The sequence below is a fragment of the Pelodiscus sinensis genome, chromosome 7 (genome assembly GCF_049634645.1).
Source record: "Pelodiscus sinensis isolate JC-2024 chromosome 7, ASM4963464v1, whole genome shotgun sequence".
Lineage (NCBI taxonomy): Eukaryota > Metazoa > Chordata > Testudines > Trionychidae > Pelodiscus > Pelodiscus sinensis.
In genome coordinates, this window is record NC_134717.1 from 76,011,751 (window position 1) to 76,268,112 (window position 256,362).

At 47.6% G+C, this 256,362-nt stretch overlaps 6 protein-coding genes across 17 annotated transcripts; 1 reads left to right on the forward strand and 5 right to left on the reverse strand.

Annotated features, from left to right (window-relative positions):
• Nucleotides 1–4,209: 4,209 nt before the first annotated feature.
• FZD5 (frizzled class receptor 5) lies at nucleotides 4,210–10,067 on the reverse strand. Its single transcript, XM_025187730.2, has one exon. The coding sequence runs from the start codon at nucleotides 8,897–8,899 to the stop codon at nucleotides 7,223–7,225; it is 1,677 nt and encodes a 558-aa protein (XP_025043515.2). The 5' UTR covers nucleotides 8,900–10,067; the 3' UTR covers nucleotides 4,210–7,222.
• A 32,278-nt stretch (nucleotides 10,068–42,345) lies between these two features.
• On the forward strand, nucleotides 42,346–191,210 carry PLEKHM3 (pleckstrin homology domain containing M3). Of its 12 annotated transcripts, XM_025187732.2 has the most exons (11): nucleotides 42,352–42,551; nucleotides 44,547–44,686; nucleotides 47,721–47,810; nucleotides 49,341–49,368; nucleotides 53,530–54,421; nucleotides 73,617–74,537; nucleotides 83,786–83,931; nucleotides 95,668–95,861; nucleotides 117,652–117,715; nucleotides 140,332–140,489; nucleotides 158,941–187,994. In XM_025187732.2, exons 5-11 carry the CDS (start codon nucleotides 53,818–53,820, stop codon nucleotides 159,116–159,118), a joined length of 2,265 nt encoding a protein of 754 aa, XP_025043517.1. In that variant the 5' UTR covers nucleotides 42,352–42,551; nucleotides 44,547–44,686; nucleotides 47,721–47,810; nucleotides 49,341–49,368; nucleotides 53,530–53,817; the 3' UTR covers nucleotides 159,119–187,994. The 12 variants fall into 12 exon arrangements, 11 of the variants coding, with proteins under 11 accessions (XP_075790488.1, XP_075790489.1, XP_075790490.1 ...); XR_012905414.1 differs by lacking the exons at nucleotides 44,547–44,686; nucleotides 49,341–49,368 and having other exon boundaries at nucleotides 158,941–160,098; nucleotides 162,439–191,201; XM_025187731.2 differs by lacking the exon at nucleotides 49,341–49,368.
• LOC142830262 (gamma-crystallin B-like) lies at nucleotides 185,678–187,543 on the reverse strand. The gene is made up of 3 exons (XM_075934378.1): nucleotides 187,485–187,543; nucleotides 186,729–186,968; nucleotides 185,678–185,953 (listed from the first exon to the last, which is right to left on the reverse strand). Exons 1-3 carry the CDS (start codon nucleotides 187,518–187,520, stop codon nucleotides 185,678–185,680), a joined length of 552 nt encoding a protein of 183 aa, XP_075790493.1. The 5' UTR covers nucleotides 187,521–187,543.
• Nucleotides 191,211–200,869: 9,659 nt separating the features above from the next.
• On the reverse strand, nucleotides 200,870–202,578 carry LOC102454371 (gamma-crystallin B-like). Its single transcript, XM_006121080.4, has 3 exons — nucleotides 202,501–202,578; nucleotides 201,476–201,715; nucleotides 200,870–201,199 (listed from the first exon to the last, which is right to left on the reverse strand). Exons 1-3 carry the CDS (start codon nucleotides 202,534–202,536, stop codon nucleotides 200,924–200,926), a joined length of 552 nt encoding a protein of 183 aa, XP_006121142.2. The 5' UTR covers nucleotides 202,537–202,578; the 3' UTR covers nucleotides 200,870–200,923.
• A 17,796-nt stretch (nucleotides 202,579–220,374) lies between these two features.
• LOC142830261 (gamma-crystallin B-like) lies at nucleotides 220,375–226,914 on the reverse strand. The gene is made up of 3 exons (XM_075934370.1): nucleotides 226,837–226,914; nucleotides 222,413–222,652; nucleotides 220,375–220,722 (listed from the first exon to the last, which is right to left on the reverse strand). Exons 1-3 carry the CDS (start codon nucleotides 226,870–226,872, stop codon nucleotides 220,447–220,449), a joined length of 552 nt encoding a protein of 183 aa, XP_075790485.1. The 5' UTR covers nucleotides 226,873–226,914; the 3' UTR covers nucleotides 220,375–220,446.
• A 16,478-nt stretch (nucleotides 226,915–243,392) lies between these two features.
• Nucleotides 243,393–245,316, reverse strand: LOC102452327 (gamma-crystallin B-like). The gene is made up of 3 exons (XM_006129039.4): nucleotides 245,238–245,316; nucleotides 244,444–244,683; nucleotides 243,393–243,668 (listed from the first exon to the last, which is right to left on the reverse strand). Exons 1-3 carry the CDS (start codon nucleotides 245,271–245,273, stop codon nucleotides 243,393–243,395), a joined length of 552 nt encoding a protein of 183 aa, XP_006129101.1. The 5' UTR covers nucleotides 245,274–245,316.
• Nucleotides 245,317–256,362: the final 11,046 nt, after the last annotated feature.

The window sequence follows — 256,362 nt, forward strand, 5'->3', positions numbered from 1 at the left end:
GGTAAAAAAGCATTCTTTCCTTTCCATCTTCCCTATATGGAAATCTGCTCTGATTCAGCAAGCTTTTGGTGACCAATCTCTATTGGTGTTGTGTGCAGTGTAGTTATAGCTGTATCAATACCAGGGTATTAGAGATTAAGTGGGTGAGTTATCTTTTAATGGACCTTTGCCAGACCTGAAGAAGAGATCTGTTTTGGCTCAAGCTAGTCTCTCATCAATAGAGGTTGGTCCAAAAACTACTTCACCCACTTTGTCACTCCAAGCTGTGGGGAAAAAAATTGGGTGCAACCTTAATATAGCAAAATACCATATATAATTTGTGCAAAATCATCTTACTATGTTCTCTGCATTTATACAGATGCTTCAGTGGTTTTTGTTTTAGATTTAGGTGATCATAGTTGAACATTATAGATGCTTTGTCTCCTTACACTTTGCATTAAAAGCTATGGAATAAAGATTAGTTTTTTGCTGCTTCATGATGTATAAAGGCTTGAATATTTCTTAAACGCTTTCTTTACAAAGCAAGTGTTTACTACCCTGTTCTTGCAGGAAGAGTTAGTACAGCTGGCCCCGAATTACGAACGAGTCACGGACCAAACACTTGACCATAACTTGAAGTGTTCATAACTCAGATCCCATTGAGTTACATGGCGGTTGCGCTGTTCGTAAGCGCGGATCGTATTCGTAACTCGGGGACCGCATTTACAACCGCAACAGTCATAAGTGGAGGTGGTCGTACGTCTGAGACTGGCTGTAGTTGACTAGAGAACTAGTGAAATTTTTACTATTAACAAACTGAAACCTGAGCTACTGAATAGGGGAAAGTATTGTTAATCTGTTTAAAACAGTTGAATAGGAGCTGAGAAACTAGCAACATCCATTCCCCTATGAGAACTGAACTTCCACTCCATGAAGCAAAGAGGTTGGGTTTTGCATTGTGGTGTTCAGATGCCTTCCAGAGAGACTGCATTAGTGTGTTTCAAAGCGAGTCCCATTCAGTTTTCCCTCAGCCTGGTGTTAAGACTGGTGGTAGCAGTCTGCTTTTGAGAAATGTACCTTTTCAAAATGGGATTCTAATGCAGAGGATAAGTTAATTCTTTTCTGTCTCTGCGTATGAGGTAGGCTGTCAGGATAGATAGTTGTATGCATTGGGCTATGTGCACTGGGTATAGATTTTTATTAAGATGCAACCCTGTCACTTTCTAGTTGTAGCTGTGACACTCAATAGCTGCCAGCTATTTGCCCACTGCAGGCTAGTTAAAATAAGCTGAGTTCCCATCCACAAGTACTGTTAGGTGGCGTGCTTGCTCTGAGAATCCCAGCTAAAGAATGCAAACTTGCTTCAGCACAACCTTTTCCCTTTGCATACAAAAACTGTGTATTTTGTTACTATGGAAATTTGCTATGTGGACCACTTACCCATCAAATCCACTGTAAGAGGACAAGTATTTCTGCAACAGAATAAATGTCAAGGACACCCTTTCTTCTTACAAAGAAAAGGTAGCTGGCATAATGTGGGCAAGTGGAGGAGCAGAAGAGGGATTGAGGCAAGTATCATAAACTCTACCTCTCCTTCAGCAGAGGTGTGTTCCAAGCACCTGAATAGGCTTGGGTTAACTTCAAAAGTGAAGTTGACCTGGTTTATCAGAAAAGGTCCTATTCTGAGAGTTGCTGCAGGCTTTGCTCAATGGGTGAAGTGTAGATCTGAGTATTGGGGAAAACTTCACTAGAAAGGAAGTGGTAGTATCTGTTCAGACCTAATTTCCATGTAGCTCTTGTATGAAATATCCATCTTCGTGTTGCACATTCTTCCAAGTGGCATGCCATGGATCCCAAAAGGGTTTATAGAGTAGATCAGATTACACCTCCCTTTCCTTAGCATTGTCATTCTTGTCTTAAAACAGGTTTCCTTTCCTTTCTCTGCCTTAGAATAGTCATTGTACTGTATCTTCCTGTCAAAGACCATTGTGGCTCCATTGCATTACTGATGGTTTGCTTTACAGTGAGTGGCCAGTTAGGCTAATTTGTCAGTCAGCAAAGGCTACACTCGAGTTCTACGGCAGCTTCATTTTTATTATGTATTTTTGGAGGGATGCAGGAGGAGTTTAATCCAAGGTACATGAAGCTACCCTCAGCCTAAACTTAGGAACAGCTTTTTTAGCTCACAAAATTAAGACTTTGAAAGCACCAGTTCCCTGCCAGCTCTTAAATGGTGCTGTCCAGGAGGAAGAGGTAGCAGCTTCCCTGAGATAAGGATTGAATGCACCTTGAGAGACCTAGATTAGTGATGAGATGCCTAATCATGACACTGCCAGTCCCTTGATAATGGTATTAGATTAGTTTATGTCCCTGACAATTTGCTGTCTACAGTAGCCTGCTTTATTCCCTCTTGTAGGGATGAACTCTGAGCTGGGGCAGTGCTGAATATCTGCACATCTTTTATTCACTTACATGTTCTAACTCCCCATGTAGGTCCATGTAAATCCTAGAACATGCCAGACTCTGTAAGAGGGGAAGACTGGAATAATGTAAGATGCAGTGTGCGTATTAAAGTGTGTAATTAAAAGGTAGAAAGTGAAGTTGCCCTGATTATCAGAAAAGCTCCTGTTCTGAGAGGTGCTGCAGGGTTTGTGCTCAGTGGAAGTTGTGGATCTTGACACAGGGCAAGATCAGTCCCTGTGACAGTCTTATTTACACTGATGGAGGCTGGCCAGACAGCCTTGTAATTAAAAGCTTCAGCGGGGTAGCCGAGTAAGTCTGTACAGGATAAACTTTAAAAACAACAAATAGTCTAGTAGCACTTTAAAGACTAACAAAACATGTAGATGGTATCACGAGCTTTTGTGGGCACAGCCCACTTTTTTCAGATGACGTTAGAAAAGGTTCAGAGAAGGGCAACTAAAATGATTAGGGGTTTGGAACAGGTCCCATATGAGGAGAGATAAAAGAGACTAGGACTTTTCATCTTGGAAAAGAGGAGACTGAGGGGAAGTATGATAGAGATATATGACTGGTGTGGAGGAAGTAAATTAAAAAAAGTTATTGACTTGTTCCCATAATATAAGAACTATAATATATGGAGATACACCATCTCACAGAACCGGAAGGGACCTTGAGAGATCAAGTCCAGTCTCCTGCCCTCACAGCAGGACCAAGTACCATCCCTGACAGATTTGCCCTGGATCCCTAAATGGGCTCTCCCCCCCGACTGAGCTCACAACCCTGGGTTTAGCAGGCCAATGCGCAAACCAGTGAGCTATCCCTACTGCCCTAGGAGAAGCCACCAGATGAAATTAATGGGCAGCAGGTTTAAAAGAAATAAAAGGAAGTTCTTCACACAGTGCAGTGTCAACCTGTGGAACTCCTTGCCTGAGGCGGTTATGAAGGCTAGGACTATAACAGGGTTTAAAAGAGAACTAGATAAATTCATGGAGGTTAAGTCCATTAATGGCTTTTAGCCAGGATGGGTAAGGAATGGTGGCTAGGGTGGTAAAACCCTAGCCTCTGATTGTCAGAGGGTGAAGATGGATGGCAGGAGAGAGATTGCCTGATCACTTCCTGTTCGGTTCACTCCCTCTGGGCACTGTCGGCAGACAAGATACTGATCTGGATGGACCTTTGGTCTGACCCAGTATGGTCATTCTTATGTTATGTTCTCTTCCTGCAACATCTGTGAATATTTAGACTGAATCCTTGCAAAATGAGATGCTTTCTCTTGTAAAGGAAGATTGCTATGGTCTGTCTTTTGGATGACGTGAGTCTGCACCAAATATGAACATAGCATTGAGACTGGCATGCATACCCAGTTGACTGACACTTGCTAGACTGTTAATTGGTAAGTACCAAAGGACAGGTGTACAGTGCTTGTTTATTGCTGGGCAAGGACCTGGCATTATTCCAAGTCAAAAGACCAGTACATTTTATAGTAAGAGCTACACTCAACTATAGGATGTAACCTTGAACAGTCAGGGCAATGTATTTTACAGGAGCTGCTATGGATACAAGCCAACAGCAGCGGTTGCCTTTAAACCAACTCTTGCTCTATCAGTATGTGTTTTTAAAAAAGTCACAGATCAGACCTAAGCTTTTCCTTCAGCCCTCCTCTGTAACATTTCCTTACAAGGCTTTGTTTACAACCTGAGAGAGGACTTCTGGTGGGATTTCACTAGCTGCATTCCTATTTCCTGCTGGGAAATGTGACATGTTTATTATTTGCATAATAATGCCTAGAGTCCCTAACCTGGGAATAAGGCTTATTGAACTAAAGTCTGTAGGAGCAGGACTTATTTCATTGCCGCATGGCTGTACTCATCACATCTTTCAGTGCCTCCTGCTGGTAAGAAAGGGGAAACACCTTCCTCCAGAACACTTATTTCTCTCCCTCAACCATTATTTAATGTTTTACTTTGTTCTAGGAATAAAAACAAAAGTAGACATTTTCTCATAAATAGCTACCTTCCATACATTTTTCTTCAAATAAAATCTCAACTTATCTTCAACTTTACACAAAATAGAATACATACAAAGATACTTTTTTAAAGGAAAAAAGGCATCCACATTCAGCAACTGCAGTAGGTGAAATATAACGTGTGCAACTGTCGGCCACACCAGTCTGGGCACAAAATAACATTTCTTTACCAATCACCTGATTTTAATTGCTACTGGTTACAGTGCTGTTGATGAAAATTTGGAGCCTGAAAGCTGGGGGTAAGTAATGTTTGAACAGTTACAATTTTCTGTAGCAAGGATTTGTCACTAGGCCAAAAGCTATCTTCACCTCTGCTTCAACTATGCTCACGTTTTTCAATAGTCTGCTGTTTGCAGCTGATTTAAAGTCTACACCAAAGCAGTTACACTTGAAGAAAGTGTTCATGGTATTGCATGAAGCATGTCTAGCCACTACAGCAAGACACAAATAACACTGGCCATGAATTTGACCAATGTAAAATGAGTTATGGAACAGTTCTATACCCCACAATTTGCCCTGATGTAACAGGACTAAAGCTGCCTTGTAATGAGAACAAACCCGTGTCAAAACTCACTATAACCCTAGTATATACAAACCAGATTCAATAGTACAATTATTTACAAAGTGTAAAAACAGGCTGCAAGTGTGGTCCTAGGTGAAGTACTGTATACTCGTTACATTGCAGGACCTGGTCCCACTGTTGCTGCTAATCTGTGCTGGAGGAGTTTATTGCCAAGTAGAGGGCTGGAAAATCAGGGCTTTAGAGCTTTTCCCCCTCCCTTCCTCTGCTGCCCACAGAACAAGAGGCTGCTGCATGCATGGTTGCAGGTTACTTAAAATACCTTGCTGCTGCACACAGGGGCTGTGTCCAATTCTGTGCCTGGGGCTGTTTTGTTGTGAAAATTGATGATCCAGCTCTGAGCAGTGAGGGTCTTGCTGAGTGCTCACTGATCAGTGCCACTACTTTACAGTCCAAAAGCAAGTGCTGGGCTACTGCCACAGTTGTGGGTGCAAACGCCAGGTGGACTTGGAGAAGTTATTAGGTGTTGGCTGGCCAAAAAGAGAAGAGAACCCCTGTAGCTTTGTTCCCAAACTTATTCTCTGGGAGTGGCAGTAATTCCTTAGCTGTAGAGGGAAAGGAGGAGGGGTACATTGCTCCTTTGATAAAGTTGGCAGTTCCTGTTTCTTGCCAGCCAGGAGCTTGAAATCCATTTCCCTGGCCTGAATAAAGCTGAGTGCCTTGTTTGGCAATAGTTGCTTCCTTCAACCTCGAAGGCCTGTGAATAAAAGCACACTGCACCCACCTGGCCAGCTTAGTGAGATGCAAGTTACTGCATTAGTCAGTCTAGCAGTTGTGTGGGGAGGGGAAGCAACCCATCAACCCCACTGCTGTACAATGCTCACTTAGCAGGGAGAAACTGCTGCCAGGTTTCAGTGTGTGAGAGTATTTCTCCCTCTTACAGGTGTAACAAACAACACTGGCCAACTGCTGCATCACAGCTCTGGGAGGGGGTTGCAGGAGCCTGGTCTGTGATACAGCTGTGAGCTTAGGTAGTCTGCACTTGCTGCTTCTTGGCCCTCTCTGTTTCCAAGGGGAGCTAAAGGCCTGGCCCAGCCCTAGGTTACTTTTAGTCCCATTCAGGTGCAGGCATTACCTTATTATTGGTGGTAAATCACCCAGGCAGCTGATACCTGTGGTTTGTACACTGCTCCTGGCTATCCCCTGCTACAGGTACTGGAGAGCTGGGTGCCTGCAAGTTGCCCTGTTTAAAGGCAGCATGAGAGTAGGGAGACTGGTCAAGGAGTCCCTGCTTCTGTGTGTTTCTATGAGGCCAGGCTCCCCAGCCTGTTGTTGCTGTCTGGTTGCTCCTCATGGTGGGCAAGTACTTGAGCTTCCTAAGAGGACTAGGACTCAAACCTAGGCCTCTATACTCGCGAGGTAAATGCTCTATCCCCATAGCCACTCCAGACCCCTAGCCCACCTCCAGGGCATCCCTAACCCTGCCTCCCTAATGCAGGAGCCAGCTCTCTATGTGGGGCAACTGGTCTTGGCAGCAGACTATGAGCCTGCTGCTTTTCCTCCTTTCTGGCTCAGGCATGGCCTGGCAATGCTGGCAGCAGCTGCGGTGGCCTGGGACTGCAGCGGGAGCACCATGCCGAAAGCGCCGGGGGTAAGGCAAGAGCAAAGCCACATACCCTCGGGAGGGAAGCCAGGCCAGCGCCCCTGATGCGGGCGGGCTCTAGGCTAAGGGGAGCTTTGCAGCCCTCGGGAGGGCCTGTCCCCTCTCGAGCTTTGCCTGCCTCGCGGGGCACCCGAGCTGGCGGCAGAGCAGCGCGCTGGAGCTAAAGCGGCCCCGGGGAGGCTGCGGGGGGCACAGACCTTCGTCCTGCTCGCTGGAAATGGGGCGCCACGGCCGGCCGGGCCCTACGCGCAGCCTGAGCAGCCTCCAGCAGCGGGGCCGCCTCCCGCGCCCGTGAGGACGCTTCGTTTGCTGACGGCCACGTGCGCTCCGGGGGGCGCTACCCCCGGCGGGGGGCTCCACCAGCGACAGGCTCTTCCGTCCCGCCCCGGCAGCCCGGGGAGGGGCCCGGCGGGTCCCTCGAGCCCCTTCTCTCGCCGCCCCGGCCGCAGCGCTCGGGAGGGGCAGGCAGCCGCGGGGCGGGGGTTTGCTCCCCTGTGGCCCCGGGCCCGCATCAGGCGGGAGCCGCCAGGCCGGGCTCGGGCTGAACGAGCCGCGGGGCCGGGCCGGGGCCTCACACCTGCGAGAGCGGGGCCGGCTTGTGGCCGGGAGCCGCGGCCCCCGCCCGGCCGGTGAGCGCGGAGCCGGCCTCGCCCCTGCGGCACCAGCGCCCCGTGAAGCGCCTCCAGGAGTCCAGCGTCTTCCCCGACCAGACCCACACCCCCGAGGTGATGCCCACGGCCAGGCTCATGAAGTACTTGAGCATGAAGACGGCGTAGTCGGGCCGGGCCCGGCCGGGCTCCCCGGGGCAGGCGCAGGTGTGGGCGCGCTCCCAGCTCTCCCGGTAGTGCTGCTCGTACGCGTAGCACGCCACCACCAGCGAGGCCGGCACCGTGGAGAGCACCGTGAAGACGCCGATGCGGATCATCAGCTTCTCCAGCTTGTCCGTCTTGGTGCCCCCCTGCTTGATCACGCTGCGGATGCGGAAGAGGGAGACGAAGCCGGCCAGCAGGAAGAGGGTCCCGGTGAAGAGATACACCACCAGGGGGGCCAGCACGAAGCCCCGCAGGCTGCCCAGGCTCTGGTTCCCCACGTAGCACACCCCGGCCACCGGGTCCCCGTCCACCGAGCTCAGCGCCAGCACGGCGATGGACTTGACGCTGGGGACGAGCCAGGCGGCCAGGTGGAAGTACTGCGAGTAGCCGGCGATGGCCTCGTTGCCCCACTTCATGCCGGCGGCCAGGAACCAGGTGAGGGACAGGATCACCCACCAGATGGAGCTGGCCATGCCGAAGAAGTAGAGGAGCAGGAAGACCGCGGTGCAGAGCGCCGGGCCCGTGGTCTCGTAGTGCACGTGCCGGTGCTCCTGGTTGCAAGCCACGCTGGCGTGACCCGCCACCAGCCGCACGATGTAGCCCAGCGACACGAAGAGGTAGCAGGCGGAGAGGAAGATGATGGGGCGCTCCGGGTACCTGAAGCGCTCCATGTCGATCAGGAAGGTGGCCACGGTGGCGGCGGTGGAGAGGAAGCACAGGATGGACCACAGCCCGATCCAGAAGCTGGCGAAGGTCTTCTCGTCCTGGGTGAAGTAGGGCTGGAAGCAGGGCACCGCGCAGTTGGGCACCTGGCCCGTCTGGATCTTGCTGTAGAGCGGGTGGGACTCGCGGGCGATGGGCACGAAGGGCTCGGTGCACCGGCACACTCGGCCGCAGTCCGCGCCGCTGCCCGGGCTCAGGCTTCGCTGGGGCCCGCGGGAGGAGCGCGTGGGCTTGGCCAGGGCGGGCGGCGCGGCGGTGGTGCTGGGCTCGCTGCGGTTGTAATCCATGCACAGCGTGTCCGGGTCGCCCAGCGCCGGCAGCCGGTCGCAGCTCATCCTCTCGGGCCAGGCGAAGCCGTACTGGCGCATGAGGGGCGAGCAGCCGGCCTTGGCCCGCTCACACACGGCGCGGCAGGGCGGCAGGGGCTTGGCGTAGTCCAGCAGGCAGATGGGGGTGTAGACGCTGCACAGGAAGAAGCGCAGGTCCGGCGAGCACTGGATCTCCACCAGCGGCCAGAACTGGTGCACCTCCAAGCCGGCCTCGTCCTGCGTGTCGTGGTTGAACTGGTTGGGCATGTAGGTCAGGTTGTAGCCGATGCCCCTGCACATGGGCACAGTGATCTCCTGGCACACGGGCGCCTTGGAGGCGGCGGCCACTAGCAGCGGGAGCCGGAGGAGCAGCAGGCTCAAGAGCGCCCGGCCAGGGCCGACCATCCTGGGCAGTGCGCGCCCTGCGCCGATCGCGGCTGTCCCGGGGCAGCAGGCGAGCTCGGGCAGGCTCGCCAGGAGCTGCGAAGTCTCCCCCCAGCGGGGTCCTGCGGGCCCGGGCGCGCCCTCCGCTCCGGCCGCTCCCTCGGCAGGGCGGCACTCGGCTCCCGGAGAAGTTTGGCAGCGGCACGCCCGGCCCGGAGGGCACAGCCCGCCCTCGGGGGGCGGCTCGGCGCTCAGCCCCGGCCAGGCTCCATGGCCGCGGGCAGCCACCTGCAGCGGAAGGGGAAGAGGAGCGCGGTCCGGAGGGGCGTGCAGGGCATCAGGCTGCCCCGGGCGCCCAGCACCGCGTGGCCCCCAAGCGGCCGCCGCCGCTGCCCGGCTGCGCTCTGTTGGCTCCGGCCCGGGCTCTCGCTGCAGCCGGCCGGGCAGAGTGGAGTTGGGGACTCGGCCACCTGTGCTCAAATGCACAGGCTGCAGCCCCGCCCCCCGTCGGAGAGCCACGCCCCTCTGCCTTGAGCCCAGCCTACTCCCACGGTGAGTCCCTGGGGGGTTCAGCCCCTTTTCCCGCTAGGGCCCCACCTCTAAATCCGTTGAAACAGTCGGGAACCCTCCGCTTCCAAAGGCACAGCCGCTGCCCTGCAGCCCTTCCTCAGGCACAGCACCCCCGGCACACTGCTCCCTGGTCCCTTGCGCTGGCTGCACAACGCCACAGCGCCGTGGCTGTGCATGAGACTTGCAATGAGTCTCTGCAGCTACCACAAAGCTCAATAGTAAACAAAGCCTAGACACCGGTAAATCTGCACCATCACAGCAGCTGTCACAGTCAAGACTGTCGGTTAATTAAAAACAATTCTAGGCTGTGCAAGCTGATAGTGCTTTTTACAGGATTTTAGGTGTCCTAATAATTTTATTTGATAATATTTCAACATCTATAGAAGGATGTTTGAGCTATAGTTCACTTCCTGCCTCTACACCAGCTTGGTGATAAATGGACTGGGAAATGGAGCTCATTGAAACAAACCATTTCCCACCACACCGATAAGTTAAATTGAAGAATGGGAACAACATAGAAATAGGTGTTCAAAGCACAAAACTTAAGAAGTGCATCAATAACCTACTCAAGCGTACTCTGGAGGGCCCAATTGCTCACTAATTTATACATTTCATTAAAAATAACTACCAAAACCTCACAGTTTCTCCAGCTTCCACTATAAACAGTAGTTCTCACTAAAAGGATAAGAAAATGTACCAGGGACATATTTATAAACACCTTGTCCTAGCTCCTTTGTGTCTACTTGTTAATTTTTTTCTGTGTCCCTCTTCCTTGACTTGCTGATCTCTGGGACTCTCAGCTAGCTCCTTCTGGTCCTGCAGAAGCCCTGCTGCTCTTTCAGCTGCAGTGCATGGCCCTAACAGACAGGCCAGCTCACTTTCTTTGGTTTAAAAGATGCCTGAATAGCTCCCAGTTTTGCTTAGACACCAGACCATGGTTTATGAACGTCTAACACAGGGACACAGATAATTACTGAATGGGGAGAGGCTATGTCTATACTGCACCGGTTTTGTGCAAGAAATATGCAAATGAGGCTAAGCGTGGAATATCGCTGAGTCTCATTTGCATAATTAATGAGCACCTGCTTTTTGCGCAAGAGGCTTTTGCGCAAAAAGAAGACATCTATACGGCTCCTTTTTGCGCAAAACACCCTCTTGCTCAAGAGCTGTTCTTCCAGGAAAAAAAATGCAGAAGAACGGCTCTTGCGCAAGAAGGATTTTTTTGTACAAAAAGGAGCTGTCTACACGGCTCCTTTTTGCACAAAAGCCTCTTGCGCAAAAAGCGGGCGCTCGTTAATTACACAAATGAGGCTCTGCGATATTCCACACTTAGCCTCATTTGCATATTTCTTACGCAAAATGGGTGCAGTATAGACATAGCCCCAGGGAAGAAGCAGATATTGAGACTTACTATCCCCCCTCATCTCCTCATTTCCCACCCTTGAAAGGTGCAATGTATTTGTCCACTCCTTCCATTAACTTTTCCCCCTTCACCCACTGAGCACAAGAGATGTAGGATTTTGGCATGTAAGAGGAAGCAGTGGGAATTGGTGTGCAGCCATGGCTCTCAAAAGTATTATCTGTGAACCACTAGTAGTCCATCGTGGGCTGCGGGGTCGGGAGGCACCCCCCTGCAGCAGGGAGCCTGCCTTGGCACTCCAGCCCTGCTCACTAGGGCAGGAGGTCCTCATGCGCTGGACTCAGCTTACGTAGGTAGGTAGCTGGTAGACTGTGGAAAGGTCTGCACTGAACAGGGTGGACCACAGGCCAAAAAGTTTTAGAACCACGGGTGAACAGCAATGATATCATAAAAAGGCCTAACTAGCTAATCAGAAGGTGGGTTTGGACACACCGTGCAAGCACAGAACAAGCTATACATTCTCCACTCTCCTCTCCAGGCCTCCAGTTAATAATCTGACTGTTCGCCACCTATTTTCCCTAGCAGTCTGCTACTCAGCCCACTCTACACTGAAGCAGAAAGAACCAGAGCAGGAAACAAATAGACGGCATGTAGGATGCAAAGGCTGCTCTGTGTAACTGTGTCAAAAAGAGAGGATGATGCATGTAAACAGCCCTTCCTTAGTTAAGGGGTAGGGGACGGTACTTATGTCAAAGATGCAGTAATGACAGTTTGGCTGGAGACTGAGTCACTGCAGCTAGGGATGTCTTGGGAGTGAATCCCTGTTGAACTGGAAGCCTGTCTCAGGAAGAGATCTCCTCTTGTTACAGTCTGAGTACAGTACATCCGATTTCACTCTCACTTCTTCATCAACAGACACAAGCTCTGATCTGGGACCTGTTGGAGACCATGACAGAACTCCCCCTGACTTCAATGGTACATGGATCAGCCCATATTTTTTCCCTTCTTGGTGAGATTTTAATAGTAAGAATCCTGCCTGTTATCACCATTGACTTGGTGATTTTGTAAAGAAAACGTGTAGAAAGAAAGCTAAACTGAATTTTGTTTTCAAATTGAATAAGTTTCTTCAAAGGAAGTTAACTTTTATTTTTCCACTCATGCGTCATCTATGCATTTTATTTGTACACATTTTTCATGTTGGCTTAATGCAAATACAAGCGTTCATCTAGACCAGAAGTTCTCAAACTGTGCTCCGAGAATTCCATTCAGGGGGCCTGAGGAAAGGTTGTTTCAGGGTTTTTTTAGGAAACACTTTTATCCAAAGCCCTTTACAATAGTTAGCTAATGGTACAAACAATATTTGGAAAGATCATTAAGTGGGCCACTGAGACTCTCTGCAATTTTCAATTGGTCCATGAAAAAAAAAGTCAGATTACCAAAATAATCAAGGTACATCACTTTATTTTCATTTACTTCTTATTGCTTATAATAGAGGAGGAAGAAAAAAAAATGGGAGAGGCAGGAAGAGTGAATGTTCTTTTTCTTGTCTGGTTCCCGGGGGGTCCCCCCAAAATGAAGCTGAGCACAGGGCCCCACGAACTCTAAATATGCCACTAAATAGACAGAATGCACATCCTTGTCTTGGCACCTGATCACCTTAGAGCATAAACCACAAAGGGTGCTTCTCAATAGTGGTGCAGGCGCTGTGGATCACAAGGGCCATTTCATTGACATTAATGTGGGATGGCTGGGAAAGGTGCATGACGTGTGTATCTTTAGGAACTCCTGCCAGGGTATGGGCTCGTATTCTGAAAGCTTGAATATGAAGCTTCCTTCCTAGACTAGAAAAATTACCATCAAAGCCATTGAAATGCTAACAGTGATCCTTGGAGACCCAGCCTACCTGTTGCTCCCATGGCTCATGAAGCCGTACACAGGCAGCCTAGACCGCAGTAAGGAGCAGTTCAACTACAGGCTGAGCAAGTGCAGAATGGTGGTAGAATGTGCGTTTGGACATTTAAAAGGAAGGTTTCACAGTTTACGGACAAGAGCAGACCTCAACAAAAGCAACATTCCCATTGTTGTGGCAACCTGATGTGTCCTCCATAGTATCTGTGAAAATAAACACAGAAGCTAATCTCTTAGCATGAAAGAATGTCTGCCCAACACAATATACATGTGTTATGTATAAGGCCAAAATTATGCTTTTAAGCACCCACTATTCAGCAATACAGCACTGTAACAGGGCAGCTGCCCTGTACTGGCCCCTTAAGAGCCAAACCCCAGCCTGGAGCAGGCCCGGGGAGTTCAGCCCAGCTGGGCGGCGTTGGCCAATTAAGGCCCAGCTGGGGGCTATAAAAGGGCAGGGCTGCTTCAGCCAAGGCAGTGTGAGCCTGGCTGCTGAGGGAGCAGGACGCTCTCTGGAGCTAGGGCAGGGCTAGAGAGTTAGGCTGGGCCAGGGCGCTCGGACAGCCACCCGGCCAGCCTGCTAGGCCTGCGGACAGGCCTGCTGGAGAGACACCAATCCCCCGGAAGGGGGGCTCAGAGCGAGTGACTTGGGCACTGCCGGAGGGCAGTGTGGCGAAGAGAGCAACGCGACTAGAAGATTCCAGAGGGGAAACGCCACGTGAGCGGAGGCCTGTGCGGGCGGAACGGACTGATTCCGGGGACAGATGACGGACCCCCGCTACGGTGGTGAGTGACCCCCTCACAAGCACAGAGATCTTAAGGAGGCAGCTAAACTCAAATTAGTGGCAGGCATGGTAAGGAACAGGCTGGGACTTGCTCTTTTGCTTCTGCTTTGAAAGCATGTGCAACGCAATGGCTGCAAGTAGCAGCTCTCAGCTGTGCAAGCATCTGCATTTGCAAAGGAGGGCCATAGTGGCATGATGTCAGGGCAGGGTATGGGCTCATGTGATCCTCGTGTGTTGAGCACCTCCCACTTGCTGGAAGAGGGCGACTTTCCCTTCCCATAGGAGCCTGCAGTGGGGAAAGGGGGGAAGCAGCATGGTGGCAAGGCAGGGGTTTTAACCATGCTTTGCTTGGAATGAGCAAATGGAGTTGTACTGCATTAGTGGTATCAGTCACATAGCTTCCCTTGTTTCAGCCAGGTTGCCATGCACGATGTCAGTCTTGTCCGCATCACACAGAATGACAGGACGTGGATGCTGACTGTGGCCAAAAGCCTAGAACTTCAGCATGGAAAGGTCAGAATAAGGCAGCCTCCTCCGAAACCTTGTGCAGAGTATGTCTCTGAGAGCTTTATGGAGATGTGCTCAGAGGTGTCCCACTCCATCTCCAGACATGTTAAACTGTTCTGGGGAGCCCCAACTGTATAGGCAGAGTGGCCACCACACTTCACACCCAATTGCTTATGCCCGTATACGTGGTATGTAGCTGCTCATAGAAACAGCATGTTTGCAGCAATAACCCAGACTTGTCTTCTGGGATGACTGCCTCAGCTCCTTTATTTTCACTGCTGGGTATCTTTGATGCACCCTTTCCCCACCATTCCCTAGGTGACCTTGGCATAGATATCAGCATTTCTTTCGCTGCTTCGTAGTTCTGCTTGAAGAGATTCCTCTCCCCGTACAGTAATGAGGTCCATGATCTCCTGCATGCTCCATACTGGAATTTTTTTGCAACCATGGACATTTATGGTTGTACTGCTGAGGTGTGTGGCTTGCTCTTAGACCTATTCACCATGCTGGCCACACAGGAAATGAAATTCAAACTTTCCCAGGGCCTTTTCTGTGCACCTGGAGAGCAGCCAAGTTGAAAGTGTTGGCCAGAGCGGTCATGTTGGGGCGCTGGAAAACACCTCCCAGAGGTCAAGAATGTTGACTTTCCTAGTCTGCACTCCCCTGAAGTTGACCATGCAAGGTGGAATTTACTGTTGCTCCTTAGGAAGTGGGCCTGTTGAATCCCAGTTTTTCAATTTCAATATGAATCTGATCCTTGTGGAAACCTCCTATAGAATGTAACCAGAATGAAACCAGTCCAGTGCTAGACACTGACCAGCCTAAGGTCTGAGAGAATTCCATTCCTCTAGAAACGGGTAACATGGTTATGGAATTCAGAGCTCTGTAGTTAGCAGTTATAGAAAGGAGATTCTCTGTTCATTTTGACAGGGCAATCCTCTGAGCTGGTGCTATGGTTCCTTCATGTTGCAGCCACTTGCATTTAAAAACTGAATGCATTTTTCATCATTATTGTAATACTGTTGGCAGTTTGGGTTTACGCAGGGCTCAACACGCAGCCCACGGGTGGGAGCCAAAACAAAAAAGTCGTCAATATAACGGTTTTCTGTTGCTATGCGTTTTAGTAGTTAAATTCCTGGACTGTCATTGCTCATGAAAAGTGCTGTCACATGGGTAGAAATCAGGTAAATGTTGCACTTTATTAATATCAGCAGAACTGACTTAAATGGGGCTTGTGTGTTGTGTAGTCTTGCCTGAATCTTTATATTCATGCCTGTCAGTGTGAATGAAACTATTTGCATATATTTGCATATATATTTGCATGTATATGCAACCACACTTAAGTTGCAGCCCTCAGCATGTGCTGAGAGTATTATTGTGGGCCCCAGGGCTTCCAAAGTTGAGTAGCCCTGGTGTAAATGGCAATTTGCAGCTATTGTAGCTGGTTGAAAAAAAGGAGGAAAATGCAAAAATTGGTCCCTTTTTTGGTTATTTTAATTTTTCAAAAACAATGCTAGTAGGGATTTAAAGCAAAGGGGGCCTGTCTTCAAAGAGCTTACAACCTCATTAATGGCTCATACTTTCCTTTTAGTTTCCTCATCTGTCTATTGCATCTCATTGAATGCCATCTGTGTGCTCTTTGGGACAGGGACCTTTGCTATGGGTTGGTTCGGTGTCTAACACAATTGGTCATAATTGTAATCTAAATCATCTGGCGCCCTGATTCTGCAAAACTTTAGCTGCATGTGTGAGTGAGGGATCAACTACACTGGATCAACTAAATAACAAAACTACAACAGGTATGTAAATACCAAGTCAGGCGTTGAGATAAGGGGAAGGATGGGGTGAAACACTAGAAAATGAAAGCGTATTGTTGCTTCTAGGAAAATTGATTCATGAATGCGTTCAGAGTTTAAAGGTAGGAGGGGCTGTGCACTCTGATCTGTATATCACAGACTATTGCATTTCATCCAGTTGTCCCTGGACTGAGGCCAATAACTTGTCTGACTTGAGCCAAGTGTCCCTGACAGGCTCGCAGCTTTGCCATCGCTAGATGGAGAATCTACCACTTCTATTGGTAGCCTATTTGTATCGTAAAGTATCTTACTTTGTATTTCCTCCGAGCATGGCGGTGAAAGCAGCTGCCTGACGGAACATGGGCTGGAGGCGGCGGGCGGGTGAAACGCTGCCCGGGGGCGGAATGACAACGGGCGCCTGGCCAGTGGGCAGCGCGTCGCGCCTCGGGGGCAGGTGCGAAGCGCTGTCAGTGAGCAGGGGCTTTGCTGAGGGTTAGCGGCGGGGGCGGAGGAGTCCAACGACAGGCTCTGCAGCAAGCGGGGAAACTCGTCTGCCCCCCTCCCGGCCCCGGAGCCCTTAAAGGGGCACGGTCTGGCTACGGTGCCCGTGCCAGGTGCAAGCCTGCCAGCACCCAGCCAGCAGACCCTGCACCTGGCATGGCTCGAGCCAGCCACCCGCTGCCCCCCAGCCCTCCGCCTCTTCCCGGGACCTGGCTCGTGGCTCCCGGGAGCCTGCCCGGGTCTGCAAGAGGCTGGTCTAGTGCGGAGATCGTGGACCTCATCCACGACCTCCGCACTAGGCACAGGAAAGTGGCCGTCTAGGGCAGGAGAGCTGCCAGCCTGGCCACCCAGGAGCAGGTGTGCATGAAAATCAAGGGGGTCCACTGAGACCCCCGACCCCAAGCCCTGAGCTTACAATGGCCGTACTGGGTCAGACCAAAGGTCCATCTAGCCCAGTATCCTGTCTGCCGACAGTGGCCAACACTAGATACCCTGGAGGGGATGGACTGAAGACAATGACCAAGCCATTTGTCTCGTGCCATCCATCTCCAGCCTTCCACAAACAGAGGCCAGGGACACCATTTCTACCCCCTGGCTAATAGCACTCCATGAACCTAACCTCCATGACTTTATCTCACTTCTCTTTAAACTCTGTTCTAGTTCTAGCCTTCACAGCCTCCTGCAGCAAGGAGTTCCACAGGTTGACTATTTGCTTTGTGAAGAAGAACTTTCTGTTATTAGTTTGAAGCCTGTTACCCATTCATTTCATTTGGTGTCCTCTAGTCCTTCTATTATGGGAACTAATGAAGAACTTTTCTTTATGCACCCTCTCCACACCATTCATGCTTTTATAGACCTCTATCATATCCCCCCTCAGTCTCCTCTTTTCTAAGCTGAAAAGTCCCAGTCTCTTTAGCCTCTCTTCATATGGGATCTGTTCCAAACCCTTCATCATTTAGTTGCCCTCCCATCTCCCACGCTCTCTCTTCCCCTCTCCCACCTCCTTTTCCCAGTCTCCCCTAGTTTTGTTCAATAAAGAGTTTCTATTTCTGAACACACGTGTCCTTTATTTTGTACATCAGGAAGGGGGGCTAGAGAGGGGTAAGTGGAAGGAGGTGAGGGAAAAATGGGGTACGAGCCCCCGATGGGGAGGACTGGGCTGGCTCTGCGGGCTCCTCGGGGTGGAAGCTCTCCTGAAGCCCCTTGATTGATCCCGACCCGGATGGTAGCCTGCGGCAAGTGCAGCCGGGCTGATGGCCGAGTGCTGTGATGTGCCGAGTGTGGGCACTCAGGGCACTCCAAGCCAGGACTGCTTTGCAAGCGGGGAACCCTGAGAACTGTCTGTCCGGAGTGGGGGTCGGGTCCCTTTAAGCACAGCCCTCGGCTAGCCTGAGATAGCAGCTCCACGCTCTAAGTCCTAATCTGATGCCCTGCCGGCACTGCTTCCAGCCAGCCTTAACCCCGGTTCAGGGTCCACTCAGTGTGGACATGCTAGTTCGAATTAGCAAAACACTAATTCAAACTAGTTTTTAGGTCTAGATGCGCTAATTCGAACTAAGTTAGTTCAAATTAGCGCAGTAGTGTAGACATACCCTCGGTGCCTTTCTCTCCTCCCCCCCCCCCTCCGCACAAGCCCCTTCCTCCCTCCCTTCCCCCTCCGCACAAGCCCCTTCCTCTCCCACCCCTCCCGTTCCCCCTAGTTTCCCCCTCCACTACGTTCTGCCTTCCACTTTGCAGGGCCTGAGTCTGCACTCGGGCCCTGGACTCCAAATCTGGAGCTTCTAGGCCACACCAGGCTGAGCACTTTTAAATTCCCGGGTCATGACATCATGTCACGCCCGGGCGTCCTCCCTGCCCACCTGCGAATGCTGCACAGGGCAGCGGCTGCACCTGCACCGAGAGCCGTGCACAGCAGGGCCAGGCCGGGGCTGAGGGGGATGCTCTGGGGGCAGGGTGGGAGGATGCGCGGGGGGGCAGGGGCCGTCAGGTGGGGGCCGGGGCCCGCTCCAAGCAGAGCTGGAGGAAAGACCCAACGCCACATATTGCTGGAGCAGGGCCCCGGCTCTGAATAGTAACTCGCCGCCCATGGCACCTGACACGCTTCCGGGTTCAGGGAGCGGGGCCCCTTTAGGCGCAGGGCCCGATTCGGGGGAATCGGCCTAAGGCCGGCCCTGCCCCCTCCCCGGTGTGAGGTTCCTATGGGGCCTAGTGCTTTCCGCCTGTACCCTGCCACTTCACCTGGGGCATGGGGATTCCCTTAACCACACTCCCATGCTCCTTACAGGCCTGGGGTTTCCCTCCCCCCACACATACACATGCTGCTTCACCAAGGTCTAGGGATTCCTTCCCTCCCCATAGGGCTCCTCACAGATCTAGGGATGCCCCCCTCCCTCCCCCCATGCTGCTTCTCTCAGGGCCAGAGATTCCATCCCTCCCCCTCATGCAGCTCCCACAGGACCTGAGGGTGCCCCCTCCCCACAGTGGCTCCTCATGGGGCTTCGGGATGTGCTCCTCTCAGGGCCTGGGTATTACCTCCCCCCATGGTGCCTCATGGAACCGGACCATGCCCCCCCCCCCCCATGTCACTTCTCTCAGGCCTAGGGATGTCCTCCTTCCTCCCTCCCTCCCATCTTCTGGCCTAGAGATTCCCTCCTTCCTCCACCCACCAACCATTGAGTGACACACTTGAGCAGCACGCTGGGTAAACGCGCTCGTAACACCTGTAGCAGCATTGCGCCCTCCCGGACAGGTGGGGACCGAGTGCCTGAACACTGAACGCTAACACCTTTCTGCTGAGGCTCAGCGGTTCATGAAACCTGTTAACTGGCTGCTCCGGCTTTTTGACTGCCCGGCACTGTGGCCACGGAGCTAGTGGCTCCTATGGGCTCTGTTTAGCGCCAAGGGGAGCCACGGGAAGAGGCAGCCCAGCCCATGCTGCTCCCCTTGGCTGCGAATGGCGACACAGAGCCCAAGGGAGCAGCAGCGCTGGGAAGCAAACAAACTGGAGCGGCCAGGGAGCAGATTTTTCCAAGTAGTTTTGTGGCCCACTTGAGAATCACTGTGAGGAGGCAACACCTGGCTTTAGGAGCAGCATTGCAAACAGGAACTACACGCACAGCCCTACGTCAGCGAAAGCACTTCCAACGTAGGCCTTGTCTGTGCTAACCGGACGTGCGCAGCTGCCATGACCAATCGTCCAGAGTTTGATTTAGTGAGGCTCCTTCAAACTCACTACATTGAATTCAGAGGGTGCCCCCGGTGGCCGGAGATACGCCTGCTTTTGCAAGGAGTAAGGGAAACCGATGGGAGTGTTTGCTCCAATCAGCCGCCTGTTCTGGGGACACCACCAAGTGTGGCGTCATGTAAGCTGACTTCAGCTACGTATTCCACATCGCTGAGTTGTGTACCTTAAGCCGAGCTGGCAGGCCTGGCCTAACTAAACGGTAACCCGGCTTTCACCTTGCCCCACGGAGCCGTTCAGAGACATTACCCTCACTAAGCATTCCAGCCCACCGGTCTGCTGATAATCCCCGTGGCAAGCTGATGTCTCTGCTAACATAGCCTACAAAATTCAATGCTTAAATGAGGCAGACTTGATCTTTCTTGGGTCCTCCTTACATATCACAGGCGCGGCTTGACTAAGTTGCCTCAACTAATCCCTGCACTGTTCAGTGCATGGGGAGCACAGCTCGGTGGCGTATGTTAGGTTTCAAAACACAATCAATGGCATGGTCTGTCACCCTGCTTCGGCGCTGCGCCGTGTACAGTCAGAGATGCAAAGGCCAGACAGGACACCGTGCACCATGATGACATATGGCCAGAGAGTTCCATCCAGCTACTCCTGTGTTGAGACGTGTTGCTGTGCTCTATGCTCAAAAGTTAGGTCAACCCATCTGTGGCAAATCCACACTCCTGAGCAGTGTAGTGAACCCAGCTAATCCCTGGTGCAGACAGCACTAGGTTGGTAGATGATTTCTTCTGTCGCTTTAGCTACAGGCTTTTGGGGAGGTGGGTTAATGACAGTGATGGATGCATTCGCCTGCCCGTGGCTGAAGTGAGGCAGTTGAAATGTTGACAAGCCCTGACTCTTTAAGACAGGTGGCCAGTGTTTGGGAGATGCACGTTACTTGTGCTGCTCCATGCTGCAAGGGGAGGATGTGACTGTGTCTCCTCTGCCCAGGGACTCCCCCTGCTCTGTGCTGAGGAGCCACAGCCAGGCTCTGGTAAGAGCTGCCTGGACAGCTATGGGGCGATGCAGACCCTCCACCTGCCCTGCACAAGGAGCTGGGGGAGGCAAGAACACTGGCCAGAGGCTGCTTGTGGGCTGGGGTCCGTGTCTCAGTGCTTCACAGCTGCCTGGCTTCTTGGGCCACCTCCAGCTTCTAGTCTGGTTGGGGGAGAGAGGGATTTCCGGGGGCAGGGGCCAGGCCCATTCACTTTCAAAAGTGGGAGGGACATGATCTCTTGTCCTGCCCCACTTCCTCCTGTTCCAGGGCCCCTGCCCAATACTAACAGTGCCCACTTCCGCTAAACCCGATGAACAACCAATCCAGCTAGCCTGCAAAAAGGAAGGGGAGGGGCAAACGAAACTGTCTTGCTGAATTTGTCAATAACTTCAGGCTCGCAGGCAGGCATTTGTGCGTGTGCGCGCGTGCGCTTTCTTTGTAAATGTGGCCCACGGTGTGTGACTGGGGGGAGACAGGAGTGTCCTGCTGCCTGGGCCTTCCTCCCCCATGCTCCGGCCAGCTGGGGCTGATTTCTCCCTTCTCGCCGAGAAGCAAGCGTGGGGGGATCAGCCCCATCCTTCCCCCGGCCAGCTGGAGCACGCTTACTTGGGGGACCATGTGGGGTTGCACCCCCGCTGCGTATGGGCCTGGACTTGTTATTCGCTCCCCAAACAAAACGACCCCCCACACTGTGCATGATGCAAAGGTAAAAAGCCCCTCCACTGCCGTGTAGTGTATCACATGCTGCTTATTTAAACCCTCTCTGCCGAGTCACCCCAGGCTCCCAGCTCGGAAAGGGCGCAGTGCTCGTCAGTCGACTGTTCAGAAGCCCACCAGCAGGAATGCTTGTTTACAGCCGCCGGACTGAGCGCGAAGGGCCAGCAGAACGCAGCAAAGTGCAAAGGTTACGGGGCTGTATAACCTTCTGCCCTTGCAGGATGTGCCTTTGTCCTCCTTGCCTGTGCTTGGAATTTGAACTCACCCCGCCACTCGCACTGCTTGCTCTGAGAAAGCCCTTGCAGTCGCTTGGCTCCCTGGCATCTCGGGTGTCGCTTGTCCCCGTTTCAAATGTTTTGGTGCTTCACTTGCAGATTGGTCTGTTTGGATTTCCTGTGGGAAGTGGGCAGAGACTAGCCCAGAAACAGAGCCATGCACTTGAAAAGGGGACAAAGCTGTCCTGTGAGATGGATGAACTGGGAGGTGGGCATTTAGAGTATTTTCTAGTCTAGTTCTTTGCTCTCTCCTTCTGGCTTGTCTGGAGGATTTGCCATGTAAGTGAAAAAGGTTTAATGGAATTCAGGTTCTCATGCCTTGTAATATGGACTTCTCCAGCCTGGCCTCTCCCCTGCCCCTGTTGTTTTTCATGCCCACTTAGCACCTTTAGATGAAGTCTTGCTACCCCACCCCTGCCTAGGGCCTTAGGCATGTTTCATGGCCCCCAAATTAGCTCTTCTCCTGGGGGAGCGTCAGGACGTAGTGCTGAGGGAAAGGGGCTAGAATGAAGGTGAATCAGCAGCAACCGCTGTTTGCTTTGTGAGGGCACTCACAGCACAGCCTTGGTGCAAAGGTCGGGTAACGCCTCAGCTCCCCTCCTGCTGCTGGGCTCTTCTCCACATGTGCTGTGGCAGGGGGCTGAGTGGGACTGGCTTTCTCCTTTGTCAGCCATCACATTACTGCCAAATGCCCCGTGCAGCTTTCAGCGCCTAAGTGTTTAATTTCCTGCGCCTGTTGGAAGCGGTGCATATAGTCACTGCTGACACCAGTCAATTGTACATCATCAGCTGACATAGTGCTTGAACGTGCCATGTCCCCGTTGTTAAACACACCGTGCACACAGCTATGGGCAGATCTTCTGCTGCTAGCTAATGGGAGCCCCTCCGCTGCACCACTGGAAATCTTCTCCGACTGCGTGGATTAGTGCTAAGGCAGGGCCTTGAGCAGCAAGGCTCCTGATGGCAATTCTGGGCAGGGAGAGGGACTCACAGCACTGACCCTTTAAAGATGGCACCAGGCAGGTGTGGGTGAGCCGGGCTCCTCCCCTCCAGCTTCTCCTCCTTTGCTTAAGCAGGGGCAGCTATCTTCACTCCCTCAGGCCACTGTAACCACTGCTGCCTCCCATGCACACCCCCAGGAGAGTCTAAACAGCAACCAGCCAAACAGACGTGCCCTCCTGAAATAAAACTCAAACTAAGATCCAGCTTCTCGTTTCTTCTGGAGGTAAAACAGGCAGCTCTTGGGCTACTGTTCACAGTGCCACAGCCAAGCAGTGTGTGCTATGTGCTATGGGCCATTCAAAGGGGTGCACGTCACCCTGGCCCATTTTACTCAGATGCGCAAGTGACTCGTGGTAGCACCCAAGAGATGTGCTGCACCCGCTGTGCATCTGCCAAATTTTGTATTGATAACTGGGGTGCTCTCTTGTGCCCCCCCTTCATCCATACCTTGCAGGCATCAGTTGTCTATGCTCAGATGGACGCATCATCCTCCATGATCAGCCTGTATTCATCAAGTTTTTCTTATCTTGACACTTTCCTGATGGGGAAAATGTTAATTATCTATCTAATCTATACACTGATTGTTGGTATTTGTATGGTGCCCTAAGTGCTGATAGTGTCAACAGTGGTCACTGTTGTCAAAATGTTCACAGATTCAGAGATATTTCAGGGCCCCATAATGATCAGGTTGCCTAAAGTCTCAAATAACATCAGCCATAGATTTCACCCAGTGACTCCTGCAGCAAATCTAATAACTTGTAGCTGCCATCCAGTATTGATTGAAATGTTTAGACCCAGGCAGAGCAAGTTTTGTAGTAATTATAGCAGAGTTGTTCTTTCTAAACCCTACCCACAACTCATCATGGTTTTGGCTGGTGTAGCACTTTCTGGGGTCTCTACCTGACACAATGACAAAGTACAGCCACAGAGCTCTTGTTTAGCTACATTTTGCCTATGCTGAAGCTAATACAGAAGATGACTGTGGCTACTTACAAGCCACCCTTCTCGTTAATAGCATACTCTGTGCAGGAATCACAACTGTGCATTAGGAGACTGGCAGTAAACAATCTTTGGAATTTCATTATGGCCTTGGGTTCTTTACCCAAATGATGGCAGAGGGCATTCTTCTGTGGTGCCTGCTGTGGAATTAGAAATTGCTGGTAAATCCACCGCAGCAGGAATTCCCTTCTTTTTTGTTAGTGTTTTTCATTTTTAGGAGTGTTTGTTGCAATACATTATGGAGCGTGTATCTGTGTGAGTTGGCAGGGGAAACAGAGAAGCACTAGCATTCCAGTTGTTCTATCAGCTGTTAGTTTGTTGTAGGTTTTTGCTACTGATCCAGATGCATCTAATTCTTAAAACCAGGCTGTAAATAATGCTTTTCTATGCCAGGGATACATGAAATCCAGTAAGCATCTGTTGGCTTGATCTATGCTTCTGGGGTTTTTTACGACTACATAGCAGAATATCCATAATAGGATTACATATTGTATCAATCCAAGCACATCTGACAGGATTACCATTTATTGCTACAGTAACACAGGTGAACATAATGCATTACAAATAATACAAAGACCTTGTATTATGGTAGCACGTCAGCGTCCCTGTCCCAGTTTAGGCCCTGTAGAAGCACACAACAAAAAGACAGGCTCTGCCCCAAAGAGTGTCACAAGCTAAAGGACTATATTGTTGTTAAATATTGTGAATCCATAAAGTAGCTCTTTCCCTGTAGTTCATATGCTGGTGTATTTCTAGCCCACCAACAGTTTCTGTGTGGAAGTCATAGCTTTCCTTCTAGGGTTCCCAGGAGACAGCTGGCCTCGGCAGACACTAGCTGAGTGCCTAGATATAGACCTTGTAACTATAGATCAGTGATACTCAGACTGATGCTCAAGAGAAGAGGCTCTTTAACAAGAACAAGATTGGTTATAACTCCCTGATTAAAGCCAGCTTTTTGCAGCACATGATGTTAAAACACTGTGCAATTTAATTATTAACCAACCTAAGTTATTAACCAATCAAAATGCTTTTACTATGTTATTAAACCAATTGTAGAATATTTCATAGGTTTTGTTGCTGTGAGAATTAGATGGATGGATGAACTCTTTTGGGTAATGCTGATCACTACACTAATTAGGTTCCTGGATCACTGAGGTTTGTGTAGCACTGTTGTAGATCATTTCTTCTCACTGAGAGGGAAGCTGTTCCTGGTAAGAATGAGACACACCAATGGGCAAGCATTTCTGTGTTTGATTCCGTTATTGATTTTTTTTGTTAGTCTCCAAGCAAGAACTTGAATAACTATCTTGGTGAGTGTATACTGGGATTTTTGTACATAGCAGTTGGGAATGGCTAATTAGCTTCATTTTCTTTGAAGATATCAGCCATTACCCTTGGCTACATTAAGGGAGTTTTATAGATACTCCCCATATTTGTCAGCTCCACTGACTGGCATTGGCATTAACATTGGAAGCCCCAGTATAAATTGTTTGCTGTTTGCAAGTACCATGACAGTTAGACCTGCTCCAAACAGGGTTAGTTGAAATGGTGCTAAAATGTGAGTGGCACCAATCCCGAGCTTGCTGAACTGATGTTAGCAGGACTGGTGCTAGCAGTGGGGGAATGTTTCCAATGACACAAGGCTGCTGAGGCTGACTCTCCAGTCATGGGCTTGGGAGTGCATTGCACCCTCTTTGTCCAAGTAAAGGTAGCACCTGACGTGCTGAACCTGGACAATAAAATCCTTTGGGGAGTGCCTCCCCTCCCTCCTGCTATGTTGCTTTGGGGCAAACCTGCAGAGAGGCTCTAACCAGCAAATCTAGCAGGTCAGAGCAGAAGCCAACACAGCAGGTGGGAGGGAGCCGTGGACATTCTGCGAATTTCTGACTGTTTTGACTGGTCTCTCTCTTGTCTTGTCGATTGGCCCCACCACAATGTCTTCACTTCACATTTGCCCTTATTACCCTCTTCTCCCCAGCTCTGTCCTCCTCCCTTTTCTAAATGTGTCATTAGCCGCCCACTTCCCCCCCAGTTCAGTTTATGTGCCACTGACTGTTGGCCCAGCGCATTGGTCCCTCGGCCTGTGTGTTCTAGCTCTTCCCTCATCCGGTGTCTGCCTTGCCTTAATACATTGTAAACTCTAAGGCTATGTCTATACTGCCAGTTTTTTTTGGCAGAAAATATGCTAATGAGGGACCCATTAGCATAAATCACAATCTCATTAGCATATTTTCTGCTGTTTCTTTTTGCGCAAGGGGTTTTTACACAAAAAAACCCCATGCACACTGCGGCTACGTCTACATTGGCATGATGATGCAAGAGTTCTTGCATTAAAGTATTTGCTCAAGAGAGCATTTACATTGGCATGTACCTTTGCGCAAAAGCATCCGTGCCAGTGTAGACGCTCTCTTGTGCAAGAAAGCTCCGATGACCATTTTAAACATCAGGCTTTCTTGTGCAAGAATTTCAGGTTGCCTGTCTACACTTGCCTCTTGCACAAGAACAGTTGCGCAAGAGGGATTATCCCTGAGTGGGAGCATCATAGTTCTTGTGCAAGAAGCACTGATTTCACACATTAGAACATCAGTGTTCTTGCACAAGAACGCCCTGCCAGTGTAGACAGGCAGCAAGATTTTGCACAAAAGCGGCCACTTTAGCGCAAGATTGTGCCAATGTAGACACTGCCTGCTTCCTTTTGCGCAAAAAGAAACAGCAAGAAATATGCTAATGAGATCATGGCTTATGCTAATGAGTCACTCATTAGCATATTTTCTGCTAGAAAAAATTGGCAGTGTAGATGAAGCCTAAAGCGGGGACTGTCCCCTACTGTGTATGCACAGTGCTTTGCACACCAGTTCTTGCTGGGCCCTTAGGCACTGCCATATTAGACCCAGTTTGATTGTTACATAACACATACATGTACATCAGCTATATATATAGGAAGACACATTTTCCTATATCTAAACACGGGATGTTAACTACTGTGTAATTGAATAATTGTGGAACGCATGAAATCTTAGTGGTTATAGTCACCGGGGCCGGCAGGCAGTGCGCTCTGGCCTATCATAGGCAGCAGCAAGGGGTGGCAGGTGAGAGCCTGTCCATGAGCGGAGCCAGTTTAAAAACCATCTCTCCATGCTGACTGGCTACCTGCCATCCTGCTCTGCTGCTTCTGATATAGCTCCATGGGATGCAGAGCAGCAGGGACAGACACACTACCAGGACAACAACATGGCCACTAAGGATGGCATATAAGCGTTACCTTTCATCTTCTTGGTTACCCTGTTGTGGTGCATCAGAGCCTGACATTATTCATGTGTGTACTTTTTGGAATATCAAGTTGTGATTTAAGAAAACACAGTGGCTCTTGAAAAAGAGAAAAGGCTCCAGGCTGAATTTGACATGATAAATTATTGTGGCTCTTGCAAAGCCCTCAGCATTCATTGTGTAAATACATATTTATGGACTTTAAAATTGTGGCTTATGTAACTTGGTGGTGAGTGACGTTAACCCCCTCCCCCAGTCTATTGACTTGAGAGAATCTAATGGCTCCTTTAAAGCAATTAGGGTCCATTGGGTTAGGACCTATTGTGTATTTAGAACATTTTAAAAATGTGCTATTTACCCAAAAGACTGTAACAACTGTTTAAATACAGAGTCGGATGGGTCTGAAATGGATATTGCTAAATATAGTGAAATGTGAAAGGAGGTTGCTTGGGGCTTTGCACTGTGAAATAACTTGCTTGTTTGGGATTTTTAAACAGCAAGGGGGGGATGTGTTGGGTAGGATTTGTATATTGAAAAATCTAGTTGTAATGCATTTTGGTTCTCACAAAAGTTACCAAACTGAAGCATGAAATCCAATAGCTTTTTCTGAGCCCTGGCCCTGTACTGTCTCATCAATGTGTGAACAGCAAGGGCAGCTTTTTTCTGAGGCAGAGGAATTGTGGAGGGGAGGGGGAAGGAGATTTGCTCAGTTCCCATGGCTCACTCAAAAGTTTGTCCTGCTGAGGTGACATGACAGTCCTGCAGAGGCAACAATGAATGACAAAACGGTGGAGGTTTTCTTTGGAAATGGACTGGGTCCATCGGGGGTGGGGGTGGGGATGACAAGTAGTTATTGTCAGCACAGACGTGCTGGATTTGAATTGCTGACCTATGGCCAGATGCTCACCTGGTTTTAAACAGCACAGCTCCACTGACTACACCAGCTGAAGCTCAAAAAACTCGTCTCATGTCTTGATGCTATCCAGTCCCACTATGAAAGGGTAATAATATCAGCCAGTTATTACTTGGCACGATATTAGGCCAAAGCTGATTTTGACCAACAAACAGCCTAAAATAGCCATTTTATTTTTATTCCTCTACCTTATAAATTAGCACCAATTGAGTCAAATATGCAAAGCCATTCCATTGTGGCACAAGAGTTTACATACCATGTTTCAGACCAGAATATTTGGAAATGTATTTATGTTCATATGCTTTATGTTCAGTTTTAAATAAACTCAGTTTCAGGCACGGTATATAAACAGTAGTGGGACCAGATGTCCCGATTTTATACAAGCAGTCCCAATATCTGGGCTTTTTCTTATATAGGCGTCTATTACACTTCCACCCCGTCCCAATTTATCACACTTGCTATCTGGTCACGCTACTTCACAGGCAGAAAATACTGGGTGCTAAAGGGCTCTTGTCTAGCAAAGAAAGGATCAATAGCTGAAATTTAAAGCCAGACAAATTCAAATTAGAAATAAGAAACACATTTTTAATCCAGAGGGCGATTAACCTTTGGAACACGCAATCAAGAGAAATGACAGATTCCTCATGTCCTGATGTCACCAAATGCTTTTCTGAAGGATACACTTGAGCCAAATGTAGGTTATTGGGCTCACCACAGGAGTACAGGTGACCCCAACCTGCGACCCCCCCGCATTTACGGCCACCCTGCTCCAGGAGCTGAGGGGCTGCCTACCACCTGGCGCAGCCCCCAGCTAGCCGGCTCAGGGTGCTGTTCGCGCTGCGCCTCCTACTGCCCAGTGTAGCCCCCTGGCTCCAGGAGGCAAAGCGGGCCAGGAACGGAACTCCCATTTTTAACATTGCCCCTATGGGCAATAAGATTTCCAGTGATGACGGCCCGACTTATGATGGTTCTCCAGGAACCAATTAGTGTGTAATTGTGGGGGTCGCCTGTAACTGCCTGAAATTCTATGGCCTGTGATATACAGGAGGTGCCAGATTAATCCCTTTTGGCCATAAGCATCTAAGACACTGGCGGTAATAACTGTCATAGCTGAGCCTGGATGTCAGCTGTGTTACAACCCACGCGTTCATAAGAAGGCCACTCTGGAATAAGCCCAGTGGGACTAAACGAAGGCCTGTGCTGGCCCCATTTATCCAGCTCTTCCAAGAGGCTGTGACCAAGATGCTCAGAAGAGTGATTTGGCATGCCTGTTTTGCTCCACCTTCTGGAGGCCTGAGTCTTGGAAAGTGGAGGACATCCACCTTCTGAAAACCAGGCTCCTTGAAATACCTCACATCGACCATCCAAACACAGAGGCAGTTGACGTCACCAGTCACTGCTGAAATCTAGCCCCGTGTGTTTTCCTGCGTCTACAGAAGGGGAATCCCCCACCCACCCACCCACCCACCCATTAGCAGTATTTGCAACTTCTGGTTTAGATGAGCCAGCTTATGAACATCAGGCGCAGGTTGCTCCCAAACCAGTTTCCTAGAACCTTTTCTACATTTTTGTTAGAGCAGACACTTCAGATTCTCACTATGAGCTTTTAACATCCTTGAAATGCTGAAGTGGGTCAGAGGAATGTTTGGAGCTGAGACCTAGTGTGTCACAATGTTTATCTCGAAGGACACAGGTACTGCTGAGCTTGAGATCCAATTTATTGGACACAAGGAAAGGAAGTTGGATGAAAAGGGGCGGCCGTTTGTTGGAACACAGATGTTCTTACAGCCATTTGCTATGCCTGTCTGCAGATTGCGTCTGGGCTTAGGTCACATGTAAATCAAATATGGTTTTGAAACCGAACATCTCCTGTAACCGCAACATTTTGCTAAGACCCACTGCCCGATGGGGTCAGATGCAGCCCCCAGCTGCTGCCTTCCCTCTGAGGCCTCACCCTCACCCCCCCTTCTCCCTGAGTCCTTGTCCTGCCTCTTCCTCAAGACTCTGCCCTCTGCTCACTCCTCTCCACCTGCCCCCCCACCCTGTTGCTCACCCTCACGGCTTGTAACAAGTGATTGGGCCCTGCTCTCCCATTCCAGTGCCCCTGCATGGGGTCGTACAGCCCAGGCTCTAGCTTCGACTCAGGCAGTATGGCCACCCTGCTATTTGAGCGCTGTGAACCTGAGCCAGTGGCCCAGGGCTCTGAGCTGGGGGTATTGCAGTGTAGGTGTGCAATGAGGTCCTGTCTACATTTGGCCGAGAACCGAGTTTGGAAATCCCAGCATAGACTTTAAGCAGGCTTTGGCCGGCCTCCTGCCTAGCAAACTAAAGCAGGTTCAGGCAAAATGCAGTTTAGTGGTTCAGTGACCACAGACGGGGAATGAGCCCACTGCAATTAGTCACCCCCATTGGCCTGTTCCATTAGGTGTGGGTGCGTGGGACTAGAGCTATGGGGGGCTGGTTCATTTCTGGGTAGATGTGTGGGCTCAGGCTAGAGCCCAAATTCTGGGACTCTCCCATAGACGGAGCCTTGCAAGTCTCAGTAGCTGACAGGGGCCAGCTGCAGGTGCGTGCTTGCAGTGTAGCCCACCGGGCACTGGTGTAAATGAGAATTGACTTGGCAAGGGATGGAGAAAAGGGGGGTATGGGGCTGTGACACTGCACCTAAATGAATATAAAACAGAGAGGCTTTAAAGTGCTGCAAACTAACAAACATGGAGCTGGGATCATGAGCTTTTGTGGGCACAGCCCACTTCTCCAGCTGGTCATCTGAAGCAGGGGCTGTGCCCACGAAAGCTCATGATCCCAGCTCCATGTTTTGTTAGTCTTTAAAGTGCCACCAGACTAGTTGTTGTTTTTAAGTTTATCCCGTACAGCAGGGGTCTCCAACCTTTTTGCACCCAAGATCACTTTTTAAATGTCAGGACAAACCGAGATCTACCCCCATCACTTCTCCAAGACCCCGCCCCTTCTTTGAGGCCCCGCTCTCTCTGTTCCCCTTCTCTCCATCACTTGCTATCCCCGCCCTTACACGCTCTCAGAGTACGGCTACATTGCTGCTTTTTTCAATCCTTCTGTGGGAAGAGATTTTCCTGACATTTGGCCTGTCTACACTGGGCCAAATGTTGGAAAAAAACCCTTTTTTCGGAAGCCCCTTTATTCCTCATGGAAAGATGAATACAGGGACTGCCAAAAGAGCATGTTTCCCGGAAAAACTCCTGTAGTCTAGCCGTACTCTCCCTGGGCTGAGACAGGAGGTGTGGGCTCTGGGGTGGGAGTGAGGGATTTGGGTGTGGGAAAGGGTCAGAGGTGCAACCTCTGGGAGGGAATTTGGAGGATGTGGAGAAGGGGATGCTGGCTCAGGGAGGGGGCACCAGGCTAGGGAGGGTTGGGGTGCTGAGCAAGCCACAGGCTTGTGGATGTGAGGGTGCAGGAGTTTGGGTTGGAGGGAGTGAGGGGCAGGGAGGTTGGGAGTATGATGGTTGATGATGCCAGAAGACTGAGGATGTGGGGATGCAGGAGTTTGGGGATGTGAGAGGCTCAGGACAGGGGGTTTCAGTGTATGGGTACATCTAGACTACAGGGTTTTGTCAACAGAAGTTTTGTCGACAGATACTGTTGACAAAGCTTCTGTCGACAAAGAGCGTCCAGACTACATCCAGTTCTGTTGACAAAGCAAGCCGTTTTGTTGACATGAGAACTCTGTCGACAAAAGGCGTTATTCCTCGCAGAATGAGGTTTACTGCCGTCGACAAAACTGCCGAGTTCTGTCGATGTTATGTTGACAGAGCTCAGTGGTAGTGTAGACGCAGGTATAGTTTTGTTGACAAAAGTTCAGTTTTGTCGACAAAACCCTGTAGTCTAGACACACCCTATGATAGGCTCAGATTTGGGGTCGGAGTGTGGGGTACAGGACTGTGTCTACATTGGCAAGATTTAGCGCAAAAGCAGTTGCTTTTACACAAAATCTTGCCGCCTGTCTACACTGGCCACGAGTATTTGTGCAAGAACATTGACGTTCTACTGTATGAAATCAGTGCTTCTTGCACAAATACTCTGACGCTCCCGCTCAGGGATAAGTCCTCTTGTGCAAGTGTTCTTGCGCAAGAGGCCAGTGTAGACAGGTAACATCAATTTCTTGCACAAGAAAGCCTGATGGCTAAAATGGCCATCGGCGCTTTCTTGCGCAAGAGAGTGTCTACACTGGCACGGATGCTTTTGCGCAAAAGCACATGCCAGTGCAGATGCTCTCTTGTGCAAATACTTTAACGCAAAAACTCTTGAATTAAAAGTATTTTCACAAAATCTTGCCAATGTAGCCGTAGCCCAGGAGTTTTAGGATCCTGTGGCCAGATGAGGTCTTGACCCCAATTGGGGGCTTGTTGGCCAGGCTTCATTTTTAAATAAAATATTACGTCAAACACAAAAGGTTTCAGCATTGTCTTTATTTATGAGAGGGGTGGGGAATCTGTTTTTGAGTCAGGGGTCACTGACCCACAGAAAAGTAATTCGGGACCAAACAAGTGAGATACAAAACCACAACCCCTCAAAAACCCCTCAGGCGTCATGAATGTGGCTCCATCTGTGCTGGTGGGGGCAGGGTGCTGAGGGAGGGGACAGGGTGCTGGGGTAGGAGACAGGGTGCCAGGGCAGGAGACTGGGTGCTGGGGCAGAGGACAGGGTGCCAGTGGGTGCCGGGGGCTGGGGTAGGGGACATGGTGCCAATGGGTGCCAGGAAAGGGGTCTGGGGTAGAGGACAGAATGCCAGTGGGTGATGGGGCAGGGGACAGGGTGCTGGGGTAAGGAACAGGGTCCTGGAGCAGGATGCCAGGGCAGGTAACAGGGTGCCACTGGGTGCCGGGGCAGAGGATCGGGTGCCAGTGGGTGCTGGGGCAGGGGACAGGGTACTTGTGGGGGTTTGGGCGGGGAGAGGGGACAGGGACTGGTACCTGGGGATCCTGCAGCTGCGTGCCAAGGCCCAGGAAGTGCACGGCTGCTCCCCTGTCCCCCAAACAGCCGGCACGGTACCTGAAACGCTGGTCCATTGCACACCAGGGACTTTCTTCTCCTGCTGCCTTCCTGAGCGGGAGTCCCAGGCCACACCAGCTTCAACTGCTCAGGCAGCGTGCTGCCGTAGGGAGCTGAGGAACAAGGTGTGCACTGCCTGAGCAGTTGGAGCTGGTGCAGTCCCAGACTCCCACTCTCTGCCCCACTTGTAGGAAGGCAGCAGGAAAAGAAAGTCCCTAGCGCACAATGGACCGGCATTTTAGCTACTGCGCTGGCTGTTTGTGGGGGGAGGGGGGGAAGCAGCCCCACACACTTCCAGGACCTGGCGCACAGCTGCAGAACTCCCCCCCCAACCTGCAGGAAGTCTGCACTACCTCTGTTGTTGCTGTAGGTAACATCAGCACGGGGTTCTTCTTGGGGGTGAAGGGCAGTGAGGGAGGCCCCCAAAAGCCTTGTGATTGACTGGTCAAGCCCCCTGGGATTAACCTGTCGATTGCGATTGACGGGTTGGTGACCACGGCTGTACAGACTAGCTTGGTTACACCCTGAAGCTTCTAAATGAATATATCTAAGTTGAATTTGCTTTATGCAAATGTGGCATGTAACCAGTCTTTGAATACCTTGTGATCCTCTGAATGTGTATATTCTATTTGTGCATGTATCATTCCAGTATTTGAAGTTAGAATTATGAAGGATAAACCTGTTTATATAGTTAGATGTACTAGTGAAGGCCACTTTTGAAGGCTAGTCTTTTCTTTGGGGATGTGGGAGTTGAAACTGAGTACAAAGGATTCCTGCATTGGGTAAAATCTGGTTTTGGGCAGGGAACCAAACTATTTAGGAGTTGGCAGTCGTGAAGACACCAAGACATCATCTGCTTTCCACCCAGATGACTGCTGGAAACATGTAAGATTGAACAGGGGGAAGGATTGAGCCCAAGCTAGGAGGCTTCTAGTTTTTGAGAGAGAATGATTAGAACTACTGGTAGGGTAAGATATAGCATGTAACCAGTTTCTTAGAGTATTAAGCGTAGTATCAGTAGTTGGCATGTTTTGTTCTGTTTAGCTTAGTAACATACTTTGATTTGTGTGCTATCAAATCTTACATTATATTTAATACAATCACTTTTGTTTCTATTAATATTCAGTATAAATAACTTTTACAGGAAGGGAAACAACACCTGTGCATAATTTCCCTTTTATTGATAAAGGGAGTGAAAAACTTTTGAGCTTGTTCTATGTAAAACTTTTATACAGAGTAAGATGGATTTAATCTGGCGTTCTGGTCCTGCTGGGACTGTGCACTTGGATGCTGTGTCAAGTCCCTGTGACTGAACCTTCCCAGAACTGAGCTGCTCTCAGTGTCTGTGTTACTTTGCTGTGGATTGGAACCCCAACTCTGTGCCTTTGCTGGGGGAGACCAGCAGTTCTGGCTCAGCAGGACAGGCTGGTGGGGTGCCCCCAGAGGGCAGGTAGGCGGGCTCAGCCGTACATCAAGTGACAGCCTCAAGGGGATCTCTGTGACCAAACCCACCACAGTGTCATCTCAGAAGAGTCTGTCAGGGCAAAACAAAGATAGCTAGCTTCCATGCTGAGCCAATTTATACAATGCTCTAGCAGGAGATGGGATTGGGTTTGTTTGGTTTTAACCAAAGTGAATCCTTTTTAGCCACTAAATTGATGGTCTTGCTGGCACCTCTGATCCCAGCTGAATTCCTTAAAACCCGCAAGTGAAATTTAGAATCTGTTTATTTTACAAGTAAAGAAAAAAATCCCCCAGAAGTACGTCATGCTGATTAAAAGCACAAGAATGTGCCCTGGTTAAAAGTGGCAGAGGCTTGGTCTCCGTGCACATCTCCCTAGACTGCAAAAAGGGACAGGGCTGCTCTAAAAGTACTTGAAACAAGCAAAATGTTGACTCCCAATCTGTACCCATATGTTACATTCCAACTGCAAAATACCTTGTGTAATCGGCTTCAAGCTTCAGAGAATAAAATCCAATTTACCTGTCAAAAAGAAGCACTGAATGGCCCTCTCCAGAATGTGGTGGGGAATGAAGTGCTGCCGACTCTCAGCCCCACAGTCCCCCCCCCATGTTTAAGGGGGGGCGGGAAGAAGTAAAAGTTGGAACAATCCTCTAAAAAGGCCTAGTGTTCTTTGCACAGTTAGCCCTCTAATTACTATTAAACCCTAGTTCCTTTTTGTGTTCCAGGGGGTGTCTTCAATGTGATGCTGGCTCCTGGGTCTTTCATGAGTTTGTCCTAAACTCTGAATAGCTGATTCTCCTCCCTGCTCCCTTTTTCGATGTTTGTTCCCCTCCCCCTTCTTCTGCTTCTCTCTTTTCCCTTTGCTTTTCTGATAGTATTTTCTGTCCATGTTGTGTAGGGTCCTAAATGAATCTTGACTGCCCCCACGGCCGACTGGAGAAGCACAAAAGCAGCCCGTTCCACTGGCTACAGCACCATTGTGTGCCCTAACAATGCACTAATTGGTGGTGACAATTGTGCGGTTGGAGAGGCAGAGGAGGGGAGCAGGCGGTCTTTTCCACTCAGCGCACCCCCTCAATAACAAGAAGATGACAAGACCTGGAAAGAGAGAGAGAGAGAGAGACACACAAGCTACGCCGGCCAGCTTGTTTGTGCTGAGCTGCCACAAAATTAATAATGATCCGAGTAGAAATAATGATTTTTAGTGGGTGTGAGGGAGTGGAATAAAGGGACTGTCCCAATCTGCCAAGCGCTCTCAAGATCTTAGCGGCTGAAGAGTGTATGTGACGGGGCACCACTTAAATACTCATGGGAAAAGACCACAAACAAAACCCAGTGGAGTCGGATGCCCTGGTGCTCTGCTGTGTTTAAAAGAGCCCTGAATGAACTGGACTTTCAAACTCTCCTTTCTTCCTAGGACTGATGTGAAACAAGGAGTGACTGAGAACTACAGAGCTCTACTGTGTGTGCAGGCGAGGATGAGTGGCTGGTTGGTGGCGTAGCAATGCCTGGGATGGTACAACCGTAGGGCACAAAGTTGAGCACACCTGGGTGTCGTCTTCAACTGCGATACAAGCCCTCCCCCCCCCCAGCAAATGAAATAAGACAAGAAGGGTCAGAGGCCAAGGGAGCAAGGCTGCTCCCATGCTGTTGCATAAAGACCAGCATCTCATGTCACATGCATTGTGATATTTTTGGAGTAATTCCATTCATTTCTTGACACTGATCTGGCACAAGATCAGAATCTACCCCTGCATTTGCAGCAGCAGTTCTGTTTGGACAAGTGAGAGGCAGGTTCAAGAGCACACCCCAACCCCTCCAAACCAATATGCCGAAGACAGGAGAGTAGCAGTAGTAGTGTGGAAGGAGAAAGAAAAAAGGCTGATGGGGTTGGAGAGGTTAGACCATCTAGTCTTAAGACTGTCAGGCTACGTCTACACTGCAGGCTTTTTGCACAAGAACGGCTGTTCTGGCGCAAAACCTTGCAGAGCGTCTACACTGCAGGCGCGTTCTTGCACAAGTAAATTCACAGTACATCGTCGGAAACAGTCTAAGAACAGGGCCACCAGACACTGCTACCATGGAGACAAACCCTCCCCTCCCCCACCCATCCCTCAGGGTGCAGAGCTGCAAGATGGCTCATGCAGTGGCAGCCCGTCCATAGGCAGTCACCTAGGGTGCCAAATTAAAAGGCCGTTGAGGGATTTGGAGACGAGGGCGCCAATCGCACGTGTCGCCTAGAGCGCCAGTTGCTGTCAGCTCGTCTAGGGCCGCTCCTGGGCTCATGCATGGGACATTTTTGGTAAATGCTTTGATGTAAAGTGACCCTAGTTATCTGGAGCAAGAAGCAAAACCTCTTACTAGTAACAGCAGCCTACGGGAGACCAGTAATTCTCCCAAACTAGACAAGACTAGAAGGCTCCAATTCTGGCTTGAAGAAATTGAGGAATAAATTTGGGAGACTCATACAAAGGGATAGAAAAATGTCTGGTCAAGATGGACACATTGAGCTTGGATCCAGACTTCCCCCAAGTCAGGGTTTTGGCCCAGAGGCTTTAATCTGGCCCACTGTAAAAATTGGATTCAGCTGTAAAGTTTGGAGCTGAGCCTAAGGTTCTGTGGATACTCATGTCCACAATGCTGTGCTTGAGGCAAAAAGAAGGCAGCACAAGCCTGCCAGCCGTGGCTGCTCTGGAGTATGGAGTACGGCCCTGAAACTCTGCGCCCAAACAGCGTGTGCCGTTTACAGAGGTGGTGTCATAAACCTAGCCTGCTCCCATGGGCTTTTTCTTTGCAGCACTGGGTGAGTGAAGATCTTGCTCAGGGTACGTCTAGACTGTGGCGCTATTTTGGGATGCTGGAAGTATCCCACAAGAGCAATGCCACATCTTTAAATGCTTCCGCTATTTCCCGAAAAATGAGGGTTAAAGGATTTGTCGGAATAGTGCCTTAGTTTGAAATCTGGTGCTGTCTACACGGCGTCAAATTTCAAAATAAGCGCTTTCAACCTGTCGCACAAATTGCGGAGCTTATTCCAACAGAAGGGTGCTGTCTAGACGCACCCTCAAAGCCGCACACCCTGGGAGACAGTGCCCGGAACTCCATTCTGGCCTCACCCAAGGTGGTGCTGCCTATGGCCAAGGGGAAGGGGGGTAGATCCCCAACCCCTACTGCACTTCCATGCGCTCTGACACCTGCTAACATCTAAGCTTGTGGTCCATGAGATGGAAGAAAAGGGGAAGGTGATGAGCCCTAGTAGTACTCACAAAAATTGCATGTGGGGTGCGTTCCAGTGGCCCTTCACATCCCACCCCCCCACATGTGCAAGGCAGTGACAGCCTGGCCTCCAGCATGGCATGCTTTCTCCTCCTCCACCCACAGCCCCTACCGTGCCCCTAGAGCCAGCCAGCATTGTCTGACAGATTGTGGTCAGTCTCTCTCCCCCAATGCCCTGACCGGGAGGCAAGGCCACCCTCCCAGCACCCTGATAACATTAGAACTGCTGATAGTCAGTTACATGCTGCCAATGTAACAAGCCTTTTGGGCTTCCCTTCGCCTTGTAGGGTCCAATCTACCACCTACGGAAATCTTCTGTGAGTTCAGTGGGATCAGAGCTTTACGGAGTGAGACTCGTCTCTGCCCTGAAAGAAGGGCTTTGTTGCTTTATGGCTGTGCAGCAGCACGTGACATAAATCTCTAGGTACAGTTAACAGTGTCACTACTGGGTACATACTGATGGCATGGAAGTGTCTATTTCACCCTCCTTATTTTTCCTGGGCTCCTCTAGAGTTAACTTGGTACCAAACACACATACAGCTGCTTCATTCACTGGGAATAGGTCATGCTTGCAAACTGACAGTTCAGAATTACACTGTGGGTTTGCATTGAAGTGAATGGGATCTGTCCCTGTTTATGGGGCCAGTCCTGCTGCCAGTGAAGCCAGAGACCATGCCCAGAGGAAGGGCCCCAGCAGCCTGTTGTGCACTGCTGTGCATGTGCCCTTTGAGTTCAGTAGCAGGTGCAGGGCTCAGTGCATCCAGCATTCAGGGCAAGGTTCTGTGCCCATGGACTCGGAGACAAAATTCCCCTCCAGGCAATGCAGCAGGTGATATTATTCCCCGTGAGTGGGGCAGAACCAGGCACTGGATTAAGTGCACTTTGGCTTAGCAATTGCGCATTATGTACCTGCCTATGGCATTAGTCACAAGCCAGTGAGGTTAGTTTGTAAACAAAACGTGCTTAATACAAGGACACCTCGGCTTCAGTTTTTACATACATAGGCCTGATTGCTCCCCGCTGCTGGTTTACTTGAGCCTAGCAACTACACGCCCTTATGCAGGGATTGTATTTACACAGTACATACAAGTGTTAGTAGGGCTCTTACTATTAACTTGCTACGAGATTGTCTGTATGAGAATGGCTGAGTTCGCTATGAATGGGAAGTGCAACTCTTGAAACAAGCCCTGGCCTTTCTTTTTCCCGACGACCCTCCAAACTCGTTTTTAGTGTCTGATTGATTGAACTGCAGGAACTCATGAGTCACTTACTAGGGGCAATGCAGCAGCTCTTCAGCATGAGCACCATCCCCACGCCAAGGTTTGTGTTGGTCTCTCTTGCACATGGCTGGAATTCGTTCCTGCTGGCTCTGCAGTCTGTGTCTGGATTGACGGTGATTGACGAGAGGCCTGGGCAGTTGATGAGGGAGGTTAGTTTCTCAGACTGGGGTCTGGGTGGGGATCCAGGCCACACATATATTATTGTTAGTTTAGAAATGTTGCCGTAGACCACTGAACCTGGCCCTTGCTGTGGTCACGCCCACCTAATAGAAATGTTACATTCTACTTCTGCCATTTGGGCTGCCTGTTAAAAAATGAGTAATTGAAGGATTATCAAAGTCCATAGCCTCCAAGGCCTGAAGGGACCATTTTGGTCACCTGTCTGACCTGTATGACACAGGCAAGTTGGGCATTGTAAATTCACACTGTATGGAAGCTTTCAATTCTTCCATGCAACTAATGGCGACAGAGTCAGGCCGAGGAACTGTAAGGGTGACTTTTTAATGGCATGTCCTTGAAGAAAAGTATTTCCATGTAGACTGGAAGGCCCAGGTGATGTGAGTGACTCCTCTACTGTGTTTTCTGAGAAAAGGGCTGGGGCTTCAAAGAACTTTGAGTTTTCCGAGCTGAATCTTGGGTAGTACACAGTGTGCAAATAGGACAGGAAAGGGGCAAAAATTCCCATAACAGCTGGTTTCCCCCAGCACGTTGGATGTCAGAGGTATGGGAGGGACGGTTGTTCTCCCTGTGAGACAGTGCTCCCAGAGCAGTGAGAGGGGTGTCTAGAAATGGGTATGCCCTCAGGCTGGGGGATATAAGCGAACCCATCAGGAGGAAAACAATGCAGAAGGGTGGTTGGGTTAGAGGCTCATTCAGCATTACCCTCATGAAGTCTTTTCAGGGGAAGAACAGATTCATGCAGTTGGATCACAACACACTCACTGGCCCCACATGTGGAGGGGACAGGTACACTGCCCGCCTTGCTGATCTTAACTAGCACCAGCACCTGTTCTCCCCCAGAGCCCACAGTGCCAATCCCCCCAGCAGGGCATTTCTTCTTCCTTCAATGCCTCTGTTGAAGCAGGTAAGCTGACCAGTTAACAGAGTGGGCTAGCAGAAGTGGCAGTTAAGTACATTCTCACTCTATCTTGCAAGGCAAACAAGGGCCACCAAGGCAAGATTTTATTGCAGTCGTTACACTTTACTGCCAGGAGGCCGTTCCAAAGTGTTTACAACAGGGTAAGTGGGGGCAGGAAAAATCACAGCTACAAGGTTATTGACCAAACTGAAATAAAGGTCCCTCATGACTCCTACCCCAACTTGCCCATGATAGTGGATGGAACACATTGTTTGAAATCTTGGTTCAAACACTCATCAAATGAAATGGAGTACAATGGAAAAAGCTGCTGCAGTGCAGTCATGTGAGCCTAAAGCTATAGCGTCCCAGCCACCAAGATCTCCGCTTCCCATGAGAATCACAGAACACTAGAACTGGAAGGGACCTCAAGAACTCATTCAAGTCCCCTGCCCTCACAGCAGAACCTAGCACCATCTAGACTAGTGGTCTCCAGCGTGGTGCCCGTGGGCGCCATGGCACCCGCCAGGCCATTTATGTGCGCCCGCAGAGCAATCTGGGCTGGCCCCGTCCCCGGGCATGTGGCAGGTGCCAGCCCTGGGCGCATGGGTGGCCCCTGCCCAGGGTCGCAGCACATGCTGGCCCCGGCCCCGGGCGTGCGGCACATGCTTGGCCCCGCCCCCAGGCACGTGGTCTGTGAGCGGCCTTGTCCCCGTACACGCAGTGCATGAGCGGCCCCGCCCCCGGGCACCCGGCAGCCCCAAGACGTTGGGGACCACTTGTCTAGACCATCCCTGATAGACATCTATCTTCAATATCTCCAGAGATGGAGATTCCACAACCTCCCTGGGCAATTTATTCCAGTGTTTAACCACCCTGACAGTTAGGAAGCTTTTCCTATTGTCCAACCTAAACCTCCCTTGCTGCAGTTTAAGCCCATTGCTTCTTGTCCTGTCCTCAGAGGCCAAGGAGAACAATTATTCTCCCTTCTCCTTTAACAACCTTTTAGATACTTGAAGATCATGTCCCCTCAGTTTTCTCTTTTCTTAAATAAACAAGCCCAATTCTTTCACTCATCCCTCGAGCTCATGTTCTCTAGACCTTTAATCATTCTTGTTGCTCTCCTCTGGACCTTCTCCAATTTCTCCACATCTTTCTTGAACTGTGGTGCCTAGAACTGGACACAATATTCCAATTGAGGCCTAATCAACACAGAGTAGAGCGGAACAATGACTTCTCGTGTCTCGCTCACAATACTCCTGTTAATGCAGCCCAGAATCATACTTGTTTTGCAACTTTGTCACACTGTTGACTCATGTTTAACTTGTGGTCCACTATGTCCCTTAGATCCCTTTCAGCAGTGCTCCTTCCTAGACAATCACTTCCCATTCTGTTTGTGTGAAACTGATTGTTCCTTCCCACGTGGAGTACTTTGCGTTTGTCCTTTACCTCAGACTATTTTTCTAGTTTGACCAGATCATTTTGAATTATGACCATATCTTCCAATGCACTTGCAACCCCTTCCAGCTTGGTGTGACCTGCAGATATAATAAGCATACTCTCTATGCATTATCTAAATAGTTGATGAAGATATTGAACAGAACTAGCCCCAAAACAGACCCCTGCGGAATCCCAAATGTTATGCCCTTCCAGCATAACTCTGAACCATTGATAACTACTCTCTGAGAATAGTTATCCAGCCAGTTATGCACCCACCTTAAAGTAGCCTAATGATGAGCCAAAACTTCCTGCTATGTGTCATCCTATTGACTGAAAAGGTGTGGGGGGAGAGGGGAGGGGAAAAGATGTAGAAATGAACTTACTCACCTTGTAAGTCAAATAAGGAGGTAAGAGGAGGTCTTATCAGGAACGTGGTTACATCATGTGGCTCATTTGGCTTCAGTCAAACATTAACTCGCTGCTCTTTATCATAGCTGGTTTCTTCATATGGATGAAGTCCAAAGGCACCTGAGTAGATTTGTCATGGACCAGCAGCCTGCTCAATGTGATGCTGTATAAACACAGATCAAAGAAGGAAGTCTCTCCCCAAAGAACTTTCAATGTAAGTCCAGGACAGGAGAAAACAAATGGATACAACTTCTGTATATCAATAAAGATATTAGTTCTTTTTATCAGTAGAGCTCAGCATTATTGCTGCCTTGTATAAATGGAGAAACCAGGCACAGAGAGGTTAAATGGCATGCTTTCAGCCGCCATGCGGTAGGGCTGGGAGTAGAACTCGGCTCCAGTCCCTCTTCAGTGCACTAGCCACTAGGTCACACTCTCATGTGCATTATACCAGGTGCACAGAATTAACCTGCAGGGAAGAGAGGGCTCGGACTGGAAACACACAGGCACAATGAAGGGTTAATTTTCACTTGCTAATCTCCATATGAGCTGCCTGGTAAGAGCCGTAGGGATTGAACAGACCGAGCACAGGACAAGGGGAGCAGCGCGCGGGAACGCCCGCGAGCGGGAACCCTGCTGGCCGAGGCTCTGTTTCCCTCGCTGCGGGAGGGACGGGTTTGAGCGGGGACCGCAGCGTGTAAACAGAGCCGAGGGCGGAAACGCCTGTCCTCGCGCCGTGAGGAGTCATTGTGCAGCCCGGGCCACTGGCCCAGTGGCGCTGTGACGCGCCAAGCGCGAGGCGAAGGTTCCCGTTGGCGGGCTGCTGGCTGGGTCGGGAGCGCTCTGTGCAGAGCAGAGCAGAGCACGCGCCACAGGTTGGTCAGTCTGCGCTGTCTCTGTTTACACACACACACACACACGTCTGTCTGTCTGTGTTTACACACACACACACACACCCCTACACACACACACCCCTACACACACACACACACCCATCTACACACACACACACACCTACACATACACACACACACCTACACACACCACACACACACATCTACACACACACACACACCCATCTACACACCTACACACACACACACACACACACACACACGTCTGTCTGTCTGTGTTTACACACACACACCTACACACACACCTACACACACACACACACACCCCTACACACACACACCCCTACACACACACACACACCCATCTACACACACACACATCTACACACCTACACATACACACACACACCTACACACACCACACACACACATCTACACACACACACACACCCATCTACACACACACACACACACACACACACGTCTGTCTGTCTGTGTTTACACACACACACACACACACCCCTACACACACACACACACCCCTACACACACACACCCCTACACACACACACACACCCATCTACACACACACACATCTACACACCTACACACACACATCTACACACACACACACACCCATCTACACACCTACACACACACACACACACACACGTCTGTCTGTCTGTGTTTACACACACACACCTACACACACACACACACACGTCTGTCTGTCTGTGTTTACACACACACACACACACACGTCTGTCTGTCTGTCTGTGTTTACACACACACACACACACCTGTCTGTCTCTGTTTACACACACACACACACACACACACACCTGTCTGTCTGTGTTTACACACACACACACACACACACACACACCTGTCTGTCTGTGTTTACACACACACACACACACACACACACACCTGTCTGTCTGTGTTTGCCTGCGGTGCCCATCAACTTGCTGATGTGTTTGTATTTCTTTCTATATTGTATGCATACACACACACACATATGTACGCATATCTCAGTGTATACAATGTTTTTTATTTATAACACAAAGGGGTGTGTGTCTGTGTGTATATAGCTAGATATGAGAAACTGACACACACACACGTCTGTCTGTCTGTTTGCCTGTGGTGCCCATCAACTTGCTGGTGTGTTTGTATTTCTTTCTATATTGTATGCATACACACACACACATATGTACGCATATCTCAGTGTATACAATGTTTTTTATTTATAACACAAAGGGGTGTGTGTCTGTGTGTATATAGCTAGATATGAGAAACTGACACACACACACACCTGTCTGTCTGTGTTTGCCTGTGGTGCCCATCAACTTGCTGGTGTGTTTGTATTTCTTTCTATATTGTATGCACACACACACATGTAGGCATACCTCAGTATATACAATGTTTTTTATTTATAACACAAAGGGGTGTGTGTGTGTGTGTATAGCTAGATATGAGAAACTGACACACACACACACATGTATGCATACCTCAGTGTATACAATGTTTTTTATTTATAACACAAAGGGGTGTGTGTCTGTGTGTATGTAGCTAGATATGAGAAACTGACACACACACACACACACACATACAAAGATTTTTATAAAGGTCCAGTCTTTGTAATTCTGGCAACACCCCAAACTCTTAATGACCTCAGCTGGAATTCTGATTGCCCTAAGTAGGCAGAATCCAATTTCATTGTGTAGGTATGTCAATATCTGCAACACAATACAAATACATTACTCTCTGCTAGGGGAAAGTGCATTGAAATGTTTTGTTTTATTTTATGCAGTAGAATTTTTGCTTTCTCGTGGGACAAGTACCTGAGCAATAGTAATTGAATTATTGGTAATGGGATTATTTAATCCTACAAAACATATGCCTACCTTGTGGGACTATATAATACTAATAGTATTAGTTTAGATTTTATGGTCAGTGGCACCATTTACTAGGATAGAGTGATATGACAGGAAAAAAATTCTTTGATTTATTTCTCAGAAAACAAATATTAAAGGACCCAAGCTTGCAAAGACTTGCTCAGACATGTAATTTTACTCACAGAAGTGAATAAGGCTACTTGCAGTGCATAAAGATAAACGTGGAAAATCTTTGAAGAAGCACAATACAAGTCATTTCAGGTAACTGTAGCCCCAATAGACAGTTTGGGAGGGTTTGGGGTTAGTGATGTTTTTACTGAATCTGAAGTTTACAGGTTTATAATTCCAGATTTAAAAAAATCACAAACTCAATGTAGTGGAATAAGGAACTGTATAATGTATCTGAAGCTACACATACAGAGACTTACATAGCCCCCCTCACCACATTTTCTGGCCTCCTGGGATCTGACTGATTTTGGCAGCTTAAAAATAATATAGTATGTTTCATTTAAGGTAATCAGCTGTGGTCAGGTTTCTGCTGAACTTTTGCAAAGATCGCTTAAGATAAAGTTTATAATATTTTGTTCATAAACTGAGAGCCAATTCTGTGTTGTGACTGTGTTAGAGGCTAATATGCTATTATAACAATAATGTGATGTAACCATCTTCCAGAGTTGGCTGATTTTCACAAGGTTGACATGATCTTAGTGGGTTGGGTTGCTGTGCTGTGTTTCAGTCTCTGTTGGGTGGTTATTCTTTCAGGTGATAATAAAGGTGTAAAATTGCCAGGGCTGACCAGCTGGGAAATCAGAAAATATTTTTTAAATTATTTTATGCCAGTTATTAAATCGTGTTTTTTTTTTTTTTTTTTTTTTTTTTTTAAATAATCAAAGTTCAGGTGAACTACAAGGTGTGACTAGCTTTGCATTTCCAAGACAGTTTCCCCAATTATCACCTCTAATACCATTAACTCACAAACATCCCACTCTCCCCACCTCTAATATCATCAATTCACAGACACTTACCTTCCTCCCCCCCCCCCCCCCCGCATCCCCTTCCTGTTCTGCAATGTGATTTGTCCTTTTCATATTTGTTCTTTTTTTTAATTGTATCCTTTGGTATATATGGTTGTGACTATTTTCTTCCACTATTTGATCTGAGGAAGTGGGTCTGGCCCACGAAAGCTCATCATCTAATAAACCATCTTGTTAGTCTTTAAAGTGCTACATAGTCCTGCATTCTGTCCATTAGAGTCCTTCACCTGGTTTGCATGGGTCCCTATTAGTTTCTTTGTGGGAAACCAATGCCCCCAAGAATCAGTAGTACTTTAGTGTGAGAGTGGGTCTCTAGTGTAACCAAAGCAGATTATTCATTTGTTTTAAATCTTCTATTTATTTGTAGTGCCTCCCCTCTCCCCCCACCCCCCCAATCCCAGGCTCTGCCTGTATTGCTGATTGGAGACAAACTGATAGCACAGCAATTCTAGTTGTAAAAAGCATCAGCCTGAGTAATACATTTACTACTTCAGTCACTTACACAATCCCTCTGTGCTTGCAGCCTGGTGTGTCCTCCCAATGACATCACCTATAACAGCACCTGACTGCTACAGCAGGATTCAGTCTTCTTTGTGCTTATCTTGGAAGCTATTAGGGCCAGTTTTCTTCTTCAATCTCTGAATTGTCTAACTGGAAAAAGATGCAGGGTTTTTAACCAGCTCAGTGTGACAAAATGTGAATTAAATAAACACACATGAAACAAAGAACAGAAGTGGGCACCATGTATGATTTCCCAGAATGCCATCTGCTTACAACAAGAGTGGGTAGAATTCCAGTGAGACATGTGGGCTGGTCTCTGTAGAAACATAGGCCTGCCCTGTTTGCAGCATAGTGTAGGCTTGTCAGATGGTAATGTACAGTAAATGTCCATTAGGGCCCTGATTCGGCAAAGTATGCAAGTAAATCTGATGAGGTTCAACAAGGACAAGTGTAGAGTCCTGCACTTGGGATAGAAGAATCCCAAACATTGTTACAGGCTGGGGACCAACCAGCTAAGTAGTAGTTCTGCAGAAAAGGACCTGGGGATTACAATGGATGAGAGGCTGGATATGAGTCAACAGTGTGCCCTTGTAGCTGAGAAGGCTAATGGCATATTAGGTTGCATTAAAGGGAGCATTGCCAGTAGATCCAGAGATGTGATTATTTCTCTTTATTTGGCTCTGGTGAGGTCATATCTGGAATATTGTGTCCAGTTCTGGGCCCCCAGTTACAGGAAGGATGTGGATGCATTGGAGAGGCAACCAAAATGATTAGGGGGCTGGAGCATATGACCTACGAGGAGAGGCTGAGGTAGTTGGGTCTATTTAGTCTGCAGAAGAGAAGAGTGAGGGGGGATTTGATAGCAGCCTTCAACTTCCTGAAGGGAGGTTTCAAACAGGCTGGAGAAAGGCTGTTCTCAGTAGTGATGGATGGCAGAACAAGCAAGAATGAGGTCCAGGTTGGATATTAGGAAAAAACTATTTCATTAGGAGGGTAGTGAAGCACTGGAATGGGTTACCTAGGGAAGTATTGGAGTTTCCATCCCTAGAGGTGTTTAAGTCTGGGCTTGACAAAGCCCTGGCTGGGTTGATTTAGTTGGGATTGGTCCTGCCTTGGGCAGGGGGCTGGATTTGATGGCCTTCTCTTCCAGCTCTAGGGTTCTATGATTCTCTGACTCTTGTAAGCTTCTCCTTCAATTGTTGGATGCATTGTCACAGAATATATATGATAACGAAAAGTGCTTTTTAGGGCCGTGGTGTAGCCTGATCTTTGGGGAATTCTTGGATTGGGTCTGTTTTTTTCCTGGACAGTTACACTTTCACTTGACCCTGGAGAAGGGCCCTCCCGTCCCTAAGAAGCAGGACTCCTGTCTTCCCTGGGGAGCATGGAAAGGAGGGGGCCTCTGAATTCACCACAGGAACCGGGTTATATTTGATTGGGAGGGCAGAGACCCACTGCGCTCTGCTCCTGCCACACAGAATAGTCTCCTGCTGGGAGGATCATTTGTCCAATGTGTTTTAGGCTTTCAGCAGAGGCTTCTGCGTCCGTTAAACCGTGGTGACTTTTTCATGCTTTTCTGTGAGACCAGAAGGACTAAACACTTCCTCCTTTTTATTTGTAAATGAAAGCTGACAGTCTGGTGTGGTCATGTGACCCAAGGAGCTGGGACCTAAGGCTCAGACCTGTAACCACTGTGCCCTAATCTGGCTTTGACTGGCTCAGTTCCAGTAACTGCATTTGTCCTTCCTCCTTGCTTTCAGCTGAAGAAGTTGGTCTTTAGTTCCCCTTCGAAAAGCTGTTCCTGATATGGCAAGCAGTTGACTTCTAAAGGGTCTCTCTTTAAGCACTGGGTAAGTGATACCTATATGCCAAGGGTGGGAAATCTAAGGCCCGGGGGCTGAATACAGCCTCCTGCTTGCCTGAATCCGGCCCCTGAGGCTCAGGGTCCCCCTCCCTGCATTGGAGAGCCCTCATTGGCACTCCAGCCCCTCCACGGTCCTTCTCCCCCATGGGGCTGGAGCACACGCTAACCTGGGGCCCCCTAGGCTCTGGTGTGCAAGGGAAATGGAGGAAGAGTCTTCCTCCTTCTTAGTTGTAGGGTTGCCAGGTGTCCAGTTTTGAACCAGACAGTCCAGTATTTGAGCTTTCTGTTCAGGAAACAAATTGAGAAAATGTCAATGAGAAAATATAAATGTCCGGCATTTTCTAAATAAGATGTAATGTCAAGTGTGTCTGGTATTTTTGTTGAAACCATCTGGCAACCCTATATGGGGACCACATCAATGAGGATTTGGGGTTTTTTTTGTTTCTCACTTGTGTGTGGCCCCCGACTGATTTCTCTGTGCCTGCTCTATGGAGTTGGTAAAATGCCTTGGAACCATTCAGGGTGAAAGGAGCTATGTAAATACAAGGATTCGTGAGACACCATTGCACTTTTCTAGATCTCTAGTGCCTAAGGGATCCACTTGCAATGTAAGGATTTGTCTGTTATCATTTTGGGCTGTCAAATCCTTGTCCCTCATCCTGAAATATTTGCCCTGAGGAGAAAAGGAAATCAGCGGCCTTGATAGAGAAATGCTTCTACTCCGGATTTTACAGTTGGACTGTCAAGTTATGAAAGTGTATTAAAAAAACACCCCTTAAAATCAAATTAGTCAGTGGATACCCAGTTATGTCTTATTATAATAGTAGGAAAATACTGCAACCTACTCATCCCCTCTGCTTATTTACCCATTTCCTTTAGGTCCATTCCAAATGTTCCAGCTTCCATCATCAGCCATAAAGAAATGAACAGTCTGCCAGAAAAAAAATATGTCCTTCCTTTTCCTATAACTGTAGAATTTATCTCCAAAATTTGCCTGGTGGGAGGTGGAGCACTCAGCACTTCCTTGCAGCCAAGTTATCAAAATTCCCTCCTAATGTTTTAGTGTAACATTTTTGAAAGCTCACTACTTTCAGTGATGCTTAGACTCCTAACCCACGTAGGCACTTTTGAAAAATGTACCCTTAGCCATCAGTGTTGTAACATAGTGCTTTCCAGGTTAGGTACTTCCTGTCATTGGTCAGTCTTAAATGTGTTCTTCTGAATTTAATTGAATGTTCCATTGTTCATATATTATGCAATGGTAAATGGGAACACCTGATTTACTCTGTGTATAGCGTTCATTATTTTATATGCCTTGATCTTTTATTAATCTCTTCCCTAAACAAAACAGTGCTATTCTCTTCCTGTTTTTCTTTGTATGGACTCTGTGTCACCCATCTCTGGAACCCTTCTATTGCTGAGCTCTCTTTCTCTTTCTCTTTCTCTTTCTCTTTCTCTTTCTCTCTTTTTTTTTTTTAACTTTGCTATGTTATATTTTTGTTGTTGTTGTTGTCAGGTGACCAGACTGGAATTCAATTTTCAAGGTGAGCGCAGACCATTGATGGATAGAACATCATGCTAATGTTTGCAGGATAGTTTCTGTCCCCACATCCTGGCATGTTGTACACTCTTGGTACATTGCTTTGTGTTAAGTTTCACTGTTGAACTGGCAATAGGCATGAACTGGCAGGCAATAGGCATGCCCACAGACTTTCCTTGTGTGATTAGAATCCTAGGGCTGGAAGAGACCTCAGGTGGTCATCAAGTCCAGCCCCCTGCCCAAGGCAGGACCAATCCCAATTAAATCATCCCAGCCAGGGCTTTGTCAAGCTGGGATTTAAAAACCTCTAAGGATGGAGATGCTACCATCTCCCTAAGAAACCCATTCCAGTGCTTCACCACCCTCCTAGTGAAATAGTTTTTCCTAATATCCAGCCTAGACCTCCCCCACTGTAACTTGAGACCATCGCTCCTTGTTCTGCCATCTCTCACTACTGAGAACAGCCTCTCTCCATCCTCTTTGGAACCTCCCTTCAGGAAGTTGAAGGCTGCTATCAAATCCTTCCTCACTCTTCTCTTCTGCAGACGACATATAGTTTAGTAAATAAGATTAGTTACTTTAGAACCCAGAAAGATGCGTGAGTGGGTAGCTTGAATGATCCCTTCCAATTTTTGTTACCCACTGTTTTATAAAATTGAATTTCCTTTGCTGTTGTGTTACCCAAAGCTAGGTTCCTGAGAAAGTGCCACAAGCTCCTCACAATATCCTAGTCTTGACTGAATTAAATAACTTTGTTTCATCTGTGTCCCTCATTTGGAAAGACCTGCAGGTCTCACTCTAGTTTCACCTCATGAGAGTATAAGGTGATAGCAAACTCATGCGGATAAAACCTCTATGGTGCCGCACACACATCTATCTCTGTGTGTATATCATATAGAGATAAACACAGAGAAGCATGTGCTTGTTTTCAGCTACTCAAAATCCAGTTTTAAGACTTTTTTTCCCAGCAATTCACCTAAAGTAAGTAGGTCACATCCCTTTCAATGCTGTCTCTGAGTTATAATAAAACAACACTACTTTATAATTATTTAAATTATTTATTTTTAATTATGGAAAATGGGGAGTGGGGGTTCATTCCAATGTAGGAACCAAATTCAACAGCCGTCACGTTGGCATCTGACATGACAATCCAATCGAGTTGTTTATCTGGATACCAGAATCCAGTTTCACTGGATCCTAGTTAGATGAAAAAGGCCGAGTGGAGCTCTTAGAGCTTGTCATTGACAGATGCAGTCTACTTGAGGTATTCTTGTAGAGCAGTGGTCTCCAACCTTTTTAAGCATGAGATCACTTTTTGATCCAGAATCTACTTTAAACCCAAACAACCTTCCCCTGCCTCCTTTCTGCCCCTTCTCTGAGACCCCCGCCCCTGCTCACTCCATCCTCCCTCCCCCCGTCCTCGCTCATTTTTATCAGGCTAGGGACAGAGGTTTTGGGTGTGGGAGAGAGGATGCAGACACTTATCTTGGGCTAACGGTTTTGGAGTGTGGGAGGGGTTCTGAGTTAAGTCTGGGGTAGGGAATTGAGGTGTAGGAGGGAGTTCAGAGTGCAGGCTCTGGGAAAGGGTTGGGTGCAGGGGGACTCAGGGATAGGGCAGGAGTTTGGGTTCAGGACTGGAGCCGGGGTTTGGAATGTGGGCTCCAACTGGGCCCCGCTTACCACAGATGGGTCCTTGGTGATGTTGCAGGGGGGCTAAGGCAGGCTCACCCCTACCTTGGCCCTGCACCACTTCCAAAAGCAGCCAGCAAACTCTCTCCATCCCTGCTATCTGCTCTGAGGAGACGGGGTACAGGGTGGGGGTGAGGCACCCTGACATCAGCACCCCCTCCTCTTCTTCCTGTGCCCTGCACAGGAAGTTGGAGGCTCCCGGGGGGGGAGGGGACACACCTCCAGTGTAGAGGGCAGGAGCAGCATGGCAGTGCTGAGAGGAGCAGATGAAGTGCCGGCATTGTATAGCTTCCCAGCCAAACCTGTCAGGATCACCTGTCAAAGGTTCCCAGATCTACCAGTCAATTCTGATCATCTGGTTGGTAACCACTGCTGTAGAGGAAGTCTCAGTGTAGTATCTCAGCACTCATGATAACTCATTGTGCATTTATGTAGGGTCTCTCATTTTGTAAGGGAGCATTTCCCATGCTGCATGGAAACAGAGAACCGCCCCCACTCAAATTACCTTTTATAAGTTTGTGCAGGGTATATTGCATCACAATATGGTGGTGATGGGGCAAAGCCACGTCATGATGTAGCACTGTGCCACCCTTCATACAATCCCTCGTACAGAATGATACACAAACTTAATGCAACAACATAACCCACAGATATTTTAGGCAATCATCACATCTGTCACAAATGGTTAAACTCCCATTGACTTAAGTGGAGCCAGAATTTTCCTCCAGCTGTAGAGATGGACCACAGAGTGATGTCCAGATCTGGCTTAGGGTTATGCTAGGATTTGGTGTTTGGTTTGATAAGCACCAAGAGAATATTATTTAAAACTTCTGTATGAAGCATGATTTGAGGACCTACCATATTCACAAGTGAGGAAAAACAGGAGAAAGTTTGAAGTGTCTGTGGTTATGCATATTTTTGTTTTTAAAGAACATCTTGGAAAGCATTTTAAAAAGACCATCATTTCTGAATTGCAACAGTTAAAATCCAGTTAGCAAAGATGATGGAAGGCTGTATGTTATTAAACAGTAAAAATAAGTAATTTGCCACAATACAGCAAACTGTGGGTGGAAATTGAATTATTGGGGAATATAGACCATCCCCTCGATAAGACTTTTTGTTCCCCGCTGTTCCAAACAAATTAAATTGTCTTCTCTTTGAAAAAATGGAGCAGCTGCAAGAATTGCTACATTAAAAGTAGAGCTAAAGTTAGAGTTTGGCTAAAGGAGTAACTGCTCTAGCTGGCAGCAGTAGTGGATTTTTATCCACCTATGGGGCCAGCCTCTGAAATGGCAAATTCACACTATACTGAAGGGGTTTTTCCATATAAAAGAGAGATTTAAATATTTTGTGTTTTGTATTAAGTTCAATGTCAACAGTGACTTCCTCCAGCACTAGTGAAGTTTGTCTAAATACAGGATAACTAGACTAACAGAAATACCCCCACAGGTGTGGACAGGAATCCAAAGAGGTGTGCTACTGATTGATTTGGATTCCTTATAGATGCACCTGCTCACAACAGTGGCACCTCAGTTGAAGAGAAGTGGGAGGAGACTGGGATCGCCTCCCCGGTGATGGAGCAGCCCCTCACTGTATTGGGATGAGTACTGAGAGCCTGCTCCTGGGAGGAGCTGAGTTCCCTCTAGTCCCATCTCACTGCTTCACAGGTTTAGGCTTCAAAACTCATTTCAGCCTCTGCTCTTTGCAGAGACATCAGTATGCCAGCTGCTGGGAGGTGATGATCTGTAGGATAACAGCACCTCTGGACAATGCTGGCTTTTGTTTAGCCTTATGTTGCTATGCTCTTACATGCCACAATATTAGAGAGACAAGGTAGGCGAGGTAATATCTTTTATTTGACCAACTTCTGTTAACAGAGAAAAGATATTACATCACGCACTTTGTCTCTCAAATGCCCTGTGGCTGTCCAAAAGGTAAGAAAGGAATTCAGGGTCCAGGTCAGTGTTAGCCTCTCAGCCCTGATTCTTTAGCCAGGTAATCACTGTATTATTTATAATAAAGTTCAGACAGCAAAGTATTCACAAGCAAAGTAAGCACAACTAAGTTCAGCCTTAATGTTTCCAGAATGACTCACATTCTAAAGTCTCCCAATTAATTTCAATATTTTTTTAGGTTCCCTTATATTCATATAGAAGCCTTCACTGAGTGTTCCATAGGTCACAGTATCACAGAAAGCTAATTAAGAGGACCTTTCACTATAGCTCTGAAAAGCTTATCTTGGCTAATAAATGGTATCACCTCCGCTTCCACTTATCTGGTGCCCCACCCTGCTCTGTACAGGTTCCAGTTCAAAAAGTGATAACATGTAATCTCCCACTCAGTGGAAACCAGAAGCCCTGTAAGGAGACTTTATTTACAATAAATTGGGGGGACCACGATGGGAAAAATCAAAGTTAAATAGCTTCACTTGAGAGAAAGAGGGTTTATTAAAATGATGCTGTGCTCTGTTTTACAGGAACTCCAGATTGCCATGAACAACTTAATCACATTCCCAGTACCTGCATAAATAACTTCATGTGTGGTGGAACATTCTCCACATGGAAGTTAAGTAACACGTCCGAAGTTAAACTCTCATGCCAACGGCTTCCAAAGGAATTGGAGGCAGTTGTCTTTATCCTGCAATATCTAGGCCTGTGTGGTGCTACAAGCATTCCTAAAGCATCTTTATCCTCTGTCTTTGGGCATTTATGCAGCATCTTCTGAAACTGGCACTGACAACTCAGGTCTTCCAGCAACACAAGAAATGGAAGCACTAGAAGTTGATGACATCAGTCCGGCCTTGGAAGTGACTGAAGATTTCTTCAGTAGTTTTGATGCTAAGCTGGAAAAGATTGTGCAGCCCTCTGAGGTGTATGGCGTGCAGGAGGTTCCTGAGCTGGTAGGACATGAAGTATTCAGTCAGATAACGAAGGGCGGAGACCTGAGGAACATCACTTCCTTAGCCAAAAGCAGTCTGATTTGGGAACGCTGCAGAAATGGCCTCTTGGAAGCCCACACTCCAAAAGTGTTCCCTGCCAAAGATCAGTTTACAGGGCAAAGGGAGTCAGCCCCTGAAAATGTCTCCTGGGGGGAACAAGGGGAAGCCTTGACTTTTGATATTTTTAATCTCTGTCAGCGGAGAAGAGACAGACCACGCTCTGTGAATGATATCCTAGTACAGAACGAGGAAGCCTCCACTTTCAAGCCTGGACATAAACGGTCACACTCAGATGCAAGTCGCATAGACTGGGGGCTTGTCTTCACAGGTGCATCTGTGCAGCAGTCATCGAGTCAGGACACCAATGGCACCAGGCTTTCATGCCTATCAACCACACTAAATAAGGGAGAAGACGTTCAAGGGAACACTGGTATGTACTGGTGCTTCACTGCTTTTGCTAATGCTTTCTTTTTAACATTGATCTTGTCTTGGAGAGGAAACTACTAGGTTAAAAATTCTGAGAATGCTCCCCAGCTGGTGGAAATTAGCATAGTTCTATTGACTTCAGTGGATGGACATAATTTTAAATCAGATGAGGATCCGGCCCATATTTTAAAAATATTCCCTCATTGCTGTTACTTGGTCTCAGTTGTACAATACACTTATTTCATTCAGGCTGGCTATGAAAGGTATGCGTCTAGTTCTTTCTGATTAGTTTCATTTGTTGGTTCTTCTGTTCAAGGCAGTTTGGATTGCTAGCTTATTGGGAGACTAGTTAAACTTTAAAAAAGTGATTTTCACTTCAGTGTTAGAAATAAATAATGTAAAACAGTTTTGCTTTTCTTTAAAAAAAGACACACAACCTGATTTTTTTTAAATGTAATCCTGACCTATTTTGCACTATCTCTTTGAGAAGGGTTGAATACTCAATTCAGAAACAACAGAAACTCCAACAAGCAGTCTGTAGCCCAGTCAGTATTAATGCGTCTCAGCCAGCTTTGTATGGGATGCAGGAAGTCTTGTTATCAGGTGGACACAGACTTTCTCAGTGAAGCACAAAAGTGAAACAATATTGCAATGAACTATTCATTTCCCTTTCCCTCTGGAGCAGGACGTTGGAAGAGATTTGGCAGGAGGCCTCAGAAAACCTGAACCGCTGTCTCCTGCTTCATGGTTATTTATTTTGCAGCTACTAAAAGTGAATTGAGCACTAATAGCAGACACAGAATGGGCCACAAAGATCATGAAATCTAAATAAAAACATGACTTAATAAATGGATACAAGAAAAACAATTGGGAAAGGGAAATGCGTGCATGCGCGCGTGTGTGTAAAGGAGAACAATGATTATAATAGACAGAGTGTGTGGTTCCTAATGTCTCAATCTCTGGTCCATGGACTGGCTCTGGTCCCTGACAGTTTAGGAAGGGAGCAAGCTTGTCCCTTCCTTTATCAAAAAGGTTGAGAAACACTGGCTTTGGGATTAACACATGCCTTTAAATCCAGATTTTTCAAAGAGGTTGGCTCCTCCTTAGTCACTCAAATTAAGTGCCTAAATGGGAACTGAGCTTTTTTAGAAACTCTGCCCCTTAAGTTCTACCTGCAAGAGGGAAAACCAGCCCCCTAAGGGAACCTCATGGTTCTGTCTCCTGCAACCTCTCAGCTCACAAGGGGAACATGCTGATGCTCCATCCCTTTAGGGAGTGCATCCTTCTTCCCATTGCTTGCTGTTCTTGTTCTCACCTCCTCCTGATCCATACTGAGCAGTGCACCCCTGAGAGAGTCTGCAGAGTGCTGTCTCTTTGTTCCCTGAGTGTCAGATCATTATCTGCACTAATACAGGCAGGGGAAAAGTTCTGTACGCCCATAGAAAACCAGGCATTGCAGTTCTCTGTAGAGTACTCTGTAGAGTCCTGCATGTATCTTAATGGGGTTGTAAATTGTGGTGCTCACCTTGTGTGTATGTGCGTGAATTACAACATTTTTTTGGGGTATTCTTGATTGAGCTTGTGAAGACTTTACACTCAACTTGATGACATTTCTCTTTTTGTAATGTGATAACTCTTCAATGCCACATTGGATCAATTCCAAAATTCCAGGAAATATTCTAGGCATCAAAGGCCAGAAGGCTGCTGATCTGGGGGGGAAAAAATCAAACAAAAGGCAGAAAGTGGGAGATTCATAAGTTCTTTTGCACTGCCACTGCTGGATGGCATCTATCTCATCTATGGCCATCCTCCCGATAGAGTTTAATTAACACATTGACAGCCTGAATGACTTCTCTTTCAGACGGAAAAAGGAATAATGGGGGCAAAGGGAATGGAGCAAATAGAGCCCTAGCAGTGGGAGGAAAATTAGGGGTACCTTCGTATAGGGAAGGAAGGAAATGGGGCAGACACAGCTCCTAGCATTGTTTGTAGGTGAGAATCGGAGGAAGGCAGAACAGCTGGCATAGAGGAAAAATGGGGGATAGACAGTAATGAGGGTACAGCACCCCGTTGGATGTATATTGGGGGAAGGGGAAATTGTGACACACAGAAATCCCTGCTGTGGAGTGAAAATGGGGGAGGCCGCAGAACCTCCTGGTGGGGATAACTGGGGAATCTTACTATCTGGGGTAGAAGGGATGGAAGCAGGCTGACCCCTGGTAGGTGGGGATGGGCTGAGTTGCAGGGAGTCCTTGAAATTGAAGGGTATGGGGAGTTGCCCAGAGAGCTTTTGGGGGATGGGTGGGATGCAGGAAGCCTCTCAGGTATGCCATGAGCTCAGCCTACACAAGATGTGTGACTGTCTTCATTTTATTTCATACTGTAAAAACATTACCTGGGGGAAGGGGTTGAGCCTTTTGTTTCCCCTTTATTTGTACCATCTTACATTCACACAGAAAGTCCCAAAAGATCCCCACCCCAACTCTGCTCTGTGTGGGATATCTCCATCTCCCCCAGAGAGCTCCGGGCCCAAGGTGATAAAGCCACTGAGGTGAAGTGTGCTATGGCACACAGCACTCCACAACTGTTTAGGAAAGGATGCCAAGAGAAATCCTGAAACTGCAGAGGGAACTTACGTGGATATAAGGGAGTGATCCAAAATTCTAGTGACTTTTAGGGTCTTTTTACACTTGTAAGAAAATCTAACACAGTGAAGAACAGGGATGTTAAAGCAGCTGTGGTTGAGATTACGGTTAGTAAGTGCCAAGCTCTCTCCTCCTCTTCCTGTACAGCAGGCTTGGACTGGGTGCAAGGACCTCTTCGGCCTGTGTAGCTGCTCCCCGAGTTACGAACAAGTTAGGGACCAACACTTGGTCCGTAACTCGAAGTGTTCGTAACTTGGATCCCATAGAGTTACAGGGCGACCACGCTGTTCGTAAGCCCGGATCGCTGCTTGTAACTCGGATCCGCATTTGCAGCCACTTTGGTTGTAAGGGAGGATGGTGGTAAGTGGAGGTGGTCGTAACTCGGGGAGCGGCTGTAGAAGCAAGACTTGCTGCTGCTTTCCTGTTCCAGCTGTTTCCCTCCAGGAGCAGGTGTCACTTCAGCTCAGAGCTAATAGTAGAGACCAGCCATCTGTATGTCCTGGAGGGAGCTGCTTCATGAAGAAGCATGCCCATACTAGGTCTGCAGAGACTTCCCCACAATCCACTGAAACCAGAACAAACTCTGACTGCAGCAAATTGGCTCTGACTGAAAAAAGCCAGCATGTGTCTGGTCAACTGACACATCTGGTCATGGGTGGCGGGTGAAGGCCCATCTGGGGAAGGCAGCCAAAGCCCCTCCCCTTCCGCCCAAAGCGGAAGGGGCATGGTCCCTTTCCTAAGACCATGCCCCTTCACAACCTTTTCCGCAGCCAAGCCCAGCCCAACCCCAGCTGAGGGCTGGGGCTGCTGTGTGGCTTGGCCCTTGCCTTCCCCAGCTGCCAGGGATCCAGGCTGCTGCATGGCGTGACCCCAGCCTTTCCCGGCTGCTACATGGCACAGCCCCAACCTTCTCCAGCCGCTGGGCATCCAGGCTGCCACAAAACATTCTTTGTTGCTCACATAGATTTTTTTTCCCTTCAAATACTTTCTGAGCAGTGCATCCCTAATGCTTCTTATCCATTGGGGGATGAGAAGCCCCCAACAAAAAGTGGTATAACTTCTTTGTGATAGGGTCTGTACTAATGAGAAACAATCCCTGCACCAAAAAGCCTTACTCTAATGCTCCTACCTTGCACACCTTTACACCTGTGTTTAACTAGTTACATTTGGGTCTGGAAGTATTCATGGGGGTAAAGATAAGCAAAGGTATAAATAATAGCAGGAGTGAGGTCTCCATAGAGAGAACAAGGGTGAAAAAAGGACAAGTGCACAGAGTTGAAATGACTCACCCAAAGACACCCAACAGGCTAGTATCAGAGCCAGGGAAATGACTATGGTTCTCCTAACAAGGCAAAATCCTGACTCCAGTAAAATCAGACGAAAACCTCTCACTGATTTCAGTGAGGCCAGGATTTCACCCCATGTATTTTTAAAAAAATCCTCATCTGTGCAGTAAAATTGGAAACTTAAAGAATATCTTTCACCTTTTCTCCTCATTTGAATTTTATTTTGCAGTAAAGACGTTAAATTGTGCTTCATCAGCTAATTGAGTAGTCGATGGAATTTCCATCATCTTCTTGATTAGTCAATAAGGGGGGAAACTGCAGAGCTGCAGTGCAGTTAGCTCCTGACCCCAGAAGCGAACCCCGTTATTGCTCTGCCTTTTAAATGTAGTTAGAACCGCCTGGCTCTTATTCCATTGTAAAAGAGGAGGTGCAACGGGGGACTGGATGTGAGCCGGAATTCAGATGTCCTGGCTCGCGCCTGGTCCCTCACTGTGCCTCTGCCTCCCCTGCACGCCAGTGGAGACCAACTTTTAAGCCAGCTCTTCCCAGCACTGGCTCCTGCTCCCCCTCTTGCTGCCTCTTATAGAATCATAGAACTGGAAGAGCCCTCAGAAGGCCATCAAGTCCAGCCCCCTGCTCTAGGCAGGACCAATTCCAACTAAATCAACCCGGCCAGGGCTTTGTCAAGCCGAGACTTAAACACCTCTAGGGATGGAGACTCCACTACTTCCCTAGGTAACCCATTCCAGTGCTTCACCACCCTCCTAGGGAAATAGTTTTTCCTAATATCCAACCTGGACCTCTCCCACCACAACTTGAGACCATTGCTCCTTGTTCTGCCATCCATCACTACTGAGAAGAGCCTCTCGCCAGCCTCTTTGGAACCTCCCTTCAGGAAGTTGAAGGCTGCTATCAAATCCCCCCTCACTCTTCGCTTCTGCAGACTAAACAGACCCAAGTCCCTCAGCCTCTCCTCATAAATCATATGCTCCAGCCCCCTAATCATTTTGGTTGCCATCCGCTGGACCCTCTCCAGTGCGTCCACATCCTTTTTGTAGTGGGGGCCCAGAACTGGACACAATACTCCAGATGCGGCCTCACCAAAGCCGAATAAAGGGGAACGATGACATCTCTGGATCTGCTGACAATGCTCCTCTTAATGCAACCTAATATGTCATTAGCCTTCTTGGCTACAAGGGCACCCTGTTGACTCATATCTAGCTTCTCATCCACTGTAACTCCCAGGTCCTTTTCTGCAGAACTGCTACTTAACCTGTTGGTCCCCAGCTTGTAACTATGCTTGGGATTCTTCCGTCCCAAGTGAAGGACTCTACACTTGTCCTTGTTGAACCTCATCAGATTTCTTGTGGCCCAATCCTCCAATTTGTCTAAGTCATTCTGTACCCTATCTCTGCCCTTAAGCGTATCTACCTCTCCCCCCAGCTTAGTGTCATCTGCAAACTTGCTGAGGGTGCAATCCATCCCCATATCCAGATCATTGATAAAGATATTGAACAAAACCGGTCCTAGAACCGAACCTTGGGGCACTCTGCTAGAAACCGACCGCCATCCTGACATAGAGCCATTGTTCACTACCCTTCTAGCCAGCTTTCTATCCATCTTACCGTCCATTTATCCAATCCACAATCCCTTAATTTGCTGGCAAGAATATTGTGGGAGACCGTATCAAAAGCCTTGCTAAAGTCAAGGTCTATCACATCCACTGACTTCCCCATGTCCACAGAGCCAGTTACCTCATCATAGAAGCTAATCAGATTGGTCAGGCACGACTTGCCCTTTGTGAATCCATGTTGACTAGTCCTAATCACTTTCCTCTCATCCAAGTGCCTCAATATGAATTCCTTAAGGATCCCGTCCATGATTTTTCCAGGAACCGAGGTGAGACTGACCGGCCTATAGTTCCCTGGATCATCCTTCTTCCCTTTTTTGAAGATGGGCACTACGTTTGCCTTTTTCCAGTCATCCGGGATTTCTCCCGATCTCCACGACTTTTCAAAGATAATAGCCAAAGGCTCCACAATGACATTTGCCAACTCCCTCAGTACCCTCGGATGCACTAAGTCCGGACCCATGGATTTATGTACGTTTAGCTTTTCTAAATAGTTCCTAACCTGTTCTTTACCCACCACGGGTTGTCCATCTTCATCCCATCTTGCGTCACTTGGCGCAGAAGTCCGTGAGCTGAACTTGTCCGTGAATATAGAGGCAAAGAAAGCATTGAGTACTTCAGCTTTCCCCACATCATCTGTCACTAGGTTACCTCCTTCATCCAGTAGGGGCCGCACACCCTCTCTGATCACCTTCTTCTTGTTAACATGCCTGTAGAAACCTTTCTTGTTACCCTTCACATCCTTAGCCAGTCGCAATTCCATCTGCGCTTTCGCCTTCCTGATAACCCCCCGGCATTCTCGAGCTAGACATTTAAACTCCTCCCTGGTCATTTGTCCAAGTTTCCACTCTTTGTAAGCTTCCTTTTTGTGCTTAAGTTCACCAAGGATTTCCCCTGTAAGCCAGTCCGGTCTCCTACCATGTTTGCCTCTCTTGCTACGCGTCGGGATGGTTTCTTTCTGTGCCTTCAATAAGGCTTCTTTAAAATACCGCCAGCTGTCCTGGACTCCTTTCTCCTTCATGTTAGCATCCCAGGGGATTCTGCCCATCAGATCTCGGAGGGAGTCAAAATCTGCTTTTCTGAAGTCCGAGGTGTGTATTTTACTGCTCTCTTTTCTTCCTTTGGTCAGGATCCTGAAATCTACCATCTCATGATCACTGCTTCCCAGGTTGTCACCCACCTCCACTTCCCCTATTAGTTCCTCCCTGTTTGTGAGCAGAAGGTCAAGCTGCGCACGGCCCCTGGTCAGATCCTTCAGCACCTGTTTCAAGAAGTTATCCCCAACATTCTCCAAAAACTTCCTGGATTGCCTGTGTACTGCCGTATAGGTTTCCCAGCAGATGTCAGGGTGATTAAAGTCCCCCACGAGAACCAGGGCCTGCAATCTGGAAGCTTCTCTCAGTTGTCCGAAGAAAGCCTCATCTACCTCATCCACCTGATTCGGTGGCCTGTAGCAAACACCAACCACAACATCGATGCTGTTGTTTGCACCTCTAAACTTAACCCATAAACTCTCAACATGTTTTTCTCCCTCTTTATACTGGAGTTCAGAGCAATCGTAGTGCTCTCTTACATATAGTGCAACTCCTCCTCCTTTTCTCCCCTGACTGTTCTTCCTGAACAGTCTATACCCTTCCATGACAGCGCTCCAGTCATGCGAGTCATCCCACCAAGTCTCTGTTATCCCAATTAAATCATATTTCTTGGACTGGGCCAGGGCCTCCAGTTCTTCCTGTTTGTTGCCCAGGCTTCTCGCATTAGTGTACAAACACTTCAGGTAACCAGTTGATCGTCCTATCTTCTCCATTCGAAACATGGGTCCTCCTTTCTTTCCCTTCCTCTCTGCATTTCTTCCCGGTATCCGACTTTCCCACTCCCCTCAGGGTTTTGGTCACCGTCCCCCGACGAACCTAGTTTAAAGCCTCCTCACTAGGTTTGCAAGCCTGCCCGCGAAGATGCTCCTTTCTCTCTTCGTTAGGTGGATCCCATCTCTTCCTAACAATCCTTGCGCCCGGAACAGAGTCCCATGGTCGAAGAAACCAAAGCCCTCTCTGCGACATCATCTGCGCAACCACGCATTTACGTCCTCAATTCGACGATCCCTGCCCAGTCCTTTCCCTTCAACAGGGAGGATGGAGGAGAATACCACTTGCGCTCCAAATTCTTGGATCCTTCTTTTTAGCGCTACATAATCCGCAGTAACACGCTCAAGATCATTCTTGGCCGTATCATTAGCTCCCACATGGAGAAGCAGGAAGGGGTAGCGATCCGAAGGTTTGATCAGCTTGGTAAGCCTCTCAGTGACATCCTGAATGCGAGCTCCTGGTAAGCAGCACACCTCTCGAGATTCCAGGTCCGGACGGCAGAGGGATGGCTCAGTCCCTCTTAGGAGGGAGTCCCCGACCACCACCACCCGTCGTTTCCTTTTGGGGGTGGTGGCCGTCAACCCCCCATCCGTAGGACTACGCATCCCATGCCTTACAGTGGATGGTGTTCCCTTCTGGTTTCTTCCTTGTGAGGTCCCTTCCAGAGCTTTCAGCACTGCAGAGCCTGTGGAGAGAGCTTGAAAGCGATTGCTTACCTCTATAGCATCGGGGGATTCCCGTGCTGGCCTTTTTCCCCTTCTAGAAGTTACATGCTGCCAGTTCTCTTCTTGGTCACGTACTGCCCTCTCTGGCTCTTCTGCCTGCCGTGCTTGAAGGATTAAATGCTGCCTTCTATCGAGGAAGTCTTCATCCTCTCTGATCAAGCGTAGGGGCGACACTTGGGCCTCAAGTCTTCTAATTTTTTTTTCCAAAATGTCGACCAGCTTGCACTTGGTGCAGATGAAATCCGTTCTTTCTTCTGGGAGGAAGACAAACATGGCACACGCCGTGCAGGTAACAACAGCAGACCCATCACCAACCATCGCTGCTGTCCTGGAGAAGGGATTTAAAAAGAAAGGCAAGAGAACCTCCCGCCCTTCCCTCTCCCGTTCCAAACTCCCTGTTAGCACTCACTTGTTCGCTAGCTCCTTGGTCACTTGCCCACTGCCTTATAAAGTCCCTCCCCCTACCAAGGCTCAGCCAATCAGCAGAGGCTTCTAGAATTCAAACTTTAATTATAGAGGTAGCAAGGAGGGGGAGACGTGACTAGTCGAGTAGTGACTCAGCTAGTCACTTACATCCACCTAAGCAGGGAAACGCTGTGTTTTCTAACTTCCACTGGAGTTCTGCCTGAGTCTGGACTTCAGGCACAGCCCCTCTAAAGAGGGAATCTTGTCTTCTGGGTTTGACAGCTATATGCTGTTGCAAGAGCAGCATGCTAGAAAGCTCACTTCTCCTTTTCGGCTACATAGTACTATGGGCTGGGGGCGAGGTTTTCTATTTTTGAGACACATCAATCTGTGTTAATGAGCAACAAAGTTTGGGCTTGAAGGTCTCCTTTGTTGGGATCTTTAGCAGTTGACTTACTTTTGAGCTTTCTGTAAACACTTGAGCGCTGCTCTCCCTCCTGTTCTGTTCCCTAGCCCCAGTCCTGCAGAGTGGGAGACATACGTGTTACGTTCTGCCTGAGTGGTGCCATTAATATCCAGGTAACTCCCCAAGTTACATGCATAAGTGCCTGCCAAATCAGGCTCTTAGGAGGGAAAGTATCTGTGTTGCATTACAGCTCCCCTGAAGGGAATTGATTATTGCTGCTTAACATTTTCTATCGAATTATTTTTTTGTGTAACTGGGGGCTTTTCTCCTAAACTAAAATTTTCTGCAAAAAATAATATTTTTAATTGAAAGCCAACTAAAATTCAGATTTTGTTTTTTCGTGAAAAACCTGGAGAATTTTGTGAGGAAAAATTTCTGATTCTTCATTTCTTTTGATTTTTTTTTGCAGAAAACTATTCATAACCATTTTCTTTCTAGATTTATTATTATCATAATGATTTGGCTGAGCAATAATAACAAGCAGAGGGTTATGAATCTGCTACTGCTCTTTTCCTTCTTTCAGAGAGGGTATAATAATACCTATTATAATAATCTCATTTATCATCAGCAGATCTCAAAAGCTTCAGATCTTTAATGTCGTTATCAACTCCACTGTGAGGTAGGTCTGTGCTATTATCTCCACTTTACAGGGGGGAAGCTGAGGCAAAGAGAGGCTAAGTGAATTGCCTGGGGCTCATAGAAGAAATCTGTGGCAAAGCAGGAAATTAAAGCTGGGTCTTGAAATCTGAGGCTCGTGCCCTAACGACTCGGCCCATCCTGTAGGAACACTGTCAGAAGGGGAAAAGTTGGTGGTAGCTGAAAGGCAGGCAGTGAGGCTCAGGTGTTCAGCAGTGCTCTGCAGATGGGAACACATTGGCAGACCTGGGGAGTGGACGGGCGAGGTAGCTGCATTAGGCAGATGGGTAACATGACATGCTCTGCTCTCCTGTGAATGTAGAAGGACCCTTAGAGGAGTGTGATGTTGAAGACGATTGGTGAAGTGCTTATTTGACCCATCAGTAAATAGAGCCCATACAGCCTACTGCTTGGAGTACTTACCATAAGGCAGATTTAAGGGGCCTAATTGTGATTTGTGTCTTTGAAAATTTCTCCTGAAGCACTTGCCTCACAGCTTGTGTTATACAGAAGGCAGCTGTGTAGAGCAGGGGTGGGCAAAATCCGACCTGGGGGCTGGATATGGCCCACCAAGCATTTCATTCCAGCTCACCCAGCTGATTAGCAGACGTGTGTACTAAGGATATTAAAGATTAGTCAACTTTCATATGAGCATTTGCTTATTGGATATTAATGTTGACTAGTCAATCCCCTTCCTCCACTCCCCTCCTCTCCCCTCCCCCCGCTGCAGGAAGGGATACTTCAAAGTGGCAGCACCGCTCAGTGCTGCCACTTTGAAACCCCAAGGCGGCAGCTGCACAGCTGATCCTGGGATCAGCTGTGCGGCGGGCTGCCCCTTTAAAATGGCACCTCTGCGGTAATTCAGAGGGGCAGCCCTGGAGCCCAGGGTCAGCTGGCGATTCCCAGCCTGACCTCAGGCTCACTGCAGCATTTCTCGGAACCTGGGATCAGCTGGGGAGTCCCCAGCTGACCCAGGGTTCCACGTGGCACTTCCCTGGAGTCCTTGGGAAATGCCTCAGAGAGCCCAGGGTTAGCTGGGGAGTCCCCAGCTGAGCCCGGGCTCCCCTCCTGCCCCTTTGAATTGCATGGAGGTGGCACTTGCAAAGGTACAGCTGCCGCACAGCTGATAAGCTGTGTGGCTGCTGCCCCTTTGTAACTGTGCGATTCAGAGGGCAGGGGAGCCCAGAGCATGGAGCCTGGTGTCAGCAGGGAACTATGAGTCCCCCGCTGACTCCGGCCTCCATGGCTTTGAAATGCACAAGAACACCTGCTGGGGACTCTTGTGCATTTCAAAGCAGGCACCCTTGTGCAGCCCGGAGTCAGCGGGACTTTCCGCTGGCCCCAGGCTGTACGCGGAGTTCCGCATTTCTCCTTTGAAATGTACAGGCTCCTGTACATTTCAAAGGGGGAATGCGGAGGTGCCTGTCGACTAGTCAATGGAAATTCCATTGACTAATCAATTAACCACCACCTTGCTCTGTCCTGCAGCCGAGCTGCTCCTAGGTGTTTCCTGCTAGCTTTGAGAGGTGTGGGGATGGAGGGAGGGCAGTGCTGAAGTCAGGGTGTCCCCCTGCCCCTGCACCCCATCTCTGCAGAGCAGGGGCCAGGTAGAGGGGACACACAACAGAGCTGCTCAGATCTGAAGCATGGATGGTAAGTGACTCAGAGAAGTGCCTGTCTTAAGAGGGAGTGCATGGTTTTTAAGATGCCAGCGCGCGCGCGCACACTCTCTCTCTCTCTCTCTCTCTCTTCCCCTCTCCCCCCCCAGGCGTGCCCCATCTCTGTAGAGCGGCAGCTTCCCCTCCGCAGGCAGTATCACCGAGATGGTGCTGGTTCCCCCCAGGACCGGCTCCTGTTCCCCCTCCTTGCTGCCCCTCATTCAGAGGCAGCGGAGCGGGGTGGGGGAAGTGAGTACAGGCAGTCCCCGGGTTACGTACAAGATAGGGACTGTAGGTTTGTTCTTAAGTTGAATCTGTATGTAAGTCGGAACTGGCGTCAGCCGCTGCTGAAACTGATCAGTTTCAACTGGGGCTGAATCTGTACGCCAGTTCTGACTTACATACATATTCAACTTAAGAAACCCAGGCGTCCCCAAGTCAGCTGCTGCTGAAACTGATCAGTGGCTGATTCCAGGAAGCCCGGGGCAGAGCAACTCTGCCTCGGGCTTCCTGTAGTCAGCCGCTGGTCAGTTTCAGCAGCGGCTGACTTGGGGACGCCTGGGGCAGAGCAGCTGGGGTGCTGCTGGGTTGCTCCAGTAGCGCAGCTCCTCGGCGCTACTGGAGCAACCCAGCAGCACCCCAGCTGCTCTGCCCCAGGCGTCCTGATTCAGCCGCTGCTGAAACTGACCAGCAGCGGCTGAATCAGGACGCCTGGGGCAGTGCAGCTGGGGTGCTGCCGGGTTGGTCCGGAGCGGCGCTGCAGGACCAACCCAGCAGCCCCCAGCTGCTCTACCCCAGGGGTAGGCAAGAAAAGCCTGGTCTGCTGGGGGGGGGGGCACTAGCTGCACCCCCCCTCTCCCCCAGCAGACCAGGGAGACGGGGGTGGTGGGACCACCCAAATCCTCCACGGCTTTGCTCCGTCTCCCTGGTCTGCTGACCTGGGAGACGCGGAGCAAAGCCGCAGAGCACGTGGGCAGCAGGACAGCCCAGGCGCACCGCAGCTGTCCCACTGCGGGCGTGCTCCGAGGCTTTGCTCCCCATCTCCCTGCAGACCAGGGAGACGGGGAGCAGCTTTTCTCGCCCCGGAGGACGGGGGCGGCGGACCGCGGCGCATCTGGGCGTCCCACCGCTCCCGTCCTCCGGGGCAAGAAAAGCCCCGTTCGTAACTGCGGATCCGACATAAGTCGGATCCGCGTAACTCGGGGACTGCCTGTAGTTGAGTACTCTACTCAACTACCTGAGTATCTGACTACTCGCTTACATCCCTAGAATCTGGTAGGTGAGAGTGAGAGAGGCTCAGATACAGAAGACAAGCCACCAGGGCAAAGGGGTTGTAGAATAGCACTGATAAGCTTGGATATGAGGCCTGACTGGGCCTCTTCACAGTGAAGTATTGTTCTGCAAGTATGGTAGGAAAACTGGTTTATCCCTGTGGGGCTTTGAGCTCTCGAGCTATGGAACTTTACCTAATTAATCTGCTGGGGCCATGCTGGCTGCTTCTAATAAAGTTGTGATTTTACATAGCATTTCCAGCTTGGTTTCTATATTTTTTTTTCTTCCTACTGTCAATCCAAGTTAACTATCCTGATATGAACCAAACCTGATTTAAATAGCTTTGTTAGTTGCTTTCATCTCTTTCTTCTACCCTTTGAAGCTGAGTCAGGGAGTTTATACAAATCTGGCAAATGCTTTCTCATTTGATATTCCCATTTCCTTTAGAAGAGTGGGATGTACTTTTCATGTATCTAATAGCCACTAATCTGTAACCATTTTTGTAGTGTGTGCACCTTTTGCCTTTTCCATACCTGTGAAAGGGGGCCCTGATTCCGATCTTCCTGACATCACTCTGTCACTTGAGAATAATTGAGCCTAAATCACTGTTACACTGCACCTTGCATTAGTAGTTTTCAAACTTTTTCTCATGACCTTCTTGAAGAAAACTGCTGATGCCTGCAACGCAATGTAATTTGATTAGCATGTGGCCTGTGGGGTGGGGCTGAGGACAAGAGCTTTGGGATGCTGGAGGGGGGCTCTGGCTTTGAGGGGTGGCAGGGCTGGGGCAGGAGGGGCTTGCCTTGAGCAGCTCCTGGTCAGTGGTCAGTGAGGTGCTAAGGCAGCTTCCTGTCTCACCTGGCACCTCAGACATTGCTGCCCCCAGATGCAGCCAGCAGCAGGTTCCCAGCTAATAGGAGTGCAGAGCTTGCACTGGGGCAAGGACAGTGCTCCAAGCCCTGTGTGCTCTCTTCCACCACCCTACCTAGGAGCCGGCCACTTCTGGGGTGCAGCACATACTGCAGTGCAGGACAGGCAGGGAGCTGCCTTAGCACCCCCACCGGTTACCTGATCCCCCTGCAGCACCAAAACCCGGTGCCTGACATTCCATGACCCAGTACTGGATTGCGACCCATCGTTTGAAAACTACTGGCTTATACAGTGACTGACACTGGTGCAAAGTGCTGCTGTTCTGATCAGGAAACTGTCTACTGGCATAAAAGACTAGATAAGGTGTAGCTTAATGGAGAATAAGGCCTATTGACTTCAGTGAAGTTACTCCTGGTATGAACCAACTGAAAGCAAAGTCAGGCCCCTGATTCAGAAAAATTCCATATTGATACATTTAGAAAAAAGGGGAGAAAATAAAAAGCTTCAGAGGGGTGGCCGAGTTAGTCTGTAACAGGAAAAACTTAAAAAACAACAAATAGTAGCACCTTAAAGACTAACAAAACATATAGACGGTATCATGAGCATTCGCGGATGCAACCCACTTCTTCAGATCCAAGAATAAATAAGAGAAGGCTGGGCAGGAAGAAAATAATTATTTTTAAATCTCTATGATTTGGCTAGACTACTCATTAGACTCTACATCTTCTATTGAATCCTATTCTGGAATAGCTGCCATGCAGGCATTTTATTGGAAGTGAACGGAGGTGGCTTAAGGAATCTAAATATTAACAGGTGTGGAAACAATATACAGTGTGAATAAAGCTTTTAAATAAAGCTTTTAAAATAGGCTAGTTTGATCATAGACTTTTAAAATAGACTTTAATGTCAGAAGGGGCCAGAGAGCTCATCTAGTTAAAATGAGGTTAATTGACTAGTCGACTAGTCGATGGACATTTCTGCATTCCTCCTTTGAAATGTACTTTTCATAGAAGGAATGAGGAACTGTGCGTACAGCCAGGCCAGTGGGAAGTCCCACTGACTTGGGGCTACATGGGAGTGCCTGCTTTGAAATGTACAAGAGTCTTCAGTGGGCTTTCAAAGCCATGGAGCCCGGGGTCCATGCATTTCAAAACCATGGAGCCCGGAGTTAGCGGGGGACTCACAGTTCCCCGCTGACCCCAGGGTCCATGCTATGCTGCATGCTGCAGGGGGGCGGTCAGCTGGGACTCCCCAGCTGATCCCGGGTTCTGGGGAAATGCCACTAGGAACCCAGGGTCAGCTGGGAGTCCTTAGCTGACCCCGGGCTCCACTGCCCCTTGAAACGCCACCCTGGGGTTTCAAAGTGGTAGTGCCGCACAGCTGTGCAGCGCTGCCACTTTGAAGTACCCCTTTCTCCCCCCCCCCCCCTTTGTTGCCTCCATCTCATGTAGGCAGCAAGGGGTGGGGGGATATCAACTTGTCAAAAGACCATCCAATAAGCAAATGCTTATCGGGTAGTCGACTAGTCTTTAACATCCCTAGTCTGACCTCCTGCACATTTCTCCATTGATCCATATCTCAAAATCTTTATGTCTTTCATTTGAGGAGGTGAATATAATTGCCCTAGAAATGAGGTGCACTTGTTTCAAACATATTGTGCACATTTACCGTGACTGAAAATGTGACTCCCTAAGAATGGACAAACCCATAATTAGAGGTAAGGATGTTAAATTGTGGTTAATTGACTCGTTAATTGACTAATCAAGTAGTCAATGGAATTTCCATCGATTGCTCAACTAGTCGATAGGCACTTCCGCATTCCTCCTTTGAATTAAAAGGAGGAATGCGGAACTCGGTGTACAGCTCGGGGCCAGCGGGAAGTCCCGCTGACTCCAGGCTGCACACAGGTGGGTGCCTGCTTTGAAAAGTACAGAGTGTTCAGCGGGGGCTCTTGTGAATTTCAAAGCCATGGAGCCCAAGGTCATTGGGAGGTCCCTCAGAGTCCCCCTCTGACCTCAGGTTCCATGCACATCTGGGAGTCCCCAGCTGACCCTGCGTTTTGTGTGGCACTTCCCCGAAAGTTTTGTGTGGACTCCCCAGCTGACCCTGCAGGACAGTTTTGTGCAGATTCCCCAGCTGACCCTGGGTTCTGGGGAAATGCCGCACGGAGCCTGGGATCAGCTGGAGAGTCCCCGCCTGTTCCTGGGCTCCATGGCGCTGCCCTTTTGAAACACAGAGGTGGTGTTTCAAAGGGGCAGCCGCTGCACAGCTGATCCCTGGCTCAGCTGTGTGGCACTGCTGCTTTAAAGTACCCCTTCCCCCTCCTTTGCTGCCTCTGTCATAGAGGCAGTAAGGGGGGGAATCAACTAGTCAACAGACTATCTGATAAGCAAATAAGGACTAGTCCTTAACACGCTTAATTAGAGGTAGCTTAGTTCAGCATTCTCAAAGTCAGTTTTGCCTTCTTTGAGGCTAAAGACTGAAAAATAGAGACCAGGTTTTCTATTAAGTAGTATTATCTGCAAACTGCTGCCCAGATCCATTAGCGTAAAGTTACTTATAAGGCTATATAAACCTGTTTGGGCTCTTATAAACCTGAATATTGGAAATTAATTGCCAGATATAAATGCAGGACAGAAGCAAAGCAAATATGCTAATTATCTGGGAAATTCCTTCTTCCATCTAAAATAACTGAGAAGAAGAGAAGAGGATGTGACTTGGGAAGGAAGTGAGCATAATCTGCAAGATGCAGAGCACTCTGGTCGCAACCCAACAAAACACTTCAGGTAGCCCTAGTGAGATTGATGGAGCTGTTTGTATGCTTGTAGATTGCACAGCCAGAAAGGACCATTGAGATAATCTGAGAACTTCCCCAAATGACTCCTAGAGCAAATCATACAGGAAAACACCCAGGCTTGATTTAAAAATTGTCATTAATGGAGACTCCATCACAATCCTTGGTCCATTGCTTCAGTGGTTAATTAGAGTGATTTGCTAAATTGGGGCCATAGTGCTCAGCTCCTTGTGGGAATGAGCCTCCTAGGAGATTGGAAATGAGAGTCCAGTTTAATTGTGTGTATTAATTACCTGTCAGCCCCACTTTTAAAGAAGCAATAATCCTTTGTGCTGTGATCAGTTGATCCTGCAGCCACAGAAATCATTGTCAAAGCTGCCATAGTGTTCATTAGTGTAGGATCAGGGCCTTAAAGTATAGTTCTTTCAGTTAAGGGTTTTCCAGGTGCTTTGCAGAAATGAATGGATTAAGCTTCATGACATGCCAGCAACAAAAAAATGTTCTGCCTTTTCAGGTAAGTAGGCTGTAGCAAAAAGAAGTTAAATGAATTGTCCAAGGTCACACAGCGCATCAGTGGCCAATCTGGGAACAGAATCCAGGAGCTGTCTGTCTAGACAAAGCTTCGTAATCTACAATGTATTCATATAATGCATAAGTGAGAAAACACATTTGTTTGGTTTTTAATAGCAGCATTCAACTGGCACGTGACAGGACAGGCTGTCTGCCTACAAACAGAAACACAACAAGCTGCCCGGCAATGGGAAAAATATTCTCCCAGCCTTGCTTAAATCACTGCTGATCTTTCCTCTTCCAATGGCTGTGGAAATCAGCGATACTTTGCAGGTGGTGAGCCACGACCTTCGAGAGATGTAATAAAAACAAACTACCCAGAGAGAGGAGGCAATCTGCATAGAGAATTCTCTCCTACTCCCAGCTGCTGTCTCTTTCACCTTATTTTTCAAAAAATTACTGTTCAAGAAGGCATAAGCCCAGATGTGGGCTATTTACTGTGATTATCTCCCTTGTAACTGTGCCTCAATTTAATTTCCATTGGGGTTTTTGGGGGGTGTGAGGGGGAGAGAAGCAAAATGCTGTTTCTGAGGTGGACAGAAAGATGGCAATACTCAGTAGATGGGTATTATCTTGCTCATTGTGCATCAAGGAGATGAAGCACTAGAGGTAGATGTAGGAGGGGCACCTGCTAATACAGCTCATTTATCCAGCATCTATTGCCCAGACCCAAACAGTAGGCATTTGAATCAAGCTGGCTGATCATTGTGGAAGTGTGTGAAGTCAAAGCTAGTTCCCAGAAGCTTGAGGGAAGAAGGGGAATTGGAGGGGGAATGCCTAGATGTAAGACAGAGTGAGACAGCTTTTTCTTTCACTCAGGAAAAGACAAACACATTTCTGTGTAGCCTAGGAAAGGGGAGTGGTTATGAGTTTGTCTTATTATGGAAGAAGCTTGAACTGTTGTCTGTACTTTGGAAGCAGAGAGAGCAAGCGAAATTGCTGCTGGGTTTGCAGCAGCTCTGCTGCTTTTATTGGATTATCAGAAAAGGAAGAGGACTGTAGAATATGTTCCCATTATCTGCACTACAAAGGGATTAGTGTGGGTTTCAAAGAAATTAATGGCTTTTGAGTTAGCACAGAAATACTAATGAATGTCAGGGCCAGAGCTGTAAGGAAATCAAAATTGGTTTCTTTTTTTTTTTCTTTCTTTCCATTGTATTTGGGCTATGAATTTAATTTTTCTCTGCAATTTTACCTATGGTTTTCCTCTTTTAGCTGAATAACTCTCTAATAGGCTGTCCCTTTGCAGGGAGTTGTTAAATGTGTTTGTTTACATCCATTTCAGACAGGATAATGCTTAAATCAATGAAATTGTTGAAAACATGTCTACTATCATGATGTTAAACATGGTTTTGTCCGTGGTTTGTCAGGATAATAGTAAATGTAGGACATACTAGTTAAGGCCAATCTAAACTTGACCATTTTTCCTGCTGTAGTAGTACGGTAACACCCTTAGCTTGGTTTTGTTGTTGTTAGTTGTAATTGATGGCTGTATAAATTATACCATTTAACCAGCTAACTGTTGGTGGTTCCTGCCTGTTGGCTTGCCTGGGCCCTGCCCGCTGGCCCAACACAGCCGGGAATGGAGACCTGCTTGGTGCTTCCACATAGCCGGTGTGACTCAGCCGGTGAGGGCTGCTCCAGCCTGGTGTGGTTGGCCATCCAACTGGTTACCTGGTAAGCAGTCCAGTAAGGCTAATGCTTACCAAGTAACTAGTTAACCTCTTACATCTCTAGAAGGAAGCATAGACATGCTTCCCAATAATTAAGATGCCTAGGAGGTTTTAGATGATAGAATGAATGACATCTCCATAGACTGAGACACTCTAAAAATATTACACAGCTGAGCCTGGCCACTTTTTAAATATGATTTAGCACTTTAGGGTTTACGTTTCTGCAGTACAATAGGAGGCAATGTGGTCTAGTGGAGAGTGCACTGGACTGGTTGTCAGGAGATGTGTGCTTTATTCCCAACTCTGCCACTGACCTAATGGGTGACCCTGGGCAAGTCATCTTATCTTTTTGTGGCTTCAAGTCCCATCTGTAAAATGGGGGTAATGATACTGACATTCCTTATTCTAGCACTTTGAGATCCACAAATGAAAAGAGCTGTCACAACCTTAGGTATTACTGTATTTATTTCATTTTAATCCTAATCTGAAAGTGACTGCATAAATATGTTAGCCTCTGATGCTACTGCATCATATATCCCTGCTGGAAATATTTATGTGGGCCAACCTAACCAGTTCCCCTCAGAAATGTAATACAGCTTCCTTTGATGTGCCTAGTAATATTGGGCAATTGCTGTGATCCAGAATGAATATTGAGTGAATCATTGGAAAAGAATTAAGTAATTGTCTCATTTCATTTGTTCCAGAACACAAGCTGGCATTCCCAAATATTCTGAAGAAGGGATACCTAGAAATTAGAAAGGACCATGACAACTACTGGCAGCCGTGTTATGCAGAGCTCTCTCCATACAAACTGTACCTGTGTTATCTTGACAGTAGTGACAACCATAATTTTCCTACCATGTATCTGCTTTCACATTTCCAAAGCGTCACTGTGACAGGTAGCATTGAAACAAAGATAGTGGATGTCATTCTGTTGAATAACTCCCAGATGCATCTGAAGGCAGAGTCACCATGGGAGACTTTGGACTGGGGGCAGAAACTTTGGGAAGTGGTACATGCCTCTGTGTCAACTTTCATGAGGCAGCAGGAAGACCTAGAAGACTCTCAGAAGTTGGATAACAGCAGGGACCTTTCCCAGATTCGTGGCTTACAAAAGAAGCCTGCTACAGCTTTAACCCAAAATAGAAAGGAGTACCAAAACATTCTCAGATCAGGGACTCTTTATAGGCTGATGGTCCAGAATAACTGGAAAGCATTTACCTTTGTCTTAAGCAGATCTTGTCTCATGGCATTTCAGCCTGGGAATCTCGATGAAGAGCCTCTCCTGACCTATAACATCGATGTGTGCCAAACTGTCCAGACAGATATTCTGGATGACTGTGACTCTTGTTTTCAGGTAATTTTCCCTCAAGATGTCCTCCGCCTGCGTGCAGAGACCCGTCAGAGAGCACAGGAGTGGATAGAGGCCCTGAAATCTGCTGCCAATGCAGCTAGAAGTTTAGATCCAAACCAACAGGTTACTCTCAGAAACAAAGCCAGAAATCAGTCTTTTGGGAAAGAATTTAGACAGAGCAAGCGCCAGTCTGTGACCACTAGCTTTCTGAGCATTCTGACCACCTTGTCTTTAGAAAGAGGACTCACAGCCCAGAGCTTCAAGTGTGCAGGTAAGCAACTTCATTACAGTGGCTCTATCTAGGGAAAAATAGACTGCACTTACGCAATCCCTGGTAAGGATTCATGCACATTTGTCCAAGAAATGGACACACATTTTACATGTGAGTGTATCAGATCTGGCAAACTAATGCTGGGTTTGACCTCGTTAGTTAGCATTCCAATGTGGGATGTCCAAGTGAAAGAGAAGATGTTCAATACTTACTAGGCAGAATGTGTAGGAACGGAGTCCCTAGCCTCTGTTTGTCAGCGGCTGGAAATGGCTGACAGGAGAGGGATCATTTGATGATTACCTGTTCTGTTCACTCCCTCTTGGGCATCTGGCATCGGCCACTGTCAGAAGACAAGATACAGGACTGGCTGGACCTTTAGTCTGACTGGTTGTTCTCATGTGTTGTAAGGAGTGGTGCTGTAGGTGGCGCTCTTTTCTCTGAGTCAGAACTTCTTAAGTAACACAAGTACTCTAAGAACATCTCCCATCGTATTAGTTTTTGTAAATCCCTTTTAAAATTAATCTTCAGCATGTGAGGATTGTTAGCCCTTTGGCTCTTTCTGTATGTGAGTACAGTGCCTAACACAATGGGGATAGAGATGCAGCCGTGTTGAATCTAAATTCTGGCGCTAAAGTGCCCTTTAATGACAACAAAGGTTTTATTCTGCAGAAAATAGTGCTGGTGATGATAGGTAGTGCTGTACACTCTGAGTCTGGGTAGAGTCCCCTCCACTCCCCCCTCCCCCCTTTGAAGTGAAAAACACCATCCTCCAGGTGTTGACTTTGAGTCTTCGACTGCTTATGGTTATTAGGAATTCTACAGCATGTTTGTAAGAACAGAATGTCGAGCCATTGTCAGGGATCACTTCCACTTTGAGGAATCATATTCTGCCTTCCTAGGATTTCTCTTTAGCATCCACTGAATACACAAGTATTATTCACATCATGCATCTGATGAAGTGAACTGCAACCCGCAAAAGCTTATGCCCTAATACAGGCCTGGCATTAGGGCAAGGTGAACAAGGTGATTGCCTTGGGCCCTGTGCCTTCAGGGCCACGCGCTGCCTGGCATCCACCCGGCCACTTGCTCGCTGCCCTGGCTGGGAGCTGCACGGTGCAGCCAACCACAGCATGCTGCCTTGAGCCCCACAAACTATGTGGCTGGGCCTGTAGGGTTGCCAGATGGTCTCCCAAAAAATACTGGCTAAAAATTTGTCAAGCCAAAAAAAAAAAAAAAACCCAAACCACCCACACTGAACACACATCTTGGTAGTGTGGCTACTGCCAAGAGCCACCAAGCTGGGAACAAAGGAGCCGCCTGCTACTCAAAGCAGAGAGAGGCAGATCCCGGGGCAACACAGTGGCAGGGGGGAGGGGCGACCATGGGTAGAAAGGTGACTCCCCCATAGCCAGGTCTTTGGGTGTCCCAGTGGGAAGCAGAAATTCCACCCCAGTAAGTTTTGGCTGAGAGACCATGGAAGGCGCCTAAACGCAACCACAAACCACCCGCGGGCTTCTCTCCTGGACCATGGCACCACAACGTGCTTGAACAGTGCTCAGGAGCAGGGACAGGGCTTCTCCTCCTCCCCAAGGCACCACTCCTCCTCAGATGCAATCAGCTGAGGGCTCCCAGCACCGATCGCGGCCCCGCCTCCCAGCCTGGGACTCCCTCTGGTTGCATGCAGAAGTCTGGCGGGGGCGGGGGGAGTGGCTGGGACTCCCAGCCACTCCCCCGGCCCGGCTTCTGCATGCAACCACAGGCTCCCAGCTGGGAGGCGGGGCCACGATCGGCCATGATCAAGAGTCCCAGCCACTCCCCCTGCCCCCACCAAACTTTTGCATGCTACCACAGGCTCCCAGCACCGATCACGGTCCCGCCTCCCAGCCACTCCTCCTGCCCCCGCCAGGCTTCCGTCCGGTGCCCAACTGGAAAAACAGAAAATACTGGACATTGCACATGTCCGGTATTTTCTGAATTTTTTTTGCCAGACAAAGGGCGCAAAAACCAGACTGTGGGGTAGAATACCGTACACCTGGCAACCCTATGGGCCTGCCCTAATAAATGTGTTAATTGGTGCTACACGATTCCTTGGTTTTGCTGAAACAGACTAACATGTTGCTCTGAAACTTGTGCTGTGTAACTGCATTTCATTGGTGAGTTAGGTGATTCAAAGGGAAGAAATCTTGTCTTCTGTTCTGGCTTTTTATTGTGGGTTGTGCCTTTCCCCTGGGATCCCAGAGAATTGATTTGGGGTCTCTGGACACTACCACAATACAAATAAATAATAATAATAATTATTATTAATAACTGGGAAAAACTCAATCCTGTTTGCTTCAGGGAGGAAAAGTTCATGCCAAGAAGACTTTTGGGAATAGTCTCAAAGATCTCCATGCATCTTTGTTACTATATAGGCGATTTCTGCTGTTTTACTTAATAGGCTGCTGTTTAACCATAGGCTACTGCTTGCAGGCATTAAGAGCTTTCCCTCCCTACCCACCCTCCCACCCTGGCTGCTGGAGGGGTAAGCCTGGAAAGGAGAAAAAAAAAGTTTTGCTGTGAATTCTTCAGCCATTTAGTGCAAATTCCTGTAATTACCGTCATTGTGTCCTGTCTGAATGGCACATAATACAGCAGAAGCCTTTCCTAATTGAGACCTTACAGGAGGTACAAATCCCTTCTTTGTTCAGCCTGCCAAATTAGTGCCGGAAAGTGGCAGGGTCCGAGTGGGAATCAAAGGAAAGCAACACAAAGATGGAACTTAAGGCTACAGTAATAACCCGCTCTTGTCTTGCAGAAAAAAAAGTAATGACCAATGAAAAATGAAGTTTTTTTGTTATAAATTCCCTTGACATGACAGCACCTCAGGGCTGCTTTATTTATTTAGTAAAAGTGATTAAACAGTAATACAACAGGGCAGTCCATTGTCTGCCATGCTACCGCCCACCCTACAGACCCCTGCTGCCTTGGCTAATTGATTGACAATGAACCTCTGATAAAGAAATTTGTTGGGAGGTTTGATGGGTTTTTCCCTCCTCTTTGTTTCTTTGTCTGAAGTTTCTTTTTGTTTGAATTGCACTCCATATTCCCCCTCCCCCTTTTAAATGCTTTTCAGGGACAGCTCCCAGACAAACAGCTGACAGTCGCAAACAGGTAGAGAAGAATGAAAATCTCTGTGCCTAGCCTTTGACAGGTTTATCTTGGGCAGACTAGCACTTTCCAACCATGGATGTAAGCCAGGGCAACAGTGTCAGACATAGTGATGTGGTGAAGGGAAAGAGAGGGGGCAGATGTGCTGGGGTGAGGAGGGTAGTTTAAAAAAAACATTTTCTTTTGGTGGGAACTGATGTCTTAGTTTGGTCTGTATGTGCAACTGACTTCCCCCCGCTGGTTTCTTCCTCTCACTGTGGGGCAGTGCAGGACATTCCAGTTCGCACACATGTTTTCAAGGTGGGGAGCTAGCATTTAGTCTGTTGATTAAAAGGTTTGGGAGGGAGTGGAGATTTTTAAGACTGCCCAGAAGATAAATATTTTCTGGAGAGAAAGTGGAACGAGCTGCATATCCCATTGACTCTCTCCCCCCTCCCCCCCCCCCACCCCAAGAGTCATCCTCTCCTCAGTCTCTAATTGTGTACCCTAGACACTCCTCTTACAAGGCGGGGGCGGATCCTGCAGTGCTCTTCCTTAGCACAGGTCCCCGCACTGGTGGTGAATATGGAGATTTCTGTAAAGGTGTAGGGTTCCATGCTAGGGGATCACGTTGTGGGATCAGAGGCCTGAGGCCCTGATCCTGCAAACAATAAGCACATGCCTAATTTAAATTTAGGTGGGACTGCTCCATGTGCAGAAAGTTAAGCACCTGCTTAAGTGCTTTGCCATACCAGGGTCCAAGCTGGTAAATGTCAAGCTTCATGGTTTGGCTTTTAATGTGCAGCTGTGGGAAAGGTAACACGGCCACAAGGTCCTTTTCCATTAATGGGTTGTGTCACAAATAGATACACTCTTTAGTTAGATCATTTGGATACAGGCAAAATCCTTGAACTGATCAGATTAGGAATATGGGATTTGTCAGCCTGGATCAAAGCATGTGTCCATCAAGTCCAGTGTCCTACATCTGGCAGTGTCTAGTAACTAATTCTCAAGAGGAAAGAGTAGCTGCCTAGTCGCTTCAGTAGAGTACCCAGTTGTTTGGTCAATACTGTGGGGTCAAAGGGAAAGGATAGGAGCTTCTCCCAGAGAATTGTGGGGACCAGATTATGCCCTTGGCTCCTAGCCGTTTTTTTGTAGTGCCCAAGTTTTGCAATGGACAGGTGAGAGGAGCTGCCTTTTTCCAGGTCTCCTTGCACTGTCATTCTCCTTTGGGAATCTTTTTTTCCTCTTCATCTCTTTTTTCCTTTTTACAGTTAAGTGTAATTAAATTAAAAAAAAGAAAACACACTCTAACTGCCAGTCCTAATGAATATGTGCATTCCATCCTGATGTGAAATGTGCCCAGTATCTTTATTGTTGTAGCTTTCTATTTTCCAGCCTTGCTTTTTTCCCCCTCTCCCACTGTTCCCTTTCCTGCTGTGCCAGAGGACTCCCATTTATTGTTCTGGTGCTTGCCGAAAAGATACACGCTGCTGCTGGGGCTCCACACACTTGGCTGTAAGTGCTCTCTCTGCCAAGCTGAATGGCATGAGAGCAGTTGAAGCCAGCTGGCCTACATCTCTGGCTGTATGAGCTGCTCCTGTGGCTGGCTGCAGTAGAGACCATGCAGGAGCAGGCTGAAAGTCTGGTGGCTTTTGAGGTGGCACTCTGTCCGTGGCTATATAATCCCATTTGCGCTGGTGGAGAGGGTCTGGCAGTGCAGAAATGGAGTCCTGCAGCTCTTTCTGCTACATAGAGCTAGCATGGAGCCCAACCCCGCTTGGGAAAATGCTGATTTTTGTTTTGTTTTGTATTGCAAAATGAAATCTGTGTGTCCTTAATTCACCCTGCAAACCAACAAATGTTATTCTCCACAAAACTATTTAGTTGCTTTAAAAAAAGCCAACTACAGTACCAACTTGATCTGCCTTTCATCAAACCCCTGGCTAGTGGATAGCTAGAGGTGCTCACTCTTTGAATTCGGACAGCACTTTGCGAGTGCTGTAGCTTCCCAGAAGTTCTGTGGTACCCATTGAACTCCAAATAGTATAGGCCAAATTTCAACAAGCTTTTTGTGCAATAATATTGTATCAGAAGGTCCTTTTAAAGACCCTGAGCCTGTGTTACTATAATTTAATTCATTCCAGCCTCAGCCCCTCAATCTAGCCCAGCAATGGGCAACCTAAGCTAACGAGTGGCTCTCCTTCATCTCAGTGATCATCATAAGCAAGACGACCTCCCAGGATAGGGTGGTTCTGCTAACTGTGCTTGGGTCCCTAGAATTGGTGATGTGTGCCAGTTGAACCAAAGCAGCACTTGGATTGGATGCAGAGAGAGCCCACGGCTCTCACAGTCAATGATGTGTGCAATCAGCACACACCTCACGTCACATGGGCGGCCTAATAGCAGATATTACCTCACTCACCTTATCTCTAATATCCTGGGACCAATGTGGCTGTAACAGCACTGCAAAACCAGCATCTGCAAACTACTTATTCCCACAGGCGTTGAGATAGGAAAGGCAGAGTCAGGAAAACAGTTAAGCCAGTGGCTTTCAGACCAGCAATATGGCATGAATGTCAGGCACTGGGTCTCCTTGCTGCAGTGGGGGGAGGGGAAAGTCAGGTGACCAGTGGGGGTGCTAAGGCCTGTCCTGCACTGCAGACTGTGGGACGGGGTGAGGGGAGAGGGAGAGTGCACATGCACTGCCCCTGCCCCAAGCACTAGCTCTGCACTCCCATTGGCTGGAAACCTGCTGCCAGCTGCTTCGGGGCCCCGCCCAAAATTTCAAAAAGTTTGAAAACCACCGAGTTAAGCAGCTGCAGCAGAGACAGGCTTACAAGTAATTTTGTGCAATATGATTGAGAAATCAGAATAGTCAATCCAGATAGTTTTCACACATTGAAAACAAATTAGAGGCTGACTGCTTCATGGCTTGGTGACAGGCTATAAATCTTCATACGCATCTGTAAAGCATTATGTATAGCTTTATTGCCTAATGAAATATAGATGCAAGTGTGATAACTACATCAAAATAATATAGTCAGATGGTGACTAACAAGAGGAAAGTCACCCAAACCACACACACCATAGTGTAGCACTCACCCAAAATAGAGGTAGATAGAGGCTTTGAATCTGAACTGAAGTACTCTCTAAGGCGATGTCTATACTACAGCGAAGATCGAAGCTGCCACAGTCGATCTTCCAGGGTTTCAATTAGCAGGTCTAGTGGAAACAGCTAATTTGAAATGAGAGAGGCACTCCGGTTGATGCCGGTAGTCCTGCTTCCATGAGGAGTAAGGGAAGTCGAAGGGAGAGCATGCTTCCCTTCACTTCCCGCAGTGTAGACAGCACCAAAATTTGAGTTAAGATACTTTGATTTAAGCTACACAATTAACCTAGATGAAGTTGCGTATTGTAATTCAAACTTATCTCCTAGTGTAGACCAGGCCTAAATAAACAGCTAGTATCAAACCATGACACCTAAAATAAGTTAAAAATCAGTGAGAAAACAGTGTGCCCCTCCAATGAACTGCTGAAAATTGAAAATTAAAAACAGATTTTTCTGCTAAATAGCCTGCAAGGCCCTGATAATGGTTATTGCCCATGCTTAGTTTTCCGTACACCAGTCACTTTGCAAAGTAACAACATAAGAACAGCCGTACTGGGTCAGACCAAAGGTCCATCTAACCCAGTAGCCTGTCTGTCAACAGTGGCCAGCACCAGGTGCCCCAGAGAGGGTGGACTGAAGACAATGATCAAGTGATTTGTCTCCTGCCAATCTTTCTCCACCCTCTGACAAACAGAGGCCAGGGACACCATTTCTATCCCCTGGCTAATAGCCTTTTATGGACCTAACCTCCATGAAATTATCTAGCTTCTCTTTAAACTCTATTATAGTCCTAGCCTTCACAGCCTCCTCTGGCAAGGACTTCCACAGGTTGACTACACACTGTGTGAAGAAGAACTTTATTTTATTAGTTTTAAACCTGCTACCCATTAACTTCATTTGGTGTCCTCAATGTTCTTCTATTTAGCGAACTAATAAATAACTTTTCTTTATCCGCCTTCTCCATACCACTCATGATTTTATATACCTCTATCATATCCCCCCTCAGTCTCCTCTTTTCTAAACTGAAAAGTCCCAGTCGCTTTAACCTCTCTTCATATGGGACCCGTTCCAAACCCCTAATCATTTTAGTTGCCCTTTTCTGAACCCTTTCCAAGGCCAACATATCTTTTTTTGAGGTGAGGAGACCACATCTGTACACAGTATTCAAGATGTGGGCGTACCATAGTTTTATACAGGGACAGTAAGATATTCTGTGTCTTATTTTCTATCCCTTCCTTAATTCCTAGCATCCTATTTGCCTTTTTGACCGCTGCTGCACACTGTGTGGAAGTTTTCAGAGAACTATCCATGATAACTCCAAGATCTCTTTCCTGATTTGTCATAGCCTAATTAGCTCCCATCATACTGTACGTAAAGTTGGGGTTATTTTTCCCGCTGTTCATTACTTTATACTTATCCACATTAAATTTCATTTGCCATTTTGTTGCCCAATCACTCAGTTTGGTGAGATCTTTTTGGAGTCCCTCACAGTCTGCTTCTGTCTTGACTATCCTAAACAGTTTGGTATCATCCGCAAACTTTACCACCTCACTGCTTACCCCTTTCTCCAGATCATTTATGAATAAGTTGAACAGGATTGGTCCCAAGACTGACCTTTGGGGGACACCATTAGTTACCCCCCTCCATTCTGAAAATTTACCATTTATTCCTACCCTTTGTTTCTTGTCCTTAAATCAGTTCTCAGTCCATGAAAGGATCTTCCCTCTTATCCCATGGCCATGTAATTTACACAAGAGCCCTTGGTGAGGGACCTTGTCAAAGGCTTTCTGAAAATCTAAGTATACTGTATCTACTGGATCCCCCTTGTCTGCATGTTTGTTAACCCCTTCAGAGAACTCTAATAGATTAGTAAGACATGATTTCCCTTTACAGGAACCATGTTGACTTTTGTCCAACAAATTATGTTCTTCTACATGCCTCACAATTTTATTCTGTACTATTGTTTCGGCTAATTTGCCTGGTACTGAAGTTAGACTTACCAGTCTGTAATTGCCAGGATCGCCTCTAGAGCCCTTTTTAAATATTGGTGTCACGTTGGCTACCTTCCAGTCATTAGGTACGGAAGCCGATTTAAAGGATAGGTTACAAACCACAGATAATAGTTCAGCAATTTCCCATTTGAGTTCTTTTAGAACCCTTGGATGAATGCCGTCCGGTCCCGGAGATTTGTTAACATTAAGTTTTTCTATTTGTTCCAAAACCTCCTCTAATGACACTTCAATCCGGGACAGTTCCTCAGATTCATCACCCACAAAGGTCGGTGCAGATTTGGAATCTCCCTAACATCCTCAGCCGTGACGACTGAAGCAAAGAAATCATTTAGTTTCTCAAAATCTTTTTTTGCTTTTCTTATTACAAATGAGAGTGATGTTGATATTGTCCATTCATCGCGTCTCTCTTTCCTTATTTGACTACCAAGACTGGAGTTTGAAGATTTATCTATATGCCCTGAAACATCTCTCAGTCTGACAGCCACCTAACACAGCATTTCTAACTCATTTCATCTGTTTATGTTATCAGCTAGTTCATACTGTTTTGTGGTAGACACACAAAATCCCAGGATTTGAGGTGTAAATAAACAAGGAAATGATCTTGCAGTATGGTGTTTTTGTGTGTACATCCAGTCAAAATTCTAAGTGGGGGTGTATCAGTTTTTGAGCGCCCGGCTATAAGACAGGTAAGAATGGATTGCCTGAGTGCCCTAAGCTCTCTCTGATTTTGGTTGGAGTTGTTAGGGGCTGCTCTGCATCTCTGAAAATCAGTTCTAGGCATCTCAAGTTGGATGCCCAAAATTAGTAGATATTTTTTAAATTTGAGCCATAATGCTGAATTATCCACATATTTTGTTGTTTGCAAGGGCTATGAAATAGTTCATCTTCTAAAATTGTTCTCCTCTGAGAAGTGGTTAATTAACTCCCTTATTACACCCTATTAAACATCACAAGCAAAGGATACAACATCAATATTATTTTCTTCTTCCTTTTCCCAGGTTGTCAGCGCTCTATAGGCTTGTCCAATGGAAAAGCCAAAGTGTGCAGTTACAGTGGGTGGTATTACTGCAGCGCCTGCCATGTGGATGACAACTTTCTAATCCCTGCACGACTAGTTCATAACTGGGACACTTCGAAATACAAGGTAATCTTCTCAAGTCTTGGTTTGAGAAGAAATAAATCAAATACCATGTAATAGAACAAATGATGCTGAATTTTCAAATCTAATTTTATAGTCAACTAATATTTTCCAATCAATCACATCCCTGACCAGGATGGGAGGGTCATGCCCAGCAGTAGAAAAAGGAATCAGAGGCCAGTTAGAAGTTGGGGCTGAACGTCAGAGCTGGGTTGCCTGGGTCCAAGGCAGGAACAGAATTAGAACCAAATAGGAGCCAGACTAGGAACAAGCAGGTGCTGGAGCTATCACAACTGTGGGTGAATACTTTAAACCAGGGCTGCTCAACTTTAGAAGCCCCAGGGGCCACAATGATGCTCTCAGCACATGCCGAGGGCCGCAATTTAAGTCTGGTTGCATATACATGCAAATAGCTTATTTCACACTGACGGGCATGAATACAAAGCACTTCCCATGATGCCCCGGCACTCTTGGCACCTCCTCCCTGGAAGCCAGAAATGCCGACACCCTGTACCCCTCTGTTCCAGCCAGCCCGTCCACGTGTGTCTTTCAATGCACACCCTACCTGGGAGACACCTCGCTATTGTGGAGTGTGTTACCAGTGCAGGCCATGTTCAAAGGATCCTACCTGTGGGCCACATGTTGAGCCCTGTGTAAACCCAAACCGCACCGTGGGCTGCAAACAAACGTGCCGCGTGTTGAGTAGCCCTGCTTTAAACAATCCTTGAACTGCTGCTGGGCTTAAGAGCTGGTCTACTGACTCTTCCCACCCATCCAGCACTGTAGCTACTAATTTAGCTGAGCACAGGCCAACTGTGCTCATTAAGTTGCCCAGAGCTGGCTGTGCTGCAGGCCCTAATTCCTGACAGTTCATGTGTCCCCACCACATTTCTTGCCTACTCAGCCTGTGACTCCTCAGTGGTATATATTCAAATCTGCAGAGCCCATCTTACTACCTCGTCCCTTTTTGGATCTTATAGTGTCACACTCCTCCCACTCGACCCACTACTGCTGCAGTCCTTCATTCTTGCCTATCTTCTCTGATGGCCCTAATCTTCATAGTCCTCATGGACTGGGCCTTGGCCATCTCAGACATTGCCTCTTTCTCCACAGTTATAAGAGCTGTGATTATCAGGAGCTCAGCAGTTGATGGATCCCAAGAGGAGGTCTTGGAGATAGGGGCGCTTTTTGATGGTAGGCACTAATTCTATGGAATTCCATCCTGTTGGAAATCCGAATAAGCCCAGATCTCTCCAGCTTCAGAGTATAGTGGATGTCAAACCTTATAAATCAGAAGGATGGCACAGCAGCACTTCCTTTGGCATCAGCAACAGAAATAATGTAAAAAGAGAATTGCGTATTCAGTCATAGGAGGAAGATGTGGTAAAAAGTAAGTACAGTTTTTAGATTGGATTTAATCTTTTTTAAAAAAACACTCAGATGCTGAGAATGCATGGGTGGATATTGAAAAATGGATGAATGGATAGACAAGCATGTATCATCATAGTCATGGTCTCATTGTGCCACTGGCTCTTAAGTCAGCAACAAAGCTCCTTCATTTCTGTCTGTTTCTGGTAAGTCTTTCATTGACTTCACAGCTGTGTTCTAGGTTTTCATCTCGTCTTCCACAGCTCTTTGCCATATTCTTCCCAGGTGTCCATCTTATTGCTGCTCTGGTGATGGAATCGGTTTCCACCCAAAGCACATCTCCAGTGCCTCCTGTCAGTGATGGTGCTTATCTCTTCTTGGAGACAGATATATACTCCTGGCGAATATATGCATCTCAGCATGTTTCACAAAGGGCACTGAAGAAATGGTGCACAGAATATGCTTTTCCATTGCATCTTTTCATTGGGCAACTACGTTGTTTTGGCATTGCAGCGGCAGTGTGCTGAAACAATAACAGACTTATGAGGAAGGGAGATTATACTGAAGCTTCAAACATAACAGATACTGTTAGAAGAGGCTGTTTGATGTTTTACGTCTGGGAATATTATTATTACGGGTTATTTGAAAAGGAAATAAAGGAACTGGTAAATGCTCTGTTAGGGGGGAAAAAAGCAGGCTCTCTCTCGAAGAAAATTTATCAAAAGACAGATTATTAAAGGAAACCAGAGCCTGCCATTAGGAAAATGATAATCTGATGCCAAATAATACAGATTTTTCAGGAGTTAATTTGCCTAGGTTTACAGTAGGCTACATAAAAAGCACAAGCAAAGTAAGTACAACCAAAATTTCATACAATGACTTGTTATACTTCTCTATACTGTATACTACATACTGAAATGGGACAATATTTATATTCTGATCAGGTTTTTTTATAATTGTAATGTAAAAATGAGAGAGTCAGCAATTTTCCTGTATTACTGTGCTGTGACACTTGTATTTTTATGTCTGATTTTCTAACAAGTAGTGTTCAAGTGAGGTGAAACTTTGGGGGTACACAAGACAAATCTGACCTCTGAAAGAGGCTCAGTAGTCTGGAAAGGTTGAAAACCATAAGCTACTGGAGCTAGAAGCAGGTCAGAGAGGAATTTGTTACAGTGAGAAGTGATCCCTACTGTAGCCCTTCACAATGTTAACAAAACTATCACACATAACACCAGGCACTGGCTGCAGGTGAGTAATTATGCAGCTAATACAATGTATATTTTTAAATCAAGGAAATACTGTAAGGTGAATTAAGGATCATGGTTCCAGACATCTCTATGGCTCAGAAGCTGTATTAGACACCCTATTCATCTCTCAGATTTAAGGATTTTTTTAAAAAAACAGTGCGTATCCCAGGAACTATGCTGTCAAAATTGAAGAATGGAACATGCACTGCATCAGTAGAAATCTGGGGAGTTCAGATAAAGAACAAAATTCTACAGATCTCAAATGTTCAAAATGCACACAGAAGTGTAACTTCGAACACAAGCTACCAAACTTTTTGGTTTTGTTCTGTTGAGAAGACTAATATGTCTGTACATTAGAGAGAATATTACAACTATATTCAATTTCACACTGCTTAGACCAGTGGTCACCAGCCAGTCGATCGGGATCTACTGGTAGATCTTGGAGCCTCTGACAGGTGATCCTGACTGGTTTGGCCGAAAGGCTATCAAGTGCCAGCACTTCAGTTGCCCTTCCCCACGCTGCTGCGCATCTCCTGCCCTTTGCTGCCCCTCCTTGGGAGCCTCCTGCTTGCGTACAGAGCAGGGAAAGGAGAGGAGGGGTGCTTATGTCAGGGTTCCCCTTCTCCTCCTGTATTCTATCTCCACAGAGCAGAGAGAGGGCACAACAGGGATTGGGATGGAGGGAGTTTGCTGGCTGCTTTGGAGAGTGGCACAGAGCCAGGACAGGGGTGAGCCTGCTGTAGCCCCATAGCATCACCACCCAGGAGCCACCTGAGGTAAGCAGTGCCCAGTTGGAGCCAGTTCTGATCCCATGCCCCAGTCAGGAACCCCCCCTCCTGCACCCTAAACCCCTGCCCCAGGCTCAGCTCAGAACCCCTCTCACTCCAAATCCCTTAGTCCAAGACTGGAGCCTGCGTCTCAACCCCCTGCCCTTGCCTGGTGGAAGGGAGGAAGTACAGAGTGAGCAGGGCAGGGCCTCGGAGAAGGGGTGGGAAGGAGGTATGGCAAGGGTGTTTGGGTTTGAGGTAAATCCTGGATTGCACTTACGTTCAAAAAGTGATCTTGTGCTTAAAAAGGTTGGAGACCCCTGGCTTAGACACTGTGTGGTTTAGCCTTACAACACACCAGAGAACTACCATACCTGTAATAAGAATAATTCCTATTGTATGGGGGAGTGTTTCACTCAGTACCACACAAGCACTCAGTATTGCAGCTCAAAAAATCCTGAGTGAGGATCACTAGCATGTATACTTTGGCATTCAAAAATGTGCTGAAGTCCTTTCCTAAATCAAGGCCTATGAATGCAAGAGTACAGGCAGTCCCCGATTTACGCGGATCCGACTTATGTCGGATCCGCACTTAAGAACGGGGCTTTCTCGCCCCGGAGCTTGCGGGCGGTGGGACCGCCCAGAGTGCAGCGGTCCCGCCACCGCGTCCTCCAGGGCGAGAAAAGCTGCTCCGGGTCTCCCTGGTGTGCTGGGGGGGGGACTCCCCCAGCACAGCAGGGAGACAGGAGCAAAGCCGCAGAGGCGTGGGACCCCGCCGCCTGTGCGGCTTTGCTCTGGGTGTCCCTGGTCTGCTGGGGGGGGGGGCGCAGCTAGTGCGCCCCCCCCCAGCAGACCAGGCTTTTGTTGTGGACGCCTGGGGTAGAGCAGCTGGGGTGCTGCTGGGTTGGTCCTGGGGGGACCTACCCGGCAGCGCCCCAGCCGTTCTGTCCCAGGCTCCAGATTCAGCCGCTGTTGAAACTGATCAGTGGCTGATTCCAGGAAGCTGGGGGCAGAGCAACTCTGCCTCAGGCTTCCTGTAGTCAGCCCCTGGTCAGTTTCAGCAGCAGCGGCTGAATCTGGAGCCAGTTCCGAGTTACATACAAATTCAACTTAAGAACAAACCTATAGTCCCTATCTTGTACATAACCCGGGGACTGCCTGTACATAGTCTTAAAACTGAAAGCAGACAGCAAGTGGAATGTAGAACACAGGGAGGTCTCCAGATTTTCTCCCACGATAGAGCCTGATGCCATTATCCCAGGGGTCCAGTGTTCCTTTTGGAGAATATTCTTTCACTGTAATTCCGTATTGAAGTAATGGGAAACTCCACTTGCCTGCTAGCTGCCTCAGGGCAGATACAGTAATGACCAGGTGGTGATATTTTCATTTGTTCCATGGGGCGCATTCATTGGCAGTGCACCCATGGGCACACACACAGCACATTAAAAAATTATTAAAGATCAAAGTCAAGGACTCAAAAGGTAGGAGATGCCAGAACCAAGGTTGCTTGTATAACCTTCATTCAGCCCTCTTGTGTGCATATTTTATGGTATAGTCTTTAATTACATGATCATGTAGTATTTTTTCTCCAAGACTGCTCCCTCAGTGAATGTATAGAATAGACAGTTAATTTGTAACTCAGCCATTAAGTGGATTTTCATGGGGACCACAATAGGCACCCCGCTCCCAGATCTTACATCTCTGCTCCAAAACATAGGGGTGTTAGCACCGTTCAAAGAAAAAGCCTCCAAAGGTTTGGGTTTGGGTTTTTTTTGTAACATGGGCAAAATAATGAATTTTTTCGACTCTCAGAAGTACCTGAACTCAAAAAACTCAGACCAAGATAGGACAACTGGCAAGTCTAATTTCAGCCTAAATGATTAACATTTGGAAAATGTATAAGATACAGAAAACAGGTCCAAGCTTATAACAGATGGTGCTATCAGCCTTGCCTTCAGTACACAAAATATACAAACATTTGATGTTAGTAGAAACACCCAAAAATTCCATTCCAAGTACAATTTAAGACTGAAGAGTGCTTGTCACCCTGAAATGTCAAAGAACAGGAATGGGGGTAATATATAAGGATCAGAACTTGTTTCAGGAGACTGCAATCTTGTGGATTAGAATCTAAAAACTTTCATTTATGAAAAGTCAGACTTACTATAAACTCTTTGGAGCCAGGACTGTCTTTGTCTTTGTGCAGCTACTGATGCTATTGAAAGCAAGCAGCAATTTTTATTACCTTTTGCATGTAACCAGGAAAATGTTGCCAGAGAAAAGAGGGTGCATGGGGATGGGTGGAAGGGATACCTAAAAGATAATCTCTCTCAAGAACATGAAAAACTCCAATATGAAAAGGACTGTCAGCAGTAGTGGAATCTGGGAGAAAATGTCTGAATTATTATTTTGATTAAGAAACTCCAGATGCTATATAAGGGTGACTGCAGAAGTCCTTTGAAAGGGTTTATCAAGTAGTGCTTTCCCTTAGTACCAAAAGTTTTCGGGTGACAAATCTAGTGTAGTTCTCAACATCCAGGACATGGTACCACTCAAGTCTGCGGATTTCTCCTGAGATCTGTTTTTTCCAGGTCTCATCCTATTAAAAGCAGATAGGATCTTCTCCAACTGCGAATACCAAAAGTTAATATACATGCTGTTCAACTGCAGTGAATTTCATGGAACAAGTGAAAACACATCCCTAATTGTGTCTGCGGTACCAAAAAAGGCCCAAACTATTGATCAACTGTATGCTGACGTTTTCATACAACTTTCCTAACATCTGATATAATAGGTTGCAGTACCCCTTGGAAAGGGGGAAGAGATGGCTGGGAAAGAATTTTTTTCATGCTTTTCATCAGCTGTTACTCTGTTTACAGGTCCTAGATAGTATAAAATAGAGAAACATTCAGTAGGTTTCAAACATGCTCATGTCTCCCCAGCATTGTGTGGAGTACCATGGTACAAGTGCTGAAGGAACCGACCAGGGACCATGCGCCGCTTGACCTGCTGCTCACAAACAGGGAGGAACTAGTAAGGGAAGTAGAGGTGGGTGACAACCTGGGAAGCAGAGATCATGAGATGGTAGATTTCAGGATCCTGACCAAAGAAAGAAAGGAGAGTAGCAAAATACACACCCTGGACTTCAGAAAAGCAGACTTCGACTCCCTCAGAGAACTGATGGGAGGGATTCCCTGGGATGCTTATGTAACCCCTCTGCCGAGTAGGGCCGGCAGCAACCAGGGCCAGGTTCAATATCTAGGGGTCCATCTCACACAGAACCAGCTTGAGCCCCCACCCAGTAGCCTGGGAAATTCATACCCCTGGGTGCCTCTGAGAGGCAATGCTTCCCCGCTTGGAAGCACAGAGTCTGAGTGTAGAAAGAAACTTGTAATGAGAGAGGGAAGTCACATGGCATTAACTTGGGAAAATAGCACAAACAGAGTTCATAACCTCCCCCCTTGAGTGACCATGCCAGCTCAAAAAGGATTGAGCATTGTCTTTTGCCTCTGAGGCTTGCTAATCCAATCGCTTACCCAAACTTTCTCTGTATCCCACTTCAAACGCCCCACTTACAGCTCTGGCCAGTCAGTTCAGAACCTGATACGTCACCCTGATGACTCCACTTCTTGAGCCTGAGGCTATGCCACCTTTGGGCTGCTCCTGTGGTCTGCTTGCTCCATCTGCTGCCATTCCTACTGGTCGCTCCCACCAGCCTCCCCACTGGTCGGCTGCCGCTGCTCCTACTGGCTGCCTGCCAGTTGCTCCTGCCAGCTGCTCTGCTTACTGCAAAGGAGTCTGTCTCCAGGCCAAAGCAGTGATTTCAGCTCTTAGTGATTTCACCTCTTTAGCCACCATCTAGGCTGGCAAAAGCTTCCAGCTCCCACTAGACTAGCAAAAAGACTCCCGCTGGAGTCTGCTTTAGGTCTGTCCTTAAAACAAGAGGGAAAGAGGCAGGTTGAACTAGTCTTACAGCTCACACCTGGCAGGCATGAGCCAGGCATTTCCCAATAACTGGGAAAAGGCAAATGTAGTGCCTGCCTTTAAAAAAGGGAAGAAGGACAATCCAGTCAGCCTAAACTCAGTCCCTGGAAAAATCATGGAGGGGATCCTCAAGAAATCCATTTTGAAGCACTTGGAAGAGGGGAAAGTGATTAGGAATAGTCAGCATGGATTCACAAAGGACAAGTGGTGCCTGACCAATCTGATTAGCTTCTATGATGAGGTAACTGGCTCTGTGGATATGGGAAAGTCAATGGATGTGATATACCTTGACTTTAGCAAAGCTTTTGATACAGTTTCCCACAATATTCTTGCCAGCAAGTTAAAGGAATGTGGATTGGATAAACGGATGGGAAGATGGATAGAGAGCTGGCTGGAAAGTCGGGCCCAGTGGGTAGTGATCAACGGCTCAGTGTCAGGATGGCGGTCGGTTTCTAGCGGAGTGCTCCAAGGTTCGGTTCTGGGACCGGTTTTGTTCAGCATCTTTAATAATGACCTGGATGAGGGGATGGATTGTACCCTCAGCAAGTTTGCAGATGACACTAAGATAGGGGGAGAGGTAGATACACTGGAGGGAAGGGATAGAGTCCAGGGTGACTTAGACAAATTGGAGGATTGGGCCACAAGAAATCTGATGAGGTTCAACAAGGACAAGTGTAGAGTCCTGCACTTGGGACGGAAGAATCCCAAGCATTGTTACAGGCTGGGGACCGAATGGCAACGTAGCAGTTCTTCAGAAAAAGACCTGGGGATTACAGTGGATGAGAAGCTGGATATGAGTCAACAGTGTGCCCTTGTAGCCAAGAGGGCTAATGGCATATTAGGGTTCATTAGGAGGAGCACGGCCAGCAGATCCAAAGAAGTGATTATTCCCCTTTATTCGGGTCTGGTGAGGCCACATCTGGAGTATTGTGTCCAGTTCTGGGCCCCCCACTATAGAAAGGATGTGGACGCATTGGAGAGGGTCTAGCGGAGGACGACCAAAATGATTATGGTGGCTCCCTGCTGGAGTAGTACCTCCATTGATGTGTTGTGTGGTGAGGCCATGGAGCATGATTCCATATGGGGAGTGCTGATCAAGTGATCTGTCTGTGGCGTACTTCCAGGGTACTTCCAGGGCACCCATCATCCAGGTAGCTGCAATGATAGCTGGTGAGGATATCCTTCTTTGAAAGCGGGTCCAAGAGAAACATAAATCAGTAACATCCAGAATATCCAGAATGGGACAATTTTTCTGTCTCTGCCAGGCTAGAACGTATAATCAATACACTAATAAAAAAATCATGCATCCGCATTACAGTGTGCTCTTAAGCACTGCCGGCAAATCCAGGAAACTTTTTTTTCCCCATCTGAAGTACCTACATGCATTGTACATTAGAGACATGGCATCACACCCTGTCTCTGAAGAATGAAACAGAAGGCAGAGATAAATAAAAGACCAGTGCGTTCCACAATGGAAGAAGATGTGCTTAGTTCCCATTGATACTTTCCTACTTGCTGGAGTTGTATGAGTTTAACCTTCCTGAAGGGCTCAGCCACTCAGGGGATAGAAGTCCTACTTACAAAGACTACTCCTGGTCAAGTGAACGTTCACATGCATGCTGCACTTTTGTAGAATGAAAATTGAGAATTTCTCATTTTTATAATCTGAAATAATTTGATTTTAAGTTGAAATCCTGTCCTGCCTTAACACCCCAACTCTTTGAACACCGGCACTTCCTTCTCTTCTGCATCCAGATTGTTTGGAAATGTGCAGGTTTTAATTCTAATTTAAAAATACAGTTTCTCTTCCTTATGGTCTCATTGACACACGCTTAATCTAGAACACACTGCTTTGTCATCCATTTAACCCATGTTAGAGGCCCTCATCCTATCTCTGCCCAGCCAAATGAGTAGCCTTTGGGAAGGCCATACAAAGGAAAATAATCTAATGTTTAATATTCAATATTTGGTCTCCTGTGAAAAAACAAAAAGCCTTAATCTTTCTATGCTAATATCTAGATGAATTGATGTATCCCCTGAAAGACTTCTGCATAACCCAAGCAATACATTTACTTCTGGTTGAGAACCAAGGCATACTATCATCAATATCAGGGGTGGGCAATCATTTTTGAATGGGGGAGGGGGGGCACACCAAGAATTTGGCAGATGATCAAGAGCTGCACTCTACAATGATATTAATGTATTATTGGGTGCAGAAGGAAGCTCAGGGTAAAGGATTGAGGTGCAGGAGGGAGTGTGGGAACTGGGAGGAGGGTTGGGTGAAGAAGGGGGTTGTACTTGGAGCAGTGGATTGGGATGTAGGAGCAGTTCAGGGTCTGGGAGGAGGCTGTGGCCTCTGGGACAGGGGTGCATGAGGAGGTGCAGGGGTTTGGGTTGTGACCTGGGGCAAGGCATTGGATACAGGGTCTGGGAGAGGGTATAGGTGCAAAAGAGGATTCTGACCTGGAGGAGGGGTGCAGGATGGATGTGGGGTATGGGAGGGGGTTGTAACCTGGGGTCGGGATTAGAGTGCAGGAGTGGGGGTGCATGAGGGTGCAGAGTCTAGAAGGGGATATGGGTGCAGGAGCTTAGAGGATTTGGGTTACATGGGGTAGAGGTTCTGGGGGGGAGTAGAGGGTTGGGGGGAGTGAGGAGCTGGAGTGCCACAGGCAGGCTGTGTCTAAGAGGCACTTACTTAGGTGGCTCTTGGGCCGCAGCTCAGCAAGTCCCTGCCTGCCTACCCCCACACACCACTCAAACCAGCCAGCCGTAGGGGCCATGTGCTCTGCAAGCCCCACGGGTCTGTGAGGGCCATGTGTTTTTCTGGGCATCGTGAGTCTGGGGGACTACTTCGTGCACTGCCTGCCTCACCAACACAGCCCAGGCAGCTCCCGTCAACCAGTTTCTGGCCAACAGGAGCTGCGAAATTGTGCTGGGAGTAGGCGCAGTGCACAAAGCGTCTCTCCTCCTCCCACCCTGCCCCCCAGCTTGTGGTGCTCAGAGAAGCACATGGTCCCCACAGCCAGCCACTTTAAGCGGCATGCAGGGGTGGGGCAGGCAAGGAGCCTGCTTGGGGCTCTCATGGCCAGATCCAGTGGAGTGGCAAGCCATATTTGTTTTGTCTACCTCATATTCTGCAGTACCTGAAGGGAGAGGCCTTTAAAGTCTGAAAAGACTATGATGTAGCCTTTGCCCTTTTGTTCACCTCATAAAAGGTAGCTTTGTTAGCCTAATTCATTGGTGCCTTGCTTCAGTGTAAACACTGGTTTAAGGACCAGAAGCACTAATTGAATTGCCAAACACATCGTTTTTCTACAGCACAGTTTCAAGTGGTTTGCAGTTCATTTCATGTAACCCCAGCTCTTTTTTCACCCTTGATAAAATGCAGAAATAAAGAAGTTGGGTGGGAGTGCTATTTGGACTTAGAAATGGTGGTATCCTTCCCAATTAGGACAAAAATATCCATTAATTTGCCAGTGTCACAGTGTATTATTATAGGTGTAGAGGTACAAAACAACATGATGGACTGGGATAGAGAGAACATTTTTGAGAATGAAATACCATGATTCATGAATAATAGTAATAATAATATTAATTAATTAATAATGCCCATCTCTCATCTATGCTTTTTTGGGTCTGATTGTTCTTTTAGAGTTATGTGGTTTTTACATTAAAGCTAAATATGGAAGAAATTTGCCCTTGGATCAGCTAATGATACAATGAGTTCTGTTGTACCCATGATAATGTACTTTTGACTCTCTCCCAGCTCCCATTATAGTTTGAGATGACTCCAGTTGACTTCTAAAGGAGCTGTATTGGGCATTTGTATTTCATTAGTTTTCTTTGTCAATTTCAATCTGACTTAACCAGAATCATAGTATCCCTTACAATGTGTGTGTATGCATATGCGCACAAACACGTACAAACATTTATAGACAAGAAAGGGCCATTTGAGAGAGTAGTTTGATGATCATTATAGTAAGATATGTAACAGATCTATCAGAAAAAATCATTCTGTTCATTCCACAGCAAGGGCAGTATAATGTTCTCAATATCAAACAGCTACTGCACGTGATCTTCACCAGCAGGCGAACAGAAGGATACCTATGGCTATGAATATCAGTGTGACTTGCAGATAGTTTAATAGACCTTATGTTATCATAACGTTCTCAACAAAGTAGGGGTTGGCTAGTGACAGAAGTTCACCGTGGAATCACTCTCAAGTCTGCCTTCTCCAAGAGTTGCCAATGGAAATCCCGATAGATGGTTTCAGATTCCAATAGCAATTGAAAACGCACATAAGAAAGAGGAGAAAAAGCATTTAAAGAAAGGCAGGAAGAAAGCATATTTAAGCTAGGTGCTTTATTTTTCAGGTATCCAAGCAAGCCAAAGAGTTCCTGGAGTATGTGTATGAGGAGCCATTGATTGACATCCAGCAGGAAAATCACATGTTGTACAGACATGTCGAACCATTGGCTACTGTAGTCCGTCTAAGACAGCAGCTAAGATCTCTCCGAGCCTATTTGTTCAGTTGCAGAGCAGCAGTGGCTGAAGACCTGCGTAGGAGGTAAGAACCAGGCATAACATATGACACGAGATTCCTGTTGTCCTGACTTTTCTTTGTCTGTACATGTTCATCCCCCTCTGCCTCTTCTTGCTTCCCATGATCCAGTTCATAAATCATTGCCCATTGTGAAAGGCAGCTGCACTGTAATTGTCACCAGAGGCCTTTTTATACAAGATTGTTTCCTACCATAGGAAAGCCTCTTTCAGTGACTCTCGTGGGTTGACAGTGGATGTAACCTTAACTCATTCCTCCCACAGGAGCATGCTATTTCTCCTATGTCTAAAGCTGAAACTTATCTCACACCATCACTGCGATAACCGAAAGTGTATGATTTGTCTGTTCCACCTTTCCTGTAGATTTTTTCTCAAAAATAAAATGGGCAGGTTACAATCCAGAACAAGCTTATATTTATCAAAAGTCTAATTCATTTAAAAACAACGCAGCATCTTAGCCTACTATAGCTGCTGTTGATCTTCTGCAAACATCCCCAAAAGACAAACAGTCTCTTCAGATCCAATAGCAGATCAACTGTAGAAAGGCCAACTTTGTTTTTACCCTGATTCATTTGAAGAAAGAGCTGGAGATCTGTCTTGGATCTACTTTTTTTTTCCTGCAAGATGACTGAATCCAGACAAATGCAACTGATTTGTTGGAACACGTATCTGTGTCTCTCAGGTCTGCAATAAGATCAATCTGTCACCTTCAGTTAGAACTGCTGCTGTTTTGAAATATTCAACTGCCAAAGGGGGGAAAATTAAATAGACGGCCTGGCTGTACTGGGGATATGTGCTTTTTGAGGATGAAGGGGGTTGCACTGGCTTTTTTATCCCAGGATTGGAAGCAAGGTGATGTGTGTATTCATCAGATAGCATATATGTCACTGCCTTGAATAATTACATCAAGTGCAGCTAAGCAAAGATGGCAAAGTTCTAGCAAGCAAGAGGTGATTTCCTACATTAATGTGTGGGTAAATATTTGCATGTATGTGTTGTGGCATTGAATAGCAATATACAGACACACTTCTTCAACTTTCAGGGAGCTGATCTGCAGTATTTTTTTAAATTAAAGCTATTTTCTCTTGCTCTGGTGCCCAGTATTATCATTTTGGCTGTCCTGCTGCACAGCTGAAATATCACTCCTATTTTCTCTCCTTCAATTACAAGAAAACTAAAAGGAGAGCAGAGCTGCAGAGGTTGGAGAAAAGTGGCTGAAAAGAAATTACGGCTTTTGATTAATGCCGAATGCTCTGATTAAAACAGCGAGGAGGAGACAGGAAAGACTGAAGAGAATCAGTGAAGAGAGTGAAAGAAAACAGATCAAAGGAGAAGTGAACAAAGGAAAGCAATGGGGCCAGAGGAAATGGGATGGAGGGGAAAGCAAGGAGGCTGGAGGAGGTATTTTGAGCTGGCGCTGATGGAAAGAGATGAGAGGAAAGAGTCCAAAAGGAACGAAGAGGCATTCAAGGGACTAGGACAAAGAGAGAATGTGAGAAAATAAGACTTGAGGGGAACTACCAAGAGGCCAAAAGGTGAAGACTGAAGAAACAGAGGCAGCTGAGGGGATGGGCTAGAAAAGACAGACATTATAGGATTAGACAGGAATTATAGAAATGGTGCGTGGGATGACCAGAAATATTCTAGAACTCTTACACCAGTAAGTAGTCAAAGTGAGTAATAGTGCAGCTCTGGTTAGGCAGAAAGGAGATGAGGAAGGAGGACAGCAGGTAGGATGTATCCCCCATCTGTTTTACAGTGGTTTCCTGGTGGATGCATCTGCTGATATACTGCCAAGATGCAGCTGAAGGCACATTTCTTACAGCAGAAGGAAAAGTCCTGACTACTGCTAATAAATGAGAGACAGGAAAAGGTGGGCGTGGGAGGGACGCACTCCCGTTTCTTATCCACAGGTCTCCAGACTCCCATTGATGAAAAGAGAGAGAACTTTGATGGGTGTTTTAGGAGAGCTCTTGGGTCTGTTTTCTTGCAATCATGGCAGCCTGAGTTCAACTTGGACTTGTAGTACTCCTTGAAATTCCAATTCTTCTCTCCTCATGACCTATAAAACACAGCTGAGAGAGGAGCAGCATGGCTGAGGCAGCTTGTGGTCTGCAGCATGTGGCTAGAGCTTTGTGAAGAGTCTTTATCTCGTGTTTCACTGGGGAAAGTGTCCAGTTTGATAGGAACTTGCAGGATGCTCCAAAAGCCATCAAGTTTACATTTCAAAGGCACAAAGGGCAGTTAAGTGCCCAACTCCCAGTGCAAGTCATTGGCAGTGAATGTTTGACTCCCACTTGTGGCAGTTTCCATCAGAGTAACTGTGTACCACTTTGGTCCCTGGTGGCCTTCCCAAGGGCCTTGACCAGTCTAGAGAGGAAAACAAGACTGAAACAGCACCAGCTTGCAAGAATTATGTGCCAGGATCTTTCTTCCAAATATGTTGCACCCAAAATAGGGTTCAAAAATGAGCTAGATAAATTCTAGCTATAAATGGCTATTAGCCAGGATGGGCAGGAATGGTGTCCCTAGCCTGTTTGTCAGAAGGTGGGAATGGCGACGGGAGGAATCGCTGTTCATTCCCTCTGGGGCCCCTGGCACTGGCTACTGTCCACAGACAGGATACTGGACTGGATGGCCTTTGGTCTGACCTAGTATGGATGGTCTTATATTCTTATGACCCTACTGTTCATTACAGCAACTCATAATAGCTGGGCAGTGAAAATGATATCTATTAACAAAGAAAATATATTACTTAAATTACCCATTGGCTCGTCACATCAGCTGGTGTAAGGCACAAGGAAAGGGGAGTTTAAACAACTCTGTGAGCCAATGTTACTAAATTTGATGGTTTCCTAGTCAGAAACTAAAGAGCTGGGGGGAGAAAATTCTGAATCCACTTCTCTGGCCTGTTCCAAAGGTATTATTTTTCCATCTCAGTCTTCACCTTAGTACATGTCTTGCCATTAATCATTGGCAAGTGAGCACTACATCTTGAAGACCTGTCGGAACCATATAAACAGACCGAAACAAACTGTTAATATTGCTGCCTAGAGAGAACTAAAAACAGACTGATTAATGATATTGGCACCTTGCTACATGTGGGACACTGATAGCCTTCCTTATTAGGGAAAGAGCAATTGCTCTAGGATTTTCTATTATCATTTTTCAAAGCTATCCCTTCCTCTTGAACCCAGAGCTCAAACCCAAGACGACAATCAATTTTGAAAATGTGTCCTCCATGAAGACTAAAATGTTTACAGTGCTTCTAAGTCACTGTTTCAGAAGAATTCCAGATGGCTACAAACCAGTTTAGCTCAGGACCTAGTTGACTTAAATGTGGGAACATTGTTTATAATGCCTGGTACTTTGGGAACTTTGTAATTCTGGGCGATCTGCAGAGAACTTAGGCCTGAGCCACACTGAAAAGAGAGAAATGAAGAATAGCTGGAGATCTTGGAAGCTGGTGGCTTATGACCCATGAAACTGGCAGCCCTTGTTGTCCTTGAGAATTCTAATTCACTTATTATTCTTGCTAGTCTGTGATGGACTCCAGCAACAAGAGTGGTTGTTTGGAGGTAGTTCAGAGCTGTGTTTAAAGACAGAAGGCAAGATAAAACAGTAAAGGAAAAGAAGTTTGGCTGCTACATTAGGTTAGATCCTCAACTGGTGTAAAGTAGCATGGCTCCATTGAGTCACAGCTGCTGAAGATCTGACTCATCTCTTTCATAAGGGCTGTGTCTAGACTGGCAAGTTTTTTGCGGAAAAACTTGCCAGCTGTCTACACTGGCTGCTTGATTTTGCACAAAAGCACTGATGTTCTACTGTCCGAAATCGGTGCTTCTTGCGCAAATGCTTTGACGTTCCCGTTCGGGCAAAAGCCCTTTTCCGGAAATGCTTTTGCACAAAAGGGCCAGTGTAGACAGCTGAAAACTGTTTTGTGCAAAAACGCCCCGATGGCGAAAATGGCGATCGCAGCTTTCTTGTGCAAAACCGCATCTAGATTGGCACAGACGCTTTTCCACAAAAAGTGCTTTTGCGGAAAAGCGTCCGTGCCAATTCTACACAAGCTAGACGCTCTTTTCTACTAGACACTCTTTTCCGCAAATGCTTTTAACGGAAAAACTTTTCTGTTAAAAGCATTTGCAGAAAATCATGCCAGTCTAGACGTAGCCAAGGAGTATTGCTACAACTACTTAGCTATGGCTGTTGCCTCTATATAACAAAATCTAATTTGCCTTCTGTCTGTGTTTGTACTCAAGGCATGCATGCTATCATTTCCTGGGGGAGAAAAAGTAGCTATCCTGTTGCTTGTGTAGAAATGGTGCAAGCTGCAGTTGTATTGTTCTATGTCAGTCATCTGTTTGCAGTATTGCCAGAGAACACAAACACACAAAGTGCAAACAATAAATCTGATGCCTAGAGGCGAGGAGAGGAGCTTTTGTCCATTGAGCAGGTGATGCAATGTACATGAACAGGTAAATTGAAGGAAGCATCCTTCTTCTTTTTGTGTATTTCACCTTTAAGTGTGGAGGAGCATTCTTGTCTCTTGTAAATATAAGGCCACCTAATAATTTCAGCCTTCACTCTGGTCTCATAGACTCATAGACTCATAGACTTTAAGGTCAGAAGGGACCATTATGATCATCTAGTCTGACCCCCTGCACAGTGCAAGCCACAGAATCTCACCCACCCCTCTTAGAATAATCCTCTCACCTATGTCTCAGATATTGAAGCCTTCCAATACTTTGAAGGCCCCAACATGCAGAGAGTCCTTCAGCTGTGATCTGTGCCCAATGCTACAGAGGAAGGCGAAAAACCTCCAGGGCCTCTGCCAATCTACCCTGGAGGAAAATTCCTTCCTGACCCCAAATATGGCGATCAGCTAAACCCTGAGCATGTGGGCAAGACTCACCAGCCAGACACCCAGAAAGTTCCCTATAGCAACTCCTATCATCCCTCCATTGACCTATTTCCAACTGGAAATGAATGGTCAATTAGTTACCAAGATCATGTTATTTCATCCAACCATCCCCTTATCATAGAATCAGAACTGGAAGAGACCTCAGAAGGTCGTCAAGTCCAGCCCTCTGCTCTAGGCAGGACCAATCCCATCTAAATCAACCCGGCCAGGGCTTTGTCAAGCCGAGACTTAAACACCTCTAGGGATGGAGACTCCACTACTTCCCTAGGTAACCCATTCCAATGCTTCACTACCCTCCTAGTAAAATAGTTTTTCCTAATATCCAATCTGGATCTCTCCCACCACAACTTGAGACCATTGCTCCTTGTTCTGCCATCTGTCACTACTGAGAACAGCCTCTCTCCATCCTCTTTGGAACCTCCCTTCAGGAAGTTGAAGGCTGCTATCAAATCCCCCCTCACTCTTCGCTTCTGCAGACTAAACAGACCCAAGTCCCTCAGCCTCTCCTCGTAGGTCATATGCTCCAGACCCCTAATCATTTTGGTTGCCATCCGCTGGACCCTCTCCAATGCGTCCACATCCTTTTTGTAGTGGGGGGCCCAGAACTGGACAAAGTGATCCAGATGTGGCCTCACCAAAGCCGAATAAAGGGGAATAATGACATCTCTGGATCTGCTGGCAATGCTCCTCTTAATGCAACCTAATATGCCATTAGCCTTCTTGGCTACAAGGACACACTGTTGACTCATATCTAGCTTCTCATCCACTGTAACCCCCAGGTCCTTTTCTGCAGAACTACTACTTAACTGGTTGGTCCCCAGCCTGTAACTATGCTTGGGATTCTTCCGTCCCAAGTGCAGGACTCTACACTTGTCTTTGTTGAATCTCATGAGATTTCTAGTGGCCCAATCCTCCAATTTGTCTAAGTCACTCTGGACCCTATCTCTGCCCTTAAGCGTATCTACCTCTCCCCCCAGCTTAGTGTCATCTGCAAACTTGCTGAGGGTGCAATCTATCCCCTCATCCAGGTCATTAATAAAGATATTGAACAAAACTGGTCCTAGAACCGAACGTTGGGGAACTCTGCTAGAGCCATTGAACTCCGCTGGGCCTGGCCTTCTAGCCAGCTTTCTATCCATCTTACCGTCCATTTATCCAATCCACATTCCCTTAACTTGCTGGCAAGAATATTGTGGGAGATAGTATCAAAAGCCTTGCTAAAGTCAAGGTCTATCACATCCACTGACTTCCCCATGTCCACAGAGCCAGTTACCTCATCACAGAAGCTAATCATATTGGTCAGGCACGACTTGCCCTTTGTGAATCCATGCTGACTATTCCTGATCACTTTCTTCTCTTCCAAGTGTCTCAAAATGGATTCCTTAAGGATCCCTTCCATGATTTTTCCAGGAACCGAGGTGAGACTGACCAGCCTATAGTTCCCTGGATCGTCCTTCTTCCCTTTTTTGAAGATGGGCACTACATTTGCCTTTTTCCAATCATCTGGGATATCTCTGGATCTCCACTAGTTTTCAAAGATAATGGCCAAAGGCTCCTCAATGACATTTGTGAACTCCCTCGGATGCATTAAGTCCAGACCCATTGATTTATGTACGTTTAGCTTTTCTAAATAGTTCCTAACCTGTTCTTTACCCACCACGGGTTGTCCATCTTCATCCCATCTTGTGTCACTTAGCGCATTAGTCCAGGAGCCAACCTTGTCCGTGAATACAGAGGCGAAGAAAGCATTGAGTACTTTAGCTTTCCCCACATCATCTGTCAGTAGGTTACCTTCCTCATCCAGTAGGGGCCCCGCACCCTGTCTGATCACCTTCTTCTTGTTAACATGCCCCTAGAAACCTTTCTTGTTATCCTTCACATCCTTTGCCAAAGGTAAAAGATGGAGCTATTTAATTCCAAATAGGAATTGTCCATCCCAAACTATTTCTCTGCATTCTTATCTAAAATTCAGTTATTCCTTCTTTTCATTTATAGTAATTCTTAGGACTCGACAAATAGAGCCGGGTTCGGGCGATCAGCGCATGCGCAGAATGATCTCCGCGTGCGCAGATGGCCGGACAGCGCGGCTGGCAAGCGGGGCTTGCCGCGGTTCAGCGAGCCCTGGTAATTCTTCAGATTCATAGTATTATCGTGATCTTACTTACCTTGGAGAGAAGAGTCTCAGAGAGGTAGCCATGTTAGTCTGAAGCTTTAAAAACAACGAGTAGTCCTGTGGCACCTAAGAGACTAACAAAAATATACAGATAGAATCACGAGCTTTTGAGGGTAAAACCCACTTCCTCAGATGAGATGAGCTTGCATTGAGTTTGTGAACTTCAGCTCTTAAGCATTGCCATTCATTCCTGTCCGTTCCATTGTTCCTCCATGAAACTCAAGTCATATCCCTGGGCACGATGTCCTATCATTTAGTCAAAGGTCTGCCTCTAGGTCAGATGGACCTTGGCTTTGTTTGCATTATCTTCTCTGGTATTGTGTTTGTCTATAGCAGTGTCCCTGACATCTTAATCTTTTCAGTTGTAGCCAATTTTCTGTGTCTTGATTTCACATCTTATTCTCCTTTTAATTTCATTTGTCTTTAAATCATTCCATTTACACCCTCTATCTTTCACATAATTCTTTTTACTTCTTCTGAGTAGTATTAGGCATCTGAAATGATAAGCAGTTTTGGCTTGTTTCCACTTTTTCCTGTAAAGTTCTTGTTTTGTTGCTTGTCCAGTTTTTCCTTGTTGGCGTATGCCCTCCAGTAATTCCCTCTGCTATGTTTTGTAATGTTTCCTTGAATATTTCACATCCAGTCAGTAGTGAGAGTGATCCATCATTATAGAATAATGGCCTGACTCAGCCTCTGAGCATCACCTGGTATGCCTCTCTCACAGAACTACGAATTTACCAAGATCAAATGTGGCTCCCGTTACACCCATCTTTTAGTTAATCTTTCGCTAGTTCATTATCGTGGCCACACTCAGCACTTTGACAGAGGCTAAGGGCATAGGTGGCAGGTGAGCCCCGGCCCCCACCTTGCCCCTTCCACACCCATCAGTGCCAAGCCCCCACTGTGGCTACTGGCTCCTCCCCAGAGCACCCTGCCCCCATCACTGTGGCCTTTCGCCCCTGCCCTAGTGCCTCCAGCTTCCCTGCGCCCCATCCCTGGAGTGTCCGAGCACCAGCCAGAATGCCTTCCCTCCCTGGAGGCCCCCCTCACCAAGACACCCCAGTGACAAGAGTACAGGTGGCGAGGCACAGCAGGAGGGAGCACCATGGCCCTCAAGCTGCCTGCCCCAGCTGCTGTCATGGGAACAGCAGGCAGGAGGGGTCCTGGAGTTGGAGCATGGACAGGGACATGTCAGGCTGTTGGGAAGGCAGAGCCTCCCATGCCTCCGATACCTGCCACCACCTATGGCTAATGTCCACCAACGACTCTCTGTCGTTCACTGAGGCTAATGGGGTCAGACTAGTTTTTTATTTGATCATTTGGGATGTTCCTTGTAATGTTGTGCATGGCTTTGTGCCAATAATCAGATTTTGCCTCACACCGCAAGTTCATTACCTTTTCTGTTCTTGGTTGTTGTCCTGAAGCCATGTGATCCAGCATTACTTTTTTGCTTACCAAGTCTCCTACCAGCCTTTCCATTTGTATCTCCCATAATCCAAATGATGTCAGGGTCAGGAATCTCATCTACAGTGTCATCCATCTGCTGATATAGTCCTTCCCTCTTTTGCTGCTTCTGTCAGTGCATAGTGCAGATCAGAGTTAGGCATGGCTGACTGTAGGCAATAGTCAATGTTGCTATGACAGTCTGCTCAGATACCAGTTTCCAGCTGGTCACTAAAGTAACTGCTCTCATGTCCACTATTGCAGCAATCCCGTCCTTATGCTTCATTTGCTTACTTGCCTAGCTGGAGGAAAGGAAATTCTGGGTTCCAAATGTCAGTTCTCCTGTACCCAGCCCCTGTGTCTCCTCTGTGGTAACAAAGCAAACTTGGAACTTCCTGAACTCTTCCACTGTTAGCTCAGTCTAGTTCCCAGAATCCCTTCCTTTCCCCGGCCCGCCCCGCTAGCCACCAGCTCCCACAGTCCTCCCAGAGCTGAGACTGGACCCACAGACCCACTGCCCACCTACAGGAAAGGAGAGAAGCCAGAAGTTCTATTGCCCAACTCCCCTGCCCTCCCCCAGAACCAACCACCCCCCAACTCCCCTGCTCTAACCCAGTGCCCCACCCCTCCCCCAGAACCAACCACCCCCCAACTCCCCTGCTCTGACCCAGTGCCCCTGCCCTCCCCCAGAACCAACCACCCCCCAACTCCCCTGCTCTAACCCAGTGCCCCACCCCTCCCCCAGAACCAACCACCCCCCAACTCCCCTGCTCTAACCCAGTGCCCCACCCCTCCCCCAGAACCAACCACCCCCCAACTCCCCTGCTCTGACCCAGTGCCCCACCCCTCCCCCAGAACCAACCACCCCCCAACTCCCCTGCTCTAACCCAGTGCCCCACCCCTCCCCCAGAACCAACCACCCCCCAACTCCCCTGCTCTGACCCAGTGCCCCACCCCTCCCCCAGAACCAACCACCCCCCAACTCCCCTGCTCTGACCCAGTGCCCCTGCCCTCCCCCAGAACCAACCACCCCCCAACTCCCCTGCTCTAACCCAGTGCCCCACCCCTCCCCCAGAACCAACCACCCCCCAACTCCCCTGCTCTAACCCAGTGCCCCACCCCTCCCCCAGAACCAACCACCCCCCAACTCCCCTGCTCTGACCCAGTGCCCCACCCCTCCCCCAGAACCAACCACCCCCCAACTCCCCTGCTCTAACCCAGTGCCCCACCCCTCCCCCAGAACCAACCACCCCCCAACTCCCCTGCTCTAACCCAGTGCCCCACCCCTCCCCCAGAACCAACCACCCCCCAACTCCCCTGCTCTAACCCAGTGCCCCTGCCCTCCCCCAGAACCAACCACCCCCCAACTCCCCTGCTCTAACCCAGTGCCCCACCCCTCCCCCAGAACCAACCACCCCCCAACTCCCCTGCTCTAACCCAGTGCCCCTGCCCTCCCCCAGAACCAACCACCCCCCAACTCCCCTGCTCTAACCCAGTGCCCCTGCCCTCCCCCAGAACCAACCACCCCCCAACTCCCCTGCTCTAACCCAGTGCCCCTGCCCTCCCCCAGAACCAACCACCCCCCAACTCCTCTGCTCTAACCCAGTGCCCCACCCCTCCCGCAGAGCTGGGGACATAACTCAGCAGGGTGCAGGGTAATGTGGTGACTCCATGGGAGGAGCCAAACCCACCCCCCATATCGGACCTGTCCTGGGTCTCGCTGGAGCTGCTGCTGCCGTTACCACCTGCTTTTCCCTCCAGGAGCATGGGCGTGTGTGCAGAGCGGCTGTTAATGTCTGGGCTTGCAGCTCCCAATGTTCAATTTGAGTGACAGGCACATGCCCTGCCCCCTCCCCAATCCCCTTTTCAGGGCAAAATACTGGACATTTTTAGCCTTTTAAAAAAGTCGGATGGCTGGAGATTTAATAAGTGGAATGGAGGACATGTCTAGGAAAATCGGATGTATGGTAACCCTACATATTTGAGATGAGTGGAAATTAATGTAAATTCTCCTGTTCTTGAGCAGGGTAAATAGGAACACTGAAGAATTTGACACCATATGATTTTAACTAGAATACAATTTACCTTGCATCATATTATAACTTTTGCCCCTGACCCCTGTTAGTCACACTTTTTAGGGGGTTTCAAGTACCTATTAGGAAAAAATAGGATGTAGGAATCTGATTTTATTCTCTTAATCCACCTCCCTGTTTTCTCTCCCCCTTGATCATCACAGAGATCTGGAAATAGTTTAAGCCCCTTAAACTCATAAAATTCTAAATTGGCTGAAGAAGACACTGCTGGCTGGCACATGAAATAGCAGCCAACCCATCTTTTCATGCCTTCTTAGGTACAAAATGACTTGCAGACCTGTACACGGTGGGGTGTAAAGGGTGCAAACACGCACCTGCATGCATGGTCCCCCAAGTAAGCATGCTCCGTCTGCGGGAAGGCAGCCCAACCCCCCCTGGTCTCGCTTCTGGTGAAGGTGGAGGGGAATCAGCCCCAGCATTACCCCGGCCGGCCAGAGCATGGGGCAGGAGGCCAGAGCACGCTTACTTGGGGGGGCATTAGGGAGCATTCACACCCATGTGATCCACATTTACAAAAAAAAGCACACAGCCCCAGAAATTCCTATGTACAGGCATGACTTGATCGTGCCCACCTGACACCTAATTTGATTTTTTTGGATAGCAGTGTGAAAAGAAGAGTTTGCTCTGCTTATCACATTTGTTACTTCAGTTATAGTGTCATGTTGGGACAGATTAATTTGCTGTAGCTTTGGCAGAGCCATCAGGGTATTTAACCCAGTGGAGACAAATGACTCCAGCAGATGATAAACAGGCTTTAAATGAAGAGAGATTATGTACTGCTATCAAAGCACCATGGCCACAAACAGTGCAACTTTGCCTAACTGCAAAAAGCAAAAGCTTCTCAGTGATTCTATTTCCAGTGGACATGAAAAGATAACCTTTTGTTTCTGCAGATACTTACCTGATAAGATCACACCAAGGACAGGATGAAATGTCTTCCATGACTGTTGCGCTTCAGATTAACAAACAAACTGGGAAACTTAAAAACGGCACAGAATGCTACATTTTTTACTTCAGTTGGAGCTAACTGTCTCCTAAGATTTGCTCTCCTTGCACTGACTGCTTTTGTTTCAAGCAAGTTGTGATAAAACACTCTGGAGACTTTAAACCAACAGGACTTGTGATTTCATTGTTCACAAGAAATGGCAAATCTAAAAGACTTGTTAGCATTGAATTTATGTTGTACACCACAAACTTAACTGGGACTGACAATCTGATTAACAATATAACAGTCCTCGGTAGTTGTTAAAGCACAGGTCCCTATTGCAGTGTAGATGAGACTGAGCTATGTCTCCAAATTATAGGTATTGTGACGATATTTTCTGAACCAAAATTAGGGACACATTAGCCATGCCCCTGACCTCTGGTAGACACGCCCCTGACTCCCATTTGCCACTCTTTCTGCCACAAGAAGTCCCACCCCTGGAGGTAGTACTCCCAGGGTCAAGTTGGACACATGACCAGAAGTAAAGGGTATCGTGTGACCCCTCTAAGAACTCCTCTCACTGTCCTCCTACCAATAGAAATGAATTTGGCCCCCACAGGACCCCCGCATGCAACTATCCTGCAATGGCACTAACCCAGTTTGCATTGGATTCACTCGGGGGAGAAGCTAAGAGAAGTGTTCCCTCTAAGAGTTTCCTCCCATGAGCAGAGTGAATTTTGTCTTGTGCACCAGCACTGAGTTCATGTGGCTTGTTCAGATGTGCCACGGTGGCACCCAAGTTATTAATAAATATCTTATAAACCTCTCCCTTTTCCCTCTGCTGCCATGTCTCCTCCCCCCTTCCCCCCCCATCTGCACCCTTGGTGCTGCTGCCCCCCACCCCTCACTCTCCTCTGCTGTCCTGGCTCCTGCCCTTCTCACCCCCCTCAGCCTTCCTGCGACCTGCCCCTCTCCCCTGCACCATCCCTTCTCTTCCCCTTGTGCCCACTCCTCCTCTAGCCCCACTCTGATCATCTGTAGCTACCCCTCCTCATCCCCTCTCTACCCACCTGCCCTGCCTCTCTCGTCTCTCCTTTCCTCTGGTGCCCATCCCTCCCCTCCAGTGTCTGCCCTTCTGCTTCACCCCTGCAATCCCCTAGCACCTGCACCTTCCTGGTGCCTCCCCCTTCCCTCACTGTCCCTGCCCTCCTTTCCCTCTTCCCACCCTCTCATCACCCTCTGCCCCATTTCTCCTCATGCTCCTCTGTGACCTCACACATGGCTTGCTTCATCCCCTGCCTTCCTCATGCTCACCCCTCCTTTCAACCCCTCTTCTCCAGGCACCCACCGCTTCTATCTCCTCTTCATCCCTCTTGCCCCCATTGTCCCTCCCCTCTCCCAGCATCACCCTGTCCCCTCCCCTCTCCTACCTTCACTGACATCTTCCCCCCCCTTTTCCCTCCTGCCCTTTTCCTCATTGTTTCCTCTTGGCCCCCTGGCATTTCTCTTCTCCACCCTGCCCCTTGGTGCCTGCCCCTTTCTTCTCTCGTCCTGCCCCTCCCCCCAACACAAGCCCTTTCCTCTCCTCACCCCCACCTTCCCCTTAGTTCACCTTCTGCCTTCCAGTTTGTGAGGCTGGAGCCTGCAGTCTGGCCCCAGAAGTCCCTGTAGCCCTGGCCCCAGCTACTCCTGGGGAGGGACCACTTGCTGGGAATGGAGCTGGGGCTGCCCGTGGTGCTATTTTTAGTGCCGCAGTCCAGTCCCCATGAGTGGCCAGCTAGCGTCAATCAGCAGCTGCATGAGGCATGTTCCATTGAGGCTGCCCCAGCTGGAATGTGCCTCAGATGGCTGCCACTTGACTCCAGCTGGAGATGGAGCTACCCGTGGGAACCTGGACTGTGGCACTAAAAATAGCTCCACAGGCGGTCCTCACTCCAGTCCTGGTACCTGCCGAGCTGAGTGCGCCCTGCCCCTCAGTGCCCCAGCAGGGCTCCTCAGAGCTTCTGCCGGGACTCCAAGGTGGCCCAGAGGAGAAAGAGGTGGGGCCACCAGACCAGGGCTCTGCGTGGCAGAGGCAGTCCCGTAAGGGGAGGGAGAGAGGAAGGGGCCACTCACCACCAGAAGTTGGCACAGCTGCCCTATGTGCCCTGCTGGATGGAGGGAGAGGAGGCTGCTGCACTGCGCCGGTATCCCATCAAGTAGTGAAATGTCCAACAGGGCTTTCTGGGACATGCACTCCTTGATGGGACAGCACATTTAAATGTGGGATTGTCCTGGAAAAAACAGGACGTATGGTCAATGTAATTATAGGACAAGTTTTTTGAGTTCTGCTGCACTTATACCACTTGCTTTTCAGGGATCCCAAGGTCAGATCCCAAGGCAGCAAGAGATCAGGTGTTTGCAACGAGTCCCAGGATGTATCAGTGTGGAATCTGCCATCTATCTCCCCATCACTATTCTGGTATCCCCACCAGACTGAAAGAAAACACAATCAATCAATTTGAAATGTGGTTAATTTTTTAAAATTTCTGTAGAGCACTCTATAAAGTGGGATGACTTGATTATTTTTATATTCCTTTCACCATCATTTTATAAGGGTTTTTACCACTCCCATTTTTATGTTTATAAAAAATGTTTACATCAAAGCACAAAGTAAGAGTCCCGAACCTGCAAAACTCCAAGCCTATGCTTCAGTCTTTGCAGAACTGAGACATAAATGACTCTACACAGGAGCAGTGAAACTGACTATTCCCAAAGCACTGTTACATACACAAAGCAAACGTCTTTCACTAACTTTTTATTAAAGCAAAGCTGAAATAAAACACAGCAACGTTAACAAGCTGTGTCATACATTATGGATTGCTTGTGCAGGGTTTGGTAAATATTCAGAGAACCTAGCAACAGCTTCTATCTTGCTGGCTGCAGAGCTCTCCTGAGTATGCGCAAATGGATGACCAAATTCTAAACATATGTCCTCTTTTTGACACTTCTCTTAGGCTATGTCTACACAGCAAGTTTTTGCTGCAGAAAATATGCTAATGAGGGAGTCATTAGTGTGAGTCGCGATGTCATTAGCATATTTTCTGCCGATTCTTTTTGCTCAAGGGGAAGCATAAAGATCTTGTGCAAAAGGGGAGTTTTGTGCAAAATGGTAGCAGCTACACTGCTTCTTTTTGTGCAAAAACCCCTTGTGCAAAAAGAATCTGCAGAAAATATGCTAATGACATTGCAACTCATGCTAATGACTCCCTCATTAGCATGTTTTCTTCTGCAAAAACTTGCAGTGTAGACATAGCTTTAGTGAATACTTGGTGTGAAAGCTTTTCCAGGTTGTTGATGGACTTCTTGAGACTGCTTCTTTTATATTAAAAATATTACTTTGCTAATACGATCAATATTGACACTGTTTTATTCTTCCCCAATTACTCCCCCCTTCTATTTGTATTAAAACTGCATTTGTTTTCAATGCTTGCATTTTAATACGGATGGTGTTGCATTTGCCTTGATTTAATTGTGGAGCCCTCTGGCACCTCAGCAAGGAGGGAATGACGTGTCACATGAGACCATTTACTAAACTAAAGCATTTTGGAAAATAGTTTCATAATAAAAATGTAAATCATTTTCCAAATGGATGTAGTACAACCCCATTGTTGGATTTTAACTTGTACAATTATGTTTGAAACTGCCGCTAGTTCAGCTCCAACATGGTCATAGCACATTTGTTTAAAACTGCTCAGTGGACAGACTGTGCCACCACTTTTAAACCCTTTTATAAGCTGCAGCCTCTCAGAGGGAGTGCCCTCAGCTCTTCTGAGCCCTGGTGGGAATTGAGGGAGTTTCATACTTCACAGCAGACATTTTCAGCCCGTAATGCAGGTTGTGATGCTATTGCATATGCAGGCTATAGCTGCTCAGCTGTTCATTTCCATCCCAATTCAACAAGAATACATTTTTGTCATAAATAGGGAGATTGGACAAATAGACCAGACCAGCTTTGCTTTTCAAGTAGGGTTGTCAGATGGTTGAAACAAAAATACCAACCCCTCCTTCCCCCCCCTCCAAAAAAAACAGAGAAAAAATTCTTTTGAAGGGGAAACAAGGGGGGGGGGGCGACCAAAGTTGTTGAGCAAAAAAAAAAAAAGTACTCCAAGTACTTAAGCCAAAAAAAATTAAAATAAAACAGCATGTTCCCTTAAAGAATGAGAGCAGGGATAAGAACAGGGGAGAGGTTGAGAACTAAGACCCAGGGGAAGCATTACCAGGTAAGCATGGGGGCTGGGTTTGTTGCGGGCTCAGGGGAGTGGGGAGGCCAGGTGCTGAGTGTTTGTAGGGTTGCCAGGTGCCTGGCATTTTCGCCTCCTGGTCGGGGAAAAATTCAGAATATATCGGACAACTCAGGTGTCCGGTATTCTCTGAATTTTTTTACCAGACAGGAGGTGAAAATACCAGACTGTCCGGATGAATACCGGACTCCTGGCAACCCTATTTACAAGGCTTTTCCAGGGCCAGTTTCTGTGGTAATGGAAATAAGCGCTTCTCTCACTTGAGCATCTCTTTACATGCTCATGGCACTGGATTGTAGTGCATGTGTGTATGGCTAAGTACACTGCAAACGTCTTTCGGAATATGCTTTTCTGGAAGATATCTTCCGGAGAAGCTCATTTCAAAATAGAGCGTCCAAATTACAGGGAAGACTCAAAATTAGTCCAAGACTGGCTCCCCTAACGTGAATGTGCTATCTCTACTTAGAGCCCCAGGAGGCACTGAGGAGGAATGACTTTAGAGTGGCCCTGGTGAAGAGCTATTTTGACATAGCAGCAGTGGAGTGTCTACACACACCCTCTTCCAAAAAAGCTTATTTGGAAAAGGACTTATTCTTCATGGAATGAGGTTTACCGCCATCAGAAAAAGCCATCCATTATTTCAACTTTCTGTCAGAATAATGCAATTGCTAGTATTGTTTTTCCAGACTAACAGCCATTATTCCGGGAAAATGGTGCAGTGTAGATGCACCTTATGTCTTACTGAAGAGCCAGAGGGCACTGCCCACTTCTTTTTCTCAAGATGAAATTGGGAGGAAAGAATGATCTTTAGTTTTTTCTCCAGAACTGGCCACTCGCAAACAACATTAGTTTTTTAGTGTAAGTTGAAAAGTAACACATGATCAAAAAAGGGGGATGAGAACAGGAAAGAAATGTCTGTCACCTTGGCCCAAATTGGCTTAAGCAGTGAGATCCTGATTAGAGTCAGTATTTGTTTTTATTACATATCTGTTATCACATATGATAGTGTTTATAGGAAATAAAATGTTGCCCATAATTCAAGCACCTCATTGGTAGTAGTCATTTAACATCTACTGTCTAAGAGGCTTGACTTTCAACAACCTGAAAAATATATTTGCCTTTCACTAGCTAATTATTTTTTTTAGCAGCAGCAATGCTGAAAAGACTTCAACACATGGTGCTGTTCTTGCCAATGTTATTACTGTATTGAATTACCATCTACGTGTTCAGAAAATACAGTTGGGTGTGTTAATGAAATCAAATCTAATAAGATCAAACTGTTGTGAGCTGGTTCAAAATGCTGAGTTCTTAGATCACAATTCTTAGTGATCGGTTTTTAAATCTTCTGTTTACAAATCCAAAGTGCTATGCTATCTTTGGATTTGTTTTTTGGAAAACATTTTTGTCACTAAAAACTTAAAAAACAACAAATGGTCTGGTAGCACTTGAAAGACTAATAAAACATGTAAATGGTATCATGAGCTTTCGTGGGCACAGCCCGCATCTTCAGATGATCCATTTTTGTCACTGGCTCTTATCTTATCTTGTAGCCATCTTCATTATTTCATGGCCGAGCTTGAGTCGTTCAAAGCATAGTCATGCGTCATCTAATCTAGCTTCAAAACACCCAGGTGGAGTGACATACAGGGATTTCTTAAACGCATTTCAGTTGTGGGCTATCTGTAGCAAGGTAACACACTCATCTGAGCAACAGTTTAGAACAGAAAATGAAGAATGACTTACTCATAGGAAACTGCAAATGGGAATTAGGTAGATAGGATGTACTGTAATTTCTTCATCTGAAATCCAGCTAAGATATACCCCTATTTGAGAAGAGTGCTGTGGCATTTTTAATGGCCTTAAATAGTCCTTGATTTTACAGCTTGTCTAGAATACTAAGGGTACGTGTTTTACAACTGTCCTGGAAATATGGGTGCCTCCGTTTCCATTGCTTTTAATTCAGGTCTCTCCTAAGCAGCTTTGAAAATCTCAGCCTAAAATAACCATTTATGAGAACTGATGGAGCAAAATTAATTGAAGAACTTTTATTATTTTTTTGATTCATTGATGTATTGATTTTTAGTCTAGGCTTGAGTTGCCTAGAAATTGCAGTTGTTACAATAGTCTGTCAACCAACTGCTGTTCTGTCCAGAGCTGTTTGTTCCTGTTTCTAAATTTTCTTCCAGGCTCCCAGTGTAATTTATAATTGATTATATGTTGTTGTTGAAGTTCTTATCAGCCCCCAAATATTTTTCACATGTGTTTTCTTTGGGTTTCTAATGGCTGTTTTGGTTCGTTTTTATTCTATCGTTATATCCCCATCTGTTGTAGAACCTTGTTTTATATGTTTATTAATGGACCCAACCAACAATTCTTTTTGCTTCCTCATTGTTACGCCTTGGTTCAGTGATGTGGTGGGAGCCTCAAGGGTTAAAGCCGACTACCCAGTGAAAACTACTGGATGATGGTGAAACAAATGATTTTTTTATTAAATGGAATGATTCTTTTATCAAAACCAACAATTAGCAAATGGCTTTTTTTAAAAAACTAGCAATTGCCCAATGCTTTTACAGGGTAGAAAAACCTAAACTTAGCTATACTTAACTAATTACAAACTTCTTTGATTACAATTCAACTATACCAAATCACTGTCTCTAATTCGCTTAAGGCAGCACAGCATGCAAGCAAAAATACAAAAACAAAGCTAATATAATGATAGTAAAAACTTTGTCAACAGCCAGCCCCTCTATGGTTATTTTAGGCAGCTGGTGGAGTTAGTCATAAATCTACCTTTACAACTTAACCACTCCTGGGTTTCTATTACTAACACTTATACTTGGCCTAAATACAACACCACTACACAACACAAGATTATACAATTTACACAGTGTGGTTAATAGAATTCAGTTACACTTTACAGAATTACACAGTGAAATTAACACAATTCAACTATTAACTAAACCAGTAACTAATATATTTAAGCAATACTTACAAATCCAGCAACAATAACAACATAAAGACACACTAGAACTCGGCGCATGCTCAGGACTTGCGCACCTCTGTCTTTGACTCGAAGGGTGGGGAGGCAGCCTCAGGGTGTTCAGTCCTTCAGCCGGGCAAAAAAAGACACATGCCCTCAATACACGGAACCTCGCTGAACAAAGGGGTCGAGGGTCTTTTATAACATAACCTGATATCCGGTACCTTATTAGGATTTGTTCCCTGGCCGGGCCTGATAGGCTGGTAATGAGGTAATGGCCAATATTACCCTATAGGATTTTTCATGATGCCTGCCTGATGGCCCCGTGGACAGTGCCGGGTGCGGGCATGGTCAGTGTGCATGGCAGTTGCGTCTTAGCTCCCTATGCCTACCTCCCTCCCAAGGACCGGTCAAGAGAGTCTTAACTATTTCTTACAGCTGTGTTCTATCTTTTCATGTTCACCTCCCTATTTTTCAGAGCTTTTAAGTCCCAGGATGCCTGTAAGGTCAAATTCCGTTTACAGAAAGCTGCATTGTGCTTCCCATGCTCCTCTGAGTATCTCATGGTCTGGGTTTTCTGTGAGGGGCCTTGTGTGGCAGGATGGGCTATATGCGAAGGCCATGGTCAGAAAAAGCCTGCTTTACAACACTCATCAATAGAGCTTTGCCCTCCAGCTGCAGATCTATGGACATATTTTTTATTTTTGTATTTGCTTTGCAGTTTGTGCTGAAAATAACACACTTTTGCAAAATAGTTGTGTTCATTCCAAGACTGATATTGTATCTCTCTTGCATGAGATCCTTTTATATTGTATTATGGTTGCTCCCATGCTGATTGCAAAAAAATCTGATGTGCCATTTGTTTCCCCTTGCACTCTGTCTCCGTATGCCTTTTTAATTAGATTCCTTTCAGTTCTCTCACTGCTTCTTCACATTTCCATGTGAGAAGCACAGCTTTCGCTAGCCCTGCAAATACCCAAAATCTTGGAAAAAGTCAAGTCTTTCTTCCCAAAAGTAATTCAATTTGTAATTAATCCATTTATTGTCTGCTCAGACTCACAAGATTTAACTTCGACACCCCGTATCTGTAACAGTCCGTGGTCTTACCTGACATCTTGTTTCTTGTAAGGAGAACGCTTTCCCAAATAGTGTTCATGAGTAGTTCATAATATTCTTAACATTTGTGAATGAGTGTCTAGCAGCTTGTTTTTCCTCCATGCTCCCACAAAATCGTTGGAGCTCTCTAGTGCTGCAGGACCTCCCACATGGTGTGGTGTACCCTCTCTGAATTCCCTGTGTAGTCCCCTTACTAAAGGGGCCTCTGTTTTATTCTAAAAAGACCCTGTGTGCTACAATCCAGACTACAATTCCCATGAGCCCTTGGGACAAAAGAGGGAGGAGGGACTCTTGTGAGAGAGGAGGTCTCTCCATGTGCTTGAAGAAGAGACCTAGCAGTCTGGGACTCTGCCTTGCAGTTTGGAACCAAAGGGGGAGCCAGGCTGCTGCCAAGACATTGACCCAGTGCAGGGGCTGTTGGATGCAGCTACTACATGCCTGTTGGAACTGGGATCTAGCAGGCTGCTTCCGATAGGCACAGCATGAGGCAGTAAGTTTGGGCCTTGCTGGAAGAGTGCTGCCTGGGACAGAGCTGCTGTTTAGCCTGGACCAAATCCTCACTACAGCTGCAACATCAGCGCACCCACGCAAGCAAGTGTCTGGGACTGAGTGTAGGGGTGTGCACACTCTGGGGTGGGGTCACTGTTGTCTGGCTAGATAAGCTTCAGTTATTGTTGCGTGTTTTGTTAATGCTGTTCCTTGCTAATCTGTTAATCCCTGTTTAGTTAGGTAAAGATGGTTTATTTTAAAGTATTCTATTAGATGTCTATGATTTGTAGTTGTTCTGGAATTAGATCCAGCTTTACGCTGGAATGAGGATATTCCTGGAGGCTCTCAAGGCACCAGTGTGTGTACAAGGCCAGCCAGGTGGAGGCACCGCCAGTTTACATTCATTGCCAGCAAGGGACTGCAGCAAGGGGGTGGATAGGGCTTTCACCATCACCACTGGGGTACTCAGGATCTCTTTTGGGTTAAAACACCAGGCGCCCAGGCACACCTGTGAGTGTGACCTGCTCCCCAGTAACCCGGGGAGGAAAAAGGGGGTTACACCTACAATACTGAAAGTGCTACAGTCATCTACAACATTTCTCTGGGCTCCATTCTCTTCCAGACTGCAAAGCCTCAGCAACATTGAGTGATTTTGTTTTATTAGTCAGCTCACTGTTTGAAAGCTTTTTTCTGCGCACAGTATGGTGTTTCTACTTCGGTAACTATCATGGCATGTGCTTCCCTAACAGTTGTAGACAAACTACAGGGATGCCCATGGTATTAATTCTTTCCCTGGAAGAAGGGGAGGGTGGCAAATACAAGAATACTGAAAACAGTGGCGGTGTGGGAGGATAACGTAACTCCAACCCCTAGCTACCACTGTGTTGACGATCACTATTGTGTAGAGCAGTGTTTCTCAAAGTGGTCCATAGATCCATTCTGAGAAACCTGCTAACTGGCCACTCCTGTTGGTTTGTTTACCAGCTCTGCAGCCACGGAGCCTCGTGGTTCCCATTGGCTCCGTTTCGCCATTTGCAGCCAAGGGGAGCCATGGGAAGCAACAGCCTGGCCCAGGCTTCTTACAGAGGCTCCCCTTGGCTGCAAACGGCAAACTGGAGCCAACAGGAGCTGCGAGGCTCCATGGCTGCAGGGCCAGTAAATAAACAAAAGCGAGAGGTCAGTTCGCAGGTTTCTCAGAGTGGAGCCACAGACCACTTTGAGAAACACTGGTGTAGAGTCTGTGGAGGAGAATGTACAATTTCCTAATGATGGTTGAAGAGTCTGGAGAACTTCCTGGTTCAGAAACTTTCCAGAGAAGAGCCTTTCTCTCATAAGCTTTATGTCCACTCATATCTATTTCTTTCTTTTCAGAATCTTCCCCAGAGAATACCTCCTTCAGCAGATTCACCTGTATTCCCTGGCAGACCTACAGCAGGTAAGCTTCTTCTGCTGATTGTACATTTCTTCTTCGAGTGGTTGCTCATGTCCATTCGAATTAGGTGTGCGCACCGCGTGCACCGCGTCTTCCGGAGCATTTTCCCTAGCGGTACCCGTAGCACCAGCAGGGCACCCCCTGGAGTGGTGCCGCCATGGCGGGACATAAGTACCCCTACCGGCGCTGCCCCACCTCAGTTCCTTCTTACCGCCCGTGACGGTCGTTGGAGCGTGTCTCTCTCTTACATCAGTTAATGGTTCCCGTTTCTCTTAGCATTGTAGATAGTTCTGAATAGTTCCCTTAATTAGATAGTTAGTGTCTCTTTGTTTTCCTTCTCCCCCTTCAGGGGTGAGGAATGCCAGGGCCACAAGGCTTTAAGGCGTGCGCTGTCTGCACAAAGGTCATGCCCAAAGGAGACCCTCACGACAGTTGTCTGAAGTGTCTGGGTGAGGGTCGTCTTACAGACGCCTGTAAGATCTGCAAGTCTTTTAAGCCGCACACTAAGAGGGGGAGAGACTCTCGTCTAAAACTTCTCCTCATGGAGGCTGCTTTACAACCGGCACCAGCTGGGCACTCTGCAGTGTGCAGTGCATCGGCGTCCACACGGGATGCTCCATCCTGAGGCCGGGCCTCGGTGTCGAGGGCCTGGCACCCATCTCACTCTCCGGCACCAAAGAGGTCAAGAATGTCTCGTGGTAGGTCTCCGAGCTGAGTATCTAAGTCGGGCCTACATCACGGTGCCGAGTCACCGGTGCACAAGTCCTCATCCTCCACGGTGCGGCGCAAGTGAGCAGGATGTTCGTCCAGTCCAGGGCAGTTACCCTCGCACCGCCCTTCCACGCCGGACACCTTTGAGGTGGTGCAAGACCTCATTAGTCTTACCACCTCCCCTCCATCATCAGTTAAGGCGGAAGGGTCAAGGTCGCCTACGCCGGAGGCCGTGCTGGCTCCGGCTTTGCCTCTGCACGGGCATGACCGGACAGCTCCAGCCACTTATGCAGCAGGACCGTCCCCTGTGGGACCAGTACCACTTGCCTCCTCATCAGTGCCGATCTCGACGCAGGCCGCCAGGCTTCACCCGGCACCCGAATGGGTCCAACTGTCCTCGGTGCTGGGACCTCTCCCAGACCCCATCTTGGCTGCACCAGTGCCATACCACTCTAGCCATGTGGCAACATCTACGGCACCGTCATCCTCGACGCCGGCATTGAGCAGCTTTCCAGGGGTGCCGTTCCAGTCATCGGCACCGGGCCCTTCAGCATCAGCTTCTTCAGCACCGATGCACTTGTTGGCACCATCGCAGGCACCGGCATTGATCTTGTGGACCTTGCCAATACCGCCATCAACGGCGATGTTGGCTTCTTCAGGGTTCGTCTCACAACCGGTACCAGCTTCGGCTCCGCAGCTTTGCTCCGTGTCGGCACTGCAACCACCTTTGGTACAGGGACCGGGCCTCCCGGTGCTGCAACTGGCTCCACCCCGGGCACCGGGGTTCAATCCTCCGGCACCTACTCCACCCCTGGCGTCGGTATCGGGGATCCCGGTACCGCAACAGGCACCATTAACGGCACCGGGACCAGTCTTCCCAGTGCCGGCACGCCCTCATCGGCGCACGCGGGCAAACCCGAGTCCATGGCCAGGTTTGCCCCTCCTTCAGTGATAGGACATTCTGCGCCTCCCTGGCCGGAGTCCGACTACTCATTGGATTCTGATGTGGCATCGTTCAGATTGGAGTCCTCGTGAGCTTCCTCAGCTCATAGATCCCGTTCCCGGCACCGATGTGATCATTCGTGGGTGCAGCAGGCTTGGCCGCCTTAACCGCAGGGGCCTTTCTGGACACGGTGGGCTTACCACCTGTGGCAGGGGCCTGTGCCCTCCTCTAGGTTGTCAGGAGCCTTGGGCCGTTGAGCACAACCATCAGCATCGCTGTCGCAACCCCTTTTTTCCTCCTAGAGGTTGCTTGCCTCGGATGCCACAAATGAGCCGCAGGCCTCGGTACCGGAGCCGCTTCCACAAGTGGTACCGCCTGTCCAACCAGCGCCTCAACCGGTTCCCACGCCGGGTCTGGCACCGATCCAGGAGTCATCGTTATCATCGTCTCCTGATGAAGCCTTGGCGGATCCCGCACCAGCACTGCCTACTATGGATGCCCAAGCGCATCAGGAGCTGCTTAGGCGTCTGGCCTCCAATCTGGGTGTCCCTGTGGAGCCAGTAGTGGAGGACACGGATCCCATAATTGACATCCTCTCAGAGGATGCGCCCACCCGTTTGGCTTTGGCACTTAATAAGACCGTGGCCACAATTACCAATGCCCTGTGGCAGACACCGGCGACCCTGACCCCTACCTTAAAAGGAGTCGAGAGGCGCTACTACGTTCCCCAGTCGGGGCACAAACACCTGTACTCCCAACCTGTCCCCAGGTCCTTGGTCGTTCAGGCTGCGGCCCAAAGGGAGAAGCTTCCCCAGCCAGGGCCGTCCCCAAAAGCTAGGGAGCCCAAGCGTCTTGATCTGATGGGTCGTAAGGTGTATGCCACCGGTGGGGTGCAACTCCGCATTGCTAATCAGCAAGAGATGCTGAGTCGTTATGCTTTTAATACCTGGCAGGCTGTGGATAAGTTTAAGGACAAGCTGCCTGCCGAGACTCGTCAGGAGTTTGCTGCCATGACCTCTGAGGGCAAAACCATCGCCCGCACAGCCCTCCAGGCTTCCCTGGACACTATCGACTCTGCAGCCCGCACCATGGCGTCAGGTGTGGTTATGTGCCGTGGTGCCTGGCTGCAGGTGTCTGGAATACCTCCTGATGTCCAGACTACTATTTAGGATCTGCCTTTCGATGGCAAGGCATTATTCTCGGAGCATACAGACTCGAGGCTTCATACGCTCAAGGACACGAAGTCTACTCTACGGTCCTTGGGGATCCACACGCCGGCTCCTCAGCATCGTCAGCTGCCCTACAGGCAACAGGGGAGACCGCAGTCCCAGGTCCCCCATGGGGATTATTGGAGACGCCGTCCTTGTGCTCCTTGTGGGGGTGTGAGGGCGGCTGAGAGCCCCTCGGCCTCAAGGGGTTGTTGACGTCGCCCGAGAGGGGACAACCCCCGTGGGATTGGTGAAGGTCTCTCCCAGCAGCACAAGCACCAATTTTGACGGGCTGCTAGAGAGTCGCGTACCAGCCTCCCACCCTGGCCCCGTTTGAGGCCAGGTTATCACAGTTTGCTCAGGCCTGGGCAGAAATCACGACCGACGCCTGGGTCCTAAGGATAGTCAGGAGTGGCTATACCATCCCTTTTCTGAGTTCGCCCCCTTCCAACCCGCCCATCCCATCCCTCTTTAGGGACACCTCTCACAAAGACACCCTCCGCCCGGAGGTGCGGGAGCTCCTCCAAAAGGGAGCTGTGGAGAGGGTCCCTTTCCATCTGGAGGGCAAGGGGTTTTACTCCTGATATTTCATTGTCCCAAAACCCAAGGGTGGGGTTCGTCCCATCTTAGATCTCAGGGACCTCAACAAGGCGGTCATGAAATCCAAGTTCAGAATGGTAACCCTGGCTTCTGTCTTTCCAGTTCTACGGTTAGGAGACTGGTACGCAACTCTCGATCTCAGGGACGCTTACTTCCATGTGGCAATAAGACCCAGCCACAGGAAGTTTCTCCGTTTTATTGTTTCCCGATGCCACTTTCAATTTACAGTGCTCCTATTTGGCCTTTCAACAGCACCCAGGGTCTTTACAAAATGCATGGCAGTTGTAGCAGCATTCCTCCACAAAAAAGGGGTACATGCATTCCCGTACTTGGACGACTGGCCAATTCGCAGTCGTTCCTATGAACAAGTCGAGGCCCATGTGTCCTTCACAAGGGCCCTCTTCGTAAGTCTGGGATTCATGCTTTATGAGGAAAAGTCATTGTTGACTCCCTCTCAGCACCTCGAATTCGTAGGTGCCCTGCTGGACACCAGGGTGGCGAGGGCACTTCTCCCCAGAACCAGGTTCCTGTCCATGGTGGAGCTGGTCTCCAAATTAACTTGGTTTCCTATCACGACCGCTCGGGTCTGCTCGAGGCTGCTGGGTCACATGGCAGCGTGTACGTATGTGGTACGCCATGCTTGAATGAGGCTCAGGCCTCTGCAGACCTGGTTGGCAAGGACATTCAATCAGTCCAGGGGTCTCTGGGACACGGTTCTCACAGTGCCTCCGGAGGTGATAGCCTCCTCATGGTGGTGGACTCAGGAGGTGGTGGTGTGCAGCGGGGTTCCCTTTACCAGACCTCCCCCCTCACTTACACTGGTCACAGATGCCTCGGACCTGGGTTGGGGAGCACACCTGGGGTGTCACAGGACCCAGGGTTTGTGGTCGCCTGCAGAGCGGGCTCTGCACATAAATGTCCAGGAGCTCAGGGCAGTCAAGAGAGCGTGCGAGACCTTCCTGTCGAAGCTCTCTCGCCATTCTATCCTGGTCCGCATGGACAACACGGCAGCTGTTTTTTACCTCAACAGGTGGGGGGAGCCCGGTCGCCTCCCCTCCGTCGCGAGGCTCTATGCCTCTGGGACCTGTGCGTAGAGCACGACATAGTTTTGCAGGCAGAGTACCTGTCAGGGTGCAAAAACCTGCTGGCCGATGCTCTGAGCCGGTCCTTCAGAGCCCACGAGTGGTCTCTCAAGGACTCGGTTCTTCGTCAGATCTTCCGCAGGTGGGGCTGTCCCCTATTAGACCTGTTTGCCTCAGCACGCAATACCAAGTGTCAGAGTTACTGCTCCCTGTTGGGGCTGGGGGAACACTCCTGGGGGGATGCCGTGACGGTAACATGGCCAGTGGGCATCCTCTATGCTTTCTCTCTGTTTCCCCTAATTCCCAGGGTTCTGACCAGGGTCAAGACCCTCAGGTTCACAGTCATCCTGATAGCCCCTCGGTGGCCCAGACAATTCTAGTTCCATATATTGGTAGACATGTTCAGCAAGGAGCCTATAATGCTCCCGCCAGCTTGGGATCTCCTGACCCAACCTTGGGACGGAGGGACCATGGTTCACCCGAATCTCAGCTCTCTCCACCTGACGGCCTGGTTTATCCGTGGCTGACCCAACCAGAAAGGGAATATGTGGACAACAACGACACACTTTCTCCACTGTTATAGCAGTTAGCTACACATCCCAGTTTCTTAGAGGTTTCTTATTTGTATAAAAATCATGGCCTACACATCCTGGAATCAAGAACAACTCTCTGCAATCCTTATACAAGGAAAACTCCTTCTTCCTGAATCAAGACAGGAGGGTTTGGCCCACACAAAATAAGGGCTGTTCTACACTGGAAACTTACATCAGCACAGCCACATCTCTCGGGACTGTGAAAAATGCACACTGGTAGTTGGGAGAGAGGTAGCTACGCTGAGCTAATCCCAATGTACACTGCAGTAGGAAGTCTTCCGTCAGCCTAACTACATCCCCTTAGGGAGGTGGGTTCGCTACAGCAATGGGAGAGCTCTCCTGTGGCTCTAGTGAGTGTCACACTGTTGCGCTACAAAAGTGCAGCTGCCTGTGCCACTGTAGCAATGTAGGTGGAGCATGGCCTAAGTTAGTCCTTAGGGTGTGTGGGTGTGTAACCAAAAGGAAGTATGTATTGCATCTTTAAACAGGTGGAATGGAAACCTTGGCAGATGCCCTGTTTATCTTGCTCCACTGAAAAATTGAGGTGTATTAGCAAGTTAGCAAATATCAGTAAGGATGGTGAGAAACTCCATAGTTAGCTCCAAGCCAGGGGTGGGCAAATACCAGCCCACAGGCCAGATCCGGTCCACCAGGGTTAGCTCCTGGTGGGGCCCTACCTGCACGACCATAGATACTGGCGAGCACAGTGGGAAGTGGCAGACTGGGACACCACTTCTTGCTGCTGCCATTGCCCAAGAACTGACCCTGGCAAACTGTTGCCATGTTATTGCCCCCACAGAGCAGGGCTAGCCTATCTAGTAGCTGTCTAGTTTGAATTGAAGCTGAAGGGAGCGTCTTCAGTTCACACCTGCTTAAAGTACATCTCCACCTTGTCTGCACTGGAGTGTTGGATATGTTAGACTTGAGCTGCATGTAAAATTTCGATTGGCATAGCTATTTTGCTTGCACTCCTGGTCATTGTAGCTATGCCAACCTCACCTCAGCAGTAGATGCAGGGACCCAGCTCCTCGCCTCCAGAAGGGGTGGGGCTGAGGGCAGAAAGGACAGGGCTGAGGCAGTCAGCCCTTAATGCTGCATGACCCCTCTCCCCCGCCCTCAGAGACATGTGGAGCATTGGGTGGCAGTCTGGTGCTGCCATTGCAATTCAAAGGGGCTCAGGCCTTAGCCACAGCCGCTGCTACTACTGTAGCCCCCCACCCCTTCTGGCGGTGGCCTGGATGTAGCTTGGTTGGCAAAAAATGCTTCCATCCACCTTCCATTGCTTAGGGAGATGGAGTCCTTACAACAAAAGAAAAATCCCTTCCATCTCTGGAGAATGCAGCTACATATGGGGAGATGCTGGGGTGGCTACACTGCTATAGCCCCTGTAGTGTAGTTAAGGACTTGTGAGTATCTGTCACCAAACACATCTGAAGGCAACACTTTTTCCCGAGCCCCACCAGCTAGTAGTTTGTTTATGTCCTACGGCAGGAGGGCTTTTCCTTATTACTTATCCCTGGTCTAACATATCTTTCTACCCTGTCACTGTGTCCACACTGGGCATTCTACTGATATAACCTCAGCAGCACAAAATCATACCCCTCACTGAAATGTAGAGATAACAGATTAGGCATTTTTGAAACTTCCCTCTCAGAGACTTTTTCAAAACCTGAATTCAGGGATAGATTTTGAGCATCACATAAAGTGCCAGAGGGGTTTTGAATTGAGGTTTTTCTCATTTTAACTTTGCATTTCTTACCTTTTCTTCTTCAGCATGGTCATCAGAATGTTTAGTTTTTGTTTTGGTATTTCACTCCATTGTGCTCACTTTGTCCAAAGGAAAGGAGAAATTGCTTGAACATATAGGAGTAATCCCCCAAGCAGCTTACCCTGTTAGTGTGATATATCATGTTTACATTGATTTAAGGCAGGAATTGTATTTTTGTTCAGCGTTTGTATAGCACTTAGCACAGTGGAGTGCTGCTCAGTGCCCAGGGCTACTTGGGTATGATACAAAAAATCCTGACATACGCAATAATAATTAAATTAATCAGACATATGACCTAAAATCAGTGGCTACCTTGGGTTACGGTAGCCATCAATAATTAACCAGATATGTCTCAATAATACAGTTCTTTATATCAGTCTATGCTGAGCAAGTTAAACAGCCTGGGACATATTGCCCATATTTCAGCCTGGGACACATGGGAGGACAAGAATTAGTTTTGCAATAAGCATTGAGGTGAAATGGGAGAATCCAAGTTTTGCGTGACAGCAAATACTTGGAGATCCAAAGCTAAAGCAAGGAGTTTGTGAGCTGGTGAAGTTGTGGGATTGGAGTCATTCAACATAAAACTGCTTTCATGGCTTTTCAGGATTTGCTGCTGTCTCTTCTTTCATAATCAAACCCTGAAATAACAAGCTGCTTAAATCAGAAGTGGCAGTCTCCCTGGTGGGCCAGTCTATTAGCCCCCTGTGCCTTGCAAGCTGCTTAATCAGTTCCTAATGTTGGTTGTAGAGATTTATAAACAATCAGCATCTTAGCAAAGTCCCTGTGGGCGTGGGGATGGGTAGGAGTCACAATGCATCCATTTATTTAGCAGTTCCTTCCAGCACACTTCTTTGGGTTTATTTGTATTTACAATCCCACTACCTCTCAGCTCCCCACGTTTATCATAGAGGCACTGTAATTCAATTCCTGTTTCTGCTGGGGTGCTTACATTGGATTTATCTTTTATTCTAGCTGTAACCTTTGTATCCGGTTGCCTATTTCTGTCAAAGTGCAGTCTTGACAGGAGGAGCTAATAGAGTTAGAATGGAGCTAACAGAGCAGCACTCGAACCCTTAGAGACGGTCTAGCCCCTGTTGGTCTACACTGCCATTGTTGCTGTCACCGGGCTACTAGTGTATTTTTTAAATTCCTGTATATTTTCCCTATTTTTTATTCCTCCCCTGCTAATTGTCTTACATTTAGGAGTTGCTTTAACCCTCCTCCGCCCTTCTGTCTCATGTAGAATGCAAGTTACTTAGCCCAACTGCCACTCTGTGTGTCCATCTTCCACCCACACAAATCAACACAACCCCACCCACCAAGCACAAATCAACACAACCACTCACATGACACCAGAGTCAGCACACATGTTAACCCCGAACACACAGTTCCTCATTCACCAATTGCAAAGATCAACACACATGTCCCAGGACACACACACACACACACCTATACAAATCCATCACACACAGTAACCCAAACTCCACCCTGGAGCCCAGAATGTCTGGTGAGTCAGTGTGAAATGAGGGAAACAGCGACAAGCCTGCCTGAGAGCTCTTCTTGTTTAAAGTATCACCAGGATTAATCCCCCCTGGGATTTGCTGTCCATTACTGACCAGCTTTTAAGTTCTCAGCCATTTGAGGTTTTTTGACACATGTGGCTTTACAAATGACACCCATGTGACAGCCCAGGCTTCTGCTATTAGTAATTAGTTAATGGTCCGGGGGCCTTCACTGCTGGGGTGATGGGGTAGGGAGGGGAGGGCTTAGCCAAAGAAGACAAACAGCAAAGTAATATGTTTTGGAAAGCTGCCAAGAGCCTAATGGGACAGTGCCATGGTAGCAATTTGCTGATTCACAGACACACAGCACTAATGTGAGCAACCTGGCAGGCCTGCCCGTCAACCAGAGAAAGCAGGTGCTGTTCTTTATTCAGAGAAGGATTTTTTTTAAATCAAAGTTTTCACAGAAAAACAGTGCCTCAGTTAACTATGCCCAGACTTACAGCCAGCTTAGCCCAGCTATGGGAGCTTGGACAGCATGTATTCTTAGCCTCTCCCCAACCCTGGTATCTTCTTCATTGTTCGCACAGGCATTCATAGGCAAGACAACCAATTAAGAGCATTTAGATTTAACAAGCAGAAAAACAAAGTGTGACAGCTCACCTCTTCTGCCCCATTGGCTTTGGTAGTGTTCCACACTAGCCATCACTGGCTTCATAAGCCCCTGAGAGCAATCTCTATTAAAACATCACTAAATCTCCGTTAGCTACTTCAGCCAGGGCTATTCCAGCCAATTAAAGACTGAGACAAGGGGAAATGCTGATAGTAAGTGGCAAATATTGACCTGAAATGTGGTGGTGGTGATTTTTAGCAGATATAGGTCTTATGACAGTTGATGCAGTTCTCACTACTTACACTTAGTGCTGGTTTCTATATTACCTGCAACCATTTGGGAAAAAGACCAAAGATGTCATTACAAACAGCTCAGTGAAATTTCTGCTCAAAGCACAATGGGCCCAGGAAGTAAAGACGGTGTCCAGTTAAATTAAAGAAAGCTGTATTTAGTAACCACACGGCTAATTGATGAGTATTCAGAAGTAGTTTCTCCTGTGGGAAGAATATCTTTTATGGAGGGGTTTCTTTCATCTTCCTCTGAAACATCTGGTAACAGCCACTGTTTGAAATAGGATACTGGACTAGGTGAACAACTGGTCTGGTCTGGTATGGCAACTCCTAAGTTGTTGTTGAAATGTTTTATAAATGCGATAACTAAAAATGTGAAAAAATGTAATTGAAGCCTTTGTCACCTGATCTAAGCTCCAGTGTCTTGTGATGACAGAGCTAGAAGCACTTTTGAGGAGCAATACAAATGCTTTCAGGGCCAGTTCACTTTTCTAACAATCTCAAATATTTTGCCAAAAATGCCAGTTTTTCTGTCATGTCCGTCTCTCTTCCTAAATGCAGTATGGTTTCCAGGATCAGAGGAAATGGTGAACTATAATTATTTATTTCCTCACAGTTTGTGTTCATTCAGAATTTCAACATGTTCCATCTGGCCATTTTAATCTAGTGCAGTTATTGAGAAATGGGATGTGGTTGGTGCTTAGTGATTTTAAAAACCTAGGAGAGACAATCTCCTTTTCCACTTAATGTATTAACTGTAAAACAAATTTTTTTTATAAGATTTGCAATCCATAAACCACAGATTTTTTCTGCCCTACCTCTATTGGTGAGGGGTACAAGGAGATATAATCCTTGTTGATGTAGCCATGCTGGCAAAAACATTTAGTAGATGTGCAGTTGCACTAGGGAACTTGAGCTTTTGCTGGTATAGTGTATGACTATGTGCTTATGGCTTTTTCTGATACTGCACAATAGGACCAGTGGTAACTTTACAAGTAAAGGGATACAAACAGGGCTTCAAACACACACACACACAAACAAAACAAGAACTCTCCTAACTTCATAAAATAGTTTTTCTTTACATGTGTCACTTCCTCAGCATAAGCAGTGCTAGGGATGCTCTCAATATCATCTCTGGCATTGTCATTCTTAAGTGGCGCAGTTGTCTCCAAGCCCCTTTAATTGCACCACATTATTATATGTGGTACCTGTCTGTATGGCATGTGTGCGTATGTACAGCACATAAACAGACACACACATAGACAAGTGCATGACCACAGAAATGAAATGATCTGCTGTCAGCTCACCCTCCAGAACAGTCACCTTGCCTCACTAGTGATTAAGTCTCTCAGGGTATGTCTACACTACAAAGTTAATTCGAACTAACAGCCGTTAGTTCGAATTAACTTTCATAGGCGCTACACTAGCAAACCTCTAGTTCGAATTTAATTCGAACTAGCGGAGCGCTTAATTCGAATTAGGTAAACCTCATTCTACGAGGACTAACGCCTACTTCGAATTAAGTAGTTCGAATTAAGGGCTCTGTAGCCACTTAATTCGAACTAGTGGGAGGCTAGCCCTTCCCAGCTTGCCCTGGTGGCCACTCTGAGCACAACCAGAGAAACTCGTCTGCCCCCCTCCCGGCCCCAGAGCCCTTAAAGGGGCATGGTCTGGCTACGGTGCCCGTGCCAGGTGCAAGCCTGCCAGCACCCAGCCAGCAGACCCTGCACCTGGCACGGCACGAGCCAGCCACCCGCTGCCACCCAGCCCTCCGCCTCTTCCCAGGACCAGGTTGGTGGCTCCCAGGAGCCTGCCCGGGGCCGCAAGAGGCGGGCGCCCGCCTGGTCTAGTGCGGAGATCGTGGACCTCATCCAGGTTTGGGGGGAGGCCTCCAACATCCATGACCTCCACACTAGGCACAGGAAAGTGGCCGTCTAGGGCAGGATAGCTGCCAGCCTGGCCACCAAAGGCCACATGCTAACCCAGGAACAGGTTTGCATGAAAATCAAGGTGATCCAGTGAGATCCCCGACCCTGAGCCCTGAGCTAAGAACATAAGAACGGCCGTACTGGGTCAGACCAAAGGTTCATCTAGCCCAGTAGCCTGTCTGCTGACAGCAGCCCACACTAGGTACCCTGGAGGGGATGGACCGAAGACAATGACCAAGCTATTTGTCTCATGCCATCCATCTCCAGCCTTCACAAACAGAAGCCAGGGACACCATTTCTACCCCTTGGCTAATACCACTCCATGGACCCAACCTCCATGACTTTATCTAACTTCTCTTTACTCTGTTATAGTTCTAGCCTTCACAGCCTCCTGCGGCAAGGAGTTCCACAGGTTGACTATTTGCTTTGTGAAGAAGAACTTTCTGTTATTAGTTTGAAGCCTGCTACCCATTCATTTCATTAGATGTCCTCTAGTCCTCTAGTGACAGCTACTGTATTATCAACCTAAATCATACGTTTTTGCTTCCTTTGTTGGCAATATTTTATTTCTACAAGCTGCTGAAGGCAGCTGTTATCATGGGTTCAGTTCAGCCATGTTACAGAGTAGGGACACGGCTCCCAAAGACATGCATGACACCTCTTTGTTTTCTCAATTTATTTGTATTATAGAAGCACCTAATGTGGGCTAATTTCCAGGCTCCTTGCATAAGGCACTGTCCAGTGCACCTATGGAAAGCCAAACCACGTACGAACTAGTTACAGTTTCAATATGTAAGGTGGGCGAAAGCAGGGGATATTGACACAGAATAAAACTGATGTTGGGGAGCAAGTGACAAGGGTGACACAACAGAGTTAGTGACAGAGTTGGGAATTGCATCTCCCTCTCCTGAATCCCAGCCCAGTGTCTTAGCCACAAGATCCTCTTTCCTCCTTTTTCCCTGTTCTACTACATCTAATACTTCCCAGCCAGGGTATAGTTTCCCCTACCTTGCATATTTGGCTATAATACATAATCTGACCAAGGCTCAATATGCAGTAGATTGTGTTGATTCGAGTGGTGTGAGGGAAACATCCAGGGGAGTAGGCAGGAATTGATTTAGATGTGGGGAATAGAAACCCTGTTAAATCATTGGAGGCTCTGTGAGTTTCCTTCTTGAGGCTTACCTCTTTCATGAGTCCGGCAGACACTAATCCACAGTATTGAAAGGGCTTTTCCACCATTCCATTGTATAACTAAGGATGATGCTTGAGGTTAAAATGTTTGACACCACTTCTGGTTTCCCAGTGCTTCTTGTCCTTTTTGTGTCTGCCTCTTCCACTGAATAAGCCCCTCAGAGCAAAAACTGTCTCTGTTGGTGTATTGTACAGCAACAGGTGTATTCTTGGCCTTGATAAATAATCATAAATATTGTTTCAAAGGGATGAAGGGCTGTGACAAGGCTGCCGAAGTTTGAATCTGTAATTCTAGATGTGCTAGGGATTACATACCGCTTCCCCATCCTTTCTCTGCCTCCCTTGTGTCAACACGGAAATCCAATGGAGGGAGCAGTGGAGTAGATTATCCCAAGCTCCAGAAGAGATTTATGAAGCGAACCAGTGTTTCCAAAGTGAGTGCCTCCTCATAAATGTTATCTTCAGGGAAATATGCCAGCTCCTGCAGAGTTAATGTTACTGCGTTGGCTTATAAAACAGCTTTATCAGTCTGTGATGATAATGATTAACAAGCTGATTTACAAGGGTGGGGTCACAGGCATTTGGCAAATTTAGACTGTCTGGCAGCAGCAGCGATACCAAGTCTCTGAGTTTTTACTATGTTCTCACCTCTTTAGAAATACTTAACCCTGGAGTGCTCAGTTTTGCAGTCACACTTCTGAGAGTGTCAGACTTGGCTTCCCTTGCATGTTTTATTGGGTCAGGAAGCTAAACATCTAGTGCTACAAGTATGCCATAGTGACAGTAGCCCACACTTGGAAAGCTATGTAGGTGTTGCTGTGCTCAGTGTTGTAGTGCCTTACTGATTTAGGAACCTAAATGGCTAGTGCCTAAATCCCTTTTAAAATGGGATTTTGGCTCCTAAATTAGTGAGGCATTACAACGCCAAGCAGAGCGACATCTACATAGCTTTTAAAAATCTGGGCCAGTATGTGTTGAAAAAAGACACTACGGCTATGTCTAGATTACATATGTCTAGGTTTTGAGAGACAAACTGTTCAGCTTTGTAAGTTTTGTCTGCTTTCTTCATGGAGTTTTGTGGTTGCCGCTTGCAAGCTTTGTCCACTTCTTGTTTCCAATGGTTCACACTTGTATGAGTACCTGTCTGCTGAATAAAGTGATCTGAGTGGGAGGGTAACTCAGACTCCATCTTGGCCATTTGATCCTTGGGCTCTCTGTTGAGGTTGCTAATGGAAGGATGCCAGGTGCATTGTCTGTTCGTACTGGAAAGTGTGTTCAGGAGGAACTGAACTGAGGCTACCAACAGCTCATCAGACAGTCAGACTTTTAGCCATTGGCAACTTGGGCTGGGTTTAAACCAGTGATCTAGAGGCGAAGTGCCCCGCTACGTTTCAGGTAAGCCATTTAGTCTCTTAGTTAATTTTTAATATTAGAAAATGTATTGCAACACGGTGTTTCTGCTTTTGGGGGGGGGGTTGGATTGTGCAACTTTCATTCACATGGGCAAGCATTTACTCACACAAGCAGCCAGTTTGATTTCAGTGAGACTAGGAGGTGAGTAATTCCACATCAGTGTCTGCAAAGGGCTCTTGAGTTGCGTTTCTCTGTTTAAATTAAGAATCTGAATTACAACAGACTAACAGTCTGTAGCCAAAGGGCATTCCATGAAATTGGGCAGGACAATAGTTATTAAATATATTTGTTTAAAAGGACAAGACAAGAAAACAAAAAACAATCTAATTTGTGCCATAGAAGCACAGTCATCAAGGGCTGCGGTTTTACTGACAAACAGCAAAGCTTTGAACAAGTGCATGTTGCCATTCATGTTCACGTTAATTTGATGTCCAAATGGATTTCAGATTGAACAATACCCCTTGCTCCGCTTTGTCTTCAGTATCCTCCTGGTTTTATAAAACTTAGACTGCAGAGGAGAAGAGAGAAGTGCTTGAGTTGCATATTTTCATAATACCTTGACTTTGCTCAAGTGGTTTATGTGTTTAAAAGTCACCGAGGACAATTTGTTTGTCCATTCTGAGATGGGAAACAAGTGCCATGTGCTTGGCACAAAAAGCAGCACAAATTTTGCAAATTAGAGCTTGTCCGTGTAGAATGTTAGTACACAGCAAATCAAGGTGTAACTCTGCAGGTGCTCATGTGATGTCCAGTGACATCCCATTACTCTTCTAATTGCTGAGGAGGATGCTGTACTGTGCTGGGACCAATTTTCGGATAGCTATGAAAAACTGGCTCTGTCTCCAAAATCATTTTGGGATTGACTATCTGAGGCACTTTGATGGAACTGCAGCATGCCAGAACCCAACATTTCATGACTGGGAGGACTCTCCTCACCAGAAATAAATCTTTACACTCATGATGTAAAGTGCAACAGGGAAATAGTTTTTAAACATTCCTCCAGCACATTTCTTAACGTTCTGCAGAATTTGAGTTAAAAGACAGACTTTCCCTTCACGTGCAGTCTGTGATCCCCACTCCAGGTGAAGTAGACCTTATACCCCAGCAATGGCTGTCATTTGGTTAAAATTATTTGGGAGATTTTAAACCCTTTTCCATTATGTTCTGATATTGTTATACAGCCCTATAAGGCACTGATCTCAGCTAAGTGCTACCTTAAAGCAAATAATTATTATTATGAGGAATGTGATGATTTGAAACATCAGGTTCTCCTGCTCCAGTAAGTGGCATGTGGCTTTAAGGTTTACTAATATATTTTAGCAAGATTTTCTGTCTCTTCTGAAATCAGGAGGCCCCATTTCTTTTTCTAAACATAGAAACCAAAAATTACCAGCCATGGCCACATTACTGTAATGGAATAAATGAGCCCATGGCAAGTACTCTGTGCAACATGAGGAATCCCTTCCGCTGCCTGCCACCCTTCTGGTAAGGTTCGTATACCACACCCATCACTGTGGTGTCTGCGTGCCTTTCAGTAGGGTACAATTTGCTATTTTAAAGAGCTTGATTATTCAGTTAGATGGATTAATGATGCATTTGGGAACATGTGCCCTCCCTCACACCTTCTTTTTCACGTCGCTATTGTGCTTTTCCTTGCAGTGGGTGTAATTGGTGTAGGTTGGTCATAGCAGAGTGGAAGGGGCGGGCTGAAATAGGTAGATTATGTGCACTTTTTCCCAATCCCATAGTGGTTCCAGCATGTGAACAGAATCTTGCAAATTCCCTGTGCATCACAAGTAATAAACAGCTGCACTCGAGCCGTACTTGTGAGAGACCAAGTGAGGCTCTTGCTCTCTCGTCTCTTTTTTAACATAATTGTACGTTTGGCTCAGTCTGCAAGAAGGTGTCCCAGCTCATTGTTGCCATCTCCTACCTTACTGTGGCCAAGCAGGAAGAGCTCACGCTCACACTCACCAGTGCACTGACCCAGAGACCAGACACACTCTGGAGAACAGGACGTTCCATTTGCCTGGCCAGCTGCATGGCTGGCCCCGAGGAGCTCATAGACTCATCGACTTTAAGGTCAGAAGGGACCATTATGATCATCTAGTCTGACCCCCTGCACAGTGCAGGCCACAGAATCTCACCCACCCCTCCTAGAATAATCCTCTCACCTATATCTCAGATATTGAAGTCTTCAAATGATGGTTTAAAGACCCCAAGATGCAGAGAATCCTCCAGCTGTGATCTGTACCCCATGCTACAGAGGAAGGCGAAAAACCTCCAGGGCCTCTTCCAATCTACCCTGGAGGAAAATTCCTTCCCGACCCCAAATATGGCGATCAGCTAAACCCTGAGCATGTGGGCAAGACTCACCAACCAGACACCCAGAAAAGAGTTCTCTATAGTAACTCCTATCATCCCTCCATTGACCTATTTACCCTGATAGTGAAAGGTCACTTAATTGTTACCTCATCAAACCATCCCCTTCATAAACCCATCTAGCTTAATCTTGAAGCCAGATAGGTTTTTTGCCCCCACTACTTCCCTTGGAAGGCTGTGTCAGAACGTCACTCCTCTGATGGTTAGAAACCTTCATCTAATTTCGAGTCTAAACTTCCCAATAGCCAACTTAAATCCATTTGTTCTTGTGTCCACCTTGGTATTGAGCTTAAATAATTCCTCTCCCTCCCTGGCATTTATCCCTCTAATATATTTAAAGAGAGCAATCATATCTCCCCTCCGCCTTCTTTTGTTTAAGGTAAACAAGCCAAGTTCCTTGAGTCTCCTTTCATAAGACAGGTTTTCCATTCCTTGGATCATCCTAGTGGCCCTTCTTTGTACCTGTTCCAGTTTGAATTCATCCTTCTTAAAAATGGGAGACCAGAACTGCACACAGTATTCCAAATGGGGTCTCACCAATGCCTTATATAACGGCACTAACACTTCCTTATCTCTACTGTAAATACCTTGCCTAATGCATCCCAAAACCGTATTAGCCTTTTTCACGGCCATGTCACATTGGTGGTTCATAGTCATCCTGTGATCAACCAGGACTCCGATGTCCTTCTCCTCTTCCGTTACTTCCAACTGATGTGTCCCCAGCTTATAACTAAAATTCTTGTTATTAATCCCTAAATACATAACCTTACACTTCTCACTACTAAATTTCATCCTATTACTAGAACTCAAATTTACAAGATCATCCAGATCTTCCTGTATGATATCCCGATCTTTTTCTGAATTGGTAATACCTCCCAACTTTGTGTCATCCGCAAACTTTATTAGCGCACTCCCACTTTTAGTACCAAGGTCAGTATTAAAAAGATTAAATAATAATGGTCCCAGAACTGATCCCTGAGGAACTCTCTCCAGCCTGACAGTTCACCTTTCAGTATGAGTTGCTGTAGTCTCCCCTTTAACCAGTTCTTTATCCACCTCTGTTTTCATATTGATCCCCATCTTTTCCAATTTAAACAATAATTCCCCATGTGGTACTGTATCAAATGCCTTACTGATATCGAAGTAGATTAGATCCACTGCATTTCCTTTATCTAAAAAATCTGTTACTTTCTCAAAAAAGGAGATCAGTTTGGTTTGGCACGATCTACCTTTTGTAAAACCATGTTAAAATTTGTCCCAATTGCCATTAACCTCAATGTCCCTAACTACTTTCTCCTTCAAATTTTTTTCCAAGACTTTGCATACTACAGATGTCAAACTAACAGGCCTGTAGTTACCCGGGTCACTTTTTTTCCCTTTCTTAAAAATAGAAACTATATTATCTCTCCACTCAAATGGTACAACCCCTGGCTACGTCTGCATTGGCAAGATTTTGCACAAATACTCTTTAACGCAAAAGTTTTTGCATTAGAGTATTTGAGTAAGAGAGCGTCTACACTGGCATGTTCCTTTGTGCAAAAGATGTGCTTTTGCGCAAGAGCATCCGTGCCAGTGTAGACACTCTCTTGCGCAAGAAAGCTCCAATGGCCATTTTAAACATCAGGCTTTCTTGCGCAAGAAATTCATGTTGCCTGTCTACACTGGCCTCTTGCGCAAGAACAGTTGCACAAGGGGGCTTATCCCTGAGCGGGAGCGTCAGAGTATTTGCGCAAGAAGCCCTGACTTTATACATTAGAACGTCAGTGTTCTTGTGCCAGTACTCGCGGCCAGTGTAGACACAGCCCCTGAGTTTAGAGATTAAGTAAAAAATATTGCTAATGGACTTGCAGTTTCATGGGCCAGTTCCTTTAATATTGCAGCTGTTTCTATTCAAGGCTGGAGATGTGCTCTGTGCACTTGGATGGCTGCGCTCAGGAGGTGGGGGGCACTGGTTTTATCTGTTGTACAGATGTAGCAAGTAGTGCCCCTCTCCATGCCCCCCAAGGCTTTTCTCTTCCAGAGTAGGGTGGCCTGGAGTCTCCAGGAATTAAAGATTGAGCTTTAATTAAAGATTGTCATGTGAGGAAACCTCCAGGAGTAGGTCCAACCAAAGCATGTAACTCCATTCCAAAACCTTCCAGGCTCTGACACTTGGGCAGGTATCTCCTCCTCATTGAGCACTGGTGTAGTTAAAAACCACTCGAACCCTTCTTGGCACTGTGGCAAGTGTCCTACAGGGCCAGCACCAAGATGCATCCCTCCCAGGGAACCAGACTTGTGGTCTTGTAGGTAACGAGCATGAAACCAATAGACCGTCAGACCCACTTCGTCAGATGCATGTAGTGGAAATTTCCAGAGGTAGGTATAAATATGCAGGCCAGGATCAGGCTGGAGATGACCAGGTGGATCCAATCAAGGAAGATGAGGCCCACTTCTAGTAGCTGATCTGGAGGTGTGAATTCCAACGTAATATATGCCATCATGTGCCAACAATGCCCCACTGCTATATACATCGGCCAAACTGGAGAGTCCCTACGTAAAAGAATCAATGGACACAGATCTGATATTAGGAATGGCAACATACAAAAACCTGTAGGGGAACACTGCAGTCCTCCTGGACACACAATTGCGGATCTAAAGGTAGCCATCCTGCAGCAAAAAAACTTCAGGACCAGACTTCAAAGAGAAACTGCTGAGCTACAGTTCATCTTCAAGTTTGACACAATCAACTCTGGATTAAACAAAGACTGTGAATGGCTTGCTAACTACAAAAGCAGCTTCTGCTCTCTTGGTATTCACACCTCCAGATCAGCTACTAGAAGTGGGCCTCATCCTCCTTGATTGGATCCACCTCGTCATCTCCAGCCTGATCCTGGCCTGCATATTTATCCCTGCCTCTGGAAATTTCCACTACATGCATCTGACGAAGTGGGTCTTTGCCCACGAAAGCTTATGCTCCTACACTTCAGTTAGTCTATAAAGTGCCACAGGACTCCTCGCCGCTTTAGTAAAGTAAGGGTTAACATGAGGCATGTGCTGTCAGGACCTGCAATATTATCCACACCTTCCTGTTTGAAAAATGACTACAAGCTATTGCCTTTGCTGAAGCTTTGTACGTGCATTTTATGTGTCAGTGTTGGAAGAGCCTTTCCTTTGGGGCTTTCTGCCACTCCTGGGGTGTGTCTAGACTACTGAGTTTTGTTGACAAAAGTGGACTTTTGTCGACAAAACTATACCTGCGTCTACACTACCGCTGAGTTCTGTCGACGCTGGTAAACCTCATTTTACGAGGCATAACACCTTCTGTTGACAGAGTTCTGTCAACAGAAGGTGTTATTGCCTGTAGGGTTGCATCTAGACTACAGGGTTTTGTTGACAAAGCAGCTTGCTTTGTCGACAAAACTGAATGTGTCTAGACGCTCTATGGCGACAGACGTTTTGTCGACAGTATCTGTCGACAAAACTTCGGTCGACAAAACCCTGTAGTCTAGACGTACCCCTGGAGAGTTAACGCTTCCAGGTGCAGAAATTGAAGCATTTCCATGGGCATGAAGAGGGTGGGAAGGGGAGGAAGCAGGGAGTGAATGAATTCCTGAGAAGTGTTCTTCAAATGACAAAGGCAACACTCGGACCTTGCTTTCTCCTCAGAGATTATTTGCGTTCAGAGGCAGACCTGATTTCTTTTTGTTTTAATAATTAAACAATAATCCTTCAACTATACACAGTTATTCCCGCCCCCATTTAGTCAGTCCCCTTAATCTTTTGGTTCTAATGATGCTTTTATGGCCAAGCAACTGGTGAGTCAGGGCACCTCCGCTGCTCAGTGCCCAACTTGAGAGGCCTGACTTTCTGCCGTGCTCAGCGCCCAACTAGCAAATCAGGGCCCATTAAGGCGATTCATGTTGGGACCCAAAAAAACACGAGACATCCTGAAATCACAAGCAGTCTTTGAAACTCTGGGCAAAACTATGGGAGGTTGATGCATCTGGGGTTGGGGGAGGCAGGCCTCCAGCCCCACCTACAGTGCCACCCTCTCTGCTGAGTCCTCCCCTCCCATAGGGAGGGGAAGTGATGCAAAGGGGCATGTGTACATGCCTCAGCCTCCCCGGCCCCTGGAACACTGGGGGATGGAGGAAACCGTGCCACGCAGCTCCCAGAGCAGTGGGGGAAGGGAGGAGGCTGCATCACGTGGCTCCTGGAGCACTGGGGGAGGGAGGAGACCACGCCACGCCGCTCCTGGAACACCGGGGGAGGGAGGAGGCTGCACAGTTCCAGCCTCCCTGGCCAGGATTACAGGGAAGATGGGTGCTGGTGGCACCAACATGCCACCAGAGTGACTACAGCAGACATTCTGGGGTGGAGTGTGGGCGTGGCCATGCTTGGCAGTTTGGGAAGGCTACCAGACACCTATGGCCAAATTGTTTAAGCAACACTGCTGCTGTTTCTCATCCATCTTTCTTGGATGTTGGTCAACTTCCACGCCCCTTCCTGGCTTAATTTGGACTTTTGATCCTCATTTACTCTTGAATTTCAAAGCAAAAGCTCTTACTTTATTTCTAACTCTCCCATATTAACATGTTGCTTCTTGGGTTGGGATCTGCTCTAAGGTTAGCAATGTCAGCATCTTAAACCAAGACTTCGTGCTCTGTTACATGCCATGACCTTTCGGAATTGTTTATGTTCCAGCATACGGGCTCTTCCGATGCTAGGATGCAATAGGAACATCATTTTCCCCTTTAACATGAGCGGATGTCCTATCTGTAATGCTAGCAATAACATTGCTGCTTCCTGTTCTCACAGATGTTCTCACAGTGCCGAACTTTGGCAAGGAAAGGACACTTCCACTCAGTGGCATCCATTAAGTTCCTTTCCTGCTTGCATTCTCCCAGCTATGGCAGTGTCAGTTGGGTGATGGGATAGAATGGACCTTTAGAAATAACATTAGATGCACACGTAGATGAAGAATGCTACTGGAATTTGTATTTATATGCTTTGATTTGAGCTATAGCTTGGTCACAATGGCTTTGCACTAACCTGATATTTCAAGTGAAACTCAACAGGTATGAAATTGTGTAATTTAAAACCAATGGGCAAAATGTATTTAATTTCTATATGAGCCAAATCTGGCAAGGTAGGCATGTGTTCAGATATGATCCTTTATTTGAAAGCTGGGAAGGGTAGAAGCATCTTGCGCATAATCCTTTGAAGAACTATTGTTACTATCCTTTTAACTGTAGGTCAGCATCTAATCCTATGACGCATTTCTACCAGTAATCCAGCAGGCTGTCATTCGCACCATGGGAAGAGAAGGGAGGAAAGTATGATATGGGGGCCCTATGCTTTGTTCATTAATTCCTTACCCTAGCAGAATTTCTTCAGATTAATGAAATTTTATCTGAAAAAGTGTTTGCCTGAATAGCACCCTTCTTGAGACATGGTCATTGAGTCAGAAATGTAGAGGCGTGCTGTGGCTAGATGCTTAATCTGCATTACATAGGTTTTTCACACTGGTATGTGAGTGCAAATCACTTCTGATTGCCTATACTATTGTCTGATAGTAGACTGATGTGGGACTTTTTGATTTGAGAGCTAGACACTTATGGGGAAACTGCAGTTTTCTTTGAATAATTTATTTTAGAATTCATCTGGTTGTAGAAAAAAATAAACACAATATTAAAATGGTTACATATCAAAAAGTCACCTCTGGTAGAAGTAGAAACCTCCATTTTTTCAGAAGAAAAAAATAGATTTGAGTGCAGAGTTGTTGTTTTTTTTAATTGAGTGAAGATAGGATAATAAAATAGCATTGGCATTTGGGCCAAACAATCTGAATAAAAAATAGCAGTGAAGGAAAAGCATTTAGGGTAGTTTTCTGAGCTGGCACAGATCTTTTTGCATTTGTATTTATATAAAAGAATGAATCTCTTTTCTTAAGCCTGTCTAGAGTGGCATAATGCACACTGTAAGGTTTGATTTCTAAAGGCACTATTCATTGTGCATGACTGGGTCTGTGTGACTGCTAATGCACACTAAAAGTTCTCCATTGGGTTTCAATGTGATACCATTTCAAACAGCACTGCATTAAAGCGCTCTAGGATAGAGGTGGGGAACCTCAGGCCCGGGAACCAGATATAGTCCCTGGCTTCCCTGGATCTAGCCCCCACTTGTCATCATTGTCAATTCAGCTCAGCACTAGTTGGACCATTAATATTACTTTTACCATACTTATGGTTTTCATGTAGCTATGACTGAGAGTTACCCTCAGATTATTTCAGCTGGCTGAGAGTAGTTCCTTGCCTATGTTAGTGCAAATGAGATAAACCTTTCAGTGTTTCAAGGAATCCTGTTCCTTTATAGGTTTGTTAATGTCATCGTTTGTCTTCTTCCAGGTAATTGAAGGAAAGTTGGCTCCTTTCTTGGGGAAGGTAATAAAGTTTGCTACCTCTCATGTCTACAGCTGCAGCCTTTGTAGCCAAAAGGGCTTCATCTGCGAGATTTGTAACAATGGAGAGATCCTTTACCCCTTTGAGGATATTTCAACAAGCAGGTACAGTGTGCTTCCTTCCATGTGTTTTACCTGCATGTCTTATCCTCTCCAATTCCAGATCACCTGGCTTTCCATTTCAGCAGTTCCTGGGGGTGGCCCTCAATAAAGGACATCTGCCCTGGCTTGTGTTCTGGAGAGACCATCCTTGAGCATGCATGGAGATAGATGGAGAATGGCCACTTTATCATTTATCTGGTTTAAAAGAGCTTAAGTCCCATTTTATACACCAGGGCTATGTCTGCACTGGCGGGTTCTTGCGTAAGAATGGCTGTTCTTCCGCAGAGCATCCACACTGCCTGCTTGCTCTTGCGCAAGAAGATTTACAGTAAAGCATGGTAAGAGAGGGGTTCTCGCACAAGAGCTACGCTCTTATCTAACAAGTGTAAGCTCTCGTGCGCAAGAGGGCAGTGTGGACGCGTGGCAGGGGTTTCTTGTGCAAGAAAGCCATATGGCTAAAATGGCCATCAGAGCTTTCTTGCGCAAGAGAGCACCCACACTGCCATGGATGCTCTTGCACAAAAGCACATAGCTGTGTGGATGTGTTCTTGCCAAGAGTTGTTGCATAAGAACCCTTGCACAAAATGTTCTTGCGCAAGAACCCACCAGTGTAGACAGAGCCCACCACTGACACTCAAAAGGGTAGAGATGTGCAGCAGCTGCATTCAATGAAAGTAACTGAAATCTTGCTTTACTGTGCACATCTGAGTTTGCACAGGGCCCTACAAATCCAGAGGTCAGCTGAGGACGACTTTGTATGTCTTTCCTGCCTCTAATTTCACTGGACCTATGATAGAACGTGCCCATGAGTTATTAGGTAATAATCACCTCTTCTGAGTTATGGCTGTTCCTTACTGTGAAGTGAGGCTGTAACTGATACTCTGCTGTCCGTGTGTGTATGTGTAGATTTATGTTGACATTCATATGCACACAGACACACTGACACATACACAGCCACCACTAAATGTAGCTGCCTCTCAGTGAGAATATAACAGTTGTTTAACAATGCTGGGAGTCTGGGAACAGGAAGTAAGGAATGATGGTGTATCCAGTTGAAATCACATGAAAAATATAACAAGATGCAATGTAGTAACCCAAGCTAGAATTTGAACAGGACCCTGGAGATAGGATCCTACTTTTTTCAGAAAATTTCCTGGGTTAAGAACAGCCACAAGAGAAAAGGACATTAATTTTTTATCCAATGATGAAACTGAAACCTCCAGCAGCACAATCTGCCTTTTTCTATTACACTTTTATCTTAATTTATTCTCTTGTTGCATTAATACAATTAAAGCAAATTAGAGACGCCTACTCTGGTGGTGATCAAGACTAGCTTCTTAAAAATTTGGTGTTGAGAATCGGATTCTCCTTATTGACAAAGGTCTCGGTGTCAGGAGTGGCCAATGCCAGCCTGTTGGGGATTTTAGGCTGACATGGCTTTCAAAGGAGTATTTGCACATTCTTTCTCTGAATTCACATTCCAAGAAGTGTGGAGACAAAGTGCTGGATATAAATTAAACAAGGTGTGCAGTTTTGTTTTATAAATGGTGTCCAAAAGAAAATAAAATGTACCCGAAGGCAGAAGTGGGAAAGACTTGGATGAAATGGCATAAAAAGTCTGTACTAGACAATTAAAGATATCCACAAAGCCTGATGAGAACAGAAAAATAAGTAGTGAACTAGTCAGCTAGTGAAGCTTAATTGAAGTTTGTGAGTGTGCGTGATTTACCTATTAATTTTTTGATTGATCACCAAAGCCGCAGGGTATATAGTATCCACAGCTCTTGCTTGTAGCATTTAAAGTCTTTCTGAAAGATGCAGAATTTCTCAAATGACCAGTGAAAGTGGAGTGAAACTGCTCCTCAATCTATTTGTGTATGAATCAGAGTTCAGCAGTTATTTTTGTTCTAGTGGCCAGACATGCAACTGAATTACTGAAATCAGGTCCACCTTCTTCAGTCAAAGCTTTATTGACAAGCAGTGAAGGGTCTCTAATATTGCTCTCCTTTTTTTGCTACTCATTTATTTTGCTCCCCTCCTACTTCTTCAGTTGCTAATCCTTGCTCTTACCCCATCCCCGCCTCTCTGCTTCTCTCCTTACTAGTTTTTTTTTCTCCTCTCCTTACTGATACCTCATTCAGTCTTGGAGCAGAGTCACAAAGGAAAATGAACCAGATCATTTCAATTTAATTTTTCTGCTCTATGCCACCTGCAAGCAGAGGCAAGTTACACTGACAAGTAAGCTTGTATATTTCACTCTGTACTCCACCAGCACATGGGGGCAGAAGGGAGCAGAAAGCCTTTTAATGTGCCCCTGTCTGACATCCGTGACAAGGATTGCTGACCTGACTCATCATGATGCTAGGACCTATACAGATAGACGGAAATAGTCACAACACACAGAATAAACTGTGTACCCATGAGAAGAGAGAGCCAGAACAAGATTCAGAACATTTTCATACTCTTGCTTATCTCATGACATGACGTGTGTTGTATTTTTTCCTAGAGTATAAAACTAAATCAGCTGTTGGTGCAAAGTTAGATTTGTAATTTAGATGTACTGTTCTGAGGTTCACAAGGCTGTAATTAGGCACCAGTTGCTGTTTTCACTTTTAGTTGCACTTTTCTGGGATTCACTCATTTGCTCATCCTCTTCTGACCAAGCACTGCAGCCCATGGCACCTATGATCATCTGAAGACTCTTGAGTGCCTGTGCTATAGATGTGAAGATAAAAAGAGAATGGCAACTTTAACTCAGCAGCATAATTTTCTCTGATGTTGCTCATCATTTTAAGTATGCATCTGGTTTTACTAGCAAATTGAACTGAATTCTTTGTGTTCAGAACTAGGTGCTTGGCAGCTTTTGCAGCTGTCATTGGTGGCATGTGGAAAAAAGGGGGGTGTTTGCGGCTAGTTGGCAATGTGGCCAGAAGCATCTCAAAGGGCCAAATTCTGCTCTCAGCTGTCCTAGTTCTTACTCACTGAAATCTGTGGACTGCACTGGAGAAACTCAACAGAATTTGGACTTTACTATTGTTTTAGCTTCTTTTTATAACATTTGGGATAGAAAATAAATAATAAACTGATCTGCAGTTGGTGGTAGAAGTAATTTTTTCCCTGTTCAGTGGCCCCATTATGAAGTGGTTGAAAGGCAAAGTGAGTGTGTAAGTCTGGATTTGGGTGTGGAGTTGTTTTTGCCTCAGCCAGTCTTCGCTGCTTCCTACATGAAAGGTCACACTCTGTGGAGGAACCAGAATGACATCTGTCAGTCTAGCTCAGCAGTTCTCAACTAAGGGTCCAGGACTGCGAGCAGGTTTCAGGGCTGACTGACTTAGCTTTGCAGAGTCTCATGTGGCATGGAGCACATGCAGTTGCCCTGCTTGCTACCCCATAATGCCAGCCCTGGTTTTTATATAGGGGTGCGAGAACAATTTGCATAGTGGGAGCGCTGAGAGCCATTCAGCCAAATTGTAAACCCTGTATACGATGAAAACCACATCAAGCCAGGGCCTGCTGCTGTACCCCTAGTTCCTGCACCTATACTTTTATATGCAGAAAAATAGCTGTCATGACACAGGTGACCCATGCAATTTTTATAATGTGGTGGGGGTGGGAGGAGTTTGAGAACCTTGATCTAGCTCATTCGGACTCAACTAGACTTCGGTTTTCCAGGGCTATAAACTTATGCATAGTCTTATGTCAGATGAGGCAGAGGAAAGTCTCATTCCAAAAGAGTCTCCTTTGTTTTGAGTTGGAATTTATGATAGATGGGTCCTTGTTTAGACAGAGGTATCTGGGGGAAAGCACACGGGACCTCTTTGAAAGGACTGACTGGTGTTTCTCTTTAGTCCTGGTTGTTTGCTCACTGTTCATTTTTGTCAGTCCTTGAGCAAACAGAGTGAATACCTGGATTGTGCACTCATCGGGGTTTGAATACACATATATTACATACCCTCCTCTCACTAATCAGCATGACACATTCCTTTGTTGGCAAATGGTTCCAAAACAAACACAATCAGTTCACTTAATTAGCAGGTCTGTGGGCTGTGCTTGGCAGTCTTCTGACATCCGGTTCAACAATACAGAACAATGAAGTTTGCTGTCTTAGCCATGCTGGAGGGAAGGTCTTACAAAGTTATAAGCTTTTTAAGGGTATTTCCTTTCTGTGGCTTCTCTTGGGAGGCGCCATCCTGTGCAATGTAATGAGGCCACAGTGCAGGAGCAGCAAAATACAAATTGGCCAATCATATTAGAAGCCTCTTTCAATTTCTGTTTGATTTCCCCGTCCTCAGTTCCCGCCTCTGTACCAACCTTTCTTTATTTAAGTAAGCACTCATCAAGGATCTTTTCAGACTCTGCTTCCTTCGGGAGCCCTTTAAATAATCAGAAGTATATTGAAATACCAGTGAGTTGTTTGAAACTCCTGAGACAAGACCTTTAGCTGGTATAAGTAGTCATAGCATAATTTTCTTGACTGAAGCTATGACAGCTTACGCCAGCTGAGAGTTTGCCTTCTCTTTTATTGCTTGGAGTTAAAATGTATTCCAGGCTCAGTGGAAAAAAAATCCAAACAAAACTCATTGCCTCCTATTAAGGTTGTTAATTTATTGACCAGAGTGTCTTAAAAGCAGCCTTTAATGTCCCTGATTGGGTTTTCAAAGTTTTTTCTAATTTTCTGTTTTTCAGTACCCGGACACTATACCTTGATATAATCTGCTACTGCTTTTTCCGCTACGCAGCAGAAAGTTTATTTCTCTTAACCTTGAAATAAAGTAAAATAAAGCAGAAATGAAAATATAACATCCTTGTAGATTTAAATTTTTCTATAATAACTATGCCTATTTGTATTATTACCTACAACTTTTTAAAATGTCAGGGCTCTAAACCTCATGAGTTACCTTGGAAAACGTAATTGAGTCAAATTGAATGAAATGGTTAATTTATATCACAGTCTGCCACCCTTAAGTTGAGTTGTACTGTTCTCCATAAGTAGTTTTATTAGAACTTCACCCAAAATAAGTCACTATGCACTGTGAGTAGGATTAGCCTTTATAATGTTTTTCTCTCTTTCTACTTAGATAAATATTATGTCTTAGATATAATGCTACTCAATGAATAAGGTTCTGATCTTTCCAACACTTACATGAATGATTTTACTGCTGTGAGTAGTCTCATTGCATTCAGTAGGTTAAATCACTCACTTGTTAGAGGACTTTGTATCTATATTATGGAGCTGTTGAGCGTAGTTGTATTATGAATACTGTTATTAAGATTAATTTCTTCTAACTTTGCAAAGTTAATGTGCTTCCAATGTCAGTTCAGTTTTAAAAGTTTAAGGTAAAAATATAAAAACTTAGGTTTTAAATAGCAGTGCTATAAAATAGGCTTTATTGTATCACCTGCATAGAAGCCATTATAAGCAAGGGACTGGACTTGATGATCTCTCAAGGTCCCTTCCAGTCCTATGATTCTATGAAGCTTATGCCACATTCCTGCGAAGACTTATGCATATTCCTAACTGTATACAAAGACTTAATGAAGTCAGCAGGCTTATACTCATAGTCAATAAAGTTATACATGTGTATATGTGTGTTTAATTCTTTGCAAAATTACAGGTGTATTGTGTTATTGCTGCACTGCTATTGGAGAAGAATGAATTTGAGGCTTTCTGGGAATGTCAAAGATCTAGGCTGGATACAGACACTAAAATACATAGCATAGAGCACTTCCAGAAAAATCCCTTGGCATTACAAGAAACACATCCATCAATGTATTATTTCCCATCCCTTTCTTGTTGACTTCCATTATGTTTTATCCTGGATGACCATCACGAGGTTGACCAGGTCCCAAAGCTGCCTACTGGAGGCCCTGTGGTCCTGCCACACTACACCCCAGAAAAGCCAAAGAAAAGCCCTCCAGGCAGGCTAGAGTGGCTACAGAGGAAATGGCCAGTCAGGGGCCGGGAATGCCAATAAAAGACCCGGGGAGCAGAGCAGCAGTCGGGACTCTGAAGCCTTGAAGAGGAGCAGACCCAGGGCCAGCTGGCAGAGAGAGCAGCAGCACCATGGGCAGCTCCATGCAGATAGCTATTGAAGATGAACTATTATGGGCCCTGCTAGACGTGCAATACCCTGAGGCAGTGGTCACCAGCCAGTAGATCGGGATCTACTGGTTGATCTTGGAGTCTCTGACAGGTGATCTTGACTAGTTTGGCCAAGAGGCTATCAAATGCTGGCACTTCTGCTGCCTACTGCTGCATAGCTCCTGCCCTTTGCCTTGGAGCTGCTTCTGCTTCTGCACCTGCGTCCCTGATCACTCTTACTTCCAAGCCCAAATCCACTTATCTTTCTACCTCCCAGCAGAGATTGCACACATTCCTTCCCCTAGTGCAGAGACACTCCTCAGGCCAGGATCCCAATCTAACCTCTCCCCACTTCCCAGAAAAGAGCCCCTCTCCAACCAAATAATAATAATAATAATAATAATAATAATTAGTAATAACTCCTAGCTCAGACAATGCATCTTTCAGCCATAAATCATAAGTGCTTTACAAAGGAGGTCTTTATCTCCAGCCCCATTTTGCAGTTGGGGAAATTCCATCATCATAGCAACTCCGCTCTCTTTAAATCTTCCCTACCTCCAAGTACCGCCAGCCCTCAGGGCTCACACATCATGAGGTTGCCCTTAAAAATTATGGGATTATATTGTATGCATACTAAAGATGGTGTGCTTTCTCTTTGTCTTCTGGCTTTGACTACAATGGCTCTATGCCAGCCTACACCAGTTGTGGGACTGACTCAGTGTTTTTAATTCTTGTAAATACATTTTTAATGTTACTTTTCAGATTTCTTGTGCAGGAGGAATGGCCTCAAATGTGTCACATGCCTCTCCTCCTTCGTTTTAACCCTACAGAATCGAGCTAAGGCTGCCACATAACCCTTAATGCTCCCTGTTGAGTCCAAATCTGGAAATACACATAGATGAATGTGACACAAAATACCCGGAAATCCCATTGGCATTCAGTGTAGACATCACCAAGGGGGAGTTAAGGACAGGCTTAACAGAAGAAATAGTTCTCAGGGCTGCAGATTTTCTTTTCATTACCTACTTTTCTTGAGTTTGTTGTTATACTGTATGTTAATACCATCAATTCGGTAGATCAACCCAACTGTCATTAGAAACATCAGCTTGTTAAAACAAAGTGCTTTCCTTGCTCTTGAGCACACCTTCCTAGGAGAGTCTGAAGTGAATGTTGATTTTAGCTGGCTATGCCCAGGCATGCAGCAGACATGATTGTGTGTGTAGCGCGGCACCTTGCAAAGTAGTTTTCACCTGTGTTGAGTGGCTTCACATTGCTAGCTGAGTATAGCTGAGTGCTGCAGTCAGGAGTGAAGGTGTAAATCAGGAGTAATTCTGGTGCAGTCATATGGATTGTCCCTTGTTCGGGCAAGACAGAATCAGCCCACATTTGTCGTCTTCTTTGGCTCCAAAATGCTCATTTTAAACTGTAATATATTGCGTGTAACATACATTTGAAGCTAACCCAGCACCCCTTGTACAAATAAATGACTCTCGCATGGACCCCAGTTTTGCCATTCTAATGCTGAGTATGACCTTGTCTCACAGTGCTCCTATGGAAATGAAAGGGAGCGCTCGTGTTTGTTATTTCCACTCTTTTTCTTTTGTCTTATACCGTAATTAGTCTGTAAACTCTTTGGGGTAGGGACTGTCTCTGTGTTGTGCATTTGCATGGCACCTCGCACAATTGGGCTCTATTTCCTAGGTGCTGCCACAACACTTACACCAATGTAAGAGTAGCAGAATCAGGCTGTGTTTAATTTGGTTTATTCACATAGTCCATAGATGTTGGAACTGGCCAATATGCACATGTGCTTTGGGTTTGCTGTCAGAGTAAACTCTTCAGTCAATACACTGGGCACACATTGTATGCCTAACCTTCACTCTTTCCTTCAGTTTCTGCAACTATGAAACTGGGATAACGCCTGCCTCACATGAGACAGTCTGAGTAGTTGTCTGGTCTGTTCTTTAACCTCAGAGAACACAGTTATCTACTATATATTTGAGACCGTTTGTGTGTCTGTCCGCTAGGGATGTGAATGGTTAACAGGTAAGCATCACCCTTACGAGTTACAATTAACCAGCGGGAGCGGGAGCTGGAGCAGTCCCTCACCCACCGTGGGCAGGGGGTTGCTCCAACCCAGCCACCCCCATTTAAGCATAATGTTTAATTAGTTAACTGATTAAACAGGATTTTGCATCCCTACTGTCTTCCTGTGAGTCTGTTTGTTCAAGAACTCCTCCTAAATGGTAAGAGGTAGGACCACCAAATTTGATTTGCAGCTTCCTTTTATCATAACTTAAAGCTAGGTCAGGGTTTGATTGTGCCAGGATAGTGGGATATGCCTACAATGTGATTGTTTCTCATCAGATGGAAAGGGAGGGGTGTGATAAGAGGGTCATTTATACTCACAAATGACCACGAGGGGGGCAGTAAGCATGGGGACTATTATACCCCAGAATGATCACAGAGGACATTAAGTGTCCCAGCCCTGGGGAGCAGCCGCTGGCCAACAAGCATAGCCCCTGCAGACTGTGTGGTGCTTGCACTATCCAAACTGAGGAGTACAGTAATACCATACAATGCCCCCCCCTTACTTCTGTGCTGTTGCTGGCAGAGGATCTGCCTTCAAAGTGGAGTGCCCAGCCTGTAGCCATCACTTTTCAGTCATTCAGCTCTGAAGACAATGCCTTCACCAGCAGCAACACTGAAGTATGGGTGGCAATACCATATCCCCTTGCGACCCACCCTCACAATAGTCTTGAGGCCTCTTTTTGGGTCAGAACTCTCAGTTTGAGAAATGCTGATCTAAACACTTTTGTAATCTAAAAAATAAACAGTAGTAAGAACTACTGCCTGTGCAGGATCTGGGATAGTTTTAACCAGAACTCTATTGAAAATGAGACATTCATGAAAGAAACTTGAAAACTATTTCCGGCAGCTATATTTTCATGTTCGTTATGTTGAATGAGCAGGATCCTAAGGAGGAAAAATATGTGATCATGTGGTTAATGGCTGCATATGCCCAAAGGTGCTGAATTAAGAGTGCACAGACAACCTTCATTTTGGTATTTCCTAATTTAAGAATGATTGGTATAGAAATCTTACTGTTCTTTTAATGTGACAGGACCTGGAGGGGGCAGTATGTAATAATAAATAATAATAGTACCAATACAAGCATCTGACTTTTGGTTTGGGGATTTTGCTCTTCTCCATTATACTTTGTAACAGAAAACATGCTAATTCCCTGTGTTACTATGTGCCAATGCAAACCAGCACTCCAGAGCAAAATATGCCTAACTCATAAAATACCCTGAAGTATCAACAGACACTGAATTGGCCATAAAAGAGCATGAAAGGAGATAAAGCACCAAAAGGAGATGAAGTTATTTTAGATGCCTCTTAAAAGGTTGAGAGCCAGTATAAAAACAATATGCTACATTCACCAGCTCTTCAAAAGATGTTTGAAGAATAGGAAGGTACCATTATTAATGTGGAACATTGTGACATCATACATAACAAAGGAAACATGAAAGGCCTGAATAACTACAGACTCATCAACTTATTGTCAATAGTATACAGAACTCTCACAAAAGATGCTGGGACTTACAGCCTTTAACCATGAAAGAAGTCAGGAATCAGAAACAGCATCTCAATAAGGTTATGGAAGACATGACTAAATACGGCAAACTATTGCAAATGGTGTTTTGTCGGTTGCAAAACATATTGTCTCTATGGAGATAGAAGCACTATAGAAGAAATGGAAGACGAAAACAGTAGAACAGGTGAGGATCTTGAAAAACACCTGTAGAAACAGAGCAGTCCTGTCAGGTTTGAAAAGGAGAGTTGAAGCTATGGGTTTGTTTACGTTTGAGTTGGGAGATGTGATTCCAGTTTGTGTAGAGGTACTTGAACTGGGTCTGTTCAAGCAGTATGTCCACAGGACCATGAGCTACCCACCCATGTTCATAACCCAGAGGGTCAGATGGGCTCACTGGGCGTTAGGTGTGAAGCTGCCATTTGTGCTCATGAAAATCTCCCCCAAAGACACTGTAGGTCAAAGTTTCAAAAGTGCTCTGTCCCATCCAAGCACCTGAGCCAGTGAAGAGACTTTAAAAAGAGCTTGCTTGGCATGTTGGGAGTTGAAAATCTGACCTCTGTTGTGGGTATGGAGCAAGTCTATGCTTATGCCACAAAAGTCACTTCTAGCCTAGCAAAGATTTTTGGAAACCTGAATTAGGAAGAGTAGGAACACCAGGGAAATTGTGAAGTAATTGAACTGCCTTAGGCTGATGGATGATCTCTTTCAAATGAATAAGAAGGTTTGAAAGAGATTCAGCAAGGTTCACCAAGCTGTGTTTGATGTTTATGTTGTAGATTCTGCTAATTCAAATGTTAGGCATGGTCAGAAAATTGAGGTGATTTTGACTGTTTCATGCCATACCATCTGATGCCCCCACCAAATGATGGTGATTCCATTTACCAACAGCCATAGCATGGAGTCGAAACTCAAGCACCCATCTGTTACAAGGTGGATCAAAATACGATCACCACTATTAGTAACTTGACTGAAAGGATGGCATCAATACCAATACATAAAGCAAACATTACGTTAGGAATGAAAGGAGACTTGTTACCTTGAATTCGGTTCTTTCATGTCTCTGGCCATTTCAGCAAATATGAGAAAGTTTTGATGCACCAAGTGATGGTATATAATAGTGGGATGTTATGGTGCTAATGTTATGAAATAGTGTAAGAAGATTCCTTCTGTATAAAGAAGGATAAAAGCTTTGTGTTCCACTTCCTGTAATATATTACCATCATTAGCAAGGAACTGCTGAGCTTTTATAGAACTGACCAATATTTTTGCAAGTCCCTGATACAGGCCCAGATTCTTGCGATCAGTCTTGTGTGAGTGGACCTAACACTTGGTCAGAGCCAGCTTGAGGTCGGTGGATGCCTACAGAGCAGTGCAGCCTATGAAGTCTCCTGCACTTGTCAGTGAGGAGGGGAAACAGTGATGCAATTCTCCAAGGCTGACTGCTCAAAGGATGAGAGAGAGCAGGGATAGGGATATAAACATTGAGCCCAAGTCCCCCAAACTCACACATACTCTGAGTCTCTTATTCCATGTGCTTACCCACAATTGTTTGCATGGAATCCCTGGCTTTATTCTTCTAGTCTATCTCCTTCAAACAACAAATGTCTCACCTGTCTTTTGCTTTTTGTGGATCCCAACAATGCCTGTTGTATTTGTCCAAGGTGTTGCAGAATGATCTGAGGAAAGGAGCTCAAATGATGTATATAAATTGAGGATGGTTTGAAAAGGGGGTGCTGTTTCAGTTGTGGATGAGAAATGCCTTCAAACACAGGTGCTGCCTGTTGTTACAAAATACAGCTGCAATAGATCCAGATTCCAGGCATATTGATTGGCTGGTGAGATTGGGGGTGGCAAGGAGAGAAAAGAGGGACTTTTTTTCATTAATACAAATGTAGGCAGTGTTGAAGCCAGGATGCAAGTTGTACATAAGAACATAAGAATGGCCAGACTGGGTCAGACCAAAGGTCCATGCAGCCCAGAATCCTGTCTGCCGGCAGTGGCCAACGCCAGGTGCCTCAGAGGGAGTGAATCGAACAGGTAATGATCAAGCCATCTCTCTCCTGCCATCCATCTCCACCCTCTAACAAACAGAGGCCAGGGACACCATTCCTACCCATACTGGCTAATAGCCATTAATGGACTTAACCTCCATGAATTTATCTAGTTCTCTTTTAAACCCTGTTCTAGTCCTAGCCTTCATAACCGCCTCAGGCAAGGAGTTCCAGGGATTGACCATGCGCTGTGTGAAGAAGAACTTTCTTTTATTTGTTTTAAACCTGATACCTGTTAATTTCATTTGGTGACCCCTAGTTCTTATATTGTGGGAATAAGTAAATAACTTTTCCTTATTCATTTTTTCCATACCAGTCATGATTTTTATCTCACTCATATACCACTGTAGTCTCCTCTTTTCTAAGCTGAAAAGTCCCAGTCTTTTTAATCTCTCTTCTTATGGGACCTGTTCCAAACCCCTAATCATTTTTGTTGCCCTTTTCTGAACCTTTTCCAATGCCAATATATCTTTTTTTGAGATGAGGAGACCACATCTGTACACAGTATTCAAGATGTGGGCGTACCATGGATTTATATATAAGCAATAAGATATTCTCGGTCTTATTCTCTATTCCTTTTTTAATTATTCCTAACATCCTGTTTGCTTTTTTGACTGCCACTGCACACTGTGTGGATGTCTTCAGAGAACTATCCATGATGACTCCAAGATCTCTTTCCTGATTAGTTGTAGCTAAATTAGCCCCCATCATATTGTATGTATAGTTGGGGGGTTTTTCCAGTGTGCATTACTTTACATTTATCCACAATAAATTTTATTTGCCATGTTGTTGCCCAATCACTTAGTTTTGTGAGAGCTTTTTGAAGTTCTTCACAGTCTGCTTTGGTCTTAACTATCTTGAACAGTTTAATATCATCTGCAAACTTTGCCACCTCCCTGTTTACCCCTTTCTCCAGATCATTTATGAATAAGTTGAATAGGATTGGTCCGAGGACTGACCCTTGGGGAACACCACTAGTTACCCCTCTCCAATCTGAAAATGTACCATTTATTCCTACCCTTTGTTTCCTGTCTTTTAATCAGTTTTCAATCTATGAAAGGATCTTCCCTCTTATCCCATGACAACTTAATTTACCTAAGAGCCTTTGGTGAGGGACTTTGTCAAAGGCTTTCTGGAAATCTATGTACACTATATCTACTGGATTTCCCTTGTCCGCGTGTTTGTTGACCCCTTCAAAGAACTCTAATAGATTAGTAAGACGTGATTTCCCTTTACAGAAACCATGTTAATTTGTGGAATGTCGCAGTCAGTCACTTATGACATTTATATGTTAGGTTTGACTTTTAGAGTTCAGTTCAAGTGAGCTGCTGTCTCCATCAGTTATGAAATGGTGTTCAAGCTGTGGGGTCCCTTGCTTATGTAGGTGGCTGAACCATTTTATTGGGTGTTGTATTTTCTTCAATATTAACATGTGAAGGCTCCTACAGCACAGGAAATGCATATATTTGTAGTATTACAGCTAGAAAGAAACAAAATAAATATGGCTGCAAAGATTTCTTCTGCTAGACAGCTCCTCAATCCTCAATTGCCTGTAACAATAAGCAATGAGTACAAAATTGCTATGGAGTCAGTGCATGGTGTGTAAAGCAGTGCTGATGTTTCAGAGCACTGTGAATCTTTTGGAATATAGGCTGTCATGTTTAGTAGTGTGCTCTGGACCAAATGTAATCAGGAGCACCTGCAATCTGAGGTCACGTTAACCAATTATTGGCAGCAACCCACAAGCACTTAACAATGATTCCTAGTATTGATCTCTGCCTCATGGCAACTTGGAGAAAGTAGAAAAGCGTTCTAATAGTTAAACATCAATTTGTAGCTGTTGAGAAATCCATGCCCATATGTTGTCCACATTCTGCATGCGCGGAGATGGTCTCTCAAACAGATTGTCAAGAGGAATCACTAGGCTGGGAGATTTAAGCCCAGCAGCCATTCATGTTTTTGGTGGACTCTGTTAAATGAGATTTCTGTATGTAGAAAGAAGTGCTGTGTTGGAAATATTCCTACAAGGGATCTCGTTTTCTGTCATCCATGGAAGATATTTCCTAGTGAACTGAGATGTGAACAGTCAGTTGATACTGGTAACTGTTGGCAGGTTGATTTCATTTGTGTATATGGCTTGGTACTCTAGGATGCTGAAAAATTGCTGAAAATCATCTTTTGTGTTCTAAGGTACAGTGGACCTGATTCTGATCTCTTGGTTGTTTTGCCCTAGTGAAGTCACTTGCTTTCAGTGCAGTTACTCTTGTGGCAGTGCTAAAATTGGAATATGCACTGGAGACAAACAGACGCATTCTCTAGCCTCCCACCTCCTGCATAGAGCTGGAGCAGCAGCGGGCAGCCATGTTTGACTGCACGAACTAGAGATCTTTTGAGTTCAGTGTTATGTCAGTGTTATGCGGGAAGCACCGCAGTGTGTGTGTGGGAGCCCTGCGGCAGGGGCTGAGGCGGTGCGGGAAGCCCCACAGGTGGGAGTCCCTGGGCTGAGGGATCCAGCCAAGACTGGCAGCACAGCTGGCTGAGGGCAGTGAGGATTGGATAGGGCCAATAGCAGAGCTGGAAGGTGCCTGGGACCTCACCTGGTCTGGCAAATTCCCTTATTTGAGACTTGGACCATGGAGGTCCCAGCTGTAATAGGAAAATTCTTTCCACTGTGTCTGGGAGAAATGAGAGTGGTTTGCTAATTTCACGAGCAATCCCTGCCTGAGCTTCTTGCCTACTTACCAAGTATTTGATAAATACATTTGTATTAATTCTGAAATCTTTAATCCTTATTTTTTCCCCCACAAATGACCTTTGGAAAGCAAGAGCAGGTGCGGTTACCTCCTCTATCACCCTTCAGGCATCCATTTCCACAGTGCCTGATAAGTTTTGTCACTTCCCCGAGTACTGGGGAGAATTGTCAAGAGAGGGAAGGGAGTGGCACTGAACACCAAATTACACTCCTCACCAATCATTAACCTCTAGCAACTTATAGAGAATTGTAAATCACTGACTAACCAGGGAGAATTACTTGATAAACTCACCATAGCGTCAGTTTGGAATGATGAGGTTTGAAAGGGCATGGCAGTTCTCTCTCGTTCGCTTGAATCTGTGCAGGTGTGTAATACATGCATGTCTGCACGCAGAAGCACATGCTTAACTTGACGCATGTGAGAATTCCCGTTGAATCAATGGCACATGAGGCTTAAGTTGGATATGGGTTGTGATTCTCCCAGAAAGCCAAATCTTGAGGCAAGGTAACATCATCTTTAGTGGGAGTATGGGGTCTGCCTTCAGCTGGTGTACATTGTCATAGCTGCATTGACGTCAGCAATGTTTCCTTTGGTCCTTCTCCCAGCCGTGGGGCAGAGGAGTGTTGGACAAAGCTTATACCTGCCATTTAAAGTGCCTTCAGGAGCTGAGTACATGCAGCACACGTGCATGAAGAAATGGCTAGTTATGCCTGCATTTCCTCCATTGGTGCCACCTATGGATGGTAAGAGGCTGGTAATTGGCTAATGGTGTAGTCGATACAAATTGTCGATAGTCAGTACAGAATATCAATTAGTTCATAAGTGAAGGCTCTCAGTCCTGGCTTGCGCCGGTCCAGGAGCTGCCTCTGCTGCGGCTCTGCAGTTTAAATGTACTAAGAGCCAGGTGTGCAGGCAGCCCAACTCTTACTACATTAAAACTGCAGAGCCGCAGCGGGGGTAGTTCATGGACCGGGCACAATCCGGACTGAGCAGTCCCAGCTCACAGCAGCCCAGGCTAGCTGCAGGCAGAAGCTGCTCCAACAGGGGCTGCTGCCGGAGCTGCCTCTGCCCATGCGAGCCTTGGTCTGCCATAGGTAGAAGCTGCTTCGCAGCAGCCTCCCCTGCCTTCCTCCCCATGGTGTTGCCTCTGATAGAGGCATCAGTGTGGGGGGAGAAGGTGGTACTGCGGAGATGGTGCTGGGGAAACTGGCTTTTAAGCCGGCTCCCCCCAGCACCAGCTCCTGCTCCTGCTCCTGCCCCCTGCTGCCACTGATACAGAGGCAGCAAGGGGAGAGGGAAGTGAATAGTTGAGTACTCGACTGGACTACTTGATAAGCTTAGACTTATTGGGGAGTCAAGTACTCGACTACTCGCTTACATCCCTAGTGCCACTCCCATTATTTAGAAATCATGAGTTGGACTCTGAGAACCAGTCAGTGGACTTTAAAATCTTGAGACATCTTTTAAATAAATTATGAGGGTGAGGTATTTGCCTCCTGGTTCTCAGCCATTAAGGCATCACTTGCTTCCCATTTTCAATCTTTTCTCCGCAACCCTGGAGGTCAGAAACTTGCTCCTATTCAAATGAAACCTGTTGCTCTCACACAATCACCTGACTCCAGCAGCTGGGAATGAAAGAAAACCTCACATATCACAAGATTTATGATGAAGTCATGAGAACTGACCATGCCTTTACATTTGAAAAGGGAGTTGCTTTAAAGACTCATCTGCTCCTCTTGGCTTTATTTCATACACGTATTTCATCTAAGATTACGTATCTCTATCCCTTTGCTTGTTTGGTTGCAAAGCTGCAGCTACCAAACCTGTGACATGTCTGTCCCTACAGCACTGAAAAAATGAGAATTTAAAATTGCTTAATTCTCCATAATTATGGTAATGTTGCATGACCCTTATTAACATGCTCCACAGCAGTACCTAATCCAGTACTAGTACACTGATATCATTGTCTCTGAGGCTACGTCTAAACTACACCCCTCTGTTGGCAGAGGGATGTAAATTAGATGTTTCGAAAGTGCAAATGAAGCAGGGATTTAAATATCCTGGGCTTCATTTGCATAATCGTGTTGTGGCGCTGTTTCAAACAAGCTCCATTTCAAAACTGAAACCGCAGGTTAGATGTGTTTTTTTTGACAATGGGGTGCTTTTTTAAAAAATCCTGTACTCCTCGTTTTTTGAGGCGTACAGGATCTCTTGAAAAAGTGCCCCGTTGTCAAAAAAAAAAACGCGTCTAAACTGCGGTTTCAGTTTCAAAATGGCGCTTGTTTGAAACAGCGCCACGATGCGATTATGTGAATGAAGCCCGGGATATTTAAATCCCTGCTTCATTTGCACTTTCAAAATGTCCAATTTACATCCTTCTGCTGACAGAGGGGTGTAGTTTAGACACACCCTGAGTGGTGAAATAACAAACTGCTCAGTTTGCTAGACTGCTGGGTGTCCTCTAAATTATCAATCACATTTTTTTAAAATGTTCTAATGGAGTTACCATTACAGTCCTGTAGTCGGAACTCCTGCATAACACAGGCTATGCAAACTAAAGCAGAAAACTTGCCTTTTATAAAATAGCAAAGGGAGAACACAATCTCGCTATAAAAGATAAATATTCCTGTTCCCTACTGAGCCTTGACATCGACACTTAAAAAGATAAACACTCATCATGGTTGTAATTACTGTTCACAGAGAAATCCTGGAGTAGATACTCGCCAGCTACACATGGACACATTGATTTCAATAGAGCTGCATTCATGTTTTACAGAATCTGGGGAGCTTGTCCTCTGTGCATGCCCATGTAGTGCCTTTTGCCTCCTTTTACCATTATTCATTATTATTTATTTGTATTATTGTAGCATCTAGGTGCTCTAGTCATGGGCCAGGATCCCTCTTTGCTGGATGCACACAGAACAGACAGTCCCTGCCCCAAAGAGCTTGCAATCTAAGCCTAAGACAAGAGACAAGTGGATACAGACAGGGGAGAGTGCCAGGAAGCAATGAAACCACATTGGTCAGCATGACGAGCTGGGCACTCAGCACACCACGGCTTGACCACTGCCCCGTTTAGTGGAGGCACGCAGCAAAGAAGAGTTGTGAAGAGGGAATTGAAGGAGAAGCAGATGTTCATGGGGAGCTCCTCCCAAGGGTGCAGGGCAGCATGGGAGAATGCACGACAGTGCTTGCTGGACAATTTAACAAGATCCAATCAAAAGCTGGAATCGACCTTTCCTTACTGAATGAGAGGACAGGAAGGGCATTGAAAATGAAGACAAGTAGCTTATGTTAGGGGTGCAAAGGGTTAAGCGGTTGCCTGGTGAGCACGCCCCTTACTGGCCACACTTGGAGGGGCCCCGTGACATCCACCTTCCCACCCTATGGATGGGACTGGTGGGAATACCAGGGGCCTGGCCCGGGGCGACAGCAGGGGTCACCCCCTACTCGCCATGGTAGTGAAAGCTGGAGCGACCTGTTCTGCTCCACCCCGCCGCCCCCTGCCCTTCAGCAGCAGAAAACAGAGCATCCTGGCCCCAGAAAGGTGTGCGGGGGGGCCTCTCCCCTGCTGCGCCCCACGCCAGGCTCCCAGCTAATCTCCCGCTCACATTGCTCAGAGGAAGGGGCATGGAGCAAGGGCAGGGCTTGGGGGAGGGGTGGAATGGTGTGGTGCCTGAAGCAGGGGGAGGGTTGCTCTGGGCCCTGCACCTGGGGCACTGGAGGAGTTGCCTCAAGCCCTGCACCACCTAGGGACAGCCCCAGACATGAGACTCTGAGAACTTAACAAGGGTTTTAGCTGTGTGGATGGATAGGAAAAGTCAAGTTTTAGGGATGTGAAGCAGAAAGAATCTGCAAGACTTCGCTGTGCAAAAACACCTAAGCTGCAGAACTGTCCCAGCAAGCATCTCCTGCTAAAATCAGCTGTTGACATGTCTCTTTCATTAACAAAACGAATTGGTGTTTGCAGGTGCGAAATCTGTGGTGCTGTCTTCCACTCTGAGTGCAAAGTGAAGTCTGTACCTTGCCCCAGGTGTGTGCGCAAGGAGCTGCAGAAGAAGCAGAAGTCCTTCTGGAGGAGACTGAATATGGATGAGAGCCTGGAAGAGTCTTGCACCATGTTTGAGCTATCCTATCAGAACACATGACTTCCCGTAGGCACTGGCTGACATCAAGAGATCTTCTGCAGTCACTAGTTCAAGCAGGCTCTCGTGCTAGTCAGACAGTAACCTGATTGCAAAGGCTATGCCTAACTTTCATCCCAAGTATTGCTTAGCACTGGTCAAAAAGGCCATGCAGCCTGGATGGCTTTAGAATGTCAGCAGCTAGATTGCATTTTGCAGAGAAGTTGAACCACAAGATCTCATGCAAATGTGGCTTGCTTGGAATGTTTCCAGGCACACTCAAGCTCTCCACCTTTTGTTTTCCACCTCAGGAGAAGATTTTCCTCAAGGAGGAGAGATTTCCTGCCATGACCACAGTGCTGTTATTTTTGTTGTTGTTCTGTCAGAAACAGTCTGCTTATTTATGTCTATTATTTTGATTAGTCTTGGCTGAGGCTCTGGTGAAGTGCTTTTCAAGAGCCAAGAAGGTAGCACGGGTAGGTGCCATGCCCACCTGACAGAGACATGGATCATTTTTCTAATGTCTTTGGGCTTTTTTTCTCTTCACTCTAAGAAAAAAGAGCTTTTCAGGTTGGATTTTATTCAGGATGTTTTCAAATGTAACAATCAGGAGAATCCCTTTAGTATGTGCATGTATTTATAGGCATCCTGGCAGAATCTTATATAATCAACAGAGGACTAATTGCTATTTTTGTCAGGAGAGGCCTTGCCATTGTCGGCCTGTCCTTGGATCATCATACCTTCTGCTTGCTGTTACTGTCATGGGTTATTAGTTCAAATCCCTGTGATAGTCACAGTCACAGCCATTTTAAACCACCAGATTGTTTTGTTTTTTAAATCACCATCTATTAATGAACAATGTTTTATTCATAGGCATGGTAAACATGCATCATGCAGGTTCAGAGAGACTTTGGTGCTTCAGTAGGAACCTACCAGGGGGAAGGACAATGCTCAGAAGTGAGTTCTGCCCCGCGTACGTGGAAGATGGGGAAGCACGAAACACCGTAAGTCCTGTTTGCTGTGCAAAAAGAGTGTGTAAAGGAATTGATTGGGGAAAATGTGTATGTCACCACTGATGATGTCTTTCACCACCAGTGAGTCTTTGAGATCGTCTTCACTTGACTACATTAAGTATCTTAAGTTTTCCTGTGATCTCTACAGAGGTATATACGTTATATACGGTGTTCTCGTGTATATAGAAGCAAGTACAATGTCAGGAGAAAAGTTCACAGACTCGCGTTATTTATTTATTGTTCCTCTCAAGCAGGTTTGCTGAAAGGCAGGCCACCAACCTCTGCTTCCCCCTCATACACTCATGTTTGCCACTCAGGTTTGGTCCAGCTGCCCCTGCATCATGATGGAAGGGTGGCGGGGCCCTGTGGCCCACAGGGTCACACCATCACTGAAGTCATGACAGAGAGGCAGCTGCCCAGAAATCTGCTGTGCTAGGTAGCTGCCACACATCCCTGTAGCTAGAGTGCCCTCTGAGCCTAGCCTAGAAACCTCGTATTGTCGCCATTGTATGTAAGGGAGCATCAGAACAACGTATTAATTGTGAGGTATTATAAATAAAAGAGAAGGGAGGTATTATACGTATAGGAAGCTGTTGGTAGGTTAAAAATGCGTCCTCTCTTCTGTTCAAATACCAGTGTTTGTCCTTTCCAGTCTTTGGGAGGTGGGGAAATAACCTGTATGAACTTATATAGGAACTTATTATAATGAATAAAGATTTTTTTCATTTACAAAACCTGAGGTTCACGGGTAGGAGGATATAACTATGCTTCCAAATTAGTCAGAGGGCCAAGTACCTTTCTCATCTGCAGTCCGGATCACTGTGCTGTTTTTTGGCTGGTTTTCATTTTAATGAAGATTATGCTATCTGGTTGCCTGACCTTGTAGTGAATTGCTTCTGGCCAAGGGAAGCATACCCTGTTTAATGTACTTACTCTCTGAAAATGAGCCATCTACTCTTATCATTAAGATGAATATTTTCTCTGCACAACCCCTTCCCCAGCTCACTGGACTATTCGCGAAATGCTTTGCTTTGCAATATGGTTCCTAGAAACATGCTCCAGGGCAGTCCTGCCTGGTCACCCCAAGAAGGGAGATATTCTGGAATTGCAGCCATGCCAACAGGAAATGGAGTCCCATTGGCTACATAATACAGCCTCACCGTGTGTTTTCTGTGTGTGTCCATTAGACCAGCATGAGACAGAGCCACCAGCCCAGAAGGGAACCAGACTTGGCTGGTGCAATTTTGAACTGATTTCAGACATAATGGCAGGTCATGCAAAAAAAATGCCCGTTGCAGTTCCCACCCGTGCCACATTTGAACACACAGGGATGTTTTGCTGCTGGGCTTTAGAGCACATTTGCACACATTGTGTGAGCGCAGCTTTTCAGAGTTCATATAGGAACTTATTTGATGTGTGTAACATCCAAAATGCACCAGTGCTTTTCTGGATACTTTGGGCCAAATTCTGGAGTAACCCCATTAACATCACTGGAATTATTCTGGGTTTACATGAGTGTAACTGAGAGCAGAATTGGGCTTAACTAAGATTGGCAGCAAAACAGAATATTATGTGATGTAAAGAGTGGCTCTGGCGCTGCTGCCATCACCCCAATGACAAATTACACTATCACATCACATTAAGAGCTCCTGGCCATGCCGAAGGTTCTCAAGCTACAGCTACCTTCACATCGTGGAATGATCGTAGCGGGGAAGAAGCTTTCTTCTCAGGGGAAATTTTGCTCCTTTCTCTGTCGGGAGGTAAACCCAGATCCACATCAGCATGCATAGGGAACTGCACCATCTGTTGTGGCCTCCCATAAGGGTCACTGTGCCTTAGTAGCATGAAGCACCTAGTCCTGCTTGTGCTGATTACAGGAGCAGAATCAGCTCCATAGTAACTTTCAGCAAGACAGATGCATAACTTGAAAATTCTGTTGGTAAAAACCCAAATCTGTTCCACTGCTAAGTATTCACCGACTTCCATTGAAAGGGGGCGGTTTCCCTGCAAGAATCCCATGACTACATGGGGAATGATCTGTGATGATGCTCCAGGAATATCTCCCAATGCCACTGTCTTTGTTTTAGAGGCGGTGTTTTCCCTGCTATAGCCTCTGCCATAACAACATAACTGTTCCATTCATTCAGGAGAACCATTCTTTGCCCATTTTGCTTGGCTGCCTAGACTTCTTACACGCAGATGGGACTTGCACCTGCTCCTTTTTTTGGACCATCAACTGGAAAAGGACATGGGAGTTTTTCCTGATAAGAAAATCTCTTTCTCCCGTGAGTGTAACTCCTTTATTTGTGCTTCTGTTCTTTTCCTACTCAGGTGCTTGGAAGGAAGTGAATTTGTGCAGTCGCTTTTCATTGTGAATCAGGAGTAAAAATGCCCTGACTTCTCTGCCACACAAACAAAATGCTTTCTCTGCTATGGACGTGTGAGGAGAGGAGGTGTAGAAGATGTGCTTGATGCAATAGCCAGTTACTACTGATTTAACCTTGTACAGAGCTAATAATCACTATAGGTCTAGCATAGGTCTCTACTCAAACAGTTATAGCCTGATCCTTATGACTACTTAGAATACCTTGAATTAGTTAGGCTGAAGCTGTTTTTAACTTAATACAGTGTGGAAAATGTATGGAGTTATTTCTCTTTCTCTCCCAACTGGAGTAAAAACATAGCTGGAAAATGAAAACTGCTGCTTTTTTATGTTGTCAACCACTTGAACAAAATTTTCAACATTGTACTGGTCTTGTGTACTTGAATCAGTCAGCATCCTAATTTCTGCTGCAAAGCGCATTTTTACAGGCAGCTGTTTTGGTTTTACCAGGTGTCTGTTAACAGTCTTGCTCCTATGGTCTCAGGTGTTTTGGGCTGTTGTCACACATGCAAAATAAGGGATTTCTCAATGGCTAGATTTCACCAGATGTTGATGGAGATCTTTGGTCCCAATGTGCAACACTTTCCCTTTAACGCACTTCTAGGCCTTCCTGCTCTGTTGCCTTCATGTGACACAGCGTCCAGACTGGGGCATACTGGTACTGGTATAGCCTTGGTTTTTCTTATGCTAAGAGCTTGTAGTTGGGTTGGCTTCTGCAATATTTGAGCTAAAGCTCTTTTGAAAAAAACTCCAGCCTTGATCACCCCTTCAAGGGCGGCTGTTGAGGGAGCTGCTGGTGGCAAGTCTTCTCTTACTGTTTCATATCGGTAGCTGAGTACACGGCAATGTATTGATGTCTTGCAAGTTAAAAAAATGGGAAGCCTGATTCAAATTAAATGGGACACCTAATAGCCTTTACTTGGTCCCTCCCTATAGAACAGAGCGTCTTTGGGACAGTCATGGACCAGATCACAGCTGGTTGTTGGTCCCTACAGAAGGGATTTAATTGAATAATCATTGCAGTCTTTGTTCATGTGCTCTGCTGCCCAGCTCTAAGCTCTCTTGCTCTGTCTTCCCGGGCTCTCCAGCTACACTTCCAGCTTCATAGCCCATTGTATAGCAATCGAACCTGTGGAGTGTGATGGTTCCTTCTGCATAATTTGCTTTTCAATTTTCTCCCCAGTAGGAGGGAGAAAACTCTTACAGGACTGTATCTTAGTGTCTTCATTCCTTTGTTATAGTTCCAGATAGAAGCTGCTCTTTGATTAACATGTAGATCTCAACTAAATCTCCTTCCTGCCATGTCCCCCAGGACAGATTGGATATACAAGCTCTTTGTACACCAAGCTCCATGTAAACTTTTCACTTAATTTGGTGCCTTAATTTCCAAAAGTGAAGGATCCCGGTCAGAAATTCACTGTCACAATTAAAAAACACTTTGGACTAGAGCTGTCAACCGCAGCTCATGTCGGCACCCACTTTACCAAGAACTGTACCAATGACGTTTTGTAACTTTGGATGGGGATGTTTTGTATGGGGAGGTATCTCACTGCTGCTTGAGGCATCTCCTGTGATCAGAATTCCCTGAGTAGGCTTTTCGTCATGAGGAAATTAGATGGTGTTGGAACAGAAGTTTGAGGAGTCATGTTAACAAAACCCTCTTTGTAGAGCAGGCTAGGACAGAGCATGTTTACCATTGTGCTAGTTGGTCCACTGGAACCATGGGCTAGCCCAAGACTAGCTGACACAATGTAAAACGTGACAGCCTCTGCCTATGCTGCCAGATTGCATGTAGTGCTGTTTGTTAGCACAGCTCCTCAAGGCCATGTTCCAGCACGACTTAATTTACTGAAGACAAGCCTACTGAGGGTTGATTGATGTTCTCCTAGAAATGTGGCTAAACTGTGTAAGTCCTGGCAAATGCGCAGTTAGGTATGCCTACCTTGGGTGTGCCAGCTTGGAGAAAATTCTGGGCACTGAGTGTGTCCTTTTAAGCCCAGCATCTAAACTACTAGCAGGAATAACATTCTTGTCCCTGTAGCTGAGTGCAGGGGCTGTCACATACCTAAGATCACACATTGACTTAACGTGCTGGTCTCCTCTCAATCCCTCTCATCTACATCACAGATCCACCAAAGATTCTGGCCTAATCAGGAATCTCAAGAGAAACCTCAAACTAGAAAGCTGAAGTCATCACTGCCAGAACCAATGCGTATTAGGGAAGGGCTTGGTTCATTTTAGCTTTGTGGCTTGTCCAAACACAGATTTATGCGGCTTAACAAAAGGTATGATTCCAGACCAGTTCTAGTGACAGTGTTGGAAAAGACTGTGGAGCTTCTCCTACCAATGTAAACCTGGCTTATGTCAATTAGTCCTTACGTAAACCAAACCTAAACCAAATTAAGACATTTATAGCATGAACTGAGAGTATTTACACAGGGTTCTCTGTGCTAGTTCAACTAAATCATATTCAAAACCCAATTTAAGTTAAACCAAAGCAACTTTCTTGGGTAGAAAAGATCTAAGAAAAGCCAGTGTGGGGAAGCTCCTGCAGTTCGCATTAGCTTGAACCCATTCCCTCCTCCATGAGCTCCAAATTTACCCACAGTAGGTAAGAACTGGCTTTTTACCAGTTGTAAGTTTTATGGCCTTGTTCATGGCCGGTCATCTGCTAACTTTTATGTGACACACTTGTTCTGTTTGTTACATTTGATAAGGATTTTTTTTTAATTATATGCAACCATTGAGTCAATATTTTAATTTATGATCAGCAAAGGTGGTAATCATGTTACCCTTTAAGCTCTGCGAGTTGACTTGTATGTTAACAGTGTACCTGGGTGGGGATTATTTGTGACATAATTTCAGAATACCAGTTCCTCGTATGTAAAGCTAAATCTAAATAAACAGTACAAAAAGAATCTCCTTGGACACCATTTTTTCTTTTATTGAAACACTGGAGCATGAGTAGGGCAGAGTTAATGTTGGATGATTGGTCAGGCCTCCAATCTAGTCTACCCTAAAAGCCTAGTGACTAGGATAAAGTCCTTTAGATTCTAGCTAATAATATTTTGCTTTTCTTGCGTCAGATGCAATTCCATGCCTACACTACAGGGACAAAACCAGAATAGCTTTGTACCTATGTCTATGCCAGTGTAGCTGCAGTCTATGCCAAAAGAAGGCATTTTATCACTTTGGAATAACACCTTCCTTAGCAAGCAACAGTAAGGTTGTTCAGACCGCTGAAATGTTTGTAGCTCTGAACAAAATATACTGTAACCTCTACACTTTGAATGTCTCTAATTTGGGAACACCCGTGGTATAGACCCTGGTGGGGCAGGAAATAGCTCAGGATGAGGGACAGAAATATTCATTCTTAACAGGATGTTAAGTTGCTATAACTACATCACTGAGGCTGTGTCTACACTTCTAAGTTTAAAGCGCTGCCATAAAGTGTGGTCACAGCAGAGCTCGAGGTAAACCACTTCCCTGAGGAGCATGGCTCCCAGCACTGCAAGCCTGTTTACACTGGTATTTTACAGCGTTGTAACTTGCTGAGCTCAGGGAGGAGGTATTTTTTCACACCCCCGAGAAAGTTACAGTGCAGTAAAGTGGCAGTGGAGACAAGCCCTGAGAGGGTGTGGATTTTTCACACCAGCGAGTGACGCAGCTATGTTGATCTGAATGTTAGGTCTCAAGATAAGTCTACCCAGCGAGGCTAAAGTCAAATTAAGTTACGCAACTTCAGCTATGTCAACTGCATGGCTTAAGTGGAAAGAATTTAATTCGGCTTTTAGTGCTGTCTACACAGCAGGGCTACGTCTACACTGGCATCCCTTCCGGAAAAGGGATGCTAATATAGCACATTGGAATAGGCAAATCTGCGGGGGATTTAAATATCCCCCACGGCATTTGCATTAACATGGCTGCCGCTTTTTTCCGGCTTGGGGAAAAGCCAGAGAAAAGCGCCAGTCTAGACGTTATTCTCCGGAAAATAAACCCTTTTCCGGAGGATTTCTTATTCCTACTTTCACTGAGTTTTGAGCTTTAGTTTCTCCCAACTCAGGATCTCAAAGCACTTTACCGACAATTAATAGCTGTATTTTCTGAGGTGATAGCACAAACAACTGCTTTCCAATTAATGAGAGTGGTGTTTGTTCAGCATCTTTGAAAACCAGACCATAAATCTCTCAATGCCATTGTGAACTAGAAAGACCACTTCGCCCACTACTGAAATACAACCACCTCTGGCTTCTCTGCCTCACAGAAGGTTGCAGTGTTAAAAGACTGTTGTGAAGAAGTATTCTTCGCTGATGTGACACTGACAGAGACGGAGCACTCAGTACAGGCAAGGTCAAATAGGCTTTTCCACTGCATTAGCTGGTGTCATGATCAAATCCTGTTCTCACCTGCTCTGTACTTCTGTAGCCTTTTCCTGCGGTCACAGCTGAGAACAAAGGCGATGATCACATTCATGCTCACAACAGAGCACAATGAGCCATCACAGCCCACGAAGCATCTCTGGAATTGCCTCAGCAAGAATGACATGACTAAGTATTTACCAAATTGTAAAAGCCTGGGCACATACAAAGGTCTCTGGCGCTGTGGACACAGGTGGTGTTTTTCTTTGCTGTGTTCTGCTATTGTGGGCTTGGACAATTTCTGTAAATATAATGTTTAAAAAGTCACAAGGGGCAAAGGTTAATAAACTAGCTCAGAGACATGGGAACTTGTAACAAACAAGGTGGAAGACCAGAGCACTTAAATCCCATAGAGATGTTATGGGAATTAGGTGCTCTAACATCCCTAGGCTCAGTAGCCAAGTCAGGAATGTAATGGATACTCGACTACCCAGTCCCATCTAGATGTGGTCCCTCTAGATCAAGGTTAAGGCAAGTTAACGTCATGGGGAAATTTTTAAGGCCACTGTCTCTGCCCTGTCAGGTCTGAATCCATGCCCGAGGATGGGAAGCAAAAGCTTCTTACAGGTACTAAATCCACTACTTAAAATAAAGGGAGAAAAAGAAAATGGACAGGAAGTGCCTCTAAATATCTTCTGGTGACCCTTGTGTTGTCACATCTTAAACCAGAATGATCCCCACCTCCTCCTACCCAACCCTAAAAAAAAAAACCACCAATCAGGAGTATAAACCCAGGCTCTGAGGTGCTACCAGAAGGCAAATAAAAATAATAAAGTTATACAAATCAGTTAACGTTATAAGTGATAGAAATTCTGTATCTGTGCAAGTTTCTTCATATGGTTGATGGATTTCCATTCCAAGCGGCTAATCTGTATCTGTGCAAGTTTCTTCATATGGTTGATGGTTATAATGTTATAAGCTTTAACGTTATAAGCAACTGAAAATGGGATCTTATAATAGGAAGTCTCAGACAACCTTAGCTATACACATCACTAGCAGCTCAGCCTATTATATGTAAATCAGTGGCTTTGCCAGTGCGAAGGGTTCAAAAATCATGACATTGGCATCAAAACTCTGAGTTGAAAAAAATCTGAGGATCTTTTAATTTGTCTTCTGGTTTTGAGCTTTGTGGGGTAGAGGAATTACCTTTTGAAACTCTTTGTGATCAAGAGGGCTAGAAATTTCTTTTAAAAACATTTAAAAGCTGAGGTTCTCACATGGCCATTTGACTCCAGATGTGGTTTTTTTTTTAATTGAATATGTAATTTGTGATAAAAATCCTGAGTGCGGCTAGCAGATTCTTAGCAGCTGAAGGCTGTGCTAAGGTGGGATTGATAAACTTTGGCCTGTCGGGGTAATCATCTGATGAGTCATGAGACATTTTGCTGACATTGATTGTCTGCAGGCACAGCCCCTTGCAGCTCCTAGTTGCATTTCCCAGACAATGGGAGCTGTAGGAAGGGATAGCTAGCTTGTCTTTGCAATGTACAGAACTTTCCACAGCTCCAGTTGGCTGGAACAGTGAACTGCGGCCACTGGAAGCTATTGGGCCCATGTTTGCTGATTGTCAATGTCAGCAAACTCTTTCATGGTCTAATGCTGCCCATAGAGTCCTTAAAGCTGCCCTCTCAGTTAAGGCTCTGTTACAATTGTCAAGTGTCCACTTTTCAACTAGAATGCCTGGTCAAAAAGGCACCTTGGTGACTCCGGTCAGCACTGCTGACGAGGCAATTAAAAATTTAGTTGGTGGTGCTGTCAGGCTCCCTGCCTGTGTCCACAAATCTCCCGGAAGTGGCAATATGTCCCTTTGGCTCCTAGGCAGAGGAATAGATGGGGGACTCCACACACTGCCCCCATTCTGTTCTGGCTCTACAGCTCCAATTGCCTGGGAACCACAGCCCAGGATCTTTCCAAGCTGCAGGGCAGCACAGACATGCAGCTGTTTAATGAGCCCTGCCTAGTCAGAGGCTCAGGTCTACCATGCACTGAACTGCCTGGCTAGAGGAGGGGTTCTTCTCCCTCAGCAACAGCAGCAGCTCCCTGCTGAGGACAGAGCAGCAGGTCTTGAGACCCTCAGCCAGGTCCATGCGCAGCAGCCCTGAACTTCTGGCCAAGTCTCATTACGCAGTTGCAGAGCCTGCTCCAATGAGCTTAGAGGGAACTTGACCATAGTCACTGGGAGTGGCACCTGCGAGTGGTGGCAGCCCACACCGCACAGAGCTGCCTGCCCAATCCTATGCCTCAGAACTGAGGGAGACGTTGCTGCTTCCAGGGCACCCTCTGAAGCAAGTGCTACACGGAGCTCCCTCCCACACCCCAACCCCAGCTGTGAGCCCTAAATCCCTCATTGCGTGCTCCACCCCAGAACTGAGCCTGTTCCCTTCTCACACTCTGAGCCCCTTGGCTCCACCCTCTGGCATGGAGCCCCCTCTTGTACCCCAAATTGTTCACCTCTGGCCTCAGCTCACAGCCGGTGCCACCAATCGGAGGCCTCAACCCTTCTCAGACCCCAATCAGGGCTGAAACTGTGGCCCATGTGGACCACATGGCAGGTGGCAGCTGCTCTGGCTGCCTGGGTCGGAGCCACGTGGTGTGTGGCCGCTGCTCTGACTCAGCCCAGGCATTGAGACACAATGGCTCCACGCCCCCGCCCAGGGATCCGAAACCCACGCCTGGCATGGAGGGGCCTCGCTGCCACTTGCTGCCTCCTCCCCAGGCTACTGCTACCACTGCCAGGTACCTCACTGCCACCAGTTCACCAGCTCACCGCACTGTGGCACCCAGCCTGGCTCCCTGCCTACCCTGCCGCTGGTCCCCCTCTCCGCAGCTGGATGGGGCAGGGAATGGCACCTGGCCAGGCTCCCCCCACCAATGCCTGGGGCACCCATTCCAGCTTCAGTGGTGGGACAGGGTGGGACATTCGCTTCCCTCTGCCTGCTGGGGGCAGGGGGACACTGCAGATGCTTCCCTCCCTGCCCATTGCAGCCAGCCCTGGTAGCTCCACATGGCCTCTGCTGCCCTCCCCACCCGTGGCGGGGTGAGGTGGGGCTAGAGAATGGGGCTGTCACCACTCCATGGGTTGGAGCCTGGCATGGCCCTGGCCCCAGGCACTGCAGCATCCTGGCAGGCCAGGCCCGCACCAGGCAGAGTGTGATCCTGGGCTTCTGCTTTTCTGGTGAGTGAGGCGTGTCCCTGGCTCTGGCTTTCTCATTGCCTGGGCCCAATCCTGTCCCAAGCACGGGGCGTGGGAGGTAGCGGGTCACCTGGGCAAAGCTACCATGAGGCAGGGCCAAGTCTGCAGAGGGAAAGGGCTCCCTTAGCCAGGGCTGTTCACCCAAGCTTGCCTGGGGAGAGTGGCCCGGACTGGATGTTAATGCCTCTCCCCTGCGTGGCCCGGCCGTCCTTTGTACAGGTAAGCGTCATTGATCGGTGGTTTCCAAACTTCTTAGACCTCCCCCAGTAACAGTCTCCATCAATACCTGTCCCAGATGGTGTATTGTAGGACCCTGTGATCAAACTGCCCCGTGTTACTAAATAAAATGCTCTGTCAGGGAGTGTGCAAGAAAAACCCTGTAATGGCAAACCAGAACTTGCCCACAGCTAGTGGGTATGTGTACCACACCTAGACCCTTCTGGCTGAGGCCAAGTCATAGATCTTCAAGCTACAGATACTGCTGCTTGTACTTTCTGCCCTGGGGGCTCTCCCCTGCTTCTTGCAACTCTTTAGACTCCTTACAACATACATCAGTGAGTGCTGGACAAGTCATGGTGCTGATTAGTGCCCTCTGATTGTTTCCTTGTATGGGTTCACTTCTTTTTGCTCATTCCTCCTTGTATTTCTTCCCAGTATCCCACTTCCCCACTTACCTCAGGACTTACATCATCATCCCCCAATGGACCTAGTTTAAAGCCCTCCTCACTAGGTTTGTGAGCCTGCCCTCGAAGATGTGCTTCCATCTCTTCGTTAGTGGATCCCATCTCTTCCTAGCAATCCCTGTTCCTGGAACAGCATCCCATCGTCAAAGAAACCAAAGCCCTCTCTCTCTGACACCACCTGGGCAACCACACATTTACTTCCAAGATTCAACGATCCCTACCTGGACCTTTTCCTTCAACACGGAGGCTGGACAAGAACACCTCTTGTGCCTCGAACTCCTTGATTCTTCTTTCCAGTGCTATATAATCTGCAGTGACCTGCTCAAGGTCATTCTTGTCCGTATCGTTAGTTCCGACATGGAGGAGTAGGAAGGGGTAGCCATCCCTTGAATTGAATTCCAGGCACTTCCCATTGTCTTGGCACAACCAACCCCTTACCTTGCTCTAAGTTATGGTAAGAGGAAGCTGCATAAGGAGAACTTGAATAAATGAATTCACAGACAGGCAGAGATTTCTAAAATATATAGTAAGAAGATTACTGTTTGCTCTTCTCAAAGATACCAGTGAATGTTGACTGTAAAGTTTCATTTGGATATTCAACATGAAGGAGAGGTGTCTGAGCAACTGAGACTTGATAATGCTTCTAGCTAAGATGTGTGAATTGTCCCAGAACTTCTAGAACTCTGCTTGGACATAAAGGCTATGTCGACACTGCACAGTTATTTTGGAATAAGCTATTCCGGAATAGTTATTCCAAAATAGCTTATTTCGAAATGGCACGTCTACACTGCAGGGAAGCCTCAAAATGAGTCCGAGGCAGGCTTCCCTAATTAGACATGCTATCTCAATTTAGAGCCCCAGGAGGAATCACTTAGAATGGCCCTGGGACAGATAAGGTGGGCAGTGAAGGTAGGGAGGTTGGGTGGCTCCTCCAGTGGCACAGTAGATAAGGTACCTGCCCTTGGAGCCAGAGGTCAAAGCTTCAAAATAGCAGAAGCAGAGCATCTACACACAACTTATTTCAAAATAGCTATTTCAGACTAGGCATTATTCTTCATAGAATGAGGCTTCCAGAAGTCAGAATAAGCCAGCTGTTATTTCAAAGTAATTTCAAAATAACAGAATTGCTGTGTAGACACTCACATAGTTATTTTGGAATAACAGCTGTTATTCCAAAATAACTTTTCTGTGTAGACACACCCAAGTGAGCAAAACTCAGGGAGCCAGCAGGGCAACTCTCAGTCCCAAGTGGAAAACAGAGGACTATGTGAAAATACTACTACTGCTGCTACTAAATATGTTGTTTTTCTAGGCTCTGTTTCAGCTATTAACTTTAATGGGCCACTCATATGTTTAAAGTTACACTTCCACTAACATACCATGTTGAATCCTGCTTATATAGCATTTCTCATCCATAGATCTTAGCGTCCTTTCAAACTGCAGTGAGGAAAGCAAGCCTCCTCTTGTGATCCCAAGAAGACCTTAGTTTAGAATGGAAGTTGTGGGTTTTAGCAAAGTTAGGGTATGTCTACACCATAGCTGGGAGCATGCTTCCTAGCCCAAGCAGACATATTTGTTAGTCCTGATCAAGCAAGCACACTATAAATAGCAGTGTAGCTGAGGATAGAGCAGACAGCAGCTTAAGCTAGCCCCCTGAGTGCATGCACAGGGTATCTGGACAGCAGGCTTCGGTAGCTAGCCTGAACAGCGCTCTGCTGCACTGCTACTGTTAGCCTACCTGCTCCAGCAAAATAAACTTACGTCCCAGATGCAGTGCTCCCAGATGCAGTGTAGATGTAGTATAGTACAAGAAGTAGCGAAGGGAAAATAGTAAGAGACTTTTGAGGCCATGTTGGGTAAGGACCAGTAGTAGCTCAGATCTGCCACTGGCCTTGCCTTTAAAAACAAAGGAACTCATATAGAGCTTTGTTTCTATGAATCTGGAAGGACTATAACCAAAGTGTCGTACACCCCCAAAATTTGTAGCCATTATGACAGGATCAGAGCAGAAGGCTATAAAAAAGTAGTGGAGAGGAGATCTATAAACCTCAGACTGAGGAGATCTCTGTTCCCAGAGTAACAGAGAGGCTGGTTTAGACCCAGCAGGGGCAGTGGAAGACCTGGGGCTAATTGAGCAGGCCTGCAGAGTCAGGCCAGCTTAGGCTACTTAGGATACCTGGGGATAATTAAGAAACCCAGTTCAGACTGGCTATAAAAGAAGCTTTGCCTACAGTTGGGGCAATGGCATAGCTGAGAGGATGGAGGAGGGCACCCCAAAGTTGGAGGGAAGGAGACAACAACTGAACACTAGAAGGATGTACCAGACAGAGGGTCTTGGAGCTGTCTTGTAATATGTGTCGGGGACTCATATCGGCAGCTACTATTACAGGGCCCTGGGCTGGAACCTGGAGTAGAGGGTGGGCCTGGGTTCCCCCCAACACCCACCTCCCCATTTTCCACTTGGGGAAAAAGGGCCGTGGAGTTATTTTCTGTTTTACCATATGTTGGTTGATGATGAAAAGAGCTCAACAAATAGCAAACTAAAGCCCTACATGTGGTTCCAAAATTGTGGGCTGCTATGAGCCTCTGAGGCAAGCAAATCTGCCAGGAGGTGCAAGACCCAAAGATGCAGAGTGTAGGAGCTGCCACACTGTATTAGCATCCATTGGAGTTCCCTACAGAGCTGGTGAAGGATCATGACCCCGTCCTTAGCTTCCGCCAAGCCACTTTTCCAGCAGCTACAGATGCCTGTTCTTGCACTCAGGTTCCAAGGTATGGGGGCACAAAAACGGCTGATGTTCTTTGCTGAACAGGTAAGTTGTAATTCCCCTTCTACTAAGGGAATAATTCAGGCCCATGCTTTTACTTTAGGTCTGAGTAGAAACCCACCATTTCCTGCAGAGGAATGACATTCCTTCCTATTTCTAACTGTGATATTATACCTGTGAGCCATAGAAGGAATCCATTTGACTCAGCTGAAAAACAATTGGCTATTTCTGAGATCAGACAGCTTGTTTTCTTTCTTTCACATTTAGTTAATTGTTACCTATGGTATTTTAGAAAGCATGAATAGTCCACCTTAACAGGCCACCTTAAAATTGTGGTGTGAAGAAGCTCTCAAGTCTTTCTCTGATGGAACATTAACAATAGAGAGTTTGTTGCTGATCTACTGCTGGTATTTCTTTGATTCATTCAAGCATCTAAATTCCTGATTTAAAAAAATTGATATTTAAGTTCAGTCCTTTCCTCCTGTCATGAAAATACAGATTTTCTTAAACAGATTGTATTTATTAAAGAAACAGCTACAATTATAGACACCATTAAATGAGTTTCCAAACAGCTTGAGTTCCAACTTTGTCCCCATTGTTTGACAAGATCCATGTCCTGTCTGAAACTGTGTATAGGACAGAGATATAGTGGCTAATCGATATACTTCAAGTAAAAGTATCATTCCATATACCTACTATACATGTACAGAAACAATATCTCTAATTTTTTAAGATACTGTAGAAGACTCTAGAGCTTTCACACACAGTGAAAGAGACAAGAGGGAAAATCTGTCTGACTTTGTAATCTAAAAAATAGGGGTCTTTCAGGTCATTTGTCTGACTGATAGCCTCGAGTATCGAGTCCTCCTAGCCTCCATAATCTGATAGTCTCCCACTAGTATTTTCTCTTCATTTTAGAAATTGGTTCTTTTTATCAGAATCTGAACTTTTCTCTGCTGAACTGGGTAACAACCTCAGAAACCTTAGCCCAGAGCCTCAGCCAGAGTAGATTAGTAGCTATATTAGCTGATCACTCATATTGAAGAGTTGTGCTAAGGGGCTAGAATCTAGATGGATGGGAGACTTCAGGGGGTTGGGTTTGAGTCCTGTTCTCCCCACTCTGGGAACAGTCAACACTTGCTGAGGATCCAATCCTCCTTCTTTTCCTCTTTCCTCCAAAGAATGAGCCTTTATTTCACACATTGTAATTACTGATTCCTCACATGTAAGGTGTTACCTCATGGAAAGGCGATTAACTGGTACAGTAAGCACAAGATGAAACCTGCCTGATAATTGACAGTAAGTTCATGTTTGTGAAAATGAGTATCATCAGATGATTAAATTAAACACTGGAAAAAGCCCTGCTGTACATTACTTTCACTCATTACACAGAAAGAAAGATCAAAGAGAATGCACAGGGTAGAGTTATCTCAACTCTTCCAAGTTTCAGATGCTGCCATCTATTTAACACATTAATTAGCTTCATAGTCAATGGGAATAGCAAAGAGATAAATACATCAGAACAGGGCAGGCATTTTCATGTGTCTTGTGCTTCATACATTACCAGACACTACAAGGATGATGGGCACTTTAAAAATCAATTCCTTCTTGATTCTAAAATACATACTGTACAGGGGGAGGGGCAGAGAGAAAAATGGGCCTGATTCTGACCTCAGGTGCACCTTAGTAACACTATTCACTTGAATAATTCACTATTCACCTATTTCCACCAAGATGTAAGCAGGATGAGACAGAGCCAGTAAGAGGGAGTAAAAGCTGGAGGACCACCCTACCTAGCCACACGTCATCCTGGTGTTCAGACCAACTCTTTCCATTTCCCCTTTGGAGAAGCAGACTTTCCTATCCCTGTGCAACTGCAACAGGCAGCATCTTTCTCCTGCTTACAGGGGAAGACTGTTTCTGAAATGGAATTTCATCGGAGCCTTTCCCTGCTTTGCTTTTTCACATCTGGGAGGGCAAGGAACAAGAGCACGCAGTGGGCATACTTAGACTAGTTCACGCTGTAAGCTTGCCATTACCAGTGCAAACACACACACACACATAGCTGTGCACACACATCCAGAAAGTGTGTCATTCTCCTGCTAATGGGATTGGCACTGCTTAAAGCAGTCTGCTGGGGCATTGTCTGCAACCACGGCAAGGGAAACATTATTCAAAGGCCTTTCAGACCCGCAAAGAAGCAGCAGAGCAGAGTAATTATCAGAGGCCCTCCATTAACAAGGACATCTTTGCTTTTTGTCTGTGTTGGTTTAATAAGGCCTGCTAATGGGGTTGTGGGGGAGGGGAACACTAATGGTTCTAAACAAAACTCCTTTTCTCCCCTCCTCCCTTGTGAGGCGAGGTGGCTTTATGTAAATGGACAGCAAAGCCGCAAGTTACCATATTGCAAAGTGACCTTCAAGTAAACTTGGTGTGAACCGAGCTTTGAGCCCCATTTCCTCAGCAGCGTGGACGCATCATTATGGTTGTTGTTCACTTTGAGCTTCTCTGTGCTTTTCCACTCTTTCCCGTTTGTCCATGCCCCCTTAGTCATCCCGTGACCGATTCATGGCTAGACCTAGCAGTACTCAATGGCAGTAATGAGGAGAGACAGTGCAGACTAATTCCTTGCAGCAATATCTGGTGCTTCTGCAGGTTACTCCACCTGAAATCTGGTGGTGAGTCACCGATGTTCATTTAAACTGGGCACTAGAGGCCCAAGACCTACTGCCTGTTGTGAGAAATGAAACCTCCTCCAGTAACACAGGTTCATCAAGCAATGGCCAATTTGCCCCTGACAGTGATGTTCTGGAGGGGATTCTTGGGACCCCTCTATTAAATTCTGTACCTGGAAGATTAGGGTGATTTCCCTACCATTGATGGGGTCATTCCTCTCTGGACATTGTCAAACTGCCCCTCTTGAGACGACAACGATGAAGGGCCAGTTTTGGAAGGAGCTAATGTTTGGTCTTTGCTGTGAACCAGATTGAGCCAAGTGTCAGGTACTTTTTTAAAAATGTCATGAAGTGCCACAGGATAGGGCCACAAAAGGTAAATACAAACACTGTGCATAGAAATAATACAATGTTACTTTAATGGGGTGTACCAACCCTACACTGGGCCTGGAAGAGTTAACCAGGGATATCGGGCTTAGAGAACCCCACCCCGGAGAATCATGTCTAGACTGGTGCTTTTCTCCGGCTTATCCCCAACCCAGAAAAAAAGCGGCAGCCATGTAAATGCAAATGCCACGGGGGATATTTAAATCTCCCGCGGATTTGCAGTTCCAAAGTGTCTCATTAACATCCCTGTTCCGGAAAGGGACGCCAATGTAGACACAGCCGACATGAAAGGAATCTGTTAGGCAGCATGCACACCTACGGCATTGCATAAGAAATAAAGAGAATGCAGTAGTTACTGGGTGGGTGCTGTTTGGCACATTTTGCTATAAGACTCTGCGAACATCTTGCATTGTGAGTTGTCACACAGAGAATCTTTGTGCTGGTGTGTCTAGACTACAGGGTTTTGTCGACAAAAGTGGCCAGTGCATCTACATTACCACAGCATTCTGTCAACAGTAAGTCAACAGAACGCGGCAGTTTTGTTGACAGCAATAAACCTCCTGGCTACATTTAGACTGCACGCCTTTTTCGACAGAGGCTTAGTCTACAGATACTGTCGAGACAGCCGCTGTAGAAAAAAAAGTGTCTAGACTACGATCAGTATTGTCAACAAAGCAAGCTGCTTTTTCGAAAGAGTCTAGATGCTCTTTCGAAAAAGCACAGATTGCAGGCCATAGCGCCTTTTTTTGAAAGAGTACTTTCGAAAAATGGTGTTATTCCTCACAAAATGAGGTTTACCGCTGTCCACAAAACCCTGTAGTCTAGACACACCCCCTTTTACAAGGAAGAATGCCTTTGTCGACAGATCTGTTGACAAAATGGTGTGTGTGGATGCAGGGAGCCAGTTCTGTCAACAAAAAAGGGCTCCAGGAAGAAGCCCTGGTGGACAGTCTAGCCTTTACATGTACAGCACATCTGTGGTTCCTGGCTGCAGCCTCCTAAAGGCACAGGCACCCAGGCAGGCCTTGCTGTCTGGCAGCTAGCCCGAGCACCCGTGCCAGCCATGTCCCAGCCTCAAGGCCCCCCCGGCCCGTCTCAGGACAGAGACAAGGACCCACCCAGGGGCACCAAAAGGCGGGTACCAGCCTGGTCAGGGCTAGAAATCCAAAGCCTCCTGGAGCTCAGGTCCCAGGAAGAAGCCCTGCAGACACGCCGTAGGAATGAGGACATCTATGAGCACCTTGCCCAGGGACTGGCCACCAATGGGCATCACCCCTCCCCCCACCATGGCACAAGTCAGGGCCAAGGTAAAGGAGCTGAGCTCCTGCTCCGGGGCAGCCCCGAGACCTGCCCTTACTACCAGGACTTGGAGCAGATCCTGGGCGGTGGGGAAGCCCAGACTCCACTGTGTGTGGTGGAGTCTCGGTTACCACACCACATTGTGAACTGACCCCTCCTGAGGGAGGAAGACCAGGCAGGAGAGCTGCACCAGGAGGAGGAGGAAGAGGAGGCAGCAGGGACCCAGATCCCAGGTGAGTGCTTTGCAGGGTCACCACACACAGGTTGGTTGGCAGGGTGGTGGGCCAGCTAGTCCCATTGCCACTGTGGGGCCCCTGGGAGACTCAGGCCTCTGCCCAACTCACACGCAGTATCATGCGCAACACCCTGGCTGCGTCTAGACTGGCATGATTTTCCAGAAATGCTTTTAACGGAAAACTTTTCCGTTAAAAGCATTCTCGGAACAGAGTGTCTAGATTGGCACGGATGCTTTTCCGCAAAAAGTGCTTCTGCGGAAAAGCATCCTGCCAATCTAGACGCGCTTTTCCGCAAAAGAGCCCCGATCGTCTTTTTTGTGGAAAACAAATCTGAGCTGTCTACACTGGCCCTTTTGTGCAAAAGGGACTTTTGCCCGAACGGAAGCAGCATAGTATTTCTGCAAGAAGCACTGATTTCTTACAGTAGGAAGTCAGTGCTTCTGCAGAAATTTAAGTGGCCAGTGTAGACAGCTGGCAAGTTTTTCCGGAAAAGTGGCTGATTTTCCAGAAAAACTGTCCAGTCTAGACACAGCCCCTGAGTCTCCTGTCCAAAGGACAGCCCGACAGCCACGCCGTGCCCTCAGGGACAGCAGCGGTACACACAGACATTGATTGTCTCCTTCTCTTTTCCTCCCAACTGGACCCTCTCCCCAGTAGGGGAGCACCACACCCGCCCCACCACCATCCCAGACCCGTGGCACCTGCAAGCACTGGCAGGTCTACACAGACCTGCTAAGGGAGCATATAGTGGCCCTACAGGACGTCAACAGGACCCTCCAGCAGAGGATGCAGGCAGAGGCCAAGTGGTGCACCAGGTTGCTGGACGAGCTGGTCCAGCAGTGCACTGACATCTGTACCACAATGTGGGAGCTCTTCACCTTGCCTGCCCATGACAGGCACCGCTCCTCCAGCTCCCCCACCCCCGTTCCTCCAGCCCCCTCTTCCCCCTGACCAAACCCCTCCTGCTGTGCTCCCCCCCCCCCCCGTCCTGCCCAGGCCAGGCCTGGCTCTCGCTACACCCAATCCCAAGGCCGTGGCAATGCCAGGATGTAGGAAGGTGGCAGGACCCTGTGATCAGGGAAGCAGCGGCCCTCTTGAGCCCCCTCCCCCTCCAGGTTTTCAGTCCCCTACCACCCCAGTTAAAGGACATTTCAGTTAAGTTACAAAGTCTTTTTGACTGACAGATTTACTTTGTGGATAAACAGGTGAACAGTAAAAAGAGAAAGTTTTCTTGAACAGTTCACACATTTTCTTTACTGCTAGTGTTTCTAATAAAGCAAATTTCTGTTTACAAAGAAAAGTGGGTCTTATATGTCTTCTTAATGGGAAGAGAGTGAGGGTTGTGGAGAGAAAGGTAGGAGTGGGCCAGGCCAAACCCCCCATGGGGGAGGCCCCGGGGAGAGTCAGTGGGCTCCTTCTGAGAATCTCTCCCTCAGGGCCTCTCGGATTTGAACACCAACCTGGCAGATGGCAGCCGTTCGGGGCTGCTGAAATGGCCTCTCCTCGCCATCAGGACCTGTCCCCCACTCCAGCAGGAAGGCCTCCCCTTTCTTCTCCAACAGGTTATGGAGGGCGCAACATGTAGCCACCACCTCCGGGATGTTGCATTTGCCCATCTCCAAGCTTGTGAGGAGGCAACGGAACTTTCCTTTCAGCCGGCCGAAGGCGCATTCCACCTGGATGCGAGCCTGGCTAAGATGCGTGTTGAAAAGCTCCTTGCTCACATCCAGGTGGCCAGTGTAGGGCTTCATGAGCCACGGCATCAGGGGGTGGGCCGCGTCGGCCACTATGTACACCGGCATCTGCACGTCAGAGCGCGAGGTGTCGCTGGGGGAAAAACGTTCCTGCCTGCAACCTGCTGTACAGGTAGGAGTTCCTGAATATGCGGCATCATGTCCCCGCACCGGCCACCCAACCCAAATGTCTGTAAAGTGTCCCCGGTGGTCGACCAGGGCCTGCAGCACCATGGAATTGTAGCCCTTCCTGTTTATAAACTGGGCTGCTCAATGGGGCGGTGCGCGGATTGCTATGTGCCCCCCATCGAGGGCTCTGCCATAGTTTGGGAAGCCAAGGGCGGCAAACCCGGCCATGATGTTGTCCAGGTCCCTGAGACGGAGGAGCCACTTCAGCAGCTCCACATTGATGGCCCTCACCACCTGCAGCACGAGACAAATAGAAAGACAGAAACCAGGGAGTTAGAAAGGTTACCTAAGCACTTGGGAGGAGAACCTTCCCCCCGCCCCACAGCCCTCCCCTTCCCTTGTCAGGATGCCCTCCTCCCCCATATCAGTGCAGGGGGGGGCCGAGGAATCATGGAACCAGAGCTGAAAGTCACCTCAGAAGGCCTTCAAGTCCGTCCCCCTGCCCAAGGCAGGACCAATCCCAACTAAATCAACCCAGCCAGGGCTTTGTCAAGACGAAACTTAAACACCTCTAGGGATGGAGACTCCACTACTTCCCTAGGGAACCCAGCCCAGCGCTTCCCCACCCTCCTAGTGAAATAGTTTTTCCTAATATTCAACCTGGACCTCGCCCCACCGCAACTTGAGACCATTCTTGCTCATTCTGCCATCCATCACTACTGAGAACAGCCTTTCTCCAGCTTGTTTGAAGCCTCCCTTCAGGAAGTTGAAGGCTGCTATCAAATCCCCCCTCACTCTTCTCTTCTGCAGACTAAACAGACCCAAGTCCCTCAGTACTCTCGGATGTATTAAGTCCAGACCCATGAATTTATGTACATTTAGCTTTTTTAAATAGTTCCTAACCTGTTCTTTCCCCACCAAGGGCTGTCCAAGTGCCCCTCCATCCCCCACTCTTGCCCTTGCCTGGCAGTCCCCCTTTCTCAACCTCCCCACTCAGCAGGGCCTGTCCCCTGAAAGTGACTTACCTCCATCAAGACGGTAGACTTCCCCACGCCAAACTGGTGTCCTACGGAGTGGTAGCTGTCGGGGATGGCCAGCTTCCACAGGGCGATTGCGACCCGCTTCTGCAGGGGGATGGCGGGTCGCAGGTGGGTGTCCTGGTGTTCCAGAGCAAGGGCGAGCCAGGCACACAGCTCCAGGAATGTGGACTTCCACATCCGGAAGTTGCGGAGCCAGTGGTAGTCATCCCAGAGCTGTATGACGAGCCAGTCCCACCAGTCCAAACTCGTCTCGTGCCTCCAAATCAGCCTGTTCCCAAAAAAGTTTAGGGGCAAAGACAGAGCTCCTGGATCCCGGAGGAGGGTCTCCTCAGTGCAGTCCGGGTCCATAGGGGGCAGGAGATTCGTGACAGAGTCATGCAGATGCAGCAGAAGCTGCAGTATGGCAGAGTGGGGTCAGCGCCTGCCCAGGGGCAGCTCAGGGTCCATGGCCAAAACCAGTGAAAGTCAGAAAAAACCCAGAAAATAAACTACTGTGGTGTTCGAGGAAGCCAGGCAACCAGAGCAAGCACTGCAGCAGCTTTGCGTTCCCTCTAGGAGGTAGGCAAGCCAGAAGCAGGAGCAGAGCAACGGCTGTCCAGGGGGATCCCTTCAAGCACGCGTCTCTGCAAAGGGCAGGCAGCAGCACCTGGAAATAAAGACCTCCCCCGTGCCCTGCCAGAAGCACTTCCGGGGGCCTTCTTTTGTCGACAGAGCAGCCGGCAGTCTGGATGCTCTTGTTTCAAAAAAGCAGATCGATTTTTCAATTTGTATAAAGTAATCTTGATGCTCTTTTTCGACAGATGCTCCGCAGTCTAGACGCAGCCTGGATCTAACCATGCCTGCCAACAGTCTTTGTGGTGTGCTTATGCAAAATGTGTTTTGCCAAAGAGATGAGTGGCATTTGTAACCAGAAGTGTCACATTACCTCCTAAACTTAAAAAACAACAGTCTGGTAGCCCACTGGTAGCCCACTGTGCCCACGAAAGCTCACGATCCCCTCTCCATGTTTTGTTAGTCTTTAAAGTGCTACCAGACTAGTTGTTGTTTAAATCTATCCTGTACAGACTAACTTGGCTACTCCCTGAAACTACTTTACCTCCTGTCTGGCTTTCTGCCTTGCTGTGAGAGCATAGTCTCCAAGCACCATCTAGTGTCAACAAGGTATTACTGCAGGTTGCCCAGCAAACTTTACGAGGAATTGTATCTGTAAATATTGCCTCAGATCAGTTCCCTTTGGGGCTGATGTCCCTGCTCCCGGGAAACCTGCATTCAATTAGCCCCACCTCGCCACTCCTGGGCAGAATGGGGGGACTTAAAAGGAAAAAGGCCCTACAGCAGAAGGCTGGGTGTAGATTGACTGCTCCTTCCTGAGGATCTTGGTTAGCATGGGACTGTTGAGGCAGGGGGTGAAGCAAGGAGAGGAGGCTGTAGGGAGAGGGCAGTAGAGGACCCCCGGAATCAAGAGGGAAAAGGAATGTGGCTTGCTATGATACAGGGGAAGAAAGAATAGTTACAGCAAGCTGAAGTACAAGGCCTCGTTGGTACCACGGATTAAAGGTGACTTAAGCAGAGATCTGAATTTCTGAGGCAGCCCAGGATGCACTGGTTGAGTGGAGCTCTGGAAGCCTAAGAGGAAAAGTGAAACAAAGCTGCTGCCATGACCCATTCTGTTGTGAAGTGGCACTCGGTGACAGAGCCATCCCTTTCAGTCTCATTCTGCAGCCATTCAGTCAGTAGTTCACAAGAATATTTCCAAGAAGAGTCAAACACACGTTGGCAGGGAGTTTTTAATGTGAAGTGACTCCGTCAGGGTACATTTGGTGAAGCTGTTGCACAGTTATCTTTAAACATTTGTGTGGGTTTGGTGGTTGTCCATTCAGAGAAACAATACCATGTGACTTAAGTGATCAATCACATAGGTCACTAACAAATTACTAGGTAGGCTCCCCTTACTAAAGGAGTCTGACTTTTTACTGGGAGGATTCTTTGTGCTGCAGTCTAGCCCTAGAGACTACAACTCACATGAGTGCTTGGGGGCAGGGGTGGGGGGAGCATCGGAAGGAAAACTGTTGCTCTCTTCCAGGCACTGCAGGGAGAGAATTGGTGATCTCCAGTTTGGCGAGAGGACCCAGCTTGTTGGTGTGGAGCCTTTTCTGGTCCAGAAGCTGCTGCTGCAAGCTAGCACCTGTTGCTGAACTAGCGGGGATTTAAAAATGGCGGCGCCCGGCAAGATGCAAATGAAGCCCAGGATATTTAAATCCCGGGCTTCATTTGCCACTTCGATTGACTACATTAACCACCCTAGTTCGAACTAGGGTAGTAGTGTAGACATACCCAGACTGTCCTCCTGAGACCATACTGATTGCAACCAGATTTTGGGCACTCTGTCAGAGCCATGGTGTCTAACATGCTAGCCACTAGCCACATGTAGCTAGTCAGCCAGTTGAATGCGGCTAGTTCTCTAGAGAACTGGTTGGATACCACAGAAGCTTTCTATTGAATTAGTTTCCCATCTGAAGGTACAATGTCCCATTGGACAAGCTATTGGCAATGACACTGCCTAACTCTGATTACAAGTACCTGGATACCCTGCTGGGCATCTCACACCAACAAAGGAGCTTTTGTCCCTGATCTATGTTCAGAAACTCAGCTTGGCCATTGGGTGCCCCCTTAGGGGAACTATACTGTGGCTTTGGAGAGCAGACTACTGAATACCCTGTTGCCTTTGCTCTTGTCCTCAGTATTCAGTCGAGTCACAGTGTACCACCATGAGGATTGTACATACGGATTAGTCTTTCTAATTCTGAGATCTTCTCAACTCCCATAGAGTCAAGGATCCAACCTCATTTTATTGTATGTAACAGACTTTCTGGCACCAAAGTGCCTCTGCCGCTGCTAAGGCTGGGGAGCTATCTTCATGGCTCCCCCTCTGCCAGCCTGCTGAATGCTCTGCATGACTCCCTGTTGGGGTGACATCCCTGACCGGGCTTGCAGCCCCCTTCTACTGGCCCATGTCTTGGTCCAGGCCCTGCTCTCAGGGCATATACGGTACCCAAAATCCCCAAAAGTCTCAGCCCTGCTCTCAGGGCATATACGGTACCCAAAATCCCCAAAAGTCTTGGCCCTGCTCTCAGGGCATATACAATAGCCAGGCCCAGTTCTGGGGAAAAGCCTCTCCAGGCCCAAGTGACTCCCCAGGTGCAGCAAGGGGTGTTAGGAGGAGCCAGGCCCTCCCTCTCCACCGGCTCCAGGCCCAGGGCCCTGTGGACAGGCACTCTAGGTCCTGCCAGCTTGGTGGGGAATCCAGCTGCCACGCACCAAGCTGGATCAGGAAAGCTCTGCCCTGGGCCACTTCCTACCACCCTAGCACCCCCCTTTCCTAGCCTGTCCATCTGCGGCGGTCCTTACCAGGGCTGGGGTTGGCAGGGTAGGTGTGCCCGTTACTCCACAGGGTTGGGGTCAGCTTCACTCCCAGGGTCCCACACCAGCCTTAAGTTGAGTCAGAGATGCCACTGGATTTGCAGCCTAGCTCCTCCTGACCTCTATCTGCCCTCTCCTCTGCTGGGCCACTGCCTGCCTTATATACTGGCCCGGCTGGGAGCATGCCCAGCAGGGCTGTAAGGGCGGGGCCCTTTCAGCCAGCTGGGCCTGGGCTACTCTCAGCCCTCTAGTGTGGGGCTTGTTTGCCCCATCACCCTCCCCATTAAAAGAGACTGGAGCTGCAGCAAGGAGCCCTCCCAAACAGGGGGTCCAAGGGCCCTCTGCCCTGACTGAGAAAACGGGTCCTTTGTCCATCCCTGTTGAGATGAAGGGAGAGGAGTGGGGTAGCTCTCAGGAGCTGCCTTGAGCCTGGGTGTATCTGTTTTGATGGGTGAGTTGAGCTTGCACTGTTTCATTTCCAACCTCCCACAGTCCCCTGCTGGACCAGTATAGGTGACACCTGCAGATAATGCCACACTGAGGAGCATGAGACTGGCCAGGCCTTTCAAAGCTACTGTTTCAGGCTGGCTACAGACTCGGGCAGACATCTCTGCATTGGTTCCACTTGGATCATATTTTCAAGATTTGCTTTACAGAACCCTGAGCTTTCCTTACACACTGGAAGGGCCAGTGTAGTCAGATGATTCCAGATCTGGGGGCTCGGCCCGGTCTGGGGACTCGACTCAGGCCTGCAGAGCCTATGGCTAGTTAGTCCAGCCCTGCCCGGGATCGGTAACGCTGGCCCAAGGCTCGTCCCTGGTGGGGAACAGCTGTGGCCCTTCATGTCCCACTCTGTGGTTCAGCTCCCAGTGCGTACCCTGCACTGCATTCTGGGTAAGGCCTGCACAGCCATGGAGGGGACCGGGAGGGAGCCTAGTACCCCGTGCTCCCTTGTGTGGCTGCCTAGGCCTGAGTCCTGTAGCTGGCGTTGGGTACTTTGTGCTGGAAGTAGCTCTGCAATGCTGGGGAAGGGCAGGGAAAGAGGAGGGGCAGGTTTCCGATCAGAAGACGATATCGTTGTAGCCCAAGAACACAAGGACAAGCCTCGGTGTTGCCCTCAGTACACTTACAGGAGCACGCTGAGAGCACAACGGCTGTTAAAGCATTTTATTCACTGAGACCCTTGCAGACAAAAGGCGTCTTGATTCAGTACATATCCGTGGCACGTCTCAGAGAGCCGACTTTGCCACTCATGGAGCCCCACTCGCTGAATCTCCTGTACTCCCCTGGCCTCAGCAGGTATTGGCGGCCTCTGTAATTGGGCATTTCGTAAAGGATCCAGTGCCCCTCCAGCACGGAGCAAGAGAGCATCTCGTGGGAGCGTAGCTGGTCCATGACTTGCGGAGAGTCCTCGGTTAGCTCTGCCATGTTGCCTCTGTGATCCTCCTTCTCGTAGATCTTTATCCTGTAGGTGCCCCTGTGCTGTGACAGAAATGAGAGAGGGTAATAGAGTGACCGCAGCAGGCTGGCTGCCTGTGATCCTAGGCCCCGAGTCAGCTCTGTGCACTGCTCCCTTGGTGCAAAGGGTGCTTAAAGCTGCCTCTGCTCCCCGGAGGAGGGGAAGACTCAAATACTGCATCCACCCATGCAACGCAGACCTGTGCCAGCCATGTCTCCCCCTGGCTGTAGGGAGCAGGTCTGGGGTGAGGAGGAGGGAGCCCGACCCGGTTCAAAAGGGGAGAGGCTGCAGTGTGCAACACTGGCCAATCCTCAGCCAGCACTTTGTTCCCAGAAGCTACAGAATTTTCTGATGGGGGCAGTTTCAGGCTTCAGCAGCTCCAGAGTCAAGAATACAGAGAAGTGGTTCAGTCCAAAAGAGTGATCGAAAACATTGGGTCCAATTCTCCCTTCACGATGGTGTTACTCTGCGGGGATGAGTGAGCTACTTCTTAGTTTACACCAGTCTGTGGGGAGTGGGCCCAGTGTATCCCTAAATCACCAGAAATTACTGACACTTTGAGCTAAGAAGGGAAAAGAGATGCTGCCATTTACTGTCCACAGGCTTCACCACAGAATAGCTGGCCTTGAACAAGCGGGAGTAGTGGAAGCTTTCCGATGCTCTCCTACAGTGCCCCTTGGAGGAAAAAAGCAGCCCTAGTTCACAGTCTGAGAAATCTCTAGTGAAAATGATCAAGCAACTGCCCTGTTGCCATTTAAAAAAAAAAAAAAGAGAAGCAAAAAGCAAAAGCAAACTCACAGGTGGGATGAGCCGGCAGGACTTCATGGAGGTGCTGAAACCCTCCGACTGCATGTCAGGATAGTCGCCCCTTTTCAGAAAGCACTGCTGTCCCTGGAAGTTGGGACGTTCATAGAGCATGAAGCAGCCACTTTCCACTCGGACCGAGTTACAGCGGCTGAGCTGACTTTGAAAATCCGGATGGTCGCCGCTGCACTCAAAAGAGCGGCCCTGGAAGTTTCTGTCCTCGTAAAGGGTGATCTAGAACAAGGAACAAATGGCAGCAACTTCAGTAACATGCTGTATTGTTAGAATGAGTCCTGGCATTTGGGTTTCTTTCCCTGCAGTGTCTGGCCATTACATCTGAATCACACTCATTACATTATTTACTCCTTTGGCTTCAGCTGAATTTTCATGAAATGTTTCATGAATAGGGATTAGTACAGATGCAAAGTCCCCTAGGCATGTATTCTTCAGTCGCCTCCCCTGTACAGGCATAGGCCAGGAGTAACTCCGCTGCTACAGCTATGGCTACACTGCACCCTATATCGGCTGCGAATATTCCTCCACTCGCTTAGGTGGGTTTTTTACGCTGATGGGGTTGACTTGCAGCATCTTCACTAGATGTGCTGCAGTGGTGAAGCTGTACTGGTACAGCTACACCGATGCTGCACTGTATGTCTAGACATAACCAAATTCTGATGTATATTAGAGAAGAATCGGGTCCTTGGCATCAGACTGACACACTGAACTGCCCAATCCAGACAGGCGTCTTACCTTTCCCATCGTAGCTGGATTCAGGCGACAAGCCATAGTACCCCAGCAGGGCAACTGCCTTTTTATACCTCGCAGCCAGTGCTCAGGGCGCACACGTCAACAAAGGTCTTTTCTCTGTTCATCAAGCCAACTCATGACTCTGGGTCTCATTCACTCTTTGTACTAGTGTCCATAGCTTTTGTGTAGTGGGGAACAGGTTTTATTCCTATTGTTACCAATGAGCAGTTCCAGGCCCTGCATCTGTCAGCACAGCCGTTTTTACACTGAAGACAGCATAGTTCAGGAAAAGAGAGAAACTTCTGGCAGAGTGACAGAGGGGACGGGATGTCAGCGCCATCACAGTCCTTTTCTGTAGAGTCTCTGCAGCTGCATTGTTAGTAGCGAATGGACAAGTGGCACAATGAAGATGCAAGAGAGTTCAAAGGATAAAATAGAAAATAGGGGGGGAAAAAACCAGAAATGTGTACGTCAAAGAAAAAGTGTTGAAAGGGCTGAGGGAGCCATCACATGTGTGTTAGCCATTCAGAAGTTTGGAGTCAGCAAAATATGGAGACCGGAACCTCCTGCGGAGAGACCAGCATGAGACAAGCAGCCGTTCAGTAGATGTGCAGTGTCCCACCCCTCACACGCAGCCACACAGGGCTCTCCTGAGTCCCTAGGTGTGGCTGTTTCCCACTCACCTCTCCACCGCACATCTGAAATGCTTGAGCCTGCAGCGCAGAAAGTCTGGCAGGCTGAAGCCAGGCCCTGCATCTTTCCATAAGGCTGACTGATGAGAGAGACATTTTTTAGCAAGGAAGCAGCTTGTTCCATTTTTCTCAGCGATGTGACACTGTCCACTGTGCATGATAACCACGTCCAAATTGATCATCTGATGATGAGTCAGTATTGAGCCACTTCCCATGTAGCTCTGAAAAGTGGCACTGGCCCTTATCTCCTGGATTTCGCCAAGAAGGTTCTTTGCTGTAATATAACGCCTGAGATTAGAGAGGGCACTTGGAGTTTGTTGGTCTCATAGTCCCTGTTAGCATCATAATTTAACTCAATTGCATAGCAACTAGCTTTGTGAGGGGAATGTATCACCACGAGGGACAACAATATTCTCCAGCTCAATAGCAAGAGGGTTAGTTCCACACTGTACAGTGTTTGTCCATTAGCTGCCCAACTGGAGCTAAACAATCTTGTACTTCTGCGGTTTGATTTTCTGATCGCACTAGGTGATATAATTCTTACTGCTAAGTGTGCAAGCTAGAGTTACACGTAGACATTCTGGCTTTGGGTCATGTGCCAGGCATTGCCCATTCAAAAATCTCTTGTGTTCTCATGAAGCATAAACTTGCCACCACTGCCTTTGATGCTATGAGCTTAAATTTCCACTTCCTGCAATAGCCACTGATGGCTGTCATGTCTTGGATCAGGTTGTCCATAATCTTTTTGAAATATCTGTCTCTTGACACTAGCAAGATGTCACCTGCATATTTGAATGGCCTTAAATTGAGGCAGATCATTTGAAAATATCTTGGAAAGAAATGAGGGGAGAAGGCTGTGTAGAAGCTATTTTATGTTTAGCTAGAAGCCATCTTGTATAACAGAAAGCACTTCAGCTTTTTGTCTTTGCACGTAGGCCAGAGTGAACTTTCTATCACCCCATGCACCAGGCCAAGACAGATGTGCTATTGGAATGTGTTAATTGGGCTGGTTCAGAGAGGAGAGGTACTCCCTCGTACCTGTCCACCATCTTGTTGATAAGGCTTTGTTTTTCCTAGTTTAATTGATTATTTCTGTAATTGGATGCCCTGACATCAGACTGTTTGGCTAAGGGTATAAAGATCCTAGGATTGATTGTATTAGCAGCTTTACTGGGCCCGGCTTTGCTGGGACCACGTTTGGCTCACTTTGCTTTACTGATCAATAAAGCAAATCAGTTGTTAGCCGCCTAAACAGAGAGGAGCGTGTCTTTGCTTCGACAGCTGTGTTGGAACCCTTCCCCCAATGCTTTATGAAATGGGCTTATGGACATGAATATACATAACTCAAAGGTGCTTTGAGTGAATTATTTAATCTATTATGTATTATGAACAGAGACGGAGGCACAGACAAGGATACCAATGCTAGGATAGGGAAAGCAACAGCTGCATTCAAGACTCTTTGTCCCATATGAAGTTCACAAATGATATCTGCGAAAACGAATCTTCAACACAAATGTGAAGTGTGTGCTCTTGTATGGATGTGGGACCTGGCATATTAAAGTCTTCAAATCACAAACTACAGACATTCATAAACAGATGCCTGAGGAACATCCTTCACATCAAATGGCAAGACTGTCACAAATGAGGAGCTCTGGAACAGAGCAGGACAAGAACCACTTGACGCTCAAATCAAGAGAGAAAGTGGGGATGGCTAGGCCACACTCTCGGAAAACCATCATCCAGCATAGTCCGTCAAGCTCTCGCATGGAACCCTCAAGGAAAACGCAAAAGAGGAAGACCTCGGACAATGTGGAGAAGATCTACTGAGATTGAAGGACAACAACTGGGGTCAGCTACTCCTGGAGTCAGCTAGAAGTTTTGTCTCAAGACAGAGCGAAGTGGGGGAGACTTGTAGATGACCAATGCTCCACTCATAGTACATGGCTTTAAGAAGAAGCAGCAGCCATTAATCTTCATGTCATGATCCGCTGATTCTGTTTATCTTACTTTGATGTGTGTAACATTTGTGTGTGTAAAATTAGACATATAGAGTGGGGAATACGTTGTGCGTTTTAAATATGTGAATGAGAGACATGGAGGGTGTTACCCAATTGTTAAACAATCTCTTTTGTCCTTACGTCTGAGCAGTGGTTGGTAGGGAGTGGCCTCAATTCTTTAACAAAAAGAATAGGAAAGCAGAGCCTTTTGGCTGGGCTGCTCCTGAAGGAAAGGAACCAAAGACCCCAGGGTGGGGAGACAGTCCTGGTTTGGAGGGGCAGCTGAAAAAGAGGTTTTAGGGTGAGTTTGAGTAAGTTTGCACTGAGGTTTCAGTGTAGAATTAGCCAAGCGTTTTTGTTTCTTTTGATTTGTAACCTACTTTGCTCTGCCTGTTCTCACTTATTACCATTTAAATCCTACTGCTTCCACTTAATAAAAGCAGCATGAGACGAGCAGCCATGCTGTACATGTGCAGTGTCCCATGCCTCACACGCAGGCACACAGGGCTCTCCTGAGTCCCTAGGCGTGGCTGTTTCCCACTCATCTCTCCAGCGCACATCTGAAACTGTTGAGCGTGTAGCACAGATAGTGTGGGAGGCCCAATCCAGGCAGTCTCTCATCTGGCTGGCTCACTGACGAATAAAGTTGCAATCTGCTCATCACAGTGTAAGTTTCTACCACGGGCAGTGCTGGCCTTAGGCCAATTCGACCGATTCCCCCAAATCGGGCCCTTGCCCCTGAACCTGGAAGTGTGCCGGGGACCTGCTCCTGCAATATGTGGAGCTGGGTCTCTCCCCCGGCTCTGCCTGGAGCGGGCCCTAGCCCCCTGCTGTCAGCCACCCCTGTGTGTCCTCCCACCCCACCCCCAGAGCGTCTTTCTGGGCCCCAGACCATCCCAGCCCTGCGTGGCTCTCAGCGCGGCTCCCCCTTGGTGGCTGCTGCTGCCATGCGCAGCGTTGCAAGTGGGCGGGGAGGACAATGGGGCGTGATATGATGTCATGGCCTGGGATTTTAAAACTCCTGGGAGCCACGTTGTGGGGCATGGCCTGCCTCTGGGTTCAAAATCTGGGGCCTGAGTGCAGACATCGTCCCCGCACAGTGGAAGGCAGAAGGTAGGGAAGGGGCTTGTGCAAGGAAGGGGCTTGGGCAGAGGGGAAGGGGAAGGGAAAAGGGATTGGGCTGAGGGAGAGGGGCTTAGGCAGAGGGGGGGCGGAGGAGGAAGGGGCTTGGGTGGAGGGGGAGGAGGAAGAAACGGGAAGGCACCAAGAGACGGGGTGGAGGAGAGACAAATGGCAGGGGGCCAAGTGCAGACAATGAGGAAAAGGGCAGGAGGGGAGGGGTCAGTGGGAGGGGGGACAGGGTGATGCTGGGAGAGGAGAGGAGGGGGAAGAGCATTGGGGTCTAGAGGAGGAGGGGAAGGTGCTGGGAGAAGGCTTGAAAGAAGGGGTGGGCATGAGAAAGGTGGGGATGGAGCAAGTCATGTGTGAGGGCACAGAGGGGCAGGAGGAGAATGGGGGCAGAGGGTGGTGAGGGGGGGCATCAGGGAAAAAGAGGGCAAAGGGGGCAGGGCCAGTAAGAGAAGGGGGAGGCACCGGGAGGGTGCAGCGCTAAGGGAAGGTGCAGGTGCCAGGGGATTCTGGGGGTGAAGCAGAAGGGCAGACACCTGCAGGGGAGGGACCAGCACCAGAGGAGAGAGGCAGGGCAGGTCTGTAGAGGGAGGTGTTAGGAGAGGGAGTAGCTCACATGATCAGAGTGGGGCTACTGGAGGAGTGGGCACAGGGGGGAGAGGGGCTGGTGGAGGGGGGCAGGTCGCAGGAGGGCTGAGGGCAGTGAGAAGGGCAGGAGTCAGGACAGCAGAGGAGGGTGAGGAGTTGGGGGGCAGCAGGCACCAGGGGAGATGATGGAGCAAGGAGAGGAGACATGGCAGCAGAGAGAAAGGGGAAAGGTTTATAAAATATTTATGAATAACTTGGTCTGCTGCCCACGGCCAGTTTGTTTGTGCTCCGCAGTGCAGTTTGGGTTTATGTGGGATCAACACATGGCCAGTGAGTGGGAACCAAAACAAAAAAGTAGTCAGTGTAATGATCTTCTGTTGCTGTGCGTTTTAGTAGTTAAATTCTTGGACTGTCATTGCTCATGAAAAGTGCTGTCACATGGGTAGAAATCTGGTAAATGTTGCATTTTGTTAATATCAGCAGAACTCACTCAAATGGGGCCTGTGTGTTGTGTGTCTTGCCTTAATCTTTGTATTCATTCCTGTCCGTGTGAGACGCTATTTGTATGTATTTGCTTGCATATGCAACCACACTTAGGTTGAGGCCTCAGCATGTTCTGTAAGTATCAGTGTGGCCCCTGGGGCTTCCAAAGTTGAGCTGCCCTAGCTCATCCCTGACAAGTGTCTGTCTAACCTGGTCTTACATATCTCCAGGGATGGAGATTCCACAATCTCCCTAGGCAATGTATTCCACTGTTTAACCACCCTGACAGGGAGGAAGCTTTTCCTAATGTCCAACCTAAACCTCCCTTGCTGCAGTTTAAGCCCATTGCTTCTCATCCTAACCTCAGAGGCCAAGGAGAACAATTTTTCTTCCTCCTCCTTATGTTACTCTTTTAGGGTATGTCTACACTACCCTCCTAGTTCAAACTAGGAGGGTAATGTAGGCATACTGCACTTGCAAATGAAGCCCGGGATTTGAATTTCCCGGGCTTCATTTGCATAAGCGGGGAGCCGCCATTTTTAAAACCCCGCTGGTTCGAACCCCGTGCAGCGCGGCTACATGGGGCTCGAACTAGGTAGTTCGGACTAGGCTTTGAGGTGTACCGGTAGTTCAGAATAGGAAGCCTAGTCCGAACTACCTAGTTCGAGCCCCGTGTAGCCGCGCTGCACTGGGTTCTAACCAGCGGGGTTTTAAAAATGGCGGCTCCCCGCTTATGCAAATGAAGCCCGGGAAATTCAAATCCCGGGCTTCATTTGCAAGTGCGGTATGCCTACATTACCCTCCTAGTTCGAACTAGCGGGGTAGTGTAGACATACCCTTAGATACTTGAAAGCTGCTCTCATGTCCCTTTTTGGTCTTCTCTTTGCCAAGGTAAACAAGGCCAATTCCTTCAGCCTTGCCTCTTATCTCATGTTCTCTAGACCTTTTATCATTTGTGTTGATCTTCTCTGGACTTTCTCCAGTTTCTCCACGTTTCCTGAAATGTGGCACCCAGAACTGGACATGATACTCCAACTGTGGCCTTATGTAGATGGCTCATTCCCTGCTTAGACTGGGCTGGTTAATTTCCAATCCTCCTGTTTATTCTTTTCCTAAGCCAGGAAGTCACAGTAGTTCTGATGGGGGTGCTGCAGGAAGGCATCCCGCACTGCCCCCTGCCTGAAACCTTGTGCAGGTATTAAACAGCTGTCCAGCCCACCCCAGAGGTGACTGCATTTCAGCGTGCCTGAAGCAACACAGCACCAGCAATGGACAGGAGAATGGCTCCTGGGCATGGCTTGCTCATGACTGCTTCAGTCCCATTGGATGGGCCTCAGCCTCTTTCCTTCCCCTCCCCCGCTTTGCAATGGGGCTGTAGACTCTGGGGGGATAGAGGTGGAGGCAGGCAGAGGTGTCTCCATGCGGCAGATGTAGACACGTCTCTGTATTAATCATTCTCTCATTGAAGTTTTTAGCTTTGTATTGAGTCCTTTTACATGGAAACATTGAATTATGTCTTGGTAGAATAGTCCCTAGGACAAGTGAGGCAGAGACTGTCCCTGTGGGGTGAATGAGGTGGGAATGGATAAGGCGGAAGGTGACACCTCTGGGAAGCTGCAAAAGTTGGAAAGGGGATGGAAGCCAGATCCAAGATCAATGAGCCCTGGGAAGTGGGCCCAATGAAAGGAGACTGGACCTGTGGATGCCTTGGGGGTCAGCAGCAAGGGCCTGCTTTGGGAAGCCCCCTCTCTGGAGGTGAATGTGGCAGCATTGAGACACCACCCAGAAGCAGGCGCCACAGACACTAACTGCAGAGTCATGGGACGGCTCTTGCACATGCATTAGATGATAGAACTGCAGGAGGTGGGGGAGCAGTGGCGTAGTGAGGGGGCCGCAGGCGTCAGTTGCCCCTGGGAGAAAAATAATATAAAATTTAGTTAAAAATAGATGTCACACATTTTTTAAAGGAATCCCATATCTCCTGCCTTTTGTTTATTTTTGTCTCTTTAGGCTCCCAGTTAAAATTTTCAAAAGCACTTGAGTGACTAAAGACATATTTTAAAATTGGACTTGGAAATCTAAGCTCAGATTTTCAAAGATAATTAAGCTCCTAAAGAGACAGTTGCCAACTCAGATCTTCAAAGATATCTATCTGATCTTTACACACCTTTGAAAATCTGGTCATAAGTGTCCTAGCTAGTTCTGAATGTGAGATGGAGGAGCCCAGTCCTAATTCCTTCAGGCTTTTTTTTTTTTTTTTAATTTGAACATTAAATGCATGGATCAAAATTATAGGTGCTTTGTGAATATGCTGACTTGAGAGTGGGAAGATTTCCTATGTCATGTATGATTCCTGGGAACCCATCTCAAATATGAAAAACTAGGTTGATACCTGTTCATATCAGGAGCTGTTGAATTCAGTTCACCATTTGCAGTATCTCAGAGACGGCAGCCCCTTCAGCTGTTTCAATTTAAAGGGCTTGTGCCTTCCCCACAGTTGCTAGGCAAGGTGCGTGGAAGATGCGAGCCCTTTAAATAGAAGCAGTTTGAAGTCTTGGGGCTCCTCTCCTGCTCCGAGGCACTGAGCTGGGGCGCGGGGCCTGAAACTACCTCGTGGGCCAGATCAAAGCCCTAGGTGGGCCAGATCCAGCCCACTGAGAGGCTTTTTCCCACCCCTGCTGTACAGCATGTTCTGGCCATGTGTTGTCCAGGTTTGGCCTACTCTTCACTTCCTTTTTGTGTTCCCAATTTAGTTTGTCCATTCCTACTTTGTTCACAGTAGGAACAATCACCTTCCCAGGATGACCTCCCCTCTTCTCTTACCTAGTTCATATATTTTGTCTAGTCGCTTATTGACCCATTTATTTGTCTTAGCACAAAACATTACATTTTTAGCCTGCAAATCTATTTACCTCCCAAATCCTGTCTTCCAAGAAATGAACTTGCCCTCATGTTCATCTGCTTTGGTACAGCCCTCTAGGGCAGTGGTTCTCAAACTTTTTGGGCTCCAGAGCCCTTTACATGCATAAAAATTTATGCGGAGCCCCAGCGGTCCACTGATTGTATGTGTTGTACCTATCGATGTTTCCAGTTTGTCAACCTCGCAAAGCCCCTGGAGATGTCTTGTGGGGTCCTGGGGCTCCGCGGAGCACAGTTTGAGAAACATGGCTCTAGGGTGTTTCTACACCTGTATAGAACCGTCTCCAGTTTCCTGTAGCTCAGCTCTCAGTTGGGCAATGGGAACCAGTTGCTTTATCTTCCTTTGTTTTAAATCAGTGGTGTTAATGCACGAGGGGGACAGGGATGCATTTGATCACCAGTGACTCCCATTCAGTGCAACTTGTCACAGTCTCTGTCACATTTTCTTTAATCTGCGCACTTGGCTATATGGCCTGGGTCCGAAGCTGAGTCAGAGGCAAAATTCAGACTAAATCCTTCCAGGCTCCTTTTCCATGGTGGTGACCTCACCAAAAAGTTGTGGGACCCAAAGCCCATGCAGCGTGTCATGTTATTGGATTTTGGGGAGCAGCCAGGTCACTGCTGCACTCATGGGGGGGTGTTCACCCCAAAAGTACAAAGAGGGCTATGTGAGGTGTCAAACAAAAGGTTACTTGCTGCTGATTCTGTATATGTGCTTCATATAGCTGTATAATGTCTGTGTGTGGAGTTATGAATATGTACTCTGTATGGAGACTGGAAGTTTCTCTGTACCCAAGACCCACCTATGAAGGAATCTAAGTGCCTGGTCAGAGACCATGTGGCTGTCTCCAGCTTGGAAGAAGCCAGGAAGGAGGTATAAATAGGCCATGTGGCCGACTTCATCTTGGTCTCCAGATCTGTTCCTGTCCCCAGATGCAGCCTCGCAGGGAATCACGAGCCGGGAAGAACTGTGGACCCATCCTAACATAGGATGTGCACCAAGGACTTTTAAGCCGGCAGTTATAACATCTCTGCTGTGAGCCTGCATCAAGAACTGGGAGATTCGATTCATGTGATGTATGATACTTTAATAACCTTACTCTCATGCTTTTCTTTCTTGTAGTAATAAACCTTTAGATTGTAGATTCTAAAGGATTGGCTCAGTGTGATTTGTTGGTAAGATCCAGAGTGTAAATTGACCTGGGAATTGTGGCTGGTTTCTTGGAACCAGACAGAACTTGTTCAGGGTAGGTGAGATCGGGTTCTAAGACCCCCCACCTGTGCATGAGACCCAGGGCCATGTGGGGCATGGATATTGCTGGGGTGTTGGAGGGGTTTTGCTTGTGAGGCTTCAGGCAGGCAGCTGAAGCGCTCTGGGGGACTGGTTTGTGGCCTGTTTGGGAAGGTCTCCAGTCTGGGGGCTAGAGAGAGCTCCGAATTTGAGCAATTCGCCCTGAGTGGATGCCCTCAGCTGTGCCCAGACCCAGCCCGGTCCATCACACTGTGTCCATGAGCCATACCGCCCCTTCATTCTCTGTGACAAGTAGTTGAGCCTAGCCTCACTCTCTAAGGGTATGTCTACACTACCCCGCTAGTTCGAACTGGGGGGGTAATGTAGTCATACGGAGTTGCAAATGAAGCCCGGGATTTGAATTTCCTGGGCTTCATTTGCATAAAGCCGGCGCCGCCATTTTTAAATGCCGGCTAGTTCGGACCCTGTGCCGCGCGGCTACACGCGGCTACACGCGGCACGGAGTAGCTAGTTCAGATTAGGCGTACAGCTAGTTCGGATTAGGAAGCCTAATCCGAACTAGCTAGTCCAATGCATCCACATAGCGGGGGGCCCAGAACTGGACACACTATTCTAGATGTGGCCTCACCAGAGCCAAAAAAAGGGGAATAATCACTTCTCTGGATCTGCTGGCAACGCTCCTCCTAATGCAACCTAATATGCCATTAGCCTTCTTGGCTACAAGGGCACACTGTTGACTCATCTCCAGCTTCTCATCCACTCTAATCCCCAGGTCCTTTTCTGCAGAACTGCTACTTAGCCATTCGGTCCCCAGCCTGTACCAATGCTTGGGATTCTTCTGTCCCAATTGCAGGACTCTACACTGGTCCTTGTTGAACCTCATCAGATTTCTTTTGGCCCAATCCTCTAATCTGTCCACCTTAGTGTCATCTGCCAACTTGCTGAGGGTGCAATCCATCCCTCATCCAGGTCATTAATAAAGATGTTGAACAAAACCAGATCCTTGGAGCAGTCCACTAGAAACCGACCGCCAACCTGACATCAAGGTTAAAATATGAAATATGCCTCCTACTGGATCCTGCCATAACCAAATGTGTGCCATGATATTATTAGTGAATTATTTGTATACAGGACTGGACAGGTAGCAGGCAGCGGTGGGAGAAAAATCAAATAACTCCAATTGTGTCTAAAGGGGGGACTGTGCAGGAAATCAAAACTCTCTAAAGAAAACTGCTGTAAGGGTTAAAAGTTTTCCAGACCTCTCTCCCTGTAACAAATCAAATTAACTCTAATCAAGACCCTTCCAATGCCTCCTATCTCAAGTTCATGGATACTCCTAGTCTGTCACAATTTGTCATGTAAACCCTTATCTTTGTCACAGTTTGCCTTGTAGACTCCTCCACTCAAGTTCTCATGTGGCTTTGTGTACTGTAAAACTTACTTCTAGCACTCCTGGGGTGAACAGAAGTCTCAGAGTACTTCTGCTGAGACTTTGATATGTTAAAGAAGAACAATCCACAACTGAACTGTCTAAGCATTCTGTATATAGGATACCTGAATCTGTCTCTCATGGCTGCTGCTTTCACTCTTGGAAGTGACAGCCTGCATGCATGCATCATAAAGTTTTCCCTTCTAGGTTTCTCTCCTGCCTCACTGATTTGACCTCCGGCCTCGGACCCCAGGGGAGTGAGTTACCTCATCATACCTGTACCCCAGGGGAGCGAGATTTCCCCCTCACAGCCTATATCTTATCAAGGTTAGTATGAGCAGGAGGTGTATTGATTGTGTATTTTTATAATTGTTGTATAAGTGGGATGTATAAAAATACTGTTGTGTGGACCCAAGTGGTCATGGGACATAGAGGAGGAGCAGAATTTTCAAAGGAATCTTTGCTAGTTGAACTCTCTTCAAGCTAGGGTGAAAGGTGTTGCCTATAATGTTTTTGCTACTAACACAGCTGTGTTTTATTTACTAATCTGCCTGCTAAATATTTTAGACTTAGTGAAGTTCAATTGTTTTGCTTTAGAAAAGAGCTAGATGTATTATGTCACAATACGCTACAGTTCTGTGGGGAGTAGTATTATTTGGAATGTATTATGAACTCATACATTTTAAAGAATACAGCTCTGTCCCTTGCTGTCTACATCTACCAATTGAACAAACTTCTGGTAGTTCTTCAAATTTAACAGCCGCTGCTTTAATGGCTGAATAGAACAATTTTTTTAGACTCATAGGGGACAATTGCTCCTAAGGATGGCATAAAGAATATTTTCTCATTTGTTTTTATTATGCTGGAGTCTGGCATGTTTTTGAAGTAGGAGGTGGGAAGCCTTCAATGGAGAAAGAACAGATTAAGAACTATTTAGAAAAGTTAGACATACATAAATCCATGGGGCTGGATCTAATGCATCTGAGGATACTGAGAGTGATTTCAGAACCACTGGCCATTATCTTTGAAAACTGGTGACGATTGTGGGGAGGTCCTGGATGATTGGGAAAAGGCAAATATAGTGCCCATCTTTAAAAAATAGAAGAAAGACAATCCAGGGAATGAAAGTCCAGTCAGCCTGTCCTCAGTCCCTGGAAAAATGATGGAGAGGATCCACAAGGAATCCATTTTGAAGTACTTGGAGGAAAGGAAAGTGATCAGGAATAGTCAGCATGGATTCACCAAGAGCAAGTCATGCCTGACCAATCTGATTGCCTACTATGATGAGGTAACTGGCTCCGTGGATATGGGGAAGGTAGTGGATGTGATATACCTTGACTTTAACAAAGCTTTTGATACAGTTTCCTACAGTATTCTTGCCAGCAAGTTAAGGAAGTATGGATTGGATAAATGGAGTATAAGGTGGATAGAAAGCTGGCTAGGTTGTCGGGTCAACAGCTCAATGTCTGGTTGGTGGTCAATATGAAGCTTAGGCTACGTCTACACTGGCCCCTAATTCCGGAAAAGTCATGCAAAGCAGGTAAGTCAGAATAGGGAAATCCGCGGGGGAAAAGCCAGAAAAAAGCGTCTAGACTGGCGCGATCCTCCGGAATAAAGCCCTTTTCCGGAGGATCTCTTATTCCGGAGGATTGCGCCAGTCTAGACGCTTTTTTCCGGCTTTTCCCCAAGCCGGAAAAAAAGTGGTGGACATGTTTATTTAAATCCACGGGGATATTTAAATACCCCGTGGATTACCCTATTCTGACTTACCTGCTTTGCATGACTTTTCCGGAATTAGGGGCCAGTGTAGACGTAGCCTTAGTGTCCCAAGTGCCCATTCTAGGGCTGGTTTTGTTCAACATCTTTACTAATGACCTGGACGAGGGGATGGATTGCACCCCCAGCAAGTTTGCAGATGACACTAAGCTAGGGGGAGAGGTAGATATGCTAGAAGATAGTGAGAGGGTCCAGAGTGACCTGGCCAAATTGGAGGATTGGGCCAAAAGAAATCTGATGAGGTTCAACAAGGACAAGTGCAGAGTCCTGCACTTGGGACAAAAGAATCCCAAACATTGGTACAGGCTGGGGACTGACTGGCTAAGCAGCAGTTCAGTAGAAAAGCTTCGCTTTACACCCCCAGGACTGAACCCTCAGCTTTCCTTACACACTGGAAGGGCCAGTGTAGTCAGATGATTCCAGAGCTGGGGACTCAACCCAGGCCTGCAGAGCCTATGGCCAGTCAGTCCAACCCTGCCCTGGATCGGTGCTCAGGGAACTCTGGCCCAAGGCTCGTCCCTGGCTGGAGGGGAGAGCTGTGGCTGGCACAGCCTCTCGGTTGGGAGGAGGTTGTGGCTGATTCCTGCCATCAGCAGGGTGCCCAGCCCTGCCTGCTCTGAGGGAGCTCTAGCTGCTGCGCCCTGGTGATGCTCCCAGGCCCCGCTGGTGAAGGGGTGAGGGCTGGAGCTCAGCTCAGGGCCCCTCAAGACCTAGCTCCAAATGTGCAGCTATGGGTGGGCTGGAGGATTATGATCTAGGCTACAGCTCCCTGGTTACAGTCCTCACACCCACCTCTCTGTGGGCCAAGCCCTGCGTGTCCCATGCTGTGGTTCAGCTCCCAGTGCGTACCCTGCACTGCATTCTGGGTAAGGCCTGCACAGCCATGGAGGGGACCGGGAGGGAGCCTAGTACCCCGTGCTCCCTTGTGTGGCTGCCTAGGCCTGAGTCCTGTAGCTGGCGTTGGGTACTTTGTGCTGGAAGTAGCTCTGCAATGCTGGGGAAGGGCAGGGAAAGAGGAGGGGCAGGTTTCCGATCAGAAGACGATATCGTTGTAGCCCAAGAACACAAGGACAAGCCTCGGTGTTGCCCTCAGTACACTTACAGGAGCACGCTGAGAGCACAACGGCTGTTAAAGCATTTTATTCATTGAGACCCTTGCAGACAAAAGGCGTCTTGATTCAGTACATATCCGTGGCACGTCTCAGAGAGCCGACTTTGCCACTCGTGGAGCCCCACTCGCTGAATCTCCTGTACTCCCCTGGCCTCAGCAGGTATTGGCGGCCTCTGTAATTGGGCATTTCGTAAAGGATCCAGTGCCCCTCCAGCACGGAGCAAGAGAGCATCTCGTGGGAGCGTAGCTGGTCCATGATTTGCGGAGAGTCCTCGGTTAGCTCTGCCATGTTGCCTCTGTGATCCTCCTTCTCGTAGATCTTTATCCTGTAGGTGCCCCTGTGCTGTGACAGAAATGAGAGAGGGTAATAGAGTGACCGCAGCAGGCTGGCTGCCTGTGATCCTAGGCCCTGAGTCAGCTCTGTGCACTTGTGTTAGCTGTTCAAAAAGTATCCCTGCAAAATTTCCCCCCAGTTATCCCAGAGGGACTACCTCTAGGAGGAAGAAAGCAGTTCTAGTTTTCATTATTAGGCATCTGCTGAAAATGATCAAGCAGGTGCCCTATGACAGTGGCGAGGGCACTGTTGCCATTTTAAGAAAAGAAGCAAAAGCAAACTCACAGGTGGGATGAGCCGGCAGGACTTCATGGAGGTGCTGAAACCCTCCGACTGCATGTCAGGATAGTCGCCCCTTTTCAGAAAGCACTGCTGTCCCTGGAAGTTGGGACGTTCATAGAGCATGAAGCAGCCACTTTCCACTCGAGCCGAGTTACAGCGGCTGAGCTGACTTTGAAAATCCGGACGGTCGCTGCTGCACTCAACAGAGCGTCCCTGGAAGTTTCTGTCCTCGTAAAGGATGATCTGGAACAAGGAACAAATGGCAGCAACTTCAGTAACATGCTGTATTGTTAGAATGAGTCCTGGCATTCTAATTTCCCTGCTTCCAGCATATTAAGCCTGAATTAGACAGGCAGTTGTGTTACTTCGTATCTGCAAAGGCAATGAGGAGTCCTGTGGTACCTAGAAGATGCATCTCACAAAATGGTTTTTGCCCACCAAAGCTTATACCTAAATAAATGTTAGTCTTCTGGGTTCCACCAGCCTTCTTGTTGACTAAGGCTGGAGTGTCTGTTCATTGCTTTTACTGACAGTGAAGATGAAGTGATATACTCCTTTGAAATCAGTGGGATTGATCCTCTTTTATATGAGTGGGAGAGCTCGGCTGTGCCCAGTGTAATATAAAGACATTAGTACAAATTCAAACTTCCCTAATTCTGCATTCTTGATTGTTCTCTTCCACTGGTACACAACAGGAGGAACTGCTTTGACATAATAGAGAAAGGCTATGTCTACACTGCACACCGTACAACAGCGCGGCTGTGCCACTACAGCTGTGCCATTGTCAGGTGCTCAATGGAGTTGCTCTTTGTTGCCAAGAGAGAGCTTCAGCTCACAGACTACAGCTCGATGGTTACAAAAAAATAGAAAACAAAAGCACAATAGTTAATGAAGATTAAAAGAACTCCCCCACACCATGACTGACAGGTTTTGATGACGAAAGTGTAGATGCAGCTTAACTCTGATGTAAACAAGAGACTCAGGTTCCGACCGACATACCAAAAATCCAATCGAGACATTTCTCTTACCTTTCCCATCGTAGCTGGATTCAGGCGACAAGCCATAGTACCCCAGCAGGGCAACTGCCTTTTTATACCTCGCAGCCAGTGCTCAGGGCGCACACGTCAACAAAGGTCTTTTCTCTGTTCATCAAGCCAACTCATGACTCTGGGTCTCATTCACTCTTTGTACTAGTGTCCATAGCTTTTGTGTAGTGGGGAACAGGTTTTATTCCTATTGTTACCAATGAGCAGTTCCAGGCCCTGCATCTGTCAGCACAGCCGTTTTTACACTGAAGACAGCATAGTTCAGGAAAAGAGAAACTTCTGGCAGAGTGACAGAGGGGACGGGATGTCAGCGCCATCACAGTCCTTTTCTGTAGAGTCTCTGCAGCTGCATTGTTAGTAGCGAATGGACAAGTGGCACAGTAAAATGTTCAAATGACAAAACAGAGAGTAGGGAGATAACAGAAATGTGTGTCAAAGAAAGTGTCAAAAGGGCAAGGTAGCCGTCATGCATGTTGTAGCCATTCAGTACTTTGGGGTCAGCAATATGGAGTCTGGAACGTGCTGCTGAGAGACCAGCATGGAGTGAGCAGCTGTTCAGTGGATAGGTGTGCAGCATCAACGCCTACCCACAGCCGCACAGGCTCTTCTGAGCCCCCAGGTGTGGTCATGGTTGCCTTCCTCAGCATCCCACATCTGAAGAGGTTGAGCTTGCACCACATATAACATAGCAGCCCTCAGCCAGGCAGTCTCCCAACAGGCTGAATGAGGAGAAGGAGTTTGTTAGTTGTTGTCTACACTACAGAGTTTTGTTGACAAAAGTTATGCTGCTTTTATTCATTAAATTAAACTATTATTGAATGTCCACATTATGGTCCATTGTGTCAGCAGAGCACATCCACACTAGCAGCTCTTGCATCAACATAGAGAGCAGTGCACTGTGAATTGCTATTCCACTTTGCAACTGGCCACAGGGTTTGGGGAAGGGTTTGCAATGCCGCATGGGGCAGGTGTCTCAATTCCATCATTCCACGGACATCCTACTATATTTCCAGCTGTCTTTCCATTGAAGGGGGGAGGGGAATGTGTGTGTGTGTGTGTTGGGGAGAGGGGCAGAAAACAGTGTGTATTGAGGAAGTATGTGAGAGATTGTGTGTGTGTTGGGGAGAAGGGCAGAAAACAGTGTGTATTGAGGAAGTATGTGAGAGATTGTGTGTGGGGGGGAGAGGAGTATATATGTGAGAGAGACATTGTGTATGTGGGGGAGTAAATATGTGAGAGCCTTTGTGTGTTTTGAAGTAGTATTGGTATGCTCTCTCTCTTCAGCCAAGGCTATGTCTACACTCTGCACCTTACAAATGCCTGGGTGTGCCACTTTCTGTCACTGAGAGAACTCTTGTGATAAAAAAATAAAACCGCCCCCAAGGAAGGTTCTATTAACCGGAAGGAATGGATCACAGATCAGACATGGAGAATGATGGAAGAACAGAAGGTACTCAAACAACAAGTCAACCAAGCAAAAACAAGAGGCCAGAAACAAGCTGCATCATCCAGATACTACTAGATCACAACAGGTGTATGCCAAGGCTACCTTCTTCCTCCATTAATCTTCCTAATTGTCCTAGACTGGGTTACAAAAACAGCATATGCTGACTCAGGAAGGGGACTCCAATGGACTCAAACTAGGAAACCTGAAGATCAAGAATTTGCAGACGACTTAGTCCTGCTTGCAGACAAATTAGAGCATATGCAAGAGAAGACAGATGCCCTACAGGAAACAGCAGAGCAAGTGACCCTCAAGATTAGTCAAGAGAAAACCAACTTGATGCACATTAACAACAGACAGGAAGGTGAAAATAATATTGAAGGAAAAGCAGTGCAAGAGGTTTGTATAGTTAGGGAGTGTTATCAGCAAGAATGGGGGAACTGAAGAGGACATCAGTGCGAGAATACGAAAGACGCAACAAGCCTTTGGTATACTATGACCAGTCTGGGGTACAAAAGCCATTTCAACAAGAACCAAACTACGGATTTTCACTTCCAATGTGAAATCAGTGCTGCTGTATGCCTCAGAGGTGTGGTACGTTGTCCAGAGCAACACTAAGAGAAACCAGACTTTTGTCCATAAATGACATAGGGTACGTCTAGACTACATGCCTCTGTCACCAGAGGCATGTAGATTAGGCTACCAGACATAGTAAACTGAAGCGGCGATTTAAATAATCGCCGCTTCATTTAAATTTACATGGCTGCCATGCTGAGTCGACAGTAGTATAAGGGCCCTACCATCAATCAAACGTTAGCCCCTCCCCTGACCCCGGAAGTCCCGCCCCCTGACCCCGGAAGTCCCGTCTCCCCTGACCCCGGAAGTCCCGCCCCTGGTGGGTAGTACTTCCGGGTCAAGAGAGACAGGTGACCGGAAGTAAAAGGATGTCATGTGACACCCCCCCCCCCCCCCCGTTAGGCCCAGCCCCTGTCGCCAGAAGTCCCGCCCTTGGGGTAATACATCCGGGGTCAAGAGGGCCAGGTGACCGGAAGTAAGGGGTGTCGTGTGACCCCTCTAAGAACTCGCCCCGCCTCCCTCTACCAATCAGGAGGGGTTTTTTTCCCTGTAGGACCGCCCCACGAACCCCTTTGACCAATCGGGGGCAGTTCCGGGACCGGATGACCCGCCCAGAAGTGGGTCGTGTGACCCCTCTAAGAACTCGTCCCGCCTCCCTCTACCAATCAGGAATGTTTTGTTTTTAAATAAAAGGAAAAATTACCCCCCACCACCTCCAGTTAGGATTTATTAGACATGAAACTCAATGGTTTAACCACACCTCACTGAATAGCCAGGGGGCTCTAGTCAATGGTTAGGTTTAGGTGTGACCACTTACCCTTGTTGAGGTTAATGTTTAGTAATTAAATTTGATGGGGTGGATGGATGGGCTCTGATGAATATCTAATTAAATAGCACCTCAGGAGTTGGTAGAAACGCTATTGGACAGTTTAAATATAACCCCTGGGGTTGGTAGAGCGCTACTGGACAGTTTAAAGGACACAGGAGTTGGTAGAAACGCTATTGGACAGTTTAAATATGACCCAGGAGTTGGTTGAATGCTATGGGCTACTTTTTCTAGCCATTAAAAGTTAAAAAAAATTAAGGGTCTAACCCAAAACTGAAATGTTTCAAACTTTTACCCAAACTTTAGAACAAGCATTTGCTCTAAAGACAATCAAACATTTAAAAGCATTTTATTTAAACCCCAAGCCTTAAGCATGAAAGAAGCATGTTTAAAAAAACAAACCCCTAGATATTTATTGATATCTGCAAAGGGTCCCACATGGAAATGGGTACAGCTACATTAAGGATTGGTGCTTTTACTGTTAATACTGTAAGAAAGCCCTACAAAAATATATTTTAACTAAAAGAAAAAAAAATGTAGCCAAAAGAAACACAGTTGTGGAGACAGCTTAATTCTTCCACCCCAGATTACAAAAGGCCATGCTAGGGAGGGGTGCCTTTGTCTTTAAGGAACTATTATTTTAGAGTTGCAGTGATCAAATTAACCTGCTAGCTACTAAGTTGAAGTTGTTTGAAACAATGGGTTAGGAGGGTATAAAAAACCTAGGTATTTTGGAGACTGTCCTTTTCAACAGAAACTTTCTTGAATGGTTGCTGGACTGCAACAGGAGAAGGTATGTTCCCTGTTTTTAACTTTGAAAATATATATTCTATAATGCCACTCTTTGGCCATGCTCTTTTAGTAAAATAATGGTGGCTATCTTTATTGCAGTGTGATCTGTTTAACATGGCACCAGTAATTTTAAGCTGCAGTTCACCACCAGGCCAAAGTAAAAACCATTTTTAACTGTAGTTGTGCTTAATACTGTTAAAAAAAACCCTGGGTAATACTAACTAACATTTGTGCTTATTCTTTAACCTTAAGGCCCAAGCACACATGGGGGGGAACAGAACAAGCATGTGCCTGCAACACTTTATCCCATAGTGAAAGGTAACTTTTTTGCAATTGACTTTTAAATGTATGTGGGGTTTGTGTGTGTGTGGTTTGTGTGAGAGAGAGATGAGGTCTGTGCAAGACATAGGTGTGTTTTTAAAAAGTATTTGGTTGCAAACTGTTGGCTTGTTTCAAACTAAGAGGTTGTTTACAGTGCAAAATGTGATGTGTTTTTAAAATGGGTTTGAGGCATTTGGGGGTAATCCTAACTAACCAAAAGCCCAAACACTCATGTGCCTTTTAAATACATGTGGTGCTACTGGGTTTGTGTGTGTGAGAGAGAGGGGGTCTGTGCAAGACACAGGTGTGTTTTTAAACTATATGTTGGCAAACTGCTGGTATAGAGTGTTTGGTGGGTTGCTCTTTCTGTGCCAAATGTGTTTTCAAAATAAATGTTCAATTCTGAGTTGGGGGAGGAGGTGGTGGGGTTAGGCTAAAAGTATCTGGGATGGTTACAAAAATGTGGTGTGTTTTTACCTGGGGGTTTTTATTTTTTTAAAAAGCTGGCTGTAGGGGTTAAGATGTGGGTGATTCAGGGGCTTATGCTAGAGATAAGTGGTTTAAAAAAAAAACAGTTTGTTGCATACCGCTGCTTTTAAAAAATTATTGTTGCAAATGGTTTTAAAACTGTTGTGGGGAGTTTTTGAAGATGTGTGTGTGTGTGTGTGTGTGTGTGTGATGGAGTTTGTGACAGACACAGGTGTGTTTTTAAAATATATGTTGGCAAACTGCTGGTATAGAGTGTTTGGTGGGTTGCCTTTTCTGTGCAAAATGTGATGTTAAATGCATGTGAATTTTGGAAAGTATATGGCTGCAAACTTGGTTTGGTGTGTTTTATAAAGCTGCTGTTTAGTGTATGTGTGTGGAGGGAGGGAGGGGAAGGGGGCTGTGCAAGGCATAGGTGTAGGGGTTTTAAAGTACTTGGTTTGCTTAAACTAACAAGGGGTTTTAAAAGCAGTTTTGGTTTTTATTCTGCAAAATGAGATGTATTTAAAAAATTTGTGGTTTTCTACTCACGGGATCATAATTCATGATAACATCAGGAGGTCCAGAATGACGTGCCACAAGGCTGTTCATATGTTCCAATAATTCGGGTATAGTTGAGTAATAACCTCGCCGCAGGATATAACTCCATGGTTTATCTCCAAAGGTGATTTGGAAAGGGGTGTCCTCAGTAATGTTGTTCCAGCTGTGTGGATATTGTATTTCCACTAACCCCACTTCCCAGGCCCCCGGGAGATCCAACGACTTTATTAGCTGTATTGTAAAGGCCGAGCTGGTGTTTTGGGGAAAAACCCCAGAGCTGGCGTTGCTGGGCAGAGTGATGTAGAAGCCCCCGTCCTGCTTTTAAATGTTTGATTGTCTTTAGAGCAAATGCTTGTTCTAAAGTTTGGGTAAAAGTTTGAAACATTTCAGTTTTGGGTTAGACCCTTAATTTTTTTTAACTTTTAATGGCTAGAAAAAGTAGCCCATAGCATTCAACCAACTCCTGGGTCATATTTAAACTGTCCAATAGCGTTTCTACCAACTCCTGTGTCCTTTAAACTGTCCAGTAGCGCTCTACCAACCCCAGGGGTTATATTTAAACTGTCCAATAGCGTTTCTACCAACTCCTGAGGTGTTATTTAATTAGATATTCATCAGAGCCCATTCATCCACCCCATCAAATTTAATTACTAAACATTAACCTCAACAAGGGTAAGTGGTCACACCTAAACCTAACCATTGACTAGAGCCCCCTGGCTATTCAGTGAGGTGTGGTTAAACCATTGAGTTTCATGTCTAATAAATCCTAACTGGAGGTGGTGGGGGGTAATTTTTCCTTTTATTTAAAAACAAAACATTCCTGATTGGTAGAGGGAGGTGGGACGAGTTCTTAGAGAGGTCACACGACCCACTTCTGGGCGGGTCATCCGATCCCGGAACTGCCCCCCGATTGGTCAAAGGGGTTCGCGGGGCGGTCCTACAGGGGAAAAAACCCCTCCTGATTGGTAGAGGGAGGCGGGGCGAGTTCTTAGAGGGGTCACACGACACCCCTTACTTCCGGTCACCTGGCCCTCTTGACCCCGGATGTATTACCCCAAGGGCGGGACTTCCGGCGACAGGGGCTGGGCCTAACGGGGGGGGGGGGGGGGGGGGGGTCACATGACATCCTTTTACTTCCGGTCACCTGTCTCTCTTGACCCGGAAGTACTACCCACCAGGGGCGGGACTTCCGGGGTCAGGGGAGACGGGACTTCCGGGGTCAGGGGAGACGGGACTTCCGGGGTCAGGGGGTGGGGCTAACGTTTGATTGATGGTAGGGCCCTTATACTACTGTCGACAAACAGCTGATCAGCTGTTTGTTGGCTCAGCGCGGCAGCCATGTACATTTAAATGAAGCGGCGATTATTTAAATCGCCGCTTCATTTTACTATGTCTGGTAGCCTAATCTACATGCCTCTGGCGACAGAGGCATGTAGTCTAGACGTAACCTTAGATACATTCTTCAGCTAAAGTGGTACGATAGAATGCCGAACAAAACCTTGTGAACCAAAACAAATCAGAAACCAATGGAAGTCCAGGGTAAGAAAAGAAAATAGTGCTGGGCAGGCCACATCCTGCATAAGGACTGTCAGGAATGTATCATGAGACAAGCGTTAGAATGGAATCCAAAGGGAAAGAGGAAAAGGGGACGTCCCAAACAAACATGGCGACGAAGCTGCCTGGATGAAGTAAAAGTAGCTGGCTAAACGTGGGATCAAATCAAGACTATCGCTAGGGATCGCAAGAGATGGAGAATGACTGTGGAGGCCCTATGCTCCATTAGGAGCCCAAAGGACTAATAGAATGAGAGGTGGTAGCTTCGCCAGCAGGTGAGCATCCATGGTTCACACTGGCACTTTCTGTTTATCAGGGGTATGTATTTTTTCACACCCATGAGTAACAAAAGTTTTAATTATGAAAATGTAGTGTGGGCATAGCAACCAAGCCTGAGCACAGCAGTCTCCCCTCCCCCTCAGCCTACTCTGCCTTCTTGTTAGTTCCACATTAATGGTTCTGTGATTCCCGCCGAGTTTTCCCAAAGCCCCCTCAACTGCTGGGAGCAGCATCCTCAGCAGCTCTGTGAGCTCCCCAGGCTGAGGAATATCAAAGCTTTCCAGAGCTTTGAAAGCAGTGGGGTGCAGAGCAGCAGAGTGGAAACCAGTGAGCAGAGCAGTCATGGTGGGCATTGTGGGCTACTGGGGGAGGCCAGTTATGACAACATAATGAATAATAATGTGTAGACCAGGGATGGGCAATAACTTAGGAAAGGGGCCACTTCACAAATTTCGGAAGTGGCTGTGGGTTGACCTGGAAGGGGCAGGCCTTGGGCAGAAAAGGCGGGGTTGAGAACTACCCTGCTGGGAGCTTTGCTTGGCCTGGGGTCCCTGACCCTTGACTTCTGGCCAATGGAAGGGATCTGGAGCAGATGGGAGGCTGTTGGGGGCTAGCTTCCTCCTAGAGTTATCTGGAGTGGAGGCTTAGAATTCACATAACATGGCTGGGAGCTCCTGATCCTGCTGCCTGGCAGCCACCCAGCAAGCACAAGCCCTTTGAATAGCAGCAGTTGAAAGGCTCTCACCTCCCGGGCAGCTCCCAGGCAACGGGCCAGTGGGACTGAGAGCTGCGAGCCCTTTCAATTGCTTCTGTTTAAAGGGCTTGCACCTGCCGGGTGGCTGCCAGGCAACGCAGCTGCCCAGCAAGTGTGGGCCCTTTAAATAGAAGCGGTAGAAAGAGCTCTCGCGTCTCTGGCTCCCAGGCAATGCGATAGGGCAGGAGTTGGCAACCTTTCAGAGATGGAGTGTCGATCGACTTACTCACCTCTGTGTATGCTTCCGAACGCTGGTGATACTTTTTTAAAGTCAATAATAGTCCAACTTACAGCAGCTACATTAATAAATACATTAAGATGCAGAACTTACCTTTTAGTGCAGGGGTCGGAAACCTTTCAGAAGTGGCGTACTGAGATTTAACTTCTTCCCAGATCTGCATGCCAGGAGAAGGAAGGGGGAGGGGGGCAAGGGCAGGCTGAGTATGGTGACCTTATTTTCTGAACCAGCTGCAGCTAGTGAGAACGTTTTAGTTTAAATTATGAAACAGATTAAGTGTTTTAACTTTCTCATGTGAGTTTATCAAACTTCAATTTAAATAAAGTAAAATATTATGTCCAACACAAAAGGTTTCCATGTTTTCTTTATTTATGGTGGGTTTGGATCGGGGGTCACTGACTCTCAGAAAAATCAGTTGGGGACCACACAAGTGAGAAGCAAAAAAACTCCCAAAACCCCCAACGCTCACTCAGGGCTGGCACGAGGTATTCTGGCACCCCGGGCACGGGCGCTCAGTGCCACCCCTGGGTGCACGGCACATGTGCGGGCCCACCTGTGGGGAGCGGGCCTGCCCTCCTAGGGTGCACAGGCCTGCCCCCAGGGAGCACGGCATATTCATGGCCTGGCTACAGCCACTGGTGCGCAGCCCGGGTCTGCCTCTGGGGCGCACGGCGCATGCGTGGCCCCCTATGGCTGCTGGCACGGCACAAGTGCAGCCCAGTCCGGCCCGGTCGTCGCTGCTGGTGCCCGTGTGGGGGGAAGGGCATTGTTGGCCGGCGCCGCAGGGATGCGAGTGGGCCGGTGCTGTGGGAGCCGGGCGCGCGGCGCCTGATGGCAGCTGTAAGGGACGCTGTGTGCCCCTTACAACTGCCATCAGGTGCCCCCCATCAGTTGGTGCCCTGGGCAGCTGCCTGGCTCACCCATGCCTCCGTCCGGCCCTGTGCTCACTGATGTGGCCCCAACTGAGATGCCTCACTCCTCTTGTGCCCCAGCCTCATGGGGTGAGGGAAAGGGAAGGGGGGGCTGGGGTTCAGGGCTTCCCATACACCAGATTTACTTTTCTGGGGTTCCAGAGTTAGTGGATTTTATGGACCCCCTTAGGCTCTGGGGTAGGGTCAAAAATGAGGAGGACAGTGTATGAGACAGGGCTGCCAGCAAGTAGGATAGGGATGCAGTGCAGGATCTGGGAGGGAGCCGGGGTGCAGAAGCAAGCTGGGAGTAGGGTGTCTTGCCAGGTGCAGGCTGTAGGAACAAGGGAGGGTATCGGAGCAAGCTGGGGGTGCCAGGTCTTGTGGGGGAGAGAAGTGAGGGGATTGGGAACTGCTCGTGGGCTGGAGCAAAGCCTGGATCTGGCCCGCTAGAGGCTTTTGTCCACCCTCGGTCTAGACTGACTCTTAGGGTGTGTCTAGACTACATGGCTTTGTCGATGGAGCCATGTAGTGAGTTTACTCAGCAAAGGGAAATGAAGCAGCGATTTAAATAATCGCCGCTTCATTTACAGCAACATGGCCGCCGAACTGTGCCGATCAGCTGTGTGTCGGCACAGCATGGCAGTCTAGACAGGGATCTGCTGACCCCACAACCCTTCGTCGGCAGATCCTTTATGCCTCAGGTTCTGGGGTCGGCAGATCCCCAGCTAGACTGCTGCGCTGTGCCAACAAACAGCTGATCGGCACAGCGCGGCGGCCATTGTGATGTAAATGAAGTGGTGATTATTTAAATCACCGCTTCATTTCCCTTTGCCGAGTAAACTCATCTACATGGCTCCATCAACAAAGCCATGTAGTCTAGACACACCCTTAGTTGCTTTAATTTTGCTGCAGAAAGCTCTATGCCATTTGTCAGGGTGGGTTCATTTTGTGGACAAAACAGCAGAGTTTTGCCACCAAAAATAGCTTTGTGGTGTGTACAACTCTGCTCTTTTGTTGACAATGGCTGCCTTTTGCTGACAGAACTGTGTGGTGACGAGAAGGCAAGGTGCTCATTCCCGTTGTTTGCCACAGTGTGACAGTCTACCATGGAGCTGGTCAGTAACATAGTCCAGATTGGTGTTCTGCTGATGTGTTAGTGGTGAGCCATGTCCTTGCAATGGTGCTGGAACTGGGGGAGCCCCTGCCTTCTGGTGTTTTAGGAGAGCATGGGTGATGTTGCCCCCCACCAAGCCTTGAGCAGGTGCAGAGCAGCACAAATCCACACCCATTCTCTGAGTTAGTAACCTTAGTGGCCCCCCTCCCCCAGCTGCACAACACTTTGCTCATGAATTGCTTGTGTTAGGGCAGTAACATATTTAATGTGGAAGGCCTCCCCATCCAAGTGTGAGAGAGCATTTACGTTAACTAGCACATATTTGTTACTTCTTGGTGATAAGCATAACTCTTCAATATAGTCTATTAGAATTCATTTCCTTGGACTTCTTGGTGCCTATCTCAGAAGACCTTTTTTTTTTTTTTTAGCAGGATTGTCTGGCACAGAGTAGACAAGCATCAAGGTGTTCCTTCAAATCCCCTTTGCATTGGTGCCACCATCATATTTTTGTCAATCTGTCTTTGGCTTCTGCATCTTTGGAGTGATCACCCACAGTGGATTCAAGCAGCCATAAAAGCACATCTTTTCTCGTATTTTGTGGTGCCACCCATATTGATTTAAACATGGCAGTTCTTGCTGTAGTACCAAGCTGTGACCTTGTACATTCATGTTTTGGCTCCTGTCTTACTCCCAAATCATTCTTATCTTCATAGTCTGTTATTGAATGCTTCACAGCCGCTCTGCTTTAACTTGTGATTTTTGCTGGCCACAAGTGAAAACTGCTATAGGGATAGTTTTCAAAGCCATCTCCTATGGCCAGGATGGCTACTGTATTTCTGGCTGTTAGACTAGCTATCTGATTTTTGGTGTTAACTAATTTCTCTGTGGGTACGTCTAGACTACATGCCTCTGGCGACAGAGGCATGTAGATTAGGCTACCCGACAGAGTAAAATGAAGGGGCGATTTAAATAATCGCCGCTTCGTTTAAATTTACATGGCTGCCGCGTTGAGCCGACAAACAGCTGGTCAGCTGTTTGTCGGCTCAGCGCGATAGTCTGGACGCTCCCCTGCCGACATCAAAGGGAGTTGTCGACAACCCAGGTATGCCTCCTGGGATGAGGCATACCTGGGTTGTCGACAACTCCCTTTGATGTCGGCAGGGGAGCGTCCAGACTATTGCGCTGAGCCGACAAACAGCTGATCAGCTGTTTGTCGGCTCAACGTGGCAGCCATGTAAATTTAAATGAAGCGGCGATTATTTAAATCGCCCCTTCATTTTCCTATGTCTGGTAGCCTAATCTACATGCCTCTGTTGCCAGAGGCATGTAGTCTAGACGTACCGTGTGTGTGTGTGTGTGTGTGTGTGTGTGTGTGTGTGTGTGTGTGTATTGCGCATATGTGTCTGAATTTTAATCATGTTTATATAGGCCACAATCACTCATGACTGGAGATTCCCATGGGATAGTGTTTAGGTAATGCTACAGATCCCCGGAATCCAATCTGAATATAGATAGGGACCTCTTTAATGTTTTTAATTAAATACTACTAAGAATTGTGTGATGATGGGGGACTAATTTCACAGATATCGATTGGATGACAAGTGCTACTAATAATAGCAGAATGCAGATTTTCCTGGAAGTGATAACAGAGACAAGTGAAGGGGGGTACAAAGGGTCGTGTGCCCCTAAACACTGGGGCACACAGCCACAAATGGTTTGGGACAACCACTCCAGGCTCTGCACTTTGGGGGGTCCTGTGGAGGCAGATGGCAATCTAAGGGACCTGGCACCAGCAGCAGGGATTGTGCCCTGCGTTCATCAGCAGAGGCAGGAAGCAGCATAACCCGGCCTCAGCCAACTCCACTCCCCCTGGCTCCTAGACATGCCATTCGTGGGAGGGGACTTGACGGAAGGGGTGGAACCTCTCCCCATGCTCATTGATGGCATTAAGTGGTGCAACATGTCTGGGAGCAGGCAGAGCAGAGCGAGCTGAGCCTGGTGAGCGCAGGGTGACCTGACCAGTGCTGGCAAAGCCAGGCCCATGCTAGTCTCATGCTCCATGTCACAGGGGAAGCAGGGGCAGGCAGAGGTGGGGAGGGAACAGAACAAAGTTGGGGGCAGAGCAGGGGTGGAGAAGCAGGGAAGAGGCAGGGCCTGGGGTAGAGGAGGGCTCTCCTGGGTCCTGCATTCTCCTAAGGATGGTCCTGTCCTGGGCTACGGGATGGCACAGGAATGAGTCAAATCGGGGGTGCTGGTCACATGGCTGATGCCCTGCTTGCATCCCTCTGCAGCAGTCCCCACTGGCTGACGTTACTTCCCCAGGATTTTAGATTTGATTTTTGGGGAGGGCCTCATAGAAGAACTGCATGTAGGAGATAAAGGTTTGGATTATCATGAGCTAATTCAGTTTAAATTAATAAAACAAACTAAACAAAAATAGCTCTGCAACAAGGGTCCTTGATTTCAAAAGGGCAAACTGTAAAAATTAAGGGACTTAGTTAGAGAAATGGACTGGAATGGGGAACTGAAGGATGTAAATGTGGAGGAGGCTTGGAATTACTTTACATCAAAGTAGGAAAAATGATCAGAAAGCTGTATCCCAAGCAAGGGGGCGAAATGGTAAGGACGCGTTTGCAGCCCAAGCTTGTTGAGCACTCATCACAAACAGGTGAGTAAGAGAAAGCAGAAAGTATGCAAGGGATGGACGATGAACTGGATCAACAAGAAAAGCAACCTCTTGGAGATGGCAAAGTATGGGATTAGAATGAGAACTGCCAAAAGCCAAGCAGAGTTGGAAACAGAAGGGGGACTGCTAAGCACTGAAGAGAAGGTGAAGATTAAAGATAATTTAAACATGGTTCAACACCAGAAAAGTATCTTTGCCTCAATTTTTAATAAGAGTAAGGAGATTAGTGGCAGAGGGTCTGTCTACACTACCCTCCTAGTTCTAACTAGCGGGGTAATGTAGGCATACCGCACTTGCAAATGAAGCCTGGGATTTGAATTTCCCGGGCTTCATTTGCATAAGCGGGGAGCCGCCATTTTTAAATCCCCGCTGGTTTGAACCCTGTGTAGCGCGGCTACACGGGGCTCGAACTAGGTAGTTCGGACTAGGATTCCACGAGGTGTACCGGTAGTTCGGAATAGGAACCTAGTTCAAACTACCTAGTTCGAGCCCCATGTAGCCGCGCTACACGGGGTTCAAACCAGCGGGGATTTAAAAATGGCGGCTCCCCGCTTATGCAAATGAAGCCCGGGAAATTCAAATCCCGGGCTTCATTTGCAAGTGCGGTATGCCTACATTACCCTCCTAGTTCGAACTAGCGGGGTAGTGTAGACATACCCAGAGTGGTGAATGGGAACAAAGATTTGGAAGCAGAAATCTCCACATTTGAGGTGGAAATCGAACTCACACAGCTTCATGGGACTAAATCGGGGACCAGGATTCCCTGTAAGGTTTGCGCCTGCACCAAGAATTTGAGTCCTACCCACCCCCTCACCAGAGCCACACAGCTGTGGCTCCAGCTGCTCCCAGGGGTGGGGATGCGTGGCCCAGGAGTAGCAGGGCAGTTGTCCCTATCTTTGACCCAATCTCAGGGCTGGAGTGGCAGCCTGTGTGGGCCGCATGACAGGTGACAGCTCTTCTGGGTGGCCTGGGTTGGAGCCACATGGTGGGCGGTGACTGCTCTGACTCAGCACCGGGCACTGAAACGTGGTGGCTCCGTGCCCCCACCCAGGGATCTGCAGCCCCAGCCTGGAATGGAGGGGCCCAGCAGCGACCTGTTTCACTTCGCTCCTGCCTGCTTCCTCCTCCCTGGGCTGCTCTTGCTGCTGCCAGGTACCGCACTGCTGCCAGTCCGCACCCAACCCGTGGCACCCAGCCCAGCTCCCCTTATTTTCCACTGGCCCTCCTCTGCCAGTGGCATTTGTCAGATCTCCCCCCCCCCCCCCAAGCTAGACCTGGGGATGGGGGAAATGGCACGTGGCCAGGCTTCCCCCACCTGTGCCTGGGGCACCCATCCCAGCTGAAGTGGCACGAAGGGGTGGTAGGACGTTCGCTTCTCTCTGCCTGCTGGGGGCAGGGGGACACTGCAGATGCTGCCCTCCCCGCCTGTGGCAACTGGACCCAGACCCTGGTAACTCTGTGTGGCCTCCAGGGAGCTGGTGGGATGAGGTGGGGCTGTCACCTCCCCATGGGTTGGAGCCTGGCATGGCCTGGCCCCGGGCGCTGCAGCATCCTGGCAGGCCAGGCCCGCACTGGGCAGGACATGATCTGGGCTTCCGCTCTTCTGGTGGCTGAGGTGCATCTGGCTCTGACTCTCATTGCCTGGGCCCAATCCTGTCCCAAGCACGGGGCGTGGGAGGTAGCGGGTCACCTGGGCAAAGCTACCATGAGGCAGGGCCAAGTCTGCAGAGGGAAAGGGCTCCCTTAGCCAGGGCTGTTCACCCAAGCTTGCCTGGGGAGAGCGGCCCGGACTGGATGTTAATGCCTCTCCCCTGCGTGGCCCGGCCGTCCTTTGTACAGGTAAGCGTCATTGATCGGTGGTTTCCAAACTTCTTAGACCTCCCCCAGTAACAGTCTCCACCAACACCTGTCTGTTATGCGTCTGGGACAGCAACATGGCTTCCCTCTGTCCCGGAAGAGGTAGGGCCCTTTAAGACACCTAAGCAGGAAGGCAGGACTAGGAGCAGAAGAGCTGAGAGCGGAGTTGGAGCCTAGTGGCTGAACAGGCAGATGCTCGGCCTCAGCTCCCGCAGCGAAGGGTCCAGCTGCTCTACGCCCAACAGGAGGACTGGATTGGGCCACCAGGACCCTTGCCTGTCCCAGAGGACTGGCCTGGGCCACTGAGACTGCTGCCATGGCCCAAGGACTCGCCAAGACCCCTGGGACCCTCGCCGGGCCCTGATGACTGGACCAGCCCACCTGGGCCCGTCTGAGCTGTAGCCAGAACCCATGGACACACTGCCAGCACCTCCATCCCCAACTGATCCCTAGGAGCAGCACCTGAGCCAGGTAGGCCCCCAGGGGGAACTGGGAAGCGGCCCAGGGACAGCTGACCCCCAGGGCGGCTGCGGAGATAGAGGTTGGGTTGGGCAGTGCATTGCGGCTTGGATCCCTGCTGACCCACACACCTGGTTGGCATATTTGGGGTTGGGAAGGAATTTTCCCAGGATCAGATTGTCAGAGACTTTAGGGTTTTTTGCCTTCCGCTCCAGCATGGGATATGGGTCACTTGAAGGTTTAAACTAGCATAAATTATGGACTCTCTGTAACATGAAGTCTTTAAATCATGGTTTGAGGACTTCAGTAACTCAGACAGACGTTATGTGTCTATTAGAGGAGTGGGTGGGTGAAGTTCTGTGTCCTGCAATGTAAAGGAGGTCAGACTAGGTCAGGGATCAGCAATCTATGGCTTGCGAGCCAAATATAGCTCGCAGATTGAGATCAGCCCTCTTTTGCTTCCCCCCACCCCTGCCATATATAAAGACAATGTTGAACCCTTTTGTGTTGGACTTAATATTTTATTTTATTTAAAATGAAGTTTGGCAAACTAACATGAGAAAGTAAAAGTGCCCAGCCCCGATCTGGCCATAGCATCCTGTCCTCGGCCCCAATCCTGGGACCGGCCCCACAGTCTGGCTCCCATCTGGCCACAGGAAGGGCTGGCAGTGGCAGCCCCCCTCCTGCTGTAGCACAGGTGAGAGGGGAGGCCACAATCCAGCTGTTGTGATCCTGGCCCAGCCTCTCCAGCCACCTGCTGCCCAGGTGCAGTAGCTCAGCCCCAGCCAGGTAGGAAATCCAGCCCTAGCCCTCCTCCCCCACATACTCTACTTCCTGCCTCCAGCGCCCTGCCCTTCCTCCTGCACCTTCCACACTCCTCATCCTCTCATAAACCCCAACCCTGACTCCTGCACCCCACATCCACAAACTGCAACCCCAGCAGCAGCAGAAGTCCCATTAAATAAAGCCTGAGAATACTGTTTCATGTACGCTGTTACTAATCATTATGTTAATTATCAATAACATTCAATTGTATATTTTCAGTCATGCAAATGGGCATTCTTATATGGCTCTTTGTTGACCACTTGTTCTGAATGTTGATGTAGTCTGGCTCTTTGGTTTGAAGAGGTTGCCAACCCCTGGACTAGAGGATCATGATTGTTCTTTCTGACCTTAGTCTGGGAGTCTATGCTCACTTTGACATACAGTTTGGCATGTAGCATTTGCCACATAGTTCTGTGCTTGATTTTCCTTGTATTGGTGGCTTGATAGTTGTTCAAATGGGGGAGGGGGGGGAGCTGAAAGATTTGCTGGGCCTGGGCAAGGTGTGTGTGTGTGTGTGTGTGTGTGTGTGTGTGTGTGTGTGTGTGTGTGTGTGCGCGGCCCCACACTCCTGTAAGGGATGGGGCCTTGGATGGAAGGGGCAGCCAGTCCCCAGCGGCGCCTGAAGTGTGCCATGCTGGCTCCCCTATCTCCCAACCAGCCATGAAAGCCTCCCAAAGCATGCTGGGCAATGCTCCATTTAAAGGGCTTGGGCTAGTATTAACACAGCTCCCTGGACACCTCACCTGAGTCCAGAACAAAGATCAGAGTGAGATTTTTTTTCTTTTATCAGCACACCGATAACTTCTACTAATTTTCCAGATTAAACTGACTTCTTATCCTGTGTTTGACCATACTGTATCTCATTTTATCACTGTTAAACCTATGTATATGATGACCACTGACATCTCTCTCTCAAATACTTATTTTTTTCTGACATGTAGTTTTTAAAGAATAGATGCTAGGTCCTAAAAGGGCTACTAGTACTTTTTTGTGGGCTCAGCATCGCCTACCAACCACTGGAAAATAGCACAGGGTTGTGGGAAATGCCAACCTGGTAGCTGGCCTGGAGGGAGCAAATGAAGACCCAGAGAACCCTGAGTCATGAAAAGTGTGAGACGGGTCACAGCATGGGCAACCAATGGAAGGGATATTTGCTCCCTAAACTGGAAGCATGGGCCCTATAGGCTCAGGGACCACAGGGGGTCATTGGACCCAAGCACCCTGAGATGAAGAAATGGAGATGGGTACCTCCCGGGCTTACACCGCAGGCTCAAGGGCATCAATTTTGACGGGCAAACTGAGCCGGAGTACCTTTTCTTTAGCCTCCCTCAGTCCTCTGCTGGACCAGTGTTGGTGACTGCTGCCCTTTAATAGCTGGCTGCAAACTTGGGCAGACGTATCTGCATTTGGTTCTGCACGGCTCGTATTTGAAGCTTTGCTTTACACCCCCAGGACTGAACCCTCAGCTTTCCTTACACACTGGAAGGGCCAGTGTAGTCAGATGATTCCAGAGCTGGGGACTCAACCCAGGCCTGCAGAGCCTATGGCCAGTCAGTCCAACCCTGCCCTGGATCGGTGCTCAGGGAACTCTGGCCCAAGGCTCGTCCCTGGCTGGAGGGGAGAGCTGTGGCTGGCACAGCCTCTCGGTTGGGAGGAGGTTGTGGCTGATTCCTGCCATCAGCAGGGTGCCCAGCCCTGCCTGCTCTGAGGGAGCTCTAGCTGCTGCGCCCTGGTGATGCTCCCAGGCCCCGCTGGTGAAGGGGTGAGGGCTGGAGCTCAGCTCAGGGCCCCTCAAGACCTAGCTCCAAATGTGCAGCTATGGGTGGGCTGGAGGATTATGATCTAGGCTACAGCTCCCTGGTTACAGTCCTCACATCCACCTCTCTGTGGGCCAAGCCCTGCGTGTCCCATGCTGTGGTTCAGCTCCCAGTGCGTACCCTGCACTGCATTCTGGGTAAGGCCTGCACAGCCATGGAGGGGACCGGGAGGGAGCCTAGTACCCCGTGCTCCCTTGTGTGGCTGCCTAGGCCTGAGTCCTGTAGCTGGCGTTGGGTACTTTGTGCTGGAAGTAGCTCTGCAATGCTGGGGAAGGGCAGGGAAAGAGGAGGGGCAGGTTTCCGATCAGAAGACGATATCGTTGTAGCCCAAGAACACAAGGACAAGCCTCGGTGTTGCCCTCAGTACACTTACAGGAGCACGCTGAGAGCACAACGGCTGTTAAAGCATTTTATTCACTGAGACCCTTGCAGACAAAAGGCGTCTTGATTCAGTACATATCCGTGGCACGTCTCAGAGAGCCGACTTTGCCACTCGTGGAGCCCCACTCGCTGAATCTCCTGTACTCCCCTGGCCTCAGCAGGTATTGGCGGCCTCTGTAATTGGGCATTTCGTAAAGGATCCAGTGCCCCTCCAGCACGGAGCAAGAGAGCATCTCGTGGGAGCGTAGCTGGTCCATGACTTGCGGAGAGTCCTCGGTTAGCTCTGCCATGTTGCCTCTGTGATCCTCCTTCTCGTAGATCTTTATCCTGTAGGTGCCCCTGTGCTGTGACAGAAATGAGAGAGGGTAATAGAGTGACCGCAGCAGGCTGGCTGCCTGTGATCCTAGGCCCCGAGTCAGCTCTGTGCACTGCTCCCTTGGTGCAAAGGGTGCTTAAAGCTGCCTCTGCTCCCCAGAGGAGGGGAAGACTCAAATACTGCATCCACCCATGCAATGCAGACCTGTGCCAGCCATGTCTCCCCCTGGCTGTAGGGAGCAGGTCTGGGGTGAGGAGGAGGGAGCCCGACCCGGTTCAAAAGGGGAGAGGCTGCAGTGTGCAACACTGGCCAATCCTCAGCCAGCACAGTGCTCCCGTGGACCTGGGTTTTTCCAATGTTTTTCTTTGAGGCCCGCACTTGCCTCACACTGGTTCCTCAAGGTCTAAATCTACTCTTTGGCTGAGGGAGGACATGCCCCTCAGCACTTCTGGGCACACTATAGCTGGAGACCAGTTGTAAAAAAGAGCAGCCCAGCTCATTTTGGGCTGCGTGGGAAGGAGGGAGGACTCCTCTTGCAGTCTCCAGAGAACAAAAGCCGGAGAAGCTGAGACCAAGCCAGATGCCCAAGGAGTGATGGAGCTGCTGAGAGCCCTGCAGACTGAAGAGCCTACGGCTATCCGATTCCAGGAGCACTAACCAGGGAGAAGGTAGGAAGTTGCTCAGGGAAGTCAGGTGTTGTGTCTGTGTGTTTTGAGTGGACTCCCCACTCGCTCAGTAGCAAGCATAGTTGCCAGTATCAGGTCCATGAGATGGGACCTGGTGGAGCTGGGAGGGTGCAGGTCCTCTTATCTGGCCACCATCCCCTCCAGGTGGCAACCCACTACCCTGTTTCACAGGCCAAACAGCCCTATGGAAAAGGAACATATTGCTTCTTGCCATTGGGCCACACATCCCCGAAACAGGGAAGCCTGCGGATTCAGGCTGCGAGCCTCCACAGCTCTGATAGCTGACAGCCATATTGACTTGTACTCCTAGGCTGTTATCTCAAGATGATTCCCCTCAGCCCATTCCAGGAAGGGATGTGCTGTAAAACCTCCACCATGCCCTGGTGAGGAATGTTTTTTCTGCATACAAAAGCCAGGGCTGGTGTTATAGGGTAGGAAGCACGGCAATTACCAGGACCCCATCCCACAGGTGGGGCTTTGGCTTTCTCCTTTGGGCCCCAGTAAGTCTAATGCTGACTCTGCTTGGTGACCAGAGCCATCCTGTCCATCGTATGGTTCGGGGCAGCCATCCCTGACCCCATTTCTTTGGGGGCTCCATAGTAGCTGCCTCAACCATCCCATGGATTGATTCTGTGGGGTCCAGGCAGGCCTAGAATGGGCAGCAGCAGGGAATTGCCCTCCCCATGCTAACCTGGTGATGGGACCCAGAGCAACCTGCAAGCCTGCTCCACCCTCATCTCCCAGCCCACTGCACTCTGCTTCATGTGTGTAAAAGGAATTGGCCCAGTGTATTTCCCCAGCAGAAGATTCAAAATATTTTCCCTTCTTAATTCAAATAAGCTAACCCCAGAAAAGCTGCAAACAGGTCCCACCAGTGTTCCCCCAACCATCTAGGAGGGACCACCTCTAGGAGGAAGAAAGCAGTTCTAGTTTTCATTATTAGGCATCTGCTGAAAATGATCAAGCAAGTGCCCTATGACAGTGGCGAGGGCACTGTTGCCATTTTAAGAAAAGAAGCAAAAGCAAACTCACAGGTGGGATGAGCCGGCAGGACTTCATGGAGGTGCTGAAACCCTCCGACTGCATGTCAGGATAGTCGCCCCTTTTCAGAAAGCACTGCTGTCCCTGGAAGTTGGGACGTTCATAGAGCATGAAGCAGCCACTTTCCACTCGGACCGAGTTACAGCGGCTGAGCTGACTTTGAAAATCCGGACGGTCGCTGCTGCACTCAACAGAGCGGCCCTGGAAGTTTCTGTCCTCGTAAAGGATGATCTGGAACACGGAACAAATGGCAGCAACTTCAGTAACATAGGGTATGTTAATATGCTAATTCGAACTAGTGCATCTAGACCTAAAAACTAATTCGAATTAGCGTTATCCACATTGAGTGGACCCTGAACCAAAGTTAAGGCTGGCCAGAACCGGTGCCGGCAGGGCACCAGGTTAGGAGTTAGAGTGTGGGGCTGCTGCCTCAGGTTAGCAGAGGGCTGTTCTTAAAGGGAACCGACCTCCACCCCGGACAGACAGTTCTCAGGGTTCCCCACTTGCTTGCCTAACTCAATGAGGGACAGCAAAGCAGTCATGTCCTGGAGTGCCCTGAATGCCCACACCCGGGACACCACAGCACTCAGCCATCAGCCCGGCTGCACTTGCTGCAGGCTGCCATCCGGGGAGGTCAGTCGGGGGGGCTGTCAGGATCTAGGAGGCCCTGCAAGAGAGCTTCCACCCCGAAGAGCCCGCAGAGCCACCCCAGTCCTCCCCATCGGGAGCTCATGCCCCATTCCTTCCTCACCTCCTTCCACTTACCCCTCCCCACTTTCCTGATGTAAAAAAAAAGGACACGTGTGTTCAAAAATAGAAACTCTCTTTATTTAACAAAACAGGGGGGAGGGGAATTAACCTCTGGGGAGACTGGGAAAAGGAGGTGGGAGAGGGGAAGAGAGTGGGTGGAAGAGGGGAAGAGAGAGGGTGGGAGAGGGGAGGTGGAAATCTGGGAGAAGAGAGCTGGAAGGGAGAAGCCAGGGGAAGAAGGAGGAGGGGAAGTATCAAACTATGGTACGCCATATCTTCAGTACTGTGTACAGATGTGGTCTCCTCACCTCAAAAAAGATATTTTGGCCTTGGAAAGGGTTCAGAAAAGGGCAACTAAAATGATTAGGGGTTTGGAATAGGTCCCATATGAAGAGAGGCTAAAGAGACTGGGACTTTTCAGCTTAGAAAAGAGGAGACTGAGGAGGGATATGATAGAGGTCTATAAAATCATGAGTGGTGTGGAGAGGGTGCATAAAGAAAAGTTCTTCATTAGTTCCCATAATAGAAGGACTAGAGGACACCAAATGAAATTAATGGGTAGCAGGCTTAAAACTAATAAAAGAAAGTTCTTCTTCACACAGCGCATAGTCAACTCCTTGCCACAGGAGGCTGTGAAGGCTAGAACTATGAGGGTATGTCTACACTACCACCCTAGTTCGAACTAGGGTGGTTAATGTAGTCAACCGAAGTTGCAAATGAAGCCCGGGATTTGAATTTTCCGGGCTTCATTTGCATCTTGCCGGGCGCCGCCATTTTAAAATCCCCGCTAGTTCGGACTCCGTGCCCGCGGCTACACGCAGCACAGAGTAGGTAGTTCGAATTAGGCTTCCTATTCTGAACTACCATTACTCCTCGTGGAACGAGGTGTACCAGTAGTTTGGAATAGGAAGCCTAATCCGAACTACCTACTCCGTGCCGCGTGTAGCCGCGGGCACGGAGTCCGAACTAGCGGGGATTTAAAAATGGCGGCGCCCGGCAAGATGCAAATGAAGCCCGGGAAATTCAAATCCCGGGCTTCATTTGCAACTTCGGTTGACTACATTAACCACCCTAGTTCGAACTAGGGTGGTAGTGTAGACATACCCTAACAGAGTTTAAAGAGAAGTTAGATAAATTCATGGAGGTTGGGTCCATGGAGTGCTATTAGCCAGGGGGTAGGAACGGTGTCCCTGGCCTCTATTTGTGGAAGGCTGGAGATGGATGGCACGAGACAAATCGCTTGGTCATTGTCTTCAGTCCATCCCCTCCTGGGTACCTGGTGTTGGCTGCTGTCGGCAGACAGGCTACTGGGCTAGATGGACCTTTGGTCTGACCCAGTACGGCCGTTCTTATGTTCTAAGCTCAGGGTCGGGGGTTTCACCAGACCAACTTGATTTTCATGCAGACCTGCTCCTGAGTTTGCATGTGGCCTTTGGTGGCCAGGCTGGCAACTATTCTGCCCTAGATGGCAGCTTTCCTGTGCCTAGTGCGGAGATTGCGGACGTTGAAGGCTTCCCCCCCCAAACCTCAATGAGGTCCACGATCTCCGCACTAGACCAGGCTGGCGCCCGCCTCTTGCAGCCCTGGGCAGGCTCCTGTGAGCCACCAGCCTGGTCCTGGGAAGAGGCGGAGGGCTGGGTGGCAGCGGGTGGCTGGCTCGTGCTGTGCCAGCTGCAGGGTCTGCTGGCTGGGTGCTGGCAGGCTTGCAACTGGCACAAGCACTGTAGCCAGACCGTGGCTGTTTAAGGGCTCCGGGGCCAGGAGGGAGGCAGAAGAGTTTCCCTGGTTTGGCCCAGAGTTGTCACCAGGGCAACCTGGGAAGAGCTAGCCTCCAACTAGTTCGAATTAAGCGGCTACACAGCCCTTAATTCAAACTACTTAATTTGAACTAGTTGTTGCTCCTCGTAGAATGAGGTTTACCTAGTTTGGATTAAGCGCTCTGCTAGTTCGATTTAAATTCCAACTAGCGGTTTGTATATGTAGCCCCTATTAAAGGGGCTATTAAAGTTAATTCAAACTAACAGCCGTAGACATACCCAGACTGTATTGTTGGACTGAATCCTGGCTTTGCAATTTATCTCTGTCCAGCACACCAACCTTGCAGTGTCTGGGCATTACATCTTAGTGCAGTGGCGATACAATCACCTACTCCTTTGAATTCAGTAGAACTGATCTGCATTTAAACAAGTGTAAGCGAGAGCAGAACTGGGCTCTGAGGGTGTGTCTAGACTACACCTCTCTGTCAACAGAGAGATGTAGATTAGGTACGTCAAAATTGCTAATGAAGCAGGGATTTAAATATCCTGCGCTTCATTAGCATAAACATGGCCATGGCTTTTTTTTTTTTTAAAGGCAGTCTAGATGTGGATCCTTTGAAAAATAAAGCCTTTTTCGAAAGATCCTGTAAACCTCATTTTATGAGGGATAAGGGATCTTTCGAAAAAGGCTTTATTTTTCAAAAGATCCACATGTAGACTGCCTTTTTTCCGAAAAAGCTCCATTTTGGAAAAAAAGGTGGCCATGTTGATGCTAATGAAGCATGGGATATTTAAATCCCTGCTTCATTAGCAATTTCGACATGCCTAATCTACATCTCTCTGTCAACAGAGAGGTGTAGTCTACACACACCCTGAGTGTTTAATGTACAAGTACAAATAGAGGTAGTAAGTCCCCTAGGTCTACACGCTTGATTTTCCTCTCCTACTTATATGGATCCCTTGAGATCAGACTAACTCTGAGGTATTGTGAACCCCTAGCGCTGGAAGAGATCTCAGGAGGTCATTGAGTCCAACCCCCTATCCAAAGCAGGACCAACCCCAACTAAATCGTCCCAGCTATGGATTTCTCAAGTTAGGACTTAAAATCCTCTAGGGATGGAGATTCTACCACCCCCCCTAGGTAACCCATCCCAGTGCTTCACCACCCTCCTAGGGAAAAAGTTTTTCCTAATATCCAACCTCAACCTCCCCCCTGCAACTTGAGACCATTGTCCCTTGTTCTGTCCTCTGTCCCCACCGAGAACAGCCTCTCTCCATCCTCTTTGGAATCCCCCTTCCAGAAGCTGAAGTCTGCTATCAGATCCCCCCTCACTCTTCTCTTCTGTAGACTAAACAAGGTCGAATCCCTCAGCTTCTCCTCGTAAGTCAAGTGCTCCAACCACCTAATCATTTTGGTTGCCCTCTGCTGGCCTTTCTCCACATCTTCTGTACCAGGGGTCCAGAATTGGACGCAATACTCCAGATGTGGCAAGACCAATGCCGAATAAAGGGGAATAATCACTTCTCTAGATCAGCTGGCAATGCTCCTTCTAATGCAATCTAATATTCCATTCGCCTTCTTGGCTGCAAGGACACACTGTTGACTCATATCCAGCTTCTCATCCACTGTAATCCCCACATCCTTTTCTGTCAAACTGCTGCTTAGCCAGCCAGTCCCCAGCCATGCAAATAGGAAAATATTCAGTAGAGCCATGCACGGATACAAAATTTGCATCCATATCTACATCCATACCTCCAAAAATGAGCTATGGATATCTGCATCTACATGTGTGGATGCAGATACTCGCAGCTGTACTGCAGATATCCGCTGATTTGCAGTGCTCTAACAATCAGGTCCTTGGCATCAGACTGACGTATTAAAAAATCCAGTAGAAACAAGCGTCTTACCTTTCCCATTGTAGCTGGATTCAGGCAACAAGCCATAGTACCCCAGCAGGGCAACTGCCTTTTTATACCTCGCAGCCAGTGCTCAGGGTGCACACGTCAACAAAGGTCTTTTCTCTGTTCATCGAGCCAACTCATGACTCTGGGTCTCATTGATTCTTTTTCTACTAGTGTCCATAGCTTTTGTGTAGTAGGGTACTGCTCATTGGTAACAGGTTTTATTCCTATTGTTACCAATGAGCAGTTCCAGGCCCTGCATCTGTCAGCACAGCCGTTTTTACACTGAAGACAGCATAGTTCAGGAAAAGAGAGAAACTTCTGGCAGAGTGACAGAGGGGACGGGATGTCAGCGCCATCACAGTCCTTTTCTGTAGAGTCTCTGCAGCTGCATTGTTAGTAGCGAATGGACAAGTGACACAGTAAAATGTTCAAATGACAAAACAGAGTAGGGAGATAACAGAAATGTGTGTGTCAAAAGGGCAAGGTAGCCGTCATGCATGTTGTAGCCATTCAGTACTTTGGGGTCAGCAATATGGAGTCTGGAACGTGCTGCTGAGAGACCAGCATGGAGTGAGCAGCTGTTCAGTGGATAGGTGTGCAGCATCAATGCCTACCCACAGCCGCACAGGCTCTTCTGAGCCTCCAGGTGTGGTCATGGTTGCCTTCCTCAGCATCTGTGACGTAGTGGGCATATCTGGCTGGTTCTATGCTGGCTCTGTGGTAACCCCCATTGGCTGCTGTTGGTACCACGGCCCAGCAGGACAGGGGATGAGTCATTATGCAAAGAGGGTCTCTCAATCTGTATGACCAGCTACCCCCCAGGGAGAGAAACAAAGGAAGGTGGATGCTGCCCCTGGCTGGGGGGCAGGGCTGGAGGAGAGGTGGTTAGTTTCTGTCTGGGAGCATGGAGGAAGCAGCCTAAGCAACAGGCTGGGGGTTCAGAAGCCAAGACCCTCCCCATATCAAGGGGGGCTGAGGCATCCTAGGCCAGCCCTGTAACCAGATAACATCTGTGCTGTGCTGTATCCTGGAGAAGCAATAAACTCCCTCTAGTCTACTGGCTGGTGGAGTCTGTTCGTGCCATTTCAGGGGTGCAGAAGGCGGGGGAACCCCAACGCGACGTCACAGCATCCCACATCTGACAGAGGGAGTTTGTCTGGCTTCAGGCTGCCATGCTATCTGTGGTACAGTCTCCCACCAGACTGACTGATGAGAGAGACATTTCTGAGAGATAGCAGCTCATTCCCATTCTTCTTGCCAGAGTTGAGCAGTTTGGTGAATAGTTCAGCGTTATGTTCTGAAGATGAGTCAATGGTGAGGCACTGCCTGTTCATTTTTAAAAGTGGCACTAGGGGTTATCTCCTGGATTGGGTCAAAGTGTTTTTTTCCATAATAATAAGCTGGATGTCAGAATGTAGATAATAGAGGGGACTGTTAGCTAACCTGTGTTTGTTGGTCTTGTAGTCCCTGTTATTCTCATCATTTGATTCACCTGCACACCAACTAACTTTCTGTGGCAAGAGTTTAACTACACAGGAGCACAATATTCCCCAATTTAGCAGCAGGAAGTTAGTGTTGAACTGCACAGTGCTTACATGTTAGTTTTTCAACTTGAACCCAGAAACTTATTTAAGAGGCCCTGTCTACAGTAAATTTTCTGTGCTATCTTGGTGGTTTGGTCCTTATGGGTAAGAGTGCGAGCTAGAGTGACTCCTAGGTAAGATATCTTTGGGTCATGTCCCAGTCCGTCTTCATGCAAGAAGATACTGAGTTCTTGAGAAGCATTGGCTTGATTGAGATAAAACCATGCCAACACTGTCTTTGACATCATGGGATTAAGTCTCCACTTGTCCTCAGGGTTGTCTGACATATCTTAGTTCAGGCTGCACTCTGTCTTTTTGAAGTTTCTCTAGACATTAGGCAGACATTGCTGGCGTACTTGAATAGTCTTGAGATATTTACAGATGGACCATTTGAAAACACTGGAAATAAGTTTTGTGGCACCTTATAGACTAACAGATTTATTGGAGCATGAACTTTCATGGGCAAAGACCCACTTCGTCAGATGCATGTAGTGGAAATTCCAGAGGCAGTATAAATACACAGGAACATGAAAAGAAGGGAGGAAGGCCAGAGATAACAAGGTCAATTCCGTTAGGGAGGATGTGGCCCACATCTAGCAGCTGATGTGGAGGTGTGAAAATCAAGAGAGGAGAAACTGCTCTTGTGCCACAGGACTTCTCATTGTTTATACAGATTCAGACTAACACGGCTACCCCTCTGATATTGGAAAATAAGTTGGGGACAAGAACAGATCTCTGAAGTAGCCTGTTCTTTTGGATCCTCCATGCACTGTTTATTTCCTAGCATTGTTTGGAATTGTCTGTTCAAAACATTATTTCTATAATCATAACAACCCTTCAAAGCAACATTTTGACTAGCAAGCTTGTGTGCCAGATGGCATCATATGCTGTTTTGAGTCAAGAAATACACCCCTGGGCATCACGGTGTACTACAGTTGATGTGTTCAAGATGCCCTTCAGCTCTGCTGCTTCTTCTCCAAATCTCAAAGTATGGGAAAACCAGAAGAGAACTGCTTCCCCTGTTACCTACCAGCCCCGTGCTCTTGGGGAGTCAGGGAGTGACACTCATGGAAAACCATCCCCCTTACCCCAGGCCTCTGCTAGAATCAAATACAAAGCAATGAAAAGGCCAGGGAAGAACCACTTAAACTCCTTCAGACAAGGGTGATAGAATTAAGGAAACACCCCAGCCTCATCTGCATTGAAGATAGAATAGAGAGACATCTACATTAGCATACAGAATGGAGATCAGCTCTTCCAAAGCAGGAACCGCACTGAACTATGGGATACTGAAAGCAGAGAAGCACTGCCTGATGGGAAATATCTGCTCCAGATGCTAATGAGTCCAGGCCTGCTCACACCCAAATTAATCATTATCAGACCAATTCTAGTAATGAATCCTATTGACATCCAAAATACTGAAACTGCCTAGTTGCACTGTGAGCTCCTTCAAGGAACATCACCCATAACCAGGTGTGATCACTCTCTATTGTCTCGCCTCTGTTTATGCATAAACAAATCCAGTGTTCTCTTTGAACTATTATCCTATCCCTATAAAAACTCCTACCCTTGCCCAAGAAAAACTCTTCTGGTACCTGGATTTAAACTGCATCATTTCCATTGAGACCTCTTCATCTCCTGTCTGATCGTGCTGGGGGCTCTGCTCTGCTTGTCTCCTGCCCTCTGGACCCCCAGCTCCCATCACCATCTGGGAACTGTGATCAGTGCAAGTGCCATGGAGTGATGAGGTCTCTCTCTTCCTCCCTCCCTCCCCGCCCCCACCTCTCTCTAAGCATAGCCTCCTGACTCTGCCCTCTGTTATAGGGTTAGTTAGCCCTAACATTTGTAATCAGTTTCAATTTAGATTTTATATTGTAAATGTTAGATGTAATATTGTAAATGTTTTGTGTGTTTGGCTTATATATATTCACTACCCAGAAATAAATAACTTTAATTGTTAAGCTGGTTGCTTCTGTCTCTTTCTTTCTCTTTCACTCATTCTCCTTAAGGGGTGTTGTTTTGGCTTCCCTGTTCGTGCTGCAACAATGTTTCTTGCACCTAAGCTAAAGATCCCTGTAGTGCCCAAAATCCTGTGGGGTTTGCTCATCGTGTGGTTTACCAGAGAATGATTGTGGTGTGAAAGTGGGGATAGGCGGTGTTGAACCCGGGGGCTTATGAGGATGGCAGCTTAACGTGCTGTTTAATACAGCTCACTGAGTCCAAAGGCACATAAAGGTGCAGTGTGGCATTGCTGTTAAACCCAGCCTGATGAGTCCAGGGACATATGAGGGGTCAGCTTGGGAGTGCTGATTATCCAGTCCTCTTGGATGTGCTCTGTTAATGGGTGTGAGTGTCTGTGTGTGTCGCTAAGGTGAGAAGAACCCCATCCCGAGGAACCCAGTTCCTGCAGGAGAGCTCCAGTGGGAGTGGGAATTGACAGCAGGGAGAATTCAGCTCCATATGAGAGCACAAGCAGCACACTGATAGAATTGTTAACCTTCTCCCAGTCCCATAAGAGTAACCCTAATAAATGAGCATACCCCAGAGTATTGGGCAAATCTGGTAACACCCCACACAAAATGGTACCCAAACCTCATTGGACAGGGCGGAAAGCGGTAACAGACGAGGTTGCCATTCATACAGAAATCTACAGTTTCATCTGACTGTAGATGACATCATGATTGAGTGAATGCACTACAAGCTCTAACCAGACAGACTGCTGAAGCAGAACAGACATGCAGTGGAAGATGATTGCATAGAGAACAAATGGAAGATTACAAAGAACTGTAATGATATAGCAAGACTCTTAGACCAAAGCTAATTGAACTAGAAAGCCACTCCAGACCATGTAACATCAGGACTGTGGGTGTCCATGAGGGACTAGACAAAAGCAAACTTGAATTTGTCCCTAAACTGCAAAATTGTGCTGGTAGATTTTTGTTTTGCTTTCGAGTGGTCCTACTGGACTCTAACCTCCAAGCCAGCTCTTGGAAGTTGGCATAGAAAAGCAGTTCTCAACTGGGGGTCCACAGCCCTATGGAGGGTCCATGAACCCATTCAAGGGGGCTGCAGGCCCCATGGATGAAGCTCCAGTCCCTGGTGCCCCCCCTGCATCTCCTGTGGGGCTGAAGCCCCAATCCCCAGTGCTTCTCGCTGGTGTCTGAAGCCCTGGTGCTCCCTATGGGACAGAAACCCTGGGGACATGGAGGGCATCACACACACACACACACACACACACACACACCAAACTGGAGAGCAAGGGAATAGCAGTACCGGGGGCAGCTCCACTCCTCCTCCACTAGAATCTCCTCTCGCTGTCCCTCAACCAGATCCAAACCAGGAAGCCAAAGCCAGGCAGTGTGGGCAGCTGCTGCTCTGGCTGGGGCCATGGAGCAGGCATCAGGCAGAAGCAACGTTCCCTCTTCTCCTGCTGGTGCCCCAGGTTGAAGCTATTTCTCAGCTCCCAGGCTCCTTTGCTTTTGGCCTCCTGCTGAGGCAGCCAGTAAGAGCCGCCTGGGTGAGGAGACCAAACTCCATAGTTGGCTGATCCTGTAAGGAACAGAGAGGATGGATTGCACCCTCAGCAAGTTTTTGAATGACACTAAGCAAGGGGGAGAGGTAGACACGCTGGAGGGCAGGGATAGGGTCCAGAGTGATCTAAACAAATTGGAGGATTGGGCCACAAGAAATCTGATGAGGTTCAACAAGGACAAGTGCAGAGTCCTGCCCTTGGGATGGAAGAATCCCAAGCATTGGTACAGGCTGGAGATCTGGGGCTAAGCAGCAGTTCAGCAGGAAAGGCCCTGGGGATTCCAGTGGATGAGAAGCTGGATACGAGTAGTCAAGAAGGCTAACGGCATATTAGGTTGCAGTAGGAGGAGCATTGCCAGCAGATCTAGAGAAGTGATTATTCCCCTTTATTTGGCACTGCTGAGGCCACATCTGGAGTATTGTGTCCAGTTACAGGCCCCCCACTATAGAAAGGATGTGGACACTTTGGAGAGGATCCAGAGGAGGGCAACCAAAATGCTTAGGGGGCTGGAGCACATGACCTACAATGAGAGGCTGAGGGATTTGGGTCTGTTTAGTCTGCAGAAGAGAAGAGTGAGGGGGGATTTGATGGCAGCCTTCAACTTCCTGAAGGGAGGTTCCAAGGAGGATGGAGAGAGGCTGTTCTCAGTAGTGACAGATGGCAGAACAAGGAGCGATGGTCTCAAGTAGCAGAGGGGGAAGTCTAGGTTGGATAGTAGGAAAAGCTCTTTCCCTAGGAGGGTGGGGAAGCGCTGGAATGGGTTACCTAGGGGGGTGGTGGGATGATTTACTTGGGTTGGTCTTGCTTTGGGCAGGGGCTGGACTCGCTGACTCCTGAGTTCTCTTCCAGCCCTAGGATTCTGAGAGAGCCTGCAAGGGAGGTGTTCCTGGACTCTGAGCTACCCCATGTGCCTATTTTCAAACTTTTGAGCTAAGCCACCTACCTTTGAGTTAAATCTTTGGCTAGGTGCTCCTCTCCCCAGCCCAGACAAGGGGTTGAGGAGGCATTCCCTCTTTGGACTCTGCCATGTGGAGGGGCTAAAGCTCTGCAGGCTCCTGCCCTCCTCCCTATAGCAGCCAAACTGTGCCTATGGCCACGTCTCCCCTTAGCTTTTATGGAATGTTGAGGGAGGCCTCTGAGACAAAACGGAGACCCCCGGCCTAGAGCGTTGACTGGGCAGTGTCTGATGATTGCTACTAGGGAGCATATGCTGCATAAATCCAGAGTGAAAAATGGAAGGGTTTGGGCAGAACCACTGCACTGTCCGTGCCCACGATGTGGTCGTATTTAGAGCAGCTTTTAACCAAGTGAAACAATTGGGAAGAGTAGGAAGATTATTACTATCCATCAGCATTAGAATCGGGAGATGCTGGCGTCATGAGGTAGAAAAATAACTCCCAGTTCTGCCAACTGCCTGTACCGGACTCATCGCCACAGCAGCTCCTGCTGCTCACTTGGGGAATAAGCTCTTCAGCTTTAGCATCTATCAGAGGCAGCAGCACCTCCCCAACTACCTCCCCCTGACCCACAGCAGCCAGAGTCCCCACCCCAGTACCAATGGAAAGGGGCTGCTACGGCCCCTCGCTGCTCCCTCCGTATTCAAAACAGCTGGATGGGGTAGCAGGCAGCCAGTCTGGTCAGGGAGCTGTTTTTTAAACTAGCTTTCCTTGTAGACTGGCTTCCGCCTGGCACCCTGCACTGGTGCCTCTGATACAGCATGGGGCTCCAGGGGACAACCCGGGAGTGGGGCCAGAGCACCCCCAGGAACTATAAAATAGTCATAAGAATAAGAATTCAGGCAGTTGCATGACTGTTCAATTATCTGATATCTATCATCCCTAAAGTACATCAGGCCAAACTGTGTTAATACTAATTGATTAATTGCCATGTCCATAATTATTGAGAGGAGACACTCTCAATTTAAAAAATGAAACTCTGGGCATGGGTATAAATACTGTTCACTCCTGTTTGCTTAGATTTGCTCCATGTTCAACTGGTTGTTGTAGGGTCACAAATTATGGTAATGCTAAATGCAGGAATTGTGAAATCTGATCACTAATGCTTGCAGTTACTGAGGGAATACAGAAAAGACAGACCATGTTTAACCCAGTTCAAAAGGCGAAAGACACTGTGGCTGCGTCTAGACTGGCATGATTTTGCGCAAATAATTTTAACGGAAAAGTTTTTCCGTTAAAAGTATTTGCGCAAGAGAGCATCTACACTGGCATGTGCCTTTGTGTAAGAGATTTGCTTTTGCGCAAAAGCATCTGTGCCAGTATAGACGCTCTCTTGCACAAGAAAGCTCTGATGGCCATTGTAGCCATTGGGCTTTCTTGTGAAAGAAATTAACGTGGCTGTCTACACTGGCCCTCTTGCGCAAGAATACTTGAGCAGGAGGGCTTATCCCTGAGTGGGAGCATTGGAGTATTTGCACAGGAACCACTGATTTTGTACATTACAAAGTCAATGTTCTTGCACAAATACTCGTGGCCAGTGTAGACAGGCGGCAAGACTGCGCAAAAGCGGAGTCTCCATAAGGAGTCTCTTTTATTATTGTAAATTTACTCCAGCAGAAACAGGAATCTCTTGTGGCTGGACAATGCTTTTGGGCCAAGTGCTGAAATCACTGAAAGCTGAAATCACTGGATTTTTGCCCAAACCAAATCCACCACAAGCAGGTGGGAGCAGCAAGAGGATGGCCGGAGGAGAGATGTGATGAGCGGCCAGCACAGCAGCGGCAGCCCAATGAGCAACCAGCAGGGTAGCGGCGGCGAGGTGCAATGAGTTGCCAGCAGGGGTATGTCTACACTACAGCATTATTTCGAAATATCTTATTTCGAAATAGTTAATTCGAAATAAGTTATTTCAAAATAACGCATCTACATATAAAATGCATTTCAAAATAGCAATTTGCTATTTCAAAATAGCGCGTTCACACTGATTGGATGCTGAATCGCATTTAAGGGCAGCTGAAACTGGTTCTAGCAGGGAATCAGGTCAGGAGTTACAGTAAACTTCCGATAATCCGGCACCATTAGGACCCAGGGGGTGCCGGATTATCAGATATGCTGGACTATCAGAAGGGGGGGCTATGAGGGATCTGGGGTGGGGTGGGGGGATGCTACCCCAGACCCCCTCATAGCCCTCCCTTCTGATAGTCCGGCTCTGCCCCAGGAGTCCCCGATTCAGCCGCTGCTGGTCAGTTTCAGCAGCAGCTGAATCGGGGGCGCCTGCAGCAGAGCAGCTGGGGTGCTGCTGGGTTGGTCTGGTAGCGCCGGCCCTTGGCGCCACGAGACCAACCCGTCAGCACCCCAGCTGTTCTTGGGGACGCCTGGGGCAGAGCAGCTGTGGTGCTGACAGGTTGGTCCCGCAGCGCTGCTCCTTGGCGCTACTGGACCAACCCAGCAGCACCCCAGCTGCTCTGCCCCAGGTGTCCCCAAGTCAGCTGCTGCTGAAACTTATCAGCTGCTGACTCCAGAAAGCCAGAGGCAGAGCTGCTCTGCCCTGGGCTTCCTGGAGTCAGCCCTGGTCAGTTTCAGCAGCGGCTGAATCGGGACGCCTGGGACAGAGCAGCTGGGGCGCTGCTGGGTTGGTCTGGTAGCCCCAAACCTCGGCGCTGCGGGGACCAACCCAGCAGCACCCCAGCTGCTCTGTCCCACGTGTACCCAAGTCAGCTGCTGCTGAAATTGACCAGCGGCTGATTCCAGGAAGCTGGGGAAGAGCAGCTCTGTCTCGGGCTTCCTGAAGTCAGCCGCTGGTCAATTTCAGCAGCGGCTAAATCCGGGACAGCTGGGGTGCTGCTGGGTTGGTCCCGCAGCCCCGGGGGGCAGCGCTACTGGACCTACCCGGCAGCACTCCAGCTGTTCTGCCCCCTGCTTCCCGGATTCAGCACTAGTCAGTTTTAGCAGTGGCTGAATCGGGGAAGTTGGGGGCAGAGCAGCTCCAATGGTCCGGCTGCCGGGAGCACTTCTGGGTTCCTGATGGTGCCGGACCATCAGGAGTGCTGGAGCATCAGATGCCGGACCATCAGAGTTTTACTGTACTTTGTGTGGCTGCTGCCTGAGGTTACACTGGTCTACAATTTTTTAGAAGTTGTCTGCTTCAGAGATAAAATGTACTATTTATTATGTATTTTGATGTGCTGAATTCAAATATGACAATTAAAACAACTGATTGGCTACTGTTTCCAAGATATTTAAGTTTTTACATTTTACGTCTATGTATATTGTGTAGATAGTAGAGTTTTAATCATAAATTGTAAACCTAGGTCTTTTCATGTGTTTATGGTTGCTTTACATGATGATATTTCACCTGTCCTGTTTATGTAACACTTTAAAAATCAGCAAAAGGGTTATATAAATAAAATGTATTATGAAACAAAAGGCAAAAAACTATTATGTACATAGTTTAGTCCTATTCAGTGTCTACTCGGTGCTTCTTGGCTTGTCTCTTGTATTCATTAAATGGAGCATCTCTTGTCACTGTCTAACAATAGTCTGCAAGCATTGATGGGCTCCATTTGCCCTGATAGCGTTTCTCCATTGTCGCAATGTCCTGGTGAAATCGCTCACTGTTCTCGTTGCTCACTGCTCTGCAGTTCGGTGGAAAAAAATCTAGATGAGAGTGCAAAAAATGTATCTTTAGTGACATGTTGCAACCAAGGCTTTTGTATGCCTTGAGAAGGTTTTCCACCAACAACCTGTAGTTGTCTGCCTTGTTGTTTCCGAGAAAATGTATTGCCACTAACTGGAAGGCTTTCCATGCCGTCTTTTCCTTGCCACGCAGTGCATGGTCAAATGCATCATCTCGAAGAAGTTCACAAATCTGAGGACCAACAAAGATACTTTCCTTTATCTTAGCTTCACTTAACCTTGGAAATTTTCCACGGAGGTACTTGAAAGCTGCTTGTGTTTTGTTCATGGCCTTCATGTCTAAGGATGGTAACAAAATCTTCCTTGATTCAACAAGTGCTGGTTGCTGAACACTTTTCCTCCCAGGCTCCAATGACTGTCGGAGTGGCCAGTCTATCTTGATGTAGTGGGAATCTCTTGCATGACTATCCCATTCGCAGAGAAAACAGCAGTACTTTGTGTATCCAGTCTGCAGACCAAGCAAGAGAGCAACAACCTTCAAATCACCACAAAGCTGCCACTGATGTTGGTCATAGTTTATGCACCTCAAAAGTTGTTTCATGTTGTCATAGGTTTCCTTCATATGGACTGCATGACCAACTGGAATTGATGGCAAAACATTGCCATTATGCAGCAAAACATCCATGACTTCTAGGAATAACATAATGCAATTCATATCATGTATGACACAATACCAGCTTCAGATTGCATCATTCATTGTTTTGCCTAAAAAGCATGTACTGTCCAAACCCAGTCATAGATTTAGTCATAGATCCAGTCAAAGATATATTTAAGTCATTTCTGGTTTAAATTGAGATCCCTTCCCTTTATAACTCACTTATCCTCTGCCATTCCCAAGTCAAGGGTCGTATATAACTGACCCAATAGCATATCTTGAAAACTAGAGCCAATCAACAATTTTAAGCATCATTTTCGTTCTCAGTGACCCAGAATTAGTAAAGTTTGACTACATTTATTTCAGAAGCATTTTGGCTGTAGAGCAGTGACTATCTGAGGCCTGTGCTTACAGGTCCCTCCCCCCCAGACAGCCGGTTCTCGGCTTTTCCTGCTTGCTTGCCTACCTCAATGCGGGACAGCAAAGTATTTTGTCTCTGCATGCTCCAGTTGCCCTCACTCAGGACACCACAGCACTCTGCAACATGGAGCCACAGCTGTCCCTGGGCACTCTGGTGCTTCTTGTGGATGCGTTGCTCTGAGCCTGACTTCACTTGCTGAGGCCCTGCAGAAGAGCTTCCACCCTGAGGAGCACTAAGAGCCTCCTTGGTCTGCCCCACTGGAGGCTTGTGCAAAGGTGTAGCGAAGAGGGTGGGGGGGGCAATATCCCCCAAGAGCCATGCTAGGGGACGCTGGACCAGGGAGAGAGTGAGTGCACATTGCGCAGGCTCACCTGGCATGGGTGGCAAGTTATATGGCCATCACCCCCCGGCCCCGGGCCAGCCCTGTCATGCAGAGCGTTCAGTCAGCTCCCCCTTGCCTGCGCATGTTGCCGGTTGCTGCTGCCAGCAGGCGCAGCGTTTCCAGGTGACCGGGGAGATGCCCAAGCATAATGTGACATCATGGCCTGGGACTTTAAAAGTGTTCGGTGCCACCTGGTGTCGCGCGGCCTAGCTTCCGGTTTGGAGTCTGGGGACTTCCGGGGCCCGAACACAGAATCCGACCCCACAAAGTGGAAGGCAGAAGGCACAAGTCCCTTTCTCTCCCACTCCTTCCCCCTCCCCTACCTTCTTTGTATTCATGCCTGTCAGTGTGAGACGCTATTTGTATTTATTTGCTTGCATATGCAACCACACTTAAGCTGAGGGCCTCAGCATGTTCTGTAAGTATCAGTGTGGCCCCTGGGGCTTCCAAAGTTGAGTTGCCCTAGCTCATCCCTGACAGGTGTCTGTCTAACCTGGTCTTAAAATATCTCCAGAGATGGAGATTCCACAATCTCCGTAGGCAATTTATTCCAGTGTTTAACCACCGAGACAAGCAGGAAGTTTTTCCTAATGTCCAACCTAAACTTCCCTTGCTGCAATTTAAGCCCATTGCGTCTCATCCTAACCTCAGAAGCCAAGAAGAACAATTTTTCTTCCTCCTCCTTATGATACTCTTTTAGGGTATGTCTACACTAGCCCCCTAGTTCGAACTAGGGTGGCTAACGTAGGCATTCAAACTTGCAAATGAAGCCCGGGATTTAAATATCCCGGGCTTAATTTGCATGTTCCCTGCCGGGCGCCATTTTTAAATCCCCTTAGTTCGAACTGACTGCCCGCAGCTACACGCGGGAGTCAGAAGTTAATCTGAACTAAGTCCTTAGTTTGGATTAACTGTTACTCCTCCTGCAATGAGGTGTAACAGTTAATTCGAACTAAGGACTTAGTTCGGATTAATTTTAAACTGCCGCGTGAAGCTGCGGGCAGTTTGTTCGAACTAAGGGGGATTTAAAAATGGCGGCCAGACGGGACCATGCAAATAAAGCCCGGGATATTTAAATCCCAGGCTTCATTTGCAACTCCGGCTGCCTGATTTGAATTGAAGAGCTAGTGTAGACATACCCTTAGATACTTGAAAGCTGCTCTCATGTCCCTTTTCGGTCTTCTCTTTGCCAGGGTAAACAAGGCCAATTCCTTCAGCCTTGCCTCATATCTCATGTTCTCTAGAACTTTCATCATTTGTGTTGATCTTCTCTGGACTTTCTCCAGTTTCTCCACATTTCCTGAAAGGTGGCACCTGGAACTAGACATGATACTCCAGCTGGGGCCTAATCTAGATGGCTCAGTCCCTGCCTAGGGGACATGAGACTGGGCTGGTTAATTTCCAATCCTCCTGTTTATTCTTTTCCTAAGCCAGGAGGTCACAGTAGTTCTGATGGGGGCTCTGCAGGAAGGCATCCCACACTGCCCCCTGCCTGAAACCTTGTGCAGGTATTAAACAGCTGTCCAGCCCACCCCAGAGGTGACTGCATTTCAGCGTGCCTGAAGCAACACTGCACCAGCAATGGACAGGAGAATGGCTCCCGGGCATGGCTTGCTCATGACTGCTTCAGTCCCGTTGGATGGGCCTCAGCCTCTTTCCTTCCCCTCCCCCGCTTTGCAATGGGGCTGTAGACTCTGGGGGGATAGAGGTGGAGGCAGGCAGAGGTGTCTCCATGCGGCAGATGTAGACACGTCTCTGTATTAATCATTCTCTCATTGAAGTTTTTAGCTTTGTATTGAGTCCTTTTACATGGAAACATTGAATTATGTCTTGGTAGAATAGTCCCTAGGACAAGTGAGGCAGAGACTGTCCCTGTGGGGTGGATGAGGTGGGAATGGATAAGGCGGAAGGTGACACCTCTGGGCAGTTGCAAAGGTTGGAGAGGGGATGGAAGCCAGATCCAAGATCAATGAGCCCTGGGAAGTGGGCCCAATGAAAGGACACTGGACCTGTGGATGCCTTGGGGGTCAGCAGCAAGGGCCTGCTTTGGGAAGCCCCCTCTCTGGAGGTGAATGTGGCAGCATTGAGACACCACCCAGAAGCAGGCGCCACAGACACTAACTGCAGATTCATGGGACGGCTCTCACCGATCTTGCACATGCATAAGATGATAGATATGAATAAGGTCCATGATCTCCACCCTGGACCAGGAAGGTGCCTGCCTTCTCCGGGCCCTGGCAGGCTCCTGGGAGCTGGCCGACTGCTCCTGGGGAGCGGTGGAGGGCGGCTGCCAGCGGCTTACTGGCTCATGTTTTGAGGCCGCTGGGTCAGGGGCAGTGACTGCTGGCTCTGGGCTGGTAGGCTTGGAGCTGGCACAGGCACTGTGGCCAGAGTCAACCCCTTTAAGTGCTCCGGAGAGCGGGGGGGGAGAGGAATGTTCTTGGTTGAGGCTGGAGTGGCCACCAGGGCATCCTGGGAAGGCTGGAGGCCCGCTATTTTAATATAAGTGTCTACACAGCATTTATTTTGAAATAGCTATTTCGAATTTGGCATTATTCCTCATGGAATGAGGTTTACCAAATTCGAAATAAGTGCTCCACTATTGCAAATTAATTTTGAAATAGTGGTTTGGCTGTGTAGATGCTAGTAAAGTTATTTCGAAATAACTTTGCTGTGTAGACATACCCCAGGGTAGCAGCAGACAGCAGTGAGCAGGTGGATGGCAGGTGACCAGTGGACTGAGTAAGATGCTTCTTTACCTCTCCCCCACTCAAGATGGGAGGTGAACTCTGATCTGCCCTGACAAAGGGCAGCAACTGGGCGTGGGGTGCAGGGAAGGGTTGGACATGTAAAGGGGACATTTACATTGCTGAACTTGAGAATGTGAAAAGAAAAGAACATCACCCAACTTACTTGGGTTGAGATTTTTACTCCTGGGTTTTGGGTATAAACTCCGTTTGGGGTGTTTTCCACAATTAATGCTAAGTTACTTCCCTCTCTTTTATTAAAACATTCTTTTCTACACTGATTCTGTGCTAGTGAGTGGGGAAGCATTGCCTCCCAGGCCCCTAGAGCTACATTGAGACTGCAGGCTTCTTTTGGAAGAAGCTTTTCCAGAAGAGATCTTCCAAAAAACACTTCTTCCAAAAGAGCATCCACAGTGGCAAAGTGCATCGAAAAAGCGATCTGCTTTTTTGAAAGGTAGCATCCACCCTGAATGGAAGCTATTTTGCATTTAAGCTGTGATTGCCATGGACGGAGTGGCCACCAGGGCACCTGTGCTTTTTTCTCTTTCTTCTTCTTTCGAAAGAACTCCCTCTTCCCTGTCCCCACATGCTTTTTTCCAAAAGAGCTCTTTCGGAAAAAGGCTTCTTCCTCATACAATGAGGTTTACCAAGTTTGGAAAAATCTCTGTTCTTTCGATTTTTTTTTTTCAAAAGAACAAAATTGCAGTGTGGACGTAAGTGAATTTTTTTGGAAAAACGGCCATTTAGTGCCCCTTGCCAGTTGGGGCTGAGTAAACAATTCTCCTCAGCTACCAGCTGAAGTTTCTGGCCACCTGCGGTGAAGGGAGCCTCCAAACTCTCCCTGTTTGCTCCCCCTGCAGCTTTTAGCACTGCTGATACTGTGTTGTTTGTTCCTCTCCACCTCCACTCTCCAAACTCCTTCGACTCTCCTCTACCGCCCCACAAAGAAGGTTTTTAAAGAGGTTCCTTGGCCACCTGAAATCAGCTCACCTGGCCCTTAATTGGTTTATAGCAGCCTTGTCTCAGCTGCCCATGATTACCCGGACCATTTTTTGTTTTGGGTTTTTTTAGAGCTGCCTCTCTCCCTTTCCACCAAGCTCTTTAATCTTCCCTGTCACACTGGGGCTTGGAGTTTGGATTTTTCACACTCGTGAGTGATGGAGTTATACTGGTGTATGTCTATAGTGTATAGAAAACCTTTGTCAGCCACAGGACTGTACAGTGTGCTGCCAAGAGGGCATTGGTGATGATACAATCTAGCTTTTGTTAAAATGCAGGGCTTTGCGCACACACGAAAAAGTTTACATGTTCGATTTAAGTGCAAAACTCTACTTGGCCTGACCTATGGAGTCCCCATAAGAGGACCATACTCCAGCCTTGGAGGCCAGGCTAAAACTGAATGCCTTGCTGCCTTTACTCTTGGTTTTTGTATTTAATCTACTCTCATGTACACCATGATAACAATACATACAGATAAGCCTATAGATTAACAGACCAGATTCCAGTCTTTCTAAAACTGAATTTCCATCACTGTTCATGCAGAGACTCAAGGATCAGAACTCATCTTATTGTACATAACCATTTTCTAGACTTCAAGGTGCCTCTGGTGCTGACAAACCCTCTCCTTGACTCCCTGTCCAGCAGCCTTACAAACTTTGTAGGACTCCCTACAAAACAGTACCATGGGGCCATCCCCTATGAAGACCTGGTACCGTCAAGGAGAACACAGGTTCTTTGTCCCTGCCACCTGAGACAGAGGGATATGAGTGAGGCAGACGTATCTGCATTTGGTTCTGCATGGGTCATATTTCAAGCTTTGCTTTACACCCCCAGGACTGAACCCTCAGCTTTCCTTACACACTGGAAGGGCCAGTGTAGTCAGATGATTCCAGAGCTGGGGACTCAACCCAGGCCTGCAGAGCCTATGGCCAGTCAGTCCAACCCTGCCCTGGATCGGTGCTCAGGGAACTCTGGCCCAAGGCTTGTCCCTGGCTGGAGGGGAGAGCTGTGGCTGGCACAGCCTCTCGGTTGGGAGGAGGTTGTGGCTGATTCCTGCCATCAGCAGGGTGCCCAGCCCTGCCTGCTCTGAGGGAGCTCTAGCTGCTGCACCCTGGTGATGCTCCCAGGCCCCGCTGGTGAAGGGGTGAGGGCTGGAGCTCAGCTCAGGGCCCCTCTAGACCTAGCTCCAAATGTGCAGCTATGGGTGGGCTGGAGGATTATGATCTAGGCTACAGCTCCCTGGTTACAGTCCTCACACCCACCTCTCTGTGGGCCAAGCCCTGCGTGTCCCATGCTGTGGTTCAGCTCCCAGTGCGTACCCTGCACTGCATTCTGGGTAAGGCCTGCACAGCCATGGAGGGGACCGGGAGGGAGCCTAGTACCCCGTGCTCCCTTGTGTGGCTGCCTAGGCCTGAGTCCTGTAGCTGGCGTTGGGTACTTTGTGCTGGAAGTAGCTCTGCAATGCTGGGGAAGGGCAGGGAAAGAGGAGGGGCAGGTTTCCGATCAGAAGATGATATCGTTGTAGCCCAAGAACACAAGGACAAGCCTCGGTGTTGCCCTCAGTACACTTACAGGAGCACGCTGAGAGCACAACGGCTGTTAAAGCATTTTATTCACTGAGACCCTTGCAGACAAAAGGCGTCTTGATTCAGTACATATCCGTGGCACGTCTCAGAGAGCCGACTTTGCCACTCATGGAGCCCCACTCGCTGAATCTCCTGTACTCCCCTGGCCTCAGCAGGTATTGGCGGCCTCTGTAATTGGGCATTTCGTAAAGGATCCAGTGCCCCTCCAGCACGGAGCAAGAGAGCATCTCGTGGGAGCGTAGCTGGTCCATGACTTGCGGAGAGTCCTCGGTTAGCTCTGCCATGTTGCCTCTGTGATCCTCCTTCTCGTAGATCTTTATCCTGTAGGTGCCCCTGTGCTGTGACAGAAATGAGAGAGGGTAATAGAGTGACCGCAGCAGGCTGGCTGCCTGTGATCCTAGGCCCCGAGTCAGCTCTGTGCACTGCTCCCTTGGTGCAAAGGGTGCTTAAAGCTGCCTCTGCTCCCCAGAGGAGGGGAAGACTCAAATACTGCATCCACCCATGCAATGCAGACCTGTGCCAGCCATGTCTCCCCCTGGCTGTAGGGAGCAGGTCTGGGGTGAGGAGGACGAAGCCCGACCCGGTTCAAAAGGGGAGAGGCTGCAGTGTGCAACACTGGCCAATCCTCAGCCAGCACTTTGTTCCCAGAAGCTACAGAATTTTCTGATGGGGGCAGTTTCAGGCTTCAGCAGCTCCAGAGTCAAGAATACAGAGAAGTGGTTCAGTCCAAAAGAGTGATCGAAAACATTGGGTCCAATTCTCCCTTCACGATGGTGTTACTCTGCGGGGATGAGTGAGCTACTTCTTAGTTTACACCAGTCTGTGGGGAGTGGGCCCAGTGTATCCCTAAATCACCAGAAATTACTGACACTTTGAGCTAAGAAGGGAAAAGAGATGCTGCCATTTACTGTCCACAGGCTTCACCACAGAATAGCTGGCCTTGAACAAGCGGGAGTAGTGGAAGCTTTCCGATGCTCTCCTACAGTGCCCCTTGGAGGAAAAAAGCAGCCCTAGTTCACAGTCTGAGAAATCTCTAGTGAAAATGATCAAGCAACTGCCCTGTTGCCATTTAAAAAAAAAAAAAAGAGAAGCAAAAAGCAAAAGCAAACTCACAGGTGGGATGAGCCGGCAGGACTTCATGGAGGTGCTGAAACCCTCCGACTGCATGTCAGGATAGTCGCCCCTTTTCAGAAAGCACTGCTGTCCCTGGAAGTTGGGACGTTCATAGAGCATGAAGCAGCCACTTTCCACTCGGACCGAGTTACAGCGGCTGAGCTGACTTTGAAAATCCGGATGGTCGCCGCTGCACTCAAAAGAGCGGCCCTGGAAGTTTCTGTCCTCGTAAAGGGTGATCTAGAACAAGGAACAAATGGCAGCAACTTCAGTAACATGCTGTATTGTTAGAATGAGTCCTGGCATTTGGGTTTCTTTCCCTGCAGTGTCTGGCCATTACATCTGAATCACACTCATTACATTATTTACTCCTTTGGCTTCAGCTGAATTTTTACTCAGCTCTATGCGTATAAGTGAGAGCACAATTGGGCTGCAAATGTTTCATGAATAGGGATTAGTACAGATGCAAAGTCCCCTAGGCATGTATTCTTCAGTCGCCTCCCCTGTACAGGCATAGGCCAGGAGTAACTCCGCTGCTACGGCTATGGCTACACTGCACCCTATATCGGCTGCGAATATTCCTCCACTCGCTTAGGTGGGTTTTTTACGCTGATGGGGTTGACTTGCAGCATCTTCACTAGATGTGCTGCAGTGGTGAAGCTGTACTGGTACAGCTACACCGATGCCGCGCTGTATGTCTAGACATAACCAAATTCTGATGTATATTAGAGAAGAATCGGGTCCTTGGCATCAGACTGACACACTGAACTGCCCAATCCAGACAGGCGTCTTACCTTTCCCATCGTAGCTGGATTCAGGCGACAAGCCATAGTACCCCAGCAGGGCAACTGCCTTTTTATACCTCGCAGCCAGTGCTCAGGGCGCACACATCAACAAAGGTCTTTTCTCTGTTCATCAAGCCAACTCATGACTCTGGGTCTCATTCACTCTTTGTACTAGTGTCCATAGCTTTTGTGTAGTGGGGAACAGGTTTTATTCCTATTGTTACCAATGAGCAGTTCCAGGCCCTGCATCTGTCAGCACAGCCGTTTTTACACTGAAGACAGCATAGTTCAGGAAAAGAGAAACTTCTGGCAGAGTGACAGAGGGGACGGGATGTCAGCGCCATCACAGTCCTTTTCTGTAGAGTCTCTGCAGCTGCATTGTTAGTAGCGAATGGACAAGTGGCACAATGAAGATGCAAGAGAGTTCAAAGGATAAAGTAGAAAATAGGGGGGGAAAAAACCAGAAATGTGTACGTCAAAGAAAAAGTGTTGAAAGGGCTGAGGGAGCCATCACATGTGTGTTAGCCATTCAGAACTTTGGAGTCAGCAATATGGAGACCGGAACCTCCTGCGGAGAGACCAGCATGAGACAAGCAGCCGTTCAGTAGATGTGCAGTGTCCCACCCCTCACACGCAGCCACACAGGGTGGCTGTTTCCCACTCACCTCTCCACCGCACATCTGAAATGCTTGAGCCTGTAGCGCAGGTAGGGAGTGGCCTCAATTCTTAACAAAAAGAATAGGAAAGCAGAGCCTTTTGGCTGGGCTGCTCCTGAAGGAAAGGAACCAAAGACCCCAGGGTGGGGAGACAGTCCTGGTTTGGAGGGGCAGCTGAAAAAGAGGTTTTAGGGTGAGTTTGAGTAAGTTTGCACTGAGGTTTCAGTGTAGAATTAGCCAAGCGTTTTTGTTTCTTTTGATTTGTAACCTACTTTGCTCTGCCTGTTCTCACTTATTACCATTTAAATCCTACTGCTTCTACTTAATAAAACCATTTTTATTTTCTATCAAACCCAGTGTAAATAATTGTTACCGGGGCAGAGGGAGGGACAACCAGTGTGTACATTCCCTTTCATTGTTAAAGGTGGTTTACCTAATTCTTTGGAGGTTGAGCCCAACTGGGGAGTGGTATCCCAGGAAGCTGGGCCCTAAACTGCATTCTCTTTGGACCTGAGGAGGTTCAGTGTCTGTACTGCTTCTTGATGGGGGCAGGGACCTCAGCTCCGGGCCTTGGCTGGGGGAGACCAGCGGAACTGGCCCAGCAGAACCAGGCAGTGAGGAGCCCCAGAGAGCAGGAAGGTGAGTGGCAGTGGCCGTATCGGCACCCCGGAAGACACCCCCGAGGTGTCGTCTGTGACTGCACCTCATCACAGGGTTCCTCCATGCACTCAGTTTATTTCATAGCATTGCTTGAAACTGTCTTATCATTTATGTAGCCATAACAACCCACCAAGCTACCAACTGCAACATCTTAACCAGCAAGCCAATGTGCCAGACAATATCATAGCTATCATCAAGTCAGCAGAAACAGTCTCTGTCTTTTCTTTCTGTAGGGAACCATTTTCAGTGTAGGTGGCAAGAGCAAGAACTTGATCACAAGTTTTCCTATAAAGTCGGAAACTGTCTTGGTATGGCTCAGAGTCTACTCTAATATGGGAATGATCCTTTGCAGAATTAGTCACTCCAAAAGTTTGTAAGCAGAGGTGAAAAGTGATACCAGATGGTAGGTAGTTGGAAGGCATTAGTTCTTTCCTAGTTTTGTGTAGCTAGTACCTGAATTTTCCTCCATAACTTATACATCTTGTTCTCATAGATAACACTGAGTATGAAAATTTAAAATCGACAGCCATTACATGCTCTTCTTACCAAGATGTAATAGCATTTCTGATGGAAACCTTGTCCTGTGTGGTTTTTTTGTCCACATGTTTTTTTGCTTTCATGTAGGTTGGTGCTCTGTCTGCTTCCTCAGTGGAGAGAGGCTGAAGTTGTCTTCCTCATATTGGCAGGGCCAGGCTATCTCAGCGCCATTCAGTTTTAATTGATTCCCCACAGGGCTCATCCCTGTTGGCTTTACCATGTTCATTGAGTGGGTGGTGAAGCTGCTCAGGGACACTTTACACTGATGTATGCACAGCCATTTCTGCATTACATTATGTGTCCTGTATGAAAATTGGTTCCATTTGCAAAGGGCCTGTTTGAACTATTGTGTGTGTTTTTGTGAGACTTGGAGTAACATGTTCCTCAGGAAATCAAAATAGTAAATGTTGCTCTAGAAGAGAAGCTGGATATGAGTCAACAGCGTGTCCTTGTAGCCAAGAAGGCTAATGGCATATTAGGATGCATTAGGAGGAGCATTGCCAGCCGATCCAGAGAAGTGATTATTCCCCTTTATTCGGCTTTGGTGAGGCCACTTCTGGAATATTGTGTCCAGTTCTGGGCCCCCCCCATAGAAAGGATGTGGACGCAGTGGAGAGGGTCCAGCGGAGGGCAACCAAAATGATTAGGGGGCTGGAGCGCATGACCTATGAGGAGACACAGGGATTTGGGTTTGTTTAGTCTGCAGAAGCGAAGAGTGAGGGGGGATTTGATAGCAGCCTTCAACTTCCTGAAGGGAGGTTCCAAAGAGGATGGAAAAAGGCTGTTCTCAGTAGTGACGGGTGGCAGAACAAGGTGCAATGGTCTCAAATTACAGTGGGGGAGATCTAGGCTGGATATTAGGAAAAATTATTTCCCTAGGAGGGTGGTGAAGCACTGGAATGGGTTACCTAGGGAAGTGGTGGAATCTCCATCTCTAGAGGTTTTTAAATCTCGGCTTGACAAAGCCCTGGCTGGATTGATTTAGTTGGGATTGGTCCTGCCTTGGGCAGGGTGCTGGACTTGATGACCTTCTGAGGTCTCTTCCAGCTCTATGATTCTATACAGAAATCCTTTTGTAGCTGTTGTAGCATATTTGTTTTATAATGCTGGCTTGTAAGTCCAGTGATTCCATGGACTTAGATTCTGCCTACATTGTAGTCATATTTACACTGCTGCAATGTGTTGACCTTTGTGTTGGCATTCATCCAACGGTTCTAAAAGAACTCAAATGGGAAATTACTGAACTATCATCTGTGGTTTGTAACCTATCCCTTAGATCGGCTTCCATACCTAATGACTGGAAGGTAGCTAACGTGACGCCAATGTTTGAGAGGGGCTCTAGAGGTGATCCTGGCAATTGCAGACCAGTAAGTCTGGTTTCAGTGCTGGGCAGGTTGGTCGAAATGATAGTAAAAAATAAAATTGTGAGGCACGTAGAGGAACATGGTTTGTTGGACAAAGGTCAACGTGGTTTCTGTGTAGGGATATCATGTCTTACTAATCTATTGGAGTTCTTCGAGGGGGTTAACAACATGCGGACAGGGGGGATCCAGTGGATGTAGTGTACTTGGATTTTCAGAGGGCCTTTGGTGCAGTCCCTCACTGAGGGCTCTTGTGTAAATTACATTGCCATGGGATAAGAGGGAAGATCCTTTCATGGATTGAGGATTGGTTGAAGGACAGGAAACAAAGGGTAGGAATAAATGGTAAATTTTCAGAATGGAGGGGGGTAACTAGTGGTGTCCCCCAAGGGTCAGTCCTGGGACCAATCCTGTTCAACTTATTCATAAATGCTCTGGAGAAAGGGGTAAACAGTGAGGTGGTAAAGTTTGCAGATGATACCAAACTGTTTAGGATAGTCAAGACAGAAGCAGACTGTGCGGTACTCCAAAAAGATCTCACCAAACTGAGTGATTGGGCAACAAAATGGCAAATGAAATGTAATGTGGATAAGTGTAAAGTAATGCACATCAGGAAAAATAACCCCAACTATACGTACAGTATGATAGGGGATAATTTGGCTACGACAAATCAGGAAAGAGATCTTGGAGTTATCGTGGATAGTTCTCTGAAAACTTCCACACAGAGTGCAGCGGCGGTCAAAAAGACAAATATCATACTAGGAATTATTAAGAAAGGGATAGAAAATAAGACACAGAATATCTGACTGCCCCTGTATAAAACTATGGTACGCCCACAACTTGAATACTGTGTACAGATGTGGTCTTCTCACCTCAAAAAAGATATTTTGGCCTTGGAAAGGGTTCAGAAAAGGGCAACTAAAATTATTAGGGGTTTGGAACGGGTCCCATATGAAGAAAGGTTAACGCGACTGGGACTTTTCAGTTTAGAAAAGAGGAGACTGAGGGGGGATATGATAGAGGTATATAAAATCATGAGTGGTGTGGAGAGGGCAGATAAAGAAAAGTTATTTATTAGTTCCCATAATAGAAGAACTAGAGGACACCAAATGAAATTAATGGGTAGAAGGTTTAAAACTAATAAAAGAAAGTTCTTCTTCACACAGCATGTAGTCAACCTGTGGAACTCCTTGCCAGAGGAGGCTGTGAAGGCTAGGACTATAACAGAGTTGAAAGAGAAGCTAGATAATTTCATGGAGGTTAGGTCCATAAAAGGCTATTAACCAGGGGATAGAAATGGTGTCCCTGGTCTCTGTCTGTCAAAGGCTGGAGAAGGATGGCAAGAGACAAATCGCTTGATCATTGTCTTCAGTCCACCCTCTCTGGGGCACCTGGTGCTGGCCACTGTCGGCAGACAGGCTACTGGGTTAGATGGACCTTTGGTCTGACCCAGTACGGTCGTTCTTATGTGTTGGTACAATTACATTGGTGCAAACTTTCCTAATCTAGAGAAGCCCATAATGTCAAGCTATGAATTGTCTTGAAATAGGTAACCAATTAATACTAATAATCAGGGCTCACCAAACCACAGCAAGCCCTGCTCGCCAGCCGTGTTGTCCAGTGATCTGCGCATGTGCAGATCGCCCAAACCTGGCTCTTCCGGGTTGTAATCTACTCACCACGGGTGAGTAGATTGCATTATTTGTCAAGCCCTGCTAATAATGTTAATTTCTTAAATCATACTTCATCAATAGATCTCACAGTGCTTCGGTCTTTATTGTAGTTACTCTCACAAATCCTTTGGGAGGTAGAATTGTGCCATTTTATAGATGGAAAAGCAAGTTATAGAGAAGCTAAGTGACTTGTCTTCAACACACAGGAAGTCCATGACCAAGTAGGGAATTGAACGTGGATCTCTCATAGTCGCAGTGCCATAACAGCTGGACCATCCTTTTAATGCATTTGGATAGTCCTATATTTTCTCTGCTTCTCACTTCTGTGCTGCTAAATCCTTCTCTCCCTTTCTGTTGCCAGATTCACATTTTCAGTGGCTTCTTCAATGTATTCTCAACTTGGACCCAGGAGGAAGACATCCTCTTTCAAAAGACTTTCTTCCAATCAGCATGTGAGAGAATAAGATCAAGAATTTCAAATATAGGTGCTTAAAATGAGGCACCTGAAAAACTAGCTACATTTGGCTAAGATGCTGAACATCCTCAGTTTTGATTGACTTGTTGGAAGCTTAATTTTAGGCTGAAAAGCCTTGCACATCCTTGATAATAATTAAATAAGTTAACTAATGTTGAGAAATGTCCACAAGGGTGAAAGATAGCAACAGTATTTTCATCCTTGAATCAGGACCTATTTCATGTCATCTGCCAAACAGTGAACACTTCTGGAGTATATTTCCTCTGATAATCTCAGCAGCTCCACTAGAATATGAAACAGGAGTCTGAAGATGCTGAGGCCCTGATTCTGTAATATGGTCCTCACTGGCAGAGCAATGTGCTTGTGCAGAAACCCATTGACTGCAGCATGCAGATCATTTCAGGACCGAGACCTTAAATGTAAAGAGGTTCAATACAGATAGAAAGGGATGGGAAAGAAAGCAGGAAAATTAAGTGCAACACCTCTGGGACACAGATGTCAAAGAGCAAAAGAATCAGTGAGTAAAGTTCTGTGACTTTTGTTCAGCAGATCAGACAAGACAATCAATTGTCCCTTCTGACCTCAAAATCTATGAACTAAAAGTGATTTGTGAAAAATGTGCATGTTAGCACAGGAAGGCAAATTTTTTCCTATTCATCATGTGTTACTGCCATTTGATTTGCTCAGTGGCTGCATACAGCAGTTTTATTTATAATCAGCAGCAAGTTTTAGCCAATGAAAACTAAAGACCATGGCAATATTTTGAAAAAGAGAATGCTAGAATAATGCAGATAAATCACCCATTTGTTTAAGTTTCACCATAGTGTACTGTTCTTTTTTAATCTCAGGTCAGTCACAGAAAGCAGTCATCATATACTAATCTGGCCCAAGTAAAGCCATTGAATATATTCCTCTCTGCATTGTCCTAGCTTTCACGTGACAAGGGAGAAGCAATTGCATGTGGTGGTGGAGTGTGTTAAAATTCTAATGAATTCATTCAAATGGAATTTTTCTCTATGCTTCGGCTTTCAAGGGATTTGATTGATGCATTTCAAATTTTGTTTAATTTAGAAAAATCTTTACAGTATCCTTGCTACTTTTGGATAAAATAAGTCTTAAGAATTGAAATAATAACCCAGGTCTCAGTTCAGCATACGATCTAAGCCTATACTTCACTTTAAGTGTTTAAGTGCTTAAAGTTAAAGTGTGTGTCTCTATTCAGCAGAAGACTTTTGCACATGAGACATAAACATATGCTTAAATGTTGTGCTGAATACAGACCATCAATTCCAATATCTTGCTTCTAGCAGTGGTAAATACATGGGGTGAAATTGTGGCTCAACTCAAATTAATGGTAAAAGTTCCACTAACTTCACTTGGGATAAGATTTTACCTCTGGTAAGTTTTTACCTTGGTTCAAGAGAGAGTGAAATAAGGAAGCAAAACACTAGTAAGTGTTTGTTGGGTCAGTTTATTTCTATCCTGGATTTGAAATATAGTGTAGTTCTACACTGTTCTTCAGCTTGTCTCACATTGGAGAGAGAAATGTGGTGTTTCTTTTAAAAATGTAGCATGAACAGGTCAAGATGATCACATAGCATGTATAGTACATTGGTGATGTACGATTTTATGGATAAGGCATTGGGCTAGGATTCAAGAGATCTGGATTCAGTTTCCAGGTCTGCCACCCAGTTTCTGGGCAATCACAGGCAAGTCATTTCAACCCTGTGGGAATGTCTACGAAGTGTTTTGGAGCCTGTGGGAGTTGCAGCCTGAGTCAACAGTCTTGGGCTGGCAGGGTTTGTGCTAGTGCTCTAAAAATAGCAGCACTTTAAAGCCCCCACACTTAGGCTTGAAAGCCCAAGCTCCAGGCCCAGCTGCACCTATTTCAAGTGCAAGCACCACTAGCATACGTCTGTAAATCCTGGCTGAGAGGGTTACCCCTGGATGTTTAAAGCAAAACGAATCAGAATGTGAGTTGTACTTGGTTTCATTATGGAACTCTTGCAAAGCTGTGCTTGCAATTCATAAACAAAGCAAACTGCACTAGAACCAATGTGCAATACAAAAACATAATCTGTGTCAAAGGTTTTATTTTCTTTTGCATACAGTAAGGTAGTTAACAATAACTACCCAGGCCATTGGACATGTTTTATTACAACAGTGTGATACACCAATATAGCTATGCACTTCTGAGACAGTTCTCTTCACTGACAGGTATCCTCTGGCTAGTCTTAGTCATTTGTTTTTAATCCTATATATTTTATCTTGCAACATTAAAATAAGAATAACTATATAACTCTGCCCATAGCATCATAAACATGCCCTACCAATAAGAATTTCTGCCACACTACTCATATTAAAATTAATTGAAAACCTCCCCTTACCTTGGGTCATTGAACAAGGCATCCTGATTCTGCACAGGGCTGGAGCTCCAGTGACTTAATGCAGAGGGGGAATCTTTTTTGTGTTGGGGACTGCGTACCCACAAAAAATCAAAAATCAAACAAAAAAAAAACCCCTTACTGACATAGCCCCGACTGAGAAGGGCAAAGACACTCCTCACATTTCCCTCCCACACCAGAACTTAGGGGGGCTCAGGTTAGTAGATTTTGTGTGCTGCAGCCCTGCAGGAGAACGGGGCGCCTAGCATCCTCAATGCTGGGGGGGAAGAGGAGCCTCAGGGGCCAGATCCAGGCAAGCTGGGGGCTGCACCCTGCCCCTGGGCCTTAGGTTCCCCACCTCTGACTTAATGGCACTTAAGCCCTTGTTTTGCTGAACAGAGATGGTCTTTGCCTACATCTGCATGGGAGTGAGCTATTAACCATGCAGAAAAGGGGATGGAGAAATGCTGGGCTATAATGTGAAAGCTGTATCGAAAACTTGAGATACAATTGATAGCTTTAGCTTAACCCTTCAAGAAGGAAAATGGAAAGGAACAGTGACACTTAGGCTGTGTCTACATTGGCATGATTTTGCACAAAAGCGGCTGCTTTTGTGCAAAATCTTTCTGCCTGTCTACACTGGCAGGGAGTTATTGCGCAAGAACACTGATGTTCTAATGTGTGAAATCAGGGCTTCTTGTGCAAGAGCTATGATGCTTCCGCTCAGGAATAAGCCCTCTTGCACAACTGTTCTTGCGCGAGAGGCCAGTGTAGACAGGCAACATGAATTTCTTGTGCAAGAAAGCCCGATGGTTAAAATGGCCATCAGAGCTTTCTTGCACAAGAGTGTCTACACTGGCACAGATGCTCTTGCGCAAAAGCACATCTTTTGCACAAAGGCACATGCCAGTGTAGATGCTCTCTTGCGCAAATACTCTAACGCAAAAACTCTTGCATTAAAGAGTATTTGCGCAAAATCTTGCCAATATAGACCTAGCCTTACAGCTGAACACAAAGATAATGTTCCTCACATTGATGAAGGCAACATATTTCCATAACAGAACCCAGGGGGCTAAAACAGCCATTCAAATATAAAAATAGCACAACTCCCTCACCAAAATCTCCCATCTCTCAAAAATGAATTGCACAGCACTGTCTGAACTGCTCTTGTCTTGTGTGGGAAAGAATCATGAGATCTGGCTTCTTGAGTCTCCTCTTCCTTCCCATTCTTTGTTGCAGGTTCCTTTGGAAAGATTCCTTGCTTAACTAGTTTTCTGCCTTCCTGCAGAACATAAATAAATATTGAGTTGGTAAGTGCAAGAATAGTATGACTCCAGCAACAAAGCTTATGTTCATCAACTTATCTACCCAGCAGAGGTACAATATGAAATGTGGCAGGAAGCCAGTGCAGGGATTCAAGCCAGGAGAGGTGATATCTCTTTTAGGGTAGGATGCCTAAGTACTTCTAGAATAGTGATAGAGATGTAGCCGTGTTAGTCTGGGGTAGCTGAAGCAAAATGCAGGACAATGTAGCACTTTAAAGACTAACAAGATGGTTTATTCGATGATGAGCTTTCGTGGGCCAGACCCATCATCTAATAAACCATCTTGTTAGTCTTTAAAGTGCGACATTGTCCTGCATTTTGCTACATTTCTGTAGCTAATGGGCTCCGCGCAGGTCTAGGATTCCCGCCCAGGTTCTCAACGACAGCCAATGGGCTCCGCGCAGGTCTAGCTGTCCCGCCCAGGTTCTCAACGGCAGCCAATGGGCTCCGCGCAGGTCTAGCTGTCCCGCCCAGCTTCTCAACGGCAGCCAATGGGCTCCGCGCAGGTCTAGGATTCCCGCCCAGGTTCTCAACGGCAGCCAATGGGCTCCGCGCAGGTCTAGCTGTCCCGCCCAGCTTCTCAACGGCAGCCAATGGGCTCCGCGCAGGTCTAGGATTCCCGCCCAGGTTCTCAACGGCAGCCAATGGGCTTCGCGCAGGGCTAGGATTCCCGCCCAGGTTCTCAACGGCAGCCAATGGGCTCCGCGCAGGTCTAGGATTCCCGCCCAGGTTCTCAACGGCAGCCAATGGGCTCCGCGCAGGTCTAGGATTCCCGTCCAGCAGCTCAACGGCAGCCAATGGGCTCCGTGCAGGTCTAGGATTCCCGCCCAGGTTTTCAACGGCAGCCAATGGGCTCCGCGCAGGTCTAGGATTCCCGTCCAGCAGCTCAACGGCAGCCAATGGGCTCCGCGCAGGTCTAGGATTCCCGCCCAGGTTCTCAACGGCAGCCAATGGGCTTCGCGCAGGTCTTGGATTCCCGCCCAGGTTCTCAACGGCAGCCAATGGGCTCCGCGCAGGTCTAGGATTCCCGCCCAGTTCTCAACGGCAGCCAATGGGCTCCGCGCAGGTCTAGCTGTCCCGCCCAGCTTCTCAACGGCAGCCAATGGGCTCCGCGCAGGTCTAGGATTCCCGCCCAGTTCTCAACGGCAGCCAATGGGCTCCGCGCAGGTCTAGGATTCCCGCCCAGGTTCTCAACGGCAGCCAATGGGCTCCGCGCAGGTCTAGGATTCCCGCCCAGGTTCTCAACGACAGCCAATGGGCTTCGCGCAGGTCTAGCTGTCCCGCCCAGGTTCTCAACGGCAGCCAATGGGCTCCGCGCAGGTCTAGCTGTCCCGCCCAGGTTCTCAACGGCAGCCAATGGGCTCCGCGCAGGTCTAGGATTCCCGCCCAGTTCTCAACGGCAGCCAATGGGCTCCGAGCAGGCCAAGGAGTCCCGCCCAGAGCCTCAATCGCAGCCAATGGGATCCGCGCCATGCAAGACGTCCCGCCCAGGTCTAAACAGCAGCCAATGGGCTCCGCTGAGGCCAAGGCGTTCCCCCTCCCTACCCTCAGCGGCTCTACGGCAGCCAATGGGCTCCGCGCACACCAAGAAGTCCCGCCCAGCGTCTCATTCGTAGCTAATAGGAGCAAAATGCAGGACAATGTAGCACTTTAAAGACTAACAAGATGGTTTATTAGATGATGAGCTTTCGTGGGCCAGACCATCATCTAATAAACCATCTTGTTAGTCTTTAAAGTGCGACATTGTCCTGCATTTTGCTACATTTCTGTAGCTAATGGGCTCCGCGAACACAAGGCATCCCGTCCAGCAGCTCAACGGCAGCCAATGGGCTCCGCGCAGGTCTAGGATTCCCGTCCAGCAGCTCAACGGCAGCCAATGGGCTCCGCGCAGGTCTAGGATTCCCGCCCAGGTTCTCAACGGCAGCCAATGGGCTCCGCGCAGGTCTAGCTGTCCCGCCCAGGTTCTCAACGGCAGCCAATGGGCTCCGCGCAGGTCTAGCTGTCCCGCCCAGCTTCTCAACGGCAGCCAATGGGCTCCGCGCAGGTCTAGCTGTCCCGCCCAG

Excerpts from the sequence above, each read along its gene's own strand:
- FZD5 (XM_025187730.2), bottom strand. The coding sequence starts at position 8,899 with ATGGTCGGCCCTGGCCGGGCGCTCTTGAGCCTGCTGCTCCTCCGGCTC.
- PLEKHM3 (XM_025187732.2), top strand. The coding sequence starts at position 53,818 with ATGGAAGCACTAGAAGTTGATGACATCAGTCCGGCCTTGGAAGTGACT. Across the intron at positions 95,862-117,651 it reads GCTGAAGACCTGCGTAGGAG|AATCTTCCCCAGAGAATACC; the intron begins GTAAGAACCAGG and ends CTTTCTTTTCAG. Across the intron at positions 140,490-158,940 it reads GAGGATATTTCAACAAGCAG|GTGCGAAATCTGTGGTGCTG; the intron begins GTACAGTGTGCT and ends TGGTGTTTGCAG.
- LOC142830262 (XM_075934378.1), bottom strand. The coding sequence starts at position 187,520 with ATGGCTTGTCGCCTGAATCCAGCTACGATGGGAAAG. Across the intron at positions 186,969-187,484 it reads ATCCAGCTACGATGGGAAAG|ATCACCCTTTACGAGGACAG; the intron begins GTAAGACGCCTG and ends TCCTTGTTCTAG. Across the intron at positions 185,954-186,728 it reads CCTGCCGGCTCATCCCACCT|CACAGGGGCACCTACAGGAT; the intron begins GTGAGTTTGCTT and ends TTTCTGTCACAG.
- LOC102454371 (XM_006121080.4), bottom strand. The coding sequence starts at position 202,536 with ATGGCTTGTCGCCTGAATCCAGCTACGATGGGAAAG. Across the intron at positions 201,716-202,500 it reads ATCCAGCTACGATGGGAAAG|ATCATCCTTTACGAGGACAG; the intron begins GTAAGAGAAATG and ends TCCTTGTTCCAG. Across the intron at positions 201,200-201,475 it reads CCTGCCGGCTCATCCCACCT|CACAGGGGCACCTACAGGAT; the intron begins GTGAGTTTGCTT and ends TTTCTGTCACAG.
- LOC142830261 (XM_075934370.1), bottom strand. The coding sequence starts at position 226,872 with ATGGCTTGTTGCCTGAATCCAGCTACAATGGGAAAG. Across the intron at positions 222,653-226,836 it reads ATCCAGCTACAATGGGAAAG|ATCATCCTTTACGAGGACAG; the intron begins GTAAGACGCTTG and ends TCCGTGTTCCAG. Across the intron at positions 220,723-222,412 it reads CCTGCCGGCTCATCCCACCT|CACAGGGGCACCTACAGGAT; the intron begins GTGAGTTTGCTT and ends TTTCTGTCACAG.
- LOC102452327 (XM_006129039.4), bottom strand. The coding sequence starts at position 245,273 with ATGGCTTGTCGCCTGAATCCAGCTACGATGGGAAAG. Across the intron at positions 244,684-245,237 it reads ATCCAGCTACGATGGGAAAG|ATCACCCTTTACGAGGACAG; the intron begins GTAAGACGCCTG and ends TCCTTGTTCTAG. Across the intron at positions 243,669-244,443 it reads CCTGCCGGCTCATCCCACCT|CACAGGGGCACCTACAGGAT; the intron begins GTGAGTTTGCTT and ends TTTCTGTCACAG.